General features: G+C 32.2%; 5 protein-coding genes and 1 long non-coding RNA gene across 9 annotated transcripts in view; 2 read left to right on the top strand and 4 right to left on the bottom strand.

The window, feature by feature from the left end:
- The first annotated feature begins 6,913 nt into the window (after window positions 1-6,913).
- On the top strand, window positions 6,914-153,678 carry LOC108908062. The gene is made up of 7 exons (XM_018711971.1): window positions 6,914-7,104; window positions 34,500-34,676; window positions 134,476-134,538; window positions 142,992-143,153; window positions 146,363-146,507; window positions 147,198-147,408; window positions 153,381-153,678. Exons 2-7 carry the CDS (start codon window positions 34,512-34,514, stop codon window positions 153,676-153,678), a joined length of 1,044 nt encoding a protein of 347 aa, XP_018567487.1. The 5' UTR covers window positions 6,914-7,104; window positions 34,500-34,511.
- Window positions 81,055-131,011, bottom strand: LOC108908067 (pancreatic lipase-related protein 2-like). The gene is made up of 6 exons (XM_018711977.2): window positions 130,713-131,011; window positions 108,215-108,463; window positions 99,931-100,224; window positions 87,454-87,636; window positions 85,273-85,423; window positions 81,055-81,222 (listed from the first exon to the last, which is right to left on the bottom strand). The coding sequence occupies exons 1-6, from the start codon at window positions 130,879-130,881 to the stop codon at window positions 81,123-81,125; spliced, it is 1,146 nt and encodes a 381-aa protein (XP_018567493.1). The 5' UTR covers window positions 130,882-131,011; the 3' UTR covers window positions 81,055-81,122.
- Window positions 153,679-162,336: 8,658 nt separating the features above from the next.
- LOC111691631 lies at window positions 162,337-163,531 on the bottom strand. The gene is made up of 2 exons (XR_002763005.1): window positions 163,196-163,531; window positions 162,337-162,522 (listed from the first exon to the last, which is right to left on the bottom strand). It is a non-coding gene; the product is annotated as an uncharacterized LOC111691631 (long non-coding RNA).
- A 4,465-nt stretch (window positions 163,532-167,996) lies between these two features.
- On the bottom strand, window positions 167,997-175,046 carry LOC108908068 (lysozyme-like). 3 transcript variants are annotated; one of them, XM_018711979.2, is made up of 4 exons: window positions 174,947-175,046; window positions 172,317-172,502; window positions 171,379-171,452; window positions 167,997-168,784 (listed from the first exon to the last, which is right to left on the bottom strand). In XM_018711979.2, the coding sequence occupies exons 1-4, from the start codon at window positions 175,005-175,007 to the stop codon at window positions 168,611-168,613; spliced, it is 495 nt and encodes a 164-aa protein (XP_018567495.1). In that variant the 5' UTR covers window positions 175,008-175,046; the 3' UTR covers window positions 167,997-168,610. The 3 variants fall into 3 exon arrangements, with proteins under 3 accessions (XP_018567495.1, XP_018567494.1, XP_018567496.1); XM_018711978.2 differs by lacking the exon at window positions 174,947-175,046 and adding an exon at window positions 172,967-173,137; XM_018711980.2 differs by lacking the exon at window positions 174,947-175,046 and adding an exon at window positions 173,053-173,137.
- A 6,287-nt stretch (window positions 175,047-181,333) lies between these two features.
- LOC108908066 (lysozyme) lies at window positions 181,334-204,290 on the bottom strand. Its single transcript, XM_018711975.1, has 4 exons — window positions 204,109-204,290; window positions 190,519-190,614; window positions 187,120-187,286; window positions 181,334-181,715 (listed from the first exon to the last, which is right to left on the bottom strand). The coding sequence occupies exons 1-4, from the start codon at window positions 204,161-204,163 to the stop codon at window positions 181,566-181,568; spliced, it is 468 nt and encodes a 155-aa protein (XP_018567491.1). The 5' UTR covers window positions 204,164-204,290; the 3' UTR covers window positions 181,334-181,565.
- A 3,469-nt stretch (window positions 204,291-207,759) lies between these two features.
- The window catches only part of LOC108908070 (transcription elongation factor SPT6), a 56,111-nt gene continuing 46,470 nt past the window's right edge, over window positions 207,760-217,400 (top strand). Inside the window, exons 1-8 of one of the 2 annotated variants that reach the window (XM_023454751.1) lie at window positions 207,760-207,950; window positions 208,132-208,207; window positions 208,263-208,349; window positions 208,414-208,520; window positions 208,577-208,684; window positions 210,823-211,130; window positions 214,815-215,259; window positions 216,756-217,042. In XM_023454751.1, the coding sequence (XP_023310519.1) occupies window positions 207,909-207,950; window positions 208,132-208,207; window positions 208,263-208,349; window positions 208,414-208,520; window positions 208,577-208,684; window positions 210,823-211,130; window positions 214,815-215,259; window positions 216,756-217,042 (1,460 nt within the window). In that variant the 5' untranslated portion in view covers window positions 207,760-207,908. The remainder of the gene's footprint in view (window positions 207,951-208,131; window positions 208,208-208,262; window positions 208,350-208,413; window positions 208,521-208,576; window positions 208,685-210,822; window positions 211,131-214,814; window positions 215,260-216,755; window positions 217,043-217,400) is intronic. The other variant, XM_018711982.2, reaches the window with a different exon arrangement.

The raw sequence follows: 217,400 nt of genomic DNA, 5'->3' as shown, positions 1-217,400 counted from the left end.
TATGGACTACGTTTTTTAGGCAATTTTTAGTAAGTTAAAATGAAAATTGGGTGTTTTGTAATCGGAAAACCATACCGCGCTAGAGCGACATGTTGGAGATGTCGGACTCGACAATTGCGCCCTCTATTTTGTCGGACAACTCAATTTGCTTCTTATTTAACACATTTTCTTTTAATTCAAATAAAAAAGCAATGCGGAAAAGCGCCCTTCCCATATTCTAAAAATTTTACAGCGTGGTAGACTCGTTAAAACGAAGCGATCCAGACCGTTTTCATGACTTTTGTAATCAGTTCGAAAAAAGGTCGCTGGCTTGGGAACATGTTGTTTTAATAATGCTAATAACTTTCCTTTCATATCTTCATTCTTTGGAAACTGTTTAAACAGTAAAAATAACTTTTCATGTACGGTTGTATTTTTTAAATAAGTTTGCATTGATTGAAAAGGGGATCTAAGGTATAAAAATTTCCTTTTCAGTGTTATCGTTTCGCTGACAAATTTAATAACACAGGTATACCTCATAGAATTTTGAAACATTTCTTCAAATTATAAACTTTGTTTTTATATTCACCAATTTAAGTTGGCAAAACTAAATAGAGAATAAAGGTATATACTGAGAATGTTGTTTTAAATTGATCTAGAAATTCTTAGTTTATAAAGAAAAGCCGTAAACTCCAAATTGAGAAAAGTTAACTATTTGATACGCTCTTTAGTATTGTATCAGACTACTAAAAAATTAAATTTTGTTTCTAGAGTTTAGAACTTCTACAATTTTTATTATAAAATCATATGGTAAGGCCAATAAGAGAGAAGTTTTATTGTAGATGGTGTAAAGGAATGACGACAATTATTTTTATAGCAAAAATAGTTTACTTACATTTTGTTTTGATTTTATCTAATAAAGTAATTCCACTTGACAAAAAGCTCATTTTATTTACCATTGCCATAGATATGGCTGAAGAAGAAGAAACTCAAATGAGGAAAGTTTTAGTGTTTCCACCAGTTTACTGGTGCTTATAATGGGAACCGTATACAATTTTCTTCTTAAATACTCGTACTTCGTTGAAGAGATAGGGAATGTGAAATATTTTAATTTCTACGCCCTTACAACTTCTGAAAATATGATTAAGGTTTTTGATTATTTATTCTATTCGAATGAAAAACGATATTCTTGTTATTTTCCCATTCAGTAGAACAAACAAATTTAATAAATTTAATATAAAAATACAATTTTTTGTTAATACACGGTATTAAAAAGGCAAATAACACGAAAACGGTATATATTACATTTTTCTTGCATACCTAAATTAAATAATGAGACTTTATCAGATCTGTCAGAGGCGTAGAATTCTACCGAAAAAATAGAGTTTTTCCTCTAAATGAGTACTATAGATTATGAATTATTATTAGTAAAAATAATATCACAAATTTAAAATTTTCAATTTTTGAAAAAAAAACGCTATAGGGAAAAAGTAAAATTTTTCGAAAATTCAACGACTTCTACCTCCTCAACAAAGTATTTTTAGAAATGAAATTCATATGTCGTACTCTCATTATTTGTGTCAGTTCTATACAGGATGATTCAGAACCTATCCAAAAAAAATTTGAAATGTACAGGTACTCTTACAAATACAATTTTGTAAAAAAAACATCAAAAAGGGCAGTTCGAAAATGATTTAAAAATACACTTCTGCACGGAACTGAAAACTGATCCACTGTAAAACCTGATCTTGCGCAAGGCAAAGAATGCAATCAGCGACCGGACAATAAATTGAAAAAAATCTTTTCCAAAGAAACAAATAAATAAAATTTCATCGGATTTCAATGTTCGGGATCATCTGGGACTACGTGGAGAGAGAGCACACTACGCACAACGCACATCGCGGATATATTGCATTCTGTTGACGCTAGAGACTATAGTAGCCCAGCCATGTAAAGGTTGAAAATATTACAACTTCAATAATTTTTTTCTCGAAAACTATAAAGATTTTACGATTTGACTCCATTTTACAGGATACATCTACTCCCAAAATTTTTTGGATAATATGTGAATCAGCCTGTATATCCCCGAAGATTTTTGGTTCATTTTTGTTACACGCTATATGCTCTTTGAAGGGCATTTTTTATTGTATTATTTTTATGTGCTGGCTGTCCAAGAACAGAACCCTTAGGATCTCTTGAGATGTCCAGCAAGGAACAGGAAAATGTGTCTCAACATTTTAGCAGTTGATGTCACATCTCATAGGTAGGTTAACATAATACTACTAATATTTTCATATTATTTTCTTAATTTTTACGGTAAATTGAATAAATAATAATTACATTATGTTATTATTATGCAATAGAAACTACACAAATTTTCAAAAAAACTCTAGTCAACACAAGGTGTCAAAACAGAAAAACTATAGTTTCTTTAAAAACAGAGGACAGTTNTTAAATCGTCAGTTTTTAAGAAAAACTTTGACACCCCGTATCTCGGAAAACGAATCATTTGCGGACATACGTTTATAAGTAAACTGCCATTATTTTCTCATGTAGAATCACCCCCTGAAATTTGTCGCACTTATTTACTAACACCCTGTATAGGTATCACTGCATCAAATATAGTAAAGCTATTATTAGGTGTTTTTGGGATTTTTTTTTTTTTCAAAAAAATTTGCCTCTATTTTGGAAAGGTGCATTTTCGAATAAATGTTTGTATAAACTTTTTTGTTTATTTTACCTGAGTAATATTCTCTTAAAGTTATGCCTACCCAGGTATTGTTTTTGTATCATACGAGTATGCTTAAGAAAATTGATTAAATTTTTTGCTCTCTTAATCGTCCGTTAATTAAGGGATGATATATTTAAGTTTGATTTAAACCATTTCGGGACAATGTAATATCTAAATATTTGTAAAAATTGTAAAATAATTAAGAAACTAAATCGTAGCAGAGAAGTGTGTAGCTTCTGGATATCAACAAAAGAAAATAAAAGAGTGTAATTAAATAGTGTCTAAAATTTATTTAAAAATTATAACTGGGCAATTTTGACTTACATAGTCATCATTACAGTCGCTTTTATAAATCATGTACAGGGTTATTCAAAATTCAGTACAAAGAATTTAGGGGTATATTTTTGAGGTCAAAATAACACTTTTTTTTTCCTGTAAATGTGGGTCCACAAATGTTTAGTTTTCGATGTACAGAATGTTAAAGTTTTTTATTTTTTTCGATTTTTTTTTGGAATAATTTTCAAACAGATTAGTACGGGTTTTTTTAGGATGCTAAATTTAAATATGTAATTGCCTTTGACGCTGCTTGTAGAGGGTGACACCTATAATGGTACGCTTGAATTAAATTGGCCCTAACTTTTTTACATTTCGTATTAGTACGTTTATTCCCCTATCAATTTTAAGCAAAAGAGGTATACTTGGTCGAAATCACTCGCACCAACCGTTTCCGAGATATTCACTTATGAAGAGTAAAATGCACACCATATTTTCAAATTTTATTGACTATTTACGGTGAAAAATTATAAATTTATTTTCACCATCTAATCAATAATGCAATGATCTTGAATTTTAGCTCTTTACATTTTTTGATACAACTAACAGTTTTCGAGAAAATCACTGCTGACTAGCGGTAATACTACCGTTTAGTATACGGAAAGTATACCATTTTTTCTTAAAATTGATATGCATACTAATACGAAACGTCAATGTACAGGGTAGTAAAAAAGTTAGGACCAATCAAACGTCGCCTTATAGGTGGCGCTCTCTACAAGCAGAGGCAAAAGCAATTACATATTTAAATTTAACACTAAGCATTTGTGGACCCACGATTATAGGAAAAAAAAATCTTATTTTGCCCTCACAAATATGCCCCTAAATACTTTGTACTGAATTTTGAATCACCTTGTACAAAATTTTAAAAAAATAACATATAATCTTACGGCAATAATCAAATGTTATATTGACAAGAGACATTTTTAAATTAACACAAACAATACATTTAAAAAAGACAAAAGACTACTGCACCATAAGAATTTACATACAGTGTGGATCACTTGCTAAGTGCAAAAAATTAGGTTAGATATATTTTTCTTGAAATGTTCGATAAATGACAATTTTTAAGAGATGACAATTTTATACAAGAATGCCAAAATTGAAAATAAAGTAATGTTTTAATGAAAGTGAGATTAGTAAATTTAAATCTTTGAAATTTCAGACATCTTAATATTAATTTCTTAACTTTCTTAACTTATTTATCATGTTTTAAATTTTGGAATCATTGTATAAAATTTTCAACTCAAAAATTTTAAGAAAAATTCAATTAAACTCATTCTCAGCATCCAACGCGTGGTCGACACTGTTAGTTATTATTTAAAAACAAATTTTACAATTTACTATGTCAGCCGAACGCGCTTAGCTATAATTAGTCGAGGAAATAAAGCACTAAAAACGGCCTTATCTCTGAAATCTGTGCAGTAAGATGGATTGTGATGCGGTTTTTTGCATTCGATTCGTTAGAGCGTCCAGAAAGTTTGTGACCTTATGTGATCAATGAGAAATGAAAATTGCATCGGTGCATAAGAAAAATGCATTTTTAAAATTGCATCTTGAAGAGTTAAAATATGAAAAATTGACAACTCGGAAAATATTGACGGAAATGAGTTCAATTTTACTACTCGGGGGTTTTTGGGGTCGCTGAACACGAATATCATGATGCCAACGCTCTCCGAGGTACCTTGTGCACAGGGTGGCCGTTTTCCACGTCGTCTCCTGGAGTTTTGTGGAAATTCGTTATAAACTTAGCCGAAACTCGTTAGCTCGGGGTTTTTGGGGTCGCTCAACACGAATATCATGACGGCAACGGTCTCCGAGGTACCTAGTACGCTAGGGTGGCCGGTTTCAACATCATCTCCTGGAGTTTTGTGGAAATTCATTATAAACTTTGCCGAAACTCGTTACCTCGGGGTTTTTGGGGTCGCTCAACACGAATATCACGACAGCAACGGTCTCCGAGGTATCTAGTGTCCCAGGGTGGCCTGTTTCAACTTCGTCTCCTGGAGTTTTCTGGAAATTCGTTATAAACTTAGCCGAAACTCGTTACCTCGCGGTTTTTGTGGTCGATCAACACGAATATCACGACGGTAACGGTCCTCGAGGTACCTAGTACTCAGGATGGCTGGTTTCTGTGACAACTATTTCATTCTTAATTATTTTTTATTATAAAAATACATTTATTCATTACAAAAAATACGTTTTCTAAAAATAATTTTTTTTATTTAATTTTTTAATTTTTTTATTTAATTTTTTAATTTTCATTATTATCTTCTTCATCTTCTTCATCTAGTGTTTCCACTTCCGAAGAAAATATATCATTTGCAGAATATTTTTCATTATTCGTGCAATTAATGCCTGCACAATTTTTGCACGCTATGCTGCAGTTCAATCTGTGCTTCCTACATCCACACGAAGTTCCGCAATCGGTTTTGCACCCAAGAAAATCATATTCATGATTCTTGGTGGACCGTTGCTGTCGTGATATTCGTGTTGAGCGACCTCAAAAACCCCGAGGTAACGTATTTCGGCCAAGTTTATAACGAATTTCCACAAAACTCCAGGCGACGATGTGGAAACCGGCCACCCTGAGCACTAGGTACCTCCCGGACCGTTGCCGTCGTGATGTTCGTGTTGAGCGACCCCAAAAACCTCGAGGTGACGAGTTTCAGCTAAGTTTATAACGAATTTCCACAAAACTCCAAGAGACGACGTGGAAACCGGCCACCCTGGGGCACTAGGTACCTCGGAGACCGTTGCCGTCGTGATACTCGTGTTGAGCTACCCCAAAAACCCCGAGGTAACGAGTTTTGGTTAAGTTTATAACAAATTTCCACAAAACTCCAGGAGACGACGTTGAAATCGGCGACCCTGGGGCACTAGGTACCTCGGAGACCGTTGCCGTCGCGATATTCGTGTTGAGCGACCTCAAAAACCCCAAGGTAACGAGTTTCGGCTAAGTTTAAAACGAATTTCCACAAAACTCCAGGAGACCTCGTAGAAACCAGCCACTAGGTACTTCGGAGACCGTTGTCGTCATGATATTCGTATTCAGCGACCCCAAAAACCCCACTAGTAGTAAAATTGAACTTATTTCCGTCAATATTTTCCGAGTTATAAATTTTTCATATTTTAACTCTTCAAGATGCAATTTTAAGAATGCATTTTTCTTATGCACCGATGCAATTTTCATTTCCCATTGATCACATAGGGTCACAAACTTTCTGGACGCTCTAACGAATCGAATGCAAAAAACCGCATCACGATCCATCTTACTGTACAGATTTCAGAGGTTCAGTGCTTTATTTCCTCGACTAAATGTTTAAATAAGTTGTATACATTATTTAAACACATATTATTTTCTTTTGTTGAATTATGAAATATTTGAAGGTAAAACGTACAATGTCACAGTCACAAATGTATCGCGAAGCTAATATAGTGACGTTTAATAAGTGTTGACATTTCATTTAGTTGTTATCCTTCTCCTTCTCGAGGGCGTTTGTTAAACGATATCCTTATCGTGCAGTGATTCTGCGGGAAGAATAGATTTAGGATGTGCTTTGAACTTGCACAACCTTATGCAATTACCCACCCAGCCTTGCGCATCCGATACTCTATTTATTCTTCCAGATTAAATAAGGGAAAAGACGGAGCATATTCTTCCATATTTACCCTCAAATTGACATGTATATATAGACCCAGTAAACAAAAAGGAATCAGTGGATCGTAAACCGAGAAAGGTCCACGAACGTGCCGCTTCGCGCATGTCTTGCCACTTCGCCTCTTCCTATCGAACGAGGACCCGCAGTGTGTAGTCTGACGGCGTCGCGACGGTCTACGTCGGGACGCTTTTTGTTCGGTGGGCGTACCGAATGCAATGTTTTTGACAATACTGTTCTCCGTCTCATACGCACCCATTTGCCGCGGTACCGCTATCGCCCTCTAAGAGCTGCTTTGTGCCAAAATTAGATTTTGTTATAGTTCGAATTTTTGACTTTTTTATCGACTTTTTTGACGCGTTTCGTAGCTTATATTTTGAAGTTTAGCAGCTTCTGCGGCCAGAGGTGAGGTATTACATCATTATATACCACTTTATTGCATTGTGGTTAGGTTAAAGTAGATATTGTAGTAATACAGTAACGTATAAAGTAATTTCTAACATTTTTTAACAACACGTAGGTAATAAATAAGTCGATAAAATGAACTTTACTAAATTCGTCAGAAGAAGAAATTTCAATAGATCTATAAACTTGTGTCCATTCATCTTTTTTATTTTATGTAATCGTTGTTCAAATATTTATTATATTAAAAATTGTATGGTATGCAAATGTTGAAAATATCTGTTGAATTTTGGAAAACCAATTATTTATTGATTCTCTACTGACTTTGCCGATGATTAGGTTATTTTAAATGTAAACTTAATTTTAGATATCCAAACATTTACTGAGACTGACATTTCTCATAATTTTTGTTATCGAATACTTGTTATTTACCAATGTTTCGTATACTTTGAATGTGTATCGCATTTATACGGGGCCTACCTTTGACCTTTAGAAATACATATCATGAGTTTGTTTTCTCAAATTCCGTCGTGTGAACTGAATTTTGTTTAACCTTTCTATTTCATTTCTAAAACTTTCGCTGTGCAATAGCAAATAACCGCGGGTGCTATCGCGAGCTGCGACATGCATAGTTGTCAAATCTCATCTTTTTTTATTCGTATACATTTCTTTTAATACCTATCACAAAGAAATTTTACAACAATGAAGACAAAGAGACACCATACCGTCTCTAAATACAAATAAATAACATTGTAAGGTTATATACAGGGTGTCCTCAAATGAATGGGACACAATTACATAAAATAGTGCGATATAGCTAAACTTACCTTAGTCCATTTGTGGATACTGTTTTTCCATTGGATGCAATTGAATATTTTGTGGTTATTCTCCTGCAAGAAGTTTAAATATGTATGCTGGTTTTATTAGAATACACATAGGTACATACATATTTAAATTTTTTATCACAGTACTTAATAAATATGTATGTTTAAATTTACAATTTACAATAGACTTAATTTAATAAGAAATAAATTGTTATTGTCATGGAAACTATATCTAAAGATTATTATTAATAACATAAATTAATTACATTCAGCTGGTTAAACTAAATTCTCAACATGGCTCCCCGTTTAGATTACAGTTCCCTTTACAGAATCGTTGTATGTAATAGGACATGCCAGCTTAGGTTATGAGGTTATATGGGGTTATTGATAAAACCTGACGTAATGGGGTTAAATGGATCATGGATTCGAATTCAGCGACCCCGAAAACATGTGGTAGACTTAGTCTGACCTCCAGACTCGAAAAACATTTTTTGTGGCTGTGTCATCTCTTGGTATTTTTTTTTTGTATATATATTTTTAATCTTTTTGTTTCTTTTATTCATTTATTTATTTTTTATATTTTCATTCACCCCGTGCATTGGAATTTCATCAATATTAGTAATTTTCGAATTTTGACCATTTTGACCAAATTTTGTATAGTATTCGAGAGATGAAAGTAATAAAAGTATTCAGAACCGAAAGAAGGAATTTTGCCCCTTTTTATTTTGAAATTGGCCAAGTCGAATATTTGAAAATTGCCCCAAAAAATTCTGGAAGTATTAGAACTGTTCTTTGACAAATTCTAAGACATTTTTGTTTTCTGAGAAAACTCCCCTTTTTCGAGTAAAATTCTAGTAAAAATCTGATGCCATAATTTTCTGGTTCGACTGCCACTTTCGTTCAAGTGGCTAAATACGCACATTATGGATCTTTTAAGTTCAGAGATTTTATACACAGTTTTTATCGCTTTTATACACATAAGGATAAAATTATATTGAAAATAGGAAAAAATTGCGGTGTTTTTCAACTTGTAAGTCCGTTTTCGGGTCTGAATGACATTTTTTTTAATTATGTGGACACCATCTTAAAAAGCATCTCCAGAAGCTTAACGTCTAGTAGGATTTGTTTCCTCATCCGGATACATTGGTGCCCGTGGTTCAAAAATACTTCCTCGAAAATCCGATTTTGAGTGTTAATGAGTCGATTACAGCGGCGGAGATTCAGCGGAGGAATTATTAAGAGATTTTTTATTTAAAATGATACTTTTTCGAAAGAACATCTGAAAAAAGATGAAAAATGTATTTTTACAGAAATTTCTAATGATACAGATTTCAAAAGTAAAAAATGCCACGAGTTATTGCCTATCGAAACTAAACCGAAAAAAAGTATCTTCCCTTTATTTTAATTGGTATACACTAGGTACCAGTAATTTTTTAAATCAATCCTCAGGACTTTTGATTCGCAGTCCGTGTTATCAGTCATCACATGATTCTTTATTCTGGAAAAATTAACTATTGCAGGTACTAAAATACCACATTTTTTTGGATAAAATGTTTCCACATAAAATTATTGTAGTTGACAATCTAGAGGCCTTTGCATAGGTTTTATTTAATCAGAAATTTTTATTAATTATTTTGAAACACGTTTTCTTTCCAGTACAGTTTTATTGGTTTTTCAATAAGCTTTTCCAGATCGATTTTAAAAGGAAACTTTTTGCTTAATAAATTTTATATCTCATATAATGTTTGAATTTATCGCCATGTTTTAGAAACACTCTGTACATTTCGTTATTTGTTATCTGACAAACACAATAACGGTTAATAACTGTACTGTTTTTATTAATTTCTTACGCCAGTTTTTTTATTATACCCTTAATATGATAATATTGATTTAAAAATTAATGTGGATCTGTTAAAACCCGACCAAGATATAAATTTTAAATGTGTTCCGAATCTCATTTTTTTTCATTGGGGCAACAGTTGTGGAATCATTTCACCAATCCCATCAATCAATCATATGCTGCTACTCATATTTACTATTTAATTTCTGTCAGTATCAGTTATACCAGTTACACAGGAAAACGTACTTAATACTTATTAGTTAGTAGCAGTAGTAGTAGTATAAATCAAACACAAAATGTACACCGAAATTGATAAAAAAATAAGGAGGAGGAGTAACTTTTATAAACCTATAAATATACAGGGTGTTCAAATTAAAACTTTCCACCTGGAAAATATTGGAATTAAAAAAAAACTGAGACATCGATTTTCTTTTCAAGAGGGACACATGATGGCATAAGTTCTGGTTTTGGTTAAAGCTTTTTCAATTCTGCTCACAACGACAAAAAAAATAAATTTGGTTTGGATATGACAATAAAATCATCACTTAAAGAATAAGACAAAATATCAATGAATAAAATAATGTTATTTTATTAAGTGTTCAATTTTGTTTCCCTCCGCTTCCATACAATAATAAAATTTTTGCTCCACTTCCCAACGAACATTTAGAAGAATTTCGGGCGTTATCTGACGTATTATTCAACAATTTCTCGATAAAAAACTCATCACAATTGCTTAAAAAGTGGAAATAATTAGTTTGTTCTACAAGAATAATAACTGTGCACGGCAAGCAGCACATATTTTTAATGATCGTCATTCTGACAAAAACACTTTGCATGGGTACGTCCTGGATTTAGTGTATAAATGGATCGGTTGCAAACGGAAAGTATTAACGTGAACAGGTCGTACGTAATGAGAGTAATCAGCAGTCACATCGCAATGGAACCTAATTTGAGTCTCAGGAAACCTGTAAGTACTTCAGGAATTTCTGTACCTAGCTGCCGCCGAATCTTAAAAATTCATAAGTATCGCCTATACAAAATTAATTTGGTACAAGAAATTAATGAAGACGATCCTGATCGCCGCTTGCAGTTCTGTGAATAAATGAGTGATCCTGCTCGAAGGAGTCCAAATTTTTTTGTACTCAATCTGTTTTTCTGATGAATGTATGTTCCAACTGGATGGTCGAGTCAACCGCTATAATTGCCGTTACTGGAGTGATGAAAATCCACGCATTTTTCATGAATCTCATACGCAGCATCCGAGGAAATTGAATGTTTGGGCCGGCATACTGGGAGACCATCTCATAGGGTCTTTCTTTCTACTGGGAAATCTGGATGGAAACATGTATCTGAATCTACTGAAAACGAATATATACTCGATGTTTGTGGAAAACAACAACGCTTTATGAGAAGAGGATGTGTGGTTTCAGCAGGATGGTGCTCCACCACATTATGCCGTAGCTGTGCGTGATTTTCTTAATCAGAACTTTCCAAATCACTAGATAGGACGCAGAGATTCAATTGAGTGGCGTCCCAGATCGCCAGATCTACTGCCCTTAGGCTTTTTTCTATGGGGACACTTCAAGTCGAAAATTTATGCAAGACGAGCAAACTCACTTGAAGAGCTTCGTCGGCGAATAGTTGAAGAATGTCGTCAGATAACGCTCGAAATGTTTCGAAATGTTCGTTTTGAAAGATAATCAACGTATCTAAGTTTTTTTTTGTTTTTTTTAATTCCGATATTTTCCAGGTGGAAAGTATTAATTGGAACACCCTGTATAGGTACCTTATTTTCATGAAAAAAAATGCGTATCATGGAGTTTTTACAAATTATTAAGGAAAGGTGAACAATGTCTAATTGAAATTCAGAATATATTACCTGTGTTCATTGGAATTTATTCATAATGGTAGATGAGGAATATCCTACATGCTGTCAATGCACTACTGCCGCATGTGCCACGTTCGATTACATCGATTAAATTCCTTCCCAAATCGATGCTGCAGTATTTTAAAATTTAAATTTATTAAAGAGAAAGAGAGAGAAGGTGGAAGTACGAAAGAAGAGCTTAGAAGTAGAGTGATATAAAGAGTATTGTCAGGAATTATTTATTTGTGGTATAATGTTAGTTTTTTCTTTGGGTATTTTTTTGACAGATGGTAAATAGATAAAAATTTAGGTAGAGATCGGAGATATATCTGTCTTTACGATGAGTGTTTTTGAATTGGAAACTTTGCATACATGGATTTTTTTAATGTTCTTTTCGATGAATACGTACCTAATACTTTCGATTATACTGGAAGTTGACGCCAACTGATTTTAAATATAATACTATTATTGCTTATTTGAATTTCGTCTTTATTTTAGGGGGTTNATTTCACCAATCCCATCAATCAATCATATGCTGCTACTCATATTTACTATTTAATTTCTGTCAGTATCAGTTATACCAGTTACACAGGAAAACGTACCTAATACTTATTAGTTAGTAGCAGTAGTAGTAGTATAAATCAAACACAAAATGTACACCGAAATTGATAAAAAAATAAGGAGGAGGAGTAACTTTTATAAACCTATAAATATACAGGGTGTTCAAATTAAAACTTTCCACCTGGAAAATATCGGAATAAAAAAAAAACAAAAAAAACCTGAGACGTCAATTTTCTTTTCAAGGGGGACACATGATGGCATAAGTTTTGGTTTTGGTTAAAGTTTTTTCAATTCTGCTCACAACGACAAAAAAAAAATTAATTTTGGTTTGGATATGACAATAAAATCATCTCTTAAAGAATAAGACAAAATATCAATGAATAAAAGAATGTTATTTTATTAAGTGTTTAATTTTGTTTCCCTCCGCTTCCACACAAGAATAAAATTTTTGCCCCACTTCCCAACGTACATTTAGAAGTATTTCGGGCGTTATCTGACGTATTCTTCAACAATTTCTCGATAAAAAACTTCATACTCTATCAGTTCAACTTGTTTACCTGCTTTAACTTTAAACGATACAATATTGTCTCGTGTTGACTTGTCGAGACAATAATCTCGTAAAATCATCACAAAGTCGATTGAATTCGAATTCGTGAAAATGGTTAATACAATTGCTTAAAAAGTGGAAATAATTAGTTTGTTCTACAAGAATAATAACTATGCCCGGCAAGCAGCACAGATTTTTAATGATCATCATTCTGACAAAAACACTTTGCATGTGTACGTCCTGAATTTAGTGTATAAATGGATCGGTTGCAAACAGAAAGTATTAACGTGAACAGGTCGTACGTAATGAGGGTAATCAGCAGTCAGATCGCAATGGAACCTAATTTGAGTCTCAGGAAACCTGCAAGTACTTCAGGAATTTCTGTACCTAGCTGCCGCCGAATCTTAAAAATTCATAAGTATCACCCATACAAAATTAATTTGGTACAAGAAAGTAATGAAGACGATCCTGATCGCCGCTTGCAGTTCTGTGAATAAACGAGTGATCCTGCTCGAAGGAATCCAATTTTTTTTGTACTCAATCTGTTTTTCTGATGAATGTATGTTCCAACTGGATGATCGAGTGAACCGCTATTATTGCTGTTACTGGAGTGATGAAGATCCACGCATTTTTCATGAAACTCATACGCAGCATCCGAGGAAATTGAATGTTTGGGCCGGCATACTGGGAGACCATCTCATAGGGCCTTTCTTCCTACTGGGAAATCTGGATGGAAACATGTGTCTGAATCTACTGGAAACGAATATATACTCGATGATTGTGGAAAACAACAACGCTTTATGAGAAGAGGATGTGTGGTTTCAGCAGGATGGTGCTCCACCATATTATGCCGTAGCTGTGCGTGATTTTCTTAATCAGAACTTTCCAAATCACTAGATAGGACGCAGAGATTCAATTGAGTGGCGTCCCAGATCGCCAGATCTACTGCCCTTAGGCTTTTTTCTATGGGGACACTTCAAGTCGAAAATTTATGCAAGACGAGCAAACTCACTTGAAGAGCTTCGTCGGCGAATAGTTGAAGAATGTCGTCAGATAACGCTCGAAATGTTTCGAAATGTTCGTTTTGAAAGATAATCAACGTATCTAAGTTTTTTTTTGTTTTTTTTAATTCCGATATTTTCCAGGTGGAAAGTATTAATTGGAACACCCTGTATAGGTACCTTATTTTCATGAAAAAAAATGCGTATCATGGAGTTTTTACAAATTATTAAGGAAAGGTGAACAATGTCTAATTGAAATTCAGAATATATTACCTGTGTTCATTGGAATTTATTCATAATGGTAGATGAGGAATATCCTACATGCTGTCAATGCACTACTGCCGCATGTGCCACGTTCGATTACATCGATTAAATTCCTTCCCAAATCGATGCTGCAGTATTTTAAAATTTAAATTTATTAAAGAGAAAGAGAGAGAAGGTGGAAGTACGAAAGAAGAGCTTAGAAGTAGAGTGATATAAAGAGTATTGTCAGGAATTATTTATTTGTGGTATAATGTTAGTTTTTTCTTTGGGTATTTTTTTGACAGATGGTAAATAGATAAAAATTTAGGTAGAGATCGGAGATATATCTGTCTTTACGATGAGTGTTTTTGAATTGGAAACTTTGCATACATGGATTTTTTTAATGTTCTTTTCGATGAATACGTACCTAATACTTTCGATTATACTGGAAGTTGACGCCAACTGATTTTAAATATAATACTATTATTGCTTATTTGAATTTCGTCTTTATTTTAGGGGGTTTTATTAATTATAGTCTGTTTAGAAATGAAAGAGAGTAATAAAAGCTTATATTATGTATGCAAATCGTAAATAAATGTAGTACTGGTGCTTATATTCAATATTTTTATATTATGTATTATCGGTATAGATGAGGTGTACTTTTAAAAAAACTTTGTGTGACCGGGTTGTACTAAATTGTAGCAGGTAGCTAAAATTTAATCCCCGACAATCCGTCTTTGTCTATGCCGCTTCAATTTCTCGGTCCATTTCTCTTATAAGTAAACAATATAAAAACAGCATTTCAAAATATGAGGCTACTTTAAGCATCATAACCGGATTAAGAGGGTTTTTAGTAGTTCAAATAAAATTATTCAATATTATTATCAAAATATTTATTTAAATTTAATGAATAGACTTTTATTCCACACAAAAATATATGTATTTTGAAAATTCAAATTATGGTGAGTAAATGTAGTGTTGTATAAATGTACAATAAAGAAAATAAAAAAGTAGGTATATTAAAATTTATCCTCTGAATATTCTGATGAATTATCTTCGTCTCCTAGATTGATAACGATAGGTTCCACAGTAACGTCAATTAAATTATCGAGTTCCCACATTTTCTCCTCTTCTTTTTGTACATGATGCATACATCTTTGCCAGTTATCTGCAGTTACTCGTTCCAAGGAATTTTTTATCAAAATCCTTCTCATTCTGAGACAGCGCACATCTTTTTACGCGTTTAGCAGGTACGTAATCTGATAAGCTTGACATTTTACCCAAACAATATTATATCCACTGGCACAATAGTCACTAAACACAAGTCGAATTTTAACTGCACTAGCACGTCTTCGTATATTCAGCTCTAAGACTGGATATGATGTATCCAGTAAAATATACTAATGTACACCCATTACCTGTTAGCATTAGTGTTACCCGATAATTACCTGAAACGAAATATTACCACGCCCATGGCCGGTTCTTATCTCGGGGTTTTATTACTCTCTTTCATTTCCAAACAGACTATAGCATGTTTTACTCTATTTTAAAGGAATGGCATTCAAAATTTTTTTATTTTAGTTTTTTTTTTTTGATAATTGCACAACTCCTACACAAACATAGATTTTGTGTACTTTTGATGCTGAATCCGAATCTGCACCCCAAAAACCGATTTACCGTGTAATTTTTGAACAAAACAGGAAAATATCTCCCAAAATAGAGTGAAATAGTGAGGATTTATTCATTACATTTGTTTATAGATCGGAAGTATTATTTAAGTTTATTTTGGTATCTAATATACCTAATTTGAAAATCAGAAACAGTAGAAAAATAATGCAAATAATTTTAATATCGATTGTAATTTGTATTCAAATAACTTCAATACGATGTAGTGAATAGAAACATTTTTTTTTGATAAATTCGTACGTAATTATACATTAATTATAAAAGTTAATGGTTTATGTTTTGCTTAAAAATAAAAAAGAGAAGAGATTTTGAGACAAATGACCTTCATAGTACTAATGACAATAGTTCGAATTATCGTCAGTATAAATTTGGAATTTTTTTATCAATTAACAAAAAAATTACGACGAGTTAAAGTGAGAGGTATCAATTTTGTAGGCAGGAAACCGTGATTTTTTTAACATTTTCATTAATAACTAAAAAAATGGGATAATGAAATTAATAGTGAGGCTATATAAAGGGTGTCCCAGAATAACGTGTACAACGGAAAACCACAGATTCGGGGACTCAAAATAGGCAGATTTAGGCTAATTCGCCTATATCCAAAATTGTTTCTTTTGGCCGCTAGATGACCTCAAAGTTCGTGAAAATTTTTTGAATTTTGTAAATAACTCGAATACGTATTATTCGATTTCGATTATTTTTTGGGTGTGCACTTTTGCTTTCCGCCTACACATTTTGGTGTTATACAGAGTGTTTTTTAAAACTTACAAGTCCTACAAACTTGATGTATGGTGATAATATCCGTTCATAACATTTTCCTCTTTCGGGCAATAATGACAACTATTTTTTATTCGATAGGTGATGCCATTTGGAAGTTTTTGGGCCTCTTGTAGAATTTTGATTAAATGAGCGGTTTGGGTACAAAAAATATTTTTCAGATGTCTACATTATCTTGCCACCCATATTACAAAACTTAACAGTGCTAGTAGGTACTGATTTTGTAGGTTGACTGTAATTTCAGTTTGATCTTTAAGTCATTGTACCTGCCAATTCTTAATGAGTGTTTACTACGATAAGATATACCACATGTAACTCCGATATGGACATACACACACACATACGATGATTTTTTTACAACATGCCTAATTTTATTGAGATAATTAGTAAAATTAATCAAGAGGCCCAAAAACTTCCAAATCGTAACACCTATCAGATAAAAAATAATTGTTATTATTGCCCAAAAGAGGAAAAAGTTATGAACGGATTATCACCATACATCAATTTTGTAGGAATAGCAAATTTTAAAAAACACTCTGTATAGCACCAAAATGTGTAGATTGAAAGGAAAAGTCCACACCCCAAAAATAATCCAAATCGATTCATACGTATTCGAGTTATTTACAAAATTCAAAAAAAATTCTCGAACTTTGAGGCCATCCAGCGGCCAAACGAAATGATTTCGGATATAGGTGAATTAGCCTAAATTTGCCTATTTTGAGTCCACGAATCTGTGGTCCTTCTTTGTGCACGTTATTCTGGGACACCCTGCATAGTCTAAATTTCAAATTTTTTTGCTAATACGTTTTCTTAATATCGGTTTTCAATTCATGGGTCTATTTCATTTATTTCGATAGTAGTGTATATTAAGGATTTTTTCGTGCTTTTCATGATTACGTTCATTTTCAGACAAAAAGTCTCATGTACTCATGAGTTATTTTAAGTTTAACGAAGCACCTAGTACCTAACAGTATACTGAATTTTCGTTTCGTTTTTTGAAAAAATCAACTCATCAAAGGTGACCTATTTTCCTAGATAGCAATTTATCACCGAATTCCAAATATATCGGATCTTATAATTCACAAAACTATCTTTTTTATATGCAGGGCATGTCATAATTAGCCTACTAAATAAACATCATCACACGTTATCACGTTTAAAAATAAAAAATGTAGTAATGAACACACAACAAAAAAAACTTTTAAATTTCGTGATAAAACTTGGAAAAATCTAGCCAAAAAAAATTACGGTAGTTTTTACTCTATCAGTTCCGACTTGTTTCCACCCAGCTTGTAACCACTTTCTATCTCTCTTGTCGAGAATGAGGTAGTAAAACTCCGAAATTTATGTAATCCTACAAGTTTCAGAGACATTGAATAAAAACCCTTCTCAAAGGCGCACTTTCTAACGCCTTTAGCTCCCTTAGGAAGCATTTTCAGGCCTACATTTATTAGAATTGTTTTCTTACTTTTGAATATAGAACCTAGTGAAGAAGTTTGTCAGGTTAATTAACGGAAATCCGTTTTTTTTTACTTTATTTTAAAAGTACTAATGTCATTCAAATAAATTCAATTTTTTTAACGCTTATCAAAAGAAGTCACAATATAAAAGACATCCTGTATATTTTGTGACAATCATAATCATCCTATCTATATTTTAAAATCAAAATATTGATATTGTTAATTATGAAACCATCCAGTAGAACTTATTTTATTTTATAAGAATTTCTGACAAATAACAAATATTATTTTACTAATACTTTGTTTGAGTTTATAAATTGTCTCAAGGCCGTGGCATTAATTTATCAAATGAGTGGTTTTCAGTACCTGAAATTAATTTTCTTCAAATTACCATGATTCATTTAATTGGTATAGAATTTCTTTCAAAGAAATTTCACGCTTCAGAAAATAAATTTCTTGTAGAATTCATTTAGAAGGCAAACGTGTTCTTTGTGTCTCTATGTGCTTTTTAATATTTAAACGGTTTGCATTGTAAAATATAGATTTTCGATAACAGTTACGATATGTTCGCCTTTCTATAATGGGTACTTACTCTAGAAAATTAATTACGAACAAGGGTTTTCGTCTTTTCCTGTGAATATTGTATTAAATTCACAGGAATAATTTTATTTTAAAGGCAATAAACTAATTTCACAAGGTTTTCTTAAACAAATGGAGTTGTAGGTATACGGGGTGTTTCAGGATTAATTGGTCAAATTTAAAACATAAATTTGGATAATTAAGGAAGGAAATGCTTCGTTTCCGAGATACAAGGTGTTCAAATGTGAAAAAGTACATTTTATAAAATTACTATCAAATTTTATTATAATTAGAGATAAAAATCTGTCAAATTAAGATTCAATAATACTTTACCTGGTATCATTTCCACTAAAATGTCTATTGGGCATTTGATTTACTGATTTCAAAGAAAGAAGATATAATTAATTTAATTTGTTTGAGTTATTATTGCTATAGTATATTTACATTACCGCTATATACTTCAATAAATTTAAAATATCTTGCTTAACAAAAAAGTAGGATTTTTTAATACCTGACTTAAAAATTAAAATTTTGCGTTTTGTTAAAAGTAGCAAAGGGTACTGAAAAATATCTACATCAACAACTTCTTGAGATTTTTTCATGATCACGTCATTTTTGAAATCGTATTATTAATCTTATTATTATAATAATACTGTAAGTTTTTCTTAAATGAGTAGTCTACTATTATTTTAGGTATAATGCAGTGGTTGGAAACGGTAATCTAAGTTAAAAAACTAGTAGTTCGAAAATGCTTGGGTTTCTTTCGAATAAAATAGACGAATTTTTTTTTTAAACACAGTTACAATAAGGAGTGATCGATTTTCAAAGTGACATGTGGCGTTGAATTTATAGGGTCCTTAATAATATTGATTCCATTTATCGCCACCACAGGGACATACCTATTTATATCCGAATTCTGCGGTTTTTATCTTTAATGAAATAATTCAATAGCTTAAATTTCGGTACTCGGTCTATTTTAAAAAAATTGGTTTTATGTCCAAACGACCACGCACCGGCTATATGGGATTTTAGTTCCCCGTCGAATTGATTGCAACCAATTTTTTTCGATATATGAAAGATATGTTATTTCGCACAAGCTATATCACCATACTTGATTATGGTAAACAAGGATATTTGGGGGCGCTGATTACAAATCCAAGGTTAGCTAACCTCCATCATGTCAGATTCAAGGTCATCTCAGGGTCAAATTGTGAATCGACTATTAGAAAAATGTGAATCAGTAGGTATATAGGTTTTGGAGGTCACCGAATACGAATATCGGGTTCGCTTAAGCCTACAATGTCACTTAGTGGTCATTCTAAGTCATTTGAAGGGCAAACTGACAATGATTAAGCGCACCTTAAAATTGAATTAAGCGACATCAGCCTTGCCTTAACTACATTGGCTCTATACAAGACAGTGGCGACAATAGCGACTAAACCCCGGTCATCCGCCATGTTGCATCCAGTGTCAAAGTAAAAGTAACTTTTATAAAAAATAAATTAAAGACAAGAGTATTTTTCTTATAAATTTTACGCACAGATTTTAAGCATATAACTCCCTTGGAAAGTGATTTTAAATAATGAATTAATGTAGAATCTACTTGTGCAATAGGGGAGGACAAATATATATTAGTAGCAACTATTGGTTTTTATTTTCTAGGCAAGTAAAATTAAGCTTACCTACATTACACAATGAAATTTATTGAGTTTACATTACAAAAATAAATACTTAATACTAGTGATAGTATTTATTACAATAAATGTCCAGCAACACTTTTACTTGCAAGCTTTTTTATGCTTTTTGGCATTTTTTGGAAGCTATGATTAATCGGAACATAATAAATCTTTTAACAATATTATATTTGATCTGATGACAATTTGGTTGATCTAAATTTAAACCAGACATTTCTTTTAAGAAAAACTCTTTTAAATTTATGTTTTGTCAAGATACAATCGCAAAAAATGTTGTAAAACACTTTCCATCTGCAAGAAGAAACAAAATACCACTTTATTGCAAAAGAGAGTGCATGTTCTCTAAATATCTTAAGTACGCTAAATTTTGAAAATGTTTTATAAATCGGCGTTCTAGAACTAACAGCGTGTACACAGTTTGTACAAGTTTTTGGTGTTTTAACGATACTTTGAACAATATATTCGCACACATTATAAAGAGAATTTAATTCACTAAACCTAAGATTAAATTTTGGTTCTTCTATGTTAGCAGGAACCTTAACTTCCTAAGTAGGTGTTATATTTTTTGTTATAGTGTCCAAAAAACCTGAAAGAATTTCACGGTCGTCGTCCTTATAGGAGCTTCTGCAAACATTTATAACTATCCCTTAGCACAGAATACCCAATTTATCATTATCACTAATAATCACCAAAATTAAAAAAAAACAATACAAGTACATATATAACAATTTATCGTGCTCTTCTCACTTTGTCCTTTAGATGACTTAAGCCTCTTTGAAGGTCTGGCAGTCGACGAGAGTTTGATAGATGGATATATGTTTGAATATATGAAAGATATATTATTTCGCACAAGCTGTATCACCATACTTGATTATGGTAAACAAGGTTATTTGGGGGCGCTGATTACAAATCCAAGGTTAGCTAACCTCCATCATGTCAGATTCAAGGTCATCTCAATGTCAAAAAACCATTAGAAAAATGTGAAACAGTAGGTAGGTTTTTGAGGTCACTGAATACGAATGTCGGGTTCGCTGAAGCCTACAAGGACACCTAGCGGTCATTTATAAGTCATCTAAAGGACAAAGTGAGAAGAGCACGATAAATTGTTATATACTTGAAAGGCCTTTCATAGTAATATTGAATCTGACTTTTACAGTGACATTTAACTTTATGGCTAGGTCAGTTAATGAGATTTTTTTTTATAAAATGAGCAAATGCATTTACGCATATCCCGTGCTCGGGATGGTGTTTGCACAGAGTTATGTGCCATACCTACTAAAACCTCATCTATCACCATCACTGGATGTAGTTGTGCTGGCCGCAGCTGTATTTCCCGATGTCGACTTGGGATGGAGGGGCCCGGCGAGTTAAGGCAAGGCTGATGTCGCTGAATTCAATTCTGAGGTGCGCTTAATCATTGTAATGTTTTTTTCACAAATTGACCTTGAGATGACCTTGAATCTGACATGATGGAGGTTGGCTGACCTTGGATTTGTAATCAGCGCCCCCAAATACCCTTGTTTACCATAATCAAGTATTGTGATACAGCTTCTGCGAAATAACATATCTTTCATATATCCAAACTCTCGTCGACTGCCAGACCTTCAAGGAGGCGAAAAAAATTGGTTGCAACCAATTCGACGGGGAACCAAAATCCCATATATTGGGTGCGTGGTCCTCAGCCCTCTGTATCTCGAAAAACAAGCGTTTTCGACATTTTCTTCATAGGATCCTTTCTTTATTTAATCGCTCCAATTCAAATTTTGAATTTGGTTACTTAGTCTTGCAACACTTTGAATGTTTTTTGATAACAAACATGTAAATATGCTAAAGAAATAATTCTTTAAAAAAGAAAAATAAAAATTCCTATTTTATTTTAAAGGAACACCGACTTACCTATCACATTGAAATTAAATAAAGTTGCAAACTTTCGAAGAATTTAACTCCATTTTTTTGCGTATTCACTAAATTCAGTTGCGAATTCAGTATTTTAAGGAAGTATTCAGTATTCAGTATTTTTAAGCGGTCTCCGTTTAAAAAATTAATAAAGTTAAAAGTTTTGGTAATAAAAAATGATTATTTTAAAATAACTGATATAGCGTATTTAAATTTATATTGCAAAAAATTGATGAGTATAATAATTCACAAGAAAATTGACAAAACCGATATTGTAAAGTAATCTCCCAAACTTATATCTGTCAAGTTACGAATTCTGCCAACTTTTTCGAAGAGTTGGGTGAACATGTATTAAATATACATCGAGCTACTGATACAAACTAAATTTTTTCCCCTTATGGCTTCCATATATCACTAGAGAAATTTATTTCTCCCGTTTTCGCTTTGACAGATTCTCATTTCCCTCTCTTTGTCCGCCTCGTCCTGTCCGCAAATGCGGTGCGTTTTAAATAAGTTTCGTTCTGTCAAGTATCGATTTCAGTACTTTATTGTAAGGTACAATGCGTTAGCAAGGGGGATTCCTGATTACGTTTTAAAATGTATTTCAAATCGTTTATAAATAAACCCAAGAACCACATATTAAGGTAAATCACGTTTTCAAATCAATTGGATATCTAAATCTGTCTAAAATCATCTACACAACCATAAACATACATAAATGATTTATTCAATAGTATTCAGTTAAATGTATAACATTTCATTGCTAAAAAATAATTTAAGTATACATCGCAGGATAAAGAGCTTTTAATAAAAAAATTTGTGACATTAAGGCTGGCGATTTATAGACAAGAAATCGCACTTTTAGTAAGACAATGATAGAGCAAATAGATCTATCCAGGAAGTGACGAAGCGTAAAGCTAAACTAGAGCAACTTTCTTTAATTTTTCGCATTGAAAGATCACGGGGAACATGCAAACATCAGAAAATGTACCTTTCGATTTTGTACAGCAAATTTGTAGAGATACCCAATAATTGTGATTATGTTTATAGTATCGTACGTGATTTTCTGTATGTTCAAAAGGCGTGCAAAGTCAGGAAACGAAAGATAAACATAACAATATGTGTTTTCCCTTATTTTTAATGTATTGTCAGTTGTCTTATACCTAAAGAAAACTAATATAATTGGTACAGTCCAACTTGCTTAAAATTCTGGACAAAAAAATTGAGCATATAAACGCCCCTATTGAGGTATTGAATTTAACTATGTCCAAGACTAATCGCAAACGATTTTGGTATTCTTAGCAGTAATACTATTTGCTCTACACACTGTTTTTATTTAGTTATATATTTATATATTTTTCTAGAACAGTTTTCATATTTGACAGGTCAATATACAGGGTGAATCTTAAATATGTACACTTGTTTTAAACAACGGTACAATTTATAGTTTACAATGTAAATAAATATGTTTTCTAATAGAAAACTTGTCGGGAATCGCTGACTGCTCTGATATTTACGCGTAACGTAATTTGTTTATTCTGAACAGGAGATCAGCTGTGTAGTATTGCAGATGTTGTTGAAACCTAACTTTTTATATGAAATAGTAAAAAATTAAATAAATATGCACTATTTTAACCGAAACGTAAAAGTAGCTTTGAAATATATCCATTCCTATTGGCAATGGTTTCTGACAATACTATACGTGCCTTGTTATTCACATTTGTCTTATAAAATCAACGTCCAATTTAACGATTTTCGAAACGAGCGTTGCGGTTTGTGGAAAACAAATCAGTGCTTTGAAAATCATTATGTACTACTGGAAAGATTAATATGTACGTATTCAAATTTAATAATAAATAACGTTATTTATGTATTCGTGTCCGCGTTTTTTGTAGCAGGACTTTCACAACTTGTACAAAAAGTCCTTTAAAAAAAAGTTCATGTAAACATATATGTATATATGCGTCGTTTTCGATTTACAGAGTGTTCAAAATGCAAACGTCAAACCATTGCTACAATACCTTGGCAACTCAAAAACAGAAATATTCACGGTACACTTGAAAACAAGTAAATAAATAAATTAAGCAAATCTCGAACCTATTCATGAAAATATTTTATTTTTGTCTAAACAAAGCGAGATAGGATAAAAATTAAATGACAAAAAAGTTGTATCTTTGATAGCTAAATCTGAGAAAAATTTCAAACTTACCAAAAAGCAGTGGCGTACCGTATTTTTTTCTATTTCTATCAAGCTGGTATCTTGATGTGACGCCACTGGAGAAAATAGGACAAATTAAATTATGTGAGAAAATGAGTGTTATTATTACAAACAAAGTTGCCAAGTTTCAACAAAGTTTAAAAAGGGGTTTTCGTTTTACGAATAAAAAATCAATTGTCATTTTAAACTTGTAAATCGAAAACGACTCATCTATACATATATGTTTACATGAACTTTTTTTTACAGGACTTTTAGTACAAGTTGTGAAAGTCCTGCTACAAAAAACGCGGACATCTTGTATATAAATATTAGTAATTGAAAAACACATATATGTATAACATATTGGAATCATTAAATATTTTCCTTTTGTTGTTTTACCATTGTCGTATTTCAAATCCAGAATGTACTTCGGATTTCGCTCAATTCTCGAATCTAATCGACGAAGGCATTTGCAGACCCCTACGCGCGGAATTATCTAGTCGATCATCCCTATGAAGCAGAAAAGACTGAGAGAAAATATATAGGAGAGCGAGATGCCGTTGACAGAAAGAGCGTCGATGACCATCGCGAGACGCTTAAAATTTTTTACGTGAAAACGTTAGGAATACCACGTGATACGAAACCGAGTTGTTGGCTCATAAATCTAAAATTATAGTCAGATTCCAATACGGAACAAGTGAACAGCTATGAATTGTCCAAATCTGGAGAGGCCAAATGACAAGATTCGTACCGGAGACCAGTCCTTTAGAATAAGCGGAACCATCATGAAGCGGGATCGAACGTCTACTATGGTATCTTGCAATTCTATAACCAGAGCAAAAGTCTGTAGTCAGCGTGTGTATACAACTCAAATTCAACCATAATAGTCGCCTTTCAATACTTTGAAGCCGTCCTTATTTATTTAGAAAGAAATAAGTTCGAAGGGTTGAATTTGAAAAACTAAATTCAGTTTTTTCTGAATTCGTTGAACGAATTCCAACATTTACCATATAACATTTCTTTACTTGCCATATAAACGATACTTTGTAAGCATTTGCAATAATAAACTTTTTATTGTAAAAAAAAATTGTTATATTTTGTGGCGAAGTACTTACTGTTCAAGGTGTAGATCATCAATCATCTAGCGTCTAATCTGTCCAAAACTTTCTGTGCCTGTCGCGAAGATCCTAAGGGATAAAGCCAATATAAGAAAGTAGCGCTAAAAAATTAAAATATCCCTAATAGGCCTTACAAAACTGACTATCAGACGAACAAAATATGGTGCTTTTTTAAAGTAATAGATTATTTGTTTAAAAATTGCAAAATATTATGTTTTAGTAAATGTTTAATGGTTAAATTATTGACAAAAATTTTTTTACATCTACAATAGATTATTAAAAAATATTTTTTTATTTTCGTCTTTATTACCTAATATTAAGCAATAAAATTTATCCAGTCTCAGACTGAGCATTCCTTCAAAGTGACATTGATATCTGCAGGACGCTGTGTATATTAAATTACATGAATATTCACGCTCAAACTCCAACAATTCAACCTACGCCTACAATATCCGCTCGTCATTTGGCTATGCCCATTTATTCCCAAAAACAATGCCATCCCTTGACGTCAAACGGGGAATAACCAATTACGTCTTTGACTCCCACCTGACACTGTTAACTTGCAAATTAAATTTGAAACGTGATGTGTCATCCCTAAACTTTTGTGGATCCTACGTCACGCTCTGATTGGCCTGCAAATATTTTTAGTGTTTAATGTGTAAAAAAAAAATCAATTGGGCGCTTGTGGTTTTACACGCAATGTTAAAATACGGTAATGATCTAAATCATGAGGCAAGGCCAACGTATAATACTTTTAATACGTCTGTGACCAAAACCTAAAAAATTATCACATTAGTTCAGGTATAATGGAAAATTGTGGTAATGAACTGAAAGAGACTTATAAGCGATAAAAAGACAGTATATGAGGTTATCTCAAAAAGCACGAAATGAATTATATTTTGCGACATATAATTTAATTAGAATATTTGGCAATAACCTATCTGTAGGATGTACTGATGATAAGATAGGTCGTATCTTAAGGGACGTCATATTAAAACTATCTAACCACCTCAAAGAAAATAGAGGCAATCTTCCCTAAGACGAGCTACAAGAGTGACAGTGATATATAACATCAAAATTTACTTCACGCTTTGTATCCTCCTGATGTATACTATCGATCTAAGGTATACAGTTTAAGAAACAAGATTGAAAAGGACAACATCAGCAAATTAGACTGCAGCCGCAGCAGCAGCAGCAACAACAGCAATAACTACAACAACAACAGCAACAAGAGCAGTAACACCAACAACTTAAACAATAACAATAGCAACAACAACAACGGGAACAGCAACAATGACAGAAGCAGCAGCAATAACAACAATTGTAATAGCAGTAACAATAATATGTTATTTGTTGTTATGTTTCGAAATATCTCCATATTTGACTATTCTGTTATTATCGTCAATGTCGTTTATTTAATTTGATTTTTGAAGAGTCTTATCAAGAATTCATTTTTCTCTTGCTTTTCAGAAATATTTGTTCTTAGTGAATGGAAAAAAAGAAACTATTGTTATCAATCTGAAGAAGTATAAACACTCATGAAGGTGTCTTAACTTAACTATTAAAAAAAAATCAATATTATACAGCTTGTTACATTGATATTGCAGAAACTTTTGAAGCTAATTACTTTTGCCAAAAAAAGCAAAAATAGTGGAAGTAATTTTTTTTCAAAGATTGTTTGAAAGAATGAAGTTTGAATTACTTATTAAGAACCATTAAAGATTGAGGTTTACTACTGATACTGAGGTACAGTACAGTTACCTACAAGTCAAACTAATCAGTGGCGTCGGAATTAGAAGGTGTTTAAAGAAAGTTATTTTAATTTAAAATTAAAAACTTGTAGTTTGAAGCATTTACTCGTCTCGGTCCAAAAAGTGTAACGACCTTAGCAGTACTGTTAGAGAGCATGGTGAAAATTAATAATTTTCACAAATCCATATCTCCATATTCATCAAATGAGGAACAAATTTTGCTGCAACGCGATGCATTTTTCAGTAAAAATTTCATGTCATCACCCATTTGTGATGCTAACCTCTTCTGCAATTTCCTTTACAGTCAATCGGCGTTTTGCACGCACCAGATCTTTCTGAACGTGGAAGTCTTTCAGTTCAGAAGCCTGGTTGACGATCATCTTCAGTTGACTGACGCCCACTTTTAAATCGTGAAAACCGTTGTGTACGACCCAGAACATCATCTCCGTAAGCTTGTTTCAAAAGTTGAAACGTTTCCGTGAAAGTTTTCACGAAATATTTTACGTTGCATCATTGTTCAGGAAAATCGCACATTTCAAAAATCTTCACTAACACTTAAACAAGTTGCACTCAAATAACAGTATTACGAAAACTTAATGAGATATCAAGAATCCAAGAATATGTGGTTGCAGAGGAGATTATATGCAGTGCAATACTGCCAATCGCATGTCAGTAAATATTTCCATTAGCGCGGTTATTTTCTGAACAGGCTTCGCACATATAACACCCTGTATAAATCATAATCCATTTACTATACATTCTGAATCAATTTCCTCACAACCACCACAAAATACCTAACAATCTACAGCATTATAAGGCCATCAGTGTATTGGAAGACCATTAATATTGTCTTCATAATGTGAATATTATAAAACTAACGCTGTTGCTAATCGCCTTATTTATCCTTTAATTCTATTTGAAATAGCTAAACAGATATAATGTAAGAAGTTACTTGCGCAAAACTTCTGGCAAATAAAATCCTAGCCTAGATTTCCCTTGGCACCAATGAAAAAGATATCAGGTTCTGCTCTACAAGTTTTTAGCTAAGGTATTTACTGCATTTAGGTTGCGCTCCATAGTAAAGATTTCTACGTAATTTGAGTTACTACCTTACCATAGGCACTCTGGATGTAGGTAACGACACGGTGTTCAATAATTTAGTTAACAAGGCATACGGGACAAGTTAGCGAGCTAGTTAAAACCGATAGTAAACTAATTTTCTGTTTGATGTGCTTAGTACTGGGAACTGTAATCAACTTTGTGGAAAAATTACATGAAAATTTGTCTTTGGTAATTGTGATTATTCTTTTAATATAGGTACATACATATAATATTTATGACAACAAAGACTAAGATTTTGTATAGAGCGAAAATAGGTTTTAGGATATTTTTAGTATTTGTCAAAAGAAGTATGCATAAAACAGTTAAAATGTATTGTGCTTGGTTTCTAAAAGAAACTTCAATTATAACTCATTTAATATGGTAGTATAGTCAGCACATGATTTCCGAAAAGTATTCTAACTATTTTTTTACATTATTCTCTATATTATGTAGTACTTCCTGATCATAATAATGCATGCCCCGGAGTAACTTCGTTCCATATTGTTTATAATGAAATTTTTTAAACAATTGTCAATTGTTATTTTTAAACGGTAGAAATTTTCGTATTCTTTCACTTAGGTAATATAAATATAAAAATTCTGTCAGTCTATGTTAAACTTAAGGATCACTAATTTGACGTTGTTTAACCAATAGAAAATACATGTAAATATCCGATACCATAAAGAAAATATTTTTTTTGTACTCCTTATATTGCCATTAAAAAATCCGCAAGCAAGAATAAGAAAATTTTTGTTGCAAACCACTTTTCTTAAATTATTTAATCTGCGCGCGATATCGACAGTACGAGGGTGGTCCCAGAAGTACACGGCCTGACCTAGAGATGGTAGTTGTTTGAAAGATATCACTGTATTAGAAAGTGCACAATCTATAAAGCATACGTTTCGAGTTTGAAGACGCCATGTTGTTTAGTATTTGTTTGACAGCCATCAATAGTGAACGTTCTCAGTGAATTTGTGAAAATGGAGAAAACTGACCAATCGTTATGTGATACAATACTTTTATTTGAAAGGCCTCAGCCCAACCAATATAAAAGCTGAACTAGATTCTACTCTGGGTGAGTCTGCTCCTTCGTTTACAACAGTAAAATATTGGGTAGCAGAGTTTAATCGAAGCCGTACGAGCTGACAAGACGAGCATCGCAATGGTAGACCAAATGAGGTGACGACCCCAGAAATGGTGAAGAAAATCCACAAAGCGGTACTGGATGATCATCGACTGAAAGTGTGTGAGCTAGCAGACATAGTAGGCATTTCAAAAAGTGCGGTACATCTCATATTAACTAAAAATTTGGATATGAGAAAGCTGTGTACAAGATGGGTGCCGCGTTTGCTCACACTCGAACAAAAACAGTGTCGTGAAGATGTTTCATTGAGTGTTTAGCGAAGTTTCACAGTAACAAAGCAGAATTTTTGCACCGTTTCATAACCATGGATGAAACATGGGTCCATCACTTCACATCTGAAATAAAAGAACAATCAAAACAATGGACTGAAAAGGGAGACCCGGCTCCAAAGAAGGCGAAGACCGTTCCATCTGCAGGCAAGGTCATGGCGTCGGTTTTTTGGGATGCGCCTGGGATAATTTTCATTGACTATCTTGAAAAAGGAGAAACTATCAACGGCGAGTATTATGCGAACTTATTGCAACGTTTCAGGGAAGAAATCAAGCAAAAACGGCCGCATTTGGCTAAGAAGAAAGTGCCGTTTCATCAAGACAATGACCAATTTTCTCCATTTTCACAAATTCGTTGAAAATGTTCACTATTGATGCCTGTCAAACAAATACTAAACGACATGGCGTCTTCAAACTTGAAATATATGCTTTATGGATTGTGTACTTTCTAATACAGTGATATCCATATGACTAAATAAATAAGACCCATGAAAAGGATAGGAAGAGTAGAATCATGAAGGTACGAGCGCCACCTCACAGTCGTTCGAAACACTGCCATCGTAAGCAATATTTATTTATGTATTGAAAACTGTAATACTTACTTGAACAGAAAAGTAATGTTGTTATTAGAACCTATAGAGTTCGTTGGAAAAATTAAAAATTTGATTATATTACATGTATTCTTTCGTGAGGAAGCTGAACAAACTGATTGCAATCGGTAACTAGCCAATCATAATGCAACATTTTTTAAATTCTTAATCATTCTTTACTGATTTCACTCACTTTGTTCAATACGAAAGAATACGTATATTAAAGATTAGGTCACAAAGTGGGTGTGTTCTGTGGATTAGATTTGAGGTTACAATTTATTTCTTCTCTATGTTGTATTGTGAATAACTCTTTTATCTATGATTGTGAATAATTAACTCGTAACGTAAGTTACCGCGCTAGTGCTTTTGATAGAAATGGTTTTCTGTTTTAGACTAAAATTTAATGTAACGCAAGAAGATAATTATAATTGTTGAATTGTTCATCTGAATTGTCTTACTGCTTTTGCTTGTTTTACTTTTTAATTGAAAATGTGGAAGGAACTAACATCACTGTTGTGAACCAAACTTCAGGAATACATATTATTTATATACCACAGATACTTCTTACAGAAAAAAAAGCTTTTTCAGAGTTACTGCAGACAGGGAAATGATTTGGATAGAATCAGTTCGCAAATTATGTAAACAGATTTTAACCTCATCAACAAAAAATGTTTTTTTTGCGAAGACCACTTTGAATTAAAATGTTTTAGAAATAGTAAGAAGAATAGCCTCAACAAAAATGTAATACCAACAATATTTTGTGAATCAAATAGTATATCATCATACTTTGATTCTCTTAATACTAACATTTACTTGAAAACTACTCTTACTAGTAATTATCTTTTCTTTTTATTTAACAGAATGAATTTAAGTACCTGCATTTAAAGAACAACTACTGCTTTTGCATTTTTTAGTCATTGCTTAAAATATGAAACCAATAATAGCCTTTTAATTGATATACCTTCTAAAAAAGTCATTCTTTTATACCATTATTGTGTGTAACTTACATGAAATGAAATTCATAAATCATACATCATACATACATCATACATCATACATCAAACATAATTTTGTAAAAAAAAATCTGGTCAATTTTTATATTAGAACTGATATGTTTTTTTTTACAAAACTTTGTAATGATTATGAATTTTATTCCATATATAAGTTGCACTCTGAATATTATGGTATATTTAAATTTGCCGCCAAATGCAGCGTAATAAAGCATATTAGGCAGCGACATCTATTGCATAGTTTTTGAATTACATTCTGAAACCAAAGACGGGTAGCACGGTCATTGCAGTTTCTGTTTTGTATTGCAGCTGCTATTTGTTCGCAGAACGTGTGTAAGATGGCGCCAGTTGCGTCTGGAGCAAGTGGTGCTTCCTATGAAAGACAAGGAAATAAACCCTCTTATTTAGTTACTCATATGGTGATATCTTTCAAACAACTACCTTCATCTCTAGGTCAGGCCGGGTACTTCTGGGACCACCCTCGTATACACCACTCGGCTTAAAGTATTTTTGTCTCTCTGACTTTTCCGCTTCTCTAATTGTAAGTCGAGGATTTTTAGTTTCCATGTCTTGTAAACTATTAGATTTATGAAAATTTTAAAAATTTTAATAGAGATCAATATTATTAATAACTAGATTATTTATAATTTACTTATACCTATAGAGATATTTTTTTTTCAAAATTCAATATAATAAAAATTATTAGCTTTTGAACTAAAACATATGAATAAAATTATGTTTTCTCGGTCTTTTGGTGCAAATATTATTTTAACGAAAATTCCGTGTACGTCAAACGCTTTACATTTTCATGCACTGAGAGTTTCTGCTCAAACATACATTTGGAGAAAGCTATTTATGCTCAATATGAGCAATTAGATTTAACAAGTCTGGGATATAAGAAAATAATCGTATACTTACATATATTTTTAATTGGTCAAAAATTGCCAAATAAGTTATTTTTTAAATACAAAGAAATTTTCTGATACAGCACACATCTACAATTTTCAATGTAGAGGCTTATATAATATGTTTACCTAGGTTATGCATACGTTGGATTTCGTGTACAAATTTATATAAAGGAGAATAATCGATTTAGTTTCGCAAATTCGGCATTCAGTCAAAGGCAAATTTTATTACTCAGCTAAATTGCGTTTCATTTAGATAAGTACATTACATATTTGAGAATAAAGAGGTTATCTTATAGGTTTAGTACCACTAAAATATAATACTCTTTAAAATATTAGTGGTTTAAGATTGCAAGGACATATAATTACAGGATAGCCCCAAAAATTCTTAGAACTTTAAGGGAAAACAAATAATATTAAACATATTGACTCATACATAAATATAGAGGATGAATCTTAAATGTTTTATAAATCTTTTAATTTTCAAAGCAAATGAGTCCAGTGAGTCATTTTCCAAAGTTATATTTATGGGGGTTATTATTTTGTTAAATCATCCGCATGTACATTTTGAGAACTGCTGTCTACATGCTAAGTAATCACGTATGTATGCTAGTCTGCCAAGCTTATGTTTAGAATTTTTTTTAAAATAACATTTTAATATTTTAATTTAATAATGCGGGCTACATCTAATTCTAATGCATAGTGATTTATTTTAAAAAACAGTGACTGTTTTAAGAGCGAAATAAAATAAAATTAGGTAAATAGTAATCTTAGCCCAAATTTTAATTCCATAATAATGAAAACTCTAAATGATTGAAAAATTAATATCAGAAAATTAAAAGTATCATGAAGTATCATTAAAAGTATCATCAATTACGTTATCTAAAAAGGAAATATATTGAATTAGTCGAAAAATTTAACATACTTGCGTAATTACTGAAAATTATCGAAAAATAAAATAAACAGTTAGTTCCCATAAAGTATTTACTCAATAAGGCAAGGTAAAGTTGTCATAACCTTCCCATTCACATTATACAGTAAAAGTTAACACCCCTTATTTGATAGCGGCACATTAAAATAACCCGCAGCACATTAAAAATTAATTTAAAAAATAGATTGCAATACTTATAACAAATATGCATATTCTAATTTTATACAAATCCACTTTAAATAAATTAAAATATTTCTCATCATTGATTTTCTAAGTACTGACATGTTTACCCCAAACTGCAATGCTCGTCTCGAAAATCATGTGAATAATTGAATACTGGAGTTTATATGCTAGTGTAAATAACACGATAAAAATGATATCGCCGAGAACTTTCGTAAAATAAGAGTGGCAAGGGAAGATATTTCAAACTTCCTTTGACGTATCGTTTTTTCTTTCTTTTTTTGTTCTTCCTATCTTGTACCTATTTCATAAAATGCTAGAGTTTAATAGTTCTTTACAATACCGGCAACACTGAATAGTTGATTCCCCATTTATAATTCATATTTATTCTAAACTTGATGTTTTTATTACTATTTTCTCGCAAAAAAACTATTAATTACATTATGCACACTGTAAACTGTACCACTGTTTAAAGTATATGTATGAATTTTTTACTGTTTTGTTTTATTAAGACAATTTTAATTAAAATGAATAAATATTGCCCATAATTATTGACTGTGATATTTTTCTGTACTTGTTTTGTTTAACTAACAGTGATTTACAAAAACATTATTTTAAGTTTTAATGCACAAAACTATAAAAGTATCTCGCTTTTACTTCCAAAATTGCAAAAATTGACGTCAAAAATTATATTCGAACTCGAGGTTGTTCCGTCTTCTCCTAAGTTTTATGGGTCATAAATGTAATGTTGGAAAGGGGCTTGGCAAGCTACCAATCGACCAATTTCCCTCAAATTTATATTCTTTACTATTTTTATACTAGGATAAATACCTTTTATGCCTAATAAACAGCAAGTCACTGTTTATAGTTTTTTTATTAAAGTAAGGATAATAATTGCGAAGACTTTACTTGTATTCGTATTTTTAAAGACAATAATCCAACGAAATCATACCACAGCCGTCAGGAGGTCACGTGATCAGCAGCCTTTTCAATTTTCCGAACCTTGGCGTGTTCCAACACACTTTAAAAATCAGTCAATAATGCATGCATATAAATATATTTCTCTCCTAGGCCAACGATTTCCAATAACATAAATTTTACAAGTTCAACCTGAAGGCGAAACATAAAGTTTTATTCACCAGTAACTTACATATTTGACTAATTGCATTTCCTTTATTTTATTTAATTATTCAGTTTCTATAAATAACGGTATAATTTTTATTTTAGTATAAAGTCAAGATGCCGCAAGGTCCTAAGCCTAGCCCCCTAATGAAGCCCTTCGTGGTCCTCGCTCTTCCTGGAATGTATTTATTTTATAAATACAACCAGTACAAGCGGAAAAGGAAAGAAAATGCAACAAAGCGACTTGCTGAAAGGGAATTGCAACATTTAAACTATAAAATAGTAAGTAGATACCTACTAGTAAGTTTGACTCAGAACTGTACAGGGTGATACCCTCCTTTATTATTCCTTTGCTGTTAAAACATACGTAAAAAGTTTTGCACAATTAGAATATGACATCAGAAACGATTGAACACCATTTTAAAAATCTGTTGCCAATTTTATTTGAAGTTATTAATATTAATGTATTTAATTTACCGATATCTACTCTGAAACTTGAAGGTAAAACATCGACTATTTTTAAGATTTTTGTACTTTTTTAAGAGAAAAAGTTATACACGGCTGGAAAATCCACATGGTCCATCTGCCTTTACATGAGAGCGACAAAGTAAAGTAAAGAAATCCGTGCGATAGACAAGGATGGGTATAGCGAAAACGTTTCATAATTTGAATAGTCACTCCCACTTCTAATGGGCGGTGATTATTCAGATTATGAAACGTCTTCACTATACCCATCCTTGTCTATTCTTGTCGCTCTCATGTAAAGGCAGATGGACCATGTGGATTTTCCAGTCGTGTATTTGTTTGTTACCTATACAACAAACCGTTTTCGAGATAAACGCAGTTAAAGATACCATACCATATCTTAATAAAATTAAAATATAATTATAGACCACTGTCAACATTACAAAAGAGTATGGTTGAAAACACAAGACCACAAGATAAAATTGATGAAAGGTTCCTTTGACCAGACAAGGTGCATTATATGTGTTTGAGGTCGGTGAATCTGAATCCGATACCCGTTTTGCTCCAGAATGTCAGGTTTTTCTCCCAATCTCAAAAAGCAGCTAAAAATGGTAAATCAATATCAACCCTGCAACCTAATCAAAGTTCATAATTCCATATCTTTANATAAGTAAGGAATCAGTTGCCTATGTATTTTCCTCAATACTGAATCATTTTATCTCACTTGGCAACGCCGTGCATCCCAGTTAAAGGTCCAAGGTCATCGCGGCGAAATTGACCACATCAAAGAGCTGTCGCATATGGTTGTAATATGTGCTACTAGTAAGTTTGACTCAGAACTATACAGGGTGATACCCTCCTTTATTTATTATTCATTTGCTTTTAAAACATACGTAAAAAGTTTTGCACAATTAGAATATGACATCAGAAACGATTGAACACCATTTTAAAAATCTGTTGCCAATTTTATTTGAAGTTATTAATATTAATGTATTTAATTTACCGATATCTACTCTGAAACTTGAAGGTAAAACATCGACTATTTTTAAGATTTTTGTACTTTTTTAAGAGAAAAAGTTATACACGGCTGGAAAATCCACATGGTCCATCTGCCTTTACATGAGAGCGACAAAGTAAAGTAAAGAAATCCGTGCGATAGACAAGGATGGGTATAGCGAAAACGTTTCATAATTTGAATAGTCACTCCCACTTCTAATGGGCGGTGATTATTCAGATTATGAAACGTCTTCACTATACCCATCCTTGTCTATTCTTGTCGCTCTCATGTAAAGGCAGATGGACCATGTGGATTTTCCAGTCGTGTATTTGTTTGTTACCTATACAACAAACCGTTTTCGAGATAAACGCAGTTAAAGATACCATACCATATCTTAATAAAATTAAAATATAATTATAGACCACTGTCAACATTACAAAAGAGTATGGTTGAAAACACAAGACCACAAGATAAAATTGATGAAAGGTTCCTTTGACCAGACAAGGTGCATTATATGTGTTTGAGGTCGGTGAATCTGAATCCGATACCCGTTTTGCTCCAGAATGTCAGGTTTTTCTCCCAATCTCAAAAAGCAGCTAAAAATGGTAAATCAATATCAACCCTGCAACCTAATCAAAGTTCATAATTCCATATCTTTATGACACGAGAACCCAAAAACACAATAACCTATAACCCCAAAACCATAACCTCAAAACCAATAAACCTAAAACTCTATAATTTCAATAGCCATGTCCTTTATCGTCAAGATGGATAGGAATAGTCACAGATTCGACAGATAAGAGATAGAAGATTTTGTTTTTGAATTGTGCCCAAAGATACTCGCTAAACAAAAATAGCAATCATTCTCATGATTTGTTGGTTGGAGAAGCAAAAGTTTGTTTTTTCTGTTTCTTAAGTTGCACATATCGTTTTTGGAGTCCAATGAGAAATTGTCTACTCTCTTATTGCACAATATTCTTCTTGTAGCATTATACTCATCAAAGGCCAAGTTACCTACCAATGTAGAGCTGCGATTGCTTGAAGACGACGCCTTCACCCTGACCAACTGCCGATACTGGGCTTCCGACTCCCTACATCGTACTTTTTTTTCCGTACCTACCCTGACGGTATGAGCGCCACTATGCAAAGACTCTTCCGGATCACGGAACAACTCCGTTGCCCATCGTCATTAAGTGGAAGTACCCTGGATGCAGACCCACGAAAAAAAATTGAGATTGGGTGTTTAAATCTCACGTGTATGTCTCTTTGTTGCTGCATTGTGAGGTTATTGGATTATAGGGTTTTGGGTTATGGATTTTGAGGTTATGGAGTTATGAGTTATTACGTAGTCAGAGTTTTAACTTTTTGAGATTCATTGTTTGAATCTCCCGTGTAAGTCTCTCCGGTGCTGCATTATGGGGTTATGAGGGTTTTAGAATTATGGAGTTTTGGGTTTATGGGTTTTGAAGTATGGGTTTTGGGGTTATAGGTTAATGAGTTTTTGGGCGAGTTTGATAGAAAAATCTGACGCGATGGAGCAAAAGGGTCTCGGAGAGTATGAATAAAGTGTAAAAGAATAAATATCACTATCACTATCACCAAAGCTTTTAGAAAACTCGAGAGTGAGTGTGAAATTACATTAATTTCTTTATAAACTAATAACTACACATACTTTATCTTAACTATGTGAGACCGATGTCTCCAAAAGTATTTATTTTATCTGACGTTTGGTCGAGAAACAATTATTTGAGGTCTGTTTTGTAGGTAACATAATATGTTATTGTCTTTAAGTAGGGAGTTAAATAGTCGTACAATCTAGCAGCTTAATTTAGGAAACATTTTATTTCCCCAGTTTTTCTAGGAACTGGAACCTTTATTCTAATTTTATCTTGTTCAGTGTTATGAGTGTGGTTTATATTTTCTTTGCTTTGTTTATACAGGGTGATTCACAACTTATCCAAAAAAATTTGGGAATAGATGGGTCATGAAAAATGGAGTCGATATCGTAAAAAAAACTTTTGTAAAATCCTTATAGTTTCCGAGAAAAAGAATTATTGAAATTATAGTATTTACAACCTTTACATCGCTGGACTACTGTAGTCTCTAGCGTCATTCGCGTTGTGCGTTGTACGCAATGCCCTGTACGCAATGCGCTGTTTCTCCACGTAGCCCCAGGTGATTTTGAATAGTGTTTACATTAGGTTTTCAAGCGTCAAAAATGGCTTACGTGTATCGCAAATCGGAGTTGATGAAGATCGTTTCAATTTATGGTGAAGAGAGAAGACAACATTTGTGCTATGCTGAAGCAAGACATTTGTGTTAGTTCGTAGAAACTGTGTAAGACGGTAAAAATGTTGAACAGTTGTTGTAACATCAGACATGTCAAATTATTTTATTAATTAAAACCACAAATAAATTTTATTAATTAATAACAATAGCGATAAAAGCAGATGAATTTACTTATATAAGATAGGTGTGACAAAATTTTATTTATTGTCAAATTATTTTATTAATTAAAACCACAAATAAGTTTTATTAATTAATAACAATAGCGATAAAAGCAGATGAATTTATTTACTTATATAAGATAGGTGTTACAAAATTTTATTTATTGTCAAATTATTTTATTAATTAAAACCACAAATAAGTTTTATTAATTAATAACAATAGCGATAAAAGCAGATGAATTTATTTACTTATATAAGATAGGTGTTACAAAATTTTATTTATTGTCAAATTATTTTATTAATTAAAACCACAAATAAATTTTATTAATTAATAACAATAGCGATAAAAGCAGATGAATTTACTTATATAAGATAGGTGTTACAAAATTTTATTTATTTCTTTCCTTGGGAAAGAAATTCTTTCAATTTTTTGTCCGTTCATGTTGTATGCTTTGTCTTCCACGATGTCAGGTTTTACAGTGGACCAATTTCCAGTGCCATGCAGGAAGTATTATTAAATCATTTTCGTACTGCCCTTTTCGATTTTTCTTTACAAAATTGTATTTGTAAGAATTCCCTGTACATACAAATTTTTTTTTTGGATAAGTTCAGAATCACCCTGTATTGATATTGAGCCAACAATGTAAATGTCTTAAATTGTAAAGTTTCGATTCTTTAAAAGTTAATTTCGTGGAATAAAATATGTTTTTATTTCACATAACTTTAATAAAAGTGAGTTTGGTTCTCATTAGAAATTATATGTTGTTTTTTTTCGCACCACTTCATGCAGTTAGTCCATATCGCAGTTAAGATTCAATAAGTGCATAATATATCGAGTAACTCTAAGTTATTAGATTATTTCAGAACTTACTTCGATTTAAATTTTGAAAATTTGCACGCTAGGGTTGTTGGGTGTGCTCTTTTCAAATCTATAATAATTTTGTTCCTGTAACATTTCCGGAAGTTGTCGTCAACTTTATTATTTTAAATGGAAAACTCTGTATATTTTTAGCTTTTTAGGAAAAAATAAGAATAATCAGAACCTACTTTAAAGCCGTGCGTATTCTATAGTTAGACAGATAAAGCAACAATATTTGCAGGAGCAGGAGCTAAATATCTGAGTTGCATAACCGTATCTTCAGAGTTACCGAATCTTATATAGGGTGATGATAATTCAATACCGAGTTTGGTCCACTGAAAATCATCTAAATTTGATTTTTTTGTCCTGGAACACCTTGTATATTTTCAAATTTGGATGAACAAATTTATTCTCTTTCCATACACACTAAGGTTCTCTATACTTATCTCTTCTAGATTTTATGTTATTTGAAGTTATTTGTGTACTCTACTGAAATAGATTAATATTATTATTATCACGATGTCAATTGGAACCTGTAAATCTTAAAGCACAGGACCGTATGCACTTCTCCTGAAATTTCTTCCTATGCTTTGACCATGATGTGTCTCATAATTTATACTCGAATAGCAATTCGGCGAGTCCGGTATTGGTTCACTAGGTCGTAAATAATTTCTTTTTATGGTACACGGGTTAACTAGCTTTGCCAGTACAGTGCAGAGCATTGCTTGGCGGGGTATACGTATTATTATGTATTAGTTGATATTATTATTTGTTCATATCGTAACCAGTAAAGATATTAAAATAAATGTTATATGTAATTATCTAGTAATTTAGCGTGGTTCTCTGGAGACTCTTTGAAGCGGAGGATAACGAAATAACTCGGGAAAATCCCCAAATAGTGGAACCGGTTTTTGTCGAAAGTATCGAAAGAAACTCAGAGTTTAAAAACAAAGAGATATACGTAAAATGTCAACGCATTATATTAAATAACGAGCGTTCAAATAAAAACGTGGTCAAGTTGGTTCTGAAAATTTGGACGTAGGGCGTAGCGTATAGCAAATGAACTTAAACGTCATCTGTCAAAGCGCTATATCGCCGCTATCAATTTGAATATTTTCGTTTTAAAAAGCGTTTAAAATGGTGTTTTCTCAAGAACAAAAAGTGTTTATCATAGAGTCCTACTTTAGAAATGGACGCAAGATTGATGGAATATGGAAGTATTCTATTGAGGAATGTTTCATAGAATTTCAAAATCAATTTCCCGGCGTTGTTGAGTACAAAATTTTTCAAAGTGCAGTTCAGCGTTGTGTTAATGTTTTTCGTGAAACGGGCAGTGTAACAAGAAAAGAAGGAAGCGGCCGACCTAAAAAGCGGACTGAAGAATTAAAAGAAAATGTCCAACAAATAATGGAAAATGCGCCAAGAACTTCTGTACGTGTTTTATCACAAATGGTGGGAGTATCAGTCGGTACCTGCCACACAGTGTTAAAAAAAGATTTGCGTTTGTTCTCCTATCGTTTAACTTGTCAGCAAGAACTTCATGAAGTTGATTTTCCGCGACGGGCTGTATTTTGTGAATGGTTTTTAAACAACTACGGTGAACTTCATAATATCACCTTTTTTTCTGATGAAGCCTGGTTTCATTTAAGTGGTTACGTAAACTCACAGAATATGAGAATGTGGTCTTCTGAAAAACCAGATAACTTTTTTGTCGAGGGCCCTCTACACGCTCAAAAAATTGGAGTTTGGTGTGCTCTCAATCGAAGGAGGATTTATGGACCTATTTTTTTTAATGGTACTCTTACTGCGCAAAGGTATAGAGAAGAAATTATCGCTCCTTTTGTTAACCAGCTGGAAGAAAACGAAATTACAAACTTTTACTTTCAACAAGATGGCGCAAGGGCACATACGGCAGGCGAGACGATGAATATGTTGAGGGAAGTTTTCCAAAATCGACTAATAAGTCTCAATGCTGAACATGAATTTCCACCGAGGTCATGTGATATTACGCCGTGTGATTTCTTTTTGTGGCCTTACCTTAAAAACACTATTTTTGAACTGCCTATTCCTGATTTAAACCATCTGCAGGCTCGACTTATAGACAAGATTCGTGAAATTAACAATACCCCGAGCATCTTAGAAAATGTCTTTAATTCTTTGAGGAACAGGTGTGAAAAGTGCTTGGAACAAGGAGGGGGACACTTTCAGCAGCTGCTTTAATTTATTGTTATAACAAGGAGGGGGACACTTTCCGCAGCTCCTTTAATTGTTTGTTATTGTTATCACGATTATTCTTTAAAATAAAGTTATATAGTCATTAACGTTATTGAAACTGACAGCTGCTATACAGCTCGTTGAGAAATGAGGTTAAGTTGGTCGCTATAAGCTACTCCCTACGTCCAATGTGTCAGAGCCAACTTCGACCACGTTTTTATTTGAACGCTTGTTATATATAAATGTTTGAAAATTGAAAATAGCGAACAATGTGGTACAAAAGTTAGGAAACGTATTAACGAATTAACTAATATATCAAAAACGACAATTTATCCCGTAATTAAAGAAGGATTGATCACGGTACAAAGAGGAAACGGAAAAATACAAAATTGAAGAAAATTGACGATTTTACCAGATGTAATGTGGCGCACATTCTATAATATGTATAAAGAAAATAAAGTTCCTACTTTAAACGTGATTCGAGATAAATTAAGCGAGTATCCTGATTATAATTATAAAGCTTTAGATATTTTACGACATGCTTTATTACAATGCGATTAAACATAAAAAACTTGACAATCGTATGGTAATTATATGGTAATATACCTCGGAATATAGTATATCTAGACGAGACAGGGCTCAATTTTTCTGGGCGTCTAGGGATTCCGTAGAATTTATGAGTTAAATGCTTTTTTGCGGATCCAATTGAGATTGTAACAATTATACTTAACTACGAGAGTAACTGGGAAAATTTGAAAAAATATACGGGTTGTTCCATTACAAAAAAATCTAGTTCAGTTGGTGTCCAGTGGAGCAAACTCAGTATTGAATCGTACTACCCTGTATAAGATTCGGTAACTGTGAAGATATGGTTATGCAGCTTCAGTATCTAAATATTATTGCTTTATATATCCAACTGTAGAATGCTCACGGCTTTAAAGTAGGTTTTTTAATTTTTTTTCCTAAAAAGCTAAATATCTCGAAAACGGATAATTTTAGGAATAGGGAAACTTGATGAAAGTCACCTTAAAATTAAGCATTAAGAATCCAAAAATGTAAAAATATACAGAGTGTTCCATTTAAAATAACAAAGTTACAGGAATAAAATTATTAGATTTGAAAAGAGTACAGCTAAAAACCCTAGTGTGCCAATTTTCAAACTTAAATCGAAGTAGGTTGTGAAATAATTTAATAGGTCACTCACTTTGCACCACCCGGTATTTGTGTCGTTTTTACATAGGAAACAAACGGCAAAAATGTTGATTCAACTTAAATTTGAACAGGAAAAGTTCTTTTTCATTTTTAATTCTTTGCGACATTAGAACTTTTATAGTTAACTTTAACATAAACGACGTTTATTTATTTTATTTTAATTAAAAACTATATTCTTTTTTTAAATTAGGGATACTTAACCTAAACTTTAATTATGTTCGCTTTCTGACAACTAAACGTTACTGAGACGCAAGCACAGCAAATAGTCTCATACTATTTTCTTTATGTTGTCTGTCGAGTCTGCGTTTGTCTTGAGATATCACACAATGTAAGTGTCTGAAAGAGATTTCCCTTAGATTCAAATCGCTTGTCGTCTGACAATATGATCATCCCTTACACGGATCACGCTGTAATAATACTCATCTCGTAACATTTTACAATGTTAATAGATTAAATTCAGCCGAGTTGTACAGAACTGGCTAATTAATTTTCACGTAGCAGCCATCTCATGCGAAAACAGCGATCCAATGTTTAATATCTACACAGAACCCACCCTCGCAGATATTAAGCTCCTGACTGAGTACACACCGCGTAGCATAAATTAGCAGGATATAAATCTCCCACGGCCATTCCTGCTCCCCAGATAGTCACGAACGTCCCGTTGAAGCGCCAAAAAAAAGTAATTCCAGAAAGTGCGGTTGCTACCCACGAGCAATGAGAGTATGGATTATGGTTTTTTTAATGTAAAAAGAACTTGCGAATGTTTAAAAGTATGTAATTCAGTTAGAGAATGTACTGGAATTTTCATTCTCATTCAAACCGGGATGTGGAAGGGTTTTGTATACAATAAATATAAGGTGCTCAGGTGCGCCACAGTGGAGTTTAAGCTTCATTAAGTTTAATGAAAGTTTATGACTACTCATTCTGCAAACGTCATAGAAATAAATTTTCTATAATATTATAGGCGTTAGTTTTATAAGCCACGCTACCAACCAGATATGTAAAGTAAGTTTATTAGAATTTACATAGATGAATGTCTTAACTTCTTTCTCATATTTATTTTCAAATTTTAAATAATTAATAAGTTAAACAATAAATCAAAATTGTTGTACCTATGTACAATTTGATTCGCGTTTAATTGACTTCTGTTTCTGGAGCAATTTCATACCAGTTTTTAATTCTTTTATTTCCCAAAAGAGACTTTTATTATGTATTACTGTCAAGTAATCAGTCTTGTAAATTAATCTTTAATAAAATAAATGCAAGAAGAATAAGTTGTATAAGTTGTTTGTGTTAATCATATTACTTAAAATGTTTAATAATTTAAGGCAAACTGTCATAAAAGGAAAATGAATAAATAAAGGACTGATTATTATTTTATGGTTATTATTTATTATACCTACTCGCTTGCCATAACAGTTTAAACAACAAATCGTCTCTTTTTGTAGCACGAGTTCTTAGATCTGTGCGGCCTAATTCCCTTAAAACATGAGCAATGTCAAAAATTAAACGGCCCTTCTTGCCCTACGGAGTGTCCTAAATTTTAACCTTAAAAGTTCAAAAATTCATAGATAAAGTAAAAGTTGTGACAATGCTATACAAACTGGTTTTTGAAACCATATTTTTTTTGTGGTGTGAAAATTTAACAAAATATTTCTAATAACTTCTGAACGAATTTTGACATCGAAGTCTCGACTCAAACTAATGGCATAGATAACAGAGCCCCACAAAAAAAATTGAAATTATTTTCTCCGATATCTGAGGAGATGCACTTTATGTTTTTGGGGTTGCTGAATCCGAATCCGGGGTCCGTTTAACCCCATCACGTCAGGGTCAAGGGCATCTGAAGGTCAAATTGCGGAATGACTATTAAAAAATCTGGAAAAATTTATATATATGTTTTCGGGGTCGCTAAATCTGAATCTGGGGTTCTCTTGACCTTGAAGTGTCAGAATCAAGGTCAAATAAAGGTCAAAACCCTAAAATTTGATGATATGATCATTTTGACCCCGGATTCTTGAAGAGCAGAAAATTTTACGTCCGAATATGTATTGACTTTTTTTTTAGAACAGACCTTTGTAGGTCACGTGATGGTCATCCAAAATCAAATCCATTTTCCAGCTTTTGGCTGTAAATTGAGATCTTGGGTCTTTGATGAGTTGATATTTTTCGGGTCGTTGATCACGATTCTGGTATTCATTTGAGCCAATCACGTCGTAATATAACGATATAATATTTTCTTACTCCGGATTCTGAAAGAGTGAAAAATTTCATCCGTGTGTTTGCATCCAGGGCACCTCCCCGTGGTGACGGCGGGCAACGGAGTTGTCCCGCTATCCGGCAAAGTCCCTGGAACAGGACGCGTATGCCGTCATGGCAAACACAACGGAGAAATTTACGATGCAGGGGGATGGAACCCCAGTATCGGCGGCTGGTCAGGGTGGGAAAGCGGGCCCGCAGGCGTCGTCATCCAGTGACCGCGGCTCTGTTGAGGTGGCTACCTTGGCCTCACCAGAGTATAAAGCTACAAGTAGTAGAACCCATAGACATGAGCATGACAACCCAAAAACCCCATATCATTTCTGTTATGTTTGTGGTAAATACGTATTCGGATGTAAAATTTTCTGCTCTTTCGGAATCCGGGGTCAAAAATATCATATCATCAAATTTTAGGGTTTTGACCTTTATTTGACCTTGATTCTGACACTTCAAGGTCAAGAGAACCCCAGATTCAGATTTAGCGACCCCGAAAACATATATATAAATTTTTCCAGATTTTTTAATAGTCATTCCGCAATTTGACCTTCAGATGCCATTGACCCTGACGTGATGGGGTTAAACGGACCCCGTATTCGGATTCAGCAACCCCAAAAACATAAAGTGCACCTCTTCAGATATCGGAGAAAATAATTTCAATTTTTTTTGTGGGGCTGTGTAATATAAGGTATGCCGTCGGCATTTTACTCAAAAATTATGATAAGCACTGGAAAAATTATGTATTAAATTATATCAGACAATACCTAGAAAACAGTTAGTAATCAATAATTATCCAAAATAAAAACTAAAAATGATGTCTAAATATAACACAGCCACACAAAAAAAGTGTCATATGGTTTTGACCAAACTAGTACATTCTATAGTATTTTGACGCGCTGAATCCGAATCCACTGCCATAATTGCGCTAGCACGTCACTTTTTTTTCTAACCTCAAAAAATAGGTCGAAAATAGCAAAAAGAGACGAAGAAGCATGAGAAAAAACAACAAAAAATTATTTTTCACATTTCTTAGCATAGCTATATGTAACTGGGCTCGCTGAATCCAAATCTGCCTCTGGAAATCATGCAGCATACCTCATTTGCGCCAACATGTCACATTTTTTCTAACCTCAAAAATAGGTCAAAAATAGTAAAAATAGACGAAGAAATATGAAAAAAACAACAAAAAAATATTTTTTACATTTCTTAGCATATCTATATGTAATTGGGCTCGCTGAATCCAAATCCGCCTTTAGAAATCATGCAGCATACCTCATTTTCTTTTAACCTCAAAAAAATCGGTCAGAAATCGAGGTTTGCAAGAAATAAATAGAATCATGAACAATTTTGTATGTAGGGGTTTCAGATTAATGCTATATCCGTGGGGGTTTTTAGGTTCGCTAATCACGAATTTGAATTTAGAATTGCAAAATTCAACGTGGCGGACGAGATTTTCGAAAAATCAACAGATTAATCCCAAATTGGATTCTGGTGAGTTTTGGGGGTTACTGATCACGAATACGAACTCAGAATTGCACTTGTGTGGCTGTGTAATTAATACCTAATATTGCCTGATAATTGAAATTGTTAAATAAAATGTCCTGACGGACCCACCCCCGCACCATCCACTGCCCTACATACACCCCAATAACCTACCTACATTCAACTATTATGCAAGGTAGTAATGGCAGAGAAATGTTTTTTACACATCCCTAGGGTCAGATGAGCAATATTCCTTTGATTTCGATTCAAATGGATCCAACGCCCATCTTCCCATACCCATCTCCATAATTCTAACCACGTCCAACTATTGTGACAGGAAGCAATGCCGGAAAACTCAAACTGAAGCTCAGATAAACACAAAATAGGGCTTGGACAGGCAACCTCTGACAGGCAAACTAAATGTGAACCTCGGACAGGGAAACTCTAACTGAGGCTCAGACATAAAATCTGGAAACAGGCTGCTAAGTCCAGGCTGAAGCATCGACAGCAAACTCAAACTGAGCTCAATCAGGCAAATTCAAGCTGAACCCTGGACAGGGAAGCTCAAACTGAAGCTCAGACATGGAAGCTTAAACTCTAATAGAATCTCTAGCCGGTAAAACAAAGCTGAAGCTCTGTGAGGCAAACGCAAACTGAACTCCTACAGTTTGGTTCACCGTCTCTGGGTTTTTGCAATTTTCTCAACGGCATGTCTCTCATTAGAGTAAATCTCTTATAAATGTAAAAAACCTTTTGTTTGGTTTAATTCTATACCCTTGGCGTTACTCAGGAACAACAACGTGGACGTGGTAGATTACTGCTCCTTTTAGGGTGAGTGTTTTTTTGCCCCCTTGCCTCTCACAAACCGGATTTTTACTGATCATATTCCTCTACTAAAGTTTCTCCATTTTCGCCTTCATCTTCTCCAGAAGACTTTGTCAGTGTAATCGGATGCGTCTAATAAGTTAGTAGGAGTTAGTGTATGAGTCACTGTGGGGAATTTTCACGATGCTGGTCGTAAAGGGACATTTTTGTGACATCACTGCTTGTCATAATAGTTGGACAATTATGCCATCAGTACCTGTCACAGTAGTTGGATGTGAGGCGGCAGTGGATGGTGACCCCCCACCATCCGTTTGGGCCAAAATCGATTGAATTTTGTTTGTCTGGCCGCAAGCTATGAAAGTCATGCACTTTTTTATTTTTCCAATTGGGTCGAAAACCACGCTGACTTCTCCTTTGCACTTATTTTCGGAATACTGGTGTTCTAATACTTCTTGTTCTTAAGCGCATTTGAACCAAATTTGGTATGGTATAGGCAATTACTTAATTTGATGCAGTCTTAATTCTGTAACTCTGTAATTTTTATAACAGAAATGTATACAGGGTGTTTCCGAAATTAATGCAACAACATTTGGTCACAGATTCTTAAGACAAATTTAGGGGACCCGTATTTTTTATTTTTGCCAAGTGGCCCCGTCTTGCGGAATTACAGCCCCCTGAAGTCCGCCCCTAAGAATAATCTTTTTTCTATCACGCTCGCTCGCTATGGGACCTATAGCGTAGGGGGTTATGTGCACGGAAGGCCCCATAACGACTCGCACTTGTGATAGAAAATAGTATGTGCAACTCGTTCGGAAAAGTTACAATGTATTATTTTATATCTTAGAACCCTGTTGTAAGAGAATCACTAAATTTGGTAGACAGGGGTTTTATAACATGTGGAATCTGATGGTGCTACGTTTTTTGGCGGGGAACCCCCTTAAGACAATTTTTCGTGAACCCCCTTGTCTTTGGAGCCAAAAAAATTTGGTAGCATATTTAAATTTCTTACAAATTATCAGTCCACTAGAAAACCATAAAATTTAGAAACTTTTTGTCTCTATACTTTTTTCGTAAAACTCAAGGTTTTCAAGAAAAAAGTCAAAATGTGAACGAATGCATATCGTGATTCGCCATTTTCCTCAAAAACATTGGGTTTTACGAAACAAATATCAAGAGACAAAAAAGTTTCTAAATTCAACGGCTTTCAAGCTGACTAATAATTTAAAAAATCAAATTTACGATCAAATTTGTCTGGTTCCAAAGAGCGTAGCACTATGAGATTCCATATGTCATAAAACCCCTGTGTGCCAAATTTAGTGATTCTCGTACAACATGGTTTTGAGATATAAAAAAGACTTCTTAGGGGTAGATTTCAGGGGACTGTAACTCCGAAAGAGGGGGCCAGTTGGCAAAAGAAAAAATACGGGTCCCCTAAATTTGTCTTAAGAATCTATGACCAAATTTTGTTGCATGAATTTCGGGACACTCTGTATATGAAGAAGTGTCTATTATTATAAATCACCTCTGCATTAACAGATCTCAAAAGAATAACTTTCGCGCATTTCGCTACTCATGAGATATTGAAACACCTCAACTCCTCTGTGTCTGTGACCTGTGACCAAATGACTAAAACAATTACCATTAAATTATACAGTTGTCTATGTAAAATTGTCTTACCTTTAGTTTCAACTGGTTTAATGGCATAATAACGATATTAGAAAAAATATTATTTCGAGGACGAGGCAATATGGCTTTATACACGGGAAATGGTACGAAATAAAATCATCTCAATATTTTTTAAGTACACCTGCGGTTAAACTTTCATTCAAACTTTTACATAGACTAAACCTTCGGAAATTTCACAAATACAAGAAGAAAAATATCGCTTTGCGTCTGGAATACATCTCAGTGCAAAACTTGACTTTGTTGGATCTATAATCCGAAAGAACTTTTGTTAAGAGATAACTGGGTGATGTTAGGTATAATAAATTTCCACTTCCTTACAACTCCAGTGGGTCCTCGAGGGGCAGATATTTTCATGGGAGAACTTGAGACGAATACAAACTGTTCAGACAAATCCCAAGACGCAGGGAACTCATCGCAGTATGTTTTTATGGATTCGCCGGTATGAATAAAAATGGATATAGTGTTACGGATTATTTGGAACGAAATATAAAAAGTAGACATAGAAGAAAATTTTACAAAGAAATATTCACTGCAGTTATTTATTTTTAGACTCCTAATATTTCACTTCGGTGGAAAATGAATATACAGGGTGTCCCAGAATAACGTGTATAACCACAGATTCGTGGACTCAAAATAGGCAGATTTAGCCTAATTCACCTATATCCGAAATCGCTTCGTTTGGCCGCTAGATGGCCTAAAAGTTCATGAAAATATGAATTTTGTAAATAACTCGAATACGTATTATTCAATTTCAATTATTTTTGGGGTGTGAATTTTCGCTTTCAATCTACACATTTTGTGTTATACAGAGTGTTTTTTAAAACTTACAACTCCTAAAAAATTGATGTATGGTGATAATATCCGTTCATAACTTTATCCTCTTTCAGGCAATAATGATAACTATTTTTATTTGATAGGTGATACCATTTGGAAGTTTTTGGGCCTCTTGTAGAATTTTGATTAAATGAGCGGTTTGGGTGCAAAAAAATATTTTTTATACGACTGCCTTGCAATAGGGGGTTTTGCGCACCACGCTCTGAAAACGATATTTTGCACACGCCGTGTGCTAAACATTTTGCACACGGTTATGTCATCTTTGCACACGCGTCTCCCTCCAGATTGTGATTTTTGTTTGATGTTGTCACCCAAATTATGCAATGTTTCAAGTTGGCTGAGTTTCATAGCAACCGTCACGGCTCCTTTATTTTGTTGATTAGATACTTCAAAAATTGTTGAATTCCCGAAGTTTGGGTGTGAAAATGTGTGATTCTGAAGAGATTTTACAGAAAGCAAGCGAAATATGTTCGGAACTGCTGCCCACAAAATCCAGAAGCAGGTATGAAGCTGAGTTAAGCCGATTTATGGACTGGCGACTAGCCAAAAATGTCCAAACTTTCTCAGAAAACGCAGTAATGGTGTATTTTGAAGAACTATCTAAGAAATATAAATCTTCGACGTTGTGGACGATTTTTTCGATGCTCAAGTCAACGTTAAGTGCCAATCACAACATAGATCTTGGAAGCTATAAAAAGTTGCAAGCGCTAATCAAACGAAAATCCGAAAACTACGTCCCAAAGAAGTCCCAAATCCTCACAGAAGATGATTTTTGCCGGTTTTTGACGAAAGCATCAGACGACAAATATTTACTTATCAAGGCGGTGGTGGCAGTTGGACTATCTGGGGCATGTCGAAGGGAGGAATTATGTTATCTCAAAATAGAAGACACCAAAGATTTCGGCAGTGCTATGCTGATTAAACTGAAGAATACAAAAACAAAGGTACCAAGGTGTTTTACAATTACAGGAAACCTTTACACTATCTTAAAAAAGTACTGTGCTCTTCGTCCTCCTAATCTGAAGACAGGCAGGTTTTTTTTAAACTATCAAAACGGAAAATGTTCAAGCCAAAACGTTGGCATCAACAAAATTGGAAACATGGCTAGGGAAATCGCCAAGTTTTTGATGCTAGAGAATCCAGAAAGTTACACGGGACATTGTTTTCGGCGTTCATCGGCCACAATTTTAGTCAATTCTGGCTCAAATCTGCTTGCCCTCAAACGCCATGGAGGGTGGAAATCCAGTACAGTTGCCGAAGGCTACGTTGATGACTGTTTGAGAAATAAAATGGAAGTTTCGAAAAAGATAGAGTCTTCAGTGTCTTCTGCTGCCACAGAACCAGAACAACGATCGTCTACTGGAATACAACAAGAAAACAACGACCGCACGCTGAAAAACTGCACTAAAAACACGACACCAAAAATATTCTCTATTACCGAAAACAAGGTGCACAATAATACTGCTTTTCCCAGCGTAACCTTGAAGGAATGTTCAAATGTTACCATAAATATTAAATATTAGTTTCTTTTGTCAATGCGTTAGCAATTTTCTTAACAACAACGAGTTAAATTAAAAGTTGTATTTAATTTATTTTGTTAATGCGTTGGCAATTTTAGTAATAAAAACGATTTAAATTAAAATTTGATTTTTGTGGTCTCTGTTTGCAGTTGTATAAAAAGTGTCGTAAAAAACTCGTTTGAAAACGACTCTTTACACACTCTCTCGCTCGTGTGCAAATAGTCGTTTTCAAACCTTGTTGTTTAATATACTATTTCAGATGTCTACATTATCTTGCCACCCATATTACAATACTTAACAGTGCTAGTAGGCACTGATTTTGTAGGTTGACTGTAATTTCAGTTTGATCTTTAAGTCATCGTACCTGCCAATTATTAATGAGTGTTTACTACGATAAGATGTACCACATGTTACTTCGATATGGATACATACACGTACGACGAATTAGTTACAACATGCCTAATTTTATTGAGATAATTAGTAAAAAATCAAATACAATAAAAAATGCTGGAGATAAAAGTAACAAAGTTGATGTTATTAGATTTAGTACAACTTAGTATAAAAACTGTTCAAAATGACCACCGTTGTTTCTACAACAAAGGTTAATTCGGCGAAGAAAGTTAAAGGACACCCTTTGCAGTTATTGACGGCAATTTTTTAAATAAAACATTGTAGTATAACAACCCCGGGTTCGAAATAAGAATATAAATAAAGTTGGGACTAAAAATATGTGATCGTCACAAGGAATACCTACGTTGTATACATCTATTTTTAATTGACCGGAAGGCGCTGGTTACTAACTTTAAAGAGGGGAAGTATGGTTTAATTTTTTATAAAACAAAAGCAGAGTAAATACACCTAACTTTATTATTTACGTACAACAGTCTTCAAATTAAACATGAGACAAATACATTAACAACCATTTAACATAAAATGAGAGCGCCAGGCTCACCTAGAGCTCCTGTGGGGAAAGAGCATGGCAGAGAAACCCACGATCGTTGCTCTAACTACCCAAATATAAATACAAAACAACCGATAACAAAAGGCATACATTAAGATCCTTTGCTAATGATAAATTACGCCTGACTCATTTAATGTGTCACTAAATGTCACCTCACTCGAATTAGACATACACACTTCCTAGTAAAACTGAAGAGGTAACACCAAACCTCAGGCAGGGCCGGAAGGTAAAATAATAACAATAATAATATGCTGCATCTCTCCTGAGACATAATACAATGCATGGAAAACGTCAAGTAAATACAATAAAATTCACAATAAGAATTCATACAAATATATAACAGATAAATAACAATGACACAAGGTACTAGAGTCCCATACGGAAGGCAATCCAACTATGAGTTGAGATTTCGGAAGATCTGTTTTAGCAATTCTTTTTTGTATTCAATTATTCTTTTTACAGATTTATTCCTCACGGGCGAAAATGTTAGTAAATTCAACAAAGCTCTTATATGCGTATGACATAAAGTGAGCACAAGAAATGCTTTATTATTCGTTTTTCGAACAATGTAATCATGATAAAACAAAGGAGTTGTTATTGCAATATCCGGGCAGTCACGACAATATTTATATATTTTAACATGTAATAAATAATGAGCAATCTTTAATAATAATTGTAACAATTTTACGCTAGAAAAATATACGCCCCTATAGGCTAAACATATACAGAATTATTATCATGAAACGTCTATAATCATCACAATCATAAAATTAAATAGAACAATTAACAACAAAGTACTTAGAGAATATTACCTGCTAATTAATACGGGTTAAACACTTATTTTTCACTATTTTGCCACACTGCCCGCCGATCGTCTTACTCCCATCTCCACACTGTTCTCACTTCAACTGTTTAGGCTTCCTTCCAGAATTACCCACCTAAGCGTTTCTTTTCGCGCTTCCTTCCACCAACTGTCAATATTACGTTTTCATTATTATGCAACACCCACGTAACAGGTGACGTCGAAGTTGATACGATAAGTATGGTTTTGCACAACATTTACGGCAATTTGGATATGCCTCCACAACTCTTCTCCAGTGTTAGATGTGGAAGCATACACTGTTATTATCAAAGTACCCCAAAGATAATAGTCGCAAGGTATTAAGTCTGGTGAACAAACAGTTAATAGGAACATTATCCCTTCTACCGATCCATCGACGAGGGAATCTTTGGTTCAGATACTGCCGTACATTTACAATGAAATGTGGTGAAGCTTCATCATGTATAAACCAGATGTTAGCTCTGAGCAATAACGGCACACCTTCCATAACTCGGGTAAAGTGTTGCAAAAATTCTAAACAAAATTCCCCATTCAGTCTATTGGGTAAAATAACAGGGTCAATAATAATATCAATGTGTTGTATTTGATTATTTTTTCTAATGTGTACCCATATCGAAAAATGAAGTAGCAGGTAGTATATCTTATCGTTGTAAACACTCACTAAGAATTGTCAGGTACAATGAGTTAAAGATCAGACTGAAATTACAGTCAACCTACAAAATCAGTGCCTACTATCACTTTGTTACCTATTGGTGGCACGATAATGTAGATATTTAAAAAATATTTTTTGTACCCAAATCGTTCATTTAATCAAAATTCTACAAGAGGCCCAAAAACTTCCAAATCGTGTCACCTATCAGATAAAAAATAATTGTTATTATTGCCCGAAAGATGAAAATGTTATGAACGGATATTATCTTCATACATCAATTTTGTAGGAGTTGTAGGTTTTAGAAAACACAGAAAGCGTAAGTTTACACCCCAAAAATAATCAAAATCGATTAATACGTATTCGAGTTATTTACAGAATTCAAACAGTTTTCACGAACTTTGAGGCCATCTAGTGGCCAAACGAAGCGATTTCGAATATAGGTGCATTAACCTAGATCTGCTTATTTTGAGTTCACGAATTTGTGGTCCTACGTTGTGCATGTTATTCTGGTACACCCTACCCTGTATATTAAAGAGTGTTGAAAAAAGGTTTCGTCAGCATTTGATTTCCTATGATAAAATTCAAAATTTTAATGATTTAGAAATTATATTTACAATATTTTTTAATTTAACTAGGTATTAATTTTCATTTATTCAATCAATTAAATGATTAATCATTCAATTTCAGTCGTAATAATCTAAAATGAAATTATTTCTAAATATTTAAAAACTGTAAATAAACAACCTTTTGCGTCAAAAGAATCAGAGGTTGGAGTTGGGTTTTATGTTTATTATTATTTTGCATGTCCAAAAATGGCGCACACTGAGAAAATATTATCATATTATGATATTATCATTATTCATGACATATCACAAGTGAATGAAATCGAATTTTCGTACTAGTTTTAAATGCTTTTTCGTGTACAAACAAATAACATTCGTAAACTTAGGAAGTGTGTGCAGGTGGAAGATGGCCTTACTGAAAATGTATTTTAATAGTTTTCTTTCTTTTAAATTATTTTTTAAGTTACTTTAACTTATTCTTGTTTTGTTTTTCTATTTTGTGTTATGTGTAAAGTGTGTTTATCAAATTTTGTTAGTGAAAATTACATTAGCAAACAGTAAGATTCTAGGCTCTTATTTTAAAAATATGTACGGTTCTAACAGTAATTTTGTCCAACTAAAAATTAAAAACAAAAAATGGCGGAGACGCCGCTCGATCGGCACCGTATCATAAAATCACAAATATTTCCTAAACTGTTATTTTTACCGAGTTAAACCTAGAGGGTATTATTGTTGGAAAATTCTTTAAGGAACTTATTTTTGAAACACGCAGATTCCGATGGTCATCCGGGTTATTAACCATTGGGCATAGTCCGTCCCTGGCATTCTGGGCATAATTAAACTTCACATATAATATCAAAAACAAGTTGTAGGCATATGTTATCAATCACCAAATTTGCATCATGCTGAAGTTAATAGTTTAGAGACTGTAAATAAAAATAACTCGTTAATTTTCACGTTTGAGGGCCCATAACTTGTTAACGAAGGCCCGTATGAAAAAAATTTATATGAAGAACTTATATTATTTTGATCTTGTCTATTTGTACTTGACTTTTTTTATATCAGTACCGGGACACCCTGTATATTTATTACTTACTTATATTACGTAAACTTACACGTACCTACTTTACAATAATTATAATATATTCTTCGTTAATTAGAACGTTGGAAATTATCTTCTAGGTACCGATATTGTGATACCTGTTATAATAAAACGAAAGCTAAAAGGCTAAAAAGGCTTTGGCATGCTTATTTATTATAAAGCAGCCGTGGGAGTGTTAAAGGAATCCAATAAAGCTTAACCCGTCAAAATAAGGGCCCTGGGTTAAGTTTACTGTTAATATTAGCCCTCAGGGACAGATTTTCCTCCGAGGAAATTAGTTCTGCCCACGAGGAATTATGTGAGGTTAGTTGATATATTTAGGTACGTTATACACAGTGACTCGTAATTATATCTTTTATCGTGGATTATAGCCTGGTTTTGCTTAAAATAGCTGAACGGAATAAAAATAAGCTTAAAATTTGCTACCAGCGACGTCAGTCATTTTGAAAGTTTTGTAGACATACAATATATTTCACTTTTCATATATTTATATTGGGTGATTTTGTTAACCTGAAACTTATGGAAATACATTAGTACTAAAAATTAGTTCCCCCCTCCCTCCTTGTAGGTGGGGTGAAGGGTAACTTCGAAATCATAAATACGAACCCTTATTTTTTTATTGCAAAATCGGATTCTATCGCTAAAAGTACATAAACATTTTTTCGATTGATAGATAGCGCTGAAATCAACGAAATTCAATTTTTGTATTTCTCCTACTGAGAATCTATGCATACGATTCTGCAATACATTTACAATTATTATTACCACGTTTTCACTGTAAATAATCAATATTAGTCTTAAAACAAATGTTATTTCTCAAATTTTCAATTACTAAAAAATTACTTTTGAATAACCTACTATTAACGTGAACAGGCGTTCCTTTTGAGATATTTGGTCAACGTAATTCTTTTCACTTATGATGACTTATCGGAGTGCATGAATAAATCTGCTTTAAAATGAATGTATTTTTTGCATTTTATTTAATAATATGCCATTTCTTTTGTCAAAAATAATTTTTATAAAAATTGCTTCGAAATATTCATTCGGAAGTGGTCCAATAATTTTATTATTGTATGGAAGAGGAATTTGAACATTTCATAAAATAACATTCTTTCATTGATATTTTGTCTTATTCATTAAGTGATGATTTTATTGTCATATCCAAACCAAAATTTAAAAAGTCGTGTGTCGTCGTGAGCAGAATTGAAAAATCTTTAAAATGAGGTGTCACTCAACATAGGGTGCCATTTAAACTTTAAGGGTGTTTTACACCCCTGCTTGAGGGGTAGCTCCCAAGACATCAAATCTTACGCCATCAGTGTATCGACGTGTCTCAGGTTTTTCTTTTGTTTTTTCTTAATTCCGATATTTTCCAGTGGGAAGTTTTAATTGAAACACGCTGTATGTATTTGATTTTAGACATAGGCGTCAGGATCTAAAACTAAAAGGAGGTTGACCTTTTATAATAAAATATCTTAGCGTCTTTTTATATAAAATTTATACTGTAACCTGAGGGGTTATTTCTTTACTTATCTATCTACCGCTATGACCAGTATCATAACGGTGTTAACTGACAAAAGAGTTTACTATTAACTTCTCGAAAGGGAGTTTATAATTATCATTACACTTTAATTAATACGTGGGAACTTAGAAATGTTGTACGTTCAGAGTAGGGTTTGGAATCCCGCAGTCTTTTTTTTTCCAGCTGGAAATTTGCGGTAAATTCGCCTTTACAGCGGGATCCCGCTGTAATTCCCGCGAGAGATTTAAAAATATATTTATATATGAAAATAATAATGCTATTATTGTGGAATGTTTATATTTAATCAAATGAAATATAAATAATTCTTGGTATTTAAAAATTAACAGATAAGCATATATTAAAAACTATGTTCATTAACTAAGAATCAACAGATCAATAATATATTACTTTTGTTATTTTTACATAGACATTATGTCTCTAGTTACCTACTTAACGTACTTGTTGCTGTTACATTAGGCAATCCAAACCACGTGACAATATTGGAATTCAATATGGCGTCGAGGGCAAACATTTGTTTAATTCATATAAACTTATGTGTGTTTTGTTAAGAGTTTGCTTTTTTCTATTGGCTTGGCTTTGTTTTTTTGAACTTTGACTGTATAATGAGTGTTTCGTGGATTGTAGTTACTTGTCTTTGTTATTACCAATCAATATGCAGAGTGATTATTTAAAGAAGCTAATATAAGGATATTAATTAATGTAACGTTGGCATTATAATGAAAAATACATATATTAAGGAATTGGAACAAATTTTTCTTAATTTTTAAAAAGTGTAATTCCATTCTATTTTCGCTTGTATTTTCTAGTAATTTTCTTCTTTTACATATCCATGTTTGGCGCCGTTTTCTCAATAAATCATTTAAATGAGGANAAGTATAATTCCATTCTATTTTCGCTTGTATTTTCTAGTAATTTTCTTCTTTTACATATCCATGTTTGGCGCCGTTTTCTCAATAAATCATTTAAATGAGGAAAATATTTAGAATTCACTACGTCAGGTAAACAATGAAAGCTAACTTGGTCTCGATTTCCACAACTTCCACAACCACAGTCCACAACCCACTAATATGCATGTTACCGGCATTAGTAATACACATCGTTGCGACATAATTCAATAAAAGACAAGTTGAACACTTCCTTAAATAAAATACATGAATAATTCCTTACAAAAAACTCGGATTAAACGCTTTTAACTAAAAACTTCTGGACTAACTTCAATGCATTCACAATGTAAACATAACTTGTTTGCCATCAGCGCCATATTGCTTAAAAATTTGACAGGTCGTTGGATTGCCTAATTACTAAATTTATAAACATCTAGGTTAGGTTAGTAATTTAATCGTAGTAACAATTTCTAAAAAAAATATTTGTTAGGAGCATCGAAATATGACAGTTTAGAGAAAATTGCAAAGAGATATTAGGCATACTTCAATTGGCTTGATTTTTTCGGTAACGGCAATCGAAAAACAAATATTTTTTAATGTATTTGAAGAATGTTAGAAAACATTGCAATTTCAATAAAAACAGCGTCGAAAATGTTGTTTTGTCTTAATAAATTTAAGATTTTGCTAGGTGAATGTGCAGTATGTGCTACATTTTCAACAGAAATTAATAGAAGAACCAGAACATGTACATCCTATACATGATATTTTGGATGTTTTTACAGGGTATTTTACTAATTTTTAATATATTGTGTTGCAAATAATATTTAATTGTTGTTTAATTTAAAACAACGCATGTAAACACATACGAATTTAATTTGTTAAAAACATCGTATTTCAACGCTTCTGCTAGAGAAGAAAGCCGTATGTGGTCACATGCGGCGTTTATACTATGTACCTCTTAATGAAATACACGTACATAAGTCTGCTAAGTGACAATAACAGAAATTTAAAATGTACAAATTTTTAAATTTAAAGGAACAAAAACGATATTTTTGATATTTATAGATGGGTAATGTATAATGCGATATAGATTTCAAAGATGTAATTATATCAATTTGTCACAAAACTGCATATACAGTCTTTTTCCGAAGTAGAGCAGTATAGTATAATTAAAGTAACATACAAGAAGACAAAACTATTAGTTACATATAAAATTTCACTTTGTAAACACTTTTTTTCTCGAAAATAAACAAACGAATCAAGGAATTTGTTTGAATGATGCAAAGATCTGCCGACTTTAATCCTTTCCTTCGCTCGATTGATCGATGCTATCACAGGGGAACAGGATGCGCACGCAAACCAAACTGAGCGCTCGCGCACGCCTCGCGCTATGTCGCTAAACGGACGTCTTCTATTCAAATATTTCCCGCGCGGGAATTACCGCACAAATGTGGGAATTCCGCAGGTCTCATTGATATGCGGGAAATTGCTGGAATGCTGTAACGCGGAATGCGGGATTGCAAACCCTAGTTCAGATAATGAATACCAGACACTTACCGTACGTCGCTCATGTAGAATGTAATCCAGTGGTTGGAAAACAAACATACAAAATAACGACACAACGAGCTCGAACAATATTATTAATTAATTTATTTACACGCGACAGCACACCGAGATTCAGGGAATGTGCGATCCATAGCAAAATTTGGAATGACTTTATCCATTATCAAATTAACCCGAGACTCTAAAACTAAGTAGACTGCTCAATGTGGAACCCAAGAAAAAACTGCCTGTTTTTCGGAGATCTCTCCTGAATTCGACACCTCGCTTCGACACGTCCATTTCTTGGGTCCGGAAGTTTATCTTCTTATTTTACTGGCGGGAACCCTGAATATCGGGACGCTTTGGCAAAACCATGCCATGTTAATAGTTATCTAATTGACTGATTTTTACAATTGACTAAAGAATTTTGAGACTAAACTTACAAACAACCCTATACTTTCATCTTGTGACTCCGCATAGCAATACGGGACGGATTAGTCCATCTCATTTAATCTATTCTTATAGCTTGGAAAATCCGCCTAAAAACCAGCTATTTGACCTATTATTATTTTCCTGACAACTTTCTAACAACTTATTCTTGGAATTCCTACGTTCTTTGGAATGCATTTTGCGCGTTATTTGAAATATCGAAATTTCGCTTTATACCAGATGCTCAACACATGGTCTCGACCGTCTAAGTGAACTTGTTAAAAAAATATTGCTAAATTTCTCCGAAGGACGGCCTTGTGGCGACGCTAACCTACTTGAGAGCCCTTAACTTTTCGATAATTAGTGTTGACTGAAATATTTTACTGTCTGAGTTGGCCCATTCGTTCCGGGAACTAATAAATAAATTACCACGCGTCCCGGCTTTTGTTACAATGCTATAGGTGCTCTGATTTAGAGTCCCCAGGTACCTTTTTCTACTAAATTTGAATGAGATATCTTTAAAAGTGTCCATTTATTTAGTTTTTCTTTACTTCTGCATAAATGTAAACTTCAAAACTATTAAAGTTAGATTTTTTTGTTTTTTCAAAGCTATTCCATTTTCGAGTAAACTTGTTTTTCTTATTTATTGGGTATTTTGAAGAAAAATTTAAAATAATAATGAAATAAACCTCTTCGCTTAAAGGATCAGTCAAGGTATATTTTTTATGAATATAGTTTTGCCTAACCAAAAATCTCACATTGATAAAAGTGGACAAATAGAAAATACAGAATCCACATCAATATTAATAGCGTACCTCAATAAGTCTTGACATTTCGAAAATCATTCTTATTTCGTTTTAAATTATAAATTTCAACATATGACTACATTTTAAGATTACTGTTGATAGTTAATTAAGTTCATTTCTTTTGTAATGACAGTTCATAGTTTGTTTTTGTTAGCATCCATAGTTATATTTATTTTATTATTTACTTTTTTTAGTATTTGTATCGCGGTCTCTTTTAATTATCTTTTAACGGTAACAAAAAAATATGTTTTTTGTATAACCAAAGGTAATTATTGTTTTAATCAATTACTGAATTTACAAAATTGAAACAGATTTGGGGCACTAGATTTCAATTTTAAACAATGTCTAATAAAATTTTTTCCATTTTTTTTTTCACAAGAAAGCACTTAGGATGGAGAAATTGAAAATATGAAAGTTGACCGATTGTTTTCAAAGCCACATGGAAACAAATTTTAATTCTCAACAAAATTTTTTGACAGCTTATATGAGAAAAAAATTTTATTCACGTAGAAAATGTTTATCTTTGTTCTTGTGAAGACTTATTTATTTTTTTATAAATAAAACTATCTTATAGATTGACAATTTGTTAATAAGAATTATTTTCTTTTCAAAATATAAAAAATTAAAGTTCTCTCTTTTCAACTGGATGGTGGACACAAAAGCAGTAAAATAATAAAAAAAAATATTATTTCAAGGTGATCTTATTTTATTTTAGTAACTATATAGTTTCTTTTAAATTTATATCAGACTAAACTTCAGATTTAGTATAAAATATTCATTAAATACTAAATAAACATGAATTACTTCTAATAAAATAATAAAACATTATCCCCGGACCACAGTTTGCTGTAGTATCTTCTTCTCCTCGATTTCCTTCTGCTTGAATGGCGGCGGCTGCGATTTTCCACACTCGATATGTTCCAAAAACTCCTTGGCTATTTGTTCCCGTTTCTTTATATCCAGCGTGGCTCTCTCGAACATCTGCAACTCCAGCTTCGTCAACCAGGGTATGCCGCAGTTGTGTACGAATCCGCCTCGGGAAAATTGGACGGTCGTCACCAGATGCCTGGCGGGAAGTAAGACAAAAGGTGCGGTAACAATGGGGAATAAGGCCGTAGTGGTGGAGTATTATGTTCCACATCCAAGATTGCTTTGGCGGGAGTGGTGAATTAAAGCAATAAAGGATTTTATACGCAGGCTATAGAATAATTGTACGACGACCGACAGGTTGTGAGTTCAATTGGTCGAATAAGGGGGAACAATTTCCTTAAGGGCGCCATTTACACAAAACAGAGATTTCTAAAAAGGTATTATTCGTAAACATCTTTTAAACATTTAATAGATGTTTACGTTGAAATGCTGTACAGGGTAGGTCATAATTAGGTGTAACAAATTAAACCGAAAATTCTCGCTAAAGCAAAATAATTGGTCAAGTAACCCTTTGTTTCAAAATGCTTCCTTACAAAAATATAGGGTGTTGAAATCCAAAAAATAGTATCACCACTATGGTGATCTAAAAAAAATATTTGGGAAATAAATTGTTTTTTAGATTTAGCTTTCATTTTACTACAAAAATCGTACTTACATACATAATTTCAGTAAAATGCTCCAGTAAAAAATTGTAAGGATTTACAAAAACAATTTATACTGCCCTGTTAAGTCTGTTGGGAGTGCGTTTGGAGTATATAAATTTTCCGAGAATTTTCATGGAATTCATGTATTTGTTTAGAAAAATTGAAGGTTTCGGAAAAATCTTTAAAAATCGAATAATACCTCTCTACTAAATTGATATCTTAAAACAATATGAGTTGATAAAATCATTTATACTAATCGACTGGAAAATACATCAAATTTAAAAACAAAAAATTACAAAATACAGGCATGACATCGTCGTATTAGCGATGCTTACAGGCTGCGAATATTAAAGTTATCACGAATTTCATTTGGCCCCATAATAAGAAATCTAGTGTGCTATCGGAGATTCTTCCCCATATATCGATATTGCTTGTTTCAACATGTGGGTTGTCTGATGAAAAATGATGCAAGTTTCGAAATTTCGAAATTTGTAATCTCTCGACTCTGATCCTCGGTAAAAATTGCTTCATCGGTCCATAAAACAGACGAAATAATAAAATTAGGATCGTCATTTATCCTTCTAATAAGCCATTCACAATGGAGATAATGCTGTGTCTGCTACCTCTGGACATCTATCTAAGAGAAGTGCCCTTAACGCTTCACCTCAAGAACGTTGGTTTCAAAGCGGATGTAGGTTGTGGAAAAGTTAGGAGTGGCCTATGGAATGGGGTCGTCAGGAAGATGTCCCTTCTGCAGGTAGACACTGACAGTATTTCTCTCCATTTTGCATTCGACAGACCCTACACACTACTCATCAGCAGACAAGAAGAGACCGCCAGCGAAGATGTAATTAACGTCTTCACAGACGGATCAAAAAGGAAGGAAGATGCAGGATATGGAATTTATTCTAGATCTTTGCATGTCCGATGTCAGTGCTACCGTGGTACAAACGGAATTAGCAGGTGCAATGGCAATAAAGAAGCACACAAGCTAGCCAGGAGTGCATCGAGTCTCAATATTTTTGGATCCGATCTCTCCAGTGTGCTTCCGCTGTCAGCACTTGTTGAAGAGGAAAACACCCATAAAGAGTATATGAAACGGTTGGATGAAACAAATAGCTGTCAATCTGCTAAGGAATACCCTAGCAAGGATACAACCAAAAATACCTGACTATGTCTAGATATTCAAACTGGACACTGCTGGCTAAAGACTACATAAGGAAGTACGAAACACCTCTTTGTAAGGGTTGTGAACAGAAAGACGAGACAGTAGTACATGTGCTATGTGGATGCACTGTCGTCTCGACAATAAGAGAATCCGTGTTGGGAGCCTCTATGGCCTATATTAGAGAGATCCCTCTGAGCAACGTCACCACCTTTTTCTCTCTAATAGGTTGATTAACGGCTCAGATGGATTGATCGCCTAATTGAAAGAAGTACAAGGGGCCCAATGGGGTCTAAGTGCTGTAGCTTCTAAGCTATTCTCCCTATAATTCCAAACTTCAGATTCCAAAATTCCAAGCCATTCGCAAAAACATACGTTGCCCAGGAAGAGGAGCTTGTACACATTTAGTGATAAGGGTGTAACAGCCATAACTTTGAGAATTCATAGAAATTCGACGCATACTTGTAGTATGTTTATTTAAGACTGCATCAATTATAGCTGCCTCATGATCTGCAATATTTTGTCTCTGTTGTACCCCAGCCTCTTCAGCTTTAGAAACACCAAACTCACTCAATCTTCGAAAGGTAGAAACAAACACTGGGCTTCTTCTATTAGGGTGGTATTCTCTTATGGTTGCTAAGGCATTGCCATCACAAATGCCATACACTTAAACGATACCAGCTACTTCTCCTGTAGTAAAATTCGAAAAAAATATTTACTACATTTATTATTGTTAATGACAGAATGTGCTCTTGTTTGACTATCAAAGCATGGCTACTTGATTTTAAGAATTCGATATTTATTACCTAAAATTATTGCAATTAATAATAGAACAGGAAATAATTATAGTGGCTGCAATTTAATATAAACAATATAGGCTGACTATATTGTTTTAAGTTTTGGTTAAAATGGTTTATGTAAATCCATATTATTTTTTACTGGAGAATTTTAGTGAAAATATGTAAGGAAGCTTTTTTATAAAAAAATTAAAGCTAAATCAAGAAAACAGATTATTTAGTGGCGCTACATCATTACCATACCTAAAGGCGATTACTCTTTATTGTCAGTGGCATTTACTACACCAAATTTAAAAATAATCTGTTAAGTCGTCCTGGAAATATTAAGAAAATTCTGTACTACCTAGCAGTCATCTTGGAACAAAGTTTATTTGACTAATTTATTATTATGTTTTGACGATAAGTTTCAGTAACATTTTTTATACTTAATTATGACTGACCCTGTATAAATAATCGTTTTAATCATCTCTTTAAATAGCAAATCGTGATCTTTCGGCATTATAAATACCTACAATATCATCTAAATTGAACATTTTACTTTCCAATAATTATCAAAGTTATTTATATTTATAACTCCGGAGGTGTTTGAAGTTTCTAGCTTTGAAATCACATTGATTTTATATTCCATTTTGCGTTGCTGTTACACTTACCTTAAATCGAAAAGGGAATTAGGTGCCATTGATTGAAACTTGATTAAAGATTAATTTAAATGCCAACACTCAACTAAAAAGTATCAGTAGAATTGATGATGCGAAACCTTAGTAATAATTAACAGTTTTTTTTCGCAAAAAATGCATACATTGCCCCAATATTACTCGTACCTACATGGACCTACCATAGTTTTCTGCGGTCAAAATAAGCAAACATAAAAAATTTACCTCTGTCTTAGGTTGCTTCGTTAAGCCGCTAAAGGACATCAAAGTCGACAAAAAAATTTTTTGTTCGAATAACTGAAATGCCTTGTAAGATTTTATTGAAATTTAGTACACTAATACTTCCATATAGATGTCACAAAGTGTTATAATTGGAGAACAGTGAAAAATATAACCTCCCTCCCCCCCGTTTAGCTAATCTACTCATAATTTCCTCGGGGGTCATGCTACAGCTTCTATTTTGTTGATGAAGAGATCATTAAAACTATTTCCCTGTCGTAAAATTTCTGGTTTAGTATTAATTTTGAGTTAATTAATTTTTTTATTAGATCATTCATCATCAATTCAAATTTGAAATAATTATGTTATTTCAAATGTAATTTTTTGAAAACAGAATTTACAGAAGCTTGTAATAGCTTTGACGATCATTGTTTCCAGTGGTTCCACAAAATTATTTTTTACTCCAGTTCTCAATGTAGAAGTACTTCGACAGCGCATTGTAGAGGGTTTGGCAACCATACTTAATACGGCTGGAATTATGAGGCGTGTAAGGCGATCATTGCGGAGACGCTGCACAGCATGCATTTCATCCCAAGGACAACATTTTGAACATTTCTTGTGATGTACAGTGTTTTGAAATCTTTTAAAAATATTAGGTATTGAATTTATTGTTACACATTTATCAATCAATAGAAAATGGTAAATAGCAACGTAGGTACTTAAGTATCTTCTTATTTGATTTCTCAATTATCTAAAGACCAAATTTTACAAATACTTTACAAGAATACTTTATTGCCACAAATTGATAGTACATTTTAAAAATATTTAAAATTATTTAAAAAACCATTTGTTAAAAAACCAGTGGCATACGACTTTTTTTCAAAAAAGGCCCTACTCCCCTAATAACTGCGCCACTGGAGTGTACTTTAGAATAAGTTATCCATGAAAAAATAATCCCTACTAAAAAAATGTCATCCCCCAAATTTTATGACTGTCTTTTATGCCAGTTACAGGAAAAATAATATAAATATTTGAAACTTTGTATCTCCGTGGATAAGAGTCCTATCAAAAATTTTTTTATAGGGCAAAAGTTGATTATTTTCATCGGTAGAATACGCCATTAAAGTTTGGCAAAACTTAGCATTAACACCCTGTATAAATCTTTGATTTTTTATAAGAAATTAAAAATATATAATGCCATTTAAATTTTTTTCTTAAGAACTCTGGAATCTCCACAATCTGCTCTCCATATTGTAAAATATATATTGAAAATATATATTGACAACCTTGAACAGATTCAAAGTCGCTTTTTAAAATTTGTCCCCTATAAAACAGATGGTATTTATCCTGCTGCTGGATTACCTCGAATTCAGCTTTAATTTCGTCTGTCAGTAAATTGTATAGACAATCGTCCCGAAATATACTATTTGATGTTTACAAACAAAAAATATATTTTGTTTTATAGGTAAATTATTTGAATGTATTATTTGTATTCTGTAATTGGTTTAGCTTGCGAAATAATGTGTTAAATAATAAAAATAAATATAATATGGGTTCATTTGTAACATTTCTTCTCACTTGTTAAGATATTAAAACATGGAATAGTACTTACTTGCAGGTGTTTACCAAGTTTGATCTCACGTATGCACTGCAGTATGCATTTTCGTGTCCACACAGACCCAGACCAATAGTAGAGATCATATTCCACAGAGCAAAAGCTTCGCTAGTAGGACAGTTTTCAATGTAATTTGGTTGGCTCATGACTTTAGGAAATTCATGTTCTTTAACACCACGGTATTTCAACGTGAGCTGTTTAGAAGACCTGTCAAATTTAAATATAATATAATAATTTATTTCCAAGAAAACAGTACAAATATATTGCTTTCCTAAAGTAGGTACAAAGGAAAGCTTTGCTATGGGTTATTCAGACGTTCTTAGAATGTTTACCTTTCTGGTAATTCGACTGGACTTGCTTTACTGAATAGCGGCACCGCAAGGTCCACTTCTGGGCCCCCAATAAGAGGAACATTGCATATATGAGGATCCAAACCCTGATAACGGCCCATATAAGTATTAGCTTTAATCTGGAATGGAAAAAAGTTGTCTAAAATTAATATATACAATTTAAAATACGAATTCTCATTTTTCAACCTTTTACAATCACTCATTTGTGTAGGTTCTAAATCTGCTTTGCTACAATTATTTATGTTTTTAAAAGACAGCAATTAATTAAATTCCAAAGTAAAGTAAATACATGCATTTGGAGAACTGATGGTTAACCGCCATTACAGTCAAATGGAGTAAATAGAGAACCACAGGTGAGGACCTTTATGGTACGATGATATAAGTATTTGACTTAAAATTCCATTTTGAGGGCAACAAAACAAGTAAAAAAAGGATTTCGTAAAACAGCCATCAAGAAGATAGAAGAATTGTTGTTATTAAACAGGATCCAGTTACATACAGCCACAGGTTTCCTCACAGGACATAGTGATTTGAAAGGTCGCTTGAACAAATTTGGGTATAATGACGGAGCCGTAGAATGCAAACTCTCTAATGGCGCTACAGAAACAGTCTATCATATCCTGCTTTAGATGATAGAGTACAGGTTCTTTACGGATAGCCAAAATTTCATCCAGAAAGTCAGGCTGCACAAACTAGTGCAAGGAAATGGTACTGGAAAGAGTGTTAAGATGAAAATGATTATTCAGTATAAGGCTGTAGTACTTTCCGAAGAATTTTCAACTAAGGGAGAAAAAAAGGGGCAATATCGTGTAATGTGTACCTGCGCTATAGCTGCCGACCCTATAATTCTCCCAGGATGATACCAATGCGTCTGTTTGAAAACCTCTTCTACAAGTATGGTCGTAATAGATACTGGTGGAACAGCGACAACAACGATTGACCTCGGAGCATTGTTGGTGCATTCCTTTGCTAATTCGCAGACTCTCTTGCCCTCTTTTAATATCCTGTCAGCTATCGATGTGTCTTCTTTCAGATGCTCCGCGCCAAGCAGTAATATAATATCAGAACTCTAGAAATCCTCCATATTCCACTTGTGGAAATGTAGTTAAATTATTTGTCACTCACCTTGATGGAATTTGAAATACCAATCGATCCTTCGAAACCTTCTACCTTACATTTTGTATCAATGAAGCTTAAATCTAAAGCTAAATTCTTCACACTTTGATCGCCTTGTAGTCTTAAATATGATACTAATGGGTTTTGTTTCAGTAGGAAACTAATGAATCGTCCTAATGGTGTTTGAGCACCCAGAACTGTTACTTGTATAGATTTCTGAAATTCTTGAGGAGTGCAGAGAAATCTTTTACAGGGAGATTGTAGTACTTCTACAATAAAGCATGACTGAAAAATGTTGAAGTTAAAGCATGTTAGTGTCGGATACTTACTGTTTTTGGTGTAATTGTATATGTTCATGATATACTTGTAATTTTTGACAGTGACATACGTGTCACAGAAATAATCAGGGACTCTGCGTCAACACTGTAATTGTTTCTATCAATATAAAGTAGATGAGTAGTCCAGTCGACAGAGGCCGAAAAGTTACTGTTGGTGACATTTTCTTGATAACTCGGAAATAACTACACATACTTTAAATGATGAATACAATAACAGGCTAATTTACTGACAATGTATTTTATCATGAAAAAAAGTTATTAACAATTTAATCGTGAAAAAAATTTTTTTTAGTAGTTTTCTTTAAATAACTCAGCGGGATGACTTTGTACGAAAAAATGCTTAGGACATGATTTTGTTTGTAATAAAAATAGCTACAAAATGGCGGTGGTCCGATTACGAAATTTGCAATAATAAATCCGTGAGATTGAAGAAACTTTATAAAACGCCAATTTTTTTAAGTTGCTGTAAAAATGTCAATTTTAAACAAAAAGTGATAAAACTTGCGAAAATTACAGTTCAATATGTATACAATAATGACGCTAAAGCCGAAAATCAGGAGAGCAAAATTTTTTGTTCTATAAGGTGTTATACATTCATCGGCATCTGAAACTCGAAACTTTGCCAAATTTGTTTGAAGTTTTGCTGACACTTGAAATTTGGTATACACATAGTGTAAATATGCAGAAACCAAAAGCAATTTGCAAAATTCAAGTATCTTCATTTTTGCAGTTTTGGTCAGGTTTTATATGTCACCCTAGTTTTATACGTCACCGTTTTTTTAAATTTTTGGAAAAATATATATGTATATTTATAAAATATTCCATCACGGTAGATTAACCAGCACAATTACCTACAATTAAAAAAAAATTAATTTTCATCGTTTAGATCCTAAGCTACTTGACATTTTGCGCCTGTTAGCCGAAGTCGTACATTATTCAACATATCAACATAAAACATAATCGTACGTGTGGGGTAAACTTTTCATATTCGAGCGCGAGCTCCGCTCTTCGGCGCTTGTATACTATTAGAAATAATGCAACAGTAAATTTAAACAATTGTTTACTTACAGTTAATGGTTTACCCCACACGTACGTTTTTGTTTTATGTTGATATGTTGAATAATGTACGAGTATGGCTAACAGGCGCAAAATGTTAAGTAGCTTAGGATCTAAACGATGAAAATATTTTTGTTTTTAAATTGTAGGTAATTGTACTGGCTAATCTACCGTAATGGAATATTTTATAAATATACATAAATATACGTCCACCAGATATAGTATAGATTACACCAGAATTGCTGGAAGTTACTTTTAGCTCAGCTCAACTCAGAGATTGACTATATGGTATGCGCACGACGCTGCTCCTCTCATTATTTTGTTAATGCTCGAGCCCTTTTAAATTAATTCTATCCAAACAGATGGATAGGCAGGGGTAACAAGGCTTCAGTAAATTGGCCGCCGCGCTCCCCAGATATGACCCCGATGGATTATTTCTTCTGGGGAACCCTAAAAGAAATGGTTTATTCGACACTAAAATTGTTAAATAGACGAAATTTAAAATTGCAATTTCACTGTTTCCTTCTCAAATGGGGAATTCACCATAATACGCATGCAAAAAATAATACACAAGGGATTATATTTAGAATTTACCAGCCGTTTCGCCGATGTAAAGACATATTTTAATATTGTTTCGAGATCTAAGTTAATGCGTGACATTATAATAATACTGAGATTTTCGGCAGATGGATACATTATACCAATTTTCAACAAATATACCTATTTTTATGTAGAATTATCCACGGAATCTAAAAATGAAACCCAAATAATTATTAGGCCATTGGCATAGAAGTTGGGGTAAAAAAATCCCATTTTATTACCCATTCCGACATCACTGACTACAAAAATTTGTAAATTTTACAGTAAATTATATACATGTGTAAATGTTAACATCACACCAAATGAATCAATTTGTTATAAGCATACCAAAGATTTCGTAAATAATATAATTTTAACAACCTACCATTACGGCCCTGTACAGTGAAAACGGTAAGACTTAGACCCTTGCTTTATAAGGCAATTCTGAATTATTTATTGAGTTCTATTTGTTGTTAAATTTTGACTCACTCGAACTGAAACACCTTGTATACAAAACTGCAATGTATAATATAGTTGCTTTCACATTTTTTTTTATTTGGAAACGGTTAGATAATACTAAAAAATCTAAAAGGTGGTTTATACTGAGAAATGAGCAGATTTTTAAAAATAATAATAATTTTCCAATTTTGTCAATGACAAAACCAATTTTTTTNATATTGACCTAAAGTTTTATCACTTTTTGTTTATAATTAACATTTTTACAGCAACTTTAAAAAATTGACGTTTTATACCGTTTATTCAATAAATGCCTTTGTTATTGCAAATTTCGTAATCGGACCACCGCCATATTGTAGCTATTTTTATTACGAACAAAATCATGTCCTAAGCATTTTTTCGTATAAAGTCATCCCGCTGAGTTATTTAAAGAAAACTAGTAAAAAAAAATTCACGATTAAATTGTTAATAACTTTTTTTCCTGATGAAATACTTTGTCAGCAAATTAGCCTGTTATTGTACTCATCAATTAAAGTAGACCTGTGTAGTTATTTCCGGGTTATCAAGGTTTGACACAGGCCGAACCTCTACCAACTGGACTAGAGTAAAATATTATGTTTAATGTTTTTGTGCAAAACTGAAGGAACAGTTAAATAATATGAACAATCAACAATAGAATAAGAAATACTTACATAATTACAATACTTTATCTAAAAATAGTACTTATTTGTTAATATGACAAATGCGCAATGCTGATAAAATTTTATGTGACTTCAAAACAATATTGGTTCTAGTTTTAAAAGCGTGAAAGATAATATTCTGTCTAGAGTCTAAGAATGTTAAAGCCAATGTGTCTTAGAAGTTCGACAAAACATTTCATTGCCTAGATGCTTCTGCTTTTTGGGTTTATCCTCAGAAATATTGTATCTTTTGAAAATGAGGACAAGACAAAAAAAAAGAGGAAACTACTGTTGTATCAAACTGAAAAAATACATATAAACAATATCTATATTTACAAAAACTACTTTTTCGTGAAAGTTATTTTACATTTCAATGCGTTGAAGTATTTTTAATATATTTTTCTTACACTAAGCTTGGACAATATTTGAATCAGTTTATAAAAGTTTACGTTCCTCAAATTATTCCACTTTGGAGTATATTTTTAAATCATCGGCCTAACAAGTATGTATGAGTATATAACATAGTTTAAATCATTAATGAACAAAAAAGAGCAAGGGACTTAGATTAGACCCTTACTGAACTCCAGATTAATTATGGATTCAAGCATTCCTGTCATTAAAAATTCGAGAAACTTCCCTTTCGGACCTGTCTCTGTCACCACAAAGTTTTACTATTTTAATCTTATGTTGTAACGTTAAATTACAGAGTCATACTTTTTGACAGTGCACTTACAATTAAGGAACAATACGTAAATTTCACTATTGAACTAATAAATTTGACATTTTCGTCTTTTGTTCAGTCATCTGCGACTTAAGTAATTGCAAAGCCTGATATTAGGAATATTGTTCATCAGTATGGAGGACAATTATGAATAACTGTATATTAAATATTTGTTGTGATTGATTTGTTATTGCATGGTTTACTAGATAAAACGCTTCTTAATGCATAATAAACAACTTGACAGCAATTTAGCCGTAGAATAGTTAATCTTGAATATTTTTTCATAAAATTTGGTACAGATCCATTTCAGGGGACGACGAATCCAGTGGCGTACGCAGATTTTTTCTTAAAAAAAGCGCTAATATGGATTCTGGATTTTTCAGCCTCTGAATATGATCTAGTAGGCCTTGGTTTTAAAAAGACTGGCCGCCGCTTGGCCCCAAAATACACCTTTTCCCCTTCCACATTTCAAAAAAATTTCGTCAAAATCGCTCCATAAATAAAAATGTTATGAAGGTTATGGGTCACTCTGTATATCAGCTACGTACATATGTCTTCTACGATCTAACATGTCAGAGATACAGGGTGTCTCTAAAGGGTCTGTACAACGCTCCACCAGATATAGTATAGATTACACCAGAATTGCTGGAAGTTACCTTTAGCTCAGCTCAACTCGGCGATTGACTATATGGTATATGCACGACGGAGCTCCTCTCATTATTCTGTTAATGCTCGAGCCGTTTTATATTAATTCTATCCAAACAGATGGATAGGCAGGGGTAACAAGGTTTCAGTAAATTGGCCACCGCGCTCCCCAGATATGACCCCGATGGATTATTTCTTCTGGGGAACCCTAAAAGAAATAGTTTATTCGACACTAAAATTGTTAAATAAACGAAATTTAAAATTGCAATTCCACTGTTTCCTTCTCAAATGGGGAATTCACCATATTACGCATGCAAAAAATAATACACAAGGGATTATATTTAGAATTTACCAGTCGTTTCGCCGATGTAAAGACATATTTTAATATTGTTTCGAGATCTAAGTTAATGCGTGACAATATAATAATATTAATTTACAATTTATTTCCTATCCTTAAAAAACAAAATTTCAGAAGAACGGTCTCCCATTCAACTGAGATTTTCGGTAGAGCGATACATTATACCAATTTTCAACAAATATACCTATTTTTATGTAGAATTATCTACGGAATCTAAAAATGAAACCCAAATAATTATTAGGCCATTGGTATAGAAGTTGGGGTAAAAAAATCCCATTTTATTACCCATTCCGACGTCACTGACTACAAAAATTTGTAAATTTTACAGTAAATTATATACATGTGTAAATGTTAACACCACACCAAATGAATCAATTTGTTATAAGCATACCAAAGATTTCGTAAATAATATGATTTTAACAACCTACCATTACGGCCCTGTACAGTGAAAACGGTAAGACTTAGACCCTTGCTTTATAAGGCAATTCTGAATTATTTATTGAGTTCTATTTGTTGTTAAATTTTGACTCACTCGAACTGAAACACCTTGTATACAAAACTGCAATGTATAATATAGTTGCTTTCACATTTTTTTTTATTTGGAAACGGTTAGATAATACTAAAAAATCTAAAAGGTGGTTTATACTGAGAAATGAGCAGATTTTTAAAAATAATAATAATTTTCCAATTTTGTCAATGACAAAACCAATTTTTTTTATAATGGCATTCGCCTCCTCTTTTCCATGACAATGATTGAATTAAATCATTGAAAATAAATTTAAAAGATGTCCGTCCAAATATTCTAGAAAATAAAAAAAATTAAAGAAAATTTGAACACCCCGTATCTCAATGTAGAAATTTTTCTACACTAATGAAGGCAACATACTATCTTTACTTTTTTAATAATTTACCTGTTCCTAATATTTAATGAAAACTGTTTCATTCTCTAACTATAAATTCATAATTCTAACAGTTATGAAGACAAAGGCAAATTATACAAGATAACAATGGCGTGTTGTAATTCAAAATCGCGCCTGGAATTATATTTTACAAAGCAATCAAATCGCTTTTCACGCTAGCTCTTGATAATATACCGGCTTTATTGCTGATCTTTATAGGCTCTAAATTAAGGAGAATTGTGTGAAATTTATCACCTGACCCAGAAACTTAATTGGAACAATTTCTGAATATAGGCTCCGCTTTGAGGCTCTTTTGGTGTAATTGAATTACTCTGAAATATTCGACGAGGAGCAGCATATTGATTTTAGTCAGTACGTAAACGAAACAAGATTTTGTATTATCTAAAAAGGTCACGCTTTTTATGAATATTCTCTACGAGTGGGGCAAAATCGATAGGATTTCGGGGTTTCTCAGAAACTAATGAAGATAGACAAAAACCGTCGGCACAGTCTTCACCCCGAATTTCAACACAAATTCAACAACTGATATGTTAGATTAAATAAAGAATTGTCCTATATGCAGGGTAGAACTTACAATAAAAGTACAGAAAAGAAATTGTACATAAAATAGACACAATATCTAACTAAACTTAATGCACAAACATTGTGATAAATAAATCAAAATACGACTGATATTCCATGTGATTTAGTTGACGAATTTACATCAGGAAAATTAGCGAAAATAAAAGAGAAACTCGAAAAAAGTCCTATCCGCTAGATTATTGTAAAATTGTCTAAAGGAACATAATACAAGACATCTCTCGTCTCGTGAGTCAAAAACTTGTATTAGCTAACTTTTCTATTTAAACAAATAACTGAGGAAAACAGTTTTTTCACTTTGCAGGGAAAACCATCAATTTTAGCGAAAAGTGACTCTCAGACAGCTTATAGGGAGTAAAATTATCTACAAAATGAGACTGGTTAAATTAAAATCGGTTAATAAACAAAAAAGTTATTGCAAAAAAACAAGAAAAGTGCCCATTTTTTCATTTGTTTATAACTATCGCATTTATTGTTAAAATTTTATAAAACCTATGACAAGTTGAGGGTTTTGTCATACTTCAAAAGTGTGCCAAAAGTGGGCGCTGTAGGTGCGATAGTTTTCGCACAATTCTATTTGTTTATAGCGGAGGCTCCAAAAGTTATGAACTTTATGCCTCTGTACAGGCCTTAATTTTCAATCAAACATGATTCTGAAAGCGTCATTGTAGTCTTAAAGACGCAATTAAGCGACCTATTAAAAAATATCGCCGCTTTTTTGACATTAACATTCTCAAATTGTGCATTAAAAAACCGTGCGTTTTTCGCTTATAAACAATTTGAATAACATTGTTGCTATTTATGCTATCTCACCGAAAATAGGTGCAATGGATAGCTGGAAAAAAAATACAGTTTTAAAATAAAAAAAGTGCCCTCTACGACCAACAGGAGCCAAGATAAGAATCTTTTTTTAAAAAATCGTAGCGCAATTGTTTATAAATATTAAGACTTGAATTTTTCGCAAAATAAAGTTTACGACGTAAACTACGATTTCCCGTGAATTGCATTGAAAAATGTGGAAAATTAACGACTCACGAGCCCTTTAAAGAGAAGGTACTCGCTAAGTAAACTGTCCGGCGGCCGGCGGCGTGGTGGTGGGGGAAGCTCGTCCAAGCGGTCGCGCGGGCGAGAAAAGTTAAATCCAAAGTTCAAATAAGTGCGCGCTGTAAATTTTGCAATATCTCGGCTTCTATTCATCGTAGAAACTTTTTTTTTTTTTAAACTGGGGTAGCTCGACGAAAAAATAACAATGGGCATATTTACGAATTCGTAGAATAGCCCTGAACCCCAGAAAAAATGCATCTTTTATACTTAATTTTTTTTAATTTACAAAAATGTCACAAAAATTATTGTTAAACGAAATATTAATTAAAACTTCAATTTCGGAATTATTTTACTATTATTAAATAAATAAATGAAGCTATCGTTCATTTAAAAAGTTATTTCTTTTACATATTAAGGCAAAGTAAACTTGTTTTTTCAATATTTTGTTAGCTATTTAATTACGATTAAAATGTAAAATTAAAGCAAAAATTGATAAATTATTTTCAAATACTCCAGTTAACTTGTTCTTTAGACAATTTTACAATAATCTAGCGGATAGGACTTTTTTCGAGTAAAAATTTAATTTGCTTGGTCTAATTACATTGTTTTGTGGAGTAGATAAATATAATGTATCGAATCGGATATCAAAAGTTTATATAAAAGCAAAGAGTTACTTAAATCTACTTAATAAATTATATTGTGGAATACCTCTGATAGAATAAATATTGTCGAGTCTAAAGAAGATATTGTCGTTTTTCACCGTCTTTGGGAATTACCCCTAATATGGGGACAATCGACATTTTGACCGAGATCCTCAATCTGCGGTGCTGGAACTCTCGTCTCTTGCTCGCCGGTAAAGGGGCAAACGAGATGTTTGTCCTCATAATTCAACCTCAACGGACACTTGGGGTATATACGTCGCTGTCGTGTTGTACTAAACGATTGTCCTCAATCGGAAGAGAGGTAGATTCCTAGAAATGTGGTAAATGATCTCATTTGTTTAGTTACCTTTTCCACTCCGATACACCTTCCGGATGGCACAGGTTCTTGGAGACTTTCAACTGAGACTTGTTGGACTTAATGTTTTCTGGCAACACTTCGAGTAGTACTTTGGTGTCCATATCACTATCCTTTAGGCTTTGCCTTGCCTAGCACTGATTTCGAGGTGAGTCCCTGAAATATTTAGAACCTTCGAATAGCTTGCGTAGGCCCTCCAGGAGTACCTGTTAATTTTGGGAAGTTTCTAGGAGCTTTCATTAATTTTTTTAATTAATCTTTATTGTTAAAATATGTCAAACAAGTATTTGATTACACAGCCCCACAAAAAAATGGGAGGTCCTAAAGACAAGACCATGGTGTTTATATGTTTTTGGGGTCGCTAAATCCGATTCCGGTGTCCCTTTTACCCAATCAGGTATGGGTTAAGGTCAATTCAAGGACAAATGTAGATAATCAGTTTCCAACAAAGGAGACCTACATGTCCTATATGTTGTTGGAGTCGCTGAATCCGAATCCGGTGTCTGTTTGACTCGATTAGCTCTAGATTAAGGTTAGTTAAAGGTCAAATGTAGAGAATCAACTTCCAGCAAAGGAAACCTACATATCTATACGTTTTTGTGGTTGCTGAATCCGAATATGAGGTTCGTTAACCCGATCAGGTTAAATACTCTCAAATTTTAAATCCAAAACACTTTGGTTAAGTATTTATGCGAATTAAAATTTGAGTATAAAAAATTAGATCAATGAAAGAAATCTGAACCCGTGAGTCAATTGTTTTAAGTATCAATAAGCCTAATTAAGTAAGCTTTAAACCAAAGTGTCCGTTAATTCAGTGAGTTCGTGGCGATCGAGATTTTTGAGAACAGTTTTTCAAGATAAGAGGTTTTTTGCCTAGACGAATAATATGAAATCACTATATCTCACTATTACGGTATCGAGATTACTATTTACTTTTGTGGTATTGAACTATTTTGTTGTCAAAAGATCTGTGAAGTGGATTTCTTTTGCGTTTTCTCGATTTCAATGGTCCTTTTAACGACCAGCAGTAATCGGTTAGTACATTTATATCGCATCTGCCTTGGTATCGAAACTCCATTTCCTTAATATCTTGTTGGATTTTTCTCCCTGCTCCTCAAACTCAATAACATTATTTACTTTGGGATTCAAAACCAAACAAATTACTGCTGATTGATAAAACGATATTTTACCAATGAAATAGAGAAAACGTAAAAGAAATCCATGCAGAACTCTCTGTGTAAATTAATGTTCATGAAGCATTAACGGACACATTGGTTTAAAGTTACTTAATTATACTTCATAATCACGACCTCAGAGTTACAACTTTCATTCTTTAATCTTATTTCTTACTCAAATTTTAATACGCATAAAAATACTTAAATCTGTAGGTTTACTTTGTTGGAAATTAATACTTTACATTTGTTCTTGAATTGGCCTTAAACCAGACCTGATCGGGTCAAACGGACGCCGGATTCGGATTTAGCCATCCGAAAGCATGTAGATATTATATGTCTTTCGCAACACCCACTTTTTTTGTAGGGCTGTTATTGCGTTATTCATTTGCATGGCTTTAAAACGTATGCTGTCCAAATTCCGTTCCTGGTTAATGAACGGAAAGGTATCAGGTCGACGTTCGACCACAGTCCTTGAAAGGTCCGCAAAAGTTCTGTAGCGATGTCCGCCTTAAGTTTGGATAATAAGCCGATGGATTTTACGCATTTTTGGATTGTCGACAAATGGAACTAATAATCGACTTGTTTTCTAATGTGGTACTTTGATTTTATCTTGCAGTTCCCTAGTTCGAATTTCATATTATGCGTTTCTTATTTCTGTAGTGTGTCGTCGGCGGCTGTTCTGTTGACAGTATCGGCCTCTGGTGGTGTGGTCTACTGAGGTTTCAGTGTTTAGGGACAGTTGGGAATTTCTTAGGAACTTCGGCGAAAATTTTGAGAAACTTAGTTAAAATTATTAATTTCCATGTCGTGCTTTCTACTTCTTGTGGTGACTGGTATGGGTCCCCTTGGATGTGTGGAGATTTGAAATTTGACATCTGTTCGGAAGCTGAACCATATACATATTTAAGAAATTTCCTCTGAACTTTTTCCAAATGTAATGACTAATTAACATGTACTAGGTTCTAAATGATGGTTGTATACTTAAGTTTCGACGAAACAGAAATAAGAAAATGTGGAAACTGTTTTAAAATTTGATTTTTTTAGGTAGGTTGAATTTGACACATCCGTATAAACTACATCAACCTGTCCACAAATATCGACTATATAGGTAACATTAACAATATTGTTTTAAGATGTTAATAAATAGAAAATTGACATTTAACATGAAAGTACAAATTATTATGCAGAATAACTAAAATTGCAATGTGATTGTAGTTTTCAATTAAATTGTTACCTTTCTTGAATATAGGACAGATCTTGCCTTTAATTCAAATATGTATAATGGAAATTTAACGTTTAAAGTGTCATAATTAAAAATAGCCAATGTCAAAAGTATTGCACAATCTCTTAGCAAAAAAGATAGAATTCCATGGGGTTAGTTTATTATACAGCTTTTAAAATATTATTTATAATTATAGAATCGACGGAGCTCCACCGCATTTTTCTTGGCCAGTGCGTGCATATTTAAATGCAGTTTTTCCAAATCGCTGGATTGGTCATGTAATAATTTTTGCTTGGCCATCCAGAAGTCCGGACTTCAATCCTCTTGATTTTTCTATTTGATCTCGAATGAAATATATAGTTTACAAATAATATATTGGCTCGTGTGAAGAGTTGTGGCAAAGAATACAAATCGCTGCCAACGAAGTCAGACGCAATCCCAATATGTTGTTTCAAACTCGAAGATCTATCAGAAAACGTGTAAATGTATCAGTGTCAACGGTGGATTCTTCGAACAATGACTATAAATCATAATTACCTATTTTATTTGTTTTATTGTTAATTGTTGTAATAACACGAAGAAACACTTGGTTTGTTTCGCTTTTAATTTCTCATATTATCAAAACATAGTGTTCGTTAAATCGATTTTTCTCGAAAACGGATGGAGATACCGAAATGAAACAAGAGTACATACTTAATGGAAAAATGATACCTCTTTCAGGTTTTGAAGTTTCATGTTAGATATACAAGGTAAAAAGTTATTAACTAAATTTTCGGTAAAATTGGTCGTAAGTGGCGCCCTCTATGAGCAATGCTGAAATTACAACACGCATCTTATTCGTCGCCTAAAAAAATATAGTTTCACAAATTTTCAAGTTCCTAACCTACATATTTTCAGAATAATCGCAAAAAAACGATTTACAATTTTAACTTTCAACACCCTGTATTTCCGAAACTATTAACTTTCGGATAAGGCATGTTTGCGCCAATGGTCACCATTTCACGTGTAGTAACTTCAGCTTTTGACTTTCCCATTGTTAATGAATCACCCTGTACATATTGATTGCGGTTATTTTAACAGATATGCATAAGGTCTATGAAAAAATTAAATTAAATTAGCAGTTGTGTTTCTATCAGAAATAAAAATATGCAATATTTATAATATATAAACCGTAGCTACGATTTCCATTTAAAAAATACATTTGCTTCTTAACTTCGTAACCATTACTAAGTCCCAGATTGTATGTAGTTCGTATTTAATTTTATTTCCAAATTTAAAAAAGTTAAGATTTATAACTAATAACCCTATATTCCTGGCAAAAGAAAATACAGTCTTTTAAAACATCTCGAGTTTTAAATTTGCAGAACATTTCGACCATTTATAAACTATGAGCGTAAAGGAACGGAGCAAACATAATTGTTGCATGATGAAATTAGCATTTGTCGTACATTAGTCATAAGGTCTGTGAAACGGATAAAGGGCGTAAGTTATTCTGAGTGAATTAGCTTGTTTCGTGCTCCTTTAACATTAATATCTAAGGTTACTCTTATCCCGTAAGTAATGTAAGAATGACATAGTTCACGCACATTTTCTATTATACTCCAGAAGAAAAACGTATTTACTATACCATAGATACGTAATGTGTGAATGTTGCTTTTTAGCATCATTCAAAAATAGCCATGATAAATAAGGTTTTAACCATTCCTAGATTTTACTTTAGGGTTGCTATTTGAAGTAGCCTCATTGCAAATGAAATTAATAAATGTATATGTATAATAATAGAACAGAATTATATACAAAACAGAACTTTTGTCAACTAGATTAATGTGAAATATTTTTTTAAATACCCAATGTAAAAAACTTTAGTTTCTCAAATTTTATAAAAAAAAAACTGACTATAAAAACCAGTAAGCCTTATGTTTATGTCCCAACCACACCTATGGGTTTAGTATCTCATGCTTTTTCTGCAACTAATATACATATTTTTTAAATATCTCAAAAAATAATCATTACTGTCCTTTTTTACTTTACCACAGACATATTGTTTATTGCAAAGTTTGATTTTTTTTCCACTCAATCCATCAGTTCCCAGTTCTTCAGTGATGGTTAAAGAAAACGATATTTTACAATGAGAAGATTTTATATTTAAAAATTGATTTTTATTTGTTAATATTCCTAAGTATAAATAAATATGAATAGTCTTTGGATTAGGGCTTTGTACACATTTTTTCGTTTAACCTATACATTATAACAATCCTTAACATTAAACTGTACAAACATAAATGCTGTAATGGTATATTAGGTACACAAAAGGTACAAGTAGATTATATTAGGCTTTTTTATTCAGTTCTTTCTCTTGTCCACTTCTAATTCCGAATGGTTTGCTTTCATGCGTAATTAGGTGATACGTGCCTCGGCCTTTCCTGTTCCTGAAACAAAACAACACTCAGTGAAATACAAATACTGAAAAATAAATATAATCTACAGGAACGCAGATTGTATCATATAATAAATGATGTACTTAAATACGCACAGTACACTGAATTTGTCAATTTTCGTTTAGTAACTTGTTGGGTCAATTGTTGATTTATTTATTTGTATTATAATTTACTAGGAATTTTTAGTTGACAATATGTTTGTAATTACTTATGAAAGCTCTGTATGATTTATAAAAAGTTCAACTGAAAGTTGTACTTAAATTTAGCAGATGTAATTTCTTTGTTAGAAACTCCAACCCATTTTAATGAAACAAACGCTCAATACCGTATTAGTTTCGTTGTTATTCGGAAAGTGTTCTCCAAACAACGCTGAAAGTAAACTTCCTCAGCCTTCGAACAAAGTTATTAATAATTCCTCTGTCATGTTCTCGGTATTTTCTGAATCATTTTTGTGAAACTTTATTGGCCAATAAAAGTATAGCTACTTAGGTTTGAACAATTCATATTTTGCAGATTTTTCCGTATGGATAGTTTAAGTGCCTAGTCTGTAGGGGTATAAAATACTGTAATGCTTTTTTTTTGACCGCATAAAATACGATGTGTAATTATCTTCTTTGCAGCTTTTTAAATCTCAGATTAATGATGTTTTCTATTTTCTTTTGAATGAGATAAGATTAATATAGTCTTTGAGGTCGAATAATTTGTAAATCATCATTTTAATGGCTTAATTTCTTCAAAATTTGTTGTCAAGATTGACAAGATACCTAGTTAGACACTTAAATGGCGAAAACATGCTGAAATTATATTCTATTATCATCCAAAATAAACATACAGGTCTGGCCATATGTTTATTTCCGATACAAAGTTAGTAAATTATATAAATATTACACCCGATATAAGGGAATAAAAAAACGCCATAGAAGTGCACAAAGCCTGCGGTTCTAAGCTCTCCTTGACTATTGGTTTATTGTCTCTGTCTTGCATTAGGAATTTGGGAACAACGTACGTCTAAGATACGTACATACGGAAGATAGAATATTGGACAATAATTACGTTTTCGATTTATTGCGATGGGATAAAAAGTATAAGCCACGGCCTGGAATTGCAAAAGTGTTGCCATACGTACAGTAATTGCCCTATTTGTACGATACTTTTTTAAAAGAATGATAAGAGGTTTTGAGACCACGCTAAAGCATTCCAACTTTATTACAAATTATTTATAACCTTTGGTAAAAACTGAATCGGTATTCTAAAATAAAATGAGTGGTAATTCTTAAGCAAAGTAGTGAATTATATTCAAATGCTTATTAAATACAAGCTTATTATTAACTAATAAGGTGTTCAAACCACCTGCTTGAGCTTCACAAAACCCTAATCTGTTCTGCACGACAATACCATTTAATAATATTAATCTTTTGTTCGACACTGTACACCATTTTTATTTTGTAATATTCCATCTACCTCTTACCAAAGGTTTGAGTGGAATAGTAATAAAAATAAAACTAAACAAACAGCGAAGCGCTTTAGGTATTCGGTTGGTTCACAAAAAATGCAACGGGGCACGTGCGCTCCCACAGCCAACCAATTACGAGAGTCCGAGTCGCAGCCTCGATGATATATGTCATGTCCGACCCCTTCCACCCGAAGTTGATAGGGGAGATGCGTGTAATTCACTTAGTCTATGCGAAAATTACCTGGCCATATCTGTATAGTATAAAGCAAAATGAGTCAAATTTAAGATTGTATTAATTAGTGTAGCAATTCAATATCAATGTGTGTATTTATAAATGTCAAATAATATCTATGTAAATTCATTGTTGCATACAGATCCTATTGATATTATTTTTGAAAGAAAAAGTAAAATTTATGTTTATGTTCTAAATTTGGTGGTAACTGGATTTTACAAATCGATTTGTCAGATCAAAAAAATATCACTGGATTCATGCAGTTATTTAACCAGCGTTTAGTATGCTTGACCTGAGTGCATACTCGACAAACAAAAGGAATTCGCATTGAAACTGCTGTATTTTCTTTATTGTGAAAACGTACCAGGTCGATACGACCCTTCTGAACCCATTATGAGAGTCTACGGCTCTCTTATGATGCTGAGCGAAGATGGAAGTAGGTCAACACCACGAAAGCTATCCAACAGAGCAAAATCCACGTCCTGGCATCTAACGTGAGGCTATGACAGTAGAAAGAAGACCAACCTAAGTAAATCCGCGACATGGCGCCCTACGTGGGGATATGTTGCCAAGCGAATAAGAGACCTACGCGAGTTGCCTATTCAGACCGGAAGTCAGTTTTTTTAAATGGAATGGCATACTTTTCCTTATCGACTTCGATTCTACACCGAAAACTAATAAGCCTTTGTAAATTTTTTTTTCTAAATCATCGTTTTCCACCCCACAGTGCCTTTCGAAATGTAAGTCTTCCCCTGAGAAGTGACACAAAGAAATGAAACGCAGTAGTGTACTATTAGGTAACCTAAATATGTACATTAACGAGGTTGTCTCCGCTGTAAACATTTATTAAATCAATGGCTTTCGACTTTATATTATACTTATTTTATACTTTGTGGTTTAACTGCTCAACTTCGACTTCGGGAGCTGCACTTTCAGATAAATAAGAAAAAGTATGCCAGTCCACTTCCGGTGGTAGCCGGAAGTTGAAAAAACCTCCAATCGATTCGGCATAGTCTATTCACTATTAGGAAGTATTGAATTTTTCATTTTAATAGATACCCTAAATTTCAGAAGGGGTGGACGGATGGTCTGAAACACCCGTATATTGACTTGAATAGAGTGTAAAAAATTAAGCAAATTTTTTTTATAAATTGATGAATAATGCTGTTTCTGGAGAAACCATGGAAAATGTTAGAAAAAGACTTAAAGTTAGTCACTAGATGGCAGGTATGATGCAGACCATTATATTACCAATGATTGGTAATAACTGAAATGAAACTATTAAACATTACATTTAATAAGCCTACATATAGTACCTATATTAGATATTTCGAAAACAATTGTGCATGATAATTATTACAACTACATTAAATGATAAATCAAAATTACTATACACTATGCTTTAATATATCATTTTTCATGGATATTAAAGATGTTATTAATAAATGAGTAGGTAGTAATTACTTTTTGAATTTTCTTAGAAATATCGAGGTCAGAGATATATTTTACTAACTGCATCGTGTTTAGCGCCTCAAAATACTACGAAAATTATATATTTAGACAAAATTTAGGAAAAAATTAATTTTGACCCGTTTTCGCCCAAAAAGTTCACTTTTCTCCGAAATTTGTTGTGAAGTCATGAATGAACATGAACATGAATTAAAGGATCGTCATTACAGGATCGTGTTCAGCGCATCGAATTCCTTCGGAAATGATATGTGGGTTTCTTGGGTTTGGATTTTTTTATTTGCCGGTGTTGGCAGCCGGTGTACTCAGATCAGTACCACAGCTTTATCAATAGTAATGACCAACAAAGCCGTATCCAGTGCGTGTTGAGTGTCACTTTCCAGTGCAGGTGGTGATCAGGCGATTTAAATAAAACACAATGCTTTGTTGTACTAAAAAACATAAACAGTAATGTACTTACATTCAGTATATCCGTACTCGTATAAAAAAAAACTTTGTTTAAAATAAATATTAATAAACAAAAAACAATAAATATTAAACAGTAAAGACAAAATATTTAAGTAACTAATTTTGTAATGTTCTGAAAAATTGAATTTCTCAAACTTCAAAGTTTTACTGCTTCTGGAATTGTTGACTTCGGCGAACCTCAGCACACAAATAACAAAGACTGTAAACCTCCGCGATCTGCCTTATAAATCACACTGACAAACAAAGCAATCTCAGCGAAGCGACACCAACTTTGTTATTTTAAAAAGAGCATCCAGGACTTCCTCCAAACACTCTTTCATCGCATATATTCAGCGATATCGGGTATAAATCGCGCTCCTCCGAAATTAAATTATCCAGTTTCCATTGCAATAACTCTCCGAAACTAGTTGCAATAACTTACTTGGCATTAGCATAACCCATATATGCGTCCGTGGAAAAGTCGCATTGTTTGTTGGGACCTCTCCAAAGGCTGCATTTAGTGGCTGGGAAGGCCTTTTCTCTCCTTACCGACTCCGCGTACAGTCTCCACGCCCTCACGTGACTGCATGCCACTGAAATAATTAAATGTGTGCACTATCGACCAAAACTAATAGCTAGGTATCTTTGAAAACCCAGTTTGTTTGTAACTACTCTAACACGTAAACTGTAAAATGATATTGATTGGAATAGGCGGAAAGAAGTGTTTGTTAATCAAAACAAGACAAAATATAAATAAATTGTACAGCATACATTTGTTCTGTTGATTTTTTGTTGGGTCTCATAAAAATATGTCGTCACATTCATTTACACAGTGTTTCCAATGACTGTGCCATGAAGAGGAAAAGCTTTTTTATTTGGAAATTTCAGGGTCGCTGATATGTATGAAAACGATAAATTATCTCCTGAAGTAAGATAGCTATCCAAAAATCATAAGACACAAACGTTTTAGGATTTTTTTAAATATTTTACAAAAAAGAGACTTATGTATATATGATCTTTATTGGAACACACTATATATTGTCCCATATTTCAATTCTCCTCGAAATTCTAAATAAATATGTACGTTCATATAAAATGCATTTGTATGTTACAAGAAATGAGTGAAGACGATTATGAATCAAGTTCTGCGAAGCTATTATGGATAAATTAAACGAAAATGTCAACTTTGTCACCCACATATTGTTTTCTGACGAATCTACGTTTTGTTTAAACAGGAACGTAAACCAACACACTGTAGGATTTGGTCAGACCAAAATCCACATTGGATGGAGGAAGAGGAAGTTGACACCCAACGACTAAGAAAGTAAATGTTTGGTGTGGCATTATTGGTGGACACGTCATAGGAGTCTATTTTATAAACGGAACTTTGACCTCTGAACGATATTTATTACTTTTGCAAGAACATATTATTTCAGAGCTTAGCCGATTTTTCCCGAACAATAACAATATCAATTTACTATCAGAACAAATATGGTTTCAACATCTTCGACATTTTGAACGTGTGGTACGGGCATATCTAGATGAAACTTTTCTTGATAAATGAATTGGACGCAGGGCAATTGACTGTCCAGCTAGGTCTTTCGATATGACCCCACTTAACTTTTTTCTGAGTCACATAAAAAATGTAGTCTACAAAAATAGGCCGCAAAATATCGAAGAGTTGCAGGAAACGATAAGGTATACAATTTCTACTATTCCTCCCAACACCCTTTTAGATTCATTACAAAATTTTGTTCTGCGAATTCATTACTGTCGGGAGGTAAATGATGAACTTCTTGAGCACTTGATAAAATAGAATTCCAAAGAAAATATTTGTCGTTTATTAAAACTGTTTTACTCTCTTTTTTCATTCTGGCAAAACTATTGCTTTCATAAAATTAAAATATTCAGGACATTTATTAAAAAATACATTTTTTCGTTTCATGCATTTTTATCAACTCTGAACTATTATGCTTCCTTATTTCCTGTAAAAACTATAATAAAATTAAATCATATCTATATCCTACCTCATGTTATTTTCAAAATAAATATCCATACTTAATTTGGGCCATTTTCTTTGATAAATTTGAGAGTAGTAAAAAGTTGCTTTCAGAGTTCAATACCTCGAAAACGGCTAAGTTTTAGGTACATGATGTGTGTATTTTTTTCAGAATTTCCAGAAGAATTGAAATATGGAGTAATATACAGGGTATTTCATTAAAGAAAAAGCAAATTTGTTTCATCATGACTTTTTAACTGATCCTGTTTACTTATTTTTTTCTTTATTGTAATAGATTTAAAAAATTCTGAACAATAACTACCTTACTTTAGACCTTTTCCATACATATTAGCGACCCTGTATAATTGATATATAGCTTACTATGATTACAGACAGAAAACAAGAATACAATATAAAACGATGTTGTCCAAGTATGAAAATTACATATTATTATTTTTTTTTCGAAATATACAAGTTTTTAATATTTGACTTCAATAAGACATTTGGGGTTTTATATTTCAAGAGAATAAATAAAAAAATTTGATTTTCACTTTAAATGTTATGAGATATTTATTTTTGTACGAATAGAATCAATGTGGACTTTCGATCATTTAATTTACTTACAGACTTGGTTCACTAGTCTTTGCCTAACTAAGTAGCTAGGCTGACACCCGGGCTGCAGAGCTCTTCCTCCGTTTGGGAAAAAATCTGCATGACCGATGGACAGAGGAAAACCAAAAATACCTGAATCGGTGTGGATGACATCCACATAGTCTGCATCCGATTTTGTCAGTCTCTTGGAAGTATCTAAAACAATAGGTTTTATAAAGAAGTCATTGTTCGAGGAGGAATCGTTGTTTTATTCAAACCTTAGCTGATGCATGTTAACCGCAATTTATATATTCTTTATTTATTGTGATGTAGGGTATTTTTGACAGTGGTATTTTAGTTTTAAGGGTTTACGGGAACAATTATTATAAATCTATTTTTTTGAGTTATCCTTAATAAAAATTACTTAAATATCGAAGTCTTTTGGTGTCAACAAGAGAACAGTGCGTTTTTGGACTAAAATTGCTCCAGGACCAAGACGGCTCATTTCCGATAAGGGGTTTAGATATATGCAAAAACTTTCTACCGCAATGTCGTCTGTAACCCCCTCCAGTTTGACAACACCTTTTTGAAACACCCTGTATATTAAAACAATAGAATTTTCATTTTAATTATAAATGATATTAACCTTATTGGCTTTATAATTTTGACTAAACAGGATGCTCCGAAGTTTGCCTATAATATAGATATTATCTTACTTGCGAATTCTGCGACTGAAAATAACTCTTTTTATAAAGAGAAAACACTGAAAATAGTGCTTTTCAAAACCGAAATACATGTAAAAGTTTAAATTTGGAACTGAACATTACTGTTATATTTTTTGTTTACTAGTCTATAATGCTACAAACTTATTTTATACAATGTCGTTATGTCGTATTCCTAGTTCCGAACGAATTTCAAATTTTCACTCAACTTTCCAATCGAAACCACAAAGTCGTCTCCAAGTATACCCGACGCAGAGTCATTCCCAAAGTAGAGACATATGTTTAAAGAAACTCAGACTACCCTCCACAAGAAGTAGAAGGCGCAGTGTGGATTTAACATTTTTAACAAAGTTGTCAAAAATGTTCACTGCAGCTCGTAAGAAACAGCAGCAGACGACACGGCCGGACGCTGTCGACTGAGCAGCCGCCAACGACGTGCTGTTAAAATAGGAAATTTACCTTAGTTTCTAATTTCGAACATTGAAAATTTCTAACTGTCGGTAAAATCCAAAGAGGCCAATTGTCCAAACCCAAGGCGAACTTCGCTACAGGATCTTTGGGATCCATCTAGGAATGGGCCCGAATGTCGACCCTTATGCCCTGCCGTTATTAAACGGTAACGGAACCTGGCCCGTATATGTAGTACGTTTTAAATTGTTACTATTTTGATTTATATAGAGCCTCTGCAAAACAATATTTATTTACCCGTTTGTAATAAATATTCAGGGTGTCCCAGAATAACGTGTACAACGGAGGAGCACATATTCGTGGACTCAAAATAGGCAGATTTAGTCTAATTCACCTATATCCAAAATCGCTTCGTTTGGCCGCTAGATGGCTTCAAAGTTCGTGAAAATTTTTTGAGTTCGAGTTATTTACAAAATTCAAAAAATTTTCACGAACTTTGAGGCCCTCTAGCGGCCAAACGAAGTGATTTCGGATCTAGGTGAATTAGCCTAAATCTGCCTATTTTGAGTCCACAAATCTGTGGTCTTCCGTTGTACACGTTATTCTGGGACACCCTGTATATTTTAACAATAAATCTATTTCTGATCATTCGAAACTGTTAAAAAAATTTCACAACATTTTTTCGAGCATACTGCTTCCGGCCTAGACCTTCTAGCGCCCCATCCCCCGGCATAGTGCAGTCACAGAAGATAAAACAACCAGAATTATAAGTTGGCGTGGTGGGGGTATTCGCGCAGATCGGTGCACGCACCCCCCACTTTTGGTATGGGAACAAAGTGGCGTAGTTACAAAAGCATTTTAGCTATTTTATGAACCTGTTTGTCGTTTGTTATCCCACGCGATGAGCATTGGCGTCGTTTTACGTGATTTATTGTGTTGTGTAAATAAATTATTGTTCGAGTGTATTATTCTATAAGGTACTGTAAAAAATAAAAGACGATATAAAAACTATGAATTGTGGTGTTGAAAGGAAATATGGCGTTTCCTGATTTTGATTTACTTTTTTAAATGTTAGTTTACAACAATCTAAAACTCAAAAAAAAATTATTATTTTTTTTTTAATTAATAATATATATGTTTTACAATTTAACTGTTTAATGTGATTCGTAAGAAATTAAAATTATAGTCTTAAATGCAAATACTGTTGGTAGCTAAATNAAAGAAGTCATTGTTCGAGGAGGAATCGTTGTTTTATTCAAACCTTAGCTGATGCATGTTAACCGCAATTTATATATTCTTTATTTATTGTGATGTAGGGTATTTTTGACAGTGGTATTTTAGTTTTAAGGGTTTACGGGAACAATTATTATAAATCTATTTTTTTGAGTTATCCTTAATAAAAATTACTTAAATATCGAAGTCTTTTGGTGTCAACAAGAGAACAGTGCGTTTTTGGACTAAAATTGCTCCAGGACCAAGACGGCTCATTTCCGATAAGGGGTTTAGATATATGCAAAAACTTTCTACCGCAATGTCGTCTGTAACCCCCTCCAGTTTGACAACACCTTTTTGAAACACCCTGTATATTAAAACAATAGAATTTTCATTTTAATTATAAATGATATTAACCTTATTGGCTTTATAATTTTGACTAAACAGGATGCTCCGAAGTTTGCCTATAATATAGATATTATCTTACTTGCGAATTCTGCGACTGAAAATAACTCTTTTATAAACACAAAACACTGAAAATAGTGCTTTTCAAAACCGAAATGCAGGTAAAAGATTAAATTTGGAACTGAACATTACTGTTATGTTTTTTGTTTACTAGTCTATAATGCCACAAACTTATTTTATACAATGTCGTTATGTCGTATTCCTAGTTCCGAACGAATTTCAAATTTTCACTCAACTTTCCAATCGAAACCACAAAGCCGTCTCCAAGTATACCCTACGCAGAGTCATTCCCAAAGTAGAGACACATGTTTAAAGAAACCCAGACTGTTAAAAAAATTTCACAACATTTTTTCGAGCACATTGCTTCCGGCCTAGACCTTCTAGCGCCCCATCCACCCGGCATAGTGCAGTTCTGCGGTGAAGATCCCAAGGAATAAAATGAACTTATAGAAGCTGCCCAAAGGTGCTCATAGATGACCTAACCAAGTTTCAAGAAGCTTCTATTTCTGATACCCACAGGTGACATCGAAACCAGTGCTAGGCAAGGCAAACCTTAAAAATGCAGTGACCAGAGTAACCATACTCGAAGTGTTGCCAAAACGTTTAGTGCAACCAGGCTCAAATAAAAGCCTACAGGAAATCATGCCATTACGAGGGTGGGTCAGAGTGAACGAAGGTACCAAAACAAATACGACCAAACAACAAAAAATAAAATTAGATTGTTATAAACTATTTCAAAGTAACTATCCTCCACTGATGGAGAGTACAGGTGGACAAAATCATGTTTTACGACATGGCTCTATAACTGTGCGAAATATATGCCTAACAAGAGTCAGAATAAGGTAAATCCGCGACAAGGCACCCAACGAGAGGGTTCAAATGTCCGGACAACGAAACGCCAACCCTATTGAAAGACGACAGTTTCTCTAAATTCAATTTCGCACAAAATATCCAAATAATCGACACTCCTGTTTTTTTTTTTTAGGTAAGTTAATCGGAGTAATTTGGAACAAACATCGTTATGGCAAGTAACATTTTATTTTAAATCGATGTGATTCTCAAAATGGTGCAACTTATCGAAATGATATAAGATCACTGTTTTATTATTATTATATTATTTAATTTCTAATTTTTGAAGCAAACTATGGGGAAACTCCAAGTAAAAAAAAGGTAGAGAGATGATTTAATAACAATCTTTGACCAAAATTTGGAAATTATAATGAAAATTTTTCAAATATTATTGTTTCTTCTTGATAAGATTCAGGGAGGAAAAACAACTTTCAGGAGTCTTCTTAGAAGCCATTTGTCCGTCTGTGTTAACACAAACTTTTTCTCTTATTTTTTTATTATCGAAAATAAGCAGTTAACCGCAGTTAAGTGTAATGTATTGCCGAATATACCCACGGTGTAGCGAACGGCGTAATTATTAAAAATTTACATTATAATAGCCCCGCATTATCCCATTTTCGCTGCGAAATTTCAGACATCGTAACTTTCCGCGGTATTGTGACCGTGGCTTTTCTCATAAAGTCCACTATAATACCCCGATGATTCACGCTGAAGTCCCTTCTAAAGCACCCTGTTCTAGTCGTAGGTGTGTAAAAAGTCAATAATGTTAATCTCCCCGATGCTTTGTCAAGATTACTGGGCTTCGTTCTTCATATCAAGGTTACGATATAGCCACGGCACATTATTGGAGAAGTATACTGGGAGTAGCCAGTCATTGTAATATATCCTAGAATTATTTAATATGAGTATTACATTGTAAAAAATGTAACAGCAAGTAAAATAATCTTCAAATTTTTCAGAATTAATACGATTTTTATTCATGAAAAAAAGGAACAAATTATAGGAGACCACTTTTCAAGAAAAATGAAGTGTTTCTAGAAACATTGAAAGCACGAAGTACCAATATTTCAGGACAAAAAATGATGGGCATTCTGTTTAGTCAGGTAAAATACTGTGTCCAACAATTGCAGTTTTGTAAGTGTTTTTAATAGTAAAATAAAATAATTATAATTTAATTAAAGAAAACAACATTAAACAATTCAATATTTATTAGTATTTACATTAAGACTGGCGTTTTATTGACAAGAAATCACATTTTTAGTAAGACAATGATAGACAAGTGACGAAATGTAACTCTAAACTAGAGCAACTTCTTTTAATTTTTCGCATTGAAAAATCACGGAGAACATGTAAACATTAGAAAATGTACCTTTCCCGTCTTGTCCAGCAAATTTGTAAAGAAACAGCATAAGTTAATAGTTCCCTAAAAGCATTGTGTGTAATTATGTTTATAGTACCATATGCGATTTTCTATATATTCAACAGGCGTGTAATGTTCAGGGAAAGTAAAATAAACGAGGTAAAAATATGCATGCCTTTTTCCTTATTTTGAATGTATTTCGAAATAATCGACTTTTCATTTTTTTTCTTATGTTTTGTCACTTCTAGTAGTTCACATAATTATGATTGTATGACAGCCAAAAATTATTTTTTTTTCAGGAACTGTAGTGAAGATGGCTCTTTCAAAAAACGTATCAAAAGTTGACCTGCGATATAAAGGGGGCAAAAAAAATCGTGCCAAACCTGATAATTTAAAATTTGAAAAATGTCGACTTTTTCAAATAGAACACCCTGTGTTTTATGATTTCATTAGATGCCTTTCTGTAGACCCTACATTTTTTTAATAGCTTTCACTATACCTAAGTTGCGTAGTTTTTGCAAAAAAACCCATTTTTATGTAAAATGCCGGATTTGCGCCCGTTCCTTTGTCGGGAAAAACGCAGTGAGCGCCTGTCAGGCAATAAAATTTGTGACAATCAGTTTACATGTCATTTCGTCTTCTATTGAATATTCACGTGCGAGTTTAGAGAAAGTACCAAACGTGCATACAATGAACTATTCAAAAGAAGAATTAGTGAAAATGGTGTATCCCTTAGGAGAAGCTCATGGAAATTGTTTGCTAGCAGCACGTATTTACAAAGCAAATAATCCAGATTTACAGAGATTTCCACGTGCTGACTGTTTTGAAAACGTGAAGGAAAGGTTTGAAAGAACAGCAAATGCGAATTATGAGAAAACTCCAGGAGACATGAAAGTAACAATAATGATATTCTGTTTAATATTTTGGCGTCTGCTGTTGAAAATCCAAATATTAGTGTCAGGAAAATAAGTAATAACCTTGGAGTTTCCAAAAGCTTGACAAATAAGGTACCTATTGAAGAAGTATAAGTTTCATCCATATCATATTGAAAAACATCAAGCACTGTTACCTCAAGACCACCTAAACCGCCTGCAATTTTGCCACTGGGCACTGGATAAAACACATGCTTACCCAATCGTCGCAAAGTGAACGTGTGAGCTGGAATTTGTGGAGAACATGTTGTTGGACCGTACTTTTTTGAAGGCAATTTAAATGCCAATGTGTATTTGCATTTTTTGCAAAATGAACTTCCCTTTCTTCAGGTACATATGCCTGCTGATTATTTGGTTCAACAATGGTTTCAGCATGATGGTGCCCCTCCACATTCCACTTTGGCTGTAATGTGATGATTTTATTGTTATTATACTTTTCCTATTACCTATTTATCTTTCAGGTTAGAGAACTCCTAAATCACGTATATCCAAACCAATGGTTAGGTCGTGATGGTCCAGTTCCTTGGCCCGCACGTTCGCCTTAAATAGTCTGGACTTTTTCTCGTGGGGTTATATCAAGGAGCGAGTCTACGAAGTACCATCAACGGATATTCAAGACTTAAAAGAAAAGATTCAAAACGAGTTTCTAACTAAAACGCCTCAAATGTTAAGAAATGTCCACATTAATTTTCATCGTAGATTAATGCTTTGTGTAGAAAACAACGGTGGACAGTTTGAAAATTTATTTTAAGTTAGCTTGCGACTATGAGTATTCTTTTTTCAAAATTCTATTCATCCAAATTTTTTAATCTCCAATTTCACTAATAACTTTCCTAATTCTTAATCACTTGTAGCGATTTTATTATTTTTTGATCTTATTTACAAATAAATGGTAACTTTCGAGAAAGACTTATTTATTAAACTGGAATATCAAAATTTTTCAGTTAATTAATTTTTATTTTAAATAGTGTAGCTAGACAACTAATAAATTTAATAAAAATAAATACCCTTACAATATTTTTCCCGACAAAGGAATGGGCGCAAATCCGGTATTTTACATAAAAATGTTTTTTTTTTTTGCAAAAACTACGCAACTTGGGTATAGGTAAAGCTATTAAAAAATTGTAGGGTCTACAGAGAGGCATCTAATGAAATCATAAAACACATGGTGTTCTATTTGAAAAAGTCAAGATATTTCAAATTTTAAATTATCAGGTTTGGCACGATTTTTTTTGCCCCCTGAATATCGCAGGTCAACTTTTGATACGTTTTTTGAAAGAGCCACTTCACTCTACAGTTCCTGAAAAAAATTATTTCTAGCTGTCATACAATCATAATTATGTCAACTGCTAGAAGTGACGAAACATAAGAAAAAAAAAATGAAAAGTCGATTATCTCGAAAACTATCAATATTTTAAGAAGGATCATAACACAAAGTCCCGTTGATTTTTCACGTAGAATTCGATAATGCCATAAAAAATAAAGGTTTCTATTAAAAAAAAATAAGTTGGTACCTGCCCAGGAAAAACTTAACACCCTGTACCTATATGCAAATTTATTTTCATTTTGTGCAGCTCGGGAAAGTAGGCAGCTCTGTAGAAAAAAAAATTAAGTTATATCTTTTATTAACCTAGATATTGGACTTACGCGCACTAGGTGGACACGGTGTATAATTGCTACAGTGAAAAGATATTGTTTCTAACTTGCTTAGATTTTCCAAAATGTTGGACAAAAAATTGCGCATATAAATGCTCCCTTTAAAACTAAAAATCGCATTGTGAAATTGGAAAGGGGCTCATTTTCTTTGTGAGGATTCAGTCTGTTGATATTTGCTACTGCAACCGTAAAACAAGTAGTACATAACGTAGCATCAGCAGTAACAGTAAAACAAGCTATAGTGAAGGCAGCATAGGCATTTTTGATGTTAAAAATTTTCATCTCAATCTTGATTTTATGTTGAAGAGAATCTTCGGTATATCCTTCACCTACTTTACCGCTTTTGCAACTTCCAACACACTTCAAAGTAGTGATTTTCTGTGCCACAATAAATTAAAGAAGTAGCTGCTGATCTTCAAGATGAATGAGCGGTATATGTTTTTGGATTTTCTAATTAATTTAATAATTTATAAGGAATCTGGCAATATCTGTAGGTATTTTTCCGAAAGTGTGAATGCCGGTTGGAAGCTAGATTTTCCTTGTCGAAAGTTGAGAAATAGTCGGCTAGTTGTTGTTTTTTGCACACGCAAATTTGGGTATTTTCAGTTATGAGTTTTTGTGAATGGAAGATGAACCAGTAGTATTATTCTGGTTCCTATTTTTCTTCTAACGTCATATCTGCAACCACCAGAGACAGCAAAATCAGCAACCACCTAAATATTAAACAATAATTGAATAGAAAAACGTATAGAATTATTAACAAAAACGCACCTTCATCAATAAAAAGCTATCATCTGGTGCATCTACAAGAAACCTTTTGATTTATTTTCTTGACAAACACCGACAATTTTTTGACTGTGCCAATGTGCTTTTGTTTTATAAAAGCAATCAAATTGGGTTATTTGCTGAAATCTTCATTTTTTGTAGACGTTCAACGTAAATTATGTGAATAATAATAATAATTATTAATTTTTTGAATTAAACAATAGAAGAGCTAATAACAAAATATACGTTCAAAAAAATATAGTAAAACAGGCAAACATTGATTGATTAAAGAATAGCTTACATTATAATCTAGTCATTTTCAACAGTTTTAACAAATGTTTTTGTTTGTATATAAAAGCTTAGTGTTTAAATATATTTTTGTTATATTAACATTTGTTAATTCCACTTGAAAGGAAGCTTCAAGATTATCTGAAAGTATGTGTTCACTTAAATACGCCCTGTATAATCGTTTTAACAAATAGTCATCTGCAACTTAATATATTTATAAAGCGGCCTACTAAATGATCTATTTCAGCAAGTGAAACGATTGCGTGCGTCTGGAAAATTGATTTTGATAAATAATTCAGCGTCGTGCTTTGGCGCTAATGAATGTCTCAAAACGTCGTTTCTTTTCAAAAGTGAATTATAAATGGATCGTTTCAGCCCTTTAGATTTAGACCTACCCACGTCGAGTGTCCATCAAACAAATCTGGGACAAATGTCATTCTAATCGAGAACTGCTATTGAATTTTATGGGACTAATTTTATCGTGCTCTAATTTAAAAATCAGGGGAAATATTAAATGTTTAATGTGCGCATATACGGTGTGATCGTTAATGTAGACAGAAAGCTGTAATTTTGCTTTATGTGGTATCTAGTTCAAAGACAATTTTTCTAAATTTAAAACCCTAAAGAATTAAGCTATTTTTGAACATTTTGGCGCCATTAGGTTTCTTGCAAAAATCGAAAACACGGCAATTTTTTTGTTGAAAATTTGACATATATTTAATTGGAAAATGTTGAACAGATTTTGCTAGGAGATACATTTTTAAGTTAAGTTACGGCGACGAGACGTTAGTTTTACTAAAAATTTCACAGCCATCCTCGCAAGAAATTATGCGATATCCGTTGACTGCACGAATACCTTAAAAACCAGAAGAGGCAGGTATAGGGAACCATTATACCATTCGAAAGAGAACAAAATTGTTCATCAGGTTGCGCAAAAATATACAAGGTGTTCCATTTAAAAAAAAAAGTTAAGATGGTTTAAAATTGACTAAATTCGGCATTAAATTTCTACCACCCTGTATGAATCATTGTGAAATTATGCCAAGGAAGCTTAGAGTTTTATTTATGCCCCCTATAAATTTTGTCGCTTTAACTTTAATATTGTAAAATACACATCCTTTTGAATTAGGCAGTGCTCTTTTATTTATTTTTTTTTGAAAAAAATTAAATATATCAAAAACGAATTTAAGAATAGGAAACCTTCGTTCGTAAATTGACGTAGAATCTGAAATAGCAAAATATACAGGGTGCTCCATTTAAAATAACAAAGATGACGCCAACTTCCGGTATAACTGGAAGTGTTAGGTGGACGCTATTATTTTAGTTAAGAGGGGCATGTCCGAAAACACTATTGCCCAAATTTTCAAAATAAAAATCGAAGTAGTCTCTGAAATATGTCTAATGTCTCGTCATCGTGGGATACCCTGTATGTATGTACAGGATTATTGGATGTAACTATCAACCCTCCATAATTTATTTATTTGTAAATTCAAGAAATAATAAATAAAATAATTTCAAATCAATGTAACGCGATGTGCATTCTAGGTCATATAACTTAGCACAAATGGCTGCCGCTTATATTTCAATTCGAAAATTTTTTGTCTTTACACCCTATATGCACTCAATCCGTGGACACACTCTATATACAGGCTATCTACTATAAAAGGGCCACTCCTATGTATCACGCTTAATGTACGACGCACGTCAAAAATCTTTATATGTTTTTTGTTGCATTTTTTGAGGCCTTTATGCTCGTAAAAACAAATTTGAGATCCATGGCCAACTTTGTGAGAATATATAAAAAATTGACATCTTTCACCTGGTATAAACAGATTTTGGAACTATCGTACGTAAATTGCTGCGCCCCCAACACGGGCAAAAAAAAAATTGCCATCGAAGTAGACTATGGCTACAAAATAATTGCTTGTTTTTTCCTCTTTCATGCGATATACCACACGTCGCCTTTATCTTTTATATTTATTACATTTTTTATGATTTTCATATAAAAAAATATAAAAATGTTCGTGTTGCTTATGTCAATGTAGAAATTGTTTTAAACACGCCAAATATAAANAAAAAGTGCATCACTTGAGGGAAGAAGATAAACCGAGGAAATTAGGGTTCTGTAGGTGGTGACAAGAAAGAAAGAGGGAATATCCTTTTATATGCAGGTCAGATGTGTCTAATTTTTATAACAATGGATTTTTTAATAGAAACATTCACTTCAAATCGACTAATGGTAATTTACCTTGGCACGGAGAAACTGCATTTCAACAGAGGTTTTCAGTAAGCGTTTGGGTTAGAATTCTTGATATCGACATCATAGGATCTTACTTCTATGATGGTAAACTGGTGGGTGCCAAATATTTCAGATTCTTTGCTTAAAAGAAGTATATTATATTCATTAAATTTGTAGTATTTAAAACAATTTCTACATTAACCTACATTTTTGATACCAAAATTATAAAAAATGTAATAAATATAAGGCATAAAGGCGGCATGTATATAGCATGAAAGAGGAAAGAACAAGCAATCATTTGGTGGATATAGCCTACTTCGATGACAATTATAAAAAATGTAATAAATATAAGAGATAAAGGCGGCATGTATATAGCATGAAAGAGGAAAGAACAAGCAATCATTTGGTGGATATAGCCTACTTCGATGACAATTTTTTTTTGCCCGCGTAGAGGGTGCTGCAATTTACAAACGATAGTTCCAAAATCTGTTTATACCAGGTGAAAGATATCAATTTTGCCATGAAATTTTATTAAAATAAGTTTTTTCTATCTCTTAAAATAAAAAAGTTAGACGACCCTAAACTTTCGGTACTTTTCCGGTTTTTTATGATTACTGACAAATTTGGACATGGATCTCAAATTCGTTTTTACGAGCATAAAGGCCTTAAAAAATGTAACAAAAAACATTTAAAGTTTTTTATGTGCGTAGTATATTAAGCGAGATACATAGTAGACAGCCTGTATATGGGACATGGGGAACAAAATCTGGTACATTTTGATATGACCTAACTATTTAATTGTGTATTCAATTTTTGTCAAAAAAACTGCTACTGTGGTTTATCAAATTTCGAGGTTATAAAATTGACGAACGCATATAATTAGGTACATTAATTGTTTTATAATTATGTTACGTCTATGTCATAATTACATGACTTTATTCACTGAATCAAGTTATGCCTAAAATTTTTAACTGTTGAACATGACGCTAAAATTCTTTATCAGCTAAAATTTAAACAAATACACATTTTTAACTTCCCTATTGTATCAATAAAATCTGTATTCCTTTAAGAAACTTACATTTTGCTTTATCAATTCTATTATTTAAAGATGCCAGTGAATGCCAAAAAAATTAAGTTAGTTTAGTTACAGGTAAACGTACGTATATCAATTTTCTTTAATTTCTCTGATAGATCCTGTAATTTGAGTTTATTTTTTTACTAATAATAGGTCGAATAAATTTTAATTCCATTCCGTCATATAAGTTTTTAATTTCACCCTCTTCATATTTAAGAATACATAATTGAAATTTAAAGTTTATACATATGAATAGATTTTGTATATTATATATTATCGTTTCATAAGTATTATTAATTAACTAATTCATCTAAGGAAGGGTAAAATATTTTCTTGTTCTATTCTGAAATAAATTTTTGTATATATTGTTTTTATTGTTAACTTATAGTGTGACAAAATACCAAAAAAGGGAAACTAAGAAATACTGCAAATAAACACTTATTGGAGCGATACAAAGACATTCTTATTCCCTGCATTTTCGAAACGTTTGCCAAAAACATGCACCGGAACCTTAAAATAGCAGTAAATGAAACAATTACCATTCAAGGAAAACTCTGGCAGAGCAGGATCAAGCGCTGTTATCCTGGGTATTCTCAGGTCCGGTCGAATAAGTTTCCCTGCGATTCCCGCAACATGGCAGCCCAGACTGAAACCGATGATGTGCAAATTTTCCACGGGCATTTCACCACTGTCGCTGTACATTTCGATAAATTGCTTCAGCCTCGTTCCTACGTATTTCACATTCATCACCGCCGTTCTGTACCAGGGGAAAGTTCCCAGTTCGGACCAGTCGAGAAGGATTAGGTTGAATTTTTCCGTTCTGTTCAAATATGCTGAAAATACGCCAATATAAAAATAAAACCTCTCTAGATGGGCTATATAAAAAACGTTATTTTGAGTAGCAGTCCGTTACTCTTGAAACATATAAATCAACAAAATTAAATCAGTTTGTCACAGTTCTTCTATGTTTACACAGAAAATATATTAAAAATTTACACAGTTGTAGTACTGTTGACTGTAATTTATATAGAAAATAGGGTAACTACAATTCGTGTCACACATTACCAATAAATTGTATTTGAAATGTATTTAACTTTACTACAATTTTGTTAAATACATTCACTTTTTATTTTGCTATTTAAAAATTTTGCAGATTTTCCACAAAGATTTTGAAAATATTCACAAATTTTGCAGAAATTATTGTGCGATATTGGAAAAATATATGTATTCCTACATACATAAATTTTATTTGAACAATGGTATTAATTAAATTTACGGAAGCAGTCCACAAAAGTAAAAGAAAAAAGTCTTGAAATATAGTCAACAAACGAATTTGGAAAATGCTGTTAAACTTCTTATGGTTCGGTAGCAAATGTTTTAATTTTTAATTTAAAAAATTTGTTGTTTCTTCCGAAACTGTGCTAAACTGAAATAAAGAATTAAAATTAATTGTCAAATTTTGATTATGGTATTATAAAAGGTCTTATATACAACATGTACTCTAACCGAATGTTGTAGAAAAAAATGTTTATATCATTTGAATTACTTCTATAATCTGGCAAACTTTTAACTGTTTCTTCCGAATAAATCTACTTTTTGATGCTGAATCCGAATCTGCAGCCCAAAAACTGATTTACCAGGTCATTTTTCAGTAAAACGCTACAATATCTCCTAAAATAGTGTGAAATTGTAAGGATAAGGTAAAACAACAATTTGTAAATACTTTGAGAAAACATCTTAAAATAATATTTTGTGCATTGGATACAAATATGTATATGCAAACTATATTCACACCCACCCCTACGAGGGGGTTAATTCCATGCTTAAGCTCAAATAACGAATGTTAGTGCAAAACAATGTGAAAAACTATATCCTTATATTCTATACTACCAAATATACAGGCTGTTACAAATTCGCTTCTCACTACAGGGATCTCGTAAACGGTAAGAGATACAAACTAGCTTAAATGGGGGCAAAGTTGCTTTAACAGGGGCCCACATTATGCCTCTAAAAAATCAAGGCTAACATGATTAGTTTCCGAAATATTTGAAAAAAAAACAAAAATTTTGGAAATTCGTTTTTGTTTCATTTCAGCCTTATTTGAGGTGGTATAGAAAAAAGAGGAACACTTTCTCATGGCCACTTTTTGCCCTCTATCGAATGGCATAATCAATTTTTATATATAAAGTTTCGTCTCTCCAGGACCATCATTCTTGAAAACCATAAAGTTTTTTAAAATTTAACAATAGTAAAAAAAAATTTTAAATTAAATTCTGCTGTGAATTATTATTACTATTTTTCAATTCGGTCAATGAAAATAAAGTTCGGTACAATTTTAGTGGTGAGTCATCCCCAATGAACACCTTGTAGTGCTTCAATTAACTTTAAATCATAGTCAAAGAAGACCAGTAATAATTCATGTACTAAATTTGGTTCTTCTACGGTAAAGTGTTGCAGAGATATTAATTTTTTTCGAAATTTAGGGCCCCACTTTGGGGCTAATAACTCCTCAGGGGTGCAAATTTGTATATAGGTAAGTTTGGTTAAATTACAAAATTTTGGACACCCCTATATGCACCTGCCCTGTGTTGGTTCTTATGCAAGACACCCTGTATAATATGATCAGATTTCCTTCTACTCTATCATATAAATTAATCTCCTTGTAGTATAGAAAAATTAATAGTTTATTTTGCACCCTCTCCACTGCATCTGTATAGTATATAGTATAAAATGTACTCCAAATGACTGAACAATACTCTAGCTGTGATCTAACGTAGGATATATACCTACAACTGTCTAATAGCATTTAGATTAGTAAACATTTTAGTATCACGTATTCTAAATCCATATATTTTCATAGCTTTACTTATCATGCAATATATTTGACTATTAAAATTAAGCTTTGTATCAAAAGTTATGCCCAAATCTCTCATTGTTTCAATCCTGGATAGCGGTATATTATTTATTTTAATTTGTACATTGTAGGGTTCTTTTTCTTGCCATAAGACATTATTTTATATTAAAATCTAACAAATTCTCACATGTCCATTGATATATTTTATTTAAGTCATTTTAAAGTGATTTGTATGTAACTAATTATCGACTTTACTATATATTTTCAAATCATCTGCAAAAAGTAAATATTATGATGAAGTAATAATAATTTCTGCTAGACTGTTAATTAAATTAGAAATAGTAGAGGCCCAAGATTAGAACCCTGAGGGACACCGGATAAAGCCATGAAATGAGTAGATAACCACATATAGACACATATTGTTTTCCTTTACTCATAAGTTAATTTAATAAGATTGTCATGAAATCCAAAATCATTTTTAAGTTTGTATAAAATGGAATCATGTGATACAGAATCAAATGCTTTCTGAAAGTATACAACAACGTTCACTTGACTTACTGGGCGATATTAATTAAATTACTAGCAGTTGATCTGTATTTCATATAGCAGTGCTGATGTATGTACATCAATTATAATACGCGCAGCTGAAGCGTTTTCCACCGACATTTTTTCAGCTGAACGTGATTTTTTATCATTTATTGTTATAAACAAAGTATACAAACAATTTCAGCTTTGGTACTAATAATTTTTTTACATTTTTTAACGCGGTAGTGGCCCTATTACGCCCACCTCCACTCGAAGAGCGGCAGCTGAAGGTCTTTCGCTTATAAGAAACCTTAGGAACATATGGATGAAAATCAACCTTAGTTCCATTGTTCACTAAAATGTGCTGCGGGCTCTCGGATTATTTAGAACAGTATCTCACAACAATATCGAGCTTAGTATTTTCAGACTCTCGCCCAGCGCACAATGAACGAAGAAAAACTAATAAGTAAAAAATAAAAGTAAAAAAATTGATGATATTCTCTTGGGTATTTATAAAGGTATTTCGACTACGAAGATGAAGAAACATGTTTAACATAATTGTTCAGTAATTAAAAAATATACTCTGAATGTTAAGTCGCTGTATCTTGGGAATGACCAGGAATTAATTTTTGATATGATAATGATGATTTTTAAATCACCTACTAGTGTAGGTGATTTAAAAAATCATCGATGGCATCACATTTTCTAGTTGGGACACTTTGTATATATATTTTTTTGACAAAAAAAAACTGAGAACCTTTTAATACTAAACGACTATCTGATCATTGTTTTAAAGCAATTTTATATTTGATATAATCAATTTATGAAGACGCATTGTACCTACTTATAAATAAATAATAGAAACAGTAACAAACAGTTATCTGATTTTAATTTGTAATTTTTAACGTGACTATTAAATCCTATAAAACCATAAAATAAATTAATCCACGGTGCCAAATGAATACATCAATTTCCCAACAGCCATAATGAATTCAATAAAATTATTCGTTGTTAACTTGAACGATTTGCATAAATTGGCAATTGGAAAATTTTACATTGTGATAGCTGTAAATGATGTTTATAATTTTTATTTTTAAAGACGAAATCTTCAACGGGAATTCTGTAAGTTACCCGGTAAAAGAGCAATGTAATATATCCAGTACAAGGCTAAGATACACATCTTAATTGCAAAGTTCAGCTCGTGTCGTGATATATGGTATTATAAAATACATTCAGTACACTTCAGTCTACGCGAGAAAGGGTCCGAGATGGATGGACGTGAGTGATAAATTTCTTCGGGCCGAGGATAAAGAAAAGGGTACAGAAAACGAAAAATCACCGAAATGAAACCAACCGGGGTATTGATTCTAAGGACAGATTTATTTTTTGGTGAGAAAAGAAATTGCTTGGGAAAAGATTTCCAACTTCTGACAATGAGTGAAACTGCGTGTAATATTTTTAATATATTATCTATAACCGAATTAACGTAAATTATCAGCAAAAAGTTCACATTCAAATTTTGAACTTTTTGTTTATAAATACTTACTCGTAGTACACTTATTTTTATTAACTAAAAATGTGTTATTTGAAATGTACTCCATTTATTTAAAAGACATCTTTTGTTGTTAATGTTTTAACTGATAGCGATATTAGGCCGGTCAAAATCGACAATAAATTCGCAAAACATGATGCATCTCTGATTTTTTAGTATGTTGTTTGGACCCATTAGGGCTATATATACCCAAGTTTGCAACTCTCAAAAAGTTGTGGAAAAATTTTTACACACCAAAAATCGCGAAATTTTTGGACTTGTTTAAGATTCTGCTCTATATCTCCTAGTCCATGCATTTTTCGTTGAAAGCTACTCTATACGCTTTTTAAGAGCATCAAATTTGTGACAAATTAAGCCTAACCGAAGCTTTGTAGGTCAATTGGTTACCGAATTACGACACTTTGAAAATAGGCCAGTTTTTCTAAAAATTTTAAATTTTAGTTTTAGACCTTCTTTGGACCGAAATTGCGTCGTAACCATTGATTCTACGAGTAGAACTTGTAGAATATAATTTGTAGCCAATTTCATTACCTTTAAATTAAGCGCAGAGCGGGGTCTGTAAGCCTCGTAGTTCTCTCAAAATCGCAAAAAAAAACATATAAGGTAAAATCACATTTTTCCAGAAAGGTGCCTAACTTTTTGTTGCATGAAGTGAGATTTAAACAAGCAGAACGTGTTATAATCATATATGAGGTATGTAAGTTGAATAGATTGTAGGTAGGTACCAAGATTATTAGTCAACAAGCTAATGTGAGCAAAAAAGGGGAGAAATGTGTGTAGTCTTTGACGGGTATCCTGAAGATGGCGCCCAAAAGAGTACCAAATTTGCAGAGCGATCACGACGGTATTTGTTATTTGTGTTTGACGCATCGACCATTATCGCAGTCCCCCAAGAGAAGATGCTCTCGAATGACGAAAACAAGGTTCGTCTCATTGAGCTTCTCTGTTCTGCTTTTGCTCTCGAGAGGATTGAGACAAAAATATCAAAAGAAGATGCAGACCGCGATATAAAAAAAAGTATCTCCAATGACCACGTCATCATCTTTGGAGAGGATGTGGATTTGCTCGTGCTCCTCTGCGGTCTAGGATCCAATAAAACAAACGTATACTTCCTGAAGAGTGGCAGAGGTGAGGCGGGTTGCGTCCAATTCTCCACCAGCTCATTCAACCAAGGGGAAGTGGAGCTACCACCTGGACTTGCACTTTTCATCCACGCATTTACTGGGTGCGACACCACCTCTGCCCTCTTCTGGCAGGGAAGATGAAAATGTGGGGCCACTTCAGACAAAATCAAGCCCTAGTAGACCAAGCAAATGTTTTCCTCCAGACAGATGCCACACACCAACAAGTCGCAGCAGCCGGTGACAAGTGGCTAGTTGTCCTATATGGAGGAGACGAAACGAAAGACACCCAACGATGTACGCTTCCGTACTTTTGTGAAGACTGCAGCCAACGCCAAAGCGAATCTGGCCCGTTTGCCCCCAACCACAGAGGCTGCGTCGTATCATCACTACCGCACATACCATCAGGTGCAAAAGTGATTGGAGGTGGAGAAAGAGGCCACCAACTGGAGTTGGAAATTGACCTCGGCTGGACTCATCCCCATTACTAGTCGGCAAGCTCCTGCCCCCGCAGAACTCCTAAAACTACTCTCTTGCAAATGCAATAAGAGGTACAGAGGTGGCTGCACTTGTCTCAAAGCAGGGCTCAGATGTTCTGTGATGTGTGCTACGTGCTCTGGGAGAACGTGCCAGAACGCTGCCCTTATCATCATTGAAGAGGACGACGATGACGAGCCTTAAGACAACCCTGACGGTCCACCAATACTGCAGTACCTACCTATAGGGGACGAAGACGGCGACGGCGAAGAGAGCAACGAAAGTGACTGCCTAGGGCCATCAAAAACAAGGCGACGAATTTGACTGTGTCTAATTTGATTGACTGATTGTTTAAGTTACTGTATTTTTGATTCCTTATGTTTATATTAAAATACATTGCACCGTTTTTTTAAATGATTTTATGCCTATTACCAAATCAAAAAACAAAAGATAAGAAAGGTTATGGAATATTTCTGGACAAATCTGATTTTATCTTATATGTTTTTTTTGCGATTTTGAGAGATATTTTTTCTTATATGAATATAGGTCCAATTCGTTTTTGTTTATAATTTACAAGTATTTAAAAAAATGTAATATCATATTTCAATCAAAGTAGCCTGATTAAAAATGGTGGTTGCTATAACAATAATTATTACTTGTGTTCAAAGCTTAACCTTTAGTAACCAAATTAACAAATCTTAATACCATAAAAAGTGTTCAAAATGCCCACCCTTGGTTCGAATGCAAGCCTCACATCGGCGAACTAAAGATTCCGTCACTCAGCGGATGAGATTTGCATCTTTTCTTATCTGGTAAGCTGTATCCTGAATTCTTTCAAGTAACTGCTGACGGGTAGTGTTTTCAATATGGTGGGCAAGCTGCTTCATATGTCCCCATAAAAAAAGTCCAAAGGATTTAGATCAGGGGAACGCGGTGGACATGCATTGGACATTGTTGACGTTGATCCATTCCAGTAGGACGAATGGCCTTTTCTGGAGCAGTATTACCCTTTCCTCGAAGTTTACGAAATTATGCACTAAAGACTGCGTGGTTAGTTTGATGTCTATTTGGATATCTTCGTCGGTATTCTGAGGCTGCTTGTCTGGCGTTTACATTGGAAACCCATATACAAAGACAATATCTGCGTACCTACTCTTGAGTTGTAAATAAATGCATATGTTTTTTAATTTTATTGAACAATTTCGTCTTTTTTGTTTTTTAAACAAACTTTCTTTAAACTTTCTTGTTTAATTTCAAAATTGAAATAGGATTTATACCAACTTATCCCTATTAAAATGTCACAGGATTATATCTCAGAAGGAGTCGACTTTGAATGGGGGAAGGTGGACTAAATCATAAAAAATATTTACGTTATTCATAAATTTAGAAACAAAAATTCAGGTTGATTAAATTAGAATACCACTAGATAGGTACTCAATTGTAGTATCAAAATTATAATAAATTTTATCAAAAACTATAGCGAGATGTAACAAGTTTCAGGTATTTTAGCAACCTCTATGTTTCACTTAAACAATAAACTCATCTTCGGCAACTCCAAAAACGCCAATATAACAAATTTAATTGAAATGTCTTAAAAAAGTCAAATAGAGAATACAAATACCCATAATTTTTTAAGAAAGAATTTCAATAATGTTGTATATTCGGTTTAAATATTAAGCTTTTATCAAAGGTTTTGTTTGCAAAGATATTGTCTAAAATTATTTATCTGTGACATAATTTTAGTTCTATTTGAAATATCTTTGCCGGTTTAAAATTTGTTTTCGTTTATCTGCTTTCTTAGTTGGAGATATCATCAGTGGTGGCTAGTGCAGTGTGGGGGATCTGGGGCACAGCCCCCTAGTAATTTTCATATTAAAAAAATAATGTAAGGTTTAGTTTACAATATTATCTAGATTATTAAATAGATTAGCATTATGAAAAACATTGAAAAGAAAATGTTAAGTTGGTAATGTGCAGTCAATTTAACTCGACGCAAAATTCATTTGAAAAACAGTGACTACTCCTCGCAGCTCGCCCCTAAATCGGTAAAGTACAGCGGTGGTTTTGGTTACCATCTCACAGCAATGAAAGGTTTGGGACTTGTGCCCTCCCTGGATATCATGTACATATTTTATTATTAGTTATTATTAAACCATGTATGTATAAGATACAGAGTCAATCACTTTTTTGTAATCTAAACTTTTTTAACTTTATACTTTATTAGAAAAGTAAATTTATCGAAAAAATTACTTTTTTTATTCTAAGGATGTACGACTGCATTTTTGACCACTTACCATCAAGAACATTTCTTCCACTCTGTCCTGGCGAGACCTCTGAAAATCCGTGTACGAATATAACCGTAGGCAGAGTCTCATCAAGCCCGGCTCTGCGTGCCGCCCCTGGCCTCAACGGCTCGATAGCTACTCCTTTATTTGGGTTCGTCCTGGTGTAGAGCACGAAACGTATGTCTCGGTAAACTTTGACTGGACAGCAATTGGAGCAGAAGCCCCTGGGGAGAGCCGTGAATTTCAGCTCGTTCTCACCTGGAATTTGACGAAATAGAATTTAATTTCGTTTATTCGCAACACGAATTATCCCGTACAGGATATGAATAGACGCGCTAAATGAAGAGCGTGATGTTTTAGTTTACGGAGATGCTTTATTATGCATTGTATTTGTCTGTTCGGTTTCTATACAGGGTGTTACAGTGATGTTGCTGGGGGAGTTCCCTACCGTATTCCAAGCAGAAATTTTCGCGACAATGGCGTGTCTGGCAGAGAATGTACGTAGAGGTTATAGACGTAAACTCATATATATATTCTCTGATAGTCAAGCTGCAATTAAAACTTTAGGCACACAGAAGATAAGTTCGAAACTGGTGTGGGATTGTTTACAAATGCTGACTGAACTGGCACCAACAATACAGCCAGACTGTGTTGGCTGCCAGGGCACAAAGGCATTTGTGGAAATGAGTAAGCGGATGAACTTGCTAGGAAGGGATCTGAAACACATTCATAGGCCCGGAGCCCTTTTGTGGCACATCTCCCAGTGTGGTCAGGCGGGCTCTGGGCAAATGAACTGAGACAGAACACAGGAAATACTGGACTTCAAGGCCAGGACATAGCCATTCTAAGAAGCTCATGGAGTATCCTTCGAAGGAAAGAGCGAATGATTTACTGGGCTTTGTCACTTTAGGAAACATCTACATAAGCTAAACCTTGTAGACAGTCCGGTCTGCCGAGGATGTGAATCGGCGGATGAAACTTCTCTGCATATCCTGGGCGAGTGCCTGGGATTTGCACGTAGCAGAATGGCGCTCCTTGGGAGACCCTATTTGGAATCCAAGGAACTGAGAAAAGTGTCAGAAAGGAAGCTTTTGGACTTTGTAAAAGGACAAATCTACTTGCTGAATAGGACTAGTAGTGGGACGCACAATAGGCCTAATTAGGCCGCAGTGCTATGGGACTTATTAGGAGTAACCACTAGAAGAAGAAGAAGTCACAGTGATGTTGCGATAAACTTTGAGTAGCAACCTCCTAAAATAAACAAAGTAAAGCAAAAAAAAAATATTATTTCCTAAAACGTCCCCTACGATATTAATCTTCTTATTTTTCACCACTTTTGATCTCCGTCCTTAAATGAGTTACAATTAAAGTAAAAACTATTCTATAAGAATCGACTACCAATATTATTTTTCTAAAGTAAAATTCGTAGTTACAGGGCTACGAATCAAATTTATCAAATCAAAATCGTTGTTGGCCGTGATTTAAAAAGATTGGACAAAAAAAGACAAAACTATTATCTGTAAAATAAAAAAGAATCTGCTGCCTATAAGTGCCTAACAACTTTTTGTATAGGTTTTTGTAAAATGTAGAGTAAAATGAATTTCGCCTTCTCTGGACGAAGTAAGACATGGGAAGATTGCAGATAAAGAAGAAATTCTTTCAACTTCAGAAGTTTCGACGGATGCTGCAAATGCAGATTTTTCATTTGATGATGATTATTTTCTTTTCTGAAAAAAATTGGAATTTTATATTAAACTTTGGCACGAGATTCAAATAAATGATTACTGATACTTTAATTAACGCAATATATGAATAGTTTAATATCGATTGTCATTTTTACATCTTCTTCATGCTTGATAAATGCGACATTATTGTAATTGTTAATTAAAAAGAATACTGAAATTATATTTCGTTTGAAATAATTATTGTAAATAAACAACTTTTAATTAACAATTTTTTATTTGCTGTATTTCTTATGTTAACCATATTATAACCATTTTGTATTTTATAATCTTTTTATTCTTAATCTACGACTCGGAAAATCACTATTTACAAAATATTTCTACTTCTGATGTGGCTATATTAAATCCTCCACATTGAATTTTGTAATTCTGACTTCAAATTCGTTATCAGCGACCCCAAAAACCCCCGAGTAACAAATTTCAGATCGATTTCTAAAGATTTTGCCTTTTGGCCAACTATACTTACTATGGGGCTATACTTACCATGTTAAATAATCATTGCTGCCAATGCAAAGAAAAATATTATTTTTGTCTAGAAAGTAAGTAGATAGAGATAGTTACGTGTAGATATTGAATAGAATCGAGTTTAAAATACTTATAATTATACAGGTTGTCCCGGTATTTGATACAAAAAAAAAAGGCGAGTACAAATAGATGAGCTCAACATAATATCAGTTCTTCATATAATTTTTTTTCATACAGACCTTCGTTAACAAGTTACGGGCCCTCAAAAGTGAAAATTGAGAAGTTATTTTTAATTACAGTCTCTAAACTATTAACTTCAGCATGATGCAAATTTGGTGATCGATAACACATGTGTATTGTTTGATGTACTTAAGTGAAACTTCATTATGCCCAGAACGCCAGGGACGGACCATGCCTAATGGTTAACAAACCAGAATTTTTGCATAGATGACGATCGCAATCTGCCTGTATCAAAAATAAGTTTTCTCAAGAATTTGCCAACGACAATACCCCTCTTGGTAAAACTAACCGTATAGGAAATATTTGTGAGAGCCTAGAAAATCGTACTGTGTGTTAATGCAATTTTCACTAACAAAATTTGACAAACACACTTTACACATAACACAAAGTAGAAAAACAAAACAAGAATAAGTTAAAGTAAGTTAAAAAAATAATTTAAAAGAAAGAAAACCATCAAAATACATTTTTAATATGGGCACATTCCACCTGCACACACTTCCTAAGTGTGCGAATGTTATTTGTTTGTACATGAAAAAGCATTTATACGACGCTGTGATCGCTCGCATACCTGATTGTTTTAACCTATAAAATGTCGAATGAAGAACAGATGTGCTTAAAAATTAGAACAGAAAAGAGCAAAAACAGGAAAAAAGCTGTTGAAGTGAAGATTGTGGAGTCAGAACCTCCGCACACCGTTCGAGGACATCAACTAATAGACACAGAGTACATGGCACAAAGCGTGCACTGCTCTTTTTTCAAAGAACTTTTACGTATTTTAGATTACCTACAAACTGTGATTACGAAGTGATTAGCGTGGAAAAGGTGAAATATGATTTAGTTACATGCATAAGTAGCATACTATGATGCACTTCTATGAGTACAAATGTTCCTTATAAGACAAGGGTTTAAAGCGATTGCATTTATGAAAGTATAACAGAATTTGATATATGTAGTATTATATTGTGATCCCATGTTACTGCAGCCAAAAATATTCTAAAAAATATACTGAAATTATTGAAATGTTAATTTTAAAATGAAAAATGATATTAAAAATGTCAATTTATCAAAATGCATAAGATTGCTAATGCACTGTGATGCAATGTATAAATATTTCATTGTTTATATGCTGCTGTATTTTTTACTTCATGTATTGAAAGTTTATCCTACATTATAAATAAAAAAGGTTTCAAAAAACATACTTCATTGGAAACTTTCTCATTTTATTTTATTATTCCAAATTCTAATGACTAATTTCTGTATCGAAAATTTAAATTTCCTGTCACCTATCCCCACTCATACTTTATTGCGCTGTTGCCGTTACTCCTTCCCGTTTATTACTAAGCGGACGACAAATCAGTAATGTTTGATAATTTATTTATCTGTGAAATGTACGGTAACCTATTTTTTTCTTTCTCTCATCTATTCAGGTAATTGTCTATATTTTTTTCGTCTTACCATTTGTATTTTTTTCATCCGTAATTAGATTGTAAGGGTATGCATCATAGCACTTCCCATAATTAAAAACAAAAACAAATCGATAAATAATTCGAGAATAATTGACAGAATTTCGCATTGCATAAATAATATATCTCAATAATTCGAAATTGGTTGCATTTTTTCGTAGCATCCGAACCTGCTTAAGAAGGTACTAACAACATTTAATAAAGTGACTTGCTAATTCTGCAAAACTTGTAAAAGATGAAGATATTAATATTTCAAAAATAAATTATACCTATTACTTGCAATTTTATTTATACACAAGTCACTGAACTTTCTATTTCTGAATCCCAGTTTCTTCGAAGAGAACAAAAATTTCCTTGGTAAAAGGTTGTCACGTCCTTCCTGTTAAGGTAAACACACAATCAAAACGTTGGCTCTACGCCCAGCAGAGTTACTAATCAAAATTTCAGTCGATAAAGGTTAATGTCGTTCAGATTATATCTGCGATAAATAAATATAGTTCATTTCAGTCAACAGTAGCTAGTATATAAAGGTATGCAATAAAGTAATGTTTTCTGATGGTTTATATTCTTCTACTTAATATTATTTTTGGAAAAAGGAAAGTTTATTTATTCAGATGTGTGCTGTATCTAAGTAAAATAAACGTAAGTACAGAGCCTTCAGAAATCTTTACAAGCCACGTGACTGCTGAGCTTAAACAAACCAGCAATGCACGATTGGTGCTGGTAACAAAAACTCCCTAAACTTTGGTGTCACCACTATTAAATAATCGTTTACAATGAACAATGACAAACCGTTACGTATACGCTCGAGATAATGCGATCGATAATTGGTTGAATAGAATATCGTGAAAAGTTACACCAATCACAACCGATGAAACAGAATATTGCGTTTTAATGTAATCTTGATCTTATTGTTTTAATTTTACTTTTTCTTTTCGAAAATTTTAAGTTTCAAAGGTACTGAAACTTAAAAAAATATATCACATAATTTCAAATATTTCTGAAAATATTTTTATAAAAGGGTAGTGATTAAACTAACTAAATGCAAAAAATCACTGAACTGGAATAAATATATGTCGATGAATGGCGGATATAGAGGAAAGTATTATCATTAAAATTCCTAGAATTTTCAGGCTACTAAATTCTTTGTAAAATCATTTGGGCATTTACTTTTTAATCGTATTTCAAAGAAAAAAAAATTAGTCACTTTCAGTGATTATTTTTATTTAAAGTATGCTTAGGACACAGTAGAATAAATTAAAAATATCTGCAAACTACTTAGATCTACAAAAAAAAATGTATAATAATTTTTTTGTTCACAGTTTTGTTTTAAATATAATGTAACCAATAAAAGTTCAAAAACTTAAATTTTTTTTCATTTCTAAAGCAAAGATTTTTTGGTCTTTTCATGATATAAAATTATTTTAAATATATCTTTTGTGAAATTAATACTTCTAGAGTTATATTGATTTATTCAACTGCGTGTGACCTTGTATTTCGGAAATCAGTGGCTGGATCATTCTGTCCATTAAGTTTAAATGTGGACTTAAAAACACTCTGTATGTGTAGATACAAGACAATTATTTAGAACACAATTTATTTTCAAATTCATATCAGGAAAAATACCGCTCGATGCGAATCCTTAAGATATATGACGAGCAATTAATATCTGCAGATTGAAAACACTGTCAGCTTTTGAAACAGCTCAACAAAGAAAGTGTGCTCGAATAGGCTCTATCGCAAACCGGATACAACAGGTGAATCGCAATTGCCGCGGAATTTAATTAATGTACTAATCTGATTATGTACACGATACACTTCAGCGCTTTCAGTGCATATTATTATATTAAAATTAATACAGTTTTGGTTAGCGCAAATTGGAAATTTATATTTGCTCTAAACTAGTAGTTTAATATTTTATTAATGAATTGATTTATTCATTAAAACATATCAGATCAGAACGACGCGCGACGGTGGAATGCAAATAAATAAGAAAAGGTTTCTATAGTGTCTTGCCTCAAAAAGTAATATCTTTTGAATAAAGTGCTTAAAAATACATGATCGAAGAAAACGTTAATAAAAAGATTATCTTCAAGCAAAGTGAATACCAATGAAGGATACACCTACTAAAAATTCACTTTTATTCATTATTCTAATTTTGAATGGGAAAATTTCAATCGAAAAGCATAGAGACACTAAATTATCAACCATGTAAACGTAATTTTTAATTGAAGAGGCCTTTTGGTAAAATATGATAATTTAAATTTTTGGTGCTTACTTGAAAATTAACTTTTTAGTCCAATTATATGGGCCTTCCCTGAATTTTTGATATAAATTAGTTCGAGGTATACAGGGTGATTCAGTCATAATGTCATTAATTTTAACCACGTATTCGGAAGGCTTAATAAAGACAGAAAACCGGAAAAAAATTTTTTTAGTCGACTTATAAAAATGAAGGGAATCAACCCATAATTCCCGCTAAGTGGGCGGCCCTGCCAGATGCCCGGATGCTCGGAAAACTTTGTAACGTAATGTCACTAACAAATCGTCAGCTGAAGCTAACAGCGTTGCCAAGTTCACATCATAATCTGTGGTTCACATTTAATTAATCCGCTTTAGTATACGGATACATATGTACGAAACCAATAAAATGCAAGTAAATAAAGGATCATGCTGCATTTTATTATAACTAATTTTAATAATTGTATTAATTTAGTGCAAAATGTTTTAACAAGCCTGACTTCTCGAAGTCAACTTTTGTTAAAAGAAAATAAATAAAGCAGAGGTTTGTAGGCACACCGTATTTTAACAAATTAAAAAAGTCGGCACACTAAATACCCGAATATACAAAATACACTACACACGGTTACAAAACCATTACCTAACAATTTATTTATTCAAACCTACCACCCTCCATGTCTCCCGCATTTTTCCCGCAAAGGAGTTAATATAACACATTTTCAAAAAGTTCAAGCTTTAGAAACAGCTGATTTCCCCAATCGTCTTGAATTTTGCAATTGGTTCCTAAATCGAAGTGCAGCAGAACTTTATTAACAAAGTGCTCTGGACGGATGAATGCTGTTTTACTCGTGTTGGCATTTTAAACAGGTAAAAAACATAAGTATTGCTTTCTCAAAAACAATAAGTAGGTACCTACCTAGCTTACTCCAAAGTTTAGATTTACACTAAAGTTTACATTTATTATATAAACTTTGGTTATACGCAACTGGATATGGGATAATAAATTTAAATACTAAAACTGTGTATTATTTAACATAATAAATTACAAAACGTGAAAACGTTAATAATATTAAAAATGATAAATTGTAATAACCGTACATTCGAAAACAATCATCCCTATTCATTACATTCAATTTGATGACACGATTTTCCTTTGATAAAAGACCGACAACTTTTTGCTCTACTTTGCATGGAATACGATCCTACTACAGTTCGTGTTAGTCTAGGAGCCACATCAGGTTCCGTGTACTAGCTATAAAAATAAACTTTTTACAGCCATTTAAACATTTAATTTGTTGATAACAATTAAACTGACCACTTTCAGGCTTTGCGCCCAAGTTATTTGAATTCAGGTCAAAATACTTTAGAATAAGTTGTTTGCAGCCGTGGCAATTTGATTGGCAACGGAACTCTGTCTGGCTCCTAGACTAAAGTGCACGAGCAAATTAGGAGGTTAGTGACCTCGACACAGGTTAGCCTAGGTCGGAAACACGTACCGAGTTGTTTATTTGTCTCCGTCCGATTGTATTTTTATCTTCTATTACTTACAGTCAATGTTTAAATACTACATACATTTCACTTTCTCTTTATAATTTATCTAGTGAGTGTTGGTTTTTTATGTCATTATTTCTATAATGAAATTGAAATGATTATGAAATGAAATTTAAATTATTTGAAAAAAAAACTGATTTTTGGCAAGGCATGCTCAGACCTCCTCGAGGTTCTTGCTGGGCAACAATAACAATTTAATATGTTGATTGCATAATTATAAAAAATAATTTATAGCATTTTAAATTATTATTGGCTGATGTGAGTAAACCGTTTATTTATTGTCTTTATATGAGCGAAAATATATAAATATGGCAACATTGCATCTAGGGCGCCTTTTTCATATCGTCGCCGGTCAGTAACAGCCTGAAAAGGGGGTTAAATAATGATTTGAAAATATTTTTTTTTCAGCTTAAATATGCATTTTAATCTTTTTTAATCACGCCATCGGATTATACTCATTTTTCTCTATCTACTTTTAAAATTAATGACATTATAACTGAATCACCCTGTATAATAACAATAAGTGACAGTAGGTAATTTTTTTTTCAACCTCCGGCCAGGGGCGAAAAAGATAAAATAAAGGGGTTTTTCAAGATAACTCAAAAGGGATAAGAGCTATTGACTTTTTCTATTACTATTAAAATTAACAGAGTTAGGGAGACTAGAAGTTAAGGGATGATTTTAGAAATTTAAAAAATCATAAGCAGAAAAATGAATGAATTTTATAATTTTCAATCTACTCTAAAAATGTAAACTATCTTTTCAAAGAAATATGTAGATATATTTTTTAATTTTTAATATATAATTTAATATAATTTATAACAATTGCACAAAGCGAACGTGATTTTTATTTTTGTCTGAAAAGAAAATTTCGAAAGCAACTTTTCATTATTTTAAATAATCAATCGAATGGCATAGAAAGAAATGTTTTAATATTAAATCATAAACATTAATGATTAAAAAATTGAAATTGTTATAACTTTTTTATTAAAAATTAAAAACTCTATTTCTCTAAAAAGAAAGTTTACATTTTTTAAAGTAGAACGAAAAAAAAATTATAAAATTAATTCATTTTACTGCTTGTTCTGATTTTTTTAATTTTCTGAAATTTTGAAAGCGTTCAGAGCTGTACTCAGGAAAAATTTTAAATGATAGCTACAACAAGCTAAAAAACTTTTTTACAATTACAATACTAATATCATCTAATTCAGAATTAAAAATGACTAGATTTTTTCATAAAAATAGTAGCGACGTATTTAAAAAAATTAACCTGGTGATGACCCCTCGAAGGCGAAACGTCGGATTGCAAAAATGTTGACGCCATTGGATAGAGCGAAAAAAGTGGCAATGTAAATATGCAATTTATTTTAAAATTCGTTTTCAAATAAAGCCAGAAAAGAAATAAAACGATATTGCAATATTTCGGGTTTCTCCGGATGACTACCTAGAATTTTAAAACTTTCTAAACGGCATACTATTAGGTATTAAAAACACAGTTTTTTTCTAATTGGAGCCACCCCGTATCGCTTACCGTTTCCTAGATCCTAATGCTATCCCATCCTTATCGTGGACACACTGTATACCTCAAACAAACTTATATCATAAATTCAGGCAAGTTGACCTTTGCCACGCTATAGTTTCTCTGCCACATAGGTCTAATTACTCCAGCTCCTTTTCCACTGAATATTTTGTAGCTATTGGTATACCATACTATATAGGCTCCGTTTTGGTGTGAAGTTCCAACTTACAATAGTCATAACCTTGGAGTATTCTTAATTATGAGGTGTCACCTTAAATCAGAATTATTTCTAATGCGATATGCTGCTTTTCTTACTTTTGTCCACTACAATATGCGGCGGTGGGAGTTACAATATTCAAATATAACTGTTGAAAATGAACTAAATATGATTATTATTACTTGGAATATCATGGTTTATATGAGGATCGTTTTTAACTGGGTAATTAATTAGACCTTTTGATTTTCATTATTTATTATTTAAATGTAATTGTAGGTATATATTTTCAACATGAGTTATTCAAATTCAAAATAAAGAATTACTGTGACTCCACTGATGACATATTTTTGGTAATATTTGAGTAGCCAACTGTTCCCTTATCTAGTAATTTGTGGTTTAATGCACACTTAAGTTAGTCTTTCTATCGAGAGGATAAAAATAGGTCATTTTGGTCCTGTTTCTAAATCACTTACATCATCCAACCTTAATCCTCTAATTATTATTTCTGAGGGTAGAGATTTATTGTATACGCATAAGTTTCAAACACTAGAGAGGAATTATTAAAGCGTATTTAGCAGATTTGCAATGAGTTTCACGAATTTGATGCATCGACTTGTTTCCATTGTTTGTCCAGTGGGAAATCTACTGGATGCAGAGATTTAAATGCTTTTTACAAGCTTTTATTTAACTTGCCTTTTTAGTATGTGTCAAATCTTGCAACTGAATTTTAAAATAGTTATCCCCAATCGATTGAATTGAAATTTTGCATACACATTTAGTTTGAATGACAATGCATGGTTAGCTAAGTGCACAGGCGTAAAATGATAGGGGTGATATTTATCGAGGTTTAGTCTTTTGAAAACTGAAGTTTTACTGATTCCTAAAGCTGAAGATAACCTTCTTGTACTAACTTGAAGATCATCTGCAACGTGAACCAATTTCATCTTGTTGATCAGGCGTAATAATTTTCGGTCGGCCTAAATTATCACGTTTAGGACGAAATGCCCACTTTCGCCTAAATTCCTAAATAGATTTTCAAATGTTTGGTGATTAGGTTGCAGCCTGTTTGGATATCTTCTGAAATATTCCCATTTCGCAGCACGTCCGTTGAAATATTGCGGGCAGTAAATAGTAACCATATCTCTCATTTCTGTATTAGAGAAATTATTGTCTCGGTATTTTCTGCTATTCCTTAATTATCTGAAATATTCAATTAAAACTTTTTCAAACGTCATAGATTATGAAAACAAGAATGTTTAGCTGTTAAAATCATTCCTGACTTCCCTCTACTACGTTATTATTTCTCGTAATGAATTAAAGAATTATGCAGCCGATTTTTAAAATTCGATTATCTCGGAAACCGTTAAGTTTAGAGGTTGTTAACAAGTATACATTTTTGTTCTTACAATGCCGTGCCTTTAATATCTTTTTCCCAAAAGAGGGCTACCTTGATGGACAAAAAAGTTTAGTGTACATTCATGCCACACATGTGGCTTATGTGGCGCCCTTTAAAAGATACATTACATTAGATACCAAATTATGATTTCTCATACCAAAAAACCTCCAGATAAAAATTTTTTTGTATAAATATCCAAAAATGTTGAAGTTATTGCGAAAAATAAATTTTGAAATTTCAATTTAACACCCTGTATCTTTCTTATTATCAATATTTTATTAAGGCAAGTTGGCTCAAATCGTAATATTTTAAAGTCACAAATCTATCATACTTCTATGTACAATTACTTAAGGACCCCCTGTATATTAAAAATTATGGATTTGTTTTGGTTTCTTTTCTGTCATCAAATCATAGGCACTTGCGGTATAAGATAATGAATTATTTCTCAAATTTAAATTAGAGATATTCCGATCGCTACAATCGTATGAAACCGTATTCTCTGTTTCTACATTTCCTGATTATATTTCAAAGAGCTTTTCCTAGGAATAAATAGAAGCGGTTTCCATTTAGATTTCATGCTTCGGTAATATTTCCAATTATATCGAGATGAAACATTTGTTTCGAGGGCTTTCAAGAGCTTTCACGAGCCAGCTCCAATTTTCATAGCTCCGACAATTCAGACAAGCTGAAATTGCTCCCATAAAAATTTCTCCGAAAGGTCAACTCGTCTCCGCAGAACAATAAAAGCTTACTACTGCCTTTTAAATCCGATGGGTGTGAATAATTTCCATTCATTAAAGTTACGGATGGTATAAAGGTTAAAGAACTACTTCCTGAATAATGGAAGGGAAATGGAAATATTGTTCCTATGCAAAGTGCAGTGGGTGGCAATATATTTTAAAATCGCCCGTTTGTAATAGTTTTAACCTTTGATTATCAGTATTATCACGAAAAGATTGAAATTGCCAATCTTGTAAGGTTTTATTTATGAACAATGGATTGAAAACGGTCGGAAAATCATAGTGTTCAATATACAAATTCTCCACAACGAAGGTCTACTTGAACCTGAAGAACTATTCGGTCCTTTCCTATAATCCACAACATCAATCGACAATTTGTGCTTTAAGTTAGTTTGCACCATCTTATGAGGTTTTATCATCAACCCAACGATGAGTATTATGAAAATTAAAAATTCCGTCGCTTGTTTAAGAAGGCTCATCTGTAAAGTCAACAAAATTATTGCGAATTGCTTATAAAAATTCTCTGTTATCAACTACTCCACTCGTTGAACGTGGTAGGATTACTATAATTGTTGTTCACTTATTATAGATTCGCTAGTTTGATTGACATGAAAAAATCCAACGGGTTGAGATCCGGACATCGCGGTGGCCAAGCAATGGGACCACCTATCCATCGATTTAGATACTTTTCATTGATGAAATTCGTGACACCTTTTCCGTAATGGGACGGGGCACCTTCATGTAAAAAGAGGATCGTCTTTCCGATTTGAAGAGGAATGTACACAAAGTACATGATGAAGCCCGGTAAATCTCGCTGTTCAAATTTCCGTCGAAGAAATGTAGTCTGATAACTTCATTATTAATTATTCCAGCCTAAACGTTTACGGAGAATTTTCTCTAAAAATGGGTTTCTCGAATAGCATGAGGGTTTTCGATTGCTCACATCATTGTGGAAATTGTTGATCCATCTCTTGTAAATGTACTTCGTGACAGAAAAGGGTTCTTGAAAGAGTATCGTGATGATTGCGCCACCATTCACAAATTCTTCTCTTACTAGTACCAAAATCATTTTCAACAAGTTAGAGCACTTATGCGGCATTGTTTATTCGCATAACTTTTTTAGTTTAGTTGTAACTGCTTTTATTTTGTAAGTTTTGAGACGGTTAACTTTAGGACCTATGCTGCGTAGAACTTTTTTGTTTATTCTCACCTATACTATCACATATTAAATGCTGCAGAACCTTCTATCAAGAATATACTGTAGATAGTTTAGTTCAATATAAATATACCAAAAACATGGAATGATATTATTTAATACTACTTTGGTATGTCTAAAAATTTATAGGTAAATTCTTTAAATATGCAGGTACAGTTTTTACTATTTGTTTTGCAACATTTTTACGCAGAACAATTTCACTCCAAAGGTAATATCCTTGGGGATAAATGAAGTGCATTGGGCCTCTAAGAAAATAGCTTGTCTGTATACAAAAACAACTGTAATTTATGTGGGTCATGTTTGATCGAACGAAATTAAACGTGCGAATTTATTTCAATTAATTTAGAAATTCTCGTGCCTTGAAATTAGCAAGGCGTCTGTTAATTACTAAATTTATACATGTAACAATAAATATACGTATCTGTGTGGTCTGGCTAAGATATCGCGCAGTCGTTACCTGTTAAAAATAATGGAAATACACGCAGACTTTAAAATTTGGTTAATTTGGTGTAACTAATACTTTTCAGAGTAACGTATGATCATTAGGAGTTAGAAACCATATTATTTATGGTTTCAAAGTCAAGAACTTGATTGTATATTATTAGTCGCAGTTGATGGATGACTGTAGGACTTTTATATACGACCATATTTTATATTTTTATTGTATTAATGGCCTGCAAGTAATCATTTTCAATTTACTTTAATAACCTGGAAAAGACTGTAGTTTCACTATTTCATTAAAAAAAAATATAATTTTATAAACTTGCATAAGCTAGGTAAATAACACAGTCACATAAAAAAAGTTACAAACCAACACATCATTTCCGAAGGAATTCGATGAACTGAACACGAACCTATTATCAAAATTCTTGACATGACTGCACGACAAATTTCGGAGAAAATTGAAATTTTTGAGTGAAAACGTCGAAATATTGGCCTGTGCATGTTTATTTGTTTTGCCACAATGGCAGTTCATTTAGAACTTGTAAATGATTTAACAACTGACTCATTTTTAAATTGATTTAAACGATTTACCTCCAGACGAAGACTCTGTAAAAATATATAGGTATTCAGACAACAGCACGAATTTTGTTGGGGCTGCTAATTCTCTCAAGGAACTTTTTGAATTTATCAATAATCCTGCAAATCATGTGCATTTTTCTGAATATTTATCAAAATTATCAATATCATGGCATTTCAATCCACCTCGTTTTCCGCATTTTGGTGGATTATGGGAATCAGCAGTAAAATCTGCAAAATATCATCTACGTCGGATGATAGGAAATTCTATTTTAACGTTCGAAGTAGTAACGGTAGTTTCTCAGGTTGAAGCTTGCCTGAACTTCCGCCCTATTACTGCATTATCAGAATATCCCTGCGACTTTAACACTCTTACTCCAGGCCACTTGCTCATAGGTACATCGCTCTTAGCTTAACCTCAGAAAGATGTTAGCAACCTTCAACCGAATAGACTCTCGCGATATCATCATTTAACCCAAATGAATCAACATTTTTGGACACGGTGGTCTAAGGATTATTTGTCTTTGTTGCAATCACGTAGAAAATGGCGATCAGGACACCATTCAGCCAGGAATGCTAGTTCTTCTAAAGGACAACAATCTACCTCCTTTGAAATGGCATTTAGGAAGACTGACGTCGACAGTGTGTGTCGTGTGGTTAGTGTCAAAACTCGTGAAGGTGTTTTTAAACGAGGTGTAAAACGCTTGTGTGTGTTGCCATTAGAAACTGATTCTCGAGACTAAATATGAAGTTTCTTTTTATTTTTGTCAATGTAATGTTATTGCATGCAAACTTTTATGTATTATTTTATTTAAATATTTTATACTTTGTTGAAAGACTCCTTTGTTTATTACATATTTGCGAGTTTATAATAACGTCTAAAAAAAGTCGGCTTCTGATATACCTACTTGTCATATTGCAACATTGTCAACAAATATACAGTCCATTTTAAGTTCAATTTATTTTCCAAATATACCATTTTCGTAGTATTTTTAGGCTCCGAACACGATGCCATTGGCAAAATTTACCCATCGCTATTTCTCAGAACATCCACTATTTGGGTGAAAATTGGCCCAAATATGGGTCAAAACTGATTTTTTTTCCTAAATTTTGTCAAAATATACCATTTTGAGCACCGAACATGATGTAATTAGTACAATTTACCCATGACCTTGATATTTCTCAGAAAATCCAGTATTTGGGTGAATATTGTTCCAAATATGGGTCATAGTATTATCATCCATATATACCCATACCTACTAGTAAATATTTACTAAAAATAATAATAAATCCAATTTCATAAATTGTGTATAATTTGGTCAACGTCGTGTTTAACTTAGGCAACAATAAGCATGTCATTACAAAATCATTACAAGTAGGTACCAACAGATTCTCGAGTTGCAACAAGGTTTTCTTCAAAGTAAAAAAATCATACAATGCACTAACAGAGACTATTCTGGGGAACAAGAAACAAGGTTCAATTTACCATTTTTTTTGCAGCAACTACACCACTGATCATCTGATTCCAATTAGTAAATATATATTTTTTACATTATGTTCGAACGAATCGCCGTATCATTTTTAAATACCATATTATTTGCATTATTGCTAGCCTTTTAACAAATTTAATGCTTAATCATCTGGAACTTATTAACATTGAACTATTGACTAACAACTAATAATGTATTATTTATACTTAATGTTACATATTATGTAAAAGAGGATATAATAACATTTGAATATCAAATAACAATATATACCTAGACGTAAAAATAAATTGTGATTTTTCTTATACAACTTTTGATTAGGTAGATTTTGTTTATTTGTGGCATTATTTTAGTTTATTTCGTAATTTAGAACACGTAAAAATATTTAAAAATTTGTTTTATTAACCAATGTCCGAAAAGGATAAGTGACATGATTGTTTTATGAAACGGTTTTTGCCTAACAAAAAATACCACATTGAAAAGTAGATGAATAAAAAATAGACATCAATAATTGCCATCACTTCATTTTAAGACAGTTTACATGTCACCAAAATCAACATTTTTTTATCCAGTACCTGGAAATCACTTTATTTTGGACACTTTACCAGGCTATTGAAATTTAAAACAAGTGACAAAAATTTTACGTTATTTGGATCTATAAGATGTGATTTATTTCTAAATACCTAATCTAATTTACAAACTTAAACCAAAATCACATAAAATACACGCTAATAAATAGAAACTAAAAAATTTACTCCTAATGAAATAATTTATAACTAAAATTCCGCTCAGCTGTTAAAAATTGCAGATTCAAGTCAAAATAAACAAAAAAAAACTAAAAACATAGTATAGGGTGTCTCAAACTCAATAGTTTGGGCCTACTGTGAGGATACAAAAATTTAAATAAAATTTGGGACACATGGTGTTAAATGGGACAATGTAAGCTCCATTTTCAATAGAAAGTATTATCTTTGGGATTTGACAGAAACGACTAATGACGTCATCAATTATATTTTTTCCAGAAACATACCCAAATTTTTTTCCTGTTTAAAAAGCTCTTTTTTCTAATAAACTTTTATTAGAAATTTTTCTGTATTACTTCCAAATTATAAGCAATATCGTCCTAAAGAGTCTCAAAAGAAATACCACCTAAAAATCACATTACCGGTGAAAGGATCAAGTAGTGGTTGGAAAATAATCGATTGTTCGTTTTTTAAAGTGCATAAATGTCATTAAGCATAAATAAAAGGATTAAACTTTATAATTCTTTAATACAGTTAAAACAAAAGGTGATGATAACAATAACTAAACTTAAAAAGGGCAAACGCTTTCATACTACATCATTCATATTACAATCTACTCTCTATATGACCTCTCATTTCAAGACACATATCCAATCTCGCTTGACTTCTTTGTGGGCTGCGTTTATTAACATTTCGCCGTTTAACTCATTACAAGCGTTTGTGATTTTTTCTTTCAAATGATTAATATCTCGCGAAAGTGTTTTATAAAGTTTATTTTTTAATCCGGTGACTTTCTGGGCCATTGAATAGGGCCATTAAGCCTAATCCATTTTTCTGGGAAAGTGTTGTCTAAATATTGCTGCACAATCCTGGTTTTGTGGGGTCGAGCTGAAAGCATAGGTTTCTCCTTAGCTGCAAAGGCACATTCTCCAGAAGTACAGGAAGTTCTTTTTGTAGGAAATTTGGGTAACTCACGCTGTTTAATGTATGTTCATCAAAATAAGGCCCAATTTAATGTCTACCGATGATGCCGCATCATACATTTACTTCAAAATGGCCTTGGTTTTGGACAGGATTTACAGTGCGAGTATTTTCCATGGACCAGTAGTGTTCGTTGCGCCTGTTTGACAAACCGACTTTCGTCCGTCCTAAGAACGTGCCGAAAAAGGTTTTGATCAACAGTTTCTACATTTACTACAATTTAAGCAATACAATTAAGTCTGTTTTCAATGTGACGCTTAGGCGAATACTCCAAATTGTGATTTTTATAGTGATGGTACCCATTTTTCTTTAAAATTCGTTGAACGGCTGATTTATCCAAATTCAATTCCCGGCTAGCCTGCCGTATAGAATTTCGTGGATTTTGTTCGAAATACTGTAACGGTCTAGCTGTATTAACATTGTTTCTTACCCTTCGGTCAATTATTTGATTTTTCCGAACAGAAAATGCATCTTCATTTCGTCTCAAGGTCGTCTCCAATCTTGTAAAGGTTCTATGATCGGGAATGAGGCGCTTTGGATACCTTTCTCGATATAACTCTACAGCTCTTCTTGAATTTTTTTTGTGATTTGCCGTAAATTAGCAACATATCAACTTTTTCTGAATGAAAAAACATTTTGTAAGCCCAAAAGTTATACGTTTGAGGTTCGTATTGAGACTATTGTGTAATAACAAGTACTTTGTTACATTTATGCACTTTAAACAATGAACATTCAATTGTTTTCCAACGACTACTTCATCCTTCCACCCCTAATGTGATTTGTACACTCTTTAGGATGATATTGCTTATAACTTTTAAACGGGAAGTAATACAGAAAAATTTATCTGATAAAAGTTTATTAGAAAAAAGAGAGCTTTTTAACAGGAAAAGAATTATGTTTCTGGAAAAAATATACTTACGTCATTAGTCGTTTCTGTCAAATTCCAAAGATAATACATACTTTCGATTGAAAATGGAGCTTACCTCATCCCATTTAACACCACGTGTCCCAAATTTTATTTAAATTTTTTATATCCTTACAATAGGCCTATACTATCGAGTTTGAGACACCCTGTATATCCCATTTAAATTTCAAGTTATCATATGACTGGGATTACCTGTATCATATCATGATGTTACTGTGGTTACCTATAACTATGGAAGAATGTAAACAAACAATGTTATTGGATGTTATTTCTGGTGACTGAATGATTTATCTTTAGCTGATATTGACTATTATTATGCAGTTACCGGGAATTCAGCGGATAAATGTTTAAACAACACCGTTAAATTGTTTTAATGGATTAGAACACGGTCGCCTCGTTACGAAATAGTATTTGCCTATTTTATAGTCAGGGATAACTGCTTCATCTTCGAGATAAAGAAGGTTAAGGTTAAAAAAGTAGATGTGTATTGTGTAAGGCAAAAACAATGACATTTAATGTTTGATTTTTAAATATGAAAATTATACGTACTTGTGAGATGCATCATTTCTAATTCTAATTAAATATCACCTTTTTGCTGCCTCTATTACTTTTTACGATTTACACCAACTTACTCTCATTTGAAAGTCGATATCTTTTGAGATAAGGTAATCTTTTATATGTTGGTTGATAATTTGTATTTGATTAGGCTAACTCAAATCAATTATTTTACCCCTCCATTACATTTTATATCCGCATTCAATTCATAATAACATTCTTAATCACTATTTTATTTTGTCTAATCTATTTTTCAAAAATAGAAATTTGTTGTATTTACATTTTTTCAAGTACCTATAACTGGCAATCATAAATCGTTTACAAAGTAACATTATTTCTATTTTTAGTAATATCAGTACTTAAAAAGCATTTACACTGTTAATTTAATTTGTTGAGAATGACACACATCAAACAATAGGCAAATTCCAAAGAGCATTAACAGAACTATAAATTACCATACCATACAATTTAATAATGTTTATCTATAAGTTTTGTAGCTGGCTTATAAAATTGCGATATGTCCTTACTCCTTAATTTAATTATTTTACTGCCTGCAATAATGATGTATTGCAAAGGTAAAAAAGATTCTAAAAATTAACTAACCTTTGATGGACGTTGTAAAACAATAACCTCAATATTTTGACACTATCTATGATGTTACGCAGCAATTTTATTTATTATTATTAATCGCTGTTTAGGTGCTTTTTTACTTTGTACTTTAGTTGGTATGTAATTGGTTCTGTTAATTAATTTCATGTTTATCATTTTAATTTTCTTTCTGAACAGATGACAAAATACATAAAAACAGAAAAAATATCAACAAATTACTTATAGAAACAATGAACGGCTCTAAACATATTAATACTTTACACTAAGCTTCAATATACAATATGAAATGTGCAAATTAAGAGGAATATGACTCACTCATCCAGGTGTGTTGTGGAGAAATGCCAAAAACTATAGGTGAATGATACTTTGAAGTTGTCATACTTGGCCGATGCGATTGCTGTTTCGGATGGATAATGGTGTTTTAATGCGTATTGATTTCGATAATATATCGATTTGTAAGCGACTAAAGAAAGAGTTAACGTCCCCATAAATAAATGCAGTAAATAATAAATCAACTATAATCACTCTTTCGTTTTAAAATCGAAATACATTACTGAAAACGCTTTATAGAAATATATTTCCTCTAAGACCAGAACGCATTTTTATTGATGTTTCAGTTTGAGTAAGTAATCGAAATATAGAGCACAAAGAAATAGAGTATCGTTTTGATAAAGTTTCCTTTTACGTATTAACAAAATTGGTATTCTGATTTTTATTAAGCCACAATGTATATATATTTAATACATATCTTACATCAGATTTCTATATAATTTAATCTTAAACTAATATTAACCTTAATAACCGATAATACTCATTTGGTTGAATTTAAATAAATGTAATAGTAACAAAATATTTAGGTGAAGCTCTGACATAATATCCTCCCTATAATTTGTCATTTAGATTTAATAATTTTTTTCATGGTCTAAAATTATAGTAACCTTAACATTTAAAAAAATAACTATGTACCTAGGCGGTCATTAATTTGGAAACATAATTTGCATATAGGAATTAAATTATAATAGTCCAGGAAAGTTAGACATAAAAAGACGGATTAAGCGGACTTTTTTACTCTGAGTTTTTTTTTTATAGAAAAGTGTAGGTTTTGAGGTCAAAAAACATACGCAGCCACCAGCAACTTACAGTGTTTTGAGATATAGACATTATGTATATGATTTTTCACGTTTTTTTACCAAAACCTGCCAATATCTTAATGAAGACGCATTTTGTTTTAAAGTTTCAAATAAAAGTTGTTCAAAATTACTCCTATGAAAATTTCGATTTTCCCAATAGTTTTACCGTATATTTTTTAAATGAAGTACAGATTATGTTGAAATTAATGTTTTGGAGTTAAAATAATGGTCAATTCGTTTTTAAACAACAAAAGTGAATTAAAGAAAAGAAAATGCGAAAAATTCTTGGAAAATCTTATATAGTTTTCCGAGGTTTGAATATTTATAAACATCAAACGTATCATTTTATAGGTTTTCGAGGGTGTAGGTACATTACGAATTAATTATGCGCTTTTCAATATTTTCCAGAAATATCTATTTTCTTTAAAAATTTTTTGCTACAGCGATGAAACAGTTTTACATAAGAAACCTAGATATAGAAGTACATAAAAATTGTTTAAATAATAAATTTAAAAAATTATGTTGATATATATTTATTATACCTTTGCAGCTCCAGAAAAATTCCTTTCCTATTGTCATTAAATTTAAATTTTCAATTTCAGTATATTACAAATTTTTATTTTTTAATATACAATGTAAAACAAAATTCAAAGAGAACAGATGATGTTGAAATTAATGTTTTGGAGTCAAAATAATGGTCAGTTCATTTTTAAATAACAAAAGTCAATTAGAGAAAAGAAAATTCTGGAAAATTTTTGGAAAATCTTTTGTAGTTTTCCGAAGTTTCAATATTTATGAGCATCAAACGTATCTATAATTTTATTTATTTAAATTTGATGACAACATGAAAGGAATTTTTCTGGAGCTGCAAAGGTATAATAAAAAAAAATATATTGATATAATTTTTTTATTTATTATTTTTAACAATTTTTTATGGACTTCCGTATCTAGGTTTCTTAAGTAAAACTGCTCCATCGCTATCGTAAAATATTTAAAATAAGACAGATTTCTCTGGAAAATATTAAAAAGCACATAATTAATTTGTTATGTACACCCTCCAAAACCTATAAAATGAAACCTTTGATGCTTACAAATATTCAGACCTCGGAAAACTGTGTGCTTATCAGGTTTTCCACGAATTTTCCGCAATTTTCTTTTTTCTAATTCACTTTTTTTATTTAAGAATAAATTGACCATTATTTGACTACAAAACATTAATTTTCACATTATCTGTACTTTATTTAAATACGGGAAAACAATTGGGAAAATACGAAATTTTTCATAGAAGCAATTTTATAGACCATTTAACTATGAGCAACTTTTATGTGAAACTTTTTTTCGAAAAAATGCATGTTCTTTCAGATACTGGCAATTTTTGATCAAAAAACGAGAAAAATCATATACATAATGTCTATATCTCAAAACACTGTAAGTTGCTGGTGGCTGCGTATGTTTTTTGACCTCAAAACTAACACTTTTCTGTAAAAAAAATATCAGAGAAAAAAGTTCGCTCATTTTTTCCTTACATTTCTGGACTATGAAGAGGGGAAATATGCACTTGAAGATAATAAAATGCTAATGTTTCATCAAACATCAATGATATTTCTGAAATTCCGTGGGCAATAATAGCACCAGCATACCTTAATGATGGCAATACTTTAGGCAGATAGTGAAAGCAAGCTGTGTATTTAAAATTATTTATCTTCATTGATGTTCAGCCAAAGTACAATATCAATGAACAGTGACTGAAGAGATTAAAAACAACTTTAAACTTCTAGCTTTTATTTCTTTCACTTTTCAAATAAATATAAATTTGCCTTATGTCAGAAATTAATTAAAAATTTGTCACATTAAGTTTACAATTTTTTATACAAATTGACCAAATTTAAAGCAATCCAGTTTTAAAATATAAATCAATATGCCAAATTAAATATTAGTAAGTTATTTATTCTTGAAATATTCATAAAAATAAGTGTCAGAATTGGGGAATGTACTTAACTAAAATCGGTCTTATTGAATAAATATTAGTCACTAACAATTTTATTGTTTGTAATTATTAATAATTAATTAGAACTAATTCTATTTTCTGAAATTTCCTGGCCAATTTATTGAAGCTAGTTACAGTTGTTGTATATTATGTATATATGTAACAATATAACTTCGTCAATTTCTCTATTAATTAGTCTGATGTCGTTTCAAATTGCTTTTATATATTTTCGTATTTCCTAGGGATAAAGTGCTTTAGTGATTTAATGAGAACATCTTACCCATCCTAAAAGTAAACGTGGTACACGGTTCAGGCAAGTTCCTCAAACTACTAAAAGGAAAAATGGAAAACTCGTCCTTATCCGGAACGCCCCGGCCATTTCCCGGCAAAGAAAAGGGCATCTGCATGATATTGAACATTATTCCTAGCACTTGCGACACCAAAGACATCCTTTAAGGGACCCGCTTTACTAACACCCTCGAAAAACAACTGAAATCCGCACGTGAAACACTGTAATCGCGTTTTCAAACAAAGTGTCTGTAGTGGTAAACTAGGCTTTAATTAATATTTTGTGCAATGCCCACTGTACCTAGATCGCACTCAATTATTTTTATGTAAACACATAGTGTCACACACTGTAGTTCCGCGTGTCGTTATTTTTTATTTATACGAATGCATCCGCCGGGCTATCGACAACAGAAAGAATAAAATGATGAACTTGCTAACTCGTTTATTATAGTCTGGTGCACCCGCCGCAAAATTTGACCGTGATAAGTTTCAAGCTCGCTGCTTACCCAAGAAAACGAATTATATAAATATTAAATCATGTTTATTACCCGCATTGCCTATATTTTTTATAGTGTTATGTAATCTGGCTTAGGTATACAGTGTGCTTAACTTCAAATGAATACAGACCCGTAACTTAATTAATTCAAAATGGAGATAATATAAAAAAATGGTTATTATTTAAGGCACTCTTTGTATACCACAGTGTGTAGTTTTGTCCAAACTAGATCGAAAAAGAGGCCGATAAGAATAAAGCCATGTTGGCTAAGACCATGGAGAAGTATTTTCTTAATAAAATTATAAATATTGAAAATATTTACAAGATACCTACAGAACCTACCCTTTCAGAATGGGACTATTTCTTGACTAAAAGTAAGAGTAAAGTACGTGAGATATTAAAGTAATGAGAATTGTTTTCCAAAATTTTCGGTCGATTTGTTTGTATACATAAAATATTTTTCAATATTGTGAATTGACACGAATGCGATAAAAATATTATTTGACATTATTATAGCACTAATAAATAAAAAAATAACAGAACATTTGAGGGTAAGCTGAAAAAAGATACAAATAAAATTAGAAATAAACATTCTCAGATAAAAAAATATTACTTTAAGAAAATGTTTAGGGATATGTTTGCAAGCTGACGGCGATACTTCGAAAACCAGCGCTAACTTTTAAGGTTTTCTGCTATTTATTTGCTATTATTCATGTATATTAACCTTCTTTAAATTTAACTTTTCTATGTATTGACCTATTAATTAAAATTCTTTGAAAAAAACGTCACGCAAAAAACATTGTCATGGAAATTCAGGCAATTGATTCTAAAATCATGACAGGAACAGATTACACAATTTGTTCGACAATTCGACATTTACGTTGTGACTACAATTACGAAATTATTTGATTCCTCACACACTGTAAAAAAAATTCACTCAAATTTCACTCAATTTTACTCAATAATGTATCAATTTCTGTCCACACTATTACTTCACTCTATTAGTATGAGTACAACCGAGTGAAACTATTGCATCAGAAATGAGTGAGCTTTACTCAAATGCGAGTTACTACTATCAATTGAGTGACTCTTGACTTTATTCTGAGTATATAAAACCAATTTAGAGTTGACTTTCTCTCTAATATGATTTAAATTTAACTATTATTCAGTCATTTTTTACTCGCACTTAGTTTTAATGAACTAAATATTGAGTGCAAAAATAAATCACTCATAAATGATTAATTAGGATATACAGTATTGAAATTAATTTACTTCACGGGGCCTCCTCCTGTCCTGGCTGAGACCCGCCAGCTGAGAGTGCTGAGACCCGCCAGCTGAGAGTGCTGAGACCCGCCAGCTGAGAGTGCTGAGACCCGCCATTGTCGGCTAAGGCCTATTCTCCTGGCAATCACGCTTTTGTGGAGTATCTAACGGGCCCCTATCAACTGTGGTTGAGATTACAGAAGCAATATGTAACTGGTGCCATCTTCACGGCACGAGTAATGAGGACACATACTTTGATTTTGGCACAAGTGCATATGTAGAATTTATTTAAGGAGTATCTATATTTGAGTGAAAGTACTCAGTTTTAGTTTAAATATAATCACGAATGAATAAAATGATCAAAATGCCCAATATTAAGTGAAAATGTACTCAATAATTTCACTCAATAGATTCACTCGGAACCTTTATTGCTTTCACTCATATCGATTTTTACAGTGTATCTACGGTAATTGAATATTTAGCAGACTAAATATATTTTATTTATTTGAAAGTTCATATCTCAAAAGCGGTGCTGTTCCGGATTCTGTTTTTTTTTATCTGAAGGATGTCCTCTTAAAATTTGTGCATTTTTTAGTTAATTTGTGACAAAAAACTATCCTTAAAGTTTGGCTAAGCATTTTACATACACCCAGTGTAGAGTTGTTCAAACAATTCAAATTTAATTCATGATGAAATACAATTTTCTTGGAAGACGTTAACAAAAAGAAACAACAAGTTAGAAGCTTTTATTTTATAAAAATGTTGCTTTAAATTACGAAAATAAAAGGAACATGGATATTTGAAAAAATGCAATTAAAAAATTTGGACTAAGAATCTCATTTTTAATGTGACTAGTCTCAATAATTGTTATTCTGTGACACCCTGTTTATTTCTATCTGACCTTTCTGGGCATTACCCTTAATAAACCTTTATAACCCATAAATATGCCACTTTACTTTTTTAGATCATGTTTTTGATGTTCATTTTGAAGGCTGTATGTTACAACCGTACATAAATGTAGCTAATATAAAACGTGCTTCGTGGAAACATTATTTTGATTCATAAATTTCAAGTTTGTTCGTTTACTTAAAGGTAATAACTGTCTAGGTATAGGTACCTACATAAATTTAGTATTTCTGTATCCTGGATTATAGTTTTACTTAATTTTATAGTATCTTACATAAGAAAGAGGTAATTAATGAGTTTTATCTTTTAGTGTTTGAGATATTAACATTAACAAAGAACGTGTGAATAAAATAGGAGAAAATTAACTAAAATTAAAAGTATAGATATTTTCTAATAATATAGTTAGAGGTCTGTTCAAAAAATAACCGAACTTCATTTTTTTTAACTTATATTATTTTATATATTATTGATCCTTGTCTCCTTAAAAGTACTCCTCTTCCCTATTTGGATATTTGCCATATTTTTAATTTTTTTACTGGTCTAAGAAAAATTTTTGTCATACCTGTATCGAAATTAATAAAAATTGCTCGTTAATAAGAATTTAACAACATTTTAATTAACTTTTTGGAGATATCTTTTTGTTGATACGGTCTATTGTTAGCACGTTCTTTGTCTAACCTACTATTTTACGTCAGACTAATTATTTTTAGAGAAAACTAATTTCCATCAATTAAATAAAGCAAATGACCGATTTGTGTTACTTCAATGCATATTATAATACGCATAGCAATGATTCTGTGAATATAACGAGCACACAGTTATCCACTGCATGAACAAGTTTGTGTTTGACAATATAATTGTTTTATTCGTAATTTTGTAACTTTTGCAGAATGTTATTTTTGAATATCAATTTCATACGTAATTAGATCGTATTTGTAAAAGCAGGCAATTTTGAACTAGTTGCAATTATCAATATATTGATTGTAATAATACGAAATTTGTTTAATTATAAGGTGAATAATGGGTGATACCCTGATATAGTCTCCCTAACAATATTATAATAAAAATTATATAATAATTTTTGTTGCAGGACAAACTATTAAGTAAACTAGAAGAAAGTGAGCCTGAGTTAGCAACATGCCAAGAAGAAGAGGTGAGCAAATACTAAAGTATAAATAATATGGGTGTAAGGGGATCGACTATTTTAACAATTGTTATGTTGCATCTAATTGTAAATAATAAAAAAAAAGAGTATTATACAACATGGATCCTAATGTGAACAATTTTTGATTAAAAAGTAAAAAATTTTCTATTTGTAAATAAATGCTAATAATGGGTTGTAAAATAAAAATAGCAGTGATAACAGTGAAATGTATTCTTTAATAATTAAATAATATTTGATGTTTCAAATAAATTAAATTAGTAAAAAATGATGCTCGTGGATTAGTCGATTCATGGGAGTACATTTGTCAATATTGCGTTATGTGTTTTTGATTATGATCCTTTGCATGAATGTTTCATCGTCATTGGAAAGTTGCCGACAATCGTCCACACGATTGTTCGGTCATCAAACGGGGAATAAATTTTGTTGCAACTCGATACATATTCAATTTTTCAGGAAAAACTCTGTAAAGGTCTTATTTTCTACCATGTTTTTATCTCTTTTTACCATTTTGCTAAATTTGCAACCAAATTAAATGTTTTCTTATGATTTAAACCAACTTCAAAAGACAGCGGCATTACATTAAAAAATCTGTGATCACTGACGTTTTAATAAAGGTTTTTAAAAATGACAAATAAAACTGTTTCTAAGCAGTAAGTGTTCTGGATTAAATTTGAAGATAAAAAACGAATTTTTCTTTCTTTTTGAAAGGTGGTAGGTCATTTTAGATAAGCGAAGTTGTACCCAGTTGATTTGATCTAAATAATTTCACCTAAGGAATCTTCCTTAAAGTGTAGAAAATTCTTTATCTTATTAAAAATCACTGAGAAAAGTTTTCTAATAAAGTAAAATGTATCATCTGTTTTAAAATTGTTCATGCCGAAGATTGCGATAACAAAGACTTACCTTTCTTACTAGCTTTTTATATTTTATTTTGTTTATGCTATTGTCGATTCCGATTTTCTTCTGCTGAAATTCTAAGAAAATTCTTTCATTTTCAGTTAAGATGAGCACTTTTAGCATTAACTTTTACTATATTTATTTTTGCTTTCGTTCCCTCGACATTTTCTTTCAGACTGCATCACATTGCTAACTCCAAACGCTTACAAATTATTTTCCTTACTTAAAAGAAAAAAAAGCATTACCTTTAATGTTCTAGCGATTAAACTGCAAGGGAATTCACTACCCAGAGTAATCAAGTTTAATTTACTTAATAGCACCGTCTTGTACGAGTCACTAAATTAATTGCTGGATAATTGTTTGCATTATGTAAGCATACATTTTAGTACTTCAAAATCCTATTACATTCTCAAGATATATTCTAAAATTTCCTTATGTAAATGTAAAATAAAGTTTAGTGTTCGATTTTAAAATAGAGGTTTTTTTTACTAGATATGGATTTTTATCGATTCTACAGGGTATTACAAAATATGTAACCACAAATTATACGTAATGTCTTGATGAGTGTCAAATAATATGATCCCAATTTGGATGGTCATGGATAAAGCTCTATTGCGAAATATTTATTTATAGTACACTGTTTATTGACTTCATTTTTCTGTGTGGGTGAGACAAATAAATTGTTTAATACATTCAAATGCATTTTTGATAAATTTAAAAAGACTTGGTACTACTGGAAGCTTTTAAAAAAGAAAATTATCCGACTTAGAAGACGAAGCAATCACTAAAGATGTTCTGTTGCATAATTCTGTAATGCAAATAAAATATTTGCTGTACCGTCAAAAATATTCCATATTAAAGACAGAAACATGAATATTTTATGTATTTTAATATACAGGGTAGCCCATCGAAAACGTACCGCAAGGCATTACAGGGTAGTAAAGAACTTTTCGGCAAAATCCAAAAACAGGTCAAATTTGTTTCTGAGGGGGACAACTTTTGGCTCAAAAAGCATACCAAAATCTTCAACCCCCTAAGTGGGGGTGCTATCCCCTAAATTTTTTCAAATGGGAATGGGGGTCAAGTGGGGGGTCATTAGAAAGGGCTTTTAATTCTCTATACATCGATTCTTACTTTTTGAAAATCGATTCATTATTTTAGAAAATATGCAGCTTTGAAAATACGAACAATATTTTTGACGAGAAATGCGAAAATCGATTTAATTTTACTTCAAAACTTACGGTATTAGTCAAGTAAATGCTGAAAATGTTGTCCGCCAACTTGCATACAATGATACAGGTTGTCTTCAAACCGTTGTCGAACATTCTGGAGCACTTGCGGTGTTACTTCGCGACATACATTAATGATTCGTCCTCGCAGATCTTCCAAGGTATCAGGTGGAGTGCTGTAAACTTTGCTTTTAATGTGCCCCCAGAGAAAGAAATCTAAAGGATTTAAGTCGGGTGACCGAGGGGGCCACTCAATTGCACCTCTTCGTCCTATCCAGCGTCCTGGAAACGTCTCATTTAGGTAATTGCGCACATTGAGCGAGTAATGTGGAGGAGCTCCGTCTTGCTGGAAAATCAGTTCGTGTTCATTGTAAGCAGGGTCGTCCTCTATGATATTTGTTAGAGCTGGGTCGATGACATTTTGTAGTAAATCCAAGTACATATCGCCTGTCAAATTTCCAGGAAGGAAAAAAGGACCTACAATGGAATTTCCAAAAATACCTGCCCATACATTCAACTTCTGGGGGTGTTGGGAGTGTGTCTCATGGAAAATCCTTGGATTGGTATCAGCCCAGTAACGACAATTATGGCGATTCACTAAACCATTCAAGAAGAACGTACACTCGTCCGAAAAACACACATTAAAGAGGAAATTATCGTTTATCGCTCGTTCAGTCATTATTTCGCAAAATTGCAAACGACGATCAAAATCGTCTTCATTTAGCTCTTGCACTAGCCGAATCTTATAAGGATGGAATTTGTATTTTTTTAATATTCGTTGGACACTTGTACGACTCACTCCTGTCGCAGTAGCCAATTGCATTGTACTCAGCGTACTATCCATTGCCACTTGCCCCAATACCGCTATTTCCGTAGGTTCATTTAGTACCGGATTTTCAACCTGCCTCTTTTTGTTATGAACGGAGCCAGTTTCGCGAAATTTGGCCACCAATTCGCGAACAATTTTTCCAGACGCATGTTTCTCAGGATGCCGTTGGTTGAACAGTTCGGCGACCCGATTTCCGCATTCATTGTTTTTGAAAAAAAGCTCAATAATTTCTACTCTTTCTGGAATTGAGTACACCATAATTAATCAATTTAAAAGACTCGGCAGTATTGGTACTCTTCAACTACAAGTCACAAGACAGTTATCTAGCAACTTCTTGTGGCCTATCTAAATACGAAACAAAAAGCGGACAATTTTTTGCTCACCAAAATCAGGCTAAAGAATTCGCAAATCAAAAAAAAAAACAGCGAATTCTTTTGAAGGAATTTACCAAGCTAATACCGTAAGTTTTGAAGTAAAATTAAATCGATTTTCGCATTTCTCGTCAAAAATATTGTTCGTATTTTCAAAGCTGCATATTTTCTAAAATAATGGATCGATTTTCAAAAAGTAAGAATCGATGTATAGAGAATTAAAAGCCCTTTCTAATGACCCCCCCACTTGACCCCCATTCCCATTTGAAAAAATTTAGAGGATAGCACCCCCACTTAGGGGGTTGAAGATTTTGCTATGATTTTTGCGCCAAAAGTTGTCCCCCTCAGAAGCAAACTTTAACTGTTTTTGGATTTTGCCGAAAATTTCATTACTACCCTGTAATGCTTTGCGGTACGTTTTCGATGGGCTACCCTGTATAAAACTGTCCAATAGCAAAAGTCAAACTACTGAAACAAAGTAAGATACAATAAAAACTATATTAAAAAAAACAATCATACAAAAAAATATAAAAGGAAAAAAGAGCAAACATGTACCTACTAGGTTTCTAATATGTTTTAGAAGCAGACGAATCACACATTTCAATTGAGCTTTGCAAAGGCATATATCTAAATTTGTCATATAATTCACTGTTCTGAAAGATAAAATCATAGATCATAGAAGGACTGAATAAAGATTGTCAACTTTGTACTGGCTAAGAATAAGTTTTGGGAATGTGCATCCATTTGATTTAAAATAAATGTGATTTAAAAATTTTGTTTGTGAAGATAGAGTCAATGTAGATGGAGATTATTAGACCTTTAAACACTGCAATGAGAGGACGTCGTCTTCCGTAGAAAAAGGCAAATAAAATTGAAACGGCAAATAAAAATACTCTAAAGGGGTTGAAATAAGTAAGAACAACAAAACCTTAAATCTAGCTGCATTAGTAGTTAATCTTCTCATATTAAAAATGAAAATAAGAACAATAATGTTCATGTTAATGTTAATATTAATGTAACTATTATATAAATTGAAATATTAGAAAAATAAAACATAATCTTATTAAATTCATAATTCTGAAAGTGGCAAAATAAATCTGTTGTTGATAACATTTTTAAAGAATCTGTATACAGGGTGTCCCAGAATAACGTGTACAATGGAAGACCACATATTCGTGGACTCAAAATAGGCAGGTTTAGGCTAATTCACCTATATCTAAAATTGCTTCGTTTGGCCGCTAGATGGCCTCGAATTTCGTGAAAATTTTTTGAATTTTGTAAATAATTCAGGTATTTTGATTATTTTTGGGGTGTGGACTTTTGCTTTCAATCTACACATTTTGCTGTTATACAGAGTGTTTTTTAAAACTTACAACTCCTACAAAATTGGTGTATCCGTTCATAACTTTTCCTCTTTCGGGCAATAATGACAACTATTTTTTATTTGATAGGTTTGAAAGTTTTTGGGTCTCTTGTAGAATTTTGATTAAATGAGCGGTTTGGGTACAAAAAAATATTTTTTAAATGTATACATTATCTTACCACCATATTACAAAGTGCCCTGATTTTGTAGGTTGATGTTAATTTATTATATAATTTCAGTTTCTATAAGATCTTGTTTTGGATAGCATAATTATTGACCGTGTTATTCTACCCAGTAGACTGAATGGGGAATTTTATTTAGAATTTTTGCAAAACCGCTTATTTACTCAAAATTCTATAAGGGTTCCAATAACTGATATTATCACCATATCTCAATTTTGTAGGAGTTGTGAGTTGTTTTAAACAACACTGTATAACATTAATATTTGTAGATTGAAAGCAAAAGTCCACACCACAAAAATAATCAAAATCGATTAATACATATTCGAGTTATTTACAAAATTCAAAAAAATTTCACGAACTTTGAGGCCATCTAGCGTCCAAACGAAGCGATTTTATATATAGGCGAATTAGCCTAAATCTGCCTATTTTGAGTCCACGAATTCCGTTGTACACGTTATTCTGGGACACCCTGTATAACTTCGATCTACCATTTAACACGCAATTTGATTCAAATAGTACTTTATATTTTAAAATAGTGCTTACTGATACAAGCGGGCAAATAATCAATAATTAATAACTTCATTTCATTTTGGGCAGTAGTGCGTAATAATAAAATACCTGTTATCGCATATTTTATTTATAACTTAATTTGTAACACACAATTTTCGGCTGATTTCATCTAATACAAAATCTATTACGCCCTAGTTTTTAAATAAATGCCTAATCCATGAAATGTAATTTAATGTTGCCCGTATTGTTTTCTGTTTTTCTCAATTACCCGCAGACATTCTATCCTTTAATTTTTTTCTTCTTTGGTTATTGGTTAAATGGATTAAAATTTGTGACGCGGTCTTGACCGTGGCGCTTTTTTGATAGGTCGATTTATTGAAATGGGAATGTCAAAACATTCCTCTAAAACTCCCGAATATTGGCAAACCCACGGCCTTCACAGGCCAGTGGTCAAGCACTAAATGTTCAGCTTTGCGGCACGTTGTCGTATTCATTATGATTGCGCATCCTGCATTAGCGTGGTTTTGTTGTTTTTAGGATTAATTAAGAACAAACACGGTCTGAACAATTCATTTTGCTCTAACGACCAATTTTGATTATTTTATATTATATCGAGCAGTTAAAAAAAACATGAATTAATCACATTGTATGTATTGTTTGGGAAATATGGTCATATTTAAGAACCGGAATACACCTCTAAAATGTTTAAGAGTCGATTCTACAGAATTTTTTTTATATATACAGTATAAGAGTAATACAGCTCTATAGTCTGTTTGGAAATGAAAGAGAGTAATAAAACCCCGAGATAAGAACCGGCCATGGGCGTGGTAATATTTCGTTTCAGGTAATTATCGGGTAACACTAATGCTAACAAAAATGACAGGGATTGGAAAATCGACTATCTACAGACTTTTAAAGGAAACAAAAAATGAACAAGATACTGTAAATCCCCCAAAATCATCTACAGGGAGGTCAAAAGTCGTTATAGATGATTTCTTCAAAAATGTCATTCGCAGAAAAGTACACTCATTTTATTTTAAAAAAGAAATACCAACGCTAAACAAAATTTTAAGTGAACTTTCAGAGGACAACGATTTGCCAAAAATCAGTAGAAGCAAATTATGGGCCGTCTTACGAGAGTTGAATTTTTGCTGGGAAAAGCAGAACAGGAAGTCAGTTCTTATCGATAAAGATGAAATTATTTGTTGGCGAAGATCCTACTTAAGATCAATTAGAAAATTCCGTGACGAAGGGAGGAATATTTATTATCTAGACGAAACTTGGGTCAACGAGGGATATACTGTAACAAAAGTATGGCAAGATAAAAATGTAAAAAGTTTTCGACAAGCATTTTTGGATGGACTTTCAACAGGGTTCAAGGCACCTTCAGGTAAAGGGCGAAGATTAATAGTGACACATATAGGTAGTGCCAGTGGTTTTGTAGATGGCGGTTTACTTTTATTTGAATCTAAAAATACAGGTGACTATCACGAAGACATGAACGCAGATGTTTTCGAAGAGTATTTTACACAGATGTTGGATCTTATTCCTCCGGGGTCTGTAATTGTCATGGATAATGCCAGTTACCATTCACGGCAGACCGAGCGGACGCCTACGACTGCTTGGAGGAAAGCCGATATAATTCAATGGTTATCCGGAAAAAACATTTCTTTTGAAACAAATATGGTGAAAAAGGAACTTTTGACACTTGTCAATCTTAATAAAGATCAGAAAAAATATGTTATCGATGAAATGGCAACAAATCGCCAAATAACGGTACTACGGTTACCACCTTATCACTGTGAACTTAACCCAATCGAATTAGTCTGGGCGCAGGTAAAAGGAGATGTAGCGCGAAATAATACGACGTTTAAATTAAGTGACGTGAAAATTTTGTTAAAAAATTCCTTGGAACGAGTAACTGCAGATAACTGGCAAAGATGTATACATCATGTACAAAAAGAAGAGGAGAAAATGTGGGAACTCGATAATTTAATTGACGTTACTGTGGAACCTATCGTTATCAATCTAGGAGACGAAGATAATTCATCAGAATATTCAGAGGATGAATTTTAATATACCTACTTTTTTATTTTCTTTATTGTACATTTATACAACACTACATTTACTCACCATAATTTGAATTTTCAAAATACATATATTTTTGTGTGGAATAAAAGTCTATTCATTAAATTTAAATAAATATTTTGATAATAATATTGAATAATTTTATTCGAATTACTAAAAACCCTCTTAACCCGGTTATGATGCTTAAAGTAGCCTCATGTTTTGAAATGCTGTTTTTATATTGTTTACTTATAAGGGAAATGGACCAAGAAATTGAAGCGGCATAAACAAAGACGGATTGTCGGGGATTAAATTTTAGCTACCTGCTACAATTTAATACAGTCCGATCGCACAAAGTTTTTTTAATCTATGCCGATAATACATAATATAAAAATATTGAATATGAGCACCAGTACTACATTTATTTACGATTTGCATACATAATAAGCTTTTATTACTCTCTTTCATTTATAAACAGATTATAGGAGAAAATCAATAAATTGTTTACTGAGTGCCTTCTCGATAGCAGAAAATGTCTATTTAATCGCATTTCTGTAACTTTTTTGGTTTTTCAGAAAAAAAATTAAAAACTATTTTTTGGCACCCTCTTCAAGCGGTTGTATCTTCATAGGGGATGTTCAAATGAGACTTTATATGAAAGACCCACCTTACTTTTCGACAGGAAATCACTCTCTGAAATTTTTCGCACTTATTTATATATTCTAATAACATGTTTAATAATGTTTATCATTAAATACATACTTACCATAATTTCAGATTAAAATCTTTTAAATTTAAAAGTACGTATATAGTTTGTACATTTCATTAATGACAACTTTAAGGGAAGAAGGTCATGGACAATTTGTTACTACTGAATTCGTTTAATATTATGTTACATTCAACGTCAGTTTGAGTTAACTTTCAAGATGTATATAAATTCTATATTAACAATGTGGGTTTGTAATATTTTTATCGATATTTTATCATTTTCAGTGTGTGATTTGTATAAACGCTAAAGCCACAATGCAAACAGCGCCATGTGGGCATCAAGTCGTCTGCAGAAAATGTTTTGTGAAAACCATACAAATAGCAGTTTCTCAACGACTTCTACCACTGAGGTGTGTTATTTGCAGAGCAAAAATACTTCGACTTAAGGTAGGTATCCTTTGATTTTTACCTTTTTGACTTTTTACATTTAACTTTTTACATCCCCTCTCTTTCCGTTATTATATAAGTGTATAACAAAAGTAATAATATTGAGTGTGTTTTGAAAAAACTCCAACTTTTTTTACGATTTAGTTAGTTGTGTATAAGTATGCTCATACCCTTTTCGTTCTATGAGTAAAGTTGGGACCTAATTTACAGGAAAATCATAATTTTAATTAATTTAATGGCAATGTTATATCAAATCTACAAATATTAGTTTAATCAAAAAATTAATATTTTGTACAATTCAAGTGGTTTTAACAGTGGAAAAGTTTAAAAAATCGGTAGTCTAAAGTTAGATGTTAGATAAACGTTCAGAGATAGATAACACAGCCCCACAAAAAAAAATCTGAACATCGGACTAGACCACTATATTCTTATGTTTTCAAGGCTTAGTCCGAATCCGAGGTCCGGTTGACCTTGTCAGGTTAGGTTAAAGGTCATTTCAAGGTGAAACCGAGAAAAATCCCCTATGGTGGAGGCAACCATGGGTATTATATATTTTTGGGGTCGCTGAGTCCGAATTCGAGGTACGTTTGATCTTGTCAGGTCAGGTTAAAGGTCAATTCAAGGTCAAACCGAGAAAAATCCCCTATGGTGGAGGCAACCGTGGTTATTATATGTTTTTGGGGTCGCTGGGTCCGAATCCCAGGTCTGATTGGCCTTGTTACATCAGGTTCAAAGTCATTATAAGGTCATTCGGAGGTCAAACAGAAAAATCCACTATAGCGGAGGCAACCAAAGTAACTAAATGGTTTTTCGGGTCGCTGAGTCCAACTTAGGGTTCTTTTTGTCTCTACATTAATGGACAAAAAATATATTTACTGATATGCCTAACTATTAAAGTCATCAAATTTTCACCATCATTAAAATCATCAATCATCTAAGTAAAAGCCTCATTTCTATGACGGTTCTAATAGAGCTTTTACAATCCTGCTACCATGAAGGATACTGGAAAGGAGGACAACTGCTCCGAAAGGAGATGTGTAGAATTGTCAATTCTGTAAATTTTGACTAAGAATTAAAATTACAAGTTCAAGAAGTAGTACGGATTTCTAAAAAGGAAATCGGAAAATGCTATTTAAAAAAGTGATATTGACGTTTAGAACAATTGAACGTAGAATTTGCTAAAACTGTTTAAGAAACTACAAAAAATTACTTTTTTTAAAATATTTTCAATAAACTTGTCTTGGCATTCTCCAAAACTTATTTGTTTCTATTTCATACTCAATATTTCTGCTTTAGTTGCACACTATTGCTAAGTAGGTGTATATTATTTACAAACCAGTTCTTATAACCAATATTAGATATAGATAGCTGTATCTATCTTCTGGAAGCTCTAACCGCTGACAATCAATTTGAGAGCGGGCAATCCTGTTTTGGCACAGCTGTTAAGTTATCTTTAACCTTCGGGCTACCAAGGGGGTATATTATGTATCCCACACGCACGAAATCACGTGTATTTCGACGAATAATTTTTTAAACATTTTGTCCTTTTATCAAAACCTCGAAAAATACCTTAGTGAACATATTGCATTGTAATTGGTCATTTACAAGTAATATTTTTCAAGTTATAATCAATTTTGTTGGCTGGGGTATATTTTGTACCCCGTTTGGTGTTTGGTGTTTTCGCTTTGCAAAATATGTTTATATGCAGTTCTCGACGAAATCATCACATATGTGTAACCTTGAACTGTGCTCTGCAACTGAAGTGCATGTTTATTGTTCTCCTAACATGTAAAGTGTGCGTTTCTTTAGATTTGCAATCCTAAGAAATGCTAAAACGTAAGTTTGATTTGGATGAGGAGGCAGACAGACATGCACTATGGAAAATAAAATTTCCAAATTGGAAAGAAAACCAAACGGTCAAATGGAGATCCTTTTTGCTCGACGTCAGACTTGACTTCATAAAACCACATGTAACCAGAAGAATGACAAATTTACAAGGTATACCGAGAAGAGTAGTAAATGCTATGAGACAAGTGCTACCTCAGGAAAACGCACCTATCCCGCCAATCCCAGGAAGCACATTTGGACGCTGCGATTATTGCCCAAGAAGAATTGACAAGAAGTCTAGTTTTTTTTTGTGAAAAGTGAAAGAATTTTTTCATGGTCAGCAGAAAAAAGTCAATTACTGCAACAGTTGCAATTAAAATAGATTTAAATTTATTATAGTATTCGTATTTTTAAAATTTCATCACCATTTGGTATTTTTTTCATATGAAGTAGATTTTTTTCACAAAAACTGAAAAAAATTTGGGGTACAAAATGTACCCCCTTGGTCGTCCGCGTTGATAAAATATCTTGGTAGCCCAAATGTTAATGTCCATGTTTAAAATTTTATAAAGTGACAACAGTGGGGAAGTTTTTTTATTGATTTCCATTATTTATAATTATTTAATTAAATAAATAAAAAGTTATTAATTATGCTATTGCAATAAGCAATAATTTTCTTGCTGAATACAGAATTTTCTCTGCAGGAAAAAAATATGAAAATTATATTTTGCATTCAGTAGCAATTTAAATGTAAACATTTATAACGTCCTTCACTTATCAGCAAACCTACTTAATGCTTTCGTGCAATAAACTTTTCCCAACGTTGACCTTTCATGTCTTACTAACACGTTATCAGAAAATTATGCAGAAAAAAATGTATTTAATGACATTTTTAAATTCGAGGTCTCTGTGGCATACTGAAAGACCTTGTTACAGATTGGTCCAAACATTTTATTATCGAGATTAATTAATTACTTTGAAGAGAAGTGGTGATGACATTATTTATATTTAAATTTTTTACTAATCTGTTATTTCGTAATAATTGTACCACTTGAAGATACAAGAAATGAAAAATAAACCACATACTAGTAGGCTATTAGACAGCTTTAGAAGACACAAAAATTTTTTTTATATAGAAAAACCTTTGTCAACGATAAAACCCATACCGAGTTTCATTTGAATCTAATACCATTTTGGAATTACATATTTAAAAAAAATTTTGGTAGCTAACACGCTGTAGCTATTTTACTAAGGATTTTTCGATTTAGAAAACATTTTGTTTAAAATTATATATGCTATCTCACGTTTCTGTTTGACACCATATTTTAGATATATTTTTTAGATTTTTGTTTATGATAAATCTGTATTTCTTTACATTTTAGACAGGTCCCATCCTTCCAACATCAGCAAGTGGCTATTCTATGACGTCTCGATCATCTTCGGTGCCTCAGTCGGACAGTTTGTACAGTGTTAGCAGCGGAGAATCCTCAATTTCTTCCACATCATGTTCTTCCGACGGTAGTAAAGGTAACGTGTTGCAGTTAACTTTGTAATAAAGAGTAGAGCCAGGATATTTCACTATTTTCTAAGATAATAAATTTGTGACACGGGACAGTTTCCATGAAGATGTGTTAATATCTTTCAAAGAAAACATTACATTGGTAAAAGAAGAGCGACGTAATACGTTCACATTTATTTTGTTTTTAGTATTTTTGCTGTCATAGTTGGTCTCTCCCATTTATAAATGGGAGAGTCCTGTCCTAACTAATTGTTGAAATATTTTACCGACATTGTTTATAACGTCTGCAATATTTTTTATCATTTTTCTCCTTTATATCCAGACGCCAACATAATACTAAGTTTCACAATGCGTCGTAAGAGTGTGTAATATATTTTCCAGTAAGGGAAAGCAAATAACATTTAAAGTTTAACTAATACCAAATTTAATATTTTAAAATATTAATCTATTCTTTTAATTTGTTTATGTAATAGATTTCGTACCCAACTTCATTGGACCACAAGTTCATAATTATAATTGGACAAAAGCTAACGACAAACTACATTCAACCAATCAAGTACCTATCCTTTTTTCGATCGTGACTGCAAACCATGAAGCAAATTAAAATGGACTATTGTTTCACTCATTTTCTGATTATGTTCCAAAGTAGATCCATATTCAGATTTCAGGTGGTTAAATGTACACATATTTTATTCCAGGATCAGTGTGTTGCGGGGGTCACTGTCTAGGTGCATACCCACGACAGCCCGCCACAGGTGCTATCCGTAGGTCTCAGCAGCACGCGATGAAGATGAGACTGCAGGACTACTGTAGACCGGAAAAAAACCACGTCAACAGGCTGCCGCCCATTAGGGAGCTGCCTGGACAGAGTCCTCTTCATAATGCCCCTCCTGCTTCTACAAGAATAAGGTGACTATAGTGGCTATTATTTATTAGGATAAGTATTCCTCCATTATGGAAACAGATGACAATGGACGATTTAGTGAACTAGACTTCATTTGTTTAATCTAAGTAATATTCCATCAATAAAATTAGATGATTATTTTACCACAAATTTGAAAAAAAGTACGTATGAAATGGAAACGTTTTATTTTCAGATACAGATTGATAGTATTTTATAATTTTCCTTAATTATTCTCATTAGTTTTCGTATTTTCTGGTAGATTGTTCTGGCAGGTAGACTAACCGGCTATTTTCTTCTCTAGACTATTAGGTTACCAAATTTGAAACCTAGCTTAAAGCCATTTTTTACTTAAAACTAGTCAATGAACCACATCAAAATATGGTCATATCTTAGACAAAATTTGATGAATATTTCCTAAACAATTAAAGATAAAAAGGAAATAACAAAGTCAAAAAGTTAAAAGATAAAAAAGTTGTCTTCCCTTAAAACAAAATAGGGAGACAAATTTGTCTTCAAAAGAGTGTATTATAAGTTAATTCCTTTATACAAATATACAAATACCAATTTACCATTAGTTTCAATTACCTGTTACCTACCTAATTATTATATCATAATTATTTGACATCATCTAGTGACGTTACAAAGTGTAATATGAACAAATATTAATATTTATCTGAAAATATAACTAATAAATTTTTATCTATATCATTAGACGATATCATAAATTTTATGTCTACTAGTTGGTCACGTAGAATGATGTGCGTATAATTTGGAAAAAGTAAAAATTAGGGTCATCCATTAATTACATTTTAAGCTGTTAAGATAAACCGAAACTAGGCGTATATCACTAATTCAATTAATAAATTATAGATAAAAATATAATTTAAACTTATCTTAAAAATGATTATAAAATACTAACACTACGTATGATGTACAGGATCGTATATAATAAGTGTAACTTCTCGATTATTTTTAGATTTACTTTCTTCGTATGTTCCAAAAACAAACGAGCATCGGACTTCAAAAATATAGAACTAGCATACAGGGATTTGGTAATATAAACAAATGTGCCTTGTTAATATTTTTTTTTCGTTATGAATGTCCACAAATATCGCCTTGGGAGGGGAGAAGGTCCCTCTATTTGTAGGGTTTCAACCCTGTACATCTTCCTTCTTTTAAAGGAATACTTGATGAATTAGGATGCATCTTGAAATTATTTGGTACATGTGGTAAACTTATCTTACAATATTTTTCCCGACAAAGGAACGGGTGCAAATCCGGTATTTTACATAAAAATGTTTTTTTTTGCAAAAACTACGCAACTTAGGCTATTAGCTATTAAAATACTGTATGGTCTACAGAAAGGCATCTAATGAAATCATAAAACACAGGGTGTTCTATTTGAAAAAGTCGAGACTTTTCAAATTTTAAATTATTCAGGTTCGGCACGATTTTTTTGCCTCCTGTATATCGCAGGTCAACTTTTGATACGTTTTCTGAAAGAACCATCTTCACTCTACAGTTCCTGAAAACAAATAATTTCTAGCTGTCATACAATCATAATTATGTCAACTACTAGAAGTGACGAAACAAGAAAAAAAATGAAAAGTCGATTATCTCGAAAACTATCAATATTTTAATAGGGATCATAAAACAAGGTCTCGTTAATTTTTCGCGTAGAATTCGATAATGCCATAAAAATATAGGATTCCATTTAAAAAAATTAAGTTGGTGCCTACCTTCCCAGGAAAAACTGAATACCCTGTATATGCAAATATATTTTCATTTTGTGCAGCTCGGGAATGTAGGCAACTCTGTAGAAAAAAAAAAGTTATATCTTTTATTAACCTAGATATTGGACTTACGCGCACTAGGTGGGCACGGTGTATGTTGGTAGGTGTATTTTATTTAAATTCTTATAACTTATAACTTATAATGTAACTTTCTCTGCCCAAAATGCAGCACAGGGTGAAGGCATATAAGGCTCCGTATGAAAATAAATTAAAACCAAAAAAGTTAGCAAGTGTTGACAATATTCCGTAATACAGGGTGTCCCGAAATTCATGCAACAAAATTTGGTCATAGATTCTCAAGACAAATTTAGGGGATCCGTATTTTTTCTATTTGCCAACTGGGGGCCAGTTAAGACAAATTTAGGGGACCCGTATTTTTTCTTTTGCTAACTGGCCCCCTCTTTCGGAGTTACAGCCCCCTGAAATCTGCCCCTAAGAAGTCTTTTTTATATGTCAAAACCATGTTGTACGAGAATCACTAAATTTGGTACATAGGGGTTTTATGACATGTGGAATCTCACATTGCTACGCTTTTTTGCGAGAAACCCCCTTAAGACACTTTTTCGTGGGCCCCCTTGTCTTTGAAACCAGAAAAATTTGGTCGCAAATTTGTTTTTTTTTTTAAATTATTAGTTAGCTAGAAAGCCATTGAATTTATAAACTTTTCTGTCCCTTGATATTTGTTTCGTAAAACGCAATGTTTTTGAGGAAAATAGAGAATCACGATATGCATTCGATCACATTTTAACATTTTTCTCGAAAACATTGCGTTTTACGAAAAAAGTATAAAGTGACAAAAAGTTTCTAAATTTAATGGCTTTCTAGTGGACTGATAATTTTTAAGAAATTTAAATATGCGACCAAATTTTTTTTGGCTTCAAAGACAAGGGGGCCCACGAAAAAAGTCTTAAGGGGGTTCCCCGCCAAAAAACGTTGCACCATCAGATTCAACATGTCATAAAACCCCTGTGTACCAAATTTAGTGATTCTCGTACAACAGGATTCTGAGATATTAAAAATAAGATTATTCTTAGGGGCGGACTTCAGGGGGCTGTAACTCCGAAAGAGGGGGCCACTTGGCAAAAATAAAAAATACGGATCCCCTAAATTTGTCCTGAGAATCTGTGACCAAATTTTGTTGCATGAATTTCGGGACACCCTGTATATCATAAAAGGATGTGATGAATGATTAAGATCCTTCTTCTTACATTCATCTAATTTGTCATACAAAATCCTACCAACTTTGCTCGAAATAATTTAATAGAATTATTAGAGAGTATGACTTTCAAACATGGGCGTAGACAGGAATTTTCCTAGAAGGGAGCAAGAGCCAGTTTATTAAAGAAAGGGTATGAGATGTGAAATCATAGTTTCAGAAATACCAAGAATATATGATTCAATCAAGAAATTTAGTACAAAAGCCTTCCTACCCAAGGGTTGAAAGCAAACTGTGGCCTAAAGTGATTCAATCTGACTGTTTTACATTAAACTCCTCAATTACACAGATCAACAAAGGTCAAGAAGCAGACTCACTAATATGCATTCCCGAAGGATTTTGGTGCGCTGAATCCAAGTCTGGCCGCAGAATTGCTCTATCACGTCAGGTTTTTGAGATATCCTAACCTAAAAGTGCAAAAAACACTGTTTTTCATCATATTTTAGGTTATGTAGTAATGCCATCTATTCTTTTTCAAAAAAAGAAAAATACATATAATTTAAAATTACAAGGCTCCCTCTTTCGAATGCCGTTGAGTTTGCTCAAATATATATTTATTTTCGTTGAGATATCACATGTTGAAATTTCGAAGTTTATCAGTTTCTTAATATGCGAAAATCTACCAAGGATCCCTTAGACGTCAAACAGTTGATTGCAGTTCAGAAACTTCATACTCAGAAACCTTTAATACATACGAACTCAAATTCACAAATTCCAGATCCACAAACCCACCAACTCCAAACCCACAAACCGTATGGGTATGAAGTTTCTGATCTGAATTGCAATCGATTGCTTGATGTCTAAGGGATCCTTAGTAGATTTTCGCATATTAAGAAACTGAGATACTTAAAAATTTCAACATGTGATATCTCAACGAAAAAAAAAATATATATTTGAGCAAACTCAACGGCATTCGAAGGAGGGAGCCTTGTACTTTTAGATTCAATGTATTAGTTTTTTGAAAAAGAATAGATGGCATTACTACATATTCTCAAATATGACGAAAAACAGTATTTTTTGCACTTTTAGGTTAGGATATCTCAAAATCCTGACGTGATAGAGCAATGCTGCTGCCAGATTCGGATTCAGCGCACGTGTTCCTCACAACAACAAAACTATACGTAATATCTGTACTGTAATAATATAAAACCTGATAGGGCCAGCTAATTTTGTCAATGTTACAATTTTTTTTTCATTTGTCTAGCAGTGAGTAAGCGAGATACATAACCAAAATAATGTGATAAGACTGTCTTATTGGGTTTATACAACGTGCGTTGCAAAGTAAACAAGACATCTTTCAGTACAAATCATTTGAATGGCTTCTACATCCACAAAACGCTATCCTTTCCTTTTCAAATTAATTTTTTCGAAAAGGTAAAAGTCACACGGTGCTAAATCAGGCGAATACGGGGAGCGATTGACAGTTAAAATGCGATTTTCTTGTCAAAAAATCGATCACAAGTATCGATCAATGAGATGGCGCATTGTCGTGCAACCAACGCCAACTTCCTTCTGCGGATCTGCGCGATATTCTAACGTCTCTTTAACATAAATGGTAACCCACAGTCACTGGCTCTTTCATACGACGAATACGATGCACCAAACGCTTCAAAACGCAAAGATTGAATTGTACATTAACAGTTTGACCCGGTAGAACGAACTCTTTGTGGACAATGCCCTTGAAATCCTAAAAGCAAATCAACATCATCTTCAATTTTGACTTCTCCAAATGAGATTTCTTGGGTTTTGCCTCGTCTGGCGCCTTCCACTCAGCACTTTGGTGTTTGGTTGGTCAACTTGTGTGAAACAAGTTTTTCAATTCCAATTCCTTGAATTTCAATGAAGATTTTGGCTGATCTTTGATGAATTCACGCTGCTTTTGATGGAATCTGCAGTGATCACGGATTTCGGTTGACCAACATGTTGCTAATCATTTATGTCCTCAGGACCGTTTTTAAACCGCGTATACCACTATGCACTCTTATGCTCTTGGTTCATCGCTTCGGTAAAAGTTTATAACAAAACTTAATATTAGCTCTTTGTTCGATGCTAATTTTTTTTACCGACGATACATTCTGACAATTCAGACGCAATTTACTCTGCTGCTATTCGTTCAAATGTGATCAAATTTTGACAGTACATCAGTAAAGTATTTTCCGACGCATGTAATTGTCAATAGATGGCATCACTAGAAATACTTATTTTTGAAAAGTCCTGTTTACTTTGGAACTCATCTTATAGATAGACTTATACAGGGTATTACTGATTACGTATTAAATTATTATTATTATTTTTTGTTTAAATTACTATGAAATTGACCAAAGTGGGATTAATTCAAGAGCGATTTTCTCAGAAACCGTTAAAGATAACGATTTGAAACAAGAGTACCTTTTTATCGTAAAACAGTTCGGGAAAACGGAATTTGCTGTCCAATTTGTTAAAAAATCAATGATGAAAAAGTTACACACGCAAAGTACCAAGGGCCCCCCCGTACCCACCCCAATGGACCTTGTGGAAATAAATGGATTAGTCCATCAAATTGCTCATCAAAATTTAGCTGTGTATACCAAATTTCATTCATTTATCACAATGCGATTGAGAGATATTGCAAAAAAATGATTTCCATTCCTCCCTCTTCAATGGGTCCCTGTGCCCTTAGGAAGCATTTTCGGACCCATGTTCATATGAACTTTTTTACTTAGTTTTGATCATAGAATCGGCCTGTTCAGGGTTGGCAGCTAATTATGAGACACCCTGTACAATGTAAATGCAAGATACCGTTTCAAATATGTAGTTTGTTCCATTAAAATATGTTGGGCCTATATTTCTGACACCTATTAATCATTTTTTTTTTGTAATATGGGTATAAAAATTGAAAGTTTCCGTTAGGAAAACAGAAGATGGCCATTACATATGCTGTACAGTCCCTAAAATTTAGCGTTTCTGATACTGTGTTTCTGAATTTCAGATGCGCCCAGAAAATAGTAACCCAACTCGAACTACCTCTCATGAGACCGAGGGGGTACAAGTATGAAAAATTACCCCAAGAAGATGTCGAAGAGACTGCAGAAAAAGACAAGACTCCGGTAAAAGAGAAGAGGTGGTGGTCTGACAAAAAGAGGGACAGGACAAAGAGCGAGGAGAGAATAGACAACAAAAAGAATGAAATTGCAGAGAAGCAAATGGAATTGAAAGAGAAACTGATAGCTAAAGCAGACAAACAAAGAGAAAAAAATAAACAACTCACAAATGAGGAAAGGTTGTAAATTTTATATTTAAAAATCAAAATACTTACTTTTTCAGTTGAACTGTTCTCGTTCTAGTCAATTAGAGTTCCATGTCAATACTCAGAATATATGTTAACGCGTTTAAACCGCAATAATCAACCATACTATAAATATCAAAGATATAAATAGTAAAGGGTGTCCCAATAAACGCAGGATATTATGAGGAAAAAAGAATTTATTAATTAAAGAATCACTATTTGGATATACAGTGGTCGTTCTTGAATGACTCGAGGATTATCTCTGCTCGAAGGCGTAGCTACATATTTTTTAAAATAATAGGTAACTGATAAACAAAAAAATTATAAATATAGTTTAAGATGAAATAATTTTAATTTCTTAAAGATGGGAAATATGATAATTTAATCCTAGTTACGCCCTTGTCTCTGCTCCAACAGTTTTGATTGCAGTCGTTTGGTTTCAATTAGTCAGTTAGCCGAATCTTGAATGGATGCAGATTTTTTTTGTTAAAAACCGCTGCATTGTACTTTTTGAAATGTTTAATTGCAGTCACCGACGGCACACTGAGGTTACCAGAATTTCCAGTACCATTCACTGTAGCAATATTTTCGGATGAACGGCCAGTACGAGGCCGGCCTATTTTTTTACTGTCGACAACCGAATCTGTTTGTTCAAATTTGTCAACTGATCTTTCCACAGTTGTTCATTCGGGACGTTTCTTCTACCGAAAATTCCACGTAATTTGCGCACAGTCTCAGCTACACACTCTCCGTACAATCTTCACTCGCTCATCCGTCGTATGACGCTCCATTTTGTCTAACCGCAACGTGTTTACTACAACATATGACCCTGCACAATGCCGCCAACTCTTCGGAATGAAAATTGCGTACAATTTAAATTCTGCGTTACTTTTGGTACCCCCTTTATACATATATTATTTATTTTTCAAATTAACAGTGGTACTTATATATACGTATATTAAATCATATCTTTATACATTAAAGCAACTATACGGGATGTTCATTTAGTCTTTTACCGAAAGTAAGTTAAATACTTGTTTCTTAAAATTTCAATAAAAAAAACAGTCCCAACGTTTGAATTTTTATTTCAATATATTTTTGGAAATAGCAATACCCGATATATAATAGTTTAAAATATAGTTACTTATCTGGTCACTCTGTATATTTGTATTACTCTGTTCATTTGAGTAATTAGTACTTCTATTAACGATACATATTATTTACTTACATATTAAATACTAAGTGAACCGTTGATATGCCATTTATAAAACTCTAAATTAAAAAGTTGTGTATACTTAGCTGTTCTTCATAGGTCAATTTGTACTCTTTTAGATCTCTCTGTTATTTCTTACCGTTTGAAAATAAACATTGCTATGAAATTAAATTAAAATGCTTAAAGCCTAACTAACCGAAAATATAATGTATATTTCAAGTGAGGTGAATAGTTGTAAGGTTGTGCATGTTTCTAATGCCCTATGAGTTAAATATAGCTGGCAAACATACTCACAATACTGTTTTGCGTTAAGGACAAAATAATGATACTATTTATTTCAAAATAATATAATTTATTGCTAATACGTCCGTAAAAATATCAATAATGGGGTAGTTTCCTTCAACTGCAAACGAAATTTCTTATACGTAGAACATTATGTATATACTTATAATATTTTTGGTGAGGCAAATTTAATTTAGCAATATTTTTGATTTTATTTATTTTACGTAAATATCACTAATGACATCACTAACGACATCATCACTAAGTGAAACATTAGAAAAGTCCCGAAATGTCTGTTGGTACACTGATAGGGTGTCATAACTGTTGGCAATTTTTGAACCGATTTTTTAAGATAGGATTCTAGAAATCCACTGATTTCGATGTCCTCCGCTAGAGGCTGCTGCTATTTCTTCGACAACTGAAAGGTATAGAGGTTATATGTTGAAAGGAATTAGAGAAAAGCATCACAAATTAGATGATTTTTCGTTTGCAAAACATATGAGGTCTGTTCAGAAAATAACCGACTTTATTCTTTTATTAAACTTTATTATTAATTTTATACATTATTAGTCCTTGTCTCCTTCAAAGGAGCGATGTTTCCATTTCACAGATCAGACCTGCATAGCTTCGTTTGAAGTGCATTTTAAAGTCTGTGGCGACTTTGCTTTGGGGTCATCACTAGTTTGAAATCGCAAGGAGCCAGGTCTGGCAAGTATGGAGGATGAGGGAGGATACTAATTCAAAATGCACAATTCCATTAAAGTTGAAAAAAAAAAAAACGGTGAGAATCACTTTAACATTGGATCGAGACTGGTTCGATGCATCTTCAGTTTTTCAAAGTTTCATAGCATGACACAATTGAGATGTTAATATCTTCTGTAATTTCTCTGACAGTCAATCGGCTATTTGCATGCGCCAGATCTTCGACTTTCTGAACGTGGGAGTCATCAACTGACGTCAAAGGCCTTCCTGGTCGAGGATCATGTTCAATTGACTGACGACCACTTTTAAATCGTGAAGACCACTCATACAGTCCGTACGAAATTTAGTGTGATAGAATTCCAAGACGTCTGCGCTACTTTCTTGGAGTTAACCATACCCGGGGTAGAAAGACATTGGAGGCGGGGTGTTCACAGTATGCAGCATCATCTCCGTAAGCTTATTTCAAAAGTTGAAATATTTCCGTGAAAGTTTTCCTCAGTTTCACGCAAAATTTTATGTTGCCTCGTTGTTCCAGAAAATCGCACATTTCAAAAATCGTTACTAACACTTAAACATGTTGCACTCAAATAACAATATTTTCTGAACAGACCTCGTATGTTTTTGTTCTCAACTTTGTGTTCCCTTACTCAGAAATTAGTAATGTTGACAATGAATGGAGTGATTTCTAAAATTAAAAGAGTGTATTCTCATTCTGTCAATACTTTAGTTCTTTTAACTGAAAATTGTGTGGTTGAGTTTATTTATTTGTTAAAAAAAAAACACTATAATAATTTCAGTCGTAGTTATGAGTTAGTTAACCCTGAACTTACATTGTTATTTTTTACTGTGCAATTTATACCCCTGAAATGACTTACAAAAGCATATTGTTTGAAAATTTTGGTAGCAAGAAGCTTAATTAATAAAATATAGTCATCACAAAAATTTCAATATTTTAATTTGTTTAGGATTTCAATGAGATCAAAATGAAAAAGGAAGAAATACAACAATGCATCATCTTCCGATGTAGTTAAAAAGTTGGAAAATACCCCATTACATTACATTCTTAGTCCATTTTAGATAGTAGTGCCTAAAGCACACACTAGTGTGTAAAATAGATTGGTATAATTTAAAATTATATTGTATGCAACTTACGTATACCTACCAAAACTTTTTTGTATTACCTACTTTATACACTAGTTGCATAAATAATAATTCTGAAACTGTACATTTATACAGAGCCTTCATGATTACAAGCCACGTAACAAGTGTTTGGAACATTTATTTTATTTCCTTCATGTTAGCAATTAAATTTTGATAAATTACAATAATGAGATCAAACATAATATTCTGTTTGACCGGCTGTGATTGGTGTAATTTTTCACGAGATTCTATTCAACCAATCAGCGACCGCAACGAATCATTAATATTGGTAACGCCAAGATTTAGGGATTTTTCGTTACCAGTATCAGCCCTTGTGGTTTGTAAACCTTTATGAAGGTTATGTATATTTTCAACAACTGAACAATGTTTTGACATGTTTATTGTCATTATCTACTGTTTTAGATGTGCCAGATATAAATGTACTCTTGGGTAAACTTTTAAAAACGATTGCATCATCCCGATCCATATATAGAGGTACATAAGTACTATACTATCACTCTGTATACAAACAATAGTTTTTAGAATATAGACAAACATATCCCAAAATCAAAATATTAACAATAACTGAAATATTCAGTACAAAGTTACTTGTTTTTATACAAAGTGAGGGGTATTTTTAATGTTGGCAATAATGAAACATAGTTATTAGTGTATTTATGCTGTAAAAAATAGAATTTTAATTTTATAAAGTTAGTCGTGTCGTATAACGTTGTGTAGATAGTTGACGAGGCAACCAAATTAAAATTATTTGGAAATTTTGATGTATAATTTATTTTGGATACCTCTTACCTATGTTAGAAAAAATATTACAATAAAATTTCAGAAAATATGCTACTAGTTTTATTTTAAAACCATTTATCACTATATGGACTTAATTCTTTTAACTAAAGTCTACTGACTTCAGAACCATGAAGCCCTATTATTTATAAGGTATTCCTTAGTTACGAGTATTTTATGTCGACTGTACATACGAGGCATATCCACAAAGTAAGAGTAAATCGATACGGCAGTATACAGGGTGTAACTAAATAAGTGTAAAACAATTAAGGGGGTGATTCCTCATCGAAGAAAAGATAGGATCTTTCATATAAAGAAACTTCATTGGAGCATCCCTTGTTAAGATACAGCCCCTTAAAGGGGGTACATAAAATTTGTTTAACAATTTTTTTCACAAGCACTAAACTAGTTACAATATTGAAATTAACCTGACATTTTCTACTACCAAAAAGACACTTAGCCAGTAATTTATTTGGTTTACCCCATGGTTGTAAGGGGTGGAAAACGCAACCCCTAAAATTTATTTCCAACGTAACTTTTTGTATTATTATTTGTTTACCATTTAAAAATTTATTTCCGATAGCCTGTTTCATTCTAAAAAAAATGTCTCTTGAATTTTTTGCCCAAAATAAACCAGTTCGCAGCAAAAAATTATTTTACGAACAACTACAGAGATACATCGTCATAAATGCGAACTGGATTTACTGTTATTTTGTAGTTACTACCTGCATTAAATGATTAAAGGGGAATAATCAAAACTAATTTATTAATAACAAAACATACCCTCTTTAAGGGGCTGTATCTTAACAAGGGATGCTCCAATGAAGTTTCTTTATATGAAAGATCCTATCTTTTTTTCGATGAGGAATCACCCCCTTAAATGTTTTACACTTATTTAGTTACACCCTGTATTTATGAAAAAATTACATATTTAAAAAGGTATATCAAATACTATTATTCGATGTAGTCGACTTCAAACGGCACGGTACTGCGAACCTTATCAACTGTAGAAAACCTATTTCCACCCATAAATACCTACAGAGAAGAGAAAATAGAAAAAACAAAAGCTGTCAGGTCAGGGCTGTGAGCGGGGTGGTTGATGATGAATCCAAGAGTTGCTTTGTGGCGTTTGCTGTGTGGGGACGAGCATTGTCATGCAACAAGCACCTCCCTTTATTGACGTCCCCTACATTTGTTCTGTATGGTCCTCTGTAGTGGGTTCAGTGTTACACAGTACCGCGCACCATTGTTCCCCCTTGGGACAAGAAGTCAATGAGGAGAATCCCAAAACACAGTGGCCATTATTTTCGTCCATCATCAAGAACATTCGTTCTGCAAACTTTATACTCATGACCCCACTTGTACACTTTAGTACGATTCATCACACCATCCTGGTAAACAGTTCTAATTTCGTTCAAATCGCGCCTTTCTATTTGCAAGAAGAAATAATATTGCGCTCCTCACCTCTCAGCTGGCGGGATTCACAATAGCAGCACTCATTTTTTCAACACGCCATACAACAACAGTTCTCAATTGACTGAGACAAATGAACGCATATTCTACTCCCAACACCTTGATCTTAAATGCAGTGTTGCCAACTTCATTGAAAACAAAAACCACAGGACATCAGAGTCTCAATGCTCTTACTTTGTCGATATGCCTTGTACTATATTCACAGAGGTGGCCACCATAGACAAGTGAGTATACAATGTACAGTCCGTACCACAGTATACTAATACTGTGGTCCGTACAATATTAGTAAAGATAGAATTCCAAGAAAAGAATAAACCAATAAAGTTCGGTTATCGGAACTATTGCAAGAATTTACCGCGGCAAGGGCAAGCCTTGAAATTTTCCGAAAATGTCTTTCTATCTCAACAAATATCGTACTATGATCACCAAAGTTCTGAGTCGAAATTTGGGGTTATGCAGGGTGATTTTTGTATCACTATAAGCTGTTTTAGCAATAGCTATCCAATCATTTGAAGAAATTAATTTATTTTCGGCGTAAACCATAAACCTCTGCTGGTCAACAAACCCTTTCATTCCAAAATTCCAGAACTATACCGAAAAAATTCCATTTCTTCCAAAGAGTGCACTACTTTTTTGTACTATTTCGTACATTTCAATTTTATTCTCACAAGGGGCAAGGAAAACAATTCAAACCAATGTTGCCATATTTTAATTCTTGGCTTTCTCTCATTAGAATTCTGGTATTAGTTAGATCTAGTTATCTAGAATTTTTTTCCATATCAACAATCTTTCTTATTAAGATTTTTTTGGTATACTTACTCATGTAATACTCATACACACTATACGGTTTGAGAGGTTACACAGATAATGGATATTAGACAAAATAAAATCAGCCCAGATTGTTTCTTCTCAGTAGATATACCAACTCAATCGATTCTTTTCTATGCTTTTAGCAGTATTTGAAAAAAAAAACAAGAAATTAAATATTTTCTGCGGGTACCCAAAGATAGTTTCCGTCAAATTCTCATCAATATGTTTAATAATTTTTAAACTTGTATGCAGTTTCTTCCTTATTTAATTTCCTTAATAAAATTATAACAAAAAATTAGACGAGATAATTTTTCAGTACAGAGTAAACAAACTAACTGATTCAACTGACTGCGTAGAAAAAATGATGTAATGAACCTGTTTTATTTTTGATTTTTATTGTCTGGATTTAAAAATATTTCTTTTTATTTCGGATTATTTTGCCCCGGCGGCGAGAATTATTGATTTTTCTACATATATATCAAATATCCACTCGCGGGTCCGACCGGCCGATACCCCACTCTGACAAGCCGTTGGTCACGTGGAGGTCCCACCACGACTGGTGTCAGTCCGGTGGGGATTTGGGCAACAAAAGTCCTCGACATTCCCCGAAACCGACAGTTCGTATCCAGAACTCAACACCGAACAGACGTCCACCGCCAGCAAGAACTCTCCACCGAAGCCAGCCCCGAATAACCAGTGAACCTAGTAAGAATTATTTTCCTTATTATTATCCGTTCCAACCGGGTACAAGTCCGAAAAGATTTGTACACTTTAAGTGTGGAATTACTGTGGGCCCGAGAAGAATATTCTTGGTAACCCACACACAAATTCCACCGTCCGTCTCAACCCACACGACAGTGCAATCGTTGGATTCGGCGTGTTAAACCCAATCCTGACGAAGCCGTCGTGTTTACTACAGCGTTGCTTGGTGTCCCGCACCTTGATGTACGCTGGGTAATAGGGGATATGTGAACCAAGACCTAGAGGTTCGGCGTGCCCACCCAATCTCCGGGTCGTTCCATATAGTATCCGTACGCTTCTCCCTGGTCGGCGTGTATACCCATCAGACCGAGAAGCGTTGTATACAGAGAGTCCGACACCATCGGCCACCAGGACGTATAAAGCTTAAAGGCTAGTACGAATTGTAAGGCGAGATACTTCGGATCCCGTTTCACCATCCTTTCTTTCCGCCTTGCACCGCTTGGGCTTTCTTCGCTGGTTATTGCTATCGCTTACCGCTTACCGCATTCCGTTTACTAATTTTGCATTGCTTGCTAGGCCATTATACCGATATTTGACCGCCCGCCTGTTTAAAATAAATCCGAAATAATTCCGAATAAATTTTGGTTTATTTTCAGAATCAGCGGGGACCAGTAAAAAACGTCTATAAATATTTTAATCAGACCGTCTAAAATCACCTTTTCCTTTGTACATAAAAACCGTCTACGATTGTAGAGTAATAAATATTTTATTTCGATCCCGTTTGCAAATATTTATTTCTTTTCTAAAGGTGATAAGTAAAAGTGTAAAAAACCCAGAACCATAACTTTTTAATTTTGTCTCTTTCACACTGATTTTGTATATAATTATTGTTAATAAACTTGTAAATAATTTCAGTCGTTTAGTAGTGGGTAGGAATAAAAATTGACACTATATGTATTTGTAATAAGTATTAATATTTTCCCTGTGTGAATAAATCTAGTAAAACTTAATAGGTTTATTTCTTTCACCGTCGAGGTAAAACGATAACATTCCGAACCAGCAAAAACGCTGATATCGTTTTGTAGAGCTCCCGTTAAATTTCATATTTAAAATAAAACTACACTGAGAAAACTACTCTCTGCCGAACTCTCTGCCGTTTTCTCCTAAAAGAAATTCATTGACCCCTGGAATTAATTTTCTTCACTGTAGCTACCTGTGCACTTTACTCTAAACCGAGGGTAAGGGATACGTGGAGTTTCCCCCACGTCAAATTTAGGGAAACTGGCGCCCGAGAATAAAACCGACTATATAAGTTATTAAATAACATTACCGTTTAGAGTCCAGTCCGAGGAATAGAAGACCGTTCCGAAAAATTAAATTACAGGGGGTGTACACACCATAGTTAAAAGTAATAAAATTTACACCGAACGATCCATAGAGAGAGAACCGAGGAAAAGTGCGTCACAATAAGAAATTAGAATATATAATAATATTTACATCTATTAAAGAAGTAGAAATATAATAATGTATGGTTGGTTAATTTAGATATTATCAAAATGAAATCCTTTTTTTATCCAGTGGATCGCAAACAGTATAATTCCTCCACTTCGGTTCTCTTTATGTGTGGATGGTACTGAGCTTTTCTATTGAAGTGGAACATGGTATTGTCAAGATTATAAAATCTAACTAGTCGTCGCAAACGGTTACCCCATCATTATTGCAGTTCTAAAAAAAGATGTAATGTGAATAAACATCAAGGAATCAGCATGGTTTTAATGGTGTAAGTGTAATAGTAGGTAATAGTAAATTCAAATTTCCTCTATGAAAATCTGCAAGAAAATTATATTAGCAAATAATGCCAGTAAGTTTCAATTCAGATGAATTAAAACAGAAATGACAGAAAATGAAAGACCTATCTTTGGACGTTTTGAATATTATCAAAAAACTACCTTTAGGAATTTCTACTTGAATATTTAACATCTCGGAAATTAAATATTTTGCGATCCATGTTTGGGAACATTCTTCTTATTTGAGTTCTGTCATCAGGCAAGTTTGTATTTCCCTTTTCAGTATTCCTATTTCATAAACTTACATTTTAAGTGTAACATTTTAAATGTAGACAACATAAAATAGATGCATACATTAATTATTTTTATGGAAACAAACATATTTTTTCAAATATTCTCTAATTGAGAAATAGGTTCGGTACGGTAAGTAGAAGTATGTAAAAAGACACATTTTCTTAATTGTAATTTCCTTTTAGAATAGTATATATTTTTTTACCTTCAATTGAAATATCAGAAAATGTTGAACTATAACTTTAACGAAAAAAAGAAGTGTTTCTGTGGAATATCTATTAACACGTTAGATAAGTTAGGATCTTTAAAATTTGACCCACCTTTAGATTCTTTACTCCTATATTTTTTATTCACATCGGTGTGGACTATAAGAGATGGGCTGGATTGTTAAATAAATTTTCGGGGACACAAAATAACAGAACAGAGTTTAAAAGTTTGATTATAAGGAATAAAACAAGATTATATTCATACTGCTAAGCTACAGGATAGAGTAGACGTTGTGAAAAAGCAAAAATACAATGACAAACTTGTACCTACATCATTTTCCTGGTTTGGAGAAAAAACATTTTAAAGAAATTTTATTCGAAATTGTTTTCATTCTTCATTTTGTATTCTAACAAAAGAAGATACGTTACTTTAATATGTGTAGAAAAATTAATCTTAAGTATAATATAAATTATTTAGTTACAATTTTTTGAAAAAAAGTGTTGGATATGTCAATAATTAATATCGCTGTGTAACAGACAAAAAATAAATTTTAGAAGCTGGAGACTAACATAACAATAGCAGTGAAGATGTACTTAAGGTTCAGCAAAAAAAAATGACGGAAAGGCAATAGTATTAAAACATCTACTGGGATTTAATATAAGATGCCTTATATACAAATTCATCCATGATAGAGTTTTAATGATCTGTGATATGATCGCAAAGCATATATTTTAAAAATGTAATTATTAAACCAATAATAATATTTCATAGAGAAATATAGAAAAATGGGATATTTTCTTGTCAAAATTGTTTAATCATGTAACGTAGTATTTTATGCTTCATAACGCACTTGGTATACCTGGCCATAAGCTTGTGGATGCTCTTTACAAAAAAGGTATTTATTTCAGCTATTAAGCATCTTTGCACCACCTGAACTGTCTCATTATGTTCTGTCAATTCATTGTGCAAATGTCCTTTAAAAGGCGTAAACAAATTTGATGGACACTGTGCGCAGTACAATGGATAGGGTAAAGATGCCTATTATGAGACAGTTCCGAATATGAGACACCGGGCTTTCTCGCAAATTAGGCCATTTTTTGAAAAGAGCGCCACTGTTCTGTATTACCGGCAGTTCACTTTCTATCATATGTTAACAGAGGCTGCGTCGCGCGGGAAAGCAGTTGGCTGTGCGGAAAGTTTCTGTGTGCCGGTCGCCAAAATACTTGCAGTGCTTGTCGTAAAGGTATGTAGGAAACAGAAAATTATTAACAAGACAGTGTTGTTTATCATTAACATAATGTTAACATGACGTAGTATCTATTTATCATGCCGTTGAGTCATTTTTTTCATGGTTTTACCAACTAACCTAAAACTGAATAAAATTTCTTAAGACCCTAGTATGAGACACCTGAGAGCTCCTAATATGAGGTACTTATACGGGACAAAGCATCGCATATTAAGGTAAAGCATTTTCACCACTGGGTAACTAGTATAGATAAGCGAAACAAAGGTTTTTCGTTAGACCTTCAATACTATACTCGCAAATTTGATATATTTCAGATGGATTTAAGATGGATTCTTGGCAAGTCAACAAGAAAAGAAGTTTCCACTATAATTGTGTCACCATATCAAATAAAACCAGTTCCTGCACTCCCGGAGAGATGCGCAAAGATAAGTCTAGTCGTGCAGATTCAGCTAGCTTGATAACATCTTCTCCATACAAACTACAAATAGAAGAAGCTTTGAAGAGAAAAAAAGAAATGCAGGCAAAAAAAAGGAAAAACAAAGAGAGCCAAGAAAAATTGCTGCAAAAGGCAAAGGAACTGGGAAAAGGTTTGTGAAAAGGAAAATTTTTACTGAATCATCAACGTCCAGTGAAGATGATGACACTGTTTCGCACACCATGGATTTTTCTTCAGAAAACGAGGAAGACGATGCAGAATGTCCATATTGCGCCGGTTTGTATTCCGAAGATACGCGAGGTGAAAAGTGGGAGAAATGCCAGGTCTGCTTCAAATGGGCACATCTAGAATGTGGAGAAATAAAATCAAAAAAGTTTATTTGTGCCGTTTGTTGTTAAGATTGAAAACCTAAACTTTTTTTATTTTGTTCACAGAATTACCTATTCGTTGTTTTAAGAGAAAATGTTACTTTGTTTAAAGAAAAAAATGTTTTTTTTTGTTTTTGAGAAAGACATACCTAAACATGTTTTATGTTCTGTTTATTCAATAAAAATATGTTTGGGCAAACAATAGGTCAATTTCAGCTTTATTCCCTAATTTGAGATTGTCTCATATTGAGAACCCATACTGTCTCAAATTGGGAATCCCTTTTTCGATTAGGCAAATATTACTTTTTTGATAAAATCTAACTTAAAAACTGAAATATACATTTGAGGCGTTCTCGCGTTTTTTTTTTTAAGGATCTAGATTAAATTCCCTACAGAAAAACGTTAATTTTCCAATAAAAATGTTAAAATTGAAAAGAACCATGATTTTTTCAAAAAAGGTGTCTCATAATAGGCATCTTTACTCTAATGCAATAATTTAGAATGCTATACATTCTAAATTATTGCATTATCCAACTTCCTTTCCCTTCACTAGCATGAAACTGTAGCGAATACTAGTCACAATTTCACCTATTTTTTGAAAGTGTACCACTGACATCCTAAAAGTTAACCAGCTTTATGTCTCCAGTTTCACGAAGGAGAGATCATGACAAAACGTTATGAACATTGCTTCCATCTCAATGGTTGTTATTTTTTCTTTTTGGTTAGTTGGTTTGAGGTCGAAATATAAGAAGTATTTTTACACCCTTGATGAAGCTTCTAATTTAAATGTTATGCGTTTTAAACTGGAAATAAAACCCCTAAGTAAGCATGTTGTCTGTACACCATAACTCAAATGGCTAGTTGGTGCCAATCAATAAATTTTGTTTAAAATTCGAATTTCAATCTGACTTGATGATCATATCTGTTTATTATGATGAATTTCGATACTGATTGACATATTGAGACGTTACTATCCGTAGATTCGTTTTGTGAGTTTGCTTACGACGTTTAACATCAAGTCAAATGCATTCCAAGGCTTCATGCTGATAGGATTAGTACTGGAGGTATACCTATTCGCCTTTTATATCTTTATATCCATTGCATTCGTCAGGTTAGTTAGTCCATAAGATACGCATGTGAACACTCTGAGAGTGGCTCCCCTCTAATTCCCATTGCAATCATTGCACACTTGGAGTTCATTCGGCGATCCTCCAGTGTCAAAATTCTTTAATACTGGTTCATGTAGACGGAGACAAAGAACATGCTTCACTGCAGCTTCTTCTGGTCTTACTACGCCCTTCCGTCAGATTGGAGTGTGATTAAATCGTAGATCTATCGCACCTTATTTATGTTTTATGTAATAAATTAACATATTCATTACCTCGTTAATAGAGTACTCAGTTATTTTTTTAAATTATAGATATATTCAATTAGTAATTGGTGGAGTCACAAAGAACAGATCACCTTCAAGTTCAAGTTCTGACCAGTCTTGATAAGGGCCCACGTAGCATATTTAATTTAGATATTTATATATTTCTTTAATTACATATAAGGGAATGTCATCGACATCATTTTCCACCTTTATCTACTATCTTACCTCCACTTCCAAAAACGTAAGCCTTTTTATCAGAGTCAACCTTAACTTTATAGACCAGGCGTGTTACAAAACAGGAAAACTATGCCGAAANTCCGTCGTCTACCCCGACCGCAATTGCGGCCGGTGTAGGCGCTTTGTGGGACCTCCTTTTGTCCTGGCTGGGCCCCGCCGGCTAGGGCCCTTTCTTCTGGCGCTCTTCTTACTCTGAGAGTGGCTCGCCTATAATTCCCATTGCAATCATTGTACACTTGGAGTTATCATTCGGCGATCCTCCGGTGTCAAAATTCTTTAAAACCGGTTCATGTAGACGGAGACAAAGGACATGCTTCACTGTAGCTCCTTCTGGTCTTACTACGCGCATTCCGTCAGATTAGAATGAGTGTGATTAAATCGTAGATATATCACACCTTGTATATGTTTTATGTAATAAATTAACACATTCATTACCTCAATAGAGTACTCAGTATTTTTTTAAATCAGATATATTCAATTAGTAATTAGTGGAGTCACAAAGAACAGAACACCTTCACGTTCAAGTTCTGACCCGTCTTGATAAGGGTCCACATTGCACATTTAATTTAGATATTCATCATTTTCCACCTTTATCTACCATCTTACCACCTCTTCCAAAAACGTAAGCCTTTTTATCAGAGTCAACCTTAACTTTATAGACCAGGCGTGTTACAAAACAGGAAAACTATGCCGAAAAATAAGATAATATTTGCGTAGTCACTTTTTAAACAAATCCTTTTACTCAAATGATTTTTTCTCATACATTTTTGTGTAAATATGATCTCATTTATTCAATACCAGTAAACGGAGACAAGCAAAATGTGTTTAATTTTGTTATCATAATTACTAAGGATTAGTAAGTGTGTTGACATTTAATCTAATTAGCTCTGTAAATAGAGGAGAAATATAATAAGCTATTTAATTATGAAGGAGGAGTAATTAAAAATAGTTAAAAGAGGAAAAAGTTAAATAAAGCACAAGTCGACTTTGAACTTAACGGAAGTAGAATAGTTAGAACGGTGCTCTGTGGTTAGAACTGTTGAAACCTAAACTCTGCTCTATCTAATGGGTCACATTTAGTGTATTTATCCCACCAGGCTTTACCCCTTTCGGTTCTGTTTACGGGTGGGTGGCACTGGCCTCTTCCATTAACGTGAAGCATGGCGTAATCGTCACAATTAGTGACACCGTCACTATTGCAGTCCTGTAAGAAAATTGAAACAAGGATGATATGAATCGGTTTCCGAANTTTTTTTAAATTATAGATATATTCAATTAGTAATTGGTGGAGTCACAAAGAACAGATCACCTTCAAGTTCAAGTTCTGACCAGTCTTGATAAGGGCCCACGTAGCATATTTAATTTAGATATTTATATATTTCTTTAATTACATATAAGGGAATGTCATCGACATCATTTTCCACCTTTATCTACTATCTTACCTCCACTTCCAAAAACGTAAGCCTTTTTATCAGAGTTACTTAACTGTATAGACCAGGCGTGTTACAAAACATGGAAACTATGCCGAAAAATAGGATAATATTTGCGTAGTCACTTTTTAAACAAATCGTTTTACTCAAATGAATTTCTCTCATACATTTTTGTGTAAATATGATCTCATTTATTCAATACCAGTAAACGGAGACAAGCAAAATGTGTTTAATTTTGTTATCATAATTACTAAGGATTAGTAGTAAGTGTATTGACATTTAATCAAATAGAGGCTCTGTAAATAGAGGAGAAATATAATAAGCTATTTAATTATGAAGGAGGAGTAATTAAAAATAGTTAAAAGAGGAAAAAGTTAAATAAAGCACAAGTCGACTTTGAACTTAACGGAAGTAGAATAGTTAGAACGGTGCTCTGTGGTTAGAACTGTTGAAACCTAAACTCTGCTCTATCTAATGGGTCGCATTTAGTGTATTTATCCCACCAGGCTTTACCCCTTTCGGTTCTGTTTACGGGTGGGTGGCACTGGCCTCTTCCATTAACGTGAAGCATGGCGTAATCGTCACAATTAGTGACACCGTCACTATTGCAGTCCTGTAAGAAAATTGAAACAAGGATGATATGAATCGGTTTCCGAAATAAGTGAAGAAAGTAAGAGTAACAGGACATTATGATAGTTGCCTATGTAGCCCAGTCATTATAGACATGAAAGAGCCTGTTTCGGGAAAAAAATACTATTAAAAGTTTCTCTGCGGAATATTGTTCGGAAACCTGTTATAAATAAAATATCAAAAAATCTACTCGAGGCTAGTTGGGAAACTTTGTTTTAACAGTGGTCAAAGTTATGGAAAAGTGGTTTTTTGACTCACGTAAAAAAGCTATTATTCATAGCGAAAAAAAGTTTATACAAAAAAGGTAGGTATTAAATAAGCCTATAAAATGAAAAAAGTCCGATTAAATTCCGATAATTTGTTTATGCACAAGAGCTCAAAAATGGTCGAAAATTGCCGTTTTTTTCAATTGCTAATAATTAATGCAATTTTCATCGCAGACACTTGTAATTCAGGATTTTTGAGGCTTTTTACACCCTTAATAAGTGGTAAAAATTTCAGCTCGAAAGCTTCATTGGTTTGGCGTTGGCGGAATTTGTTATCTAAGAAGATGCTATTTTCAATTCATTTTTCCCAAGCTCACAGGCGTTGTAGGGTTTTGATCATTAGTTGTTTTTGTACCTAAATAGTTGTATTGACATAGGCATTTACTGAGAATTTAGTTTTTCAAATTTAATTTGTTTAAAATTGACTGAAAAAATGTTAATATTTATTAAATTGTTAAGATAGGTAATTATTATAAAATAAAATAGTAACCTCTTTACTTTAGTTTTCTTCGAATTTAAAAAAAAATCGTTGTTGTAAGTTGATTAGAAGCTGAGATAATTTTTTTTATTTATTTAATCGCAGTGACCTTAATTATTAATATTAAGAGCCGAAATTTGGAGAGAGTATACATTAAGAGCTATATTTTCATGTCCTACATTAACATTAAGGTGAATTCAACTATTTAATTTCGAAAAAGAAGATAGCGGCGATGCGTTCTATTACTTGGTCTAGCGAACGAGTGGGGAAGGCGAGGCTTAGCATGCGCGCTTAACGATGTAATAAATATTAACATTTTTTCAGTCATTTTTAAACAAATTAAATTTGAAAAATTAAATTATCAGTAAATGCATATGTCAATACAACTATTTAGGTACAAAAACAACTAATGATCGAAACCCTACAACGCCTGTGAGCTTGGGAAAAATGAATTGAAAATAGCATCTTCTTAGATAACAAATTCCGCCAACGCCAAGCTAATGAAGTTTTTGGGCTGAAATTTTTACCACTTATTAAGGGTGCAAAAAGCTTCAAAAATCCTGAATTACAAGTGTCTGCGATGAAAATTGCATTAATTATTAGCAATTGAAAAAAGCGGACAATTTCGACCATTTTTGAGCTCTTGCGCATAAACAAATTATCGGAATTTAATCGGACTTGTCTTATTTTACAGATTTATTTAATACCTACCTTTTTTGTATAAACCTTTTTTCTCTATGAATAAGTTTTTTTACGCGAGTCAAACAACCACTTTTCCATAATTTTGACCATTGTTTTAACAAAGTTTCCCAACTAGTCTCAAGTTGATTTTTTGATATTTTGTTTATAACACGTTTCTGAACAATATTCCGCAGAGAAACTTTTAATAGTATTTTTTTCCCGAAAAATTATATAATGACTGGCCTATTGAGAATAAAATTTAAGATTGAATAGTTTTATAACAGAAGGCAATTTGTGATGCTGGTAAGACTTTAATCGTGACTAATCAGTAAAAATTAAATGCTTTTGCATGATTAAGGCCCGGTTTTTCAAGTTAGGTTCAAAATTAAATATGAATTTATAAATACATTCTCGGTCATGATAAGTTTCTTTTAGAGGTAAATGTTGCTTCTTGACTAAAATACAAGAAAATGAAATAATCGTTTATCATTAGTTATGCCATTGTTTAAATGTGTATTGTTAGGCGTTAACCAATCATTGAAACAAAATTTTAAAAATAATTTTCAATGTCGCTTTTCTTCAATGTCTATCAATGTTGGTAAATTCAGTTTACTGTACCAAAATATACTGTATATGTAGATAAATTTAACAAAATATAAAATCAAGAAAATAGTATTGTACTTTACCTGAAATGCTATTAATTATTACATAAAAAACAATTTTATCTAGGTATCCTGTAAATAATTTAAATTAACTTTTTTGTAACTAATATAACAATTTTAATTCGATTCTCTATTATCGCGAAAAATATTTTACAAACTTTTACAATTGCATGAATATTCAAAAACTTCAATGAATTTAAACTTTATTCATAAAATCTACCAAGTATTTCTTGATTTTTTGTAATTTCTCATTTGCAGCAGATCTAAATCTTGGTAATGTCGAATTTTTTGTACTAAAATAAGGAGTGGGTAGTTATAACCCAGTACCTATGTTTACAAATATTAAATCAGAGTTGAACAGTGGACTTGTAGAATTAAAAAATACATTTCTTTTAGTTTTTAATGTAGATTTACATCATTTTTAAATAAACCTTTAATATGACGACAATGATAGAAGTAAATTCGTTATAAAAATTGAAACATCACTTACTCTTGCATATTGATGAAAGTATCCCAATAATATTCTTTGGGCACAATTATACTCCAAAGCACAATCTTCATATGCTACAAGAAAAAGAAAAATATTATATATAAAAGCTTACGGTGGGGTGTTGCATAAGTGTGTACAAAAATTCAGGACTGCATTCCTTGGAAAATTTTAGGGGGGTCTTTCATACAATGTTTTTTTTATCGAAGCCTCCCCTAAAAAGTGACAGTCCATTAAAAGGGGATGGTGTAAACTGGTTTATTTTTTTTTAAATAAGGAGTAAGTAAATAATAATGTATACTTTAAAATAATGTAGGTAAGTAGAAATGGCATTAATTTTATAAAAGTTATTCAAAATAGCTTCAGTTTCACATTTCAAGAAATTGAAATGAACACTTCCAAAAAAATATTTTTTCTCAAAAACTAACAATACAAAGTTTTTCTAAAAGACAAAAAAGTTTCTAAATAAACAAAGGCATCTTAAAATATTATTTTGCTTAAGATATCTGAAAGAATAAAGACATGAGGTAGTTTTTTCACCCCCTTATAGCAAACCAGGAAAATGGAAAATATGTCAGTAAAATATGATGATATTGATGAAGTACCTACTATAATTATTCCAAATTTCGTTTGATTATATTCAACAGTTTTTACTAAATCAGTTTACAATATGCCCTTTTGGACTGTAACTTTTTAGGGCGGACTCCAATTAAAAAAATTTTCTAAGGAATGCAGTCCTAAATTTTTTGTACACACTTATACAACAGCCTGTATATACAGGGGGTTTCCTAAGTACGGTACGTAACTTCAGGACACAATTTCTGATGGTATTTAAAGAAAAAAGTTCCTATAAACATGTTGCCGAAAACGCTTAGATTTCGAGATACAGGATGTTGAAAAATTTTAAAAATAAGTGTAGTGTTTTATCGCTATTTAATTACCATTATTTCTCTCAGGAGTATCCTGTGGAAGGGTGATGTTACCGGCATCAATCCAATACACCCTAGATATTCTAAAAGGACCACAATATCCCTCTTTACATCCTAGAGTAAGATCACAATCTCCTATAGTCGCTGTACAGATGCATCTCATACAACGAACGCCATAGTTGGGTATGTAAGGGAGATCTACAAAAAACTAATTCACTAAAGAACAAAACTTTCATGCGACAAATGACAGGTAATGAAAGAATGATTTTGAAACGAAATCACTCCCAAAACGAAAAGAATACTTAAACCAAAAGTTGGACAAATAAAAGTACCGAACTTAATTGGAAAATTAAATTATTGTACTACATAAATTATCACCATAGGTTTATTTTTTATATATTATATACTTAAGCAAAAGCTGAAAGCATAGTTACACAAATACTAGTAGTAAAACAACATTATAATAATTTTCTGGAGTAGGTTAATTTCTTGAGTGTTACCAAAGTGTTAATAATTATTTTAAATGTTTGTTTAAAATGACTAATTGATTTCATAGCCCACTACAAATATTTTTTCAGGTAAATTGTTAAGAAACAAGTATATAAACTAAACTTATACATCATGACTTTTTGTTGTAAGACCGAGAAATATAGCACATATACCTTCACCAAAAGCACTACTCAATATAAATATTATATAAACAATAAACATCCAATGTTTCTGCATTTTATAAATTTAATCACTGCACCTTGACGACAGAGACTAACTGCATCTTTCTTAAAAACGTCTTTGGTATTAAAATTTTAAATGGGAAGATTGAATAATTCTGTTTAGATGCGGAATTCTAACTAATAAATATTTATATCTGTAAACAACGATGTTATATGAAGCGTAATTTAAAGTTTTATAATTTATACTTGGAAAATCCAAACAAGTTCCGATAGTACAAGTATACACAGTGTAGCGACAAACTTAACAGCACATGCAGGGTGTCCGCAATTTCACCTACAACGTTTGACTGCATATTCACGATGATAAATAAATACGATCTACGAAAAAAAAGTTAAAAAAAATATTTTGGAGTATTTTGAGCTACAAATCTTCAAAGTTGTTAAAAATAAAACTAATTTAATTAATAACTTCATAACCCTTTTACCGATCGCGTTAATATTTGGCATATTTATTTGGACTATTATGGCATACTATTTCTTAAAGTTTTAGTCAAATCGATGTACTGGGTGACAGTTTTCTCCGGTTACCTCTTCCTTTTAGTGGTCAAAACTTTTACAGTGGTCGTATTTTTTTATAACGGGCATCAACATTGAAAAGGACGTTTTATTTAAAAAAAAATATTGTCTCTTGAGAAAATCGGCTACAGAAAGCCATTCTTGAGAAAAATGGCATTATTTGCATTTGTATGTTTCGGTATGTTTCAGTATCACGGATTTAAAACATTGAATTAAGTAGGCGATGAAAACAAGATGTTGATTGCTGTGGCTATCAGGTAATGTCATTATTGTCGTGTTTCTTTAGGTTCTCATCACTTCACACATATAAATTATGAAAATTTAGAGCTCCATTCCTTGTAAATCAAGATTCGTCGGTACAAAACAATTTTTGAAGCAAATTATTATCTTCTGCAAAGCCATTCACCAACCAGCGGCAAAATTATAAACGTGCGTTGGGATCTAAATTTTCAAGTTTTGTGAACATTAGTTTTACATACATTTAATTGTCTTGATACACCGCGGATATAAATCATCATTAAATTTAATAATACATAGCTATTTTAAAGGATTCTAGCTTGACCTAATTCAATTTGTCCGCGAGTTTCAGATGCGCAGTGGCAACGTTACCAGACTAGTAGTGGAGCTCATTCCATGTCTGAACGTTGAACGGTAAATAATTCGCGAACAAGTTTAGTCAAGTTGTATCTTCATAACATCGATCCACCTGATATGATATGGGAACAGGGCGCTAGGCAGGCAAAAAACAAACACCAAACGTTCATTCAGTGAAACGACAATGGTTGAATCTGTTTCTTGGTTTACGAGAAAGTGTTTGTGTGTATTCATTGTTAAATTTCTATGTGATATTATGAACAATCATGTCTTCGAATCAAGAAAGATGATTTAATAGAGATTTAACCACAACGCATGCCCAAGCATCCTCGTGCAAGCTGTTTTTTGAGGTTATACTAGCCTGTTCAGCGGCGGGGTATGGAAATTACAAAAAAAGTTGCAAAAATAATTATGAAAACGTATAAATATGACCCCTATTGAAAGTTACACCCTGTACAGATATCCACTGTTTCCGTGATTTACACTATTTTTATTAATATTTAATGACTCGCAAAAGTCAGGAAAGCGAAACTTAAATATTAAAACATATACCTTAAATAATTCGTGAGAAGCTGAATATTTTCTTCATTTGTCAATTAATTTTAGCGGCCAAATGTCTATAAATTTTCCTAAATTTAGTAAGTAGAAGTGATTGATTAATCTTTATTTTTGCAAATTTACCACCTCCTAAAATATTTGTATCTCATTTTAAATCTCCCTGTACATTTCCTTTTAAACAAGCATATGTATTTTTCATTATGTCAAATCTTTAACGTTGTTAAGCAGCAAAATTCATCATACCTTCTGTAAAAACACTGTATGAGAAAAGTAAAACACAAATAACGATGTAATATTTCTGCATTTTGTATATTCAGTCACAACCGTTACATATCTGATTTTAAAAAACTGACTGCGAAGTATATTATATTCCAAGATTAAATATAGGGAGTGCAATTTAATTGCACTATTAAATGTGGATACTAATGAATAACAGTTTATGCAGGTGTGATACGTACTGAAGTATATAAAGTGGACTGTTATATAATAAGCAGATAATGTAAGTATGAGCTCAGTGGAAATAAAATGGAAAAGTACACCGGATAACAAACCCATGAATTTCCATTTCTTTAAATTAAGGCAAAAAGTAGATAATATAAATCAAGGTTGTTCTATCATTGTGCGTATTATGTGAGTATACAGGGATCGGGTATCCCGAAATTAATGCATCAAAATTTGATCACAGATTCTTAAGACAAATTTATGGGACCCGTATTTTTTATTTTTGCCAAGTAACCCTCTCTTTCGGAGTTACAAGCCCCTGAAATCCGCCCCTAAGGATAATCTTTTTTTTATATCTCAGAATCCTGTTGTACGAGAATCACTAAATTTGTTACACAGGGGTTTTATGACATGTGGAATCTTATGGTGCTACGTTTTTTGGTGGGGAACCCCCTTAAGACAATTTTTCGTGGGCCCCCTTGTCTTTGGAGCCAAAAAAATTTGGTAGCATATTTAAATTTCTTAAAAATTATTAGTCCGCTAGAAAGCCATTAAATTTAGAAACTTTTTGTCTCTTGATGCTTTTTTCGTAAAACGCAATATTTTCGATAAAAATGTCAAATTGTGATCCAATGCATATCGTGATTCACCATTTTCCTCAAAAACATTGCGATTTTCGAAAAAAATATCACGAGACAAAAAGATTCTAAATTCAATGGCTTTCTAGCTCACTAAGAATTTTTAAGAAATTCAAATTTGTGACCAAATTTTTTTGATTCCAAAGACAAGGGGGCCCACGAAAATGTGTCTTAAAGGGGTTCCCCGCCAAAAAGCGTAGCACTATCAGATTCCACATGTCATAAAACCCCGGTGTATCAAATTTAGAGATTCTCGTACAACAAGGTTCTGAGATATAAAAAAGACTATTCTTAGGGACAGATTTCAGGGGACTATAACTCTGAAAGAGGAGGCCACTTTGCAAAAAGACGGTCCTCTAAATTTGTCTTAAGAATCTATGACCAAATTTTGTTGCATCAATTTCGGGACACCCTGTAATATAAAAATACTGAACATTTGAGAACTTAGTCAAAATAACCTAAACAATACCCACAAAGACAAACTAATGCTTAATTAAAAAAATAATATTATTTTATTTTTAATGGATGTTTTAGAGCAGTTTAATGACAGCTTGAAACAAATATTTAAGAATTATGTGTTGTTATTGATGGTAACTTTAACAATATTTCTTGTTATTTTTAAGGTACCATGAATTAATCGCGTTTTTATTGTGATCCGCCAAATTAATGATAAAATATTGTATACGAATATGCCCATAAATGTTAAGTCAACAAGCGGATCTTGTGTTGACGTTGTGGCAAGTAAAGTTGATGTGACTGGATTTTTTTTTAAATTTACGATATCTGTAACATATTTTTTGAAAATCAATATTAAAGGAGTTATTTAAAAACTCACAGCAAACTGAATATTTTGAGGCAGATCCATTCCTAATTTAATTACAAATTAAATCACTTTTCTATGTAATCACTACAGTAAACTATTCAGACTATTGTAATATTTTTTTTAATAAGTACATCTATTAACTCTGCAATATCTAATATTTTCCTCTGTTAATGCAGCAGGGTTACACTTTATATCCCAGATAAAGATGGAAAATGATCTGATTTGAAGGTCCAATGGAGCACTTAATCTTTTAATAACAATCTCACACTGGAAAAAGCAGACAAATAGAAAATACCAAAATACATCACTTAATACCGCCCACTTTAAACATGTCGAAAATTCAATGTTTTTGTGTTATAAACTTTTTTTGTTTTTTCGTTTTAATAATAACTGTCAAAGCTGTAACATCATTGAATTTATTTTTTTCAATTTCTTTTGAATCCCTTTTTCTCAAAAACTTCTATTAAAAAAAAAACGGTGTCACTCTCTGCAAATATTCAGTAAATAGTACCTAGAAAAAGCACATTTACGAAATAGATTTAAAACACAATCATTAACTTAAGAGAGAGAGAGAGAATGGTAATATGTTCATACAATTTCATACAATAGGGTTGTTGACCAAATTTCAAAAAGTAGAAAATATAATTCTACATGTACCTACTAACTAGTGTGTATACAGAATTAGAGATTGAGAAATGCGTCAGAACAGTTTTAAAATAATTATTTAAAACTGATTTTTTTATAACATTTCAAAACGGCTGTGACGTCATAAGGAGGACCTTGTAGTGAAATTATGTGTAAATGATTGCGTAAAGGAAAAAAATTGGAAGAAGACGCTCTGTCAACACTGTCTGTAGTGTCAGGCTGTCAGTGACACTGTCGTATAAAATATTTTAAGTCTACGACTTATTTTCCTTAATCTTCAAATTCCCTTATTAAGTAAAATTATTATTTAGTAATAATCATTTAATAGCTTCCCTTATAATTAAAGCAAAATGTGTGAATCGGGATTTGTGAAAGCTACTTCGCAAATTTTACCGAAAATTGATATTTTTATGATCACGAACTGAATTTTTAAAAAGAGATGAGCGTTTTAATATTGGCGAAATCAGAGGTATAAAAGCAGTCAGGTAAGGATCAACATATTTAACGAATGATTTTATTGTGTTTATTTATATAAAATACCTATTTACTTATGGAAATTTATAATGCAGTTCGGGAGTCTTATGGAGATATTGCAATTGGCTATGTGGAATGTGGAACAAAACACACATAAATTTTGTTGAATCCATTACAATCAGGAAATTAATAATTATCACAAATACTCTTAATTGATAGACTGCTGTCATTAGTGTCACTTTTGTTTAAAAAACAGGAAACAGGGTAGCAGGGTTTGATGGACAATTTTGACATATGTTCTTCTTCTTCAAAATTATGCAATAGGATCGCTACTAGCTTCTTGTTCAATTGCCCCTTATGACGTCGGACTAGTTTTTAAGTAACACAAAAATTCATAAATGATTTCTACCACTAATTTGTCATATATTTAAAATTTGACTATACAGGCAGGTTCTTTTATATAAAATCTTTGACTCGACAACAATTTGTATATGGTTTGTTTTTATAGTGGACCACCCTAAAGTATAAAGCTTTTATGAACTTGAGACACCAAAATAATACGATATACCTAACCAAACTTACCTGTTAGACTAAGAAATGTTTAAAAAAGTGTTCAATTGCAATTTTTTATTTTTTATGTAACTAAGCTTAGGAAATTTGTTTCAAAATTGACAAGAATTTCGTTGGGCAATAAATAATAATATGAACAGTATTTCAATGTATCATTTAATTTAACATTAATCAACTTTTTTACCCTTGGATAACCGTTTGATATACAGATTAATATTTTTTCATCGTTTTTAAATGGAAAATGTATTCTAGTTACATTTCGCTGGATCTAAGCTTTCTCGAGAAGAGTGAATTAAAGTGCTTTAGTCATTTTCGTAGTGCTATTAATTTAACACTGTTTTATCAATACCTATATTTTGATTTAAAACCTATAGTACCTAAAGTTACAGGGGCAATATCTCAAAATTCTTTATTAAATAAAACTGTCTGCCATCGGTTAAACAAGGAGGTTTTAAAAAATTGTACAGAACCTTTATTAAACCCATAGTAACGCAATTTAGTATATAAAAGGGAATGATGGAGAGTATCGAATGTTTGTAAAACTCAATCAAAATAATGCTGTAACGTTTTTATTGTCCAAAGTTCGTGATACATTGCCGTGAACCCAACTGATAAGAAGGAATAATTTTGTTTCCAATTACATAATTATGTAACTGAGATTGAATAACTTATTTTCAATATTTGCGATAAAGTTGAGATTGGTATTAAATCAGAAAAAAATTCCAGATCATTCTTCTTCGTAAGAGGTCTAATGGTGGATCATTTTCAAATATTTGGAAAATCGTAATTTTTTAGACAATAATCGATTATACCTATGCGTCACATGATTAGTTGGTAGATTGGTACATAAGCACAATTGTAACATAACAGCATTTATATTATCACTTCTATAAGCATGTCACTTCAGCTAATAATCTTTCTATTATTGTCAAGAAAAATGTAAATGTCATCACATCACTAAACCTACTGCAATTGTATAAGTTTGCATTTTTTACATTAATTGTCTCTAGAGCTAAATATTCGATGAAGATTATCGAAACACTTAAATTGCACATAGGTTTTGTCAAAAATCTTTGGGTCTATTTGGTCAGAATATATTTATCATTTAATATAGGTAATGAAATGAATTTTTGGTTAAAACCAAATACTTTAAGTAAAAAAATGTGATAGATTATATGTAACATAAAAAGCGCTATATTAAAATATTGTTATTATCCAAAAATACCTTTTTCTAACCAATACATTAAAACCTACCTAGTTACGGCAAGACATTAAAATAAAAAGTTTGCTTTTAATACACTGTACTCTCTTCGAACTAAAGTAAAATTGGTTAAATCATAACATTTTGGTTGGATAGTTGTTTGTGTTTTATTAGATCTTGAAAACTATATACAGAAAGTACAAAATTTAAAGCAAATCTTTTAAATATTGTTGTACATTGTATTGCTTTTGACCATTCATCATTTTAAACCAGATATTAATATTTTTCTATTTATAAAGCGGTTATCTAGGAATAGTATAAAAAATCAGGATTCGACTATATTAATAATGACCACCACAAAAGTAATAAGTAAAAATGTTGTCACTACATTATTGTTACATTTTTATTCACACGCACATTATTCTTTGAAAAATCGAAAAACAATAAAGCATGCGAATGGATTGACGGATAGTTTAGTACAACGCAATGCTTCAGACAAGGCGGAATCACATTAATAGTACAAGGGCGACTTCTACCGGATGTGCAAGGTGTGGTTGGTCCATGGACGTCAAAATCTAGAGGGCGGTATTTCAAAGACGGAATGCAAAAAGAACGAAATAAATGAATTACAAGGTCCCATTTAATCGACATCGAAAATATACTGTATTTTGTTTGACATTCCTAAATTAAGTTTAGTCATCACTGATGTTAGAGTTAACAAATATTTAGAGAAATATAATATGTGAGCACTCAAATTTTCGGATATAAAAGGCAATTACTGACAAACAGTTATATTTATTAACATGGATGATTCGGGAAGATCCCATTAAATTTTAGGATTATATTCAATAAGTAAAACTTATTTTAAACATGTAAAAGTTGTATCCAATTTTGATTTGTTTTCAAGTGTAATAAGTTTTCAACGATATCGCCACTGGCTTGTAGACTTTTTCTGAGTCGTCTTCAAAGACCCTCCTTGCTCATCTGAGTTGTAGATGTCTTTCTTTACCTACTATCGACTGCGAACAAAAGTCCAATAGTCTGAGGTCTGGAAATCCTGCAGGTCAACTAATATGTGCACCGCAATCAATTAATCCCAGGAAACAATATATTTAGGATATTTTATTGTGACGGTATAATTTGAGAACAAATGAGAATCGGATAACAACATCTGGATTTTTTAAAATATCTTTACGTGTAGGATTAATACACCTCTAGAGTTTGATGGGTCCCTTCCGAATCATCCTGTACATATTTGAGAAGAAAACTATTTTGTAATATCCGTGAAAAAGCAGTCTTCTTCATTTGCAGTTGTGCTAATTTTGTTAACAAAATTAACAGGGCTATAATAGTCAGAAGATTTGAGGATGCCATTATGTTTTTAGTTTATCTGAGAATATTTGAAAAAAAAAACACTTAAATTCGTATCTGAAATTAGAATTAAGTTTATTTATTGAATCTTCACTGAAGATTCAAATTGGCTGTAATTTCAAAGTTAGTTAGTACCCTTGCTGAAATGAATAATGAGAATCAACTGGAAATTAGAATACTCATCTTAGGGGTTGCTAGTAGGCAACTGCTTATACTGCCAAATAATAATAACTTTATTTTCAAAAAAAATATTTTATATGGAATTTCTAAGTAAACTTAATAAACAAAATCCTTATCTTATTGTACTATTTACGTAGATATAATTTAATACATTCTAATAGAATATGTTTTATACACAAGAAATATATATGTGGTGCCGTATATATGCACTATTACCGTTGCTTACTCAGTTCATATATTAGGATAACGCAAGAGTACCCAAAAAAAAACAATTTTTACAAAAATTGAATTTTATTTTAAAATTCTCACAGCATAATATGACTATATCATTTAAATTAAAGCATATTACTATTATTATATTTCCCAGCATCAGTTACTTTACTGGATATAAAGTTAATTCCCGATATAACTAAAAATTTTAATGAATGTTTTATATAATATCAAAAAGGTAAATTTGGTAATTCATACAATAGTTGAATATTTTTTAAAGAATTTAAAAGTAGGAAAACATGTATCAACTTAAGGTCTGAGCTGTCCAACAATTTGCTTGCATTGTCTATAACGTTCTCCGTATGGTTCTGGGAGTGGTACACCCTTACACCCATATCCTCCAGTTTTATGGATGGTAGCGAAATCATCACAGTCGATTTTTCCATCACCAGTACAGTCCTGTAAAGTAATACACCATTAGTTTGTTTTATAAACAAAAAAGTCTATAAGAAAATCTGATAAAAGTACTTATTTAATTTAATTACATTTTTTTTAAATTAGCCATTTCGATGGAAAATTCGATTCTCTACAAAATTTTTCCTATGAACTATACCGAAAATTTGCCTCATTTTCGTGCTATATTTAAAAAACTGCAAAAGTGCATTTTCAGTTTCAACCCTCTAATTTAATAGCCCCCCCCCCGCGGTTTTTTCATTTTTAATGACCCTTCGAACAAGTCATGTGATGAAAATCCTTGAACGTCTTATTTTCTTCCTTTTTTGCAAAAAATAAGAATTAAAACGTATAAGATTTTAAAGAAAAAAAATGTTGAATTTGAATTAGCTAAATACTTTTAACATGGAGTAGCTATGACATTTTCGTGTAAAATTAATGTTGCACTTAGTACACACACTTTTTTTGCAATTTGTTTATTTATCTAGTATAAATTAAGAAACCACAACAGTTACCTTAATTTGTTCTTCATAAAAAAAAACTTAATAAAGTAAGTAAGTAAAATTAATGCTTTGTTAAATAATGTCATCCACTACTCTCCATTTCCACTTCAAAGTGAGACAATGAATAAAGAAATTCTATTTGGAGGGGTTTTAATTGAAAAAAATAAAGATTATACCAGGATTTTGTCAGGAAAAACAAGAACTTGAAAAAGATGTAACAACAAAACCAGTCCCTTATGAAAAAATATGAAAAAAAAAATAGTACCTAATATATCAACGTCGAAGGAACAAATTTCACCGCTATTATTTGTATTATGTAATATGTTGGCATAATATTTAAATTTAGATATTCCTCTACATTTATCATTTACTGACTGTTGCTAATTGGTACAATCTGTACAGAAAGCTAGTTTTAGTTATTGAATTGCATTTTTTTCTTTCTTAGTTAATCCTTAATGGATTGGAACTTTTAACGAATAAGTCCGGTTTGAGTGTATAACAGGATTCGAAGCTGATTTTATCACCTGTTATTTATAAACAGGTTAACACGACGAAGACACGAAGAAATAGCTGAGGTGACTGTTCATCTAAATATAGAACTTATTTGTTTGTCTCCCCTTCAAACAAGAACATAATTTATAAAAAATAGTTTGTCGCGATATTCCTCATTTTGTTTGAATATGGTTGATCAAAACACTTAATAGCAATAATTTTTTTATCTTTTTAAATTTTCAACCAGTCAAAAGAGAAATACATATTTAAAATGTTTACAAGATATTCACTTTGTTTACACTATAAATCCAATTTTAATGGAAACATAAAATACTGTTTCAAATAAAACTTGTAGTTTTTATTGGAGGAAGAGAGAATGGTATATTATTTTTCAAAAAATCTCATCCTTCAAGGGTTCAAAGACAAACTTTGTTTTGTTTAAAAGGCAATTTATATGTTTTATTCTAGAATATTGTTCCATTCATTATTTTGGATATTTTGTTAAAAAAAGATGTAGTTCAATTAATTGACCTTTATGAATACCACACGACACAAAGTTCACTGATGTCTATAATCGGTTTCTCGATACCAATACGGACTTTCAGCAGAACAGTGGTAGCCATTATTCGTCAGTCTACAAGAACCAGCAATATGAATATCGTTTTGTGTAAATAGGGCTTAATTAAAAAGCTGCTGTTAATCAGTTATTATTTCCTGGCCCGTTCAAAGTGATAATACGCAGTTTTTAGAAGTCGATGTGATATGCTATGCAAAACCGTACTTATCTTATCAACTTCGACGTCACCTGTTACATGAATGTTGTATAATAATGAAAAAGTAATATTAACGGTCGGTAGAAGGAAGCGCAAAAAACAAACGCTTAGGGGGGCATTCTGGAAGGAATGCCTAAATAGTCGAAGATAGGCAGTTGAAATGAGGACAGCGCGGAGTGAAAAGTAAAACGATCAGTGTAGTGTGAAAAATATAGAAGTAGTGGAAAATTAAGTGTTTAAACGGTATTAGTTAGCAGGTACTTGAAGTACTTTGTTGTTAATTGTTCTATGTAACCTTATGATTGTGATGATTATAGATGTTTCATCATAATAATTCTTTGTATGTTTAGCTTTCATTGTTTTATGCTCAGGGGCGTATATTTTTCTAAGGTAAAATTGTTACAATTATTATTAAAGATTGTTCCTTATTTATTAAATGTTAAAATATGTATATTTTGTCGTGACCGCCCAGATATTGCAATAGCAACTTCTTTGTTTCACTTTTAACTTGTTTTATCACGATTACGTTGTTATTATTATTGTTGTTGTTCTCCGAAATTTCAACTCATAGCTGGATTGCCTCCCGTATGGGACTCCAGTACCTTACCTATTATTATTATTATTGTTGTTGTTCCTCTGAAATTTCAACTCATAGCTGGATTGCCTCCCGTATGGGACTCCAGTACCTTACCTATTATTATTATTATTATTATTATTGTCATTGTTGTTATTATTGTTGTTATTATTATTATTCTAACCTCTTCAGTTTTACTTGGAAGTGTGTATAACTAATTTGGGGTTATCAGATGACATGTAGTGACACATTAAATGGGACAAGACTTATTTATCATTAGCAAAGGATCTTAATTTATTCCTTTGGTTAGTGGTTGTTTTTGTATTTATATTTGGGTGGTAAGAGCAACGATCGTGGGTTTCTCTGCCATGCTCTTTCCCTACAGGAGCTCTAGGTGAGCCTGGCACTCTCATTCTATGTTGGATGGTTGTTGATGTTTTTGTTGTTCTTTCTATTTGTCACATGTTTAATTTGAAGATTGTTGTACATAAATAATAAAGTTAGGTGTATTTACTCTGTCTTTGTTTTATAAAATAAAACCATACATCCCCTCTAAAAAAGTTAGTAGCCAGCGCCTTCCGGTCAATATAAAAAATAGATAGATACAACGTAGGCATTCCTTATGACGATCACATATTTTTGGCCGCAACTACGTTTAGTTATTTTTTGTCGATCGAACCGGGGTTGTTATACTACAATGCATCTTGAAATCAAGTTAGTTAATTTCTCTCTAAAAGGGGGGAGCATCTTCACTGGCAAAATAATATTCAAGTTAACAACACGTGAAGGTCGTAATGTCTCCAAAATAGTGTTTTTTCAGCAACTGTACATTTTTCAAACTAAAGATGTCTAAAGAGTAAAATAAATAATATTACGGAGTAAAAAATACATGTTGCCATTAAAAAAACAGGGTTGAATGTCTCTAAAGGGTGTTTAATGAGATAAAAAAAATCCATATTTTCCTTCCCTGGAGGATGCTACAACTTTTACTTGAAACAATTTTCTTCCAATCAAAAGTTGCCAAATGCATTCTGCGCTATCTCAAAATTTACGTTATTTATAAGTATAATCAAAAATGATATAAAATTTGCTAAAATTGCTTGTTTTCTGTTTTTTTATTACGTATACATTATTTTTACTATAATGGTTTTGCACTCCAAATTTAATTTTTACAAACTAAGTTTATTTAGTTGTAAACCAAATTCAACTTGTTAGGACCGACGGATGTAATTATTTATTAAAATATATACTTGAACCAAGTAACTTTTACCATTTATTTCAATATAATTTTTCAGCACTCCTCCCTCTTACGAAGAAAAAGATGATAAACGAATTACTAATCGCTAATTACTAATTAAACGAGTTTCAATGCACAACTTAATACATAAATAAAATCTTTAATTTGTTAACAAAAAATTTACATTTGTTTTGACTTTTTTTTTACAAAAGCTTAAAAAAAAACTTGATTTGCAAAAGGTTTGTTGTGTAAAATCTGTAACGGATCGATTAGTTGTATATAGATTGTCAGAGGCTTAATTGCTATTACTTTAATACGTGTGCATGAGCTTGGGTTTAGAAAAACAAAAAGGTATTATATACATATACCTAAGTAAAAAGAAATAATCACTTTAACAGTAATAAATGCCACCCACGTGGGATGAAAATAAATAGGTATAATAACTACAAGGTTTGTGGAAATTGTTTGCCTGTTTGGTCTTTTAAGTAATTTATCTAATAGAATCGTGGTCAACTTACCTTAACCTTCAGATGAATAATAATCATTGAAATGACCCACTAATCAATGTTATTTTTAATGTAATTTTGACGTTATTTTTTGGTTTTTCCATACTATAATAACTTATTTTTGAAGCTTCTTTACAACAACTTCGCAGTCTGAAGTTACATCGCACTTCACATTGTGATTAATTAAATAAGTCAGTTTAACATTTATTTTAAATAGGTATAATAATTTGTTTTGTTAAATTTTTCCTCTTTTTATAACTTTTGATTACAATATTTAGTTAACCCTATACTTTTAATGTTTCCTATAAGTTATATGACGTTTTGGTTGAAAATTCGTGTGATTCAACTTAATATTTGCAACCTTTACCTTATATCAACCAAAACTACGTTATTTTAACGTTTTTTAAATTATCGTTTTCACTGGGTTAATTCATAAGAACCATAAACGAAATATTAATGTAGTGGGAGAATAAGAAAAATTTCCGCGTTTCTAACAAGTTTCCCTACATTTAAAATATTTTAAAAGTTTTATTTTAATATAATATTTTTTTTCTAATATCTGTTCATTAGTATTGCTCGAATCAGTCACTGATACTATAAATCAGGTTGCTTTGCCAGTTGTTAGAATTTAGAATAAAAGTAAGAACGTGACTTTTATGATATAAACAATCTGTTACATAAAAATGAACAAAATCAAGTCATCTGTAGAAAAACAAACGAATGTAATTAACACATCACGCCACATGCCGTGTTAACTGGTGTCAGCACTACACGTCTCAGCACGACACAGGGCATAACCTCTAATGACATTATTTGAAAGTGTTGTATGTTTTGGAGATATTTCTATAAATTATATACTTGCATATATGCTCACTATGGTTCTAAACAATTTCTGATTCTAATACAATAAAATATTAAAAATTCCACTTTGAGGTGGACTTATTTTTAAATATTAATAACACGTGTGTTGTGCTTAAACTTGTTTTGGGCTTCTAATGACGTCGAAATAATATGTGTTCGCTTTTATTTAAAATAATATAATAAATATTTCTACCACAAGCTTAAAAGTTACTTGTCACAATGTAGTCAAGATGTGTAAAATAATATTAGTATAATTCAGTGTTTATGTTTAAAACCCATGTTATAAACACCATTTTAATTTAGTCCTAAGCTACCTCATATTAAAATAATGATTCAAATTCCGGACATCCAGTATTTCTCAAATCTTTTTTGATAACACTGCGTCATAAGGTAAAGTTATAAAAGTGCTAAAATTGCGATGTGATTTTACTCGAATTGTAAAGTATTGTTGAGTTTTAACGTACCTGCTGGAATTTGCTCATATATCCTTGTACGGCAAGAGCGGAGCAATAGGTGTCTCTGGCACAGTTGCTGTAGGCAGTAGCAGCTTCAGGAGACTCTCCTCCTACTGTTGGCTTGCCAGCATCGGCCCAATACGCCCATGTGATTCTGAACGGACCACATACATCACCTATTAATTAATATTAATTACAGTTAATATTTAATTACATTTTTAATACAGTTTTTAACTATTTCTTACATAATAGTACTAGTAATAGTCTAATAAATATGGATAAGGTGATATTAAACACACACACACACACGCACACTCACATATAAGTGAATGATGATTGAAATAAATTGAGTATGTTTTCATTATGTTTGATTTGCAATTGCAAACCACAATTTAAATAATTCATTAAATATTCTGTTTTCTTTTTAATTTATATATTTGCTCAATATCTCACAAATTGTCTATTAAGAGCTATGTCTCATTATATAAGGAGATATAATAACAATAATAGTTATCATAAAATATATAAAATTAATAACTACCTATAAGAACATTTTGTCATACAGACTTTTGATTTATTATGATTCTTCCTTATTCTAAAAATTTTATAACGACTTTCCCGTTATGGAGATATTTTTTATTTTTTCAAAACAATTCTAAAGAGAACAGGATATAAATTTAATGAAAATATTAAAAAGTGCAATATTTAATTATTGTAAATATAATCTTGTTTATAATATGTAATGTGTTTATTATCAACATTTATGAACTATGCTAACTTCCTGGTATACAGCACTGTCTATCACCTCATTTCTTATTTTAAGACATACTTTTATGAAGATAATAGTAACTGTAAACACTACAATTTAGGTCTATTTCACATCAAAACCTCTCATAAATTCATAACCTATCGAATATTGATAAAATATTTCTTAGGTAGGTCTTACTTGTTTAGTCTAAAAGTTCAAATAATCAAATTTGGAACTATTTTTCTCAATGTAATGTTTTTTTTTATAATAGGCAATCATATTTACTGTCCATGGTTTTAGTTTTATCCTCAAACCACAAAATAAAAGAGGTCCAAGAATGTGAGATCATTGAGTATGTTTTTTTTTAATATATGTAGGTATATAGTTGTTTCTACACGTATTCTATTTTCATGAAAAAATTAATATTTTACTACATACATTTTTGTGAGATGTTGGCAATATATACTATACAATTTAAAATTTCGACAAATTTTGTCTTAAAATTATACTCAAAGGGTAACATTGCAACTGAAATATAAATAGTTAATTGTTAATAAAATAAATCATGATAAATTGAATTTTGATGACCATAATGACTGACGATACCTATTTTTTAATCATTTGAAACACTCTATAATGTATAATAATTAATTACATCAATACTTCGTACAGTACTAAGTGAAAGTCTGAAATAAGTATACTTTACACTAAATATTCATAATACCAACAAATTACAAACTCAAAATAAAAAATATTGCAACATTAAATAAATATCTACTTAGGTTAATTTCATCTTCAAAAATAGAAAGTAACTATTTTGAAGTGTCAAATTTGAATAAGAATAGAACTATTAATATTCTATAGGTATAATATTATATAAGAATACAGAATGTGAGTCTGAAGTTTACAATAATTTTTCTATTTTGAGAATGGAAATGTTTTTGCTAATATCTGATTTAAGTAGTACAAGATGATACAAGAAAGCTACTTAAAAAACAATTTTAATGAAAAACACTCGTTAAAAATTTCAAACTTATGCTATTATTCATCAATTTTTTTATGCTGAATTCATAGAAAACGGCATTCTTTTGCAATAACGCTGTCTATGGGTTTCCACATTGAAGTAAATGACATTATGCAATCACCACGAGATAATGCATGAAAATACCTTTCTAACGACATATAACATTATGGGCATTTGATGAGCCAATTCTGAAAAAAATGTATTTTTCTGATCAGACATTAGGGGCTTCCTTTACCCTTTCTATCGAGAGATAGAACAAAATGTCAATAACAAAAGTTATGCGTAATGAATCCGGCTATCCATATTTATACTATTTAATATACCTGAATAGGAAACATTTCTGAGAAAAATTCAATTCTATGTTTTGGTACGTAGATTGCGCCCCCTTGCGGCCGAGCTACGAACATGAAAACTATTTCCAGCGATTTATCTTGGTCGATTTATTGAAATAACTTTTTCCCCCTAAGCTCTAGGGCCTATAATTTCCCTAATATAGTACCTCACCTACCTTAGTGGGACACCTTGTATATTATTAAATTTTCAAATATTTGAAACTTTTTGGGACACCCTGTATTTTAACATATATGAAAATATTCTCCCGCCAATGCACTGTACTCATATAGGGTTTGATGGATGTATATTTTAATAATGAGGGTTATACGAGGAAAGAAAAGAAGTACGCAATAAAAATACATATACAGGTTGTTTTAGAAAAAACTACTATAAACATAAGACATTTTCTTATTATTTTATTCTTATTCTTATCATTTTCTTACCGCTTTTTGTGTTTGAAATATATGGGCGCCAAAGAAATATTTTTTAAATCGAATTTTGGTCATACCCCTTCCAAAAAAACAATGAAATATAAAAAAATGACTGTTCCAAAAGGCAACCAGTTTTTTCTCCTTAATATACAAGGTGTCCGGAAACGAATGGGCCATACTTGAAGGGTAAATTACTTGGATGAAAATAAACCAATTTAGATCAAGCTAACTTAATCCATAACAAATTTTTGTTATGGATTAAACAAATTTTTCGAAAGCCGGCAACTTTTTAAGGAAGCAAAATTATCTAAGGTAACTTGATCTAAATCAGTTCGTCCAGGGAACCTACTCTTGTAGTATGCCCATCCGTTTTTGGACATCTGTATATTAAAGAATAGTAGCTGCTTGACTTTGGGACAGACAGTGATTTTCTCAAAAGCGGGGAGTGTTCAGAGATATCAGCAAGAATACTGATACAATTTTACATTGAAATATACATACGAGTACATATTCTTTAAAAAACCCTAACCTAAAAAAAGGTACATCATAAAATATCATAGGGAAAAACGGTAGTAGATCTCTAGCAGATGGTAAAAAAACTGATAACAATAACGTATTTAGCAAATTGTTTTTTGAAATTATGGCTAAAATTTAACCGAAACCCTTTTGATGTACATACATACATACATACATACAGATATACCTATCTAATCTATCAATTGAATGAACGAAAATTTAATTTGTGCAAGTTATCCTTGTAACCCTGTAGAAAATCTAATGCGAGCAGCAATCAACTCCAGCGAAGATTTAAAAAATTGAATTTCTTCCAAACTTACTATTTCCAGTAAACATTAACTAGACACTATACATACCTGAGCATGCGCTGGTGGTGTTACAGGCAGAAATGGCTTCACAAATACAGCCAAGGCACTGTTGGGTCACTGGCAGGTCACTTTGGGAGGCGACATCTGCAGAATAAATAATTCGCTTTAGTGTTTTGGAACTGTATGGGCGTAGACAAGTTTATCATGACAATATCTGAATTATAATTAGCGTTTCAGGTGAAAAAAATTACATCTAGCGGTTACTGACGTCATATGTAACAATCGGACATAAATGTTTTAGTGGCTATATCTAGAGATAAAGGAACGTAGGATATAAATCAAGCAAAGAATATTTAATAAGGTTTCTCTGAAGAATTATTTAATATGTAGATAGGATGGTGATCTTTTTTAATTATGAGAATATAAATATCTTAAATGTAATTTATAATACACTAAATCAAATTATACTAATGGAACACAAATACGAAATCAGTAACCATAATAATTAATCATATCTACAGGGTGTAACAAAAATAAGGTTACAAACTTCGACAGCAAATAGAACACTTATAAAATTAGTAGGGGTACCTACTTCATAAAAAATGATTGCCTAATAGACCGGGAGATATTAGACTGAAGTTCGACGACGTCTTTCTCGTTTATGCCTCTGAGAGTACTGAAAGGTAACCGAGAGACAAGTACAATAAACTAAATTTAAAAGATGGGCTGCGGGACACCTTCGTGAAAATTCAATTTTACTTTTCAAAAAAATAATGTGTACAGCGACGTATTTCTCACTTATGCCATGTTCGTAAGTTGAAGAGAAGTATCGATTTTATCACGAAATTTTTTTGGCATAAGTGTCGCAAGACCTAAATATGGAAAACTTTGTAAGAAAATGTGGAAAAACATCTTTATTTGTCTACCAATTTCTCATTAATGCCAATTAGAAATATGACATCATTATATTCGAAAAGCTCATAAGAAACATTGGCATAAGTCCTACTAAGGACTAAAGAAAATAGGGCTTTGGAAAAGCTACGGAAAATTTTTCGTTTTGGTCAACGTTTTTCTCGTGAATAAATTAAAGCTTATTGCAAAGAAAATAATGAAAGTATTCATTTTTTTTAAAGTTCATAAGTCCCTGGTGAGGACTATATGCTAAAAATTTTCACAAAGGTGTCCCTCAGTCCATCTTTTAAATTTAGTTTATTGTACTTGTCTCTCGGTTACCTGTCAGTACTCTCAGAGGCATAAACGAGAAAGACGTCGTCGAACTTCAGTCTAATATCTCCCGGTCTATAAAGTACTTTCTTGGTGAGATACAGGATGCGGAAGGTGAAAAAGTAAATAACATTTTCTTTAATATCTTTCGATTACCTACTTCGAGCTAATTTCGTGAAATTTCATATCCGGGGGTTTTTTGGGATGAGAAATTCGAATTTATCGACGATTTCGTTGTATCTGCTAAAGGGCGACCGAGTGACCATTAGGACGCATTTAAACTGCCAAAACTTTTTGTGCCACGGTGTATTTCACTTTGGACTGGAAAAATCTTTTCCCCCAACTTTTCTGCTTAAAAAATATATATCTACTCTTTAATGTCAACCGTTTTGAACAAAAGGCCCTTTAAATTTGTAATTGCATTATTTTATTTATATACTTAGCTAAAGAAATTTTATAAATTTTCTAAAATAAAACATTTCTTAACAAAGGTGGTTTCATACTGTTCTTTAAGGATCGCAAACTCGAAATAACTTTTAAACGTTGACAATATAAGAAATATTATCATACCGTTTAAGTACTGCAAACATTTTTATGTAAAAACAAACTTTTAAAACAGATAGGTAGGTATGTGTTATAACAATATTAAACATAACAAAGAAAGCTTAAATTATTTTTTTCTAACGCTTCTATGTTGTTCTTTCTTTTATTTTGTACAAGATATAGACATGCAAGAAATACCATCTAAAAAACATAAACAAACATTTTTTTTAATACTGAGCTTCACATTAAAAAAATGTAATTTGCAATATGTTACCAAAATAATATAGAAAATAATGCTTACATAAAAACAAATAAATTTGTTTTAACATACTTTACTTTTTTACCGTTCTATCTATGGAATAATATTAAAGATCAATGTTTTATGAAAATTTCTTGCGATTTCAAAAAATATATAAAAAATCAGTTGTCTATTGCATTTGAAAGATGTCAAACGTGTTTTTTTAATAGAACACTCTGTAGAATTGCCGCTTTTTGGAATTACAGTGACATATGTATATGTTATAAATTTGTTTTGACAATTTGCACAGTATTTTGATTTATTTACCAACCCTCCATAATGGATTAACTTAATGAAACCACTTCATATTTATGCTTTTCCGCAATTAAATTTATTGTAGGTCTTTACATATTTTTACATACCTATTTTGTTACCTAACTAAAAAATACCATATTAAAAGGCGTTTTTTAACTTTTTCTTATAAAGTAGATAATAATTTTATGATCACCAAAAAGTCTTAATTTGACCTCCATGTACTTAGTTCTTTCTGCGAAGGATTCTGAAAGATAAAAATAAAGACCTAATAATTTATGTTGCCCAAGGAAAAAAATATTACACCAAGTTTAGCATTACTATTAGTGATGCTGATAACAGAGTAGGTAGGTACTATAAAAAAAAACTTACTTTAAATATATGGTCTCTATCTAGAACAGGATAAAGATATTATAAAACACCATTAATAATAAAATATTTTTTCTTCAACGGCAGAAAATATATCTACACAGTCGTTCCATGGCAATCTTGACTAGATGAGGATCAGGATTAATAAATAAACCAAAATATTGTGGAAGATAAGACATTCATATATCATCGTAATCAGAAAAAAGAGAGGAATCCAAAGAACGACATTAAAAAAAACTATTTATTTATATTTTTGAAATCCAAAATTCAATAATTTTTTTTACATATTTTTTTGAAATCGCAGAAAATTTCCTAAAACATTGGTCTTTACTATTTTTTCTACATAGAAATGTAAAAATGTTATAAAATCTTGTATCCACGGGCTCCAAATATAATTTTTTCCAGTACTTCATGATAGACGTCCCATACTTACATAAATACACCCGTTTACAAGTATTCAGGGACAGAAAATATTAGTCGTACCTATTAGATGTATTTTTTGCAACTGTGCCAAGGAAAAAATATGCATATTATACTTATAGGTATTTATGTTTCTTTTTTTCATATATAGATATTAATTAAGTTTGGATTAAATATTTAAATACCGATATCCTGGTTGATAGAACAATATTTTTTATAGTATTACTTAGACTTTCAGATGTTACTGAGACAGAAAAGTATTTAGCCAACACCCATCAACACCCAGTCCATTTAAATGGGGCCAAAAGTATCTAGCTATAAAAGTTTTTAATTTATACCTAAGATAGGTAAGATACATCTATAAGAATATTATTGATATATAGGTAAGAACAGGACTACGTTGCGGTCTTCTAAATATAGATGATGAATGTTTAAAATGGAAAAATAAAGGTGGATTCAAAGAACCCATGCCGTCATCAGTGGAAAGTTCAATACGTGATCAGAACAGTAACCTTGTTCCTAAAAACCTGAAGTATTTTTATAACACTGAACAATACACAAATTTTATTTATAGAATTTATAATAGTTATGGCACGAGCAATAACGGAATCATAAAAAGTCAATGGTGGGTAATGGTTAGGAATGTGCCCGCGTTGAAAAATTGCGTTTAAATAATGAAAGTATAGAAAGCGGTTTGATAAAAAGTGTGAAGTAATTTGGAATTACACGGATACGTTATGCGCGGTTATCGAGATTAAATAAGTAGAAGGATAATAGTGTGAGGTACGAAGTAGGCACAATTAATTTAAAACAATCACGAAAAGATATCTATAAAAACGTAGGTACATACTGGGTGTAACGTAAAGGTTGGGAATAAATTAAACGGTGGATTATTTGGTTTAAAAAATGATTTTTTCTCATATGAAGTTATGCTCTACGGATTTTCTTTTCCAAGCTACAGGGCGCTAAAAAGTTTCAAAAAATTTAGTTTTTCTCCAATAAATTTCGAACATTATAAGATAATGGAACAAAATTTTAGCCTTAGCTTAATTTGATAATCCCCTAGTTACAGGAAAACAATTGACTTTGTAAGTTACTCAATGCCGGGCGTACGGATTGTACCATAAGGTTTTTCGAAGAAAATTGTGGTACGCCACTGGTAAAAACATCTATTTAATATTTGTTTATGATCTAGTTTTTATTTTAAACAAAATTACCCTCTTGCGTTTTATTTCTAGCTCTTGTAATTTTTCCGTAAATAAAACTTTTGTAAATACCATTTTATCCCACTGCTAACAGAGGAATATAAAAATAACAAAAGCATTATGAAGTACGCTTTGACTTTGACCGAACATGGTGAAATAGGCATTGAAAAAAGATTTTTGCATTGAAAATGATATTAAAAAACTAAATTTGTTGAAATTTTTTAACACCCTGTAGCTTGGAAAAGAAAACCCGTAGAGCATAATTTTATATGACAAATATTTATTTTTTAAAATAAAAAATCCACTGTTTAATTTATTCCCAACCTTTATGTTACACCCTGTATATACACTTAGATTTAATATTATCTTAATAGAAGAGCAAATACTTAAGTACCTGTTTGATTAAAATACACAGAGTGTTTACAAACTTAGAGAGGATTTTTTATGATGAGTAGAATGCGTTAATAATAAGCATTTTAAATAAAGGCGAAACGGCGCATAAAATTGATACTTAATAGATAATCAAAATTAATACAATTTTGAGCACTTCTGAAATCTCCTTCTAGGTAGGTACATGAAAAGAGAGGAATAATTGTGGAAATTCACATAGGTTTTTTATACCTATATTTGTAATAGTTTTTATACCTACCTACACAAAAAAAAATGTACCTAAATGATACATGTTGTAGAATTACACGTTTAAATGTAGGTAGGTATATTTTCTTTTTGCGATGTATTCTTATCTTTTACGTTGTACTTTTACATTTTAAAATGTATTATTCCTAATCCTTTGTGTGTTTTTACTATGCCTACTTATTTGTAAATATACGAAAGAAGTGCAAGTTTACCTGACCTGATCTCAACCAATCAGATTAATCATGTGCAGAGAACTCAGCTATAGTTGTTCTGTGGGCATGTTTAGATTTATTTGTGGCGTAATAATATAACCCACTATTTTAACTACCTAAATATAATGTTCTAAATAAATACTGAGGTAAGTAAATAATATGACTTTGTGTAAATTATATAAATCTCTCGGTATATATTCATTTAAAGTTATTGAGGAGTATGAGAAACATCAATAATAACCGTATTGAACTTTGCTTAACTTTTATACGCGGCCATCCAGATTGAAGTTTACTGTTTAAGACCTACTTTACTTATTTTTTTACTTACACTATATTTTGTTTTCAGTTTAATGTTTTCATGAAGTGGTTATTGCTCTCGAAATCATTCAAAGATCTCAACGTTAAATGTACCTGGACGAGAACTCGGGCAAAATTTTGATTCAGAAAAAATCTTCATATAAATGAAAATCGCAGTAAAACTTTTCCCAGAAAATACATAATGTTTTTCCTTATAGGTACCTACTTAATTATTTTAAATTAGAAAGAAGAATTTTATGGAAAAATATGTAGGCATTTCATTTGTCTTCGATAAGTATATATTGTTTATTTAATAACTTCTCTTAAAAAAAAGTCTTAAATTAAGGCAAAGTTTATACGGTTTTCGATGGTTTATACGGCTTCCGAGAGTATGGTAGGATTTAAGATAATGTAAATTTACGTTATGGGTGAATTACACAAAAAGTCTAAAATTACATTATTAATGTAACTTTACCTGTATGATGTAATTTTACATTACCCACTGTGGCGTTGAAATAACCATGATCTAGTGCGAAATTTTACATAAAATGTTTATGAGTGCGGTAACAATGAATTAATGGACATGGTATAGTAGAATATGAAGCTGCTGATAAAAACTATGAACTAACTGCACATTTTTGTGTACAGTGATTTGTGTAAACACACCGAGCCAGCTGAGCCATCAATATAGACAGAGGACCCAAAAATGTTTCTTGCCATTACTTTGGTATGTCAGTGGATATTAAAAATGGTTACGAAATCTATTTGAAAAAAATATTTTTTCTCCAAATATCGTCATCAAGTTTGTAAATGCCCTGTACATCTATATTATTAGATACGTAGTTTATATTTATTGTACTAAGTATTTAAAGACGAAACTTGTTCAATTATTGTGCCTAGATACCCAACAAGGTAGTATAGGCATCTCACATGCACAGAAGCCAATAAATGGACAAAGCAGCATACCTACTTACAGTCTTGCTATATTAAAGACAACTCTAGTTTATACATCTGTGCGCAATGTTTGTTTCAAAACTGTAATGCAAGGGAACAACGACAAGTGAATATTAGAAATAATCCTAACGATTTTTTTCAAATTCTTTCCTACTATTTCAGCGTTATAAAGTGATTGCCACATAGTGATTACTCCAATCCAAATTAGTAAAAATATTATTTTTTTTAAACACATCAATATTTTCCATGTAAATGAATTGAGCGAATCCCCTTTATTGGATAACTAGCACCACCGATTTAACAAAACCTAACTTTCCCTTGTGGGGATTTATAAAAAAATAAAGGTTATTCTTCACCTGTGGCTATAATACAAAAAAGGGAATTTTATAGAATAGTTATATCAGAAATTCTGTTGTAATAAGATTATGTCTTCAGCCAAATGGTAGACATTTTGAACAAAAATATCTTTACTGTTTTTTTCAATAAATTTTCTGTGTTTTTACGTTGAGTACGGTCATACACATTTTCATAAAATAATGTCTTTGTTAAAAACGTTATCTAAATATGTTTTTATTATTTGAGTACCTTCACGTTAAACGACTCAAAGATTTTTTTGACAGTTCAATTTCATTACGAAAATTCCCTTATTGCGTGCATTACATTTTTAACCCCGAAATAGTACCAAAAATAGAAAAAATCACGAAAATATCATAAACTATAAAAATGTGTAAGTTCTAATTTTAACAAAATCGTAATTAAATTTTCCAAGAAAACTCAAGTTAGCCTTGAGCAAAAAAATTTATTTTCAAATTGTACATAAGTAATACAAAGGTTGTTTCATGTTTAAATGAATAGTCAAAACCATATCTTATTGTCATTTAGGTAATTCATTTTTATTAGCATGAAATACCAAAAAGATATAAATTAGACTCAATATTTGTTTAAATTTACAAATGTAATAATACACAGGGTATTGAAGAAATGAAGTTAGGCATTATCTAGAAGAACTGTATAATCGGAGATAATTTTGAAGTTTGAAGAAATTGATTTATTGCAAGTTTTGTGCGACAGTTTTTTGTAACATTTATATGAACGAATTTTAAGTAGAACGTATACCTACTACTTCAATAAAATTTGGTTATAAATAACAGTCCAGATTAAAGACATGTGCACATTCATTAAATATTTAATTTTCTTATAAATAATGACTGAACAATGAACCCTTTTCAATGGCCTCAACATCACGGTTAATTACAGGTAGTAATAAATTTATACACTAAAGTAGTATTAGATACTCAAATAATAAATGAATGCATCATTAAATTTTTTATCGTAATTGAACCTAAAAAATAAACAAAGCATCACAGATAAGTGGGTGACTTGTCGTTGTTGTCAAGTTGTCAAAAATTCATTAGGTACATTGATATTCTATCCATTATGGTATCATTAACCTCCGAAAACAGAGTCAGTTACAAGTGGCTTGACTGATTTAATAATATAGACGAAGCGATAGGAACGTGACGTCAATTCCTTACTATTTTTAAACTTTAATTCTTTTCCAGTGGTTATCATTATAAAAAAAAAACTAAAACCATACGGTAGACCAACGGTTCTTAACATTTGTTTACCGCGGACCTCCTGTCAATATTTTTATGTTGTTGCGGACCCCCGGTTACTCACTTAGATATAAGGTTTTGAAATATTAATTCTAAATTACATACCAAAAGTAAATTCTGAAAAGATAAACAATAAGTTACACTCTGACATAAGAGAGTGTATTTTCTTAATTAATTGTTATTATTGATTAAATGTTCCTAAAAACTTCGAGGACCCCTTGGGAGGAGTTGGCGGATCCCCAGGAGCCCGCGGACCACAGGTTAAGAACCACTGTGTAGACAATAAATATTGTTAATCTATGGCAATATTGAAATTTGTGAAAAATATACAGTGCCACTTTGGCAATGTAGAAAGTCATAATGGCAAAGTGACAAATATTCGTAATTTCTAAGAATCTTTTTACTGTTTCATAATATTTAAAAATAAAATCCGAAAAAGGCATATTTCAATATACAAATTTAGCCCCCAATGTCCACTGCTTGCGTTAGTTACACCTTTATTTTTCAACGGTTTTAGAAGTTACCAATTTGTCTATCTTTTTTATAATACCCTCCTCCAAACATATTCGAATATTTGTCTTTTATAAAAAATGTTACATTTGCATTGTATTCTAATTACGTAAGTTTTTATGTATAGGTTGTACTACCAGTATCTAATAAATTCATAAACTGAATTAAGCTCTTGACTTGTTACGCCCACCTGTAAAATATATTCCATTCAAATACGTATACAAAACAGTGATTATTATTAATAAGTCCACGAGTCTATTTGGAATTTCCCCGGATACAATTTTAATGTTAATTTCATCATCACATGATCGAGGAGCCAAAGATGTCACGAGTGTCACGAAATACTTTTCATCACCCTTTTGTTTTTATGTTAATGTCGTTTGTTCTTTTTAAGAATCCTAGGTGGAACATGTTTATAAAAAATGCAAATGTGTATAATATTTTCAAGGTTTACCCAGTTTTACATATTTGGAATTTACGGATTCACAGGCGACCTTTTTATTATAATTCGCTAATTTATTGCCGAGATTTTTTATATAATTAACATAGTTTTATTGTTTAAACCAAATTTTAATTAGAAACAAGTATTTTAATTAGTCATATAATATGACTACTATACCTACTATCAAGTTATGAAGAATAGAAGGTATATTCTCGCGAACAAAAATTTGTTTGACGCGTGACGTCACGTGGAGAGTTGTTTAACTGGTTCACTAATGAAGTTAATAGGTATTACTTATGACTATACGTATCTAGGGAATAAAAAATAATTTCACAATAATTACATGCATTTCATATTACCAACATTATTCGGTAATTCTGATATAGGTTTTTAGAATTTTTCTTCGATTTTGACCATTATTTTATTACTCTTTTGTCTGTTTTGAAAAAAATTAAGCATTTTTGGTGTTAAATATATGTTTACATCCGCAAGCTTCAACCCATTTTTGTGTATTTTCATTACTTGAAAAATGAGGAAATGTACTTATATTCCGTACAGTTCGTACGGCATTTGTTGAAATAGAATTCCAAGAAGGCTCCTGCGTCACTTTTTTTTAATTAACCGCATTCGACACCCGAGGCAGAAAGACACTGGCGGCGGCGGCGCGGCGTTCACTGTAGCAGCTTGCAGTGTATACTATATTTTGCAGATACGAAGGCATGTTTCTTCGGTTGTTTTTTTGGAATTCTACCTCCACAAATATTGTACGGACTATGGTATATGGCATTAATATTGTTTCTTTAAAATGCCTACTTTTAAAATATTATGCCAAAAGGCTTATAATGAAGGTATACAGAAATTTTTATCTACACTTTTCTCAAAACGGGTTGTATCTACAGATTGGAAACATTTATTTAGCTACGTCAAAATTGAAGGTGTGTTATTATTTTTTGTTTATAGTAAAAAGTAAAAAACAACTCGTAAAACTGCAAATAAATAAATAAGTACATATCAACTTTAACACCCAGTATCTTCAACATTTTGTTGACATGATGTGTAATATATCTAAATATTAAATTTTGATTATAATCCACAGTTAAATGTTGTACCATTAGGTACATATTACTCTATAGGTAGGTATATATTTCCATTATAATGTTTTATCTGTACTTTATTATTCTAAATTTTAAATATTTGTTAATGAATATTAAGTGTATCTCATATTCGAACAAGTCCCATTAAGGGAGAAGTTATATTTATACAAAGAAAACCTGCCTGACTACATTACAGTCTTTAATAAACTGCGAAATGTTTTCTTCTTATGAGCAATTAAATCAGCATCACCTCATTCATAAAACATTAAGTTTTATGGAAACCCGTCCTTAATCTACCATTAATTTTTATGGCAGTTCAGTGGCGGATCTAAATACTTATCTTGTCCACGTTTTATAGCTATAATTAAAACGAGTGAATCACAATTTTTAACCTGAAGATGTAACCATTTAAATGTAAATGTAACAAGGCCCATTATTGAGCATTAAACAAGTTTTTGAAGCAGGAGATGTCTATACCTTCTTTACCTGCAAGTATTCTAAACGTTCCTGTAGTATAGATAGTGACAAAATGACAAAATTTAACTAAAAATCGATATTACCTATATTGCCTAATGCTATTCATTGGTGGTATAATTTTAGTTTTTTTTTGTTTCATCTGAATATTGCATATGTGACAAAAAAAATTGATTAAACAAACCCTTACATCAAAAGGAGGTTATTTTTATGACACTGTACTTATATCTGCCAAAAAATAAATAAGTTACAGCCATTTATCACATTTAAGCGCATTTATATACTAAGTAATTTATATTTAAAATACTTTGCCACAGAAGTATTTTGTTTTTAAGTATTTTAAAATACTTTTGTATTAGTATTTTGTAATTTTTATTTTTAATACATTTTGAAAGTATTTTGCCCAGCTCTGGGCTCTATATTAGGCACTTTTGTTAGTTAACATCTCGAAAATCAATCCCTTTTCGTTGTCAAAACTAGCAATTACGCTTTTTTTGTTACCTAGTTTTAGCTTTTAGCTTTATGACTATTTTAGGTTGGTCTATTTCTGCTACCATGGTTAAACACTGATGCCAGGAGATGAGCAACATGAAAATTTTGCCGATCCCCTACTTTTTCTTAGTGTAGAGATCTTTTACTTGCCTAACATTGTTTAGACAAGGAACCAACCATTTTACATCCTTTTCGAGGGGTTGGTTCCTATATAGACCTCACCTAAATGTGTATAGCTTCTGTGAATACACCGATAGGCCACTAGAAGATGGACGAGCATCGCGAGCCTTCCTCGGATGGTCACCCATCCTAGTACTAACCGCCATCAGCGGTACTTGATTTTTCATATAAACGATTGTTATCTAATTAAAATAGAAACGTCATTCCTAATTTTGAAAATGATACCAGGATAATTTTCGAAACATTAACTAATTACTATTTTTTATTCGTTTCCACTTTTCAGCGTGAGATTTTTGGTTGGGCAAAAATTGTTTCATAAAAATGACTGCTTTTTGTGAATAAAAAATTGATTTTGCAGTATAAATATTAAAAGTAAATAAGATATTCCCAAAAATTCCCAATGAATTTAAACTAGTTTAATTTATTTTCGGAAAATATACAAATTGTTTAACTAATTCTATCATTTCTAATTTCTTGATGAAATTATTGAAGCTACGATAATGTTCATCACCATTTTTATATTAGCTGTACCAATGCAATGTAATAAAAAAATATAATAATTTCTTGAATAGGCCATAAATTGGAAATATAAAATGAATGTAAATTAAAGTAAATTTTGAATATGACGCATTCAGACAAATATTTGATCATATTCTGAAGGTGCTAATATACATTTTAGTCAAATATCCGGCAAACAAATTATATGTATATAACAGTTCAATAAGCATTATACCGAGAAGGATAATCGACTTTAAAAATAAGACAACACTGACTAACCAGTGTCGAAAAAATATTAGCTTAAATCTACATACTATTAGACTCATTATATAAAAACCCGTTGACAAGGTAAACCCATATGATTTCATGTTGTATAACCTTGTAAGATTTCATCTCGTAATTCTCACATAGGATGCAGGATGATGTCACTGGCTTTCCTAGTCACTTAATATTAACTGAAATTTGATAAACTATTAACCTTTGATTTAAATATATAACTGGATAATGCATTTAAAAGACTAAATATTTTTGTTCATATAATCGAATTACTTTGTGTATTGATAATAAAATTTCCATATAACTGTTATCCTTTATAATAATATTAATATTATTTTCACAAATTACTTTTTTGTATTAAATTTTAAAATATGCCAATATAAGTGACATGAATTAATTGTCCCATTTTGTAAGACCAATTAAAAAATATATAAATTTATTTCGAAATACTTGTTAGGTTAGAACTATGTCTTTATAATATTATTTTGAATGCATTTTGAAAGTATAATAAATGATGTACCTAATAAAATTGCAATTTATGTAATTGTTTAAACAATGTGGTTGTCAAATTTCAATATAAGTATTAATTAGTTGCCCACCTACTGTATTTCTAAAAATATCAGTTACAAGCTGACTTAAGATTATAATGTTAAGAATAAATGATATAGCGTAGTAATTGATGTCTTAATTTAAGTATTGCAATATTTCAGTTGGCTGTAATTTTTTCAACAACAGTTTTGTTCATCTAAACAAATATTAAGAAATTGATTGTTGTTGTTGTAAATAGGTATTTATTGGTACTTTGAATACAATTTTGTGTCGAAATATGTAATTAGCATACTATATCTACGTACAGGGTGAAATATAATACCTGCGAAAATATTGGCGTTCCAGTGAGTACGTAGGTATTCAAAATTAATGAAAACCTTACATAGAAGGTGATTATTTCAATGCTATTATTATATGATTTCAAAAGTAAACATATTATGACAGTTTTAGTTATATCTATCCCCAATACTACACTCCTGTATTTAAAAAAATATATATGTAGTATGCATATACGCATTTGTAAACAATAATTAAATTAACAAAAAGACTTTTACTTTAATATCCTATATCTCTGATACGATGTCTGTCACTAACAGCCAAGCATTTTTAATACACCCTATATAAAAACATTTCCTACAAAATATACCTACCTATACCTGCATAATAACCTTCAGACATGCTACTTTGTTGTTTAGTATATTTAAGAAATAAAAAGAAGTTATATATTTTTTTATAAATAAGGAAAACTATTAAGTACTTACTTTGCTAAGTTGAATTAAAAAATTATGCCACACTGTCGTAAAATATATATGTAAAAACATATTTAATTAGATACACATAATAAAATCTATATTTCTGATAAAGTACAAATTGTAAACTAACAGCGACAATAATATAATAAACAGTTGTTTCAGAAAAAAGAAAAATAGAAACGGACTTGGCTTTAATTCATAAATAAATATATTTATTACCTTTATTTTGTAACTTACTACTTACTAGAGTATAAATAAATAAGTAATAGTGCTTTAACTTGTGTACCTTATGGAAACACTTGACAATAATGTATTAACAAATAAATCTAATATTTCTGTACTTACTTGCAGCGAAGAACGCCAAAACGGCAGCAGCGGCCAAGGTAAGGAACTTGTACATTTTTGAAATTCGTAATACGAAAAAACTACAAACTAACTAAACGGCAATGTCTTGCGTACTGGCGGAACCTTGTTTGGTTCAAATATTTATGTAAGTAGACGCGGATCAACTTATGTACTAGAGATCATTAATGTAGGGAACCCGTTCTTAAGCGGCGATTGCTTACATGAGCGTCGAGATAAGGTGGGAACGTTTACTGTTTTATTTTTATAACTAACTATTCCATAATAATTTTCGTTCGTAAACACTACTTAATATTAATTTGCCTCTTTGGCACAGGATATGATGGAAATTATTTTGTCTTGTCGGAATTTAATATCATTTAGTGCTAGTCTATGTTGGTATTTAAATTACACATTTATTAGATCTTTTTCAAATATATTTCAGAAGACGTCAATTATATTTCGGTTTAGCTAATTTTATTTCAACAAACGTAATTTGAATTTCAGGTTAGTCATATGTTTTTCAGAAAATATTTATTGCGTTTCAGAAGCATTTCAGAAAAAAATCAAATCAAATTATGGTATTTAAAATTATACCAACAAACGTTAATATAAAGTTAATTATTCCACTGTTATGGCCCGTATACATATAATTATACGCTTTTAGAAATACAGCCAATATAACTAATATCAAAATGTAATTCTATGAAATAAAGAGTGTTCCAAAAGTAACTCAGAAGAGTTGGCAGCATTGTGCAGAATCACATGTTGTGGTAAACACATTGCGGTTAGACAAAATGGAGAGTATGTAGCTGAGACTGTGCGCAAATACGTGGAATTTTTGGTAGAAAGAACGCCTCGAATGAAACAACAGTGATTAGTTTCCACATTTGAACAAACAGTAAACAATACAACAAACAATAAAAAAAACAGGCCTGCCTCATACTGGCCGTTTAGCCGAAAATATTGCTACGGTGTGACAGAAATTCCCTTAACCTCAGCTCCCTGTCGGTCACTGCAAATAAACATTTTAAAAGGAACAATGTAATGAATTTTAATAAAATATTTACTTCTTTATCCATTCAAGATTCAGCTAACCCAGGAATTGAAACCAGACTGTCGGATTTGGGACAGAGACAATCCTCGGATCATTTAAGAACGACCAAAGAGTGCAAAAATACGCCTTTTGAAATTAAATGTATCAAAATAAAATTGAAATGAAGTTATCGACCACTTCTGAAAGATACTTTGAAAGAGTGCAGTTTCATGGTAATCCCAAAACGACTATTTGTTCGCAATCACTTGTTACTGTTGAATAAAATTTGNCTTAACGATTCGAGATGTATGGCCCACTTATGCAGAAAAAACTCTGAAACTGATGGATTAGTGGATAAATATATTCTGAAATTGGAATAAAATGTTAAGAGGAAACTGGATGCCAGAGCACTTGGATGAGGAATTACATTGTCTATGATCTTAAAGGGAATGGATATGCAAACAGAAGCATCAGGAGGTACCTAACCTAAGAACAAAGAAAAAAGGAATACAAAATCAATACAATCTAGAGTACCTACCTCAAGGAATATAGAAGTAGCCTCTCCCAACAAGAGTTGCATATTTCATTGTATATACAGCATTCCGCGTTTGGAACCGTTATAAATAAGTTTACGTTTTTAACTCAGGCAGAGCTGCGCGAGATTGAAAAATAACGCATTCGATTAGAGAAGGAATAAGACGTAGACACAGCAACTTGGGATAGAAGCGTATCTCATGCCGTGGCCAGTGTGCTTTTTTGGGCTGAGCATTCTCAGACGCAAACTTATTTGTATCAGAAAAGGGTAGGACTTCAAATATATTAGTTATTTCGTACTCATCTTCCCTTATTTCCCTTGTTTCAACTGTCTCTGCCAACGAATATGCGCATTAAAGGAAGTTAATGGACAACATAAAGGTTAAATATTTTCTCGCTTGGGTACAAAAGGGCCGACCATTACACGTGCCGAAATGTTACTTCGGATTAGGAGGAAAAATCCAGTTTGATGAATGATAGTTTTTTCCTGAAAAGAGATATTTCCCATTAAAATTTAGAATTATAGTTACAGTGGACATTTAGAGATCTTGGTAAGATGCGTACTGTTGGGAGTTTAAGTTTTATGTTAAAAACGAATTTAAAAGAATAACACAAGTATCAGTATAAATAACAACGTTTAGAAATAGCAGTTGTGGAACATGAGGCAGATACAACCCAAAAAAACAGGCTGATGCAAATAAAACATACAAGTATTATATTTATACTGTTGTCTTAATGTTTTATCAACAACTTCTAAACGTCCGCTAGAAAAGCTAACGTTTAGATGTCAATTCACTGTACATCATAAGACACTTTTCGCAATAAATGGTATAATTTATTTTAATATTTGCATAAACTGAATAAACTTAAATAAAAAAAACTTAACGTAAATTTTCTCATATATTTTATGAAATGCACTTATGGTGTAGACAATAATTTCAAACCATTCACTAGAACACCACGGACCAGTACACCAGCAAATATAAATACCGGGCAGAGGACTTAATCTCCAATTTCAGAGTTTGTTCTCAATAATTAAGGAGTCATGTCTTACAGAAAAAGATGAACAAGGAAGCCTAGTATGAACCAATTTAAATAGATTTTTCTTCCATTTTTAATATTCCTTACTGAATTATTTTTACCTACTATTTCTTAGTTAAGGAAATACTATAGGCCTTGCCTATAGTGGTTCCCGCTCTTTTTGTTCAAAAAATAAATAAATAAATATACCTATATACAAGGAAGCCTACTATAAACCAATTTAAATAGATTTTTCTTTCATTTTTAATATTCCTTACTGAATTATTTTTACCTACTATTTCTTAGTTAAGGAAATACTATAGGCCTCGCCTTTAGTGGTTCCCCCTCTTTTTGTTCAAAAAATAAATAAATAAATATACCTAAATTATAATGGAAAGTGATTTAAATTGGACGCCTATGACCGAAAATCCAAAGAGGAGTGGGTACTTACGTTATTTCGGCTAAACTAATTTTTTCGCCTTGACCCCGCTACACCTTCTTTGGAAAACGTCAAAATAAAAACAGAAATACATTTACATTGATGAAATAAATCGGCATTTACAAGAATTTGGCCGACCGTCATTCGAAAGGTATGGAGAAATTAGTCACAATGATTTAAGTTGGTGATGTTTAAATTACAGCCCACACATTAATATTTACTAATAATTATTGTCAGGTAAAGGATGTAGGATATAGTTCTTTCAATGGTTACTGATTTTTTATGGTATTCTATGAAAATGTTTTTATGAAATTAATGAAAATATAAATCATCAAAAAAATATTCAAGGATCTTTAAAAAATATTTATTTTCATTTATAGCCAGTTAGTCTTTATAATCTCACCAAGGGGCGCTTTGCTTTTATAATAAATAAATTTTATAACAGGCATAAACTTTAGCATCGATAAGAATAAATAAAACTTGACTGGGACACCCTGTATACATAATAATATATGCACTGTTTGTACTTATTTTTTTTTGTTTTCGACAATTATAATCGTTCTTTTGAATATCCCGCCATAAATAGTACTTTTATATTTTGTAGTTGGTATTAGATGGCAGTAGTGTGTCACTGATGCCAAAGTTGATGGAAGTATCAAACATTTTACCAGATATGAAGAAAAATAAACTTTAAATTAAAATTTAACCACCAGTGAACTGCATTTATTTAAAATATTTGTCATTTGTAATATAACCGACAAGGCTGAATAAACAATGGCAGATTTTATCGATTCCGAGGCCGAAGAAAGTAGCGAGGTAATCAGTTTCATAATGCTGCTACGAGTACTGTAAAAATTGGTATATCATAAAGTGAATGTTTTTGATACTAATGCGTACATGTAATCAATACTTTTTGACTAAACACAATAGTTTTATGTATTTTTAATTCAACGTACAATCTCGACATAACCTCTAAATTCATGCTTTGATTTCTCAGGAAGAGGAACTAGAACCCCATGAACGCAAAAAAGCCAAGGCCGCTGTACAAGACAGTTCCGAAGAAGAAGAGGATGGTAAATATATTTTTACACATCTTTTAATGTTATATTATTTTCAATTTGTTTACAGACGATGAAGAACGTCTACGTGAGGAATTAAAAGATCTTATCGATGACAACCCTATAGAGGAAAGTGATGCCGAATCAGACACATCTGGTAAATCATAAATTTATACTTAAATGTAGTCAACAATTAAAAATATTACTTTCTTCTATTATAGGTAGGGAAAAACGTAAAAAATCAGATGATGAGGACCTAGATGACCGATTAGAAGATGAAGATTATGATTTGCTTGAGGAAAATTTAGGAGTTAAAGTCGAAAGAAGGGTATTATATATATAGCAGCTGTATTTTTTAAAAATTCCTTCAAATTTGAATTTTAGAAATTTAAACGTCTACGAAGAATACAAGATGAAGAAAGTGAAGGTGAGGAAGAGCAGGATCCTGAACAGGAACGAGACCATATTGCTATGGATCTGTTTTCGGAAGATGTAAGTAAACAACTACTGTCTTCAGAATCGTTTTTAAATTACAGTGATTCACTTTACTCAGTATTTAACAGTTTCATATGATGAATCTGATCTATAGACACACACACAACATGTAAAAAATGAAAGTGCACTTTACTCGTGCAATATATTAAAATTTTCAAAAAAAATGCAATATCTGAATATCAAAATAAATGAATTTATATGAAATTTTATATACACAATCCATGAATAAAACTGCGTTTAACATGAAAAAATTCAATTTCAGCTGGTGTAGATTTGAAGTATAGTGGTTACATTTTTTATGTTGATTTAGTTTTTACTATTAAAAATTTGTAAGGATGATACTGAGGGTTCTTCTTCTTCATCTAGTGGTTGGTCCTTTAAAAGTCCCATAGCACTGTGGCCTAATTAGGCGTCCCACTACTAGTCTTATTCAGCAAGTAGATTTGTCCTTTTTACAAAGTCCAAAAGCTTCCTTGCTGACACTTCTCTCAGTTCCTTGGCTTCCAAATAGGGTCTCCCAAGGAGCGCCATTCTGCTACGTGCAAATCCTGTGCACTCGCCCAGGATATGCAGAGAAGTTTCATCCGCCGATTCACATCCTCGGCAGACCTCACTGTCTACAAGCTTTAGTTTATGTAGATGTTTCTTAAAGTGACAGTGTCCCGTTATGAGTCCTGTCACCCTCCTGAGCCGAATTCTGTTCAAGCTCAGTAGCTCATTCGCTCTTCCCTTCGAAGGATACTCCATACTGAGGGTTACTTTCAGTGTGCAGCAAAATAAAACGCTCTCTCAATGGTAAATAAAAGTATTTTTATTGAAAACAAAGTTTGTGAAAAAAACGTGTTGTCAGAGCGAGCGTTCGCTGGAGAGTCTGTCGTGTGTGGAGTCGTTTGCAGGTATGTGAGTAAGCATCTGGTCGCCGGCGCCAATTTGCCGTGAACCCTTCCTGGAACCCTGGTGCGTCCGGACGGTGTCAGGCCGTTGCTATTGACGTAGTACTTAAAGATGGGTCACTTGCAGACATGTGTACCCACAATACCTTTAGATAAAATTAAAACTATTTAAATGATTTTTTAAAGGTGCTTAAAATGACGTATGCTACAATACATGTTTCAAATTTAAAAAGGTAACAAATTTTTAAGAAAACTTTTTTGAAAATCATCGCATAACTCAAAAACGTCAAATGTTTATGGAAGGAAAAAGAAATATATTTAAATAACGATGAAAATGCTCGTTCATTTTTTACATGTGTTTCACGTATTTGTTAATATTGCAAATATGTATCCATTTTGTTTTATCAATTTTTATTGAAAGTTTTCTTATCCTCTTAAAAAATTAAAAGTTATGTTTCTCTATTAGAAGAAAGGGCTTGAAGTCGGGTTTAAATATATGTTTTTAGTGAATTTTATTATAGGTAGGTATAATTACTTCTAATACTTCAGTTTATTGATTTGGGAAAAATATATGTATATTTTTTCATTATATTGACCATCAATTATGCATTTTTAAAACTAGTCTTAATGACAGCTAATTTAATAATCATTTTTGCAAGCATTTACAACTGCCAACAAACTCAAATTCTTTTGAATTATTCAAAGTTCTCATTAAATATTTTTACTATACTATTCTTCGTCTGCAACTGTTTGTCATTAAATTTTATTTAATGAAATTGCTGGATCTAATTTTTGTCTAAAGTATTGACAACAGCAAACTGCTTTTTTTTCAAAAGGAGTAATAATAATTGTCTTTGCACATGAAAAAAATACGAACAAATCTATTTTCAAATTGTATATTTAAGTTTGCTTTATTGTTATGTTATGACAATTGAATAAAACGTACAAATTGTTATTTTGCTCTCCCAAAGGAAAAAGAAGAACAGGTACGAAGAAAGGTAAACTTATAACTTATAACTAAATGTTAGAAGATTGGTAGTTCATGGTATATGTACTACAGTTTACCAAAAAAATGAGAATTGGAATAAGTATTTATTTTCATGTGGATTGCATGCAATTTTTTAATTATTTTTCTGTCAGCTATAATACTGTCAAAAAAACACCTGCTCCTGCTTCTTGTGTCTAAACTTTTTACGGTCATCTACTTTATATTTCTGTATTTTCTGAAAACTTTATTTCTAGGATGACGAAAGACGATCGGAACGCAGTCACAGACCAGCTGTGGAACCCGAACAGTTCGGAGAGGAAGAAGAAGAAGGGGAATATTCAGATGCCGACGATTTTATTGTAGATGATGAGGGCCGTCCTATCGCAGAGAAACGAAAGAAGAAAAAGCCTATTTTCACTGATGCTGCTCTTCAAGAAGCTCAGGAGACATTTGGAGTCGATTTTGACTATGATGAATTCTCTAAGTATGAACAAGATGACTATGAAGAAGAGGAGGAGGAAGAGGAAGATGAATATGAAGAAGACGAAGATGGAGAAAGAAGGTAAGACATTTCATTTTTTTAAATATAATTTTACATATGTATCCTAATATACTGGGCACAAATTTTCGGTAAAAATGTTTAGGACCAGTTGTTCCAAATCTTCTCAACCTTTGAAACTAAAAAAAAATTAAATGACACCTGATTACTTTTTAATAATCTGAGTTGTTCATGATTAAAATATGTGTATTGATTTTTTGTGCAAATGTTTTGCAACATTTTAGTTTTGGTTTTTTCAATATGTTTGGTTTATACTAAGTCCAATCCGTAACGAAAAATCTCTGAATCTTGACATCTCCAATATTAATGATTCGTTTACAGTAATAAACCGTTATGCCTACGCTCGAGATAATGCGATCGCTGATTGGTTGAAAAGAATTTCATGAAAAATTACACCAATAACAATCGGTAAAAGAGAATGTTGTGTTTTAATGTAATCTTGATCTTATCGTTTTAATTTTACCGAAATTTCATTGCTAACATGAAACATGAAAATTACTGGTCGAAACAGAATTACTGGTCACATGGCTTGTAATCATTTATTTAGGCTCCGTTGTTCCTTCATCCATAATTTCACTGTCTAATTTGTCAACAATTGCAACATTTTCTGCATTTAAAAATGGAAATATTTTGTAATAGTATAATTTTTTTCTCAAAATCTAATGCATGATGCTCTTCTAATGTAGCATTTAAAAATAAAAAAAATTTCACGAAATAGCAGCCAATTGAAATCTACAATCCTTTTTTAATCTTAATTTCTGACCTTCTGGCTTGATAAAAAAATTAAATGAAAAAAAATCCAAAGTAGAAAATATTGTATCAAATTTTGGAAGCAATTGGTCAAGGTGTTTTGAATAGTATGTTTGGAGATACTGTGTTTGCAGATTGGCAAAGAATTGATGCGCTTGGGAACTTGGTCGCTCGTCAGCTTCTCTGTAAATCACCCATAACTTTTACAGTTCTTGAAATATCAAGATAAAATTTACAGATGATATTCTTTATATTCCAAACTTGGAGAAATTTTTTTTGAAAAAATCGATTTTTGTAAAAATTTACACTATTCTTACGACTACAAACTTTATGAGCGAAAAAACATTTTTTTCTGCTTTGATATTCCCCCTTATCTGAATAACTATCTAGAAACCAAGGTACAAGTATTTTTATATTTAACCAACTTCAGTACTGAAAGTTCTTTCACATTAAACGTCACTGAACATGAGTATTTGGGCCTTAACCAAACTTATTTCTATCCAAAGTTGCCGCTAGATTAGATCAAAGTTGGTAATAGTTTTAGATTATTTTTTCAAATAACTAAATTTTCTTTCGTGCATTTTTTGTACTTGTAGCGGTTTTCGTATAACTAATAATTTTTTATTAGTAATTAGCATCGCATTTGTCATGAAAAAATTTTATTTAATAACAAAATAGTGCTTTGAATTATCATTTTCAATTTTCTCACTTTATTTATAGAGACAAGATAGACAATTGTACATTGGATTTTCCACAATTTGCAAATTATGACATCTATTAATCTAATTTAACACTCCTCAAATAAGAACAGTTTTGAAATTATTTTATTTAGAGGAAATGAACTCGAAAAGATCGTTTTTTCTCTACAATACATTTAAGAATCAAATGGATTGATCAAATTTCCAGAATATTTATTTACAGCCGTCAAATTTATGGGGCTATTAATGACGGTGTCTCTCAGTCTAAGAATTACAAATCTTGACATACTTGTGTTGGGTTTTGGTGTTTGTACTGTTTATTTAATTTATCAAACTTTTTAAAAAACTTGTTTTACAATGTCTTAAACTTCCAATACTTAATCTACCTAATATGTCAACATTTATAGTTTTGCGATTTGACACCATGGTGTTGTAAGATGCCTATACTCCAGTGCCAAACAGTAGGCAGTGACTCGTTTTTCCAAACGATGTTAAAAATAAAACAACAAATAGATATGTCGATTTCGATAAGAACTAGTTTATCCTTACAAATTTATAGTTACCTTGGTATGTATTCATCAATTCTGTTCTCATATGTAAAGACGGCTTATTACAACTCATATACACTTTTTTTTATGGGACATAGCCAGTCTGTTTTTATTTGGCATTTATTTTTTGTGCAATTGCTAATAATTGTACTTTTAATATCGTATGTCTATTTTCAATATGTTCCGTTCAACTGTTATATTATTTCTCCTTTTTTCCCCATTGAAATTGGCAATTTTTGTGTTTGTCGACTATGGTAAGGTGCACTATTCATGACAATCACTGCATCAGGTTCGACGTGAAGTGAAATAGATGCAAACCATTTTTCAAATACTCCACTAACAAAATATCCCCATTCACTTCCGATATGTGTAATTATTATTCAGCCACAATCTCAGGCTCCCCTTTTGTATAATGATAAGCGAAGACAAAAATAGGTGCTTGTAACAATAAAATGTTACAAGTGTGTGCTTACTCAGGCTGAACATATTATCGGAACACTGCCAAACGAATGACAAAATTAATTTGTGAGATAAAATAGTAAAAATTATGGTTTAATTTGTTAATGACCGAATTTATGACTCTTCTGCACACTATTTTGACACTTAATTTAATTGTATACAAATTCATTGAATTTTTACCTATATTAAGATAGCAGTTGCTGAAAATTCATTAATCTGTGTCGGATATTCCTCAAAATATTTAAATATTGTGGAAATTTTTCAAAAACTTTTAGCTCTGTATCATGTTAACTCCTTCGTTTCGATATATGTGCATATAAACTTTTTGCCTTAAAGTAATTCAAAGAATGGACTTGAGAACCAACCTGTACAGCAATTTATTTGAAAGAAATATACAGGGTGTTTGGTAAGTCGATGCATTCCTTTCAGGAGATTATAGTACAAGTGATTTGTGATATATTTCCTTAATATACCATATTCCGAAAACGCTTAGTTTCCGATCTACAGGGTGTTAATGTTTTAATAAAAAAAATGCAAATTTAAAATTATTGCGGAAACCGCTCAGAATATTTTAATGAAATATTACAGGCTTTGACAGTTAACAACAATACACGTTTTACGATAAAAATATTGTTTTCAGTTTCACCAGTGGCGTGCGCACAAGCACGTCTCTGGATATTTTTAAAGAAAAAATGCTATGCCACTGATTTTTCTTAATATAAAAATTGTGCAATAAATCGATATTAATTTTTTTACTCGAAAACGGTGCATCATAAGAAAAACAGACAACATACCTTTTCTCTTCCAAATTGAACAAGGAATTCAAAAATAATTTTTATTTTAAGAAAAATCAGTGGCGTAAAATTTTTTTCTTTAAAAATATCCAGACGTGCCTGTACGCACGCCACTGGTGAAACTGAAAACAATATTTTTATCGTAAAACGTGTATTGTTGATACTTGTCAAAGCCTGTAAAATTTCATTAAAATATTCTGAGCGGTTTCCGCAATATTTTTAAATATGCATTTTTTAATTAAAACTTTAACACCCTGTAGATCGGAAACTAATCGTTTTCGGAATATGGTATATTAAGGAAATATATCACAATTCACTTGTACTGTAACCTCCTGCAAGGAATGCATCGGTTTACCAAACACCCTGTATGTACATAGAATTGTTACATATACTAAAGAAAAATCTTAAAAATAGTTCAACAAATGCAATTTTTTTTAGGAGGCGTCCTAAGAAAGCTGCCAAGAAAAAGCCTACCAAAAAGTCCATATTTGAGGTGTACGAGCCTAGTGAGCTCAAAAGAGGCTTCTTTACCGATCTCGACAATGAAATTCGTAACACTGATATACCGGAAAGAATGCAGATACGAGATGTGCCTATTACGGCGGTCCCTGATGACTCCACAGAATTGGACGATGAGGCTGAATGGATATACAAGCAAGCGTTTTGCAAACCAACGATATCTAATATGGACGCACATTTAACACCCGAGGCTAGAGAGAAATTAAAGAAGGGACCGCAGACTATTGGGAAAATTAGAAAGGCTTTGGATTTTATGAGAAATCAACAATTGGAAGTTCCATTTATTGCATTTTATAGGAAGGAATATGTACAACCAGAACTAAATATAAATGATTTGTGGAAAGTTTACAAATATGACGCCAAGGTAAGTTAAGTATTACTTGTTAGTATTTACGTTCCATAATTCAGTGCAAAATATTAAGAAAAAAAGTAAATTGTATTTCAAAAAACATACTATATATCCTGTGAATAACAAAATTTAAAAAATAAGATTTGCTATGAACTATGGACCTGTCGTCTTTGGTTTTCAAAATAGAAAACATTAAAGTTATTTATTTATTTTTTAATGAATTATGCCATTGATGCTGAATTTTGATGGGCATATGTTTTGAGAGACCATAAATAGTCTACAATAACCTATACAAGCTATCCTGGCACAAATTACAAACACGTCTGGAATGTTTATCTACGGAAAAGGTAATTCTGCCCAAATCAGATTGTTTAATTTCTCTCAGTTTTTCAATGATAAAATAAACTTTTTTTAATTGCTCCCGGAAAGTGATATCCAAATGATTCAAGTCCAGGGATCATATTAGCTAATTTATTGGTACATTTGCTCAGCATCCAATACAATGATTTGGAAAGTGTTTGTATAACTGTCACCTTACTAATCTACTGTAAAGGGGTCCCTCGTTATGTATACCGTGTAATTTTTTTTAACCTGAAACTTTCAAATATCTATAAATAAATAATACGAAAAAATGACGACGATGAAAATTTAATTATTCCACAGAGGAAATACATTAGTTCTTAAATTACTTTAAAATCTTAAACAGGAACTCCTATTTTTTATTATTGCAGATTCAGATTCTACGGCTAAAAGTACGCATTATTTGTCTGAAACATTTTTTTCACTTCATGATAGATACAGCACTATTTTATAAAAAGCGTTCGTACAACAAAATCGGAAACTATTTCAAAATCAGCTTTGAAAATCAATCTCAAGATAAACATTACTGTACTGTTTTGTAAATTAAATATGTATTTAGGTTAGATACAAACAAAAATAACCAGATAGCACTGATGGCAGCAACAGCTGTAATTAGCACTCGCAGAGCATAAAATTTATAACCAATTCCAAAATAATCCGAAACCGCACATGCACAGATAAAAATTTACAATCTGTTGGAAATTGTCTTGTGTGAACAAAGCTAAAATTTTGTAAAAACCTAACCTCAAATGTTTTTTATGACGGCAACCTCAGAGAAATACCCGTTTCTACAACACTGGGTTTACTCGAATGATTGTAATTACGTACGGATATGTGTATTGGTAGTAAATGAATTTTTGCTAAATATCATTTTTCAAGTTTACTGTAGTAGAAATTGTAATAAGAAAACTGAGTTGGCAAGTACCATTTTAACACCCTGTATGTAGGAGATAGAAGCAACTAAGACAAAACATTTAGGTTTCCTCTTATTTTGACTTGCTTAGTCCTCTTAAAATTGTGCCTATAAATTTATATATTAATTTAAAAATTATATACTTAACGTCCAAAAGATCTATAGTTCATAGAGAAAATGGACTTATTCTTTAATACTCCATTATTTTGGAAAGGCACTATATATAACATTTTTTTAGTGGTGTCAGTTGAAAATACGCAAAGAAAACCTCCTCCAACTGTTCGAGAAGATGCGTTCCTACCAGCTTGATCAGCTGATGAAAGATCCGGATGCTCCTATTCCCGACAATGTTCGTGTCATGAAGGATTCCGATATCGAAAGATTGAAAAATGTTCAGACTGCCGATGAACTGAATGATGTGCACAACCATTTCATTCTTTATTATTCCGCTGACTTACCCGCAATGCATGCCGCATGGAGGATTAAGGAGAAAGAGAGAAAGAAACAAGAGAAAAGGGATGCAAGGTAATTTACGACATTCAGTCAGACTCTTACAAAGTTATCTTATAGCAATCGCCACGCATTTTGAGAATATTTATTTATTTATATAATAGTCTCTTTTTTTTCAAGGTTGGCATGATATACAGGGCTGGAAAATCCACATGGTCCATCTGCCTTTACATGAGAGCGACAAAGTAAAGTAAAGAAATCCGTGCGATAGACAAGGATGGCTATAGTGAAGATGTTTCATAATCTGAATAGTCACCGCCTGTTTCGGGTTAGAAGTGGGACTGACTATTCAGATTATGAAACGTCTTCAATGGAACCATCCTTGTCTATCGCACGGATTTCTATGACTTACTTTATCGCTCTCACGTAACGG

The sequence above is a fragment of the Anoplophora glabripennis genome, unplaced genomic scaffold, assembly GCF_000390285.2.
Source record: "Anoplophora glabripennis isolate ALB-LARVAE unplaced genomic scaffold, Agla_2.0 scaffold152, whole genome shotgun sequence".
In the NCBI taxonomy this organism is placed as follows: domain Eukaryota; kingdom Metazoa; phylum Arthropoda; class Insecta; order Coleoptera; family Cerambycidae; genus Anoplophora; species Anoplophora glabripennis.
The sequence above is the reverse complement of the archived record's forward strand: the minus strand, read 5'-3'. Positions and strand labels throughout refer to the sequence as shown.

Bases quoted from the DNA above. Each gene is read 5' to 3' on its own strand.
- LOC108908062 (XM_018711971.1), top strand. From the start codon at position 34,512: ATGCCGCAAGGTCCTAAGCCTAGCCCCCTAATGAAGCCCTTCGTGGTC. The intron at 134,539-142,991 runs GTGAGCAAATAC...TATCATTTTCAG, and splicing joins CAACATGCCAAGAAGAAGAG to TGTGTGATTTGTATAAACGC. The intron at 146,508-147,197 runs GTAACGTGTTGC...ATTTTATTCCAG, and splicing joins TTCTTCCGACGGTAGTAAAG to GATCAGTGTGTTGCGGGGGT.
- LOC108908067 (XM_018711977.2), bottom strand. From the start codon at position 130,881: ATGTCTTTGGTGTCGCAAGTGCTAGGAATAATGTTCAATATCATGCAG. The intron at 108,464-130,712 runs GTAAGATGTTCT...GTCAAATTCCAG, and splicing joins CACGTTTACTTTTAGGATGG to GTGAGAACGAGCTGAAATTC. The intron at 81,223-85,272 runs GTAAGTTATTGC...GTTTTGTTTCAG, and splicing joins ATGGGTTATGCTAATGCCAA to GAACAGGAAAGGCCGAGGCA.
- LOC108908068 (XM_018711978.2), bottom strand. From the start codon at position 173,030: ATGCAGAAACATTGGATGTTTATTGTTTATATAATATTTATATTGAGT. The intron at 172,503-172,966 runs GTATATGTGCTA...AGTTTTTTGTAG, and splicing joins GAGTAGTGCTTTTGGTGAAG to ATCTCCCTTACATACCCAAC. The intron at 171,453-172,316 runs GTAATTAAATAG...TTTTTCTTGTAG, and splicing joins TACTCCTGAGAGAAATAATG to CATATGAAGATTGTGCTTTG.
- LOC108908066 (XM_018711975.1), bottom strand. From the start codon at position 204,163: ATGTACAAGTTCCTTACCTTGGCCGCTGCTGCCGTTTTGGCGTTCTTC. The intron at 190,615-204,108 runs GTAAGTACAGAA...TTTATTCTGCAG, and splicing joins TTTGGCGTTCTTCGCTGCAA to ATGTCGCCTCCCAAAGTGAC. The intron at 187,287-190,518 runs GTATGTATAGTG...ATTAATTAATAG, and splicing joins CACCACCAGCGCATGCTCAG to GTGATGTATGTGGTCCGTTC.